Source organism: Lutra lutra, chromosome 18 (genome assembly GCF_902655055.1).
Source record: "Lutra lutra chromosome 18, mLutLut1.2, whole genome shotgun sequence".
Classification (NCBI taxonomy): Eukaryota; Metazoa; Chordata; class Mammalia; order Carnivora; family Mustelidae; genus Lutra; species Lutra lutra.
In genome coordinates, this window is record NC_062295.1 from 35809642 (window position 1) to 36088427 (window position 278786).

A 278786-nucleotide genomic window follows, 5' to 3' on the forward strand; every position below is an offset into this window, starting at 1 on the left:
GGAAAGGCGAGCACATGGAAGTTAGCATTAGGGAAACCCCCACCCCCCACCAGTGTCCACAGTACTCAGTTCTGAGAGGCTATGCAGCGGTCATGGACAAGCCAATCCCACAGGTTGCCTTGGCCAGAACTGCTCCTTCTTCTCCTCCCTCACTTGGGGTTCAAAAAACTCCTCTCAGCCAAGGTCGTCTTGTTACATCCAATTTTGTATTTTTCTTTTTCATTTATTATGTCATAAGCCTTCTCCCGTGACTTCACACCTTCTCTATATTTTATTTTATTTTATTTTATTTTTAAAGATTTTATTTATTTATTTGACAGAGAGAAATCACAAGTAGGCAGAGAGGCAGGCAGAGAGAGAGGAAGGAAAGCAGGCTCCCCGCTGAGCAGAAAGCCCGATGTGGGGCTCGAACCCAGGACCTGGGATCATGACCCGAGCCGAAGGCAGCGGCTTAACCCACTGAGCCACCCAGGCGCCCCAACACCTTCTCTATATTTTAATCACTATGTTCCAGTCCAACATGCAACTGTCATGTATCCTTTCACAAATCCTTTGCTTTTGCCCGTTCTTGTTGTTTCAGATCAACTCCACAAACAAACGGACAGCTGTGTGCCTCAATGACTATTTGCATTCCTGTTTCTGTGGGGTGAATTTCCTAGTGATGGCTATCATCCATTTCACCAGACTGGGGGATATGACACCATGGGGGTTTTAACTGCTCAAATCACAATGCTTCTAAGATTGCTCTGGCTCAGACTTGTGGGAGTTCTGGTCTTTCTCCTGGGTTTTCCCTCCTCAAAGAGCTTCTGGGGAATTCTTGAGGGATGGGGCCATGTGCCACACATCTGTTGTGGTGGCCTCCTGAATCTTGATCTGGGTCCTATGCTCTGAGCCGCCATTTCTGCCCACCCTGCTTGCATCCCCGAACCAATTCCCTCCTAACTCATTTAAGTTCTGCCAATGCAACTAAGCACCCCCCCCCCCGCCCCAGGAGGTTTCTTCCCAGCACCCAGTGAGGGAGGCAGGGCCTCTGTCCCTGTAGCTCTCACGAGGCAGGGCCCAGATCACCTCTCGCTACTAAGGAGTCCCCAGCTCCACGCCAGCGGGCTCTCCCCTTCTGCACCCTATAGTCCTTCCTGCCTGTGGATGTGAGACAAACTGGACATCCATTTCCTTCTGTGGAAACCCCCCACATGGTCCATGAACACACAATCACTGTGTTTATTCAATGCTGGTGACATCAAGAATCCAAACTCTCTTTAGAGAAAATAATTTCCCTTCCCTTTCAAGACACTGTCAAGGTAAAGATGGAGCTCATTTGTACAACTAAACAGACCCTTTACCTCTTGGTCTGTGGAACCAGCAGCTGGTTTCGTGGTAGCTCACGGTCCCCCCTTACCCAGAACACTGTGCGGGTCCCGCCTTCCTGCCAATGACGGGCCCACTGGGTGAATTTCCTCAAACAAAGGACATCTTCAAAACAAGGTAATCAGCATCTTTTCATCTAGAAACTGAAACTGCCAACTAGCCTCAAACACAGTTCCCTTGTTAAAATTGAAAAGCAAATCACGTCCTTTGTTATGGGGTACCCCACTATTCCCTAGGGCGGTGTGAATGTGCCAACGGGTGCGGACCCTCTATTTCAGGGGTTACGCACTCACAGCTGGGCCCCATCGGGCTCACAGGCATGTTTTCTTTGGCTCATCACAGATACTCTCCCTTACAGTTTTGCACTGACTGCCAACATTTCACCAAGACATCGTAAATAAAAAAATCTAGATTTCTAGCTTCCTTCGAGAAAGCCTGTAGATCAGGTATCACAAGGTGTGCCTCCCCACAGCAAAGTCCACGGGCTGGTTCCCCCTTCAGTTGGGGGATCTGCTCCCCGGCACCCCCATGCTCTCTCCTGTCCCTCTGTGTCAACCACTCTCCATCCCTGGTCTTGTGTTGCTTTCTTGCACCTGCTCACTTCTTGTGTTTGCTTTGCTTGCTAAGGCTTCTGTGGGCTTTTACTTTGCAAACCTTGTCCTAGTGCTTCGAATGCACGCAGCCAAGCCATCTGACAGGAGGGAGGTAGTCATTTTCCTGAGCAGCTTGGGAGCCCTGTATCTGGATGTGATTTCGGTTTGATCTAATGGGCAATGATTGAGTGATTGCTGTGTGTAAAGGCTAGAAGCAGCGGAGCCAGTGGGAAATCAAGCTGTTGAGAGAGTTATCGGTACACCTTGACCCCTGGTAGCCTGAGCCTGGGTGTGTGAGAATTTGCCAAGGGAGGGCAAACAGTGCCCAGTGTTGCTTCAATAAAGGTCAGTTAAGATAAGAATAAGCGTGCCCTGTGGCTTCCTGTCAGGGAGATAGGAGGTTGAGGGGGATGATGGGAGAGAAAGCCAGGTGGCTGAACACTGAGAGGTGAGCGGATGGTGGGGATGCAGAGACAGGGAGAGTGGGTCACAATTCGGAAAGGCTGGATAAGGCCCTGGGACACACCTAGATTTGTAAAATTGTGTTGAGCAGCACAAAGGTGACATTTCCACACAGAGGATGGGCTTTCATGTAGACAGGGCTGTTTTTGATCCAAAAAGTCACAAACCTTGCTGAGTTTCACTTTTTATTTGTAAAAACGAGAGGACAAAAACCCATCTCAGAGGGTCACCGTGAACATGAAACGAGCTGAAATATGTAAAATGTTGGGCACACTACCTAGTAAACATGGGTGATCAGGAAAGGTGGCATGTAATTAGGCTATGTTATTTGGGTAGTATTATTGAGAAATTGGTAAATTCCTGGGGCATAAATGCTTGCCTTCACAGCTTGTCACTTGGTGAGGTGTTGCTGGGGGGACAGGGTACACGTATGGCTCACATATAGGGCCTTGTGCTGACTCAGGTATAGAACCTCCGTGACGCAGGACTCTAGAAAACCAAACTCAGGGAGGCTGCCGCATAAGGTGTTTGCACTCGCTGTGGTGCCTGGCACATAGTGGGCAGTCAGAAAGTATTGGCCAATGCATTTATGAATGAAGAGCGCTCACTGAGAATGTGAAAAGTGAACATCCACAACCATCTGTGGACGGGTGCTCTTAGCCAACCCTCTTAGTGCTGCAAGCAACAGAAACCCATTCAAACCAGCCTAACCCAGAAAACTAAAATAAATTTGGAAAGTTTACAAATGGAGGCGAAATGTGTTGGCTCAGAGACTGACAAGTCCAGATATCTGCTTCAAGCATGGTTGGATCCTGGAACAAAGAGGTGTATGGAGCGGGCTTCTCTCCTCTTCCTCCCTGTGTTGGCTTTGCACCCAGGCAGGTGTTCTCCACATGGTGGTCCTGGGAGCCCCATCCGGGGTTCCACCCTCTAGACATCCAACAATTCATCTAGAAGACAGGGAGCCTCCCTTTCTAAACAGTGCTAACTTGAGTCTAACTGAATGCTGAACCACCCAGCCAGAGTCATGAGACCATCCTTGTCCAATCAGCCCTGCTCAGGGCCTATGAGTAGGGGAGGCACAATTTCCCAAATGAAAACTGGGGTGCTTTCCCCCACAGAAAGGAGACTAATTGGTCTAGGCAGGTGCAGGGCACTACTGTCCACCGGAAGGTGTAGAGTCAGGGAACTAGGCAATGGGTAACTAGGTAAGAGAGAGGGAGAAGCATGCTACCAGGACGACACGCAGAAATGGCTAACCAGAGCTGAGTTGTCAGGACCGAAGCCACTGAAGAGTTCCGGAGGCTGTGATCTGTACTGGCATGTCTGGCCAAGTGGGCAGGCAGTAGACTAATTGTAAAAATGGCCCTGATTCTCCACCCATCCCTGAATCCACGTCCCCTGCCATGTGACTTGGCATCACCTCTCATCAAGAGTGGAACCTATTAGCCCTCCCCTGGAACCTCGGCTGGCCCTGTCACTTGCCAGGAGACTGTGGTGGAATGGTGGTACGCCAGATCTGCGGTCTGAGCTTAGACATCAAGGGGGCTTCTGTGATTTTCCTTCTGTGACTTTGGTTCTCTTGGACCCCTGCCTCCACCATGGGAACCATCCTGGCTATTTGGCTGGAGGATGAGAGGCCACATGAAGCCGTCCCATCTGTCCCAGCCAAGGCCCCAGATGGGAGAGAGAGACCTGGGAAAGAGGGTGGGGAAGGGCGAAGAGGGAGAGGAAGACAGAATCTTAAGCAGGCTCCACACCCAGCATGGAGCCTGACAGGGGATTCGATCTCATGACCCTGAGATCATGACCTGAGCTGAAATCAAGAGTCAGATGCTTAAGCAGACTGAGCCACCCAGGCGCCCCAGGTTTATAGGGTGGCTGTGAGTGGGGAACAAGGAAAGAACATACATGGCCTCAAAGAGCAGTTGTGGGAGACTAGCAAGAACTGAACATGTCCCAAATACTGTCCAAAAGCAACATCATCCATTTGACTGTAGGGAGAGAAGAAGAATCCAGGAGACAAGTTCAAAGCCCAGTGCAGACTTTTCTGGAAGAAAGTTAAGGAAAGAGGCAATGGGAATCTACTGATGCCGGAAACGGCCAGCGGGAGCATGGGAAGGATGGAGGAAATTAACACATCGTCCCTGTCCACAGCTGCCCTGCTCCCTGTCTCCTCCAGCCCCTGACCTCACCAGGGCCTCCAGACACACATGGGAAAGAGCCTCTGGGATCCCAGCTACGTCCCACTGTGTCATCCAGCCCAACAACTGCTCTGCGCAGGGGACCCATTCCAGGGAACATCACCCCGACCCAGCCAATCAGCCCCCAAGTCCTGCTGACCCAGCACCGGAACATCTTTCTGTTCTCTCTGCCCTCTGCCTTGACCACACCATCCCACTTTCAGGCTCCCCAAACTGAACTAAAACTTGTCTGCTGGATAAAGCCCACAATTCTCCAGTCTGACATGGCGTGTCTTCCTAATCCTCACCTCCTCTGGATCCCTGCCCAGCATCTGTTCTGCCTGTCCTGCTTCTGGGCTGCAGTTTCTTCCAGCTTCCAAGACCCAGACTAGGTGCCCGGGCCCCCAGATCCCTGTACCCAGGGATGTCCTTTCTCCTGCTTTCTTCTGAGCTGCCCCAGGAGGCTGGGGCTGGGAAAGGGACCTCAAGGCCAATTGTGCCCACTGGCTGGGCATGTTCAAGGGCAGCTGTCACCTTCTCCAGGCTCTAGAGTGAATGTTCTGCAAGGGCGTCCCTCCAGCCCACTGGGAGCAGACCCCAAGAGGAGATTCTGATGTCCTCGTTTGGGGCAGAATACGCTCTGGCCAAGCTTGGAGGGGCAGAAAGCAGACGCTGCCCCAGGGTGGGGGCCGCCCCACAATCCATTTGCGGGTCGCAGCCCTGTCACCCCTCCCTGGGACCAGCCAGAGTCCTGAGGGTGTGCACAGCCAGCACCTGCCCCAAGGCCCAGAGCAAGGCGGGGCAAAGCCAGGCCTTCCAGGGTGAGCACACCTGTGGGCAGCCAAGGTTCACACTTCTTGGGGAGTTGGCACCTCCTCTCTGCCTCAAGCCCCCAGTGCTCCATTGGAGCCAGAGTCAGGCCAAGGCCCACAGAGGGGCAGCCGGCGGACCCTGCACCTTCCCGGTGCCCAGAGCCTGACGGCTGAGGTAGCTGGAGCCACGGGGAGGCTGGGCCCCGTCTCCCACCAGGCCGCTCTGGGCTGCTCCAGGCCACTGGGACGGGCCTCAGGTAGGACAGGCTCCGCAGGTCACCAGGCCAGGGGTGAAACCATCCCCGAGCTGCGCAGGCCATCCCCAGCCTCCAGGTCACTGAGTGCTCGCTGGGGAGGAAGGGACATGTGGGGAGGGTCTGGTCAGTGGTCCCAGGAGTCCCTGACCCCATATTGCCTCATCTCCTCCCTCCTCCCGCCCGCCCCCCCACCCCCGCCCCAGAGAGCCAGGGAAGAGATCTGTCGGCCCCATGTGGGTCATGTCACACTTGCTGGAGGTCGCTTCCCGATCTGGGCTTCTTGGAGGCCCCGTATTTGACCTCTGGAGGGACTTCTCAGGGGCCCCTTGGGCCTCGCAACATGGCTCACCTCGAACTTGCTCATGAACTCTGCGAAGATGCCAAAGAAGGCCTCAGAGGTGGTGGCTTTGGAGTCCTCACCGAAGAAGGCCAGCGCCCTGCCCAGCTCCTCCATGGCCTCGCGCTGCAGCCCATCTAGGGCCCGCAACACCGGCTGGGCCGTCTCTAGGAAGGACTGAGTGGCCTCCATTAAGGAAACCGCTAGGCGCCCTCAGATTCTCTAGCTGCCCAGCTCCCACCTGCCCCGTGCCCACTGCTTGGCCGGGAACCAGGCCGTGTCCAGGGGCTCCAGTGCCTTGCATGCGGCCCTCTCAGCTGCTCCCGAAGCCCGCCACATCCAGCGCAGCCCCAAGGCCATCCACTTGCCTTCTCTGTGGGGCAGTCCCCTCCCCACCCTGGACTCTTTTCAGATGCCATGACCCCCTCCTCCTCTAACAGCCACTTATAGTAGCCCCTTGGCACTCTCTCGGCTTTGAGCTCCCCCCTTTTTTTTTCCTGCAGCATTTGTCCCTAACTGTGCTCAGTGGCAACATGTCCCTCTCCTGACTGCCTCTGGGTGGCCAAGACCTGTATCTTGTGACCCAAACCTGGGCTCTACTGCCCACGAGGACAGATGGGGCAAGGCAGCAGGTTTTGGACAGTCAAGAAAGCTCCTCTTGAGTAACAGAGACTTGGTGCAAGTGCTTGGGTTCTAAATCACTAGGACAGACGCGCTCCCAGGACACATAGCAGCCTTGCTGGGACCCAGGGTCTGCAGTGGCTGCTGGAGCGACAGCCAGCTCTCCCTGGCTTCCCCAGGGTTCACCCTGGTGTGGGGACAGGCTGCTCACTGGATACCGTCATGACCACAGCAAACTTGTCCTCACTGGAGGGGCACATGCTCTGGCAAGCAGCCTGTATCTCACTGATGGTGCCATGGAGGTCAGCCAGATCACTGGTTAGGGCCCGTTGGTTCACTGCAGGGAAGGGAACAGAACCTCATGAGCGCTGACCTCCTAGCCCTTCCTCGCCCACTGCCCGACCGCTTGGCCTACCTTTGGCAGCCAGGGGCACAGTGGGCAGGTCCTGAGCAAAGCCCAGGAGTTCTGGAAAGTGCTGGCTCAGTGATTTGGCAAGGATGTGCAGGAAGGTGGACTTCCCATCCACAGTCTTGGTGGAGTTCAGCTGCAAGTGATGCCCAACACACATCCTCAAGGACCCCATCGGATTCTTGGTCGTGTGGGTCTGGGTACTCTTGGCCCCACATCTCCTGGACTGTGGCACTAATTCCTGGCCCTTGACACTCATCAACTCCAAAGTTTATATTACTCCTCACTGTGAAGCTCTGCCGGGATGCCCACAGGCCTCCCCAAGGTGTTCGGAGGTTCCCTGGCCCAGATCTTTGAAATGCTGCCCCCCACCCCCACCCAGGAACCAGGTCCATTGCCAACAGCTAGAGGAGGCCACCAGGTGTCCTGTCCCTGGGAGCATGCCCTTGTTGGCAGATATAGTCCAAGATTTTTTAACTTCTGAGTGGCGGGGGCACCACTCACATATCTTCCCTCTTGTGGCATCTGGAACCATATGTGGCCCTTCTGTGCCTCAGACATCCTAAAACATTCATATCTACAAATGGAGTGTTTCTTCCTCCTTTTTAAAACAACTAATGGTACCCTGGGGAAAAGTCCCAGAAGCGGTGGGAAGGCTGGATATTCGAGCTGTCCTTGTTCAGATCCTAGGTGTTTTTTTTTTGTGGGGGGGGGGGCGGCGGGTAGGACACCTTGGCAGTGGTGGTGGTATTAAGGGGTAGAACCTACCAGGCAGGATTCCCTCCTTCTTCCTGGAGTCTCCCCTCCTTGCCCCCCATACTCCCTTTTTCCAGATCCTGAGGCTTGGCTTGGAAAAGCCTCCCACCCCCAACCTTTACTGCAGTTACATCCTGGCCTGCCAGCAGCCAAATTTTCCTCCTGGGGAGGGGCCCTCTAGGGTCCTGATGTTCTCTCCTTTCCTCTGCCACAACTTGGGGTGGGCCTGCCTTCCCCAGCGGTGACAGTAGGACAATCTCATGGATTACTGCCAACTGGTCCCCTCACCTCTGTCAGGAAGTTGATCTTGAAGCCGGTGGTCTTGTTGGTTTTGGGCTGTCCGTCATTGAGATAGTTGCCCATGGCCAACACAAACTGTGGAAGAGAAGATGGGCAGGCTCTGCCCAGGTCCTCACCCCACCGCCCTGGAACCACTATCAGGATGGGTCTCCAGACTGGGAGCCCCAGGGGGCAGACAGTTAGGTGGGGTGGCCGGAGAGGGGGTGCGGCCTGACCTCCAGGATCTTGGCGAGCTTCCGGCTGTTCCTGAGCTCAAGGGAGGCCTGGCGCAAGCACTCCAGGCTGCCCCGGATCTCCTCCGTCTTCTCTTGCAGGGTGGCTTGGAAGTGCAGGCTTCGCAAGCGGGTTTTGTATTCGGGAACCGAGAGCATCTGTCACGAGGCAAGGCCAGGACTCACCCGCCCCACCAGGACACTCACCGCCCCACCGCAGCCTGGGGTGGGGGTCAGCTGGCTGCCCGGCATTCCCTCAAGAAAAATAAGCACAACCCCAATATAAGCACAAAAAAAGAAGCACAATCCCATCTACCTTGGGCCCCAGGTGGGAAGGAACTGGCCGTTAAAGGTGTAACACGGGGACTCAGAGGCGCCAGCGCGGTGGCGGTAGGGGAGCGGGACTCACGCAGCCCCGGTGACGAGAAAGCCCTGACTGGAGGCGGCCGAGGACGCCGGGCAGCACCCCCTGCCCCCCCGGCGGCCGTCGCGGCCGCAGCACCTGCAGGACGAATTGGTCGGGCTCGCTGAGGCGGCCGGGCGCCTCGCGGAAGGCCTGGTAGCGCTGCTCCTCGTCGGCGTCGGGCGCGAAGAGCAGCAGCTGCGCCAGGTGCGCGGGCTCCAGGCGCCGGGGCTCCATGCTCATGAGCACCTGCCGCAGCTCCGCGGGGCTCAGCTTCAGGTGAGCCAGCAGGATGGCTGCGGGCGGGGCCGCGAGGGTGAGCCGGGGCGGGGCCAGGCGGACCGGGGGCGGGGCCCAGAAGTTCCCCCGGGATGACTGGGAGGAGCCTGGGAGGGGCAAGGAACCTGGGCGGGGCAGGAGCCTGCCCAGAGATGGAGAGAGTCCTTCCTCCGGCCGAATGAAGGTGAGGACAAGGTTCTCGAAGGGACAGACCTAGATACGGGTGGGGATTGTGGGGGTGGAGCTGGAAACGAGGGAGGAGACCGCGAGAGGGAGAGCTAGGGACGGCTGGAGGCGTGGCCAGGACCCGGGAGCCGCTCACACGTGGGGGCGGGGGCAACGAGGGGGCGGGGCCAGTGAGGGCGGAGCCCAGACCGACACCGGCACCCAGGTGGGATCTAGGACCCGAGAAAGGGCCTTCACCCAGTCGGCATCGTCGGGGGCCCCCGGGGCCCAATCCACACACGTGGATTCAAAGCTCTGCGGCCCAGAGAGAGGGCCACCTCCTGTCCCCCACAACCCCTGGGACTCCTCAACCCCTCACAGGTGTTGTAGGCCTTCTTGTGAGACAGGATCTCCACCACCTCTTTTTTCCTGAAGGGCTCAGGCCCAGGCATTGGCTCTAGAACGGAATACGGTTTAATGAGAGGAGAACAGGCTGGTGGGAGGGCCCAGGAGGGGTGTGGCCACACCCAGTAACCCAGACACCCGCTGACGTGGCCTTTAACGAATCAGCTCCAGGTGTCCCCAGTCCCCTCCTTCCTCAGTCTCCCATTCGGGACTCTCTGGCCCACATACTCAGCATGGTGTGTGCCTCTCCCCCATCCTCTTTCCCCTTGGCCCTTGGGGTTGAGCTGCCCAAGGAAGCTGAACCAACCACCTCTCCACCTTGCAGGTACTTCCTGGATGGACAAAGGCCTTTATCTTCCATCCTGCAACCACCTTCCACAAACAATATCCCGGCTGCCAGGAGCCCCACCCAACAGCTATAGGAAGATACCCAGAGAAGGGCAGGGGGACTTAGAGACTGGAAGGGACATCTAGTTGGCTCGATATGGATGCCTCCTGACCCCTTATTCTGACTGTGTGACTTTGAGTAAATTACCTAGCCTCTCTGTACCTCTTCATCAGGAAGTTAGGGTGATCACAGTCCCTACCTCGTAGAATGGTCACAGCATTAATTTAGAAACGGGGATGTCTGGCATTCTGTGAGCATGCGATAAATGCCAGCGACTATGACTATCTCCAGTTTCAGATGGGAGAAATGTTCTGAGAGGTTAAATAACTCGGGGACGCAAGAAGGAAATGGCAGGTAGGGCAGACCTCTGGGACTCTAAGTCCTGGGACGTAACAGAAGGCCGCAGGTGGGCTTACGCAGATGGCCTGGTGTGAGGGTTCCCCTAGGGCCCTCAGGCCACTCACTAGTAGGTTTCTGGGTGCCAAAATGGAGCTCCAAATCAAGATATTTCACCATGTCGCTCAGCTTGTCATAGTCAGAATCTTCCCCGAGCTGCAAGGTGGTAGAGCAGGGGGGAGGTTCAGGGGGAGGAGGAACACGAGCAGCTGGACTGCCATTCCCCACTGCCCCATCCTCTAAGAGCTGACCCAGGAGCGACAGAGGGAGATTCCCTCATCAGGCCCTGGGAGAACCCTGAGGCCCAGGAGACACTGCAGGAAAGGCTAAGTCACCCAAGTGATGAAGCAGCACGCCGCCTGCTCGTGAGGTCAGTAACACACACCCCCGGAACACTCTCCATGTGGGAGGCAGCAAGCTGCACTGCGCGGGGGGGTGTTAAGGGACAACAAAGGGGCTGCAGCCAACCAAAGGGGGCTTAAGGAGGTGGCTGAGAGGTCTGGCTCTGTCTTGAGGGGTCCTTTGCCAGGGGTGAGTTCACCAGAGCTGCCCTGGGCTTCCGATGCTGGGGGAATGGCAGTAGGGAAGTGCCAGGGGCTAGACACTGGACAGGGTTTTGTCTTCAGTGCTGTGACCCAGGCCAGCCTCCCCTGGTGGAGGGCACTCCCAAGCCCCAGGTCACCTACCTGACCCCAGATGGTGCCTTCCGAGTTCTCCACCTGCTCCCACCGCAGGCGCTTGACGCTCATGTGACTGGTCTCACTTCGCCGGTGGCCCAGGCCCCGGGACAGCATGGGGGGTGCACAGGGCACCGGTGGGGGCAGGGGTGGTGGGGGCGGTGGAGGGACAGGGTGGCTGAGTTGGGTGAGGGGCTTGGCCAGTGTCTGAGAAGGGCCCCGGGGACCATCAGGGGTGCGGGAGCTGGGCTTTGGGTCATGGAAGGGCAGAGGTGGTGGAGGCGGGGGGCTGAGTGGGGGTGGGGGGATGTGGTCGGAGATGGAGGAGTAGGTCAGGGAGCTGCCCTCCTCACTGCTGCTGATGCACTCACTAGCGCTGCTCCGCTCATTCGTCACGAAGCTTCCCTGGTCATCGTGGAAGCTCATCTGCCCGGGGCAGAGCAAGGTGAGGGAGGGTGGGCTAGCCTGGGGCAGAGGGTGGGCTAGTCTGGGGATAAGACAGGCTAGTCTAGTGGGTTAGCCTGAGGCTGTGGGTAGGATGGCCTGGGAGAAGGAATGGGGTAACCTGAGGCAAGGAATATGGGGGAGACTTGAGTGAGGGGTTTATAGCTGAGTCAAAGGGTGGGATAGCTCAGCCAGTGAGTGGGGTAGCCTGGGACAGATTCTAGGCTGGATTGGGGCAGGGAGAGGAGTAGCCTGGGGGCGATCCCAATGGCAAGAGGTCTCTTGCAGGAGCCCTGTCCCCTTTACAGGCCCCCCATGTCACACCTGGGTCCCCGTCTCTCCACATGGGCTGGCAAGTGCTTACCTCCTCATAATCATTCTCAGGGCTCAGGAAGTCATCCACGACAGTGACCCGGGGGCCCAGCTGCTCACTCAGCACATCCAGGAAGCGGTCAGTATCCCGGCTTTGCACAGGGCGGGAGAAGGTGAAGAGCTTCCTGCGGCTGGGCGGGCGGGGAGGGTCCGGGCTTGGGGGGCTGTCGGAGCGGATGGGCCCAGGGTCTGGCTGTGGGGAGGGTGCCCTGCTGCTGTCCAGGCTGGCGTAGGGGTGGGACTCAGAGCTGCTGGGGGAGGCCAGGCCCCCTGAACACAGTGGGTAGTAGCAGGGGGAGGGCAGGAGTCGCTCGCTGGGCCACGAGATGCTGGACAGGGTCCTGGGTCCTGGGGTGGGGAATCGAGTGTGAGGACCCCTCTCCAGTTAGTACCTGCATTCCAGGTGCAGGCTGGAGGGGAGGGTCCTGGGGCAGGTTGGCTCTGTGTCCCGGGGCACCTTCACTTCCCCCTCTGGACACAGCACAAGAAGACCCTAGATGACCCTGCCCACCCCCAAGCCCTTCCCTGAGGGAAATCAAAAGTAAGAGTATGTGAAGGGGAACACTACTTAGCCCCAGGACAGGCCAGACCCCCCGCTCATCTTGGAAGGGACCTCAAGGATTCCCCCTGGGACCAACTAAACACAACTGAAAAGCCAGAAGGGCTTTCTCCAGGCCCCAGACCAAGGATCACGAGGCCCCTCCAACACCCAACAGGCCCGTGGCTGCCAGGAACATCACCCAGGGGTCCTGCCTTCTGAACGGCAGAGAAACCATCTTCCCAGTTGTGCCATTCACGGAGCAATGCATGCACTTAACAGTTTATCTAACAGCCACAAGCTCTTTTGTGGCTCCTTTGGGGGAGGATCTCCGCTTTTCTAAATCCACAGTAGGGGTAAGGATCAGAGAAGGTGTGGGAAAGCCTGTGATGACCTTGACTTCAAGAAAGCTTTGCCATGGAGGGCTGCTGAGGTGCCCCACACCTCAGTCATGTGTTCATGGACCAAAGGGGAGGCTCCAAGGATGTGCCCCAGATGGGGGCAACACCCAGACAGACAGCCCAGAGGCCAGAGGTCAGTGCTGCTTCCAGGAGCCAGAACTGGCTGAGCCCCTACCTGCTGGGCCTGCCGGGCTGGGCACTGGTGGGGAGGCACGGGATCTGGACGTGGTCCCCACCTTCCCTTTGAAGCTGCTGTTCAGCCGGGACTCGAGCTCTGCATAGACAGCTGACATCTTCAGGGAGAGGAGGCCAAGGTGAGTCCAGCCCACCATCGCCTCCCCCATGAGGCCCTCCCGTGGCCTCGGAGGCCAGGCCTGGGTGATCTGGGAGGCAGGGATCTGCCCCAGCCTCAGAAGCCACGTGAACCCCCAGGAGGACAGGCAGTGGGGTCTCACCATCTTAGGATTGGGGGTCTCAGGGAGGGACGTGCCGTCACCCGCCTGGCGCTCGCCTGGAATTAGAGGAAGAGGCATCTCGGGGCAGTCGCCGGGACCTGCCAGGGGAATCAGGGAGGGTGGAGTCCACCATGGAGAGGTCTAGTGATCCCTCTGAGCTCTTAAGGTTTGGGTTCCAGCCCAGGCCCTGTGGGCAGCCATCAAGAAAGGACCAGCCAGCCCTGGAGCCCCGGGAGGGCCATCCCTCAGCCCTCCTCAACCTGTTCTCGGGGATCTCTCATCTCACCCACCCCATTCTGCAGATGGGGAAACCGAGCACTGTTGGCTCCCTCACACCCAGTCCCGCCTTTCGGTCCAGAGCCTCACCGCAACTGAGGCTGGCCTCCAGGCCCTGGGACCGGAGGCTGCGGCGGCACATGGACGAAGCCCTCAGTGAGCTGCGCCGTTGCAGCTCAGGCACCGGCTCGGGCTCCGGCTCTAGCTCTGGCTCCAGGTCCAGCTCGGGCTCTGGCTCTGCTGGGCGACATGAACAGGAGATGGGCCCTTTGTCCTCTCAGCCAGGAGACGGGCCCTTTGTCCTCTCAGCCAGCCAAAGTGCCTCCAAACACAGGAGGTGGAGGCAGTCACTGTCTGTACCAATCGGTGGCCCCAGGCCCTGCTTGGCACATGGACTGAGATGGAAGATTCCAGGTCTAGGCAAATATATGGAATAGCTTTGCCCAGTCCATACTCTGAGCCTCTTGCTAAAATCCTCGAGCCTCCCCCAGCAAATCGTGGGTGTCCAGGACCAGGGACAGCGGGCAGCTGAGGGCCAGAATGTGGGACATCTGTAGGCTGTGACGTCACTGTGTGACATAGAGCGCCTAGAACAAGTGCTGGGTTCGGCACGCTTCCAATTCCTGTGGCCTCAGTGGTGAAATGCATGGTTTTATGGGCACATGGGGCCTGTGCTAAGAGGTGCGTGGCAGCGGGAAGCGGAGGCCTCACGTGGCCCCGCAGACCTTAGTGTGCATCTGTGTGCACCAAAGCCCATCAGCCAGGTGCGACCTGGCTGTGCATTTGCTCTCCAGTTCAATAAATGGCAACCATGTGAATTTCTTGATCCGCGACATGTTTTGTGGCATGCAGTGCACACCCACTGAGGTCACTCCCATTTTGTGGGTGTGAAGCCTGGGATTTCGGGCAGATAGGTGGGGTGTCTAAAGTCTGAGGTAATGTGGGAGATAGATGCTGCTTGAGCATCAGGCAGGGAAGGTACGGCTGTGGGGCCAAGCGTGTGACTGGCCTGTGTGCACCCGGCATGTGTCTGCAGGCCTCGGGGCGCGTCTGTCCATGGGAGAGGCCCGGGTCGTCTGTCATCTGAGAATGGGTGCCTGACCCTTCAGAGGGTGGGCTGGGCAGGGCGGGAGGCTGCTTACCTGTCATGGCCGTGTAGCCCAGGAAGCACGCAATTTTCTCCTGGCAGAGTTCCTGCTCCTCGTACGTCAGCAGCTGGTAGATGAACCGCCAGAGAACTTGCTTGGCCGGCGTGTCCAGCACTGGGTAGATGTCCACGATGAGGGTGTCAATGTTCCTGGGGGAGGGTGCAGGAGCAAGGGGTTCATGACTCAGGTGCTCGCCATGGGGGCAGGGGGAGATGGACAAGGGGGCACTTCAAGGTGCCAGAACCCACCGTGCAGAGACAGAGAAGTGGGGAAGGTAGGAAGGCAGGCCCTGGAGACGGGCTCCCCTCGCACCAGATTCAAATCCTGGCTCTGCCACTTACAGACCAAGTGACCTTTCTCAAGTTACGTAATTCCCCCATGCCTCAGTTTCCTCTTCAGTAAAATGTGGGTAAAAATAGAATCTACCTCACAGAGATGCTGTATGATGAAAACACACAGAGTGTATTGGGTAACCAACTCACTCTGGCAGGGACTGGCAAATGATGGCCTGCAGCCCAAAATCTGGCCCACCTTCTGTTTTTGTAAAAAAAAAAAAAAGAAAGAAAGAAAGAAAAAAAAGTTTTATTGGAACAGCTACAACTGTGTGTTTACATATGTCTATGGCTGTTTTCGATCTACAACAGCAGGGTTGAATCGTTTCTATGGAGACTATCTGAGCCACAAAGCCATTTACTATGTGGTCCTTCATAGAAATAGTTTGCTGATCCTTGCATTATATGGGAAAATAAAACTGAGTCCGCACATAACACCACACATAAGGATGAACTCTAGGTGGATATAAAATCAAAGTATGAGAGGGGCGCCTCGGTGGCTCAGTGGGTTAAAGCCTCTGCCTTCGGCCCAGGTCATGATCCCAGGGTCCTGGGATCAAGCCCCACATCGGGCTGTCTGCTCCGCAGGGAGCCTGCTTCATCTTCTCTCTCTCTCTCTGCCTGCCTCTCTGCCTACTTGTGATCTCTGTCTGTCAAATAAATAAATAAAATCTTAAAAAAAAAAACAAAGTATGAGAAATACAATTGTAAAATTAAGAGAAGACAGTATAAGGAGAATGTCTTTTGGCCTAGGGGTAGGGAAGGGGTTCTTAAAATTTTAAGAGCCAAAGTCACAAGGCCTGAAATGTATTGAATTTGATTTTACAAAAGCGAGAATATCTGTTCAAAAACCCCAACTTGGATACATGGATATTAGATGTAACAGAAGTAATAACAAGTAACAAATGGGAGATGTTTACAGTGTTTGAAATCAACAAGGACTTGGTCTCTAAAATATACAAGGAACTCCTGCAAATCAACAACAATAAAAAGGCCAGTAAAATAAAAATGGGCAAAGGGTCTAAACAGGTAATCTATAGATAAAGAAACAAAAAAGGCTGAAAGGGATATTCAAAGATGTTTAAAACAGTCATTTCAAAACTGCAAATAAAATAAATGTCACTTTATGCCTAAAAGACTAGCATGCGTAGAAACCTGGATGGTGCCAAATGCTGGTGAGGACATGGGGATGAGGTGCCCAGGAGCACTGCAGGTGAGAGACAGCAGTGCTCTGGGAAGCAGTCTGGGACGACCTGGTCACATTAGGTAAACAAATACCTTACTAACCAGCAATGTTGCTCTTAGATATAAATTCCAAATGAATCGTATATAGCATCATGTGGAAATGTGTGCAATGATGTTCACCACTGCTATCAAGACGGAAGAGAGTGGTGACAAACTGGTGTCTGTCACTGGCAGGTAAGTAGATCAGACCCGGACCCATGAGCCACAGGAATTTGGCTGCAGTTATAATCAATGTATTACATGTACACAGAGCAACACGGCTAGATCTGAACACAGAGGGCTTGGTGAAAACAAAACAAAACAAAACAAAACACCACACCCAAGAATGCACACAGGATAGCCACAAAGGCAATGTAGACCAAAAATACAGCCCATGGCGGGGCGCCTGGCTGGCTCTGTTGGAAGAGCATCCGACTCTCAATCTTGGGGTTGTGAGTTTGAGCCCCATGTTGGGGATAGAGATAACTTAAATAAGTAAAACTTAAAAGAATACAGCCTACAAAACAGCAGTGCCCACACTTCAAGAACACGTCAGACAAAAGGATGCCCGTTAAACTCATCAGACTGGGTGGCCGTGGGAAGGGACGGATGCAGAAGAGGGAGTGGAGCTAAAAGGGAATGAAAGGTGGAAACAAGGCAAGTGTCCATCACGGATAAATGGACAGGCAACATGTGGTCTAGCCACACAATGGAATGTTATTTGGCCATGAAAAAGGGAATAAGTAGATGCTAGAACTTGGACGAACATCGAAAACATGATGTTGGGGGAAAGAAGCCAGACATAAAAGCCCACATACTGTAGGGTCTTATTTATATGAAAGCCCAGAATAGGGAAAGCCACCTAGACACTAAAGTAGATTCGTGGTTGTTCGGGGGGTGGGGTGGCGTGCGGAGGGGGGGGGAGGGGCGGAAGAGGGGGGGGGGGGACATTGAAGAGGTGCAGGGGGTTTCTTTTTGAGTGAAAATGTTCTAAAACCGAATGTGGTGATGGGTACACAGATTTGTCCATTAAAATCCGGTGCATTGTACAGTTGAATGAGTAAATTGTAGGCTGTGTGACTTATACCTTAATAAAGCTGTTGAAACAAAAAAAGAAAAGGGCGCGGATGGGTGAGGTGTTTGCACGGACCATGACAATGACCCTATGGACGAAAGAGTGCGACAGACACAGGCTGATGGTACAAAAGGAAGACACCGAACCAATCCCAACAGGCCTGGCTGGCTGGTGGCAAACACCCACAGGTGAGTCCTGTGACCTTTCCACAAATGTTTCGAAGGTCACTGCTTCACTTGACTGAGGCTGGGTCATGTGGCTGGGAGGTTTCAGAGTCAGGGTTTATGGAAGGGTCCTTTGATTGCCCACCACCCAGGGGCCCCTGGTACCAACGGCTGCTTTCTTTGGGTCTCTCCCAGGAGAAGGGGGCTCGGGAGACATAGGCAGGGAGACCCGGATGGTGAGTCTGGGCAGGATTTGGGGTCCACCCAGGGCAGCTCCCCCACCACCACCCTGGCCCACCCACCTGTGCTGAAAGAAGCTCTCCAGAGCCCGGCAGATCCCATAGCGCTCGGGAGGCGTGAGGAGGTGTTCCAGCTGCTGGCTGAAAGTCCTCCCCTGCACCCGGATGCTGGAGGGCAGGATCTCTGCTACCCACTGCAAGGAGGTGAGCGCCGAGGATGGGTTGGGGGAATCCAAGGAATCGGAGTCTGTCGGGGCCACAGGCAGGAGAGGTGCGGGTGACCCAGCGTCCCCGGACCAGAGGCGGTTTCTCTCCCAGTGGGAGCTGGGGACGGGGACAGAGGGACAGCCCCAGGCAGGGCCCTGAGGCTGCCCCATTGGAATCTACAGCACCACCTGGGGAGAGAAGCTGCAGGTTTGGGGGAAAAGCAGAGTCCTCTGCAGACTTGTAAGTCCCACACATAGAGGCCCTGGCAGGGGCTCTGTGGGCCACGAAGCCAAGTGGCCATGGGTGTCTCACCGCTGGCAAATGGGACGAGCCCCTCCTCCACCACCAGTGTGGGCATTGCGCCGCTGCCTTGAAGCATGGACACCACCTTGTCATGGGAGCAGTTCCTGCCAAGAAGAGATGAGCCTGGGAGGGCTTGACCAGGATGAGCAAGGGCCACGGTCACCCACCAGATCTCCCTGTCCTGCCTGTAGAGGCCACTCAGCAGTGCACAGCTGGGCCAGGACTGGAAGCCATTCTCCTGCTCATTTATCTCCTCTGCAGGAGACCCTCCAGACCCAGGACAACCTGGACACTTCTGGATGCACAAGGGTGGTGATCATGTCACCCCAGGCAGGGTTCCCCTTCAAGGGCAAGACACTCATGGTCCATTTAATTCTGTGTCCCCTGGGCACCGGGCTGGCTCAGCCAGAAGAGCCTGTGACTCTGGATCTTGGGGTTGTAAGTCCAAGCCCCACATTGGGTGTAGAGATTACTTAAAAATAAAATCTCTAAAAACAGAAACGAAACAGCAACAAGGAACAACCCCTCTGTGTCCCTTGCATGGAGCTGGGTTATTTTCCGGTTGGAAAGATAAACTGACATCCTATCTAGTCTGAAGGGACAGAATCAAGAGTTCCCAAAGGAAGAGGGGCAGACCCTGGGGACAAACTGGTCACAGGCGATCAGGATCATGGCCTCAGTGTCCTAAGAGCCAGGGGTTCTCAGAGGATGATTTGTCACCAAGCTTTGACGTCCCCAACAGCCTCTGACCTCATGTCCAGTCCATTGAGGAAGAGGATCTGGTCTCCTGACTTGAGGGATGCATTGTCAGCCGGGCTCCCTGGGAGCAAGAAGAGAGACTGTGCTGGTCAGCTGGATGGGGCTGTGCTCTGTGAACCCATTTTACAGGTGCCAAATGGAACGAGTGGCAAAGGAGAGCCAAATGCAGCCCAGCAGACCCCACATTAAAACCAGCACCCCTCTGCTCAAGGTCAGCCTTGAGCTATTGGAAAAGGGGGAAAAATAAAGAAGGTCCTGGGAGTCATATTTCTGTAGCATCCATACACCTGCTGAGAAGCCCCCTCTGTACTGTTCTCTGCCCCGCACGGAATGGTTACCATCATAGATTCTCTGTGCCTTTGTCATTGGCAGAAAATGCACCTGCCTACAGGAAGGGAGCTTCCTCCCCCAGGCTGGGAAACATGGTGTATTAATCGTGCTTGTTTGGTTCTGTGTTTCCCGAGGCTTTGGCATCTCGGGTTGTTGCTGACCCTGGAAACACTGCCCTTCCGTGGCTGGCTAGTCCCTACCTGATAAATTACTGGCTCAGAAGAGAGCCTCTTGTATGCAAACTGACCAGTACAGAGCCCACAACCAGTGCCCTTCCCTAATGGGCTCTCACACCTCAGGCCACGACAGTGCCCTGCCCTAATCTTCCAGGGCCAGGCACCTGCTGACTCCCTGGGGACAGTTATGCCTCAGAGCCTGCTCCGGCTAGGCCTGTACCTGGTTTCACCTGCCTGGCCTCATCCTTCCCTTCCCCCGTGTGGTCCTGCATAATGTGGCCGTGCTTGGTGTGGCCACGTCCCCTCCTCTTGGGAGCTGTGGGGACAAACTGTTTTTCCATTGGCCATCACTTCCTGATCTGTTGACCTCACCATACTTGAATAATAGTAAGACCTGTGTTTTTATACGTTTTTTTTCCTTTTTGCCTCTTTTATCAGCTGTTCCAAGTGGGGGAAGTGACAAATGCCTAAAGAAAAGGTAGTCTCAGATTGTGAGGGGCTCTCTCATGAGGTTCTGGGGATTGTCAGGGTGGGGGGGGTGGGGGGGGAGGGATGCTCAGGGAAGACCTGCTGGGGAAGTGGCGTCCTTCCCCTGGGACTGAAGAGGCAGGGAGGGGAGAGGTGATGATGGTGATGGATCCAACCAGACCTGTCTGGAAGCTTGGGTCAAGCTGGGGTGGGAGGACCAGAGGGGTTGTAGCTGGGGATTCAAGATTACTGGGTCAGGAGTCAGAAGACCCAAGGTTCTGGTCCTTGCTTTGCCAGAGCCTCTAAAGGCCTCAGTTTCCCCATCTGTAAAAGTTCTCACTGAAGCGTCCTATGGCTTCCTATGACAAGGAAGCCATGAGGTTACCAGCCTGGAGGTTGGGTTGGGGAGAATAGCACCCCTGGGTCTTAAACATGGCCCCAGGCAAAGTATGCCTGGCTGCAACCCACATTGAGGTGGGGGGAGGTAGGTGGTGCTGGTGGTGGCACAGTTGGAAGAGACAAAGGGGAGAGATGACATATTTCTAGAGGACCAGCCATGTGCCTCTTCCTTGCAACACTGTGTCAACGATTTAGTAACACCAAATCTGAGGAGAACTCTGACATGTCAGTCATTAGGATTTGGTGTCAAAATGATCTGATGGCTGGACAATGATGCAAACTCACTAAGGCACTTTCCTGGGGATCAGAAGTTGTCCAACCCACAAATCCCTGCACTACAGGTGTGAGATGAGGAAAGGTAGAAAGGACTCAGTGTCAGACAGACACAGATGGGGATGTGTCACTAGGAGCATCATTTCCAGGTGCTGGGAGGGTATGGATACAGGACAGAGAGAGCAGGTGACCCAGCCCTGTGGGGTGATAACTGGGAGGGAGAGTTCAGTTTAGCACCAGGAGACATTTCTGCACCACAGAGACCTTCCACAATGGGATGTGCTGTCTCGGGAAGAAAGGAGTTTCTCCCCAGTCTCCCCCCACCTGCGCTGGAGAGGCAGGAAGGAAGAATTCCTGCATCAAGAAGGCTCTGCTTTCTTTAAGATGTCACCATTCCAGGAGGAAAGAGACGCAGGCTTGGTGGGAGCAGGAGCAAGGTCCAGACCGGGGGTAGGGGACCAGATAGTAGGCAGAGGCCCTGAGGGCCTAATGGGTCTCTGAGTCTGGCCTGCCCAGAAAGTGTCAAGTTCACAGTGGGCACTCCAAACCGGGCAGGCTGACTGGGTGCAGACTGGGCAGGCGTCAGATGTGTGCTGGTTACCCCAGTGTCTGGGCCAGTGGCCCCCAGCCCTCCCCGCTGGACATAGAAAAAGTCTGGATGGAGAACTTGGCTTTCTTGGCTCAAAGGTGACCCTGAACTTGGAGGGAGTTTGCCCCAACTCGGATGGTCCCTCTGGGATACTTAAAGGACATGAGCTACATGAGGTTAGAACTTGGAGGCAGAAGCGGGGGGGGGGGGGGGGGGGGGGTACTTAGTATGGGCCTAAGAGGGTCCTTCATCCCATCCTGGACAACTCGCCCACCCCTCACCAGGCAGGACAGACTCGATCCAGACAGGCCCGTGACCGCGCAGCGTGAAGCCGAAGCTCTTGTTGCCCTTGTAGACTCGTACTGTCCTGGGGAGAAAGAAGGGGAGGGGTGGGGGGCTGGCAGGGTGCCCTGTCCTGGGGAGAGGGAGGCTGGGGGTGGGGCGTAGGGGATAGAGAAGTCCCGTGCCCTGCTCCCCTTAATCTCTCCTGACCCCCATCCTCACGCCCAAGTGTCCCACGCCCCAATCTCGCGCCCTCTGCCCAGATCTGCATCCCAGCCCACCGACTAGGAGGCATCCGCGGCCCGTGCCCGCGCGTCCCAGGTACCTGCGCGTGCCCCCTGGGCCCGCACGGCCGCCCAGCAGAGAGGCAGCCTTGCGCGGTGGCGGCTCGTCCGGGCGGCGCGGGGCCGCGCTGGCGCGAGTGGACACCAGGAGGCGCTCCGGCCGCTCCTCGCTGCGGCTCCGGCGCAGCCCCTGCGCGCCTTGCGCCCGCCGAGCGCGGCACAACTTGCCCAGCAGACCCTGCGACACCACTTCGTCGAAGCGCGCCCGGTGCTTCTTGGGGATGAAGATCCTGCCGGCGAGGACCGCAGAGTCGGGGCGCGCCCCCAGACCGCGCCCCGATCGTGCCAAACCGCTGCCTAAAGCCTCCTTCTCGTGGGCGCCGCCCTAGACTCTCCCGCCCCTACACGGGGGTTACAGGGGAATCAGCAGCCGGCACCCCAGTCTCCCTCTCGGTGCTGGGACTTGCGCCCCAACCAGCCTGGGCCACACCAGGACCTCGCGCCCAGCTCTCCACCTCGGGAAAGTCACAATGGGACCGTCTCCATTACTGTGGCTTGGGGGACCTCGGTGTCCCCTAAAGCCCTTTTGTGGACCTGTTCCTCCTCCTGCCTCCGTCTTCCCATTTCTGGCCTCTCCCCTACGCCCTCATTTCATGCCCTTGCACCTGCCAGGCCAGAACCCAGCCAGGTATCCGCCACCACCTGTCTTCTTACCTGATTCCATGCAGCTCTGCTGGAAACCGAAGCCACACTCTGGCCGGGGTCAGACTTCCCCCAGACCCTCATCACACTCCTGGCCTTCCTGCTTGCCTCTCTGGCCAGCCCTTTCTACACCTGCCGCCTCAGAATTTGCCAGGACGGCCACAACCAGTCCTACCTCTTACACTCTTGCCGGGCATACTCTCTCTGCTTCCTAGCTACACGGGGATGGACCTTCAACACCCAACACTGGCCTTCCTTCTGTTCAATCCCGCATGCTTCAGTAAGGCCCTGCTGTCCGTGCCAGCCAGGCAGTTGGGTTCAAAGCTTAAGGCACTGTGGTTCCTACTCTCAGGAACCTGGAAGTGGTGAGAGGCAGTGGGGAGGCTTGGGTGGACGCTGTATGGGGTCTACACCCTGGCATGAGTCCCTGGAACCTGTAAGTGTCTCCTGCGAGGAGGGAAGCTCTCTGAGGGCTAGGGCTGTAGCTTGGCTGGGAGCCACAGTGACAGCTCAGGATTTGGCACAGGGAAGGGATTCAGTGACTCAGTAAACAGGGGGCCCACCAGCAGCACAGCCATAGCTCCCAGTAATGGCAGCTGTTAACAACCTGGTGGAACCCCCTGTCCATGGCAAAGGATCCGGGGGCTCAGAGAAGGCCTGTAACTTTCCAGACTGACACAGCTGGCCCTTGGCACAGCTTGAACAGAAGGCCAGTCTCTGACCCTTGGCATCGTGGCAGGACTCTGCCAAGGGCCTCGGAAGCTCTGGTGGCTAGTGAGGCCTCCCTGGCCACATCCCAAGATTCCCTTCCCTGTCCTTTGTATGAGGAGGCACTGCCAAGGCCATGGTGGGGAAGAGGGAGGAAGACGGGAACAGTGGCTCTGCAGCCAGCTGAAATACAACCCCTCTGCGGTCATCCAGTGGCCCCCAGTCGGTTTCTGACCTCTACGGTAAGATTAATAAGACCAGGCAGGCAGAATAAGCTGCCTGGTGGGAAGGAAGGGAAGTGGGTCCTCCAGAAGGAGGGGGCATCAGGGTTGACCCCGCTGAGCTCTGCTCCAGGTTTGAATGTTCCAGGCGACCAGGAGACCAAAATAAGAGGCCTGCTCAACTTTTCCAGGACATTCTGGCCCGATGCTCATCCTTGCCCACCCACAGAGATTGCCGAAAATCTAGAGCCTCGGTCTCATTGCCCAGATGGTCACTCAAGGTCTCTGGAGCCTGACACCTCCTTCTGCCTGACCTGCACATTCCCCACACTGTCCCAGACCCACCACCCATGCCTCTTGCCCAGACAAAGGAGGGATGACAAGCCGGAAATTGGCCACCTCACAATCTGGGCTGCAGCCCCAGGCTCCAGTAGGCCCTATGTCCAGCCTGGGCAGGGGCCTGGTGACCATCCCAGCTCCACCCTCCAGCAGCAATTAGAAAAGGTCTGCCCCTCCCCACTCCTTCTGCCCGGGATGGTAACCATGGTGAGTCACCAGCTGCCCAGGTGGGAGAAGATTGGTGGCCTTTTCTCTGCTTGGTGTCCTTGGGACTGCGCCAGATCCCCTTTCTGGCTTGCACTGGCCCTCCATGCAGCTCAGTCTGGCCGGGCACCCCAGGCCTGGGTCTGCCCTCAATCCACTGACCCCGTAGAGCCAGGCACAATGGGGCCTCACGGACCACTGTGGCAGATCACCAGTTCTCTGACCATGACAGCATAACTGCCCAGGACTCCCAGGTCCCTGCTATGCCAACAGGCTTCTCTGAGACCACAGGACTCTTCCCTGGCCACCCAGCCACGGTTCAGTCAGTCATTTCAGTTCCCTCTGCCTGGGGGGGGTCAGGAGTAAATCCGTGTCCAGATTGCCCTAGGGGTGGCCCTAGGGTCCTCTCTCTCTACCACATTCCCTGCCTAGGCTCTCTGGCCAGGTCCCTGGACCTGCCCAGTTGTAGGAAGGGAAGAGGAGGGCTTTTCAGTCCCAGCCCCTGGTCCCCCCTCTGTCTCCCATCCCGACCCCCAGGGGCGCGTGCAGTTTCCAGGCATCCAAGGGGGGAACTCGCCCCCTTGTGCCGGGTGGTTGTCCATCTCAGTGCCCCAGCCCCACCCCTTCTCAGGCCGCCCGAGATGGGTCCGCCGCGCCTAGGGGTGCACAGTTCCCGGGGGCGCGGTGGGGAAACTACCGAAAGTGCCGAGAGAAGCCCTGGTCCTTCCCCATCTGGAGCCGGCGACGGCGGCGTGGCAGGTGCCGACAGGTAGGGGTGGCTGAGCCCGCGAGGAGAGCGAGGGCGCCGCGACTCCACGAGCCTCTGCTGGGCAAGCGCACTCGGCCCCTCCCAAGCGGGCCAGGCCCGCGGCCCCGCGCCCGCCCCCTCGGGTGGCCCCGCCCCGCCCCGCCCCCAAGGGGGATCCTGCTGCTTGCTGGGGTAGGGGGGGGACGGGGGTTTGAGAGGGGCGGTTCAGGGCTGTCAACGCTGCTTCCTCTTGGCTCCCTCCATCAGTCCCTCCCCAGGTGTCTCACTTGCAACCTCCCGAGGCCGGGGCTCCCAGGTCACCTGCACCGTGGCGGGTCCCCGGCCCCTGGCTGCTGCGAGGCTGAACCCCTAGGGTTCGGAAGAAGCACAGAATTTCTTTTGTAGAGCGTGGGAAGGCTTTCCGGAGGGCGTGGCCTTTGTGCTAGGTTTCAGGGAGTGGGTCAGGGAGGGGAAGCCCCCCTCCCCTACCCAGGGGGAAGCGCTAATCAAGAAGCCGGTGGAGGGAGGCCTTGAATGACATTGCCAGATGCTGAGACTAAACTTAGTGTGGTGTGGGGGGGGGGGCGGTCCTAAGGATTTAAGGCGAGGAGGAGGGACCCCAGAGATTTTAAGGAGAGGAGGAGGGACCCCAGAGCTTTTAGTGCACCAGGGGAGTGGGAGAGGCTGGGAGGTGAACAGGGAGGGTATGGGGTGGGATAGAAACACAGAGGAAGATGTATGAGATTTGGTGAGTGAGTGAGTGAGTGAGTGGAAATGAGGAGGGACAGCCAGGTTGGGGCAATTCCCAAATGTGTGTATGGTGAGTGGACAGAGGGTCTCCTACTGGGAGAGAGCTAGGAGGAGAAGAGGGGGATGACAAGGAAAGGAGTCTGGACCCTTCCTCTGGCTCTGGGTCTGCTACTACTCCTAGAAGTCAGAGCGGGAGCAGACCGCAGGGAACCCACCGCCTTGTCATTTTCTCGCTGCTCCAGTCCCGCTTGTCTGCGGGAAAGGGCATATAGATACGGGGGAGCCAGCCCAGGACATCCTGAGCAGGGGGTCCTTTGGGAACATCAGCACCAGGCTCTCTCCTCTCCAGATGTTGGCCGGGACCCAGACAGACAGGACCTGCAGAGGCAGAAAATCCTGGGACTCTCCCTCTGTCTCAGTCACTGGCAGAAAGGGACATCTGACATGGTTCTGCCTCCAGGTTCCTGAAGTCAGTCAGACCACGCTGCCCAGCACACCTCAGCCCTGGTTCCTGGCCCCAGCGAGGCCACCAACCTCCCCTGATCAGCCTGGGCTACTTTTGTCTCCAGCAGCAGCAGCAAGCCCAAGCCAGAACTCACCACCGCATGCTCCCATGCTGAGTCCTCAGCCCCGCCAGGAAGAGAAATGCCTGAAAACCGCTACAGTGACTACAGCTCCCTGACATCCTCAGGGCCACAGACATCCCATCATGACCGAGCCATCTCCGGAAGTTGGGTTCTGGGTGCAATGGCCCGGCATCCAGAACCAGGCCAGCCCAAAGGTTATGAAGGCTGTCCACCTCGCTGGGGGCAGAGGAGGTGTGAGCAGGGAGGAAACGCTCATGGCTGAATCCGGACAGAGGCAGAAGAGCACACACTGCCTTGGGGCTCGGTGTCCTTGTCATCCCCTATCCCTGTCCCTGTCTGTCCACACCGTACCTGGACCCCTCAGTCCCAGCACCCCAAAACGCAGGGAAGGCATCAGAAGGGGAGAGCGGCTTGTGCATCAGATAGCCCAAGCAACATGGGGAGGGGGTAGGGTAGGGGTCAAGTGACAGCTGGAGTTTGCTCAAGTGCCCGCCCCTGCTAGAGGGGGCTACTAAAGGCCGGTCACTCTGGACCAGAAACTCTCAGTTAGGGATTTTGCCCCCTCCTCAGGGGACATTTGCATTATCTGGAGACAGTTTCGGTGGTCACAAAATGACAATTAAGATGGGGAATGTGCTACCAGGATCTAGTGCTGCTGAATATCCTAAAAGACACAGGGCAGCCCCCAACCACAGAGGGTTATTGGGCCCCAAATGTCAAAAGTGCCACAGCTGAGAGATGTGCTCTAGGGAGAAAGAGACCTTCCCTAGGGGAAGCCCCCATTAACTGAGAACATACCACGTCCCGTCATTTCATAGATTTCTCCCTATCTCTTTGTATTACAGTGTCTCCGACACTGGTCCCCAAAGCAAAGGAGGATGGAGGGGGTATAGGTGTTCCCTCGCACGCTCCCCCCAGATTATCAGCTAATATCTTTTCTGCTTCTAGTTGGCAAGGTCCATTTCGGAGATTTCCTCCCAAGAACCCTGCTGGGAACACATAAGCATGACCAACCCCATCTTACAGATGGACTGTAGAGGTCAATGAACCTGCTCAAGGTTGCACAGTCCGTGAGTGGACCTGGGGGGTCCAAGGGAGGTCTGTGGGGATTCCACACCCCAGCTCCCTCCAGCACTGTCCCAGCGCTTCCTTCTCCCATCTGCCGGCCCCTCCCTCCCCTTCCAGGTTTCCTGAACCATCCCTTATTCCCCCTGCAGACCACACAGCTGCCTTTGCTTTCCTGTTCCCTCCTAACCACGTCACACTTCCCAAGCTGCCTGGACTGGCCTGTCCTAATTAGAAAGTCATTTTATCACTTCATCAAACTGGGATCCCTTCGGGGACAGACCCAAATTAAGCTCTGAGCTGCAGGGTAAACTGCCGTCATGGGGAAAGATGAGACCCTTTGCTTCCATTATCACCACTGACCCAAATCTTATGCTCACGGCAGCACCATCCAGGAGAACCTTTTTGATGATGGGCATATTCTAAACGTGCACTGTCCTGCATGGTGGCCACGAGTCACACGTGGCTAGTGAGACTGAGAAACTGAATTTCCAATTTTATTTAGGATTCATCAAATTTAATTTAAAAAAAAGCCACACGTGGCTACTATGCTTCATGGTCTCACTGCTCCTTCTCCTTTCTCCGCAAGCTTTCTGATTTGGCCACTGGGACCACCTCTCAGAGATCACACAGTGACTTGGGTGGGTTCCAGCCTCTGCCAATCTCTCTCTCTCTCTCTCTCTCTCTCTCTCTCTCTCACACACACACACACACACACACACACACTGCTTCACCTACTGTTTGCGCTCACGGTGTAATGTAAACCCTGTCTCTCCTCAATGGGCCATTCTAAGACCACAACTGTCACTCTTTGTGGCCACCCATCCTAGGCAAGGTGGTTTACAGCCCAGTACTGTTGAGTACTCAGTGTTGGGTACTGAGTGGCCCCACTCTTATTGTGGCATCGTCCACTTCTGTGGCTAGATGTCTGGCCCTGATGAACTCTTCTTAGCGTCTGTCTTTCCACCCCTATAGGACACACTGCCAGACTCTAAGATTCATTGAGCCACAGCGGTGGCACCTGCTGCCTCCTCCAGGGAGCCCACCCTGATTGCCCCCCCCCCCTGCTGAGTTGGCCCTGAGCAGCTGGCACTCAGGTCTCAGAATCACAGATGACTGTATCTGTGACTCCTCCCTGCCCCCTGAGAGCTCTCCAATAAAAGGTTCTGCATGGGGATCGCTATTGCAACCCTGGAACCCAGCATGTGGGCTGCCAGACCCTGGGGGTGGGGGTGGGGAGATGGAGTGGAAGGAAGTGGGGGTTGGGGTGGCTGAAGCCCCACTGCCAAGGTACCCCTCTCCCTGCAGAGCCCAGCTGGGCACCGCCCCCTCCTCCAGCCTCCGCCCCACTTGTCCAGTCGTACTTGACATGCACTGACAATAGAGGTTGCTGTTTCATCCTCCCCAGCAGTGCCCCGGGGATGCTGCAGGGACCAAGCAGCCCAGGCAGCCCGAGGTGGCCAGGATTCCCGCTTCCCAGGCTCCAAATCCAGCACGCCAAAGGGGACGCCTCCCCCACCCTGGTTCTTCCTGACCCGCTGCCGGTGGTCGCTTGGGGACGAACTGCAGACAGGAAAGCAGGCGTGGGGAGGCAGACAGGCTATCCGGAGAAGAGAGGCGACACAGACGGAAGCCAGGGCAGCTCCGAAGGGAGATGAGGAGGACGGAGAGGACCTCCAGCTGAGACTGGCTGCTAGCAGCCTTGCGACACGCACGTGCCAACTTCCCAGGGGACAGCCAGCTGCTGCCGGTATCCCTGGCCCAGCCCTGGTAGAGATTGGTGGAGTGGGGGGCTGCCCATCCATCACCTCCCCAAGGAGCCCTCATCGCCAGTGCATCATCTCCACTGCAAATTAGGCTGGAGAAATAACTTTTTTTTTCTCTCTCTGGATTTTCCTAGCAAGGGGCAGGCCCCTAACTCACCCCAGGCAGCTCATGGTAGCCTCTTTCTCGGTGGCCTTCTGTGCTCGGCTGCAGAGCCGAGCTGCTGCGCCCGGGCTTTGGGGGGGTGGTGGCCAGCCCCATCCCTGACATTGGCCAGGCCCAGAGGGAGGGGCAGGCTGCAGGGTGAATGGCAGCAAGGGGAGGGGGCGGGCTGAGACCAGGAAGTAGGGGGGTAGGAGTCGCAGGCCCTGGAGACAGGGTGAGAAGAGAAGGGTGCCCCCCCTGCACCCCCCACAGGATCCCGACAGGGAAGGTATCACTCAGGCCCAGTGGGGGGCTCATCAAAGCTGCTGCTGTGCCAGGCAGTGATGCCTGGGCAGGAAAGTGGGTGGGTGCGGAGGCTCCAGGTGTCAACCTACCAGGAATTTTTCTTCCTAAAGGATAAACTTACAGGGTCCAAGCCTGAGCAGAACAGAAAGTGCAAAGCTGATGGGTTCGCAGTCCTGTGCCAGCCACTCATTTGCTGTGTGACTTTTGGGCCAGCCTCTTAACCTCTCTGAGCCTGTTTGCCTCTGAGAAATGGGGATAATAATAGCACTGGGATGATTCAGCTGGAGAGGGTTCCCCGAGGCCCCTGGTGAGGTCCTGGGCACACAGCTGACATCATCAAAAGGCAGAGAGCACACACTGTTTCTAGCATGAGGATGTCCTTTCTGCAGGAGGTGGGTCCTGTCTGCAGCCCGTCCCAGCCCAGCATCCAGCAGCACTTCTGTTCTCACTCACAGCAATGCCCTGGGACTGGGTCGTCGTTGGACACCTCTGAGCAAGCCACACCCTGCCTGCCCCTTCCTCCCCCCAACTGAGGTACCTGAGGTTGTCCAGGAGGGGTGTGCGGGCGTCGTGGGGCAGCTCCAGGGTCAGCGCCCACACCAGGTCATCCACCCGCTGCTCGGCTGCAAACTGCTTCAGGGCGGCAAACACTTGTTCCTTGGCAGTTGGCTGGTCCCCCAGGATCTCATCCACCTGCGAGGACAGGCCTGGTGAATGACCACCAGGACCAGAGCAGAACACTGCTCACCTCCTTCCCCTGCTTCCTCGGTTTACCTCCATGGGACACCTGACATGGGAGCCCTGCCGGGGCTCTGTGGTGACCTGTCTACCCAAATCACACTTCCAGCCTCATAGCAGACAGACAAGGTGACATGGGTAGTATCTTCATGTACATCTAAGCACACAGGGGCTGGTGTAGGTGGAGTGACCTGCCCAAGGCCACGGGGTTGACGACTCAAACTTAGAGACTGCCCTTCTACCGAGTCTTATAAGGATCAAAGGAATCAATACAAGGGCTTTACCATGTGCCAGGCACTCAGTAATTGCTAGTCACTATTATTATAACGCTATAGTTCTTTCCACCACACTGTTCGCTGAGAGATCCCACGGAGAACATTCTGGCTCCACATAGAAGCCCTGGAGTGTGTGCCTAGCCCTGAACTTGGACTCCCTCTGTGCTCCCTCGGGATTTCTGCTTTCTTTGGCTCTGTGCACAAACCAGCTGACACCAAAATGGGTACATCTAATCAGAGGAGCCCACGCAGCCGTTGGAAAGGGGCGTGCAAATGGGCACCATGCTTCTGGAGGCAAGCTTTGGTAAGCATGTCCAGGGTCTAAAAATGTACCCGTCCTCTTACCCAATGATCTAGGAACATATCCTAGAGATGTCCTGAAAGACAGGGTGGTGCACATCATTTGAGTAAAGAGGCTCACCTCTGTGTTGTTGTAATACGGAGACGTTGGAAGCAATACTGATATCTAATAATATGCAATAAATAATGTCAGCACATCTATCTGGGGGATATTTGCAGTCCTGGCAATTCAGCTTAGAAAGGAAGAAACCCCAGACTCTGAGGGAGGTGGGACCCTGGCAGTTAGTGTTGTAGCCTTGGGCATTTGGAGGCTCTGGTCCAGGGTTTTGGCTCTTGAAAAAATGATGCAGAGATGCGGGGACAGCAGAGCTTGCTGAGGGTGGTGGCCGAGCCCCGCAGTGCACCCAGAGCGGACTCTTCCTGACCGGGTAATGCAGGACAGATGGACTCCTCGTTGCTGAACCTGTCCTAGTTCTAAGGCTGGATCTTCAGCGTGGATTCCGCAAACTGTTCCTCCCACAGATCCCTTTCCTGCCTAAGTGAGCAGAGTCAATGTTTGTTGTTTGAGAGCCAAGTTCATTTGACACACTGTAGTACCGGATATTGTTGATTCTGGGGTGAGCATTTTTTCATATTCTAACATCTCCAAAATCAGTATGTGTCCTCTGCTAGTTGTCGTTCCTGTGGGTGTATATGAATGTGATCGTAGTTGTTCATGTTGTTACTTACACTGACTTATGCGCGTTGCTGGTGCTGAAATGTTCATATAAGTCCAAAGTCCTCTTCTAATAACTGCTAAATTAAGTGACAAGTAGGTGATAAGGTAGCATGTGTTATGGGTTTATTGCCAGGGGCATTCCTCTTTTTGTGATTAAAAAAATGGGAAGTCTCGCAACTGACAGTTTTCAATTTGATGCAGTGCGGTACTTTACGGCCAGGAACAACAATGTTATAGATATTTATTGAAAACCAGGAGGTGCTGAGGCGCCTGGGTGGTTCAGTCTGTTAAGTGTCTGCCTTCAGCTCAGGTCCTAGGATCAAGTCCCACATCAGGCTCCCTGCTCATAGGGGAATCTGCTTCTCCCTCTGCCTGCCCCCAACCCTCCCTCTGCTTGTTCTCTCTCTTTCTCTATCTCTCTTGCTCACTCAAATAAATAAATAAATAAATAAACAAACAAACCCATGAGGGGCACCTGAGTGGCTCAGTCGGTTGAGTATCCGACTCTTGGATTTCAGCTCAGGTCATGATCTCAAGGTCCTGGGATGGAGCCCTGCGCTGGGCTCCATGCTCAGTGAGGAGTCTGCTCGAGAATTCTCTTCCTTTGCCCTGCCCCCTGCCCTGCTCACACTCTCTATCTAAAATAAATCTTAAATAAAAAGTGAAACCATGAAACGGAGAGTGATGGCTAAGGGTGTGGGGATACTTTTTGGTGTGAGTAGCGTGTTCTGAAATTGATCATGGTGATGGTTCCACAAATCTGTGGATTCACCCAAAACCACTGGATTGTACACTTTAAGTGAGTAGATGGTATGATACGTGAATCTATCTCAATAAAGCTGTTATAAAGTATTTATTTGTCAGAGAGATAGAGAGAGTACAGGCAGGCAGAGTGGCAGGCAGAGGCAGAGGGAGAAGCAGGCTCCCTGCGGAGCAAGGAGCCCGATGTGGGACTTGATCCCAGGACACTGGGATCATGACCTGAGCTGAGCCACCCAGGCATCCCTAAAGCTGTTATAAAGTATGGAAAAATTGTGATAAACAGGTGTGAAAAATGGTTTACAACTGAAATACACGGTGTTATATTTTTAGATACATATGATTACACATGTGTCTATGAATTGGAAATATGTACTAAGTTTTACAGTAATTTGGTTTTTTAAAAATAAGTCAGTGGCTTCCATCTTTTCGATAGTGAGCTTATAGGACTTATATAGGCAGGAAAAGGAAGGCATGTTATCACTGTTCCTTTTTTTCCCTTTATTTTTTACTGTTGTAAAAATGCACATAACAGATAACTACCGTTGTAACATTTTAACGTGTACAATGGCATTAAGTTACATTCCACGGCATGCTGTAATCATCACCACCATCCAGCTCCAGAATATTTTCATACTCTCCCAAATGAAAGCTCTATACCCATGAAGTAATCACTCCCTACCCACCTCCCCCATTCCTGCTTCCCCAGCCCCTGGCAACCACTAATCTGTTTTCTGTCTCCATGGATTTGCTAATACTGGATACTTCTGTGAATGGAATCATACAATATGCGGCTCTGGGGTCTGAAATGGTTACATTTTGTTTAAGCAGTAGTTAAGCATCGTCTGTCTGGTCTGTCCGTACTCCACGAGAGCCTTCCCTTGATAGTCAGTGGTCTGCGGTGTGTCTGGACGCCGATGCCCTGAGCTGACCTGGAAGCAGAGGTGGGGGGCTGGGCGGTGGAGTGTGTGGGTTTGCTGTGCCTCTCTGGGGGGAGGGTGGGCGCAACCTCAGCCAGAGCTAGGGCTGTTCAGCATCAGCTTCATCCCCTTCCACCCACCCCCAACGCCTGCACACAGCATCCTCCCCCACCACCCTCCACTGGCAGAGGATGAAGACCTCCCCCCTTCCTGGCCAAGGTCAACCCTCCGGTCCACAGACACCCCACTGCCCCACCCGTCCCTGCTTTCTCTTCCTCCACCTACTTATCACTTGGCTCTCAGCTCAAAGTCACCTCCTCAGGAGGCTTCCTGACCACCCTGGCCAAGCGGCCCCCATCTCTCTCTCTCATCTCCCAGTTTACTTCTCCACATCCTTGATCATGAGCCCGAGATAGCTTGTTTATACATTTGTCCACTTCCTCGCTGGCTTCTCCCCCACAGGGACACCCGCTGCGGGGGAGCAGGTCCCCGGCTTGTCGTCATCACAGCCGTCTCCCGGGGCCCTGAGACATCGCAGGTCCGCCGTCAGTAATGGCGAAATACATCTATTTCAACGTCTCTACTGCCTCCTTCCCTTCAGCTTACATAAATGTCCAAGTGTCTCCCTACCTATAAATACGTGAATACATAAAGTCCTTCTTTTTTTTTCTTTTTTTCTAATTTGACAGAGAGATCACAAGCAGGCAGAGAGGCAGGCAGAGAGAGAGGAGGAAGCAGGCTCCCCGAGAGAGCAGAGAGCCCCATAAAGTCCTTCTTATCCTGCAACCCGAGCGTCCTGTTCATTTTCCTGGCCCAGAGGGGTCTCCACTTGCTGTTTCTATAGGACTGCCCGGATCCATTGCAGGGCGCCCCCTACTGGCGGCACCAGAGAATGGGCAAGGACCCCAGATGGTGACTTCTGGACCTTGATCCTCTGCCACAGCATGCTCCAGAGCTTCCGATCTACATGGCCAACTCGTCCCTACACACTTGCACAAGGGGACTGAGGCCGGATTCCCAGAGGTTGTGAAAGACGCAAGGGGTTTTGGGGGCCTCATGCCTGAGTCCTAGCACGCGCACCCCACAAAGCCTGTGTTGCTGTTTCCACCTGACATGACCTGACGGGACGACCGGAGACCCAGACCCGAGGTCTTGCTCCCGCCCCGCCCCAAGCACAGGGCTTGGCCCATAGTAGGTCCTCAGTAAATGTTCATGGAGCTCAACCCAAGAGCCCCAGAGGGCCGGCTGTCCTCTCGCTGCATTTCCTTCAGCTCCCTGCCGGCCTCGGTTTCCCTGGCGGTGAGGAGGGCAGGCCACAGCACCAGCACCCCCTCCTCGTGCACCCACTGTGCTGAGGAAGGTTAGTGGTGTTGCAGTCAAAGTCAGAGGCAGCCTCGATTCAAAGGAGAACATGGCTGGCTGGAAAGACGTTTTATGTAAGAAAGAGGAAAAAATAGTTCCTCCCCCATGGGGCCTGTGCCACAGCGCGGATTTGGTGTCAACTCTTACCCAAATGCTCTCAACCTACATCTAGGCGCGAGGCGCCATCACGGGACGCTAATGGATTTTCTATTAACTATCAGAATCCTCAAGGAGGAAAAACTGGGGCAGGGAGAGTGCCGGTGAGAACCCGGGAGCTCACTGTCAGAAAGCCCTTGCTTGTCCAGAGGCAGTGTCTGCTGGGGATTTGCTCCCAGTTTTTGGAGGTGAGCTTAGTGAGCTCGAACCAGAACCCACCACTCCCACTCCCCCTAGCCAGCACACACACCTTGGCTGGCCTGGACAGCCAGTCACCCCCCGGCCCTGCCTTGTGGCCAGTTCTGCGATCCACCTTGCCCTTCTGGTGGCTCTGACCGTGCCCCCGTCCAACTCTCTGGGGGTCGGATGGAGTCTGGGACAGGGCTCGGGTTCTGCAGCAGGTTATCTGGAATTATAGACTTTAACTAGTTGCTGCGGTCTGAATGGTGGTACCCCACCCCCTCCATTCCTATGTTGCAAACCTGCTGTCCAAGTTGATGGTGTTAGGAGGTGGGGCCTTTGGGAGGGGATGAGGCCATGAGGGTGGGGTCCTTGTGAACGGGGTCAGTGCCCTGATGGAAGAAAGCCCAGAGAGCTCCCAGCTCCTTCCGTCCCGTGAGGACACAGGAGGTCTGCTACCCAGAAGAGAGCCCTCTCTCCACCATGTTGGCACCCTGATCTTGGGTGTCCAGCTTCCAGAGCTGTGGGAAATACATTCCTGGGGTTTCTAAGCCACCCAGTTTGGTATCCTGTTACAGCAGCTGGGAAGGACTGAGCCACTCATGCTCTACAGTATTGCTAGCTCCCCTCTGCTCCCTGGGTGTACAGAAGACGGCATTTCCCGACATCCTTTGGGAGCAGAAGGGTGCCTAGTTCTGGCCAAGGAGCACCTTCTATAGGTGCAGCGCTTCGCTCCCTCTCTGAAGTCCTTAAGAGCCGATGTGCACGTTTCTGCACGCTCTTCCTCCCCTACAGAAACTCCTGAAGCTGCACATTGAGATGGGGGTGCCTGGCACGTTGAGGCCTCGTGCAGAGGTCAGCCAGCCTGGAGAGTGCCTGCACTTGTAGAGGACTTCGTGCAGATGGGGAATAAACCTGTGGGGTGTGCAAAGGCACCAAGATGTTTGATGTTTGTTATAACAGCAGAGCCTGCTCTGGGGATAGAAAGAAAGCCGCATCTTCGGGGAGCTGGACAGTTGTGACCTAGGGAGTCCAGAGCTGGGTTGTGTGTGCATGTGTGAGCGACTGCATACACTTGGCTACAGAGGCTGGCCTGTTCTGGGGCCATGGGCTGAAAGGTTCAAGCTGGGGTCCTACCCAAACAAGGGGTCATGCCAGGGTATGTAGGGGAGGTGCAGTTCCTGAGGGGGTTCAGTTTAGAAGAGGGGAGGAGTGGACCAAGCTTGGGCACTGGAGAAGGCCAGGTGAATGGAGATCTGATACCTGGGCAGTGGACTGGGGGCCAGTTCTCTAAGAGCAGGGCTCCCCATCTGCACCCCAAAACTTCATGGTCATGCTCTGTCAAGAGGACGAATGAGCAGTGCCCTTTCCAAGGAGGATGAGGGAGGGTGTCTGTGAACTCAAGTGTCCCAGTCATCGAACTGAGTTTTTCTAAGATGTTGGGCTGGACTCCCCACATCTAAAGGCCCTGGAGAACAGTACATGAGAGCGGAGGGCCTGAGGAAGCTGCTGTGGTGACACCTTTCAGGGGTCCCCAGTAGGTAGGACCATACTGGTCAACCTCCTCCCTGACTGTGTTACATCCAGGTTTCTTGGATTTCCCTGGATTTGTCCAGAAAAGGGCCAGGTTTCTGCAAATCAGGCAATGCTCAGGATTCTGGCCTGAGGACAACTTCATCCTCAGATGTTATTTTCCAGCTCTGGGTCTCTACCTCTCCTGATGGCCACCCCTTGCTTCCTGAAGGTGACTCAAATCTTGGACTCCTCTTGTGGCTAAGGATGTTGGCCATTCCAGGATCTGACTCTTAGTCCTCAGGGAAGCCCTTACTTTCCACCTTCCAGGAAATGCCTCTGGAAGGTTGGGAGACTTGAACCAGGGCCTCCCGTTGCCAACCAGCCAGCCAGCAAGACTACTGTGCAAGGCAGGGCCAGATCCCAGTTTTGTGGGGGCTTAAAACAAGTGTGACTCTTTTGGAAAACAAACAAACAAACAAACAAACAAAAAACCACACACTATGGTGCTATTGTCTGAATGTTTGTGTTCCTCCCAAATTCATATCTTAAAATCCTAAGTCCCAACAATGATGGTATTAGGAGGTGGGGCCTCTGGGAGGTACTTAGGTCATGAGGGTAGAGCCCTTATGAATGGGATTAGTGCCCTTAGAAAAGAGACCCCAGGGGCACCCGGGTGGCTCAGTGGGTTAAGCCTCTGCCTTTGGCTCAGGTCATGATCCCAGGGTCCTGGGATCAAGCCCCACATCGGGCTCTCTGCTCAGCAGGGAGCCTGCTTCCTCCTCTCTCTCTGCCTGCCTCTCTGCCTATTTGTGATCTCTCTCTCTCTCTGTCAAGTAGATAAATTAAAAAAAAGAGAGAGAGACCCCAGGGAGCTTCCTTGCTCCTTCCACCATGTGAGGACACAGTGAGAAGCCACCAGCTATGGAACAGAAAGTGGCTCTCCCCAGACACTGAATCTGCCGGTACTGAGATCCTGGACTTCTGGCCTCCGGAAATGTGAGAAATACACTGAAATAAATTCCTGTTGCTTCTAAGCCTCCCGGTCTCTGGTATGTTGTTACAGCAGCTGCAACAGACTAAGACACTCTGTTCGTAATACAGGCAATAAGAGGAATGGCCCATGGCCACACTGTGGATGAAAGTCACAGCAAAATGTTGAGTACAAGAAGTTCAACACCAGAGAGAACGCGCGGTGTATCCAGTAATAGAAAGTTCACGAATGGGCAAAAGTCAACTATAAGGACGCAAGTCAAAATAGCAACTACTTCTTGTTGGGGTGGACAGAGAAAGGAGCATGCGGGAACTTTCTGGGGTGAAGGAATCATTCTGTTTTCTACGCTCTATCATTATCTATATTCTGTCGATCTGCATTTTGATCTGGGGGTGATCACGAGGGTGAGTTCATCTGTAAAACCCAGTGAGCTGTCCACTTAATGTACTTTCCTGTACACCTGTGTACTTCAGTAAAAGAGAAGAGCCACCCCCACAAAACCACCACACAGAACCACAAAATTAGGTACAGGGCCTTGAAGCTCGCACGTGGTTATATTTCTGGTAAATATGTCCCTAGAAGTATCCTCAGCTCCAAGCCTGCTTCAGGCCCCGGAAGGGCCTACCTGCCACTGCAGGGGGACCCAGCCAACCGCGTTCCCCAGGGTCCCCCCTCGCCCGGAGTCCTACCTTGCGGCTGAACTCCTGGGCCTTGCGCCTGCGCTCCCGGTGCACCGCCTCCGGGCGCCTCCGGCGGGCTAGGCGCAGCAGCTCGCGGCCCAGGGAGAGGCCTCGGGCGGGGCGCGGGGGCCGCAGGGCTGGAGTCGGGGACGCGTGGCCAGATCCGGCGCCTGGGTCCCCCTCGGGACCGGGGAGCACGCCAAGGCTGGGCGGCACTCGCGGGCAGCGCCGGGCCAGGCGCACAAGGCGCTCACGGCTCAGGCCACCCACGGCCAGCCCCTCCACCTCCAGGATCTGGTCCCCGGGCCGCAGACCCCCGGCGTGTGCGCTGCTCCCTTCTGTCACCTCCAGGACGAAGCAGGGGCCCGAGCCGCCCAGCCGGAAGCCGAAGTCTTCGGGCCAGCCCTGGTTGGTGGCCGGCATGGCGGCGCTGGAGGTACGGCTGGAGAGGGAGAGAGACCCAAGGGCAGATTCACGACCTGCCGCAGGCTGCTTAGAGACCCAGGAGATGGGCCAGGCTGGGTCAATGCTTCTCTCTGCCTCTGAGTGGAGGATTAGTTCTTAAGATATGTCTCAGCTCCCGCATCCAGCTGTGCCTGAAATTCACCAACTTCCACCTGACAAAAAGACCTCCCAGTGACAGGAGCTCACAAATTCCCGCTAACTTTGGCAAATATTTGCCTTTTGAATTGTATGACTCTCCTTTTTGACTTCCTTGGGGGAAGCATGGTAGGGCTGACTTGGAGGTCTCTGGGCTCCTGGGTCTAGGGGAGGGGGTGCCTCTGGCCTCCAAAAGAGGCCAGAGTGTGTGGGTTGGTGAGGTGGGCCCAAGACCAACGTGAACAGTAATAACGGGGAGACCTCACTAAAACAGAGTCAGGAGGCCAGAAGGGGGAGCCATACCACTCCTCAATTATAGGAAGGATTCTCTATTACAAAGCCCAACAGAAGAATGATGAGACAGAAACGAATCTTCGATTTCAAGGCCAACAGGAAAAGACATGCATTGTCTCTCCTACAGAAAAGGAGCATCCCTGCAACTCAGCCAATGAGCAACAGTGATCACTGCCATCTCTTGCTTCTCTCCAGTGGACTTCTGTTCAAGATCACCCCTCCCAGCTTCCTTGTTCTTCTCTGTGAAGTTCCTCTCCTTTGTTCAACTCGCCTATGGTTTTTGCCATAGCTTGCTTGTCCTGGATTGCTACTCCCTGCCATTCCTGAGTTAACCCATTTTTGCGGGGAAAATAACTTTTATTTTTGAGGTTAACAAACACAGCCCAGGGAGTCTAGGGTAACTGTCCTAGATGGAACAATCTATGTGTGTTTCTGTAGGTCTGTTTAGAGCAGGGGATGCCCACAGCCCACCGACAGCCTCTGAAATTGTAGGCAGTATGGGTGTGAAGGCTCTGTTTTCTGAGCTCCCCCTCCCAAGACACCTGGACCCCTCCTAGCGGCTGGGAAGCTGGGAAGTTGGGGTGAGGAGGAGACCTGGGGTTCCAGCAGCATCGTCAACTAGGAACAAGTGGTCTTAAGGGACAACCAGGGAGAATCGGTATCACCTGACCACGAGAGGACAGTGTGGGCACTGTCACCTGGGTGTGGTGGAGGGAGGTTGGCTGGCTGACTCCCGAGCCCATCCCAGGGGACCTGGTCCTCCTCCGCCAGGTGGCCATGCTGCCAAGGGGCCTCAGGGACACTTACTCTTTCGCTTGGTGGCTTCGCTGGAGTCCTGGGTGCACTGGGCCCAGATGGGGTGGGGCATGACCACGTGTTAGAGGCCCTAAGGTCAATTTTTGCACCATGTAGTTAGCTCCCCCACAATCAAAGAGGGGCTGGTTGGCAATTCTGAATTTGGGGCTGGGGCCCATGTTTCTCCTCCATGGGCACAGCTGTGGCAAGGCTGGCTCTCAGAGGCCAGAGCAGCCAATGCCCAGCACCTCTACCAACCTGCGGTGCCCACACGGCCAAAGGGGCTGCCAGCACTTGGACCCCACTGGACTTCCGCACCATGGCAGGCCCTCCTGTGTGTCCCCAGCCCTGCAAAGTGACCCAAATCCTCTCCCACCCACCCCGAACTCCTGGTGTGGGCCACTCTCTGCTCTCTCACCTTCACCTGGAAACAGGAATCCAGGCTCCTGGCGGGGCTGATGGACTCCTTCAGGGACCGCGAGGGAGGCATCCCAGGGCCGCCCATCCCAGAATACTGCGGCCGACCCCCGCGCTCCCAGGTTTGCTCACCTTCCTCCCTGGCGATTTCGGTGGTTGCAGGGACAGAGCACAGGGCTTGTGGAATGCCTGGGGACACTAGCTTGTTGTCAGCCCTCTGCTGCTCAGGGCCTTAGCATCAGTTACTGACGCGCCCGAGGTGACAGCTGGAGTTTCTAAGGCAAAGTGATCCTGCGAGTAACCTGAGAAGGCCCCAGTTACCAGGCAGACCAGCAGGATGGCTGGACAGCTTGGCCAGGGCCCAGAGTGGCCGGCGCCTGCTGCGTGGTCCTGGGGGGCGAGCAACGATGCTCAGACAGGAGTGAAGGCTGGCTGGGGCTGGGCCACGGGCTGGGCCCACCCGTGAGGTCATGGAGCTTGGCAGGTGGGCCGAGAGGGTTCATCCAGGCTGTTTTGAGGTGAGGGGGTATCCCTCAGTCCAGCGATGGCAGAGGGGACTGTGGAGATTCAGTGGGGCATGGGGACCCAGTCTCCACGGAGAATATTACTGCAGGAGCCCCACGGTCAGATTTATCATCAGAAGAAGGGGAGATCCAGCCCAGGAACAAAGATTTGGATAGGCAAAAAGATGCTCACCTAAGTACCTTTGGAAGTGAGTGCTGTCTGGAACTAAAGGCGCGTGAAACCACACACGACACCGTCCTCTAGCAGGGGAAGCTGCTTCCCACGGGGGTACAGGTTAACGATTCTGAAATCACACACATGCATACTGGGATTGAACAATTAAGTAAATGGCCTGTGGGGGTCAGCTTTCTCTCCGGCCGAGTAGGAAGTTACAGACAAGCAAAAGGGGAAGCTAGAATCATCTGTGCGGTACTGGATTAGACTTGGGGATGTCAGAATGAGCTCCTGGTTAGCTCACTATAGCTGCAGATGGACACACAGAATTATTTCTAGATCTGTCTATATACATAGGTTAGTCTACGAACATACGTCTGCTTAGCCTGTCAGCAAGAAGGCGTGGAAGCCAGGTACCCTGGCGGCAATGAACACATCTAGTGCCAGATCTTGGCTTCTAATATCATTCTCCAATAACGGGAGCCCGGGATCCTTAGAGAAATGACTGATTCTAGGGCTGAAGCCAGAAGCACACAAGCTGAGCCTAGAGCATCTTCTAGGGCCGGAGAGTACACAAGTGCTAAACACACACACACACACACACTCTCGCATGCATGCACCCACGCACAACGGTGCTTGTCAAAGGGACACAGGAGCAAATTAAGAGAGATTTCATTGGCCAAAGATGGGACAATTTGAGCAAAAAATAAGTAACGTTATACTGGATTGTAACCCAAGGTATAAAATAAATATCCGTGAGTCTATTCTGAGTAAACTAATGGTTGAATAAATAGGGAAGAAGAGACATATGTCCCATGCAGAAGAATTCCACATAATTTATAACTTTCCCCCCTTTAAGCGTGGGCTGCACATAGTGACATCCTTCCAACGAGGACAGCACAAAGGGGCGGAGGTCACAGTGCTTTACGCTGGAGAAACTGACAAACAGGACCTCACACAGGTGATCAAGGTTAATGGCAACGGGGAGAAATCAGGTTGATGGCACGTGCCCTTTATCTGCTGTGATGAGAACTGCACTTGCTTTTGTGAATTTCCTCTCCTAAACCCATAATCAGCCTGACTATGAGGAGGGAAAACCTCAGACAGATTTAAATGGAGTGACATTCTGGGGCGCCTGGGTGGCTCAGTGGATTAAAGCCTCTGCCTTCGGCTCAGGTCATGATCCCAGGGTCCTGGGATCGAGCCCCGCATCGGGCTCTCTGCTCATCGGGGAGCCTGCTTCCTCCTCTCTCTCTGCCTGCCTCTCTGCCTCCTTGTGATTTCTGTCAAATAAATAAATAAATCTTAAAAAAAATTAAATGGAGTGACATTCTAAGAATACGGGGTTTGTCAGAGGGACACAGGACCCAGCTGAAAGGGCTCCCCGGGGCCACTACTGGAACAATTTGAGCAACAAAGTCAATAAGAGAGTGTTGGATTATAACCCAAACAAAATGAATATCTACTGATCCATACTGATAGAGACAAAACAGCCTTGACTCTTCAAAATGGCCAAGGTCATCAAAAACAAGGAAACTCTGAGAGACTGTCACAAACTGGAGGGGCCTAAGGAGACCTGATGACTAGCTGTCATATGGGATCTTGGGGCAGAGAAGGGACATTAGGTAAAAACTGAGGAATCAGAACTAATGACAATGGATAAACATTAGTTCATTAGTTGTGACAAATGCACCATAGTAACGTCAGACGCCAGCAACAGGGGACATCGGGTGTGGGGCAACAGAGAGCTACTATCCCAGCTTTTCTGCACATGCAACACTATTCTAAAATTAAATTTTTATTATTAAATCCCAGGATGTGGAGCTGGGGATCAGATGGATGGGACAATACTTTTTTTTTTTTTTTGAGAGAGAGAGAAAGAGAGGGGGGGTGGGGAAGAGGGAGAGGGAGAGAGAGAATCTTAAGTAGGCTCCATGCCCAGCACAGAGCCCAACTGGGGCTTGAACTCGAGACCCTGAGATCAGGACCTGAGCCAAGATCAAGAGTCAAATGCTTAACTGGCGGAGCCACCCGGGCGCCCCTGGGCGATACTCTTAGTAGGTCATGACGATTGAGCTGGATGTTTTCCAGAGTTTGCTTACCCAAAGGTGCTCCAGGTTACTGTGTGTGTATGTGTGAGAGAGAGAGATGTCTGTTTATATACTCTAGTCTGATTTACATGATAAACTCCAGTAGGGAGACTACAGTATATCCTCTTTGGGGAAAAAAACAAACAAACAAACCAAAACTGTGAGTGAACCAGTGTCCCTAGAGCATGGTCCAAAACTGATAGAACAGCTTAACTGACTGAGCCATCCGGGCACTCCTCTTTTGTTTTCTTCATTTACAAACTGATGTTTCTCTAGATGGTAAAAAATGGCGTCACCTGGGACCCTGCTGATGGGAGTGTAAAATGGTAAGATCGTTATGGAGTACTGCTTGATGGTCTGGCTGGCTTAGTTGGTAGAGCACTTGGCTCTTAGTCTCAGGGTCGTGAGTTCAAGCCTCACGTTGGGCATGGAGCCTACTTTAAAAAAAAAAAAAGCTGAATGTACACTTATCATGTAACCCACCCATCCTAGGGATTTATGTCCCCCAGAGAAATGACAGTGTAAGTCCACGTACAGACTTGAACACGAATGTGTATAGCAGCACTATTCACAATATCCCCACACTGGAAACAGCTTATATACTGATCTTGGGCAAATGGACTGGGGTATATCTCTGCAGTGGAATGCTACCCTATAATAACGAGAGATGAATTACTAATACACATAACATAAGTAAGCCTGAAAAATGTTATGTTAACTGAAAGAAGCTGGTAACAAGAGCCTCTATGATTCCATTTATATTAAATTCTATAATATGCAAACTGATCTGTAACATCAGAAAGCAGATCAGTGACTTCTGGGGCCAAGGTAGAGGCAAGGGTGAGCTGCAAAGGACCTTGAGAAAACTTGTAGACTTCATATGTATATAGTTTGTTGTATATACCTTAAAAAGGTTGATTTTTATTTTATTTTTTTTGAAGATTTTATTTATTTAAGAGAGAGAGAGAGAGCACGGGGGTAGGGGAGGGGCAGAGGGAGAAGAGAATCTTAAGCAGACTCCATTCAGCACAGACCCCAACACAGGGCTCGATCCCAGGACCCTGGATCATGACCTGAGCCGAAACCAAGCGTCAGGTACTTAACCAACTGTTCCACCCAGGTGCCCCTAAAGTTGATTTTTTTTTAAAGATTTTATTTATTTATTTGACAGAGAGAGATCACAAGTAGGCAGAGAGGCAGGCGGGCGGGGTGCGGGGGGCGGGAAGCAGACCCCCCGCTGAGCAGAGAGCCCGATGCGGGGCTCGATCCCAGGACGTTAGGATCATGTCCTGAGCCGAAAGCAGAGGCTTTAACCCACTGAGCCACCCAGGTGCCCTAAAATTGATTTTTAAAACTTGAATTACTTGAGGGGTATACTCCTAAATCCTGTAACTTAAAGGGGCTGGGGAAAATGACACACTGAGCCAGACCCTGGTAATTTCCATATATATATGTATGTATATGTATATATTTGTCTATCTCGTTTGCTTGTCATGCTCTCCTAACAAAGTCAGAATTGTTACCTCTAGTTTTGAGAGGAGAAGATAGAACTTCAAAGAAATGAAGGGACCTGACCCGAGTCACACCAGCTTCTGACCGGCTGAGGTAGGCTTTGACCCTCCCCAGCCTCCACCCTCCGCCAGACCTTGGGAAGACACAGAGGTCCAAGACCCTGGCACTGACCACAGAAGGACGATGCAGTCCAGCCTGGACCCTTGCTTCGTGCTCCACATTCTGCTTCCTCTAAGGCTTTGTCCAGGATGACCCAAAGGGCTCAAAATGTGCCCTGGTATTTCCAGAAGGTTGAGCCAAGCTGTGGGTTTCCTGGGGGGCGAGAAGGGGCATCCACAGGTTTGGAGATGTTTGGGTGGGAGCTGCTGAGAAGAGCTGGTAACCCTGACTCCCCACTTTATTGTACAAGCCAAACTCAAACACCAGCCAATTCTAAGGACGCTACCTTCTACCTTCAAATTATAACCAGAACTCACCTGCTTCTCTCTGCTGCCACTGCCACCACCTTGGTCCAAGCTGCCATCATCCCTCTTCTGGACTGGTCTCCCAGTCTCCAAACTGGTCTTCCCTTGGCCCCTTGCAGTCAACATGGTATCCAGAATGATCTGGTCAATCCAAAGTCAGATCCTGTCACTCCTCCGCTCAAAATCCAACCCATCGCTTAAGTCCTCACCATGCCCCGTGGGACTCTACCCATTCAGGCCTTTTGCACCTCTCTTGCACAGACCTCAGGGCCTTTGCACTAGCTCTTCCCTCCCCCTAGAATCTGTCCCTACCTCCTGAATTTGTTCAGATGTCTCCTGTTCCATCCTATTTCTCTTTCCATCTCTGCTATCTGCTTCTTCCTAGCACTTCTTATCATCCACATGCCATGTTCCTTCCTGATTGATCTTGTTTCATGTCTGCCCCTGTGCATTAGAATACAAGCTTCAGGAGGGCAGAGATTTCTGTTTTGATCATTGCTGTACCTATTGTACATAGAATAGTAGTTGGCGCATAGTGGGTGTTCAATATTAGGAAAAGGAGTGAGTGCATGAATAAACCTTACCCTCAGGTCCCAGCCCTCTAACAGAAGAAAGTGCCTTCTCCTCCCAAGGCTGCCCTAAGTGGTCTTTTTTTTTTTTTTAAGATTTATTTATTTTTCTGGGGGGTAGAGGGAGAAGGAGAGGGGAAGCACACTCCCCACTCAGTGGGGAGCCCAATGCTGGGCACGAACTCACAACCCTGAGATCATGACCTGAGCCAAAACCAAACCCTTAATCGGTCGACCCACCCAGGTGCCCCTGCCCTAAGTGATCTTATGGGAATCTCAAGGAAGGTCCCCAGTGTGACACATGGTATGTATTATGTGATGATGATTATTATTAGAGTCGCTATTATTTCCTTCTGACAATTCAATTGTGTTTCCCAAAGCTACAGACCATCTTTTAAAACATAAGCTTTTATTTTAGAGTAGTTTTAGATTCACAGAAAGAACCCCACATCCAGTGTCCCTTACTGCTGATATCTTATGTTAAGATGGTTCTTCTGTCATGATTAATGAACTAACATTGATCCATTATCATGAACTGATTTAGAGTTTCTCAGTTTTTACCTAATGTCCTTTCTCCCAATTTTTTTCTTCTAGAAAATTCTAGAAAACATCCAGCCCAACCGTGGTGCCCTGTTAAGACTGTGTTGTAGTTGATCTGACTCTTCCAGAACAGATTTTCCCCCCTCTTAAATAATCCACAGAAATATAACTGAACACCACAGAACGGATCCCGTTAGGAGCTAAATTTGTCCCTTCGAGTCCATTGGTTGAATTCCTAACCCTGGGAACCGCAAAATGGGACTGTGTCTCCTTTCAAGAGGTGATGGAGTCAAAATGAGACTGTTGGCGGGGGGCGCTAATCCAACATGGCTGCTTTCCCTATGAGAAGAGGAAATTTGGATACAAAGAGACACCAAGGGATATGCATTCACTCAGGAAAGACTATATGAGGACACAATGAGAAGGTCGCCAACTACAAGCCTCAGGAGAACCCAACACAACCCTGCCAACATCTTGATCCCAGACTTCCCACCTCCAGAATGGAAAGAGAATACATTTCTGTTGTTTAAGCTATCCAGTCTGTGATATTTTATTTTGGTACTCCTAGCAAACGAATGCACTGCTATAGTGAAATTTTATCAGAGCATGGCTGAAAGATTCTTTCATTCAGGATGTGTTAAGAGCTGGGTGAGTGGCCTTGGCAAGGACAGCCAGAGAGGGCAGAAAGGGATTGATTGAGAAACCATAGACGTAAGGTTAAAACTGATTGGTGTCCTTTCTCTGTGCCAAGTCCTCCTGACACATCCAGCCACTCTGGACTGAGTAGACAGAGTCCAAACTGGGCATCAATATCTTGCAGTCATGTCATGTCATGTCAAACTACCCAAAGCCTCTGAGAATATCTACACGGTGTCCTCATATGACGAAGGCGGGGGTCGGGTGACCGCCTGCTGGAGGGATGGAGATGATTGCCCATACCCATGACAGGAGAACTGAAGTTGACCAATGACATAATGGTATTTTAGGGCATTTTGATGACTGCCATGGGGCCAGGCTCTAGCTTTCATCAACAACTTGGATAGCCTATTAATGAAGGTGATTAATGCTAGCTGCTATAACAAGTACCCTCCAATCTCAGTGGCTTAACACAATAAAATTTCATTTATCACCTACATGACAGTACAGCATGGGTTGGATGGCTCTCCTGGATTGGGCTGAGGGCTTCCTCCAGGAAAAGAGGCAGGGTTCTCGATCCTTCTGTCCGGCACTGACATTTTATTTTATTTATTTTTTAAAGCATTGAATGGTGGAAGAGTCTTTTTTTTTTAAGATTTTATTTATTTATTTGACAGACAGAGATCATAAGTAGGCAGAGAGGCAGGCAGAGAGAGAGGAGGAAGCAGGCCCCCTGCGGAGCGAAGAGCCCGATGTGGGGCTTGATCCCAGGATCCTGGGATCATGACTTGAGCCAAAGGCAGAGGCTTTAACCCACTGAGCCACCCAGGTGCCCCACCGGCACTGACATTTTAGACACGTGGTCGCTTCTCCAGAGGTCAATGAAGAAGGGAAGGAGATTGCCAGAGGGTTGTGCAAGGATATTTTAAAGGCCCAGTCTAGTAGTGACCTGCATTTCTTCTGCTCACTTTCTTAATACCTGGAATGACCTTCGAAGGAGCCTGAGATGTAGAGTTTTCCCCCGTAGCCCAGGAAAAGGAGGTGCTGTGGCAAACACCTGATGTTGTCTCTACCACAGACAAGGACAGGAACCCTCCTATCTGGCATGCAAATGTGGGGGTGCTGGGGAAGACGGTGGGCAGAGACTCAGTCCCCACAGTCAGGGATGTTGGTTGTGACAGTCATTTCAATCTAAAAGGACAGGAGGACATTTGGCTTAGCAATAAATGGGGCAAGAGTTGGGGGCTTTCTGGACCATGGGTCTGGTATGAATTAAGGAAGGGGCTTGCTGGGAGTAGTCTTTGAAGAGGAGGGTGGCAATGATGAGCAGCATTTGGGACAGTAAATCCCACGGCCATGCCACGGAAGTGTTAGCAATACAATGGTGACAAGTGAAACAGCTACCATGTCCAGATCCAGACAGGCCTGACTCTCTGCTTGGCCCTCGTCACAGGTCTTGGGCCTGAAGTTGCAAAGTCAGGCTGGTCTATGAGCCCCATGCGCCCCTCCCAGCACCCTGCTTCCACAACAGAAGGAGATCAGCCCTGGAGTATCTCATCTTTCTTACGCTCATTTCCCTTTTGTCCTGTTTTCCCTGTTTGGTCCTGTTTTCTACTCACATCAAAGTTACTTTATCTTGTCTTGTGTGTAAACCATCTCTAGTCCTGCCTGGAGAAGTCGGCTCTTCTCATTCCTTTTATCCACTGCTCTTCCCCCAGTCGTCAAGGTTCTTGGTGGGGAAGAGAATGATGGAAGGGAAGGTTGGGGGAGGGGGGATTGAGCCCTGAAAGAGCCACCTTTCTATTTTTCAACCTCCTATGTAGACTTCAGTCTGTCTTTTGGAAAGACAAATGTCCAAAAGTCAAACTAGTTTTCTGGTGCCAAGTTGGGGATTTGGGAAAGAAAAAGATATTGCGAAAGCTTATGGTCTGTCCTATATACCAGAGAGTGGGAGCACTTGCGCTGGGACTAAGAGCCTCTTGCACACCTGAAGAAGAGTCTGAGTGGTGGGCAAGGAGGGGAGACTCATGAGGGAAGCTTGGAAGAGCAGACTCATTGCTCTCCTGGAACCTGGTTCGCCGGGGCCAAGCTAAATGCAGTTATGGGAAAACAGAAAAGGTTGCATTCAGCACAGTGTGAACTCCTCTCAGCTGCACAAGCTCCCCCTGGGGGCTCCACCCCACTCTCGGGAGCACCATCAGAGTCAGGGGGGTTAATGCTAGCTGCTGTAACAAACCACCTCCCTGTTCGATGTGCAACAAACTGGGTATCCCAGACGCCTCTCCCTCGGGTCCCACTGCTTCGGACTAATGTTCAGAACCGCTTCTGGGGTCGCCCTGCCCCAGCCCGCAGACTTTGTAAGCTGCTAATCCTGGTAATTCTGGAGCTCCTTGACGGTGATGCACCATCTGTATCAAGAGGAGTTGCCCTGCTGGCTTGTTGACCAGAGGAACCCCCAGAACCTGATGGACTGGTTCACTGTTATTACTGACAGTAGGATGAGGGGTTCTCTGGAGACATGCTCATTCCAGGCCCCTCCTTGAGCCTCCTCTCTTCTAGCCTCCCCAAAGAGATTAATAAATACTTCTTCTATTTGGCTTCCATGGCAGCCCTCTTCCTTCATTCCTCAAGTTGGGTTGACCACCCGGACTTGGCCGTCTTTGCCAGCTCCTCCTTTGCTTCTGGCCCATGATATTGGAGAGCCTCTGCCTCTTCTCTCTTTACACCTTTTTGCTCACCCTAAGGAACTGCATCTGTTCTGGGTGACCTTGCAGCACTAGTGACTGCAGCTTCGTGGCTAAAATTTCCTCCTCCTTCCTTTGAATATACATTTCCTTGAATCTACACCAGGAGAAGGCTGCCAGGAAGGAATTTTATTAATAGATTTGCCTTTGCGTCTGGAAACAAAGGACACCCACCACACACTCCGGCTGTGTACTAAGCACCTCACGTTTTCCTGGTGGCACTTCTCGTTCATTCTGGGCTTTATCTAGTTTGGGGGGTGCTTTTGACAGATTCCTATCATTCCAGATACAATGACTTATTAGATGCCCACTTACTGAGTGCCTACCCAATATCCATGCCCCTTTCTAGTATTACCAGGTCTGCATCTGGAATTTTCCTCTCCCCTGAGCAGTAGCTCCTGATTTGGGAGAAATTGATCTCCCTAGAAGCTCTGGCAGGAGGGCCTCATTTAACTCCTTAAATGGCGCATTCCATTCTCCTGGTTCGGGAGGAAGCCCATGACTCAAGTCAGAGAGAGTGAATTTCAGCACTCCACTGGGAATGCCAGGGTAAACTTCCCCCTTCTCCTCTCACTGGAAGTGAATGTGGAAGCATGAAGTCCCATGGGTGGCTGGAAGCCATCCCACCACCAGGAGGAAAGCTGTTCTGGGGAATGAGGCTGATACTTGGGTGACAGAGCGAGGAACACAAAGAACCTCTGTCTTTGATGATGCCATTGAGCTGCTGATTCAAACCATTTCTGAAGCCTGCCCCATCTCTGAACATGACAGTGGCAGAGGCCAGGAAGTCTCCTTTGTCGTTTGATCCAGTCTGAGGTGGGCTCACTATCACTCGCAACATAAAGAACTTCGATACCTCAAACCTCTGGTGTCAGAAATACTTCCCCTTTTGTTCTTCTGTATGGATCTTACTTGCTAACCATACTACTAGTGGCCAGAATTAATAGAATGCATTTTACATGCCTACATTATCTCATTTAATCTTCGTGACAACCCTTTGAGGTAGATTCTGTTTGTGATGAGGAAATTGAGACTCGGAGAGGTTAAGTAACTGGCCTAAAACCACACAGCCAGAAGAGATGGATCCTGGACTGGAATTCCGGAAGCCTGATTCCTGAGCTCATACTTTTAACCCTTACATGACTTCCCAACCAATGTTCTCATTCTGGAATTTCCTCCTGGATTGACATTCATGTCTGTGCTGCCCAGAGTCCTGTCGGTCCCAATTCTCTTGGTGTCCAGAGTGAGCCTGGGAACTAACTGATGCGGGCAGGCTGGATCCGAGGACCCAGAGCAGGGCCTGCAGGACGAACGAAGAGGGTCCTTGATTTCGTATAGGATAGAAATCAAATGCAAGTCAGGAGGAGGTGAGAGCAGAGTTTATTGAAGATATAGAGAGCAGATAGAAACAGAGCATCTGGGACACTTGGAATGGAAAAGGAGCGAGTCTCATCTTTACTTGTGGCCTAGGACAACCTCGCCTGGTCACTCCATAGGGGTTATCTATGGGGCTGGGAGACTCCAGAGAAATAATGGACTCCTTGACCTTCATAAGAAGGACATACATTATCGGTATGATAAGCTGTGTGTGGGGCAGGAGTGCAGGTCCTAGCAAGAGTAGAAGCAGGAGGGGCGCCTGGGTGGTTCAGTGGGTTAAAGCTTCTGCCTTCCACTCAGGTCATGATCTCAGGGTCCTGGGATTGAGGCCCACATCGGGCTCCCTGCTCAGCGGGGAGCCTGCTTCCCTTCCTCTCTCTGCCTGCCTCTCTGCCTACTTGTGATCTCTGTCAGTCAAATAAATAAATTTAAAAAATCACACACACACACACACACACAAAATAGAAGCAGGAAAAGGACCAAAAAAGAGGTTTTCTTGTTTTCCTGTCTTATTACCACGAAGTGCCATTCATGTCTTCCTGCCACTCTGAGATGGCATTCACAACATTGTCCCTTGTCCTTCTCCACCCTCTTTCTGTGTCACTTACAAATAAACCAAGTGGAGTACAAATTGAATACTTTTTTTTTTTAAGATTTTATTTATTTATTTGACAGAGAGAAATCACAAGTAGGCAGAGAGGCAGGCAGAGAGAGAGGAGGAAGCAGGCTCCCCGCTGAGCAGAAAGCCCGATGTGGGGCTCCAACCCAGGACCTGGGATCATGACCTGAGCCGAAGGCAGTGGCTTAACCCACTGAGCCACCCAGGCGCCCCCAAATTGAATACTTTATACGGAAGGCCCACCCTCCATCAGCCCACCTGTAATTTCCGGCTTGTCTGCCTTTTCTCCAGGTTGACAGGTGGCTTTGCTTTTCCGAAAATGTCTCAGTGGTTGTCCTGAGACCGTTCAGCCCCGACTCAATGTCCAGGGCTGCATGCTCCTTTTGCCCAGCACTGCTAGCCGAGGGATGGCCAGATTCCAATTGTGAGACTCATTCTTCGTCTCAACCAAGACAGAAAACTAGAACCTCTATTGAAAGGCATTCACAGGGTGGCTGAAGATGGGTTTCCAGATTTAGCAAATGAAAATACAAGACACTCTGTTAAATTAGAATTTTAGAGAAACAAGAGATACTTTTTGAGGATAAGTATGCTTACACCCTTGTTTGAGAGAGACCATAGGTGATGGTGGACTGAACTACTGATGACCAGAGTAACAGAGCATTTGGGGGAGGAGAGCTGAGCAGTGCACCAGGTCAAGACGAGCTCAGGAGTGATCAGGAAATGGAGGTTCTGACCTGACAATCCCGTTTGACCTGGTAGCTTTAAGTGGCAGCAATCAAGGCAGCAGAGGCCAAGTAGAAATTCCAAAGTATTAGCTACACTGTGCTCCCACCTGGCCAATGGTGCAACACACGGCCCCAGGGGCTGACCAGAGGACTTTGTGTCTTGGTGATGTCCAGGATATCGACGTCTCCTGGGTAGCTTTCATCTTTTCTCTTGCATTCATGCAACACACTTTTATTGAGCATCTATTATGAGCCAGCCACTCAGGAAAGAGTTGCTACTAATAGAGCAGTATGCAAATACAGACCCAATCCTTGGCTTCCAACAAAAATCCCTGTGTTATGTCCCTTTAAAATTTGTTCTTCTTTTTTCCTCCATTGTAAAACTCCTCCTGACCAATACTATGAAGTCCTGTATCCCATTTCCAAAGTATAGCCTCAGTCATTCCCTTGGGGAAGGGAGATCATGGTACAAAAGGTGGTTGATCCTGTCAACCGATCTTGCAGCGGGTAAAAAACTGATAGCACAGGTCCAGTTTCAGGGGCTGACAGGAGGGTTTAGGGACGCTCCAAGGAGAAATTCTTCGCCATGAGTTTCACAGGCGATACCATCCTTCCTATCACGTTTGAATTCAATGTTTGATCTTAGGCTTAAGCAGTGTTTTCTTCTATGCTATTTATAAAATGTAAGTGTCAAGGTTCGGGCTTGGAGGTTTTGAAGAACAGAGGGAAAGAGTAAAATGCCAGAAACACATGAGTTTCACGAACTGACAAACCACCGAGCGATTTATCCTGAGAAAGTAATTCAACTGAAAAAAAAAAAAAGGGCTCTGAATATGTTAGTTGCAAAACTATTTATAGTATTAAAAAGTAGGAAATCATACAAATTTCAAACAATAATATTGAGTTCATTATATTGTATCCCTGGATAATGATTAAAACTGTCTGAATGGGGCGCCTGGGTGGCTCAGTGGGTTAAGCCTCTGCCTTCAGCTCAGGTCATGGACCCGGGGTCCCGTAGCCTTGGCTACATACTTTGTGTTCCCCTTCCCTTCTGAAATGATCTCAGCCATCACAGGGAGAAATTCCAGGTGAATGAAAGATAGCAGTATAAAGCAACTAGAAGAAAATACTGGAGAATATACTTGTGAATTGTGTGTGTGTGTGTGTAATTTTGGAGTAAAAAAATACCTTTTTAAATAAGATTTTTTTTTAAAGCCACAAAAGAAAAGGCCGATAAATATATTTCAGAATTTAAAATCTCTGTGTGACCAAGTCACCCTGAGCCAAGCTAACAGATAGGGGACACATAGAAGAAAATATCCGGAATTCTGGTCAGAGACAAAGGATTAATATTCAGAATATTAATCTTATTAATATTTCTTCCTTGTTGTAACAACAACCTACCAAGTGTTAGCTCAACACAGCCAGAGGCTATATTTCCCGGCTCCCCTTTGGCCACGTGACCAAGTTCCTGCAGGTGGAACTTGAGCAGGAAAAGCTAAGGACAGCCTACAAGTTCCATTTTCAAGGGTCAACAGCTGTTTTTTCCTTCCCGTCTTTCCCCTTTCTCAGGGACGTGAAGATGGCGACCTTAGGGCAAGGATACCACCCTAGTGCTGTGGCTCCAAACTGCACGGAGGCCCCTGGGGAGCCACAGCGAACTGAGGGGTGACGTGGGCTATCTTAGCAGTTTGAGAAATGAAGCTGCATCTGTGTTGTACGTGGCATGACAGCTTGAACTAGTTCACGTTTTCAACGTGAGAACACTAAATTCATGATAGCACATCTTTTTTTTTTTTAAGATTTATTTGTTTGACAGAGATCACAAGTAGGCAGAGAGGCAGGCAGAGAGAGGGGGAAACAGGCTCCCCACTGAACAGAGAGCCCGATGCGGGGCTCCATCCCAGGACCCTGAGATCAGGACCTGAGCCGAAGGCAGAGGCCCAACCCACTGAGCCACCCAGGCGCCCCCTGATAGCACATCTTTGAGAAGAGGGATTTTGGAAGCAATTGCCCCAGGAATATCTAGGTTGAGCAAGAAATGGAATGGTGGTTTCCCATCTGATTTTAAAGTTTGGTAAATTGTGCCAGGGGTGCTACGTTGTTAGGGCATAAATATTTATGAAGTTGTTTAGAGCTCATTATGTAATAGAAGGGATTGTTATTCTTTTGGCCGAGGAGCTCTGCGAAAAAATTTCTAAGACACGTAAGGGTGCTGGTACAGAGAAGGTTTGGGAATTTGTGTCTCGTGGTGGAGAACAAGACTGGAAGAATCTGGGTCCTCATGTGATCTCGTGATCTTGTGGATGTCCTCGAACAGAAATGCCTACTGTTGCTGAACTGCCACCTACCTCTGGACTCTAGACTTCTTTCCTATCAAAGCCACTGTGTTTGGGAGTCTCTCTGTTTTGACAGCAAACATACAATGTTGCTGGCCTGCCTATATCCCCACAGCCCACCGTAGATGTCACCTTCAGACAGTTCCTGTACATGCTGATGATTTCCTGAGTTTCTGCCTGAGAGGGTTCTCTGCTTGGGGCTGGGCTGGCCTCTGTGTGGGCAGACCAGAAAGATTAGGGAGTTACCGCCCCAGGAGTGGTTGGGTGAAGACCCCTGGTGCTTTGTCCCTCAGTGGAACCATTCTGAGGCATAGTCTATGGAGCCTCTTAGAAGACCGAGGAGGGACTGTGCCCTAGATGCCCATCTCTACTCATCAACCTCTGCTTTCTTGGCTTTCTGCTCTTCTCTCACTTTCCCAATCCCTCGCCATGTTTCCTGGGACTATCTCCAAAAACAAGCTACTTATGCCAAATCCTTGTCTTGGAGTTTGCTTGTTTTGGGGTAGGGGTTGGTTACCTAACTGAGAGAAGCACTAGCCCATACCCTAGAAAATACATAAAATATGTAAATAAGTACTGCAAAGCAACAAGAGAATGGTAAACAACTCAAATAAAAACGGCAAAGGATTGGGGTGCCTGGTGGCTCAGTGGGTTAAAGCCTCTGTCTTCGGCTCAGGTCATGATCCTAGGGTCCCGGGATCGCGCCCCGCGTCGGGCTCTCTGCTTAGCAGGGAGCCTGCTTCCCTCTCTCTCTCTCTCTCTGCCTGCCTCTCTGCCTACTTGTTATCTCTGTCTGTCAAATAAATAAATAAATAAATAAATAAATAAATAAATAAATATCTTAAAAAAAAAAACCTTTTAAAAATGGCAAAGGATAATTGTAAGCAACTCACAATAGAGGAACGATAATTGGCCAGTAAACACATAAGATGTCCACCAGGAACTGGCCAGTGGTAATTGAGATAGTCCAGCCCAGTAATTGAGAACACCAAATGATTCTTGGTCCAATGGTCTGAGTTTGAATCGTGGCTCTAATACTTCCTGGCTCTATGTCCCTAGGAAAAATATTTAACTCCTTTGTGCCTCTATTTCCTCATCTATAAAAGTGGTATAATAGGTCGTCTGGGTGGCTCAGTTGGTTAAGCGTCTGCCTTCAGCTCAGGTCATGATCTCGGGGTCCTGGGATTGACTCCCACAGTGGTCTCCCTGATCAGCCGGGAGCCTGCTTTTCCCTCTCCTGCCTGCTTGTGCTCTCTGTCATTATCTCTATCTCTCTCAAACAAATAAATACTTTTAAAAAGTGGTAATAATAATAATTCTCTTACTGAGTTCCTATAAAGATTAAATGATAAATAATTAAAAATATTTTAAGTGCTTAGAACAGTACCTGCAACACAGGTATCACTATGTAAATGTCCGTTAAGCAAATAAATAAAATGCCATTTCACCCATCAGAATGGTAAATATTAAAGGAACCAATCTATTAAATGTTGGAAAGGATTTGGAGCAACAGACTCTCTCAGACATTTGTGGCTGAAGAGCAATTTAATGGCATTTATTAAAATTAAAATGCCTATATGTTCTTGGGGCACTTGGGTGGCTCAGTGGGTTAAGCTTCTGCCTTCAGCTCAGGTCATGATATCGGGGTCCTGGGATCAAGCCCCGCATCGGGCTCTCTGCTCAGCAGGGACCCTGCTTCCTCCTCTCTCTCTGCCTACCTCTCTGCCTACTTGTGATCTCTGTCTGTCAAATAAATAAATCTTTAAAAAAAAATGCCCATACGTTCTTTGGCCCGGGAATTTTACTTCACTTGACTGCCCTAGAAAATACACCTACTTGTGTGTAATAAACCTCATTCAGGTATTTCCACCACAGCATTGTTTGCAATACAAACCGAAATGAACCTAAATGTTGAGTAATAGGACAGTTAAACTGCAAACCGGTGGCCCTCGGGTTAAATTTGCCCTGCAGGGATGTTCTGCTTAGCCTGAACAGTGTTTTTAAAGTCCTGAATTGGTTGCCAACATTACAAAAATTAGATTTACATTACAAAACCCCCCCCAGATTTTCACATACTCTTAAAACACTGGAATTCAAAGGGTGCCTGGGTCACTCAGTTGGTTGAGTGCTCCCACTCCTGGTTTCAGCTCAGGTCATGATCTCGGGGTCCTGGGATTGGCCCCGTGTCAGGCTTTGTCCCCAGCTCGAAGTGTGCTTGAGATTTTCTCTCTCTGCCTCTCCTTTCACTCACTCGCTCGCTCATTCTGTCTCTAAAATAAATAAATAAAATCTTAAAAAAAAATACTGGAATTCAAGTTCACAATCTTGAGGTCTGTGTAAATAGCTATTTCTGCTCACAGGATACACCTGCTTCATGTCGTCACTTTACTACCTCCTGCAGGCAGTGGAAAGTGACCCTGGCAGATGAGTTAAGACTCAGCTATGTAATGAGATGTCTATAATGAGGTAAATACAATACAGTAGGATAAATACGTGGAAAGATCACCAAGACTGAAAAAAAAAAGGAAGATGGAGGGCCATTATGATGCCATTTTTGCAAACAACAACGAATTATGTATTTGTATATACACTAGAATGTAAACTATAAAGTTCAGGTATTTTTGTTTTTTTGCTGTACTCTCTGTGCCGAGAATAGTACTTGGCATATACTGGGTACTCAACATATATTTGTTGAATAAATATTTCTGAATAAATGTATAAAAGAATTTGGGGAGGACACATACTAAATAAGTGATTAATTCTGTCAAGGGACTGGGATTTGGGGGTGGCGTTTGAGGAACTGCTTTGTATAGTCTGTTTTTTTTTAAAAATATTTTTTATTTATTTATTTGACAGACAGAGATCACAAGTAGGCAGGGAGGCAGGCAGAGAGAAAGAAGGAAGCAGGCTCCCTGCTGAGCAGAGAGCCCAATGTGGGGCTCAATCCCAGGACCCTGAGATCATGACCTGAGCTGAAGGCAGAGGCTTTAACCCACTGAGCCACCCAGGTGCCCCCTGATTTTTTTTTTTTTAACAAGCACATAGGGGTTGTATTACTTGTGTACGTTTTAAAAAATTAAAGACGACCCGGCACAAAAAGCCATAAGTGATCAAACCCAGATTCAAAGTTAAGTCCCCACTGAAACCATCCCGAGAAAAATGAATGGGGATAAAAATAAAGTTCTGCAGTTATGAGCCAAAAAAAAGTAACCCAAAATACTTAACCACTGGCTCAGAATTAATCAGCAGGGTGATGAGTCAGCTGGAGACACTGATGCAATCTAGCCCACTCTGGATGTGGGATGAGGTTCCATCCATAACCACAGTTTTCCCTGGTGGCCTCACAGCTTCTGATTTGATTTTGTTTTTTTCAATTCTGTGTCCACGAGTTTATGAAGGCTTTGCACACCAGGTACCAAGGCACCCAGCTTGTAAGTTTCTTAAAAAGGAAAAAGAAAAGGAATCAAGAAGCTGGGGTAGGTCGCAAAGAAAGAAAAAGAGAAGAGCTTGAAAGCCAGTGTTTGGAGATCAGACGGTTCCCCTCAAAGGGAGGGCAGGCCTGACAGATTTTCAGAGGCATCAAGAATAGATTGGTCTTCGCGGATGCAGAGGCGTTCGGAGCAAAGGGACACCCCACAGGGGGCTTCTCAGTGCTATGTTTGGAAGCAGCTCTTCTCACCCCAGGTTCAACTATCATTAAACAGCCTTCCTTCTTATCCTTCAGGTTTGGAGTCAAGCAATTGTTCACTGTTCCTGGGGACAGGATGTTCAGAGCTATTCTGAGACATCAGGAGCAAAGACACTGGGACGGGTCTGACGGATCCCTACGGTGCGGTTAGCAGAAAGCAAAGCAAGTCCTGCCCATCGCCAAGACTCGGTACAGGAGCCCCTAAGTGTGCACGCCATGGGCCAGCCGGGGTCCATGCTTGACTGGGCTCAACCCAAGCCTCCAGGCGGCTCGGCCCGCTTCATAACACCTGCACTGGCTTAGGACCGCTTTTTTAAGATTTCCTGGCAATAATGCTCCAAAGTTCGATTTTCCAGCCCTCGGACCGGACCACCCCTCCTGAAAGGTCCAGGGTGCGAAGCTACCAACACCATTCCAACCGCGAACACCAGCCGCGAATCCCAGCCCCAGCTGCTGCCCGTCCGCCCGCCCACATTTCCGCCGGAAGTCGGCCTAGAGGCCAGCGTCGCGTGCTAACGTCACAGGCCCGCCGGAAGTTTAAAGAAGCGCCCTGAAGGCGCGGGTTCGGTGCGCCTGGCGGTTGGCTGATCCCGGCGGTAAGGCCGCCTCCGAGGGCTTTTTTTTGACACCCAGCTGGTCCAGGGGCGTTTGTCTCCTTGTCTGATCCGCCCTTCCACCTGTGTGTGAGTGTGTGTGTGTATATGTATGTGCGTGTGGGTGTAGGTGTGTGGTCGCAGCCCCACACCTCCACCCCGCCGGGTGTTCAGGGCACCCACCGTATCCCCTCTGCACCTTCTGCACCCCGTCCCCCAACCAGGCTCCCGGCCCCCTGGAAAACTCCGGCCAGGCCCACACGCCGGGACCCTCGGATAGTGTAGCCTCGGATAAGCCTTTCTGTCCGGTGGCCAGCGTAGGCACCTCAGAGATTAGGAATAGGAACCAGGACCCAAGGCTCCTGGCTTAATCTTCCCAGTTAGCTTTTCCTCCCGAAGTCCTATAACCCCGTTCACCCCCGCGGGATCTCAGCATCCCCTGACTTTAAAAATTATTTTCCACACTTTATACCGCCCCTGACTCCCACCCTGTTTTATTGTGTGGGTGTTTTATCGATATCTCTGCAGCCAGATCCAGCCTTCTAGAAGAATCATGCCTCCTGCAGCTTTGAGTGCCACCTGTTGCGCCAGGCACACGCCGCTGCACACGAGGAGATGCCGTTTGAATTCTCCGTGAATGTTGGGAGGAGGAATGCCCGAGCTGCCGGTAGAAAATTATCCAAACGGGAAATATGTAGGCTGGGGACCCTGAATCACATCGTGAGAATTGCTGCTCATTGTTTCCTCCGTCTTATCTCGTGAATAAGTTTTGGTTTGGTTATCTCAGTTGGAAGTCCTGCCTGGAATCATATCTGCTAAGGCCAAAAGTAACCGTTTCCAGTTAATACAGGCCTGTGTGTTGACTCTGGTCCCCATGGGTGACCCACGATTGTTGTGGGAGTGAGTTCCCGACTGCCTCTGGGGGGATGCTTGTTCCAGTAGCATTGTCAGCAGATTCTTTTGGGTACATTCCATATCAATATCTACGTGGGTTTATATTTACTGATGATTTGTTGCTGGTGGGAGGGAAAGTGTATGCATTTTGCACATTTTCCCCCATTTAATTTTGGAATTTGTAGGCAGAAGATGCCGTAAATAAATCACAGTGGTTTGATTAGGAAACTCTGGGAGGCCTCAGTGCAAAGCAGTGTGTGCATGAGGGCTGCTGAATTCTGTTTGGGGAGCCGTTTACAGAGTTGATATCTAAGAATATGCACCTTGGAATATATCCCCCGGTAGTAGTCACACTCTTTCTGTTTCTTTGTAGCCCCAGGATGGACTTCTTGGTTCTCTTCTTGTTCTACGTAGCTTTGGTGCTGATTGGTGTTGTTATGATTTGCATCTGCTCCAAAACCCGTTACCTGAAAGGCCTGGTCAGAGGGGGAGCACAGGTAATGATGATGCTTGGAGACCGCTGGATTTTGACTACCACCAGTCTAAAAGGCTCATCAGTTCCCTGATGGAACAAAAAGAGAGTTGCCATTTTTATTATTTGCTCAATTCTTTCATTTATGGTATTTGTGGTCTATTTAAAAGTCTCTCTCTTTTTTTGTTATTGTTGAAAGTAATCTTGTGATTTCGCTTTGAAAGAAGATAACATTCTCAAGGTTGGCTATTTTTCTTTGAATTTGATGCCTGGACGTGAGCAGTGTCTGCCTAGAGGGTCCTGATGGGTGGACCTGGGGGCTGTATGATCAGGGAGTGAGCATCAGGCTGCCAACCGTCCTTCATGGGTCAAAGTGAGCACAGTTGGGGTCAGCAGCCTTTGGGAATGGGTTGACTTGGGACTGACCTGTGTTAATGCTTAGTGATTGCAAATGGACTCTGGAATGTAGGATTGAACCCAAGGTAGGGAAGGGAGTGGAGTTCACATTAACATTACTTACCAGCCCCTCTGCTCTCCTCCCTTTGCCTGAAGACCCTGACATGGTGCTTTCTTTGGAGTTAGAGTGAAAAGGGAGGAGAGGAACTGGCATCAAAGGAAGACCAGCTGAGGGAAACCCTTTATTTTATTCTCTCTCAAATCTCTTCTCTGCCCTTATGCAGAAACACAAATCCCCAGTATCACTAGCTTAAAGTGGAGCATCTGGTATGTTTGGGAGCGGGGAGAATGCGAAATGACATTGAATCCTTCTTTTTTGTTTAGATAATTTCCTATATAATTCCAGAATGCCTTCAGAGAGCTATGCTAAAATTGCTTCATTACCTCTTCCATACACGGTATGAGTTTAAATACTCTCTTCTTGTCTGGGTGGGTCAGTTGGTTAAGCGTCTGACTCTTGGTTTCAGCTCAGGTCCTGATCTCAGAGTCCTGAGAGTGAGCCCCGAGTCGGGCTTTTTGCTGGGCATGGGGTCCACTTAAGATTCTCTCTCTTCCCTCTCCTTCTGCTCCTCCCCCTGCTCGCTCTCTCTCTCTCTCTCTCAATAAAATCTTGAAAATTAAAAAAAAAATACTATTTTCTTTTCTGTTTTGATTATTAATTGTTGCTGTCCCCTGGAGCTTCAGGACACTCCTTGTTGGTTTTCAGCCGTAGTTCGGGGAAGGAGGCTGAGAAGGATCAAGAGTCCTGGGTTTAGGACCTCTGCTCATAAATAATCTGCCTTTTATTTCTGCACTATTCACAGAAATATTTAAGGAGTGGCAATATTACATGCATTTCTATAAAAAGAGATATATCCTGATACCTCAATCCCCAATAATAATAATAATAATAATCCTCAGTCAGTTGAGCTATCCAGCTCCTAATTTCAGTTCAGTTCATGACCTTGGGGTCGTGGGATCAAGCCCCACTTTGAGCTCCCGGCTCAGAATGGAGTCTGCTTGAGATTCTCTCTCTCCCTTTGCCCCTCCCCCTGCTGTCACACGCTCATGCTTTCTCTGTCTCTCTCTCTCTGAATAATTAAAATCCTAAAAAAAAAGTTAATAGATGACATCTATTGAGTACTGAGTACTGTGAGGCAATGTGGGAACTATCTCACATCGTCTCTTGCATAATTTGTGCTATTATCTCAAGCCCAAAGGAAGTGGTTGGGCCCAGGTTAACTTTAGTGTGACATGATTTCTTCATGGAGAAGGCCACATGCTGCCTTTTTCCTTTCAGAAACCACATCTTCATTCTCCTGCACCTTGTCTTGCAAGGGATGGTTTACAGTGAATACACCTGGGAAGTATTTGGCTACTGTCGGGAGCTGGAGTTTCCCTTGCATTACCTTCTTCTGCCCTACCTGCTGCTGATTGTAAACCTGGTGTTTTTCACGCTCAGCTGTGTGAGCAACCCTGGTAAGTTGAGGCCCTCAGTGTGGAGACTGGCGGCAACTCAGCTGTCTACCTCCACGGTTACAGACTAGTGATCCCTCTGGGGACTTGGTAAAAGATGCGATATGCAGTGCCTTCATCCTCTTCTCGTTGTGATTGTCTTTGATTTTATTTGTTTCTTCTTTGACCCTTGGGTTATTTAGGACGGCCTAAAATTTTCTACATGCTTTTTTAGTTTATTTTTTGATACTTTGTGTTATGTAGAGATTTTGTGGTCTCTGTGGCCCTGTTTCAAAAATTTCATTGGTATTTGCATCATGCCCGGTTGTGTGTCATTTTTGTAAGTGATCTGTGTGGTTTTGAAATAATGTATATTTTCTAGTTCTTGGGTGTAGACAGCATGTGAGTTCATTAAGTCAAGTTGGTTAATTATGTTCAAATCTTTTATGTTCATCCTAATTTTTTTGTTTGCAATAACTAAGAGAGGTATGTTATCTCATTCTGATGACAGATTTGAGGTTTCTCCTTGTCAATTTTGGCTTTACTTATTTTGAAGCTATTATATATGTCTGTATGTGTAGGTATTTATAATAGTTATGTATATATTTGTATTATATGCATTCAAGTTTAGAATTGGTATTCCCTTTTCCTTGAATGTTTTATCAAAATATAATGAACCTCCTTGTCATTAGTAATGCTCTTTGCTCTCAATTCTCTTTTGTATGATATTATTACACTTTTTTAAGAGGGAGAGAGGGGTGGGGGAGAAGTTGCAGAGGGAAAGGGAGAGAGAGAATCTTTTTTTTTTTTTAAGATTTTATTTTATTTATTTGACAGAGATCACAAGTAGGCACAGAGGCAGGCAGAGAGAGGGGGGCGAAGCAGGCTCCCTGCTTGAGCAGGGAGCCTGATGCGGGGCTCGATCCCAGGACCCTGGGATCATGACCTGAGCTGAAGGCAGAGGCTTTAACCCACTGAGCCACCCACGTGTCCCGAGAGAGAGACTCTTAAGCAGGCTCCTTACCCAGTGCAGAACCCAACACAAGGCTTGATTTCACAACCCTGAGATCATGACCTAAGTCGATATCAGGGGACAGATGCTTAACCGACTAAGCCACCCAGGTACCCATTACCCTTTTTTTTTAAATTGATATTTGCTTGGTATCTTTTTTCCATGCCTTTACTTTAAGCTTTTCTATCCTTGAAGCCCCACCTGTCCATCAACTGATGAATAGGTAAATGTGATGTGCCTATTCAATGGAACAGTGTTTGGCAATAGGAGTGGTATGTGCTAGAACATAGAGGAACCATGAAAAACTATGCTAAGTGAAAGAAGGCAGATATAAAAGACTACAAGTTGTATGATTCCATTTATAAGAAGTATCCAAACAAGACAAATGCATGGAAACAGCAAATAGATTATGTGATTGCCAAGGTCTGAGATTCAAGAGGAGTGGGGTTTACTGCTAAGGGGTTTCTTTCTGAAGTGATAAAAATGTTCTAAAATTGATTGCAGTGATGGTTGCATAAGTCTGTGAATGTACTAAAAACTATTAAATTGTACACTTTAAATGGGTGAATTGGGCTTATGAACTGTATCTCAGTGAAGGTATTTATTTTAAAATGAGTTATTTAGAATATTAAATATACAAGTTTTTTTCTTTTTTAAAGATTATTTATTTATTTATTTGACAGACAGAGCTAACAAGTAGGCAGAGAGGCAGTCAGAGAGAGAGGAGGAAGCAGGCTCCCTGCTGAGCAGAGAGGCTGATTTGGGGCTCGATCCCAGGACCCTGGGATCATGACCTGAGCCAAAGGCAGAGGCTTAACCCACTGAGCCACCCAGGTGCCCCTAAATATACAAGTTTTAGTCACTCTTTGTCAGGACAGATTTTGTGAACGTTCAGTCCATCGGATCGTTCGAAACCGACACTTGTCCTTACGTTTTTCAGGTACCATAACAAAAGCAAATGAGTTATCATTTCTTCAAGTTTATGAATTCGACGAAGTGATGTTCTCAAAGAATATGAAGTGCTCTACTTGCAATTTAAGGAAACCAGCGCGATCCAAGCACTGCAGTAAGTTTGGCTTTGGTTCATTCCAGCTTTGTCCTTGCACAGCAGACACCTGGGCCTCGTAGCAAGAAAATGTTACAGAAATCTAGAAGCAGGACCATTTGTCTCCCAGACATGGAGCAGCCACTGCTGGTAGAGGCCAGATAGTGGTTTCTTACAGATGACTGGAGGTTGAGCTCTTATTTTATTTTACTTTTAAATTTTATTTATTTATTTGAGAGAAAGAGAAAACATGAGTGGTGAGGGGCCAGAGGAAGAGAACCAAGCAAACTCTGCGCTGAGCGGGGAGCCTGACACCGGGCAATCCCAGGACCCCACGATCATGACCTGAGCCAAAGGCAGACATTTAGCCCAGCTGAGCCACCTAGGCTCCCCTGAAGATGAAGCTTGTGATGTTCTTTTGTAGTGGGCAGCTCTGCCCTGGGCATAACAGCCTTTCCTTTGCCATGTGGGAGGCCTTGTTACCCAACAGGAATTTCTGTGGGATGTCATGTTTGCAGATGTCATTCATGGCAGAGCCTACTCTTCTGGGGAATAACCAAGATTCTAGACTAGTGCTGTCCAACAAAAATACAATGTGAGCCACATGTGATTTAAATTTTCTAGTAGCCACATTACAAAAGTAAAATAAGGGACCATTAAATTTAATGATACCTTTTTTTTAACCTAACATATCTAAAATATCATTTTTAATGTATAGTCAATATAAAAAAATCATTCATGGATAGTTTATATTCTCTTTTTCATACATAGTCTTTGAAATCTGGTATATATTTTCCATTTACAGAACATGTCCACTGAGACACTAAACTTTCCTTGGAACTACTTGATCTATATTTAGATTTTAAAAATTTGCAGTAGGAAGAGCAGATTCACATACCCAAGTTATTCCAGAAATTCTTAAACGTTTTAAAATAACTGAATCAGTACCGAAAAATCATTTTCCTTTAATGTCTACATAATGGTTCATCTTTATCAGAAGAACTGATTTGACTTTAATTGATTTGACTATAGTTTTAAAACTATATCTGTTCAGGGGCGCCTGGGTGGCTCAGTGGGTTAAAACCTCTGCCTTCAGCTCAGGTCATGGTCCCAGGGTCCCGGGATCGAGTCGAGCATCAGGCTCTCTGCTCAGCAGGGAGCCTGCTTCCTCTCTCTCTCTCTGCCTGCCTCTGCCTACTTGTGATCTCTGTCTGTCAAATAAAGAAATAAAATCTAAAAAATAAATTTAAAAAAAATTACATCTGTTCAAGTAATGCTCATATTGAACTTAAAGGAGCATTGTATAAATTGAAAAACTATCTAGAATTTATCAATATCAACAGAGTATGCTTTCAGATTTTTCTTGTAGCCACATTTCAAGTGCTTACTAACCCACCCGTGGCTCGTGGCCACTGTACTGACGCAGCTGTGGTTCTGATAGCTCGGTGATAGCAGCCATCATTTCTTCCAGCTCATACTGCCAAGAGTTCGTAAAAATCTCCATAGATGTGCTTGGTCTCATTGTTCCATCAAGGACTAACTTGGGCTGTGGCTTTCCCCGTTCTCTGCAGGTGTGTGTAATAGGTGTGTGCACCGTTTTGACCATCACTGTGTTTGGGTAAACAACTGTATCGGGGCCTGGAATGCCAGGTACTTCCTCCTCTACCTCTTGACATTGACGGCCTCAGCTGGCACCATGGCCGTGGTGAGCACTGTGTTTCTGGTCCAGTTGGTGGTGCTGTCGGACTTGTATCTGGAGACTTACGTTGATGATCTGGGACACTTCCAGGTTGTTGACATTGTCTTTCTCATTCAGGTAATTAATGTGCAGGTAATTATGTTGTAGGGTGTATGTTTCTGACTTTAGGTTTCAAAATTGGAAAAAGGGCATTTTCCTGATCAAAAGATGAAGCCGTTCCTTTTTAAAAAATTAATATGTAACTTTTATTTTTTTATTTTTTTTTTTTAAAGATTTTATTTATTTATTTGACAGACAGAGATCACAAGTAGGCAGAGAGGCAGGCAGAGAGAGGGGGGAACAGGCTCCCTGCTGAGCAGAGAGCCCGATGCGGGGCTCGATCCCAGCACCCTGGGATCATGACCCGAGCCGAAGGCAGAGGCTTAACCCACTGAGCCACCCAGGCACCCCAATATGTAACTTTTAAGTATTTAATTACTTATTTAAGATTTTATTTATTTGAGAGAAAGAGTGTGTGCACGGTCACATGTGTGACCAAGGGGAGGGGCAGAGAGAGAGAGAGAGAGAATCTCAAGCAGACTCCCCACTGCGCGTGGAGCCTGACACAGGGCTCAGTCTCACAACCTTGAGATCATGACCTGAGCTGAAATCAAGAGTCAGATGCTTAACTGACTGAACCAACCAGGTGCCCCAGTATACAATTTGTTTAGTTGATATATAATACATTTACCATAGAATTCATCCTTTTAAAGTTTACTTATTTTTTTAGTAATCTCTGCACTCCATGTGGGGCTTAAACTTACGACCCCAAGATCAAGAGTCACCTGCTCATCCTACTAAGCTAACCAGGGCCCCCTAAAATTCATCCTTTTAAAGTGTACACTCTAGTGGTTCAGAGTTGTGTAACCTCTACCACCATCTAATTTCAGAACATTTCTTCACCCCAAAAATAAACTCTTACCTATCAGCAGTCATTCCCCATGCCCCTCTTTCCTGGCAACTACTAATCTACCTTCTTCTTCTTTTTTTTTTTTTTTTTTAAAGATTTTATTTATTTATTTGACAGAGAGAAATCACAAGTAGGCAGAGAGGCAGGCAGAGAGAGAGGAGGAAGCAGGCTCCCCGCTAAGCAGAAAGCCCAATGTGGGGCTCGAACCCAGGACCTGGGATCATGACCTGAGCCGAAGGCAGCGGCTTAACCCACTGAGCCACCCAGGCGCCCCATCTACCTTCTTTTTTTAATGGATTTGCTTTTTCTGAGTATTTCAGATAAATGGAATTGTACGGTGTGTGGCCTTTTGAACTGGCTCCTTTTTATGGCTTAATATGTTCAAGGTTCATCCATGTTGTACCATGAATCAGTATTTCACTCCTTTTTGTGGCTGAATAGTATTCTATTGTGTGGATGGACCACATTTTATTTGTTCATCACTTATGGACACTTGAGTGTTTACTTTTTATTTGTTTTTGAATAAGGCTACCATGAACATCTGTGTATGAGTTTTTTTTGTGGATACAGGTTTCCACTGCTCTTGAGTCAGACCCAGGAGAATTGCTAGGTCATATGGTCACTGTATTTGTAATCATTTGAGGAGCTGCCAGATTGTTTTCCAAAGCATCTTCACCATTTTACATTCCCACCATCCATGTATGAAGGTTCCAACTTCATACATCCTTGCCGGATACTTGTTACTATCTGTCTTTTTGATTAAAGTCATCCTAATAGATGTGAAGTGGTGCCTTATTGTGGTCTGATTTGCATTTCCCTGAAGACTTAACGATGCTGACCATCATTTTGTGTGTTGCTTCGTCATTTACATGTCTTCTTTGGAGAAGAAGATTTAGAGGAGAAGCTCATTTTTTTGGATTGTCATTTCTTCTTGTGTTGTAAGAATTTTTCAGATAACCTGGACACTTGACCCTTCACAGGTATAGAATTTGCAAGTATTTTCTCCCATTCTGTGGGTTGTCTTTTCATTTTTGGGATAACTTTCTTTTGTGTTTCAAAGTTTCATATTTTTTAAAGATTTTATTTATTTATTTGACAGAGAGATCACAAGCAGGCAGAGAGGCAGGCAGAGAGAGAGGAGGAAGCAGACTCCCTGCTGAGCAGAGAGCCCGATGCGGGGCTCGATCCCAGGACTCCGAGATCATGACCTGAGCCGAGGGCAGCGGCTTAACCCACTGAGCCACCCAGGCGCCCCCAAAGTTTCATATTTTGATTTTATTTTTTCTTTTGTTGCTTATGCTTTGGTGTCATATGTAAGAATCCGTTGCCTAATCCAAGGTCATGAAGATTTATACTTACATGTTCTTCTACGTATATATTTAGGTCTTTGATCCTTTTTGAGTCAATTTGAGTATGTGCTATTGGGTTGGGCTCTAACTTGATACTTTTAGTATTTGAGTGCCCAGATGTCCTGCATCTTTTGTTGAAAAGACCCTTCTTTGCTTATTGAATTGTTTTGGCACCCTTGTCAGAAATTAATTTACAATAATGTAGAGTTTTTTAAAAAACTCATTTGATGACTAAAAGATTTCTACTGAATTTATGGGAAGTAGCTTATGAGCAGTCACTAGGGAACTGCTTACTTCTTCTTGAGTGTTTTTCCTTTGGTTTCAAAGAAAATAAAAATGCCATGAACAAGTGGGATATACTCCATGAATGCAAGGTTGGTTCAATGTTAGGAAACTGACTAATATTTTATACAGCAAGGTTGGTTCAATATTAGAAAATTGATTTAATATTTTATACAGCATTATTACATATAAAGAACAATGACATGATTATTTCTCTAGATGCTGAAAAGTGTTTCACAGAATTCAATACCCATTCTAATTTAAAAGCACTCAGAAAATAGGACTGGAAGGATACTGTGTTAATATGGTAAAAAACACAGTCTCTCTCTCTCTTTTTTTTTTTTTAGGATTTTATTTATTGATTTGATAGAGAGACAGTGAGAGTGGGAACACAAGCAGGGGGAGTGGGACAGGGAGAAGCAGGCTTTCCCCTGAGCAGGGAGTCCGATTCAGGGCTTGATCCCAGGACACTGGGATTATGAGCTGAGCTGAAGGCAGACGCTTAATGACTGAGCCACTCAGGCGCCTCGACAAAATACACAGTCTTAAAGCCAGTATTTTTTTAAAGTTTATTTTGAAATAATTACAGTTTTATAGGAGATTACAAAGAAACACACAGGAAGCCTACGTGCTTGTAAGCCCTTCCCCCCCATGCCAGCATCCCTCTACAACCATGGCTCAAGGCCAAGACCAAGCAATTGATGTTGGCACAATCCCCATTGCCAATTCAGATTTTACCAGTTACATATGTGTTTATTTGTGGTTTTGTGTATGTGTGTGTGTGTGTGTAGCTTTGTGCAGTTTGTCCCATGTACAGCCGTATACAACCACCACTACAGTCAACACGCTGTATTATCCATCACTACACACTCTCTCATGTTACCGCTCACAGCCACAGTTTCCTCCTCACATCCCTAATGCCTGGTACCACTACTCCCTTCTCTACCTCTGTTATTATGTTATTTTATGATTGTTACATAAATGGATCATACAATATCTTTTAAGGTTAGTTTCTTCACTTAATGCAATTTCTTTGAGATCCACACGAGTGGTTGCATGGATCTAGGGTTCCTTCCTTTTTACTGCTGTATAGTATTCCACACTTTGGTTAACCATTCACCCTCTGAAGGACCCTGTGAAATGCTGCACTGAACATTCCCATTCACAAGTCCTACGTGATGATCTGTCTTCAGTGTGATCGTTGGGTTGATGATAAGTCCATTTTCGGTCTTGGAAAGGACCGCCATCCTCTTTTCTAGAGTGGTTGTACCATTGTACATCCTCACCAGTGATGGGGGAGGGACTGGTTTGTCTGGTTCCTTGCTAGCACTTAATGTTATCACTATTTTTCATTTTAGCTATTCTGATAGGTTGTGTAGTGATAACCTTGTCATTTCAACCTTGAATAGTTTTTACTCTTTAATTTTTTTTTTTTCAATTATGGGGTGCCTGGGTGGTTCAGTTGGTTAAGTATCCAATTTTTTATTTCTTCTCAGGTTGTGATCTTGGTGTTGTGGGACTGAGCCCCATGTTGGGCTCATAAATTGAAGACATCATATTGCTTTGCCCCTAAATACTTGAACACGCATTTTTAAAGAATGTCAACCTTCTCCTATATAACTATAATTATGTTACTTCACATAAGAAGAGTAATAGTAAATCTATGTAATAAACATAGGATATATAATAAATAGGTACTAAATCATCTAGTCCATATTGAAATATCCCCACTGTTTCTTTTTTTTTTTTTCATTTTTTTCAAATGAATCTTTTATAGCTTTTTTACCTCCTTGAACCAGATTTCACCTCATCGTAAGGCATCTGAATGTTGTCTTGTTAGTCTGTTTAAAATAATGCCCCTGCTTTTTTTTCATGAAATTGACATTTAGTAGTTTAGTTGGTTGTCTTTTAGAATGTCCCTTGTTCTAAATTTGCCTTTTTCCTACTTCTGTCAACAGATTTTCCTCTATTCCTTCATATTAATGTGAACTGGAAGTTAGTTCTAGAGCCCTGATTAGATTCAGGTTAAATATTTTTGGCAAGAATGCTTCCTAGGTAGGGATGTGTATTTCATGTTACTTCCCATCAGATGGGACATGGGACCCGTGATACACAGCTCTCTCCATGGGTGAAGTGTGTTTTCCCCTTTGCAGTGTATATAGTTTTGTCTTTGTACTTAGGACTTTCTGTAGGATAAATTCCAAAAAAATATGTACTGGATCAGAGATTATTGACATTTATAAATCTTTTGACTTGAATATATATTTTTATCAGTGTTCATTTTGTTGAGTCAGCTGGCATTGAGGATGCCCGGGGGCAGCAGGTGCTTGTAATTTGGTAGGAAACTACCATGTACCCTTTTAAAAAATTCTATTTCTTTCATTACTTTCGATTACTTTTCTATTTGTCAGTTATTTGTAGATCTTTTATGAATTTTGTCCTTTTAACTGTTTACCTATTTGATACTAGAATTACTTTTGATTTGAGATCGTGCAGTAATGACAGTTCATTCTTCTATTTGTTTTCAATTTATGTATCCTTTTCTGTATTAAAAAACTTAGACCTCCTTTCTCATCAAATATATCTCTTTTCTTTATAACTTCAGTTAGAAAGTCTCCCCTGTCAAGAGATGCATCTACTTCTCTCTTACTCCTGACTTTCAAATATACTGAACTCTTGGGGTGCCTGGGTGGCTCAGTTAAGCGTCTGCCTACAGCTCAGGCCATGATCTCAGGGTCCTGGGATCGAGTCCCTCATCTGGCTCCCTGCTCAGTAGGAATTTGGCTTCTCCCTCACCCTCTGCCCACCCCCCAACTTGTTCTCTCTCTCTTTCTCTCTCAAGTAAATAAAATATTTTTAAAAATACTGACCTCTTTCAAAATTCATTTTCTTTATTTTAAAAAATAACATAAAAATTCAAGCAGTCCAGAAGCGTTTAAAAAAAAAAAAAAGATGGAGAAGGTGGGGAATTGGGCATAGGTAGTTAAAGGTACAGAGTCATATTTGAAAGATGAGGAAGTCCTGGGGATACAATGTACAGCCTGGGAACTGTAGTTAACAATACTGTCTTGTATATTTGATGGTTGCTAAGAGAGTGGGTTTTAAAAGTTCTCATCACAAAAAAACATTGTAACCATGTGTGGTGACGGATGTATTAACTAAGCCTGTTGTGATCATTTGCTGTATGTCATGTTATGCACCTTAAACTTTCAGTGTCCTGTCAATTATATATGAGTTAAGCTGAGGAGAGAAGCATGAAATTTTAAACATCTTTAGGAAGCAATGAAAAGAAAACTGGGAGATCCGCCCCTCCCCTCCTAACAACTTCACACCCGAGGGGCAACTACTTCTGTAGTGGTTTTTTTTTTTTTTAAGATTTTATTGATTCATTTATTTGCCAGAAAGAGGGAGAGAGAAAGCACAAGCAGGCAGAGTGGCAGGCAGAGGCAGAGAGAGAAGCAGGTTCCCCACTGAGCAAGGATCCCGACATGGGACTCAATCCCAGGCCCCTGGGATCATGACCTGAGCCGAAGGCAGCAGCTTAACCAACTGAGCCACCCAGGCATCCCTACTTCTGTAGTTTTGTGTGAACATTTCAGTCTTTTTTCCTTTGTGTGTTTGTATAGTCATAGGGAGTTTCATGGAATCTTTTTGTTTTTACACAAACATGATCCCATTGTGAGCCTCGCCTCTTGTCTTTCACATCCAGCAATCTTTTATCAATGTCTTTTCCAAATTGGAATGTAGAAATTGATCTCATTTTTATCGGCTCCTTTTTATTCCAGAGCGTAACTATCCCGAGGTTTGACTTCCTTGTGGATGGACTTTTTTTTTTTTTTTTTTTTAGATTTTATCCATTTATTTGACAGACAGAGATCACAAGTAGGCAGAGAGGCAAGGCAGAGAGAGGAGGAAGCAGGCTCCCCACGGAGCAGAGAGCCCGATGTGGGGCTCGATCCCAGGACTCTGAGATCATGACCTGAGCCAAAGGCAGAGGCTTTAACCCACTGAGCCACCCAGGCACCCCTGTGGATGGACTTTTAACGTGTTTCTTTTAGGAAGAGGGGCCATTAAAATCAGTGTAGTGAATACTCTTGTATGCGCATTTCCATGGTCATGCTGTGTTGAGAGAGAAAGTGATCTCTGTCCATCTGGACTTGATTTTGATGCATGAACTCAGGTCTGTAGTTAGGGCTTTGTTTTACAAACCGCTAACAGGGAAGGCACTCCCTCCTGGGAGTATCCTTTCCCTTTTCCTTCAGTGTACACATTTCATTTAGCTCACTTGGAACTCTTGTATGTACTCGGGTTTCCTCCCAGGCTGTTTTTCAGTGCTGCTTATGGTTCAGTTTTGTGTTTAGACGGTCAGATGTGTATGCAGGTGGGTGAGCTGGGTGGGCAGCTCTCGAGTGTTTGCGGACTGGGCCGCAGCTGGAGGGTGCAACCCTTTCTTCTCTCCCAGCCTGGCTGCCTAATGTGCTGTTTTTTCTTTGCCCCCAGTACCTGTTCGTGACCTTCCCGAGGATTGTCTTCATGCTGGGCTTTGTCGTCATGCTGAGCCTCCTCCTGGGGGGCTACCTGTGCTTTGCTTTGTACCTGGCTGCCACCAACCAGACCACTAACGAGTGGTACCGAGGTGACCGGGCCTGGTGTCAGCATTGCCCCCACGCGGCCCGGCCCCCTTCAGCAGAGCCCCAGGTCTACCGGAACATTCACTCCCATGGGATTTGGAGCAACCTCAGAGAGATCTTCCTACCTGCCACTGCACATTATGAGAGAAAAAAAAACTAAGAATGGGAAGTGTTACTGCCACTTAAATATAGTATAAATTCATTTATACATATAGATACTTTCTAAGAGTTGGTGTGGTGTTTCTTGGTTTTGGCGGGGGGTCTTTTTTTCTGGTTTCTGCATGTTTATCGATGGGCTCTCAGGGGTTCAGGAAGGGAAGAGAAAACTAGTGTTTCCTGGGTGCTTAATCCTTACAACTGCCATGCTGAGTCCCGTGGTAGAAATCTTCCCTGTTCATCCTCTGTTCCCTCAGCCTGTTGGAATGGTGCTTATCTCAAGTCCTGGTGCCAAGGGCATCAAAGATGACTTCTCAAGGTTCCAGCTAACCTTGGTCTCCCACTGTAGATTGGAGGCTTCTAAAGGAGGGGCCTTGACTGTGTCCCCTGATGTGCAGGAGAGTCTCAGTGAGGTAGGGTTGTACCAGCTGCACCCTCTTTGATGCCCTTTCCAGCTCTCCCAGGGAAAGGACTTGGCTTTTCATCTCCTTAGTCATGCCCAACACCCTCACCCAAGCCCTCCTTGTGGCCAGCATGGGCCTTTTACACAGGACCCAATCTTGCACTTGTGGTCCCCTGGCTGCCCTGCCCTGGCTTCTTGTGGCCATGTTCAAGTTTTTTCTGCTCTATTTTTAAAATTCCAAACTAACACCCCAGCCCCCACGCTGCCACTGCCCCGTTAATTCAGTGTAGGGATGGATGCAGAAGAAAGTGTTGAGGATTTTTGGGAGGGGAGAGTTTTCAGGAGTAGGACACCTATGATTCCCATGGCCAGCCGCAGTGGAGGGGATTGGGGAGTAGGGGGGACTCGGAGGCAGGGGGTTGGATGGCATCATTTGTCACTGCAGCCCCAAGAGTTCCAGACTAGACACACCCTTTGACACGGCCCTGCACCACCACGCCTTTGTTACAGGTGGAAAAGCGCGGTGAAATCAAGCAATGGACTTAGAGCGCCGCGCAAAGGAAGCCCGCGGAGCTTCACGTCCGGCGCGCGGGTGGGTGGAGCGCCAAGCCCAGTGAGCGTTCAGTGGTGGGTCCACGCCGCGGAGCGCCGGGCCCCAGGTCCGGGGCGGTCGCGGAGCCCGGGGGCGGGGCCTGTGGGGCGGGGCGTGCCTCCCTCCGCGCGGGCGGGCCGCGCCGCCAGGTGGCGCCCTCTTGAGAGCCAGCCCTCGCCGCCGCCTGCGCTTGGCCCCTGCGGGCCGCCGTCGCCGTGCTCAGCATTCCGCCGCCGTTCGGCTCCGCGGCGACCGGCTCCCGCTGCCCTCGGTGGCACCGCACTCGCACAGCCGGGAGCCCGCTGGCCGGCGGCGGCGGCAGCGATGGCCCCCTGAGCGGGCCGGAGCGGGAGCGGCGAGCGGACGGGCGCCGGGGTCGGCGGGCGGAGGCCGGGTCGCGGCCTCTTTGTCTCGGCGGCGGCGGCGGGCGCGCCCGCGGGGCCCGGGGCGGAAGTCCCGACGCGCTCCGGGCGCCCCGGGCCGCAGCGGCCGCACCATGAGCGACATCCGCCACTCGCTTCTGCGCCGCGACGCGCTGAGCGCCGCCAAGGAGGTGCTGTACCACCTGGACATCTACTTCAGCAGCCAGCTGCAGAGCGCGCCGCTGCCCATCGTGGACAAGGGCCCCGTGGAGCTGCTCGAGGAGTTCGTGTTCCAGGTGCCCAAGGAGCGCGGCGCGCAGCCCAAGGTGCGGCGGGCGGCCGCGAGAAGGAAACTCCCGCTTCTTTCCTGCCCCTCGCGGTGACAAGCCTTGGCCAACCACAGACCCTCTTCCCACCGGCGGCGCCCTTCTCGCCCCGGGCCGCGCTCCTTCGCAGCAGCCCCAGTCCACCTGCTCTGGCTTCCGGAGCATTGCTCGGCTGTGGGCCTGCTTGCCGGGCGTGCGACAGCCCGGTCTCGGCGGTGCTGCAGGAAGAGACGTTAAAGGCCTGTAATCGAGTCTCAGACCACTGTAGGTCATCATCCCGAGGGCCCCAGGATGATGTCGAATTCTGTATACTGACATTTCCCGGGATTAACAGAGTTCTTCCCCCTGGGACCCAGGCTTTAGAGGGGTGAACAGTTCCCAGGGGGAAAATAGGATATTTCCTGTTTTCTTACCGTATGGATTAGTGCGCACGTTAAAGCTAAGTTTCTTACCGCTTCTCTTGGATTTGTTTTTGCAGAGGTTGAATTCACTTCAGGAGCTCCAACTTCTTGAAATCATGTGCAATTATTTCCAGGAGCAAACCAAGGACTCTGTCCGGCAGATTATTTTCTCGTCCCTTTTCAGCCCCCAAGGGAACAAGGCTGATGACAGCCGGATGAGCTTGTTGGGAAAACTGGTCTCCATGGCTGTGGCTGTGTGTCGGATCCCAGTGTTGGAGTGTGCGGCTTCCTGGCTCCAGGTACTACCCGAGAAATAGCCTTCTCCGGAGAGGCTCTGAAGAGGAGTTTAGTGCCCCTTAATTGGATTTTGGGAGAGGCATTTTCTGTGTGTTATCTCCTTGATGTCACTGTCCTGTCTGCTAATACTCCACATCTACGGTTAGATACAGGTAGTACCCATTCCTAACAAAACTTGTTTGTAATGGTAAATGAATTTAAGAGAAAATAAGAAAATTCTTCATTTCCAGAATAAGCAAAATATCATTTTCCTTGGTTGAAAATGATATGGTAGGATTTTGAAAACAGCTATGCATAATGTGGCCTCAAAGATAGATTTTTTTTTTTTTTAAAGTAAGTAAATTACACAGGTCAGTAAGCACGTGAATTGTTTCGCCTTGTTGCAGGGTGACATTACAAAGATCCCAGCTCTTCTAATGGGTATGGCGCATGAGCCTTTTAGAATGTTTTTAAATATCAAAATATATCAAATAGATTTTGTGTTAGATGGTATTTTGAAAGATTCATTTTGTTTTGCTTTTTTTGTTGCTCAGTCTTTCAAAAATTGATAATCCACGTAATTATTAACTCAGAATTGAGATTAACATGATTCTCAGCTAAGCTAACAGAATTTACCATGTTCAGTTTCACAAACCTGCTTCATTCTCAAGTACTTGAAGCCTTTGGTGTTGGGTTTGTCTCTCCAGTTTATGTAGATGTTTTCCTTGAAATCTGTTTATCCTCAAAATTTGGCTAGGAGAAAATATACTGTTCTCTGTGGTACCCAGGTAAGTCTCAGTGGAATCTGTACCTTAATTGTCACCAGGCTGATTTCTGGGCCATCTGAATCGATCACGTGTGTTGTATTTAATGTCACAGTTACCTCTGTCCCTTCATCAATCACCTAGTGAAGTCAGGCTTCACATCTTCTAATTCATCACGTAATTTCTCATTTTTCTCTCCTGATGCTGTCGCGCTTGGCTTTTTGGCAAAGCAAAAGCAGATGTCAGTGACAGGAAAGGGTCCTAGTGGTTTGAGTCCAGATTTGCCACACTGAAGCGAGGGACTGCAGCTTCCCATTGGGGAGGGCGGGATGGCCGGTTTGAGGTGGTAGGGGCAGAGTTCAGCCCGAGGGAACAATCTGGCTTGCTGTCTCCTTGTGGTTCTCCCCACCCTCCACCTCCCTGTCGGCCACATCGGTGCCCTGGACCTGGAGCGTCCTGAGCAGCCGTGGGATGTGGCAGGAGCTACAGATTGGCCTCTGATGAGCGGGGGAGGAAGAAAGGAGGGGAGGGTGCTGATAGAGGATTGAAAGTATCACAGAAACCTGTAAGCGTAGGACCCGCTGCTCCAGAATCACAGGGGCAAAGCGTAGGACCCGCTGCTCCAGAATCACAGGGGCAATCACAGACTCTCCATGAGCTCTTTAAAGTGGTAACAACTGCTCATTTTTGTCTTTGGAATCCCACCTGGAGGCTCGCAAAAGTTGTCATTTCCTCACCTGAAGTCACAATTACCTTTCCTAAGTGAACTTCAGAGCAAGTCAGCAGGCCTTTCTCGTAAAGGGCAGGATGGTAAATGCTTTAAGTTCTGCGGATCATATAGTCCGTCACAAGCAGTCCTCTCTGCCGGTGCCGTGTAGGGAGTAGCCTCACACAGTCAGCAAACAGCCGAGCGGATGCACATATCAGTAGAAGTTGCTTTGCAAAAAAACAGGTGGCAGAGGATGGATTGGGCCTGTGGCCTTGGGTTTGCCCGGGCCCGGCTTCCGAGTGAGCTCTGGACATCTTTTTCCCCTGTTGGGAGCGGTGCCGCCAGCCCTGGTGGTCTCCTCCACGCGTACGTCTTTGTCGTCCGTGAGCTCATGATGCCTGTAGTCACGTGCACTGTGGCTTCTTTCCAGAGGACGCCTGTGGTCTACTGTGTGAGATTAGCCAGGGCCCTCGTGGATGACTACTGCTGTCTGGTACCGGGATCCGTGCAGACGCTGAAGCAGATACTCAGTGCCAGCCCTCGCTTCTGCTGCCAGCTCATTACCTCCGTCGCCGCGCTCTATGACCTGTCGTCAGGTAAACTCCAAACGGGCCGCTGAGGTTGCTTGGGTGGCTGCCACTCTTCTTCCCACCAAACACCCAAGCGGAAAGCCCAGTGGACGCTCTGGCTTTTTGTTTTTTCTCTGAAATGTGTGTTTTCTTTTAGGCTGAAAGGGAAAGGAAGGGACCGCCTGGACTTCTGGAATTTGCCAGCAGGGAGCTTTCCTTAGTGCCTCCCACTCGGCTGACTCAGGGACAGTCCGAGTGGTAGGCAGCCTGCAAATGCTGGCATCTGATGTCTGGGGAAGACGTGGCTTTCTCCCCAGACGTGATTTGCTTTTTTTCTTTCTTTCTTTCTTTCTTTTTCTTATCCCTCACTTTTTATTTTGGAAAATAGCAACACTTCAGGAAGGTGGTGAGACTATTATAAGTTGCGAGACTCTCACCTAGTTTTCAGCCCCTGTTAACACTTGCCGTGGGCTTTCTTGCCCTTCCTCTCTTCATCTCCCCGCTCACACACACACTCCAGAATATTTGGTTTTCCTGAACTTTCGAGAGTTTGTTAGCAACGTCACATACCAAGTACTTCAGCGTGCATCTCTCCCCCGAGAACAAGAGCATTCCCTTACGTAACCCTGGTACCATTATCATGGTACCTGAGAAATGTAATAGCCTGAGAAATTAAATATCGAGGTAATTCTATTATTTCTTACATAGCCTGTCTTCAGCTTCCTTAATTGTCTCAATAATTTCTTTTAGAGCCCTTTCCCTCCCTTGCTTCGAAAGGTCAGGAGAGCTCAGAATCCTTTCAGGGATCATATATTATATAGTTGTCATGTCCCTCTGATATTTTTAAGTCTTGAACAGATGAAGCATTTAAAAAAAAAATCTCTTAGGACATCGATGGTTTTTGAAGAGCCCGGGCCTATTTAGATTGATCAGACTGTTTCCTTATGCAGGATTCAAGTTCAACATTTTTGGCAACAACCCTGCCCAGGCGGTGATGTGTCCCGGGCATATAGCGCCAGGAGGCACGCATGTCACTTCCATCATGGTGATGTTTTTGAGGCTTTCTTGGGAAGATGCCAGGTGAAGTCCTCAGGGCAGCCAACAGATGGCATTTGACTTCAGCTGGGAGGGGCCCGTGTCCTCTGCCCCCTGTCCCTGTCCTGAGCATCAGAGCCCTCTGGTCTGATCACTTTATACAGGCTCTGAATAAAGAAAACCAGTACAGGTTGACCAGCTCTGTCTGAATTAGAGCAGAAGTCGCAGGCCCACGTTCACTAGGCTCTGCTGCCTACTTGCCTCCCACAGGGGTGGGTTCCAGGGAACATGGATTGACAAGGCTTTGCGGAACAGTGCACCCTTTCACATCCGTGTGCCCGTGTGAGCCCCACGGCCCATGCGGCCCCTGGGGAAGTTTCGGGCCTCACCGCGGTGAGCACTTTTTCTGCAGAGTCGGACTCAAAGCCCGCTCTTCTGTTTCAGGTTCCTCCTCCTCTGCCCATGGCTCCTGCCGCTCTGGGGGTTGACAGCGTCTTATCCCGGTCTGATAGCGAAACCAGCCGCTGGGGGGCCCTCAGCAGCGCTTCCGTTTGTGTTCAGTCCAGCAGCTCCGGGATCATATTTGATTCTCCTTTTATTTGTACCTTTCCCCGCTGTGCTGTTCAGTTTTTTTAGTTCTCTTAGGAAAGTTTGTGTGGACAGAGTGTGAACATGGAAGTGTATGTCACAGTCACAAGTACTTTCAAACTGTTTCTGTCCCGGCAACATGCCCCTGGGCTGGGAGGCAGGTATTGTGAGCGGTGGGTGCCCTGCTGTTAGAGTGAGCCGTTCCCTGGCGCTCTCCTGCAAAGGCTTTCTCAGAGCTGTTCCTAGCTGGGAACAGTAGCAGCCCCTCTGGTTTCCTGTAGGAAGGGTTTCCTTAAACCCACTGTACTGCACCACGGTTTCTTTTCCAAGCCGTCAGTCATCCCAGACCAACAAGGACCGGAATTGCCCTTAACACTGGGGACACATGAGACAGCACGCAAAAGGCGGTCATGTTCAGAGCATACCGCCAGCGTTCTGGAATGGAGATGAGACGCGGTATTTTTCTCTTAAGCCCCTTTGCCCGTCTGACGTGTCGGGGACTTTCACGACCACGTCATGGAGGTGTGACCGACGTACCAAAATCTGTGCATCTTGAACATGTCCAGCTTGGTGAGGTAGGAGATGGGGAGGTCACCAGGCACCTGGTGGGGGCTCTAGAGGCGGAGCTGGATTCTGCAGTCAGGATGGTGACTGACGCCGCTCTTTGAGAGCCTCTGGTGACGGGAGAGCACTCCTGGGGACTCTGTGCCTTCAAAACCACAAGACAGAAGCAGCTCACCTCAGGAGACAGGACCTCCTCTTGCCTGAGTGGTGCAGAGACTTGGGTCACATGCTCCCTGGGCACCACACACACGCAGCTTCAGGCTCTTGGAGATGCTTCCGCTTAAATGGGGGTGGCTGGACGGGGTGGTCTGCTGGACATGCGTATGAGACTGGCATTCCTCACGCACAAACCTCTCCGGGGGGCTCGAGGGGCCAGACATGGGCTCCCCCAACGTTTATTTTGCCAAGTGAGAACCACAGGTGACAGCGGCTACCTACCGTTGTCCTCATTTATAGCAGAAGGGCAGGGCACAGTCGAACTCCCAGTCAGGAGGTCGGCATGGTCTCAAGTGGGGAAGGGCTGTGTCTCTGGAGAAAGAGGAGCCTCTGCCCACACGTGTCTCACTCTCCCTGCTCTCCTCTCTCGTGCTTGTCTCTGGCCTCAGCATCCCGGAAGGAGCCCCGTCTTCCTCAGCTCTCCGTGAGCTGGGGGCCGCACAGCCCCAGAGACAGATGGGCAGGGACCCAGTCCCACGCTCACAGACACCTTCCGGGCATTGTGTGCCAGGCCCGGAGTGGGCAGTGCAGCTGAGCAGTCGAGAGCCAGACCCTCTGGGGCCATGTCTGGGCCCACCACACACTTTTCGCGAGTCCTGGGAGAGTGACCTAATATCACTGTGCCTCCTGCCTCTGATAACAGGCAGTTGTTGGTGGGTTGAGTTGATCCGTGGAAAGGATTTAGACCAGTGCTGGGCTCATAGTGAGCCCCAAACGAAGGGAAACTCTTGCTTTGTAAAAAGTGCCACGTAGAGGAGGTCAGGCTCTGCTTAGACAAAGATTCCAGATCCGCGGCTGGGATGGCTCTTGGCCACCATCTGAACATCGACCACACCCTGAGCTGCTCTATGAAGGCCACCGCAGCTGTCATTGGGCCACAGAGGCGACACCAGCAGAGGGACAGACACTATTCTGGGAAGGGCTGAGCTGTGGTGGCAGTTTGGGACATAAAGAGTGGGAATTTATTTAAATTGACCCAGGGGATGAACTTCAAAGCTTGGTGGAGTCCTAGAGAATTGTTTATTTAACAAATATGTTTTTGAGCCCTACTGTGGCCAGATAGTCATGGCCCTGGGGAGAATCACCGACTAAGACGGGGAGTCCCAGCGCTCGCAGAGGTGATGTTCTCGGAAAGGGGACACAAAATAGTTAAGCAGAGAACATAGTCCGAATGTCGGGGGCTGGGTACCATGCCGTTAGGGGGGCCCATCTCCCCAGCTGCCACTTGGCGTCACCAAGGCTGCAAACCCATCTGACTTAAAGCGTCTTTGTTGGCAGATGACCTCATCCCACCGTTGGACTTGCTTGAAATGATTGTCGGCTGGATTTTCGAGGACCCGAGGTTGATTCTCATCACTTTTTTAAATACTCCGATTGCGGCCAATCTCCCGATAGGATTTTTAGAGCTCACCCCACTCACGGGGTTGATCCGCTGGTGCGTGAAGGCCCCCCTGGCTTACAAAAGGAAGAAGAAGCCCTCCCTGTCGAACGGCCACGTCCCGACCAAGGTTCCGAAGGACTCAGGAGGGATGGACAGAGACTCCCACCTGTTGTACTCGAAACTCCACCTCAGTGTCCTGCAGGTCCTCATGATGCTCCCAGTGCACTTAACCGAGAAGAATCTCTACGGCCGCTTGGGGCTCATCCTGTTTGACCACATGGTCCCGCTGGTAGAGGAGATCAACAGGTTGGCAGATGAACTGAACCCCCTCAATGCCTCCCAGGAGATCGAGCTCTCGCTGGACCGACTGGCGCAGGCCCTGCAGGTGGCCATGGCCTCCGGGGCGCTGCTGTGCACGAGAGGTGGGTAATTCCCTGGCCCCGGAAAGCAGGGGGTCTGGGACGAATAACTCGTCTGTTTTTGTTTTTGTTTTTGTTTTTTTACCACTTCTTTCCTCTTAGCACAGGGGACTGGGGTGAAGTCGCAGAGCGGACCCAGGTCGAACGCTGGCCGTGACGTCTGTGCGTCTCCCGGCTGCTTTGCCCAGGACTGGGGACTCCTCCAGAGTGAGGATGACCCGTCACCTTCTTTCCTCGTAGAGAACCTTACTTTTTTTAAAGATCTTATTTATTCATTTGACAGACAGAGATCACAAGTAGGCAGAGAGGCAGGCAGAGAGAGGAAGGGAAGCAGGCTCCCTGCTGAGCAGAGAGCCCAACTTGGGGCTCAATCCCAGGACCCTGAGATCATGACCTGAGCCAAAGGCAGAGGCTTTAACCCACTGAGCCACCCAGGCACCACTAGAAAACCTTATCTTTAACTGTAGCCCGTTTTTATTGAGGCATAAGTTTCATACAGCACAGTGCCCAGGTTCAAGGATAGGAAGCATCCCCAGCACCTGTTTCTGGGTCCGTGATTCTCCTGTACTTCAGTGCTGGAAGGCTCCCGGTGTCTCATAAACACCTGTGCTGGTTTAGTGACCGTGCACTGGCAGACGTTGCCTCTGGCCCCAGGCAGCGGTCCCTGTGGTGCGGTTCCCACTGCACCTGGGGCATCTGATCCACTCTGAGAGCCCTGCCTCCAGGCCCTTTCCCAGCCACCTAACAAATGACCAATAGACCTGCCCCTCTTCTTGAGTCACATATTCTGTGGGGCCTAGTTGTTAAAGCAAGAATCAAAAGAAGAAAGAGGGCAGTTTCTAAGTGATGCTAGGAAGTTGTAGTTAAGACACAACTGTTCTCCAGCCAGCATCCTTGAAAAGAATTCAGTGACCATTTCCCCTTGCTGTCTCCAGTCTGTTCCTTATTTTGTGTCTCCTTGATTTCAGATGACCTGAGAACTTTGTGCTCCAGGCTGCCTCATAATAAGTAAGTGCTCTCGAAGGCGTTGGCCTGGGGTGGGGTGGGGCCCTTGTCCTGGCCTCCTTGGGGAGAGTTGGGCTGCAGGGTCTGAAGCTTCTGTCTGTCAGGAGCCCCCTCGGGACCTGATGGGGGGTAGGATAGGATGATCCACAGGAGAGAAAGCCCAAGTGGAGAGTACATCGAAGAGGTGTGGCCATCCTGTCCGGGGGTCCAGGGAGGAAACCAGACCCAGCTCAGAGTCATTGACTGCTCGCTAAATTAGCATACATGGTTTGTGGTGACTTTGGACATTTGTGCACGCACACGGCTGCGTGGGTGGCGCAGCCCTGTGGAAAACACTCAGAACCATGGCCCTGGGGCACTGCATGTCATTTTAGGCTTTGTCGCTTGGTGGCAGCACTGAGTGGCTTCTGAGTGTGATTCTCACTGGTTTTCTGTGGCACTTATTGTCATCATTTGGGAGAAGCTGTGCGAATAGTGGTGAAGAGCAGGGCTGTGGGGTCACACGGTTCCTGGGGAAAGGTCAAGGCTGGCGGCTTGCTCTCTGTCTGACCCTGGGCGGTTTCCTGGTCTTCCACTGCCTTGCTTTGTCTGTAAAATTGAGAAAATAATCGTTCCTGTCTTCTGCCCCCCTGCCATTCCTGCCTGCCGCCCCGTAGGATTTTTGTGAGGATTAGAGTGAAAACACAGAAAGCCCTCTGAACAGCGTTCTTGTGTTCTTGCTGTGTGCTTGGTGTGTGGCACGTATCCACGAAGCAGCAGCTGCTGGTCCACTTACTGTTGTCATGACGTAGGAATGTCCCTTCCTCTAATTAATTTTGCCGACTCTAAGAAGCAAAAGCTGTGTGTGTGAAAACATTTCAGCAAATGCAGTATCATCAGTAGCAAAATACCAGTGGCAACCTCCCCGGTGGGAAGCATGGGGATACTTAGTAACTTAGGAGTGATACATCTGAGGGACAGAAATTATGTATCCACTCCAGAGAGTAACTGTGGCAACTAAGTGAGGGAGAGCTTGTAGCTGAGCACACAGCTCCCTCCTGGTGTGCACAGGGACAGAAGACGGCGGAGTGAAGTTCGTAGGATGACCAACATTCTCCTCTCTGCAGAGGCTCGCGTTGGCCTTTATCGGCTGGGGCTCCGGGACCGGTGGTCTTGGACAGAGGGCAAGCCAGCCCGCCAGGCCCCTCTGCGGGGTGGGTGATCACTGCTGCCCAGGGCCAGGAGTCTGGGCACGGATGGCAGGCTGACCACAGGCATCACCCAGGGCCAGAGGAGTGGCTAGGAGACGGCTCACGGGCTGACGGCGACAGTAGCCGCGGCCTGAGGACTGTGCGCTCCTATGCGGTTGGAGATCTTGGTGCCAAGGCCTTGCGGCTTTGGCAGGTGTCTGGGCCGAGGCGGAAACCAAGTGGGTAGAGTGTGTGGGTCCTGGAGGAACAGAACGGGCCACTTGGCATATTCTGTCAGCAGAATGGACAGCTTGCCCAGAGAGCCACCTGTCCCTCAGGAGCCCTCAATATTCCTTTCTTTTCCCCCTGGCATCTGAGGACATCATTACTGAGTTGGCAATTTTCTGCTCCTCCTGCAGTAATCTCTCCGTACTGTTTCCCTTCTCTGTGCACAGCTGTTGTCTAGTGTGTAGCATTTCAGGCCATTAGAGCAGTGAGAGGGTCTAAATCCTTTCTCGTCTTAGCATTGTGACCAGAGGTCCCCCATTGGAATCCCAGGGAAACGTCTTCACAGCCTGTGCTGGGCCCCATCCTGAGTCATATGGCCCAAAACCCACCCTCCCAGGAGCAGCCTGGCAGCGACGTGGGGAAAGAAAGGACACAGAGCCACTTGGAAAACATCTTTGACTTCTGATAGTAGTCTCTTTTTGTGAATTGTCTTTCTGAATAGACTGGAAACTTCTTTTTTGTTGTTGGTTTTTTGGTTTTTTAATTGTTATTTTGTTATTTTATTTTGTTTTGTTTTAGATTTTGTTTATTTGAGAGAAAGAGAGAGTGAGAGAGGGAACACAGCAGGGGGAGAGGAAGAGGGAGAAGCAGGCTCCCTGCTGAGCAGGGAGCCTAACACGGGACTCTACCCCAGGACCGGAGATCATGATCTAAGCCAAAGACAGATGCTTAATGACTGAGCCACGCAGGCACCCCTAGACTCCCTAGACTGGAAACTTCTTGAAACCCCTTTTATCTCTGGCAGGGTGTGCAGATTCAACCGAGCATATGACTTAAATTTTGCTTTTGTAATGCTCCTCTTAGATTTGTTTCTGTGTTTGCTTATTTGGAGTGACTTTCTCACTGTGAGTTATAAAAAAAAAAAAAATGTGGTAACATAAATGAAAAGGTGCTCCGGGGGCGCCTGGGTGGTTCGTTGGTTAAGCCTCTGCCTTCGGCTCAGGTCATGATCCCAGGGTCCAGGGATGGAGCCCCGCATCAGGCTCCCTGCTTAGTCGGAAGCCTGCTTCTCCCTTTCTCTCTGCTGCTGTCCCTGCTTCTGCTCTCTCTCTCTCTGTTAAATAAATAAATAAAATCTTTTAAAAAAATGTGAAAGAAAACGGGCTCCAAAGAGCCTTAGGCCACTAGAAGGCACCAACTTTCTTCGTGCCTTGGGTTTACTTCCTGAGCTCCTCCTGTGGGCTCTGAGCACCAGACTTTATCTTCAGGGGTGGGAGGGGTGAGGGTCAGTCTGCAGAAGACTTAGCCCCCACTGCCAGAGCTCCAGGTAGGTGGCGGCAGGTAGCCAGGGCAAAGTGGCCTGCGGTTGTTCCTGGACCAAGCAGGGTCGTGTGCAGGGAAGGTGTGGCCTGGTGGGATGAGGAAGTCCTTAGGATGAATGATGGGTGTGAACAGGACCAGGCAGGCAGATTTGGTGATGTGGCGAGAGTGACTTAGACGCTGCAGAGACACAGAAGCCAGCCGGAGCCACAGCCCCGGGTTGTGGCTGGAGAGCAAGCGTAGAGTCTGTCCATCTGCAGGGGAGAAAGAGGAGAGGCGGGGCTGGGAAAGGAGGCCTCTGTCCTGAAGAGGAGAAGGCCCGAGAAGTTTCTCCGATTAGGGCGTGATTGGGTGTTCGGGGTTGGCCAAGTGGGCCAGCTAAGGCCTGCGAAGCTCATGGCGCTGGGAGACTTAGGAATCTTTGCTGATCTCTCTGGGAGGAAATGTGGGATTGGCGAGGAGGGGGCCAGGCAGAGGGAACTCTTCAGGGAGTTTTAGAAGGGACCAATATTGGAAACCGAAAGGGATTCCAGGAGGAGGGCAGAGGCCATGGGTGTCCTGAGCCACGGAGAGCAGAGAACAGGCCCGTGGAGGCACGTGGCACCTAGGGCTTGGGGTGGTCATGGGTGGGAGTTGGCAAAGGAGTGACTGGGTCCTCCCGCGGAGACCCTGGGTGTAATGCGTAGGGTTGGAGAGTGACTGCAGAAGGCTCTCCCAGAAGTGAAGGAGCCAGTAAGCAGGAGCTCTGCAGAGAGGGAGAGGAAGGGTGGCCCCTAAAGGTGGGAAAGGGCTGGGTCCAGGCCTGGGCCTGGGTTAGGGTTAGGGTAAGGGCAGGGCCTACACCATGCTCACGTCTGAGCCTCGGAAAGGCCTGCGTTCCTATGTTGTGCCTGGAATTCATTTGGGACTCAGTCATTACAAGTGACATTGGGAGCCCTGTGGCCTGCCGTCCTGCTTGCTGTCCTGCCTTGGTCATAACCCTCTTAAGTGTAGGTGATTGGGGCTGAACCAACCGAATGTGGGGGTCTCCAGGCCACAGACACCGAGCCTGTGCCCAGAGCTTCCATGGACTGCAGCCCTGTCCCTGCCCCGCCTTGGGCACCTGCCCTGTGGTTTCCTCAGTTCCCTCCTCCCGAATTGTCGCCTGCAGGATCCTGCTTTTCCTACTGCCAGCCCTTCCCCTCTCCTCTGTCTCGGGCCGGTCTCAATCCTGCCACCTCCAGGTCACCTCCTTCTGCTCCAACCCCCACTCCCTACCCCAGCCATAAGCCACCCCCATCTGTGCCGAGTTGACAGGTTCCCCCTCTGGAAACTTCCATGTTCTGTGCCTGCGTCTGGTGCATCTCCCAGTGCGTGTGTGAGGGCACCACCGTGCTCAGGCCCTCTCTCCCTTCCGGGGGCCGCCGAATCCGTAAGGGGACAGGCCAGCTCAACTGCCGTGCGCCTAACCCTTATTCTTGTGTTCACAGCCTGCTCCAGCTGGTGATCTCGGGCCCGGTGCAGCAGGCACCCCACGCAGCGCTGCCCCCCGGCTTCTACCCTCACATCCACACGCCCCCGCTGGGCTACGGGGCCGTGCCGGCCCACCCCGCCGCCCACCCTGCTCTGCCCGCACACCCAGGGCACACATTCATGTCGGGCATGACCTTCCCATTCAGGCCCATCCGCTAGGCCGGCCCCAGTGCCACCGAGGGGCAGTGTGCCTTCCGCCTGGGCTGGAGGAAGCCTTCCAGAGAAAGGGGGAGCCACCCCCTCGAAGAGGACCTTTTCGGGTTGCCGGTGGCCCCTCATCCCCAGCAGGACTGTCTTGGTGCGGGCGTTACGCGGCATTGCAGTCCAGGGGGCCTTCTGCCGGGTCACGTTCAAGTCTGGATGGGATGTGTGGAAGGAAGGACAGACCGCGTGCGCCCAGCCATGTGGGCGTCCTGCTGAGATGCCGATTCTTGGAGCCGGTGCCCGTGGGTCGTTTCAGACACGCGGGGAGCCCGTGCTGCCCCGAGCAGGGCTGTGATGAGCAGCATTTGCAGGTCCCGCTGGTGTCTCTGCGTGTGAGTGGGACGGGTCCCTGCGAGCTCTGTGAGCTCGAAGCTGGGCCCCGGCGTGGGCCGGGCCGGGAACCAGGCAGGGGCCCCCAGCCCAGGAGCTCCTCTGTTTTATTGAGGTCTAAATTTTCCTTTCATATGTTCAAATAAATTTTTTCTAAACAGTTTTATAGACTTTATGGACTATTTTTACACCATAGTTGGTGTGAGCGGCAGTGGTTTCCTTGTGGGTCTGCAGTGATGGGGTAAGAGGTTTGAATATAATTTGAGGCACCTGTTACCAGAAGCACTGCCAACCTTGTCCTCGCCGACCTCATCCCCACCGCCCTGCCGGTCCCCCAGGGGCCTGTCTGCTTCCCTCTGTGCGATGGAAGTTCTCTGCTTTGAGTTCTCATTTACTAGTTCTGGGAAGGCACAATGCCTATAGCGATGACATGGGACCCCCTTGGGCTGGAAGTGAGGCAGGAGAGACACTTACAGCCAACAATGAGCAATGAAGGGCTGAGATGAACTTAGGGGGGATGAAATTGAGCCTTGTGGTTTGTCTACCCTTCTGTTCCTGGCCAAACACCATGACCCAGGAGATCAGACCAAACCAGCCTACCCAATAAATTCCTATGTGTGTTTCCCTTTTTTTTTTTTTTTTTTTTTTTAGGTCTGGGGTTCAGGGCATCCCTCGAGACAGGGAGCACGAGCTGATACAGCTACCATGTAGGGGCCATCCTTGCTTGGAAAGGGTCCCAACCACACCTGCTATGTCAGCCACATAAGACTGGCTTCTTTGCACACCTACAGTGCTCAGCCGGGGTCCCAGAGCTGCAGCGGGTGGGAAGGAACCCGCCGGCAAGCCAGCCTCTCAGGAATCTGATTTTAAGCTGCTTCTGAGAGCCACGAACTAGAAAGGAAATTGCCCTTACTTTGACTTTGATTTCATTATTCTTGGTTGACTGTGTTCCGTGTTGGTGTGTTTATCTGCTGAGGTCGGTTCAGGAACTGAAGTAAAAAAGTAAAAGTAAATATTGGCTTCCATGTCTTGGTGGGACACACCCATGAGACCGAGGAGATGAGTGCTTGGCTGGTGCGTGCTGTTCAGCTCCGGTGCCCGGTGTTTCTGGAAACCATGGAAAAGAAGCCCTCCTGTTGCTGTGCCCTTAGGGGAGGTCTGTGAGCATGGCTCTGTCCCAGAAGGAGGCATCCGCCAAATTTCCAGGGCCTAGTTAGGGCTTAGTTCATCTTAGAACCAAGGTGGTTTTTGCCTTGAATGACTGGGGGAACAGACAAGGGGAGGGGTGGGCTAGGGAGGGGAGAGAAGGAGAAGGAGGAAGGAAAAATGGAGGAAATAGAGCTCCTGGAGCCCTCCACTTTCTCTGGTGGTGTTTCTAGTAGTGCGTAAGTAATTAAGTCAACTTTTTAAAAAGATGGGTGTATGTGGACTGTTACACCTTTACCAATTCTTGCCTTTCCACCTATTAACAATAAGAAGTATTTCCTCTTTACTAATTAAGTGCCAGGCTCTTCTTAATGAGTATTTTACGCACATAAAAAATTTGTGTAGGGGCGCCTGGGTGGCTCAGCGGGCTAAAGCCTCTGCCTTCGGCTCAGGTCATGATCCCAGGGTCCTGGGATCGAGCTCCGAACCGGGCTCTCTGCTTAGCAGGGAGCCTGCTTCTCCCTCTCTCTCTCTCTCTCTCTCTGCCTACTTGTGATCTCTGTCAAATAAATAAGACCTTTAAAAAAAAAAAAAAAACCTTAAAAAAATTTGTATATGAGGAAAATATGTGCAGAGTATAAAATGAAGTATACCCATATAGAATGTATCAAAAATGCAAATTAATCAAAAGACATCCCAATCGGAGCGCCTGGGTGGCTCAGTCATTAAGCGTCTGCCTTTGGCTTGGGTCATGATCCCAGGGTCCTGGATTCAACGCCCCCGCATTGGGTTCCCAGCTCAGCAGGAGGCCTGCTTCTCCCTCTCCCACTCCCCCTGCTTGTGTTCCCGCTCTCGCTGTGTCTCTCTCTGTCAAATAAAATCTTAAAAAAAAAAAAAAAGACATCCCAATAAAAAAATGAGTGAAGGACGTGAACAGATACTTCACTGAAAACCCAAATTATCAATTTAAAAAAAAAAAAAGATTCTAAAACTGGTAACCAGGGAAATACAAATTAAAAAGAGATACAAATTTTAAAAAGATGCCATGTTTTCCATTTATCCATTAGACTGGCAAAACAGAAAGTAACTAATGGCCTGAAGAAACAATGATCAGGGGCGCCTGGGTGGCTCAGTGGGTTAAGCCGCTGCCTTCGGCTCAGGTCATGATCCCAGGTCCTGGGTTCGAGCCCCGCATCGGGCTTTCTGCTCAGCTGGGAGCCTGCTTCCTCCTCTCTCTCTGCCTGCCTCTCTGCCTACTTGTGATTTCTCTCTGTCAAATAAATAAATAAAATCTTTAAAAAAAGAAAAAGAAAAAAGAAACAATGATCACACTGTTTATGTAGATAACTGGTTTAGCCACTCTGGAGAAATGAAGAAATAAAATGGCCCTATGGCCCAGCAAGGCCAGATCCCAAAAAGAGTGTTCACGGACGTTGATGGCAGTATTGTTTTTTAAGTAACAGTTCTATGAAGAGAGAACTCACTTACCCAATTCACTCATTTCAAGAGCACGCTTTGGTGGTTGCAGAATATTTACAAAGTGGTACAAACCAACATCACCACTCTCTGTTCTAGAACATTTCATCATCCCCCAAAAGAAATCCTGTGCCCGCTAGCACCCTCCCCCTCGACGCCGCCCCCGCCAACCCGTCTACTTTCCGTCTCTCTGGACTTGCCTGTTCTGAATGTCTCGTGTAAATGGAATCCTACAGACATGGTCTTCTGTGACTCACTTCTTTAGCTTAGCACCATGTGTCTGGGGGTCATCCTTGTAGCGCGAATCACCACTTCATTACCTTTTATGGCCACTAATACCCCATTGTGTGGATGTATCCCATTTTGTTTGTCCGTTCGATGGTTGATGGACACTTGGATGCTTTGGCTCATATGACTGTTTCTGCTATGAACATTTGTGTACAAGGTTTTGTGTGGGCGTAGGTTGTCAGTGTGCTCAGACAGACACACACACACCTCTATGGAAATGCTGGGTGCGGGATGTGTGTATGTGTGTGTGTGTGTGTGTGTATTTTTTTTTTTTTAATAAGGAAAATCCAGAAACTGCTTGAATAGCCTCAGGAGAGAACCAACCAGCTGGGAGTTGTAAATTCAGACTTCTGTAGCGACCAGGCAGGTGTTAACCATGGGCGAAGCTTCCAGAATTAGACACCAGGGGGTACCAAGTACTGTGCCAAATTGGGGAAATCCTAGGGGTGCCATATCTGGACACCCAGGCCAAGGTGAATGTTGTCGGAACTTCTGAGTATTCAGGAGAAGATGGAAATCAATTTTTTACAGTATATTTTCCTAATTTGAAAACCTCTCTTGGAAAATAATCTATGACGTTAGAAGTCAGGATACCCGTTGTATGTCCTGGAAATGGGGTAGTGATCAAAGGAGACCTTATCCTGTCCATATTGTTTTAAAGTTTCAATTTTGTTTTAAGTTTTTTAATTAAAAGAACCATTCTGAGTCATAATGAAAGATGACAAGACTTGAATTAGCCCCTGATGGCTAGAAGAGAAATTTATCTTTGGCAGATCTACTGGCCGGTATTGCACACATTTTACTTTTTTTACAAGGACAATGTATTCTTGTTACTTGTCTAATTAAAAGCTAATTTTTAAAAACGCGCATGGTAGAACATCTATCTCTGGTCGTGATGGGCCAGATCTGTCAGACCTGCCTTTCTGCTTTAACTAAAAATGCTGGAAAAAATACAGAAATATCTTTTTAAAAAATATTTCATTTATTTATTTGACAGAGATCACAAGTAGGCAGAGAGGCAGGCGGGGGTGGGGGAGCAGGCTCCCCGCTGAGCAGAGAGCCCAACGCGGGGCTCTATCCCAGGACCCTGAGATCATGACCTGAGCCAAAGGCAGAGGCTTTAACCCACTGAGCCAAACAGGCGCCCCCCATTTTGGATCTATTGAGTTAAAATATACTACCAGAATTAATTTTACCTGTAACTGTATACTGTTTACTGTTCTAAACGTAGCTACCGAGATTTTGTTAAATTCTGCTTAAGGCTTGGATCGTATTTCCATTAGCCCTGGTAGACACTGCACCCGAAAACCAACCTATAAATATATATATATTTTTTATTTGACAGATAGAGATCACAGGTAGGCAGCGAGGCAGGCAGAGAGAGAGAGGAGGAAGCGGGCTCCCTGCCGAGCAGAGAGCCCGATGTGGGGCTCGATCCCAGGACCCTGGGATCATGACCTGAGCTGAAGGCAGAGGCTTTAACCCACTGAGCCACCCAGGTGCCCCGCCAACCTATAAATATTTGTTGAATGAGTAGGATGTTTAAAATGTTTGCAACAGGCAGTATTAACTTTGTAATCAGATGAACCAAAGCTTGGAAATGTTTGACACAGTTGCGAATAGTTGCCTAGTGATCTCAATCATGCCTCAGTGCCTGGGATTTTGCATTAACGGCAGAGGGCTGGGAAGTATTTCCATGGACGGGTCAAGAGCATGGGCTTTGAAATTCCACAGACCCGGATCTGACCCCAGCTCTGTTCCTTTGTGACCTTGGGCAAGTTCATTCAACCCTCAGAGCCCCGCTTTCTTCAGGCACAAAATGGGGTTAGACACGTTTTTGTCCATAGGTGTAGCTTGACTAAGGTGTCTGAAAGGAGAACGTTCTCTCTGCTCCTCAGTCTTGTACTACCACGAAGGTTCAAACACTTCCCGTCTACCTGCGTGGAGTGGAGGTTCCTAACCATCTACCAGGTCCTTTCTCTCATTCTACCATAATGAGAGGGTAGCTGAACCCATCGCTAGATGCCTTTCCCTAACCGCCCTTGTACCTCATCTCCCAATCTTGGGCAGTATGAATTGGACAGCGGCACCACTCAGAATTTCCTTAGGAATTTAGTTACGTTGGCCAAGAAAAGGCACCTCTCCTAACTTCCTCCTGGGGAGCATAGCTGACTCACAGCCCCAGCGGCTTCCTCTGCCAAGGATACCAGCGTGGGTCCATGCTTGCAGGACAGAGAATGCCTCTAATTTGAGTCTTGGGCTCCCTGTGGCACCCCATGGTCTGGGAATCTGTTCTTTTAACAAGTGCCCCAGGTAATGCCCATAACCAAGTCATTTTAAGAAAGACTTGGTTCAGGGGCGCCTGGGTGTCTCAGTGGGTTAAAGCCTCTGCCTTTGGCTCAGGTCATGATCCCAGGGTCCTGGGATCGAGCCCTGCGTTGGGCTCTCTGCTCAGTGGGGAGCCTGCTTCCCTTCCTCTCTCTCTGCCTGCCTCTCTGCCTACTTGTGATCTCTGTCAAATAAATCAATAAAATCTTAAAACAAAACAAAAAAACACTGAATCTTCACTTGGGAATACTTTTAAAAAAAGAAAAAAGAAAGACTTGGTTCAGTAATCATCATAACTGCCCAATACACCATAAATAATGGAGAAAAAAATGGTCTGTGACTTGCAAACAAAGAAACTAGCCTCAAGCCTTCCTTTTAGGCAGAGGCCCTAGGAGAAAGCCCCAGGCCGCCACGCAACAGGCACTTGGTGTTACCAGAGACTTGGTTTTGCAGGTAGGGATAGTCTGGTAGTGACAGAACCAGCAGACCTAATCGGACATCATTTTATTGATGCACGTGCTTGGCGGTGGACAGGGTCCCCTTGGTTGGCTGGTTCTGCTCACTGGGGGCACCTGTCCGGTACCTTCAAGACTCACCGAGGCACCTTCGTCTCCTAATTGTTGCATTAATTTTTTTTTTTATTGAGGTCAGATCCATAGAACATGAAATTCATTGTTTTAAAGTGTATGCAGGGGACGCCTGGGTGGCTCAGTTGGTTAGGCAGCTGCCTTCGGCTCGGGTCATGATCCCAGAGTCCTGGCTTCGAGTCCCACATCGGGCTCCTTGCTCGTCAGGGAGCCTGCTTCTCCCTCTACCTCTGCCTGCCATTCTGTCTGCCTGTGCTCGCTCTCTCTCCCTCTCTCTCTCTCTGACAAATAAATAAATAAATAAAATCTTTAAAAAAAAATAAAGTGTATGCAGTTCAGTGGTTTTTAGAATACTCACCACGTTATGCAGCCATCACAGTTATCCAATTCGAGAACATTCTATTGCCCCAGAAAGAAACCCTGTACCTCACCTCCCTTTCCCGTCCCTTGACAACCACCAGTCTACTGCCTGTAGATGTGCCTGCCGTACGTATTTCATATACATGAAATCGCTTAATATGCAGTCTTTTGTGACTGCTTTCTTTCACTTAGTATTGTATTTTTCAAGGGTAATCCATATCCATCAGAACTTCATTTATGTTTATGGCTGAGTAATATTCCATTGTGTGGATAGACCGTATTTTGTCATCATTTATCTGTTCATCATTTAGGTGGTTTCTACTTTTTTGGCTTTTATGACTAGTGCCACTATGAACACTTGTGTATGGGTGTTTGTTGGAACACCTCTTTTCAATTTTTTTTTAAAGATTTTATTTATTTATTTGACAGAGAGGGAGTGAGCAAGCACAAGCAGGGAGAGTGGCAGGAAGAGGGAGAGGGAGAAGCAGGCTCTGCAGGGAGCCTGATGCAGGGCTCAGTCCCAGGACCCCAGCATCGTGACCTGAGCCAAAGGCAGATACCTAGCTGACTGAGCCACCCAGGCTCCCCTTGTTTTCAATTCTTATAGGTAGACACCCAGGAGTGAAATTGCTAGGTCACATGGTGACTCTATGTTTTTCTAAGGAACTGCCATCTAGGAATAAATTAGCTAAGAAAGTGAAAGACTGGTACGCCAAACACTACAAAAGTTGTTGAAAGAAATGAGAGAAGACCTAAATAAGTAGGAAAACGTGCTATGACTTAATATTGTTAAGACAGCAATCCTCTCCAAATTGATTTACAGATTCAATGCAGTACCATCAAAATTCTGCCTTTTTTTTTAAAGATTTTTATTTATTTATTTGACAGAGAGATCACAAGCAGGCAGAGAGGCAGGCAGAGAGAGGAGGAAGCAGGCTCCCTGCTGAGCAGAGAGCCAGATGCGGGGCTCGATCCCAGGACCCTGAGATCATGACCTGAGCGGAAGGCAGCAGCTTAACCCACTGAGCCACTCAGGCGCCCCAAAATTCTGCCTTTTTAAAATAGAAGTGAACCAGCTGATCCTAAAATTTACATGGAATTAAAAGGGAGCCGAGATACTCAAAACAGTCTTGAAAATCAACAACAACAACACTAGAATATTCACAGTTCCTAACTTTAAAACTTGCTACAAAGCTACAGAAATTTTAAAAAAGCACAGTAGTGGTAAAGAAACAGACATATAGGGGCACCTGGGTGGGCTCAGTGGGTTAAAGCCTCTGCCTTCGGCTCAGGTCATGATCCCAGGGTCCTGGGATTGAGCCCCGCATCAGGCTCTCTGCTCAGCAGGGAGCGTGCTTCCCCCCCCCCTCTCTGCCTGTCTCTCTGCCTGCTTGTGATCTCTGTCTGTCAAATAACTAAATAAAATCTTAAAAAAAAAAGAAACAGACATATAGACCAATAGAACAGAATAGGAATTCAGAAATAAAACCACAGATCTGTGGTCAATTATTTTTCAGCAAGGGTGTCAAGACCACTCCACTGGAAAAGAGTAGACTTTTCAACCAATGGTGCTAAGACAACTGGATCTCAACATGCAGAAGAATGAACTTGGACCCTATCTCACACCATATATAAATATTAAATTATCTCAAAATGTAGTGAAGACCTAAATGTGGGTATTGGAGCACACCTTCAACACTCAGGCAGGCAGCTAACTACTCTGCCTTAGCTTTGACTTCCTGTTGCCTACAGACAGGGGGCGTGAAAGCTTAGAGCCTTTTCAGTTCTTTCCTGAGCATTTGCATGGCACCAGGCATGCCCATGGTCTTCTAGATTTCTAGAAATATGTCAGAGCTTCTCAAAGGCCTTATTCTTCCAAAGAATCTCATTCTCCAGCTTCTCTTATTTCCCAATCTCTTTCCTCCTCAGCTTTTTAGTCTGTTGTTCGTCCCACCTACTATCCACTGCCTCCAGCAACCACTAAACACTTTCCTATAAATATTTTTGATAAATGTCCCTGAGTAACAGTTTCAGTAGTAGGAAAGTTCCAAGGGAAGAGAAAACAAGCCTTCTGAGCGGGTCTTCCAAGAAGCCATCAGACAGATCAGTAAGAACATTTCTTTGCAAATTAAGTCTGTTCTGCTCTCCCTTTGATACTAGTACCAGGAATTCAGCTCTTCTTTTCTTTCTTTCTTTTTTTTTTTTTTAAAGATTTTATTTATTTATTTGACAGAGAGAGATCACAAGTAGGCAGAGAGGCAGGCAGAGAGAGAGAGAGAGGGAAGCAGGCTCCCCGCTGAGCAGAGAGCCCGACGCGGGCCTCGATCCCAGGACCCTGAGATCATGACCTGAGCCGAAGGCAGCAGCTTAACCCACTGAGCCACCCAGGCGCCCTCTTTCTTTCTTTTTTAAGTTTTATTTTTATTAAAGTAATTAAGTGAGTAATTCTCTTAATTTTCTTTCATCTTAGAATGGCTTTCTATCACCTTCTCCCTGAAAGATATTTTTGCTGGACATAGAATCCTGGTTTGATATTTCTTCTATTTGAGCACTTTAAAAAATGTTGTTCTATTGTTGGGGTGCCTGGCTGGCTCAGTCAGTGGAGCATGCAATTCTTGGCCTAAGGGTTGTAAATTCAAGCCCCATGTTGGGTGTAGGGATTAGTTAGAAATAAAATCTTTAAACAAAATCTTGTACCACTGTCTTCTGGCCTCCATAATTTCTGGTGAGAAATTCAGTATTTGAATTGTTATCCTTCTGTTTATAAGATGAAGTTTTTCTCTGGATGCTCTCAGGACTTCCTTCCCTTATCTTTGGTTTTCCTCAGTTTGACTGTGATGTGTTTGGGTGTTTAGTTGTTTTGTTTTGTTTTAATCTTATCCTTTTGGGGGTTTTCTGACATTCTTGAATCTGTAAGCTTAAGTCTTTATCCAAATTTAGGATGTCTTTATTTCTTCCAGTCATTCTTTCTTTCTTTCTTTAATGATTTTTATTTATTTATTTGACAGAGAGAGAGAGAGAGATCACAAGTAGGCAGAGAGGCAGGCAGAGAGAGAGGGGGGGAAGCAGGCTCCCCGCTGAGCAGAGAGGCTGATGTGGGCTCGATCCCAGGACCCAGGGATCATGACCTGAACCAGAGGTAGGGGCTTTAACCCACTGAGCCACCCAGGCGTCCCGCAGTCATTATTTCTTTCAGTATTTTCTCTGCACCAGTCTCTTTCTCCTCTCCATTAGGGTCTCATGACACTAATATTAGACCTTTTGATGCTCAGTAGGTCACTGGTGCTCTCTATTTTTTCAATCCTTTTCACCCTGTGATTTCTGTTTATCTGTCCTCAACTTTACCGACTCTTTCATTTGTTATCTCTCTTCTATTATTGAGCCCATTCAAAGATTTGGTTTTGTTTTCTTTGTTTTGGTTTGCTTTGTGGTTTTTGTTGTTGTTGTTGTTGTTGTTGGGTTTTTATTTTATTTTATTTTTTCTTTGAAGTTCTAAAGACTTTATTTTTATTGATTTTTTAAAGTTTTTATTTATTTATTTATCAGAGAGAGACACAGCAAGAGAGGGAACACAAGCAGGGGGAGTGGGAGAGGGAGAAGCAGGCTTCCTGCCAAGCAGGGAGCCCACATGGGGCTCCATCACAGGACCCTGGGATTATGACCTGAGCTGAAGGCAGACTGAGCCACCCAGGTGCCCCTAAAGTCTTTTTTATTCAGTTTATATTTATCTGCTGAAAACAAGTTCCATTCATTTCAAGCATGTTTACCTTTACCTCGTGGAGAATAGTTATGATCATTGCCTTAGAGTCTTTGATAATTTCAACATCTAGGTCATCTCTGGCTTGGTATATGTTGATTGTCTCTTCCCTCCTGAATTCGCCATGTTTTCCTGGTTCTCGGTATGTTGAGTAATTTTGGATCATATGCTATACATATGCAATACTGCTTTGGTTTTTTTTTTGTTTTTGAGACTCTGGGTTCTGTTACATTCTCTGGAGAACATTGGAATGTTGGTTTTTTTGTTGGTCCAAAGCAGGTGATCAGCCTAGTTAAGACCACAGATTCTTTCCTTTGTTCCTGTGTTCAGCGGTTCCCGTGTTAGGCCAGTTTTCAAAGACTTTGCTACATAGCTGATGAGTGTCACCCATGGATGCCCTGTGGCAACGTGTATTAGTCAATACGCAGAAGTAGGGGAACCCACTCTCAAGCTTCCTCCTCTTTAGAATTTCCTCCATACCCCCTGACTCCCAGGTCCCCTTTTCCAGATTCCTCTGACCAGGAAGATGAGATTCTCCAGGAATGTCCGCCCGCCCCCCCATCCCCCAACCCCCACCGTAGGCATGGTTCTGTGTGACTGGGCTTCCTCTGGGGTGAAGTAATGAGCGAAAAGACGGAAACAAATGACAAGGATCCTGTCATTCTTCACACAATAGGGACCCTTTATCCTCATTCTTCTGTCCAGAAATACGGGTCATCTCTCAAGAAGTTAGGTGCCTATGCCCACTTCCACACCGACCATGACAATGAGGTTTCACAAATGGCCCTGGGCTCAGGGTAGGACTGGGGAGAAGAAGAAAAAAAATGTGGAAATTCTCCACCCACTCTCCTGCCCTTGGGGTGGGGGGCCCCGGGCCACTGTCCTGGTCTTCTGGCCCTAAATAGTAGTTTCTCTTGAAGGTTTTACAATCTCCCAATGCTATTCAAGTCCCTTGATTAGCCCTCAGCCCAAGGCCAGTAGATAAAGGAGATAAACAAACAGGAAACCACCTCTGCCATACTGGTTTCTCTTTGTCTTTTGACTTTCCCAGTCTGCCCGCTAGTATTTACTTTTCATAGCCCTTAGGTCACTGCTTTTTGTTTTTTTCCAGTTTTCAGTTGTAATCAGCAGAGGAAGGAGATGCGTCCCCTTTTATCTTCTCAGAAACCTTTCCCACAGAGGCCATTTGCTCCTTCCTCAGGCCTGGGGGATTACCTGAATCTAATTCCAGATCCTTACGCACCAGGCTTAGGGGTTTTCTGGCATGCGATCTTACAGAGCCGAGGTTGATTGTTGATCAATTTCATTTCGGGGGACATAACTGTGCATTGGCATAGCCAGTGGGTTCCACAGGCCAAACTGTTCTTGAGCTCCCAGTAGCCTTGATGACCCAGCTTGGTGACCATTGATTAACCACTGAGTCCTGAGTTCTGTCTCTAGTGGCCTTGACCTAGGGCCTGGGTGGGGAACCCCAGGCTGGGGATGGGCTGGCAAGAGCCCGTAGTGGATGCCAGGATGCACTCTTGAGATCCTCCTTCCTGCTTCAGGGTTGAAGGATGGGCCTCCCTGAGCGGCCAAGTGTGTTGTTGCCCGACAGGCCGTATCTGTGCCATCTTCAGACTTGAATTTGCTAAAGAGCAACACCTTGCCCCAGGTCACATCCCCGCCCCAGAGGATCCTGTATCTAATGACTGATGCAGGTTTACAAAGTCCTGGCTCTCATGTCCCGAGCTTGTGACAACTCTGAAAACCATCTTGGCTTCAGAGGTCCCCAGTGGGTTGCCTGGGGCCTTTGCAGAGACCACACCACAGTCCAGAGTCTCCTTGGCTTGGTCCTGCTACCTCCTCTCCTCCCATCCAGTTCCCAGCCCTCTGTAATGAGGCTCTGGCAGGCTAATCTCCATCCCAGAGGTAGCCTCTGAGCCCAACCAAACCGGCAACACAGCCTTTCTCTGCCACCAGGCCTACCTAGGCTGTGTGCTCTGTCCTTGGTGCCGAATGCAAGGCTCAGGTCCAGGCACGGGGCGACAGGCCACTCACGGCAGCCCGCACAGAGGCTTGGCTCAAGCTGCGGTTTTCCAGACCCAGAAAGGTCGGCTTCTGCACATTAGGTATTTTCTTTTTGGGCTGCCCACTGATTTGAGCATCAGACCAGTGCTTGAGACCTGATTTCCACGCCACCGACAAAACGCCTAACGTGCGAAGCATGCCAACTTTGCTTCCGGAAATTGAGTGCTGCCTTTTGGTCTCGGCCTGTAGAAGGTCCTCCCATCCCTGCTCAGACTAGGAAGTTCATTTCCAGGGCCTGGAGGCATGCCCAGCTGATAAAGAGCTTTGCTAATGATCCTGGTGTTTCCATCCCTGGCCCATTTCTCAAATTGGGGGAAGTCCTCTGAGCCCCTTTGGAAGAGGTAGTAGAGGGGACAACTGGGGTAGGAGCAGAATGTGTTCTGGCCCCAAAGTCTCTATTCCATCCTCAATCCAGGCCAAGGGCAGTGCCCCTAGGCACAGAGCTTGCTTTGGTTCAGGTTGGCATTGGCTCCCCTGGAAACTGCTGCACATTGGCCTTGGGGCAAGCGGGCCCAAAAATACAGACTCCCACCCGTATTCAGTCCTCCAACTCAGCTTGACTCAAGAAGCCACATGGTGCTCCTTGTGGCTGAGTTTCCTCATGGTTCCTTCCACTCCTACAATCTCTGCCTGCCCCCCCACCAAGTTACTAAAGTTGTAGCCCCTCAGGACACTGTTTGGAAATAGGGTCATTGCAGATGTCACTGGTTAAAATGAGGTCATTAGGGTGGGCCAGAAGCCAAAGGGACAGGTGTCCTTATAAAGAGGGGGAATTGGGACACACACACACACACACACACACACATACACACACATACACACAGGGAGAACACCTGCAACGATGAAGGCAGAGAACAGGGTGAAACTTCTAGAAGCCCAGGAATGCCACAGATGGATGGCAACACCGGAAGCTGGGAGAGAGACCAGGAACAGACCCTCCCTCACAGCCTCAGAAGGACTCAACCCTGATCGCAGACTGCTGGGCTCCAGAACTTTCTGACATTCATTTCCGCGGTGTTGGCCCAGTGTGTAGTGGATTGTCATGGCAACCCCAGGAAACTCAAATAGAGTCCAAGTGGGGCTCCCTTCTGGGGACCGAGGAATCCACCTGAAAGCGAGGTCTCGGCCTGTGGCTCCCAGTGCTTTGAGATGCTCTCAGAGCAGCCCCACCACGGTCCCCGGTTCAGTCTGGTCCTCAGCAAAGGGATGCCAAGATCTTACTGAAGGGAATGTCCGCCGTCAGACGGACCCATCCAGTGCTGTGGTCCTGGCATCCCTGTTCCTTCAGAGCCTCGCTGTCAGAGGACCCGTGGTCTCAGGGGGCCCTCACTTGCACCCAGATTCATTGTTTTAACAGAACACACTGGTCCACCCTGAACACAGGTGGGAATCGCCTTGCCTTGTCCTCATCTTGGCCCAGGAGCTGGTTTCAACTACCACATTTTTCTGGGGGCCTCTGGGCCTAAATGCCATTTCTAGTACCAGTTTCTGCATTTGTGAGGGTTCTGTGCTTGCGGAGACCAACGGGGAGTGATTTAGGCAGGAGAAAGAGTTTTTGTGAAAGGATGCTCGGGCGCATCCCAGGAAGGGTGGGGACCGGAGCTTTGGGATTCTCAGCAATGGGAACTCAAAAGAGTTTCTCTCTCTACGGCACCTCCATGGTACAATCCCTCCAGGCACCCTTGGTTCCAGGGAGCCTCTGCTCCAGATCCCCCAGGAGAGGGAGAGAATTCCCGTAGGCGAGACGTGAAGATTGAATTATTCTGAGTTGTCTTTGCAGTGTTAGTGGGTATAAAAAGCAGCCCAGTCTGATTATTTTAGTAATTCATTCAACAAATACTCACAGGAGTGTCTGCTGTAGTGCTCGGGAAACAAGGGTGACCAACCTAGACCCACTCCTCGTCCTTGCAGCTGGCAGTCAGGCAAGTGCCGTGGGGTCCTGGGGCTCTGAGAGGGAACACTGGGGGTTTGACCAGAGGAAGCAAGGCCCAAGATGCATTCCAGGCCATCAGTGCTGCTCCCCCGTCTGTCATTCTTCCCTGGATCATACCCCACACCTTGTCCACCATCCCCAGTGGAAGATGAAACCTGCCGCAGCCCCAGGTGGCCATCGGAGCACTAGTCTGGCACACTCCTCTCCCCAGTGGGGCCCCCACTCCTGGCCCACTGTCTGTTCCTCTCTGTCTTTCCTTCCATCTGTCTCTTTTGCTCACTGTCTCTGGTCTGTCTCTCTCAGTAAGGAAAAATCAAAAACACACGATTTTAGAAACTGGGACACAGGTGAACTAGTGGCTCTGACTTAGCAGAGGACAGAAAGTAGAAAGCTAAGCTGTCAGAGGGGGAAGCTAACAAGGAACGACCCAGAACCCCCACCCCCACCCTCCAGAACACCAGCAGAATGCAAGGCTCCCAGCAGAGCAGAAAGCAGAAAGGCTGTTACAATGTGTTGCAAGGGGCCAGTGGGTCCCCACACCTTCCCTCCCACTTCGCATCTACTCTGGCAAAAGCTTGGTACCAAACAGGCTCTGACTTTGGGGAGCACTGGGCATCAGAGGCAGGAAGAGTTCTTCTTGAAACCGTGGAGATTTAGGGAAATCTGATTTCCAGTCTCCACCCCACCACCACCCCGCCCCACTTTGGCTCCTAGAATGCTCAGGGCCAAGTCACTTCCAGGCAGGAGATCAAACAAGTCCTTTCTAGAGAAACTGAGTGGCCTTGGCCTGAGAGAAAATACTACCAGATGTTCGGGGCGCCTGGGTGGCTCAGTGGGTTAAGCCACTGCCTTCGGCTCAGGTCATGATCTCAAGGTCCTGGGATCGAGTCCCGCATCGGGCTCTCTGCTCGGCGGGGAGCCTGCTTCCTCCTCTCTCTCTGCCTGCCTCTCTGCCTGCTTGTGATCTCTCTCTGTCAAATAAATAAATAAAATCTTTAAAAAAATGGGACGCCTGGGTGGCTCAGTTGGTTAAGCAGCTGCCTTCAGCTCAGGTCATGATCCCAGCGTCCTGGGATCGAGTCCCACATCGGGCTCCTTGCTCATCAGGGAGCCTGCTTCTCCCTCCGCCTCTGCCTGCCATTCTGTCTGCCTGTGCTTGCTCTCTCTCCCTCTCTCTCTCTGGCAAATAAATTAAAAAAAAAAAAAAATCTTTAAAAAAAAAATACTACCAGATGTTAGAGAACACCCCTCCCCGTGGCGGAATCCCTCTCTTGCTTGCAGAGCAACTCACTCCACACATATCACCGAACAGGCCAGCATCACCGGGCATCTTAGGAAATCCTCCAACAAGAGAAATGAAGCAAAAGCTTTTAAAAAAAAAAAATGGGGGGGGGGGCGGCTGGCTGGCTCAGTTGTTAAGCGTCTGCCTTTGGCTCAGGTCATGATCTCAGGGTCCTGGGATCAAGCCCTACATCGGGCTCTCTGCTCAGCAGGGAGCCTGCTTCTCCCTCTGCCTCAGCCACTCCCTGTTTGTGTTCCCTCTCTCACTGTCTCTCCCTCTTGTCAAATAAATAAAATCTTAAAAAAAAAAAAGTTAGAGCAAGCGATGATAGAGGAAGTAGAAACAAAGTTAACTGTCAAAAGGGAGATGGGAGCAAATATTAACAATAGTGCAGCAAAAGCACGTATAAGAAAAAACGAGTCTGAGAAAAAGAAAGCTTTGGAAATTAAAGACAGGGTTGCAGAAATAAAAGCAAAAAGATTAGAGGACAGTGAGGAGTAACTCTTCTAGAAAGTGTAACCAAGAGGGGCCCCTGGATGGCTCCTTCAGTTGGGTGTCAGACTCTTTTTTTTTTCTTAAGATTTTATTTATTTTATTTGATAGAGAGAGAAAAACAGCAAAAGAGAGAACACAAGCAGGGGGAGTGGGAGAGGGAGAAGGCTTCCTGCTCATCAAGGAACCCCATGTGGGACTCAATCCCAGGACGCTGGGATCATGACCTGAGCCGAAGGCAGACGCTTAACAATTGAGCCCCCCGGGCACCCTGGATATCAGACTCTTGATTTCTGTTCAGGACATGATCTCAGGGTCCTGGGATTTAGCCCTTGTCAGGCTTCTCACTCAGTGTGGAGTCAGCTGGTCCCTCTCCATCTGCTCGTCTCCTGGCTCTTTCTCTCTCCAATAAATAAATAACATCTTTTTTAAAAAAGGAAAGTGTAACCAAGAGATTAAGTGATGAAGATGAAGGAGAAAGTACAATGACATTAGAGGATCGGAACAGAAGATCCAACACCTGAATAATCACAATTCCAGAAAAACAGAAAAGAGAAAATGGAAGGGGACACTGTCAGATCAAGAACTCAAATTCATTTCTCAGATCAGAAAAGCATGAGTCAGGGGCACCTGGGTGACTCAGTGGGTTAAAGCCTCTGCCTTCGCCTCAGGTTGTCATGATCCCAGGGTCCTGGGATCGAGCCCCACATCGGGCTCTCTTCTTGGCGGGGAGCCTGCTTCCCCCTCTCTCTCTCTGCCTGCCTCTCTGCCTACTTGTGATCTCTGTCTGTCAAATAAATAAATAAAATCTTTCAAAAAAAAAAAAAGGAAAAAAGAAAAGTGTGAGTCTCCTGATTGAAGTGGCTGCCTGAGTTCCTGTCATCATGGACCTTCAGAATCCAGGTTTAAAAAAAAAAAAAAAAGGATTTACAACCTTCCAGAGAGAAAATACCCGCCACACATGAAAGGATCTGGTATCAAAATGGCACGGGACATCCTTAATAGCCACACTGTAGGCTAAAAGACAATGAGAGGGCGTCTTTAAAATCTGAGAAGAAGCCATTGTCATTCTAGAATCCATGCCCAGTCACATGTAAGAATAAAAACTTTTTATTTTTTTAAGATTTTAATTATTTATTTGAGAGAGAGAGAAAGAGAGTGAGCACAAGCAGGGAGGTTGCTGAGGGAGAGGGAGAAGCAGATTCCCCTGCTGAGCAGAGAGCCCAATGCGGGGCTCAATCCCAGGACCTTGGGATCATGACCTGAGCCGAAGGTGGACGGATGCTCAATCAACTGAGCCACCCAAGCATCTTGAAAGAAACCTTTTAGACATGAAGGCTCCCCAGATTTTCCTTGCCATGTACTCTCTCTCAGGAAGAATGTGCTCCCCGGAATGAGGGTCAGGATGTTCAACACTAGTGACACAGCCTTCCCATCCCTGTCTTAGCTCAGAAATGTCTGCATTTCCAACGCAGGCTGGCAGGAGGCTTGCTTTCATCACCAAATGTGCCAGCTCTTTGCCTGTTGCCTCTTGACTCAATCCCCATCCTTCCTTATGCTCCATTGCTGGAGGCTGGAAGATGGGAAATGACATTTCCCCAGGCTCCCTTGCCAGCTGGCCTCTGGGTAGATTCTGCTAATGGGAAGCACCACAGAGGGATCAAAAGTCAGGACGACAGCAAAGATCTTTCTTGTTCCTGGGGGACCCGTCACTGGCTGGAGAGTCTGGGCTGGTCATTTCTTGCTTACATAGCCCAGTTCCCACAGTGCCTACCCCAACCTTGTTGATACGGCAGTTGTGTCTGTCTGTCTATAATATCATTTCTCCTTCTCACCTCTCTCACCCTTCTCACCCTAGAGGTCCTAACCTCTAGGTAGTTCCTCCATCCCCTGTGTCATGCTCCAGCCCTTTTAACGTGTTTGTGACCACTGTCCTGTATTAAATGTTCTGCTTAATTACTTACGAGTTCTGGTGTTTTCCTGACCAGATGGATAGCTCAGGCTGAGTGATGTTCCAGTGTCCTGTGGTTACACAATCTGGGACACATGGCCTCCAAGGCCACAGGGCAGGGGAGGCGTGAGGCAGAGATGGCCCACCAGCTCCTAAGTGCTTTGGCTTAGACATAGCCCAGGTCACTTCCTTTCATAGTCCCCTGGCCAAATTATTCATTTAACCACAGCTGAACTCTATGTAAGACTTGGAAATATAGGAGAAGACTTGGAAAATTTGTGAGTGCTAAGTGTCTGTAGGAGGACTTCCGAAGGAGGGAGATGCAGTGTGAGGAAACAGAGGAAAGCAGGAGAGAGAAAGAGCAGGAGACACCGAGTCCCAGACTGACAGAGAGCATTCCAGGGGGCAAACTGCCCAATTTGGGTCCATAGGAAGGAGGCTCCAGGAGGGATGTCTGGAAACAAAATGAAACAAAGAGATTTTCTGACGCGTTTGCCCAGGTGGAAATTTGGGTTTATGGGCATTTAGAGAGACAAAGGAGAATGCAGGAAGATGTTTCAGGAGATTCTAAGACTGAGTCAAAGCAAATTTTAAAAAGGAGAGAGAGAGAGAGCGCGCGAGCAACGAGGAGAGATTAATTTAGGAAGGATTAAGAGTTGTATAAGAAAGGAACTAATACAAATCCTTTTACTGGGCTCAGCAGGGAAAATATTTACAGAGATGTATTCACGGGAATGGTACAGGTGGATTTCCCCCGACTGTGCTAGAACCGGAGAGGTGTGGTCCCGTCCGAGACTTCTGCAGCTGACTACCAAAGTTGGTTCAGATGCCCCAAAATAAGGGCATCACGCCCAGCAAGACTGCCCCCAATGGCAAGTCTGGGAGTCCCCAGGCTGACTGGCTACAAAATCAGGGATTCCTTCGACCTACTCAGGTTGGGTCATTAACTACATCAACTCACAGAATTCAAGAAATTATTCTACTTACGAGTACTGTCTTACTTCAAAGGATACACGGCAGGACCAGCCATGGTCTCTGAAGAGAACCAAGGTCTAGGAAGAGTCCTGAATGTAGAATTTCCGTGTCTTCTCTCTGGAAAAGGAGTGTCTGTTGCCAACCAGGACGCTCAGCTAAATCTTGGTGCCCATAGTTTTTCACTGGTGTTTCATTGCATAGGCATGATGGCTTGACTCATTGGCCATGTGACTGACCTCAATCTCTAGCCCCAGCAGTTGGGTTGATATCCCCTGGCTCAGAGCCCCAACCCTGTAATCATGTGGCTGGTCTTTCTAGTACCACCAGCCCCCCGTCCTGAAGCTAATCCAGCCACCTCGCCCCCTGAGTAACAAAGATGTTCCTATCCCTGGAGAAATTCCAAGGGTGTAGAAACTCCATCCCAGAAAACTGGATAAAGACCATAGAGATTATTGTAGGCAGGAAGAAGACATGTGTATGTGTGGCTTAAAGGATTGAATCTCCATCTCCCGGACTGGGATGTCCATAGATTCTACGTAAGACGGAAAGAACAAATAATAGCATTATAAGCATATTATTTAAAAATGGCAAAAAAAAAAAAAAAAAGAAGAAGAAGAAGAAGAAGAAGAAGAAGAAACGGGAGGGGACTTGGAAGCAAGGAGAGGTTTTTATTATTGCTAAAGCCTCCCAGAACAATTTGACTTATTCAATTCAGTATGTCTATTGTCTGGACAAAAAAATTAAAGGGAGAGGGTTGCCTGGCTGGCTCAGTCAGTTGAGTGTCCAACTCTTGATTTCAGCTCAGGTTACCATCTCAAGGTTGTGAGATTGAGTCCCGGGTCGGGCTCAACACTGGGTGTGGAGCCTGCTTGGGATTCTCTCTCTCCCTCTCCCTCTGCCCCTCCCCACCCCCTTTGCTCACTCTCGTTCTCTATCTCTCTTTTAAAAGATTTTATTTATTTCTTTGACAGAGAGAGACAGAGAGAGATCACAAGCAGGCAGAGAAGAGAGGGGGAAGCAGGCTCTCTGCTGAGCAGAGAACCTGATTCGGGGCTCGATCCCAGGACCCTGGGATCCTGACCTGAGCTGAAGGCAGAGGCTTAACCCACTGAACCACCCAGGTGCCTCAGCTCCTGTTCTCTTTCTTAAAAAAAAGAAAAAATTAAAGGAAGAAAGAGTTAGAAAAGGGGTGGCTGTTGTTTGTGGGGTGCTCAGTCTGGGTCATGGACAGGAGAAATGTTCTTTAGGATAGAACTGTTGATTTGGGAAGACACCTTATATAGGTTTTGATGATGTAGAGATGAGCAGCAAGCCCGGAGTCAGAGAGGAGGCAGACGATGAGGAAGGGGGAACCAAGGGTGGTCCCTGTCATCGACCACCAGACAGCTGTCCAAAGCTGCCTAGAGGTAGAATAGCATGAGCGAGTCAATGATGCGGAGGTCCCTGGTGACGTTACGGGGAGCGGTCTGGGTGGAGTGAAGGGTCCGAAAGTTGGGGAAGAGGAAGGAGGGACAGGTAGATGGAGATACGGACAGAACAGCTATGGGGCATCTTTCCAGGCAGTCTGGCCAGCAAGGGCAGGAGAGAGAAGGGGTTGCTTGCTTTTAAGATGGGAAAGCTGGGAGAATGAGCTAAAGCTCTTGGAAAGAAGCCAGCAGAGAGAGAGGTTAAAGATCCAAGGAATGAGTGGATTCTCTGGATTGTCTCGGCAGGAGGTCTCCGTGGAGGAAGGAAGGTGGAGACAGCTCTGCTCCCAGCCCTCCCGGGGGAGGGAAGGTGCACAGCCCTCGGGCCAGAGAGGAGATGCTTGCTTATCCGTAAACCGTAAACCCCGGCTAGCAGAGTGCTGTCCCCATTCCACAGATGCAAGGGAATAATCTGCCCCATTACCCAACCAGAAGAAGCCATTGTGAATCCAGAATTTTCTGCTTCCAAAGCTAGGCTCTTGCTGCACTGGTTCTCCTGAGGAGGCAGAACTGGTTCTCGGGCATCGAAAGCATCCAGTCTGGGGGTGAGGAAGGGCTGGAGAAGTCCTCAACTCCACAGCCACAGTATCCAAAAACGGAACAAGGGGGCGGCCCTGCAAGCATGGAGACCCTAAAGAGGGAGGAGGACATGACCACACCGCCTCCCATGAGGCATTCCCATACTCTAGCCCAGGACCACCTCTCCAAGGCCAGATCTTGGGCTTTTTCAAGAGAATTGGAGTATCCCGATTTTAATGTGAACTCTCCAGGTTTCGGGTAGTGCAGCAAAGTGATGGGATATCAAGATGGTCAGGTAAGGCTTCCCTGAGGAGGAAACCCCTGATTCAGGCAGGGGTCAGCTTGGCCTGTCACTGGAGGCCTCAGCACAGAGCTACTGGGCTGGGGACCTGGGGAGGGCTGAGGTTGGGGTGGTGGAGGAAGGCCTGACCCGTGGGGCTTGTGCACAGCGACAGTGAGCCCGGCTTACCCTTCACTTAAAGAGGGTGGCTCCCACCTCCCCATCTGGTCCTTTGGGGTCCCAGCCCCACTGTTCAAGCATGCACAAACTCTGCCCCGCCCCCGCCTCCGCCCACCTGCCCTGTCTTCACCATCCCAGGCTCCAGGAGGAGGGGTTCAAGGGGCCAAGGGGGCGGCCTCTTTTGGGTCCAATGGTGGGGGGACGGATTGGGGCCTCCCCATTAGGTGAGTGTCCTCTAATGGAGTGCTAATGAACCCCAACCTGGCCCCGGGCCAGGGGCGCCCCGAGGCTGCACCGGCCCCCCCCGGGGGGGTGGGGGTGGCAGGGCCGGGCCGGGAGCCCTGTGGGTGAGCGGCCGGGCCGGGAAGGGTTAAGCCCACCGAGCTCGTGGCGGCCTAGAGCGGCGGCGGCGGCGGCGGCGGCGCGGGGGCCGGGGCGCGGGGCGCGCGGGTGGCGGGCGGGGGACAGGATGCGGATGCCGGGGGGACTTCCTGTGCCGGCCCCGCCGCCCCCGCCCCGGCCCGGCCCGCTGCCCGCTGCCCGCCGCCCGCCGGACGCAAGCTCGGGCGGGCGGGCGAGCCAACGGGACCCCGGCGCGGGTCGCCCCCCGCCCGCCGGCTCCGGGCACCTGTGGCCGCTGGCGGACCACGGCCGGACCCGAGCTGATCCCCGGCTGGGCCGAGACCGGTGTCGCCCGGCACCCCCCGCGGCCCTCGCTCGGGACCCGCGCCCGGCCGGCCCCCGGCCCCCTCCCTGCACCCCTTCCCCGGGAGCCGACACCAACTTCAGCTCGCCAACTCCGCTTGGCCCCTTTTTGGGCCCAGGGCGACCTCCACCGCCCTGACCGCGACAGGCCCGCCGCAGTGCCCAGAAAGGCCCCCGGTGGCCCAGCGCCTCCCCGGCTCTTTCTGGATGGAGGCGCCTCAGGAGGGAGCTGGCTGACGCTCCGGCCCGCGCTCTCCAGCCGCTGCTGACCACACCTCCCCTGGAGAGGAGGCCGCTGCGAGGAGCCGGAGATGCTGCCCCAGGTGGGCCCGGCGGAGGGGGGTGGGGAAGCCGGGGGGGGGGGGGCTGGGGGGCCTGCTCTCTGGAGGGCTTCTGGACTGGATTCTGGAAAGGGGAGCTGGAGTTAGGAGGGGAAGCAGGACTGGATGTGGCGACATCTCCGCAGGGGCCAGGGTGGAGGCAGGAGAGGGCTGAGGAACCTTCCAGACTTCAGGAGCCGGTGGGCCAAAGCTGCTTCCATGGGTTGTCCTCCTCTGAAACCTGCCTTCCCGGGGAGCTGCGGTGGCACCTGGAACCTGTGGCCCACTGGTGGCCTTGGAAGGCTGGGGTGAACCCCAACAGTGGTTTGGGAGGCAAGAAACCAGGGAAGGGAACACACTTGTCAGTGCTTTGAAGGGGGCGGTGGAACGGGAGATGTTTCTCTTTTTTCTGCAAACTTCCTCAGATGTCCCTGGTGGGACTCCTGCTCCCCAGCGAAGGCTGGTTCCCACAGTCGGATCTCAGTGAGGAGCAGGTGCACCAGCAGCCCCCCTCAGCCTGGGGCTGAGCGTGGGCCCTGCAAAGTCGGGAGATGAAGGAACTGCCTCTGCCCCGGGAAATGAATGGGCCCTGGGAGCTGAGCCTCCAGGCCGCCCTGCTCCTCCCTTCCCCAGCTGTGGATTGCACTGTCCTCCTTTCCAGGCTGGGTGGAGATGCCGGCTCTGGGGTTCAAGGAGGAGATGGAGGGCTCTCTGGCAGTCAGTGTCCCTGGGGTGGGGACTCACCTGAACAGCTTCCTTCCTTCCTCTCAGCACAGCTGGCTCCCCGGGATCTTGGTCTGAACGCTAGGATGGAGCTGGGGGCCGCCACTGAGACCTTTGTGCTGGAGCTTCGGTGTCTTGAAGATGGGGGCCCGGGGCCTGGCACCCTCTCAGGTAAGGGTCTGGAGAGGGGTATGGCTCTGACCTAAGCCGGGAGATAGCCCTCAGACCCCCTTGAGGATCTTTTGCCAGAGCTCCAGGGGCTACAGGGTGGGGGGCAGCCTGCTGTCTGCAAGGGTGTTCAGCTGGTGGTTTCCAGGTGGGGAGGGCTGGCTGCAGCCGCTCACGCCCCGCCCACTGCCTGGAACAACACTGGCAGGTTGGCCTTAGGATTTTCAGAGGTGGCTCTGTCAGGCTGTGGTTTTGCTGGTGACAGGCTCTTGACAGTGCAGACATTTCACAGCCCATGCCCTGGACCCCGGATGTGTGCTGGCTGGGAGCTGCTGCTGTGTCCCCAGTGGTCAGGTAGTCTCCACTGTCCTCCCACCTGTCCTGGGCTCCAGACTCATGTTCTCAGATTGAATTCAGGGGCTCTCTCCCACTGCCGCCTGTACCCCAGGCATTGGCCCCCCTGGCTTCTCTTTTTCCTGGGGCCTTCTCTGACCTTGTCCGCTTTTCCTGACCTTTGCTTCCATCCATCTTTCTCCCTTTTTGCCCAGAGGCAAATGTGGCCCTGTAGAACCTTCCAAGATGCCTTCTCCCCCTGGGACCCACTCTGGTCCAATTTCCCTCTCTGTCTTTTGAGGGCACTGAGTGAGGTCCAGGCCAGGGTTGAACAGCATGGAAAGAACCAAAGCAATTGGAGGGGTTGGGTGGGGATGTGTGGATGAAATGAGGGATCTTCCAGCTCAAATATTTAACCGACAATAGTCTTGCAAGGGTATGGTATGCGCCTCAGATGACAATAATATGTTTACTAAAACATCATCGTTAAAAATGCTGATGTGACTGTAAGAAGCCAGGACCGGCCACACGGCCAAGTGCTGTGCTAGAAATATGAGGACTGACACAGAGGCACAACGTGTCCCTGCTGCTCCCAGAGGTGGCGGGAGTGGCTCAGACCTGCTGGGGAGTGGAGGGGGGAGTGGATGGACAGGTTTGCGTGGCTGTCTTTGTCACCACGCGCCTACTCCTGGCTGGTGTGCGTATGTGAAAACTACTTGTCTGTTAGCCTAAGCAAACTTATGAGGAATAGTTTCCTAAAAGGAAATTACTTACATGGAGATATCCCTTGGTTTTATTCTGTCAGTATACTCCTGGAAGAGTGGCCAGAAAGCAAAATGTTATAAATCGCACCCCTGCTTTCTGTTACAAAACTGAAAATATGAGGTGGTAGGAAGAACGACCGTTGAAGGCAGACTTGGGAATGGAGCAGGCCTCTTTGATTTTCTGGTAACACAGTATGAATGCTCAAAACGGGAAACGACGTGTGGCTATTGGGCAGTGACATGGGACAACAGAGTGACGTGTAGGTGGCAGGAGTTACTGTACACCTGTACAGTGCTGGGCCACACCTGTCCCCCCTTGAGTCCTCACTGTGTCCCTGAGAAGGGTCGCTGTCCTTTTGCAGACAGGGACACTTGGGTTCCCAGAGGTTACGTGACTGGCCAGTCACTGTGCTGACATAGGACTATGGGGTTAGCCCTTTCCATTCCAGACTAATAGTCTCAAACGTGTCCCATCTCTAGGCTCCTTCAAACAGGGCTAGCTCTGTCCTTGGCATTTCCCAACTGTTCGTCAGTTTGTGAGCGAATTTCCTAACCCACAGGCAGAGGGATTTGTCAGGCACATGCTGGGTTCTAGAGGCTAGGCCCTTCCTGCCTCATGCACGGAGCTGGAAGCATGGGTATCCTGAGGCTGTTACTGATGGGGCGGGGCGGGGGTGGGGGGGATCTGGGGCTATAGGAGACTGACAGCCACTAACTGGTAGAGTTAGGGCCTGACCTGAGAACTTCCCACTGGAAACCTAGTGCTCTCTCTGACACTTCAGGGACTTTTAGAAAACATCTGTGGTAATACTTCCAAGTAACTTTAGAGAGATTCTTTAATACTGGGGCGCCTGGGTAGCTCAGTTGTTAAGCATCTGCCTTCGGCTCAGGTCATGATCCCAGGGTCCTGGGATCGAATCCTGCATCATGCTCTCTGCTTAGTGGGGAGCCTGCTTCTCCCTCTGCCTGCTGCTCCCCTGGTCATGCTTGCCCTCTCTCTCTCTCTGTCAAATAAATAAATAAAGCCTTTTTAAAAAAATATTTTATTTATTTATTTGACAGACAGAGATCACAAGCAGGCAGAGAGGCAGGCAGAGAGAGAGGAGGAAGCAGGCTCTCCACCGAGCAGAGAGCCCGACGTGGGGCCCAATCCCAGGACCCTGGGATCACGACCCGAGCCGAAGGCAGAGGCCCAACCCACTGAGCCACCCAGGTGCCCCAAATAAAGCCTTTTTAAAAAAGAGAGAGATTCTATATTATTTATGGAGAAGGCAAGTTTGCTTATTTAAGGCATGACCCTAAGTGAGGTCAGAGTTCAGCATGGGCTTGTGGCTTAGCTGTCAGGGTGACTTGTTTGCTGATTCCCACTGGATGGTAATTAAGCCCAAGAGACTTCTCAGGGAATGGTATTGGAAGCCCCAGATGCCCAAGCTCTTGTCACTGCCAAGATCTAAGCATGGAGGCTGTGTGGAGGGAGGCCCAGAGGAGAGGTCGCCAAGCCAGAGTCCAGAGTGACGCGACCCGCAGATCTTCGGACACATTTCTAAGCCAACCCCACGCCTCTGGGCATTTCAGTTTCTGCCCCGGTACCATGGCCAATTGACCTGGTCCCTTTGGGCCCCTGCTGAGAGCTCAACAGTGTGTCCTAGAGTGGCAGTACGTGGGGCAGGGTTAGCGGGGAGGCCATGGGGGTCTAACCCTGAGAGCTGCCTGTGGATCCTTCTCTCCTGGCTTCCTGCCATTTCCACTGCAGGTGGCAGCGGTGGGGTTGAGAGTCAAGAGGAGGAAGAGGCTCGGGAGAAGAACGGCAGCCCTCCACGGCCAACAGGCTCAGCCCGGATGGGGGCCAGGGGACTCGCCGATGAAGCACAGCCCGGACAGCAGGACCCGCAGCGACAACAGCCAGAGCGGCTGCAAGAGCAGCTACCGCAAAGCCCGTCGTCAGGACTGCAGCTGGAATTGCAGCAGCAGCAGCAAGCTGGGCAAGGCCGGCTGCCCCAACAAAACAAGGACCTGCCCGGAACACCCCAACCTGTGCCCCCTGGGCAGCTGAGATCACAGCTGGGGCTGATGCAACAGCAGGAAGGAGCACAGGAGCAGCAAGAGCAGGAGCAACAACAGAAACGGTTACAGCAGCAAGAACAGTTACAGCAGCAGCAGCACCTGGAGCAGGAACAGTTACTACAGCAGCAGCAGCAGCAGCAGCACCTGCGGCAGGAACAGTTACAGCAGCAGCAGCAGCAGCAGCACTGGCGGCAGGAAGAGTTACAGCAGCAGCAACCCCAGCACCTGCAGCAGGAACAGTTACAGCAGCAGCAGCAGCACCTGCAACAGGAACAGTTACAGCAGCAGCAACCCCAGCACCTGCAGCAGGAACAGTTACAGCAGCAGCAACCCCAGCACCTGCGGCAGGAACAGTTACAGCAGCAGCAGCACCACCTGCAGCAGGAACAATTACAGCAGCAGCAGCAGCAGCACCTGCAGCAGGAACAATTACAGCAGCAGCAGCACCTGCAGCAGGAACAGTTACAGCAGCAGCAGCAATACCAGTTGCAGCAGCTGCAGCAACAGCAGGAACAGCAGAAGCAGGAGGAACAGTTACAGCAGCAGCAGGAGCAGTTACAGATGCAGCACCTGCAGCAACAGCAACAGTTACAGCAGCAGCACTTCCAGCAGCAACAGTTACAGCACCTGCAGCAGCAGCCGCAGCAGGAACTATTAAAGCGACAGCAGCAGGAGCAGTTACAGATGCAGCACCTGCAGCAGCAGCAACAGTTAGAGCAGCAGCAGCTGCTGCAACAGCAAGAACAGTTGCAAGAGCAGCCGCCGCCCCGTCCCCTGGAGCCAGAGGAGGAGGAAGAGGTGGAGCTGGAGCTCATGCCGGTGGACCTGGGGACAGAGCAGGAACTGGAGCGGCAGCGGCAGGAGCTAGAGCGGCAGCAGGAGCTGGAGAGACAACAGGAACAGCGGCAGCTGCAGCTCAAACTGCAGGAGCAGCTGCAGCAGCTGGAGCAGCAGCTGGAGCAGCAGCAGCAGCAGCTGGAGCAGCAGCAGCTGGAGGGGCAGCAGGAGGTGCAGCTGGAGCTGACCCCGGTGGAGCTGGGAGCCCCGCCGCAGGAGGTGCAGCTGGAGCTGACCCCCGTGCAGCCAGAGCTGCAGCTGGAGCTGGTGCCCGCCGCAGGGGGAGGCGGGCCCGCGGCCCCGGGGGCTCCAGCCGCCGTGGTGGTGGCCCCGCCGGGCTACGTGGTGCTGCAGGAGCTCATGGTGCTGCCGGCCGTGGCGGCGCCCGCCGTGGTGGCCATCCCGGGCCCCGCGGGCAGCGCGGCGCTGACTCCCGCCCGGCAGCGGCGGCGGCGGCGCGCGCGGGACCGGCCGACCATCTGCGGGGAGTGCGGCAAGGGCTTCAGCCGCAGCACGGACCTGGTGCGCCACCAGGCCACACACACGGGCGAGCGGCCGCACCGCTGCAGCGAGTGCGGCAAGGGCTTCTCGCAGCACTCCAACCTGGTGACGCACCAGCGCATCCACACGGGCGAGAAGCCCTACGCGTGCTCCTACTGCGCCAAGCGCTTCAGCGAGAGCTCGGCGCTCGTGCAGCACCAGCGCACGCACACCGGCGAGCGGCCCTACGCCTGCGGCGACTGCGGCAAGCGCTTCAGCGTCTCGTCCAACCTCCTGCGCCATCGGCGCACACACTCGGGCGAGCGGCCCTACGTGTGCGAGGACTGCGGCGAGCGCTTCCGCCACAAAGTGCAGATCCGGCGCCACGAGCGCCAGCTGCACGGCGCCGGCCGCTCGAGAGGCCTGGGTCTGCTCCGCAGCACGCGAGCCTCCACGGGCGGACCCCCGCGCTCCGAGCAGGCGGCGGGGGCCGCTGACAAGGCGCCATGACCGTGACCGGTGGAGACGGGCGGCAGGGGGCGCGGGCTTGGGCCTGAAAGGGCGTTGGCTCCTCCCGCCTGCCCTGATGGGTGGCCATGGCTGGGCTCCCGGCTCTCTCCCTGCTCAGCAGAGGGGAGGCCACGTGCACACACACACACACACACACACACACACACACACACACACACGGCCCCTCGGAAACGCTCCAGGCGGGGGAGAGCTGCTGGGGCCGAGTGGCACAGGTGTCACACATCGGGATGAACGGCACGCTGCACAAATCTGTGACTGGGTACCGATCCTCAATCCTCAAAGAGTCGGCCGGATCCCTTCCCCCAGAAAACCGGACTTCGTGGAGGGGAGAGCCACGGGAGAAAACTGCCAGTGACACGTGTGACCGCTGGCGACCTTAGACATGCCTCGGACACTAACCAGGGAATCAAATGTATGTGGTAAAACGCACACGGATAGGATTTGATCCTGGTGAAAATTTCTTCAAGGAAAAAAAAAATGGGGAGAAAAGGAAATTTATCTGCACTTTGTAGAAAACCGATCAAGGCATTAAATTGTCCTCAAAGGCATTTGCCTTGAAAGTACTTTCTAGAATGAGAATGCATCAGGGTGGATATCATCCTGATTGAAATGTTGGTGTTCATAAGCACAGGGTCAGTGCCCACTGGGTCAATGCCAGGAAGCCCTTCCTCGGTGGAAGCTAACCCTTCCCTCCTGGGAAACCCAGGGTTTTAGCAAGTGTGGGAGGCAGGCTCTTGCCCTCTTTGCTGCCAAGGTCCCACGCCCACGGTGGCGTGTCCAGTGTCTTCTTGAGCAGGAGCCTGTGGTTGAAACAGAGGGCATTTGGAGAATGCTCTCTAAGGTCCAGCTTGGAGAAAGAGCTCTAAGATCCCTCCCCACCACCACCACCTCCCTGCAACCCTCCAGCTCTCGGCTTCTCTGTTGCTTATCCGGGGACTAAGCCCATGGGGTTGGGGCCTTGAGACCCAGGAGTGGGGTTCTCCTGGGCTAGGCTATGCAGGGCGCTGGCCTGAGCAGATCCTGCCTGGTCACTGGTGGGGTCAGAGGGGAAAATTGGGGGGACAAAGGTTGGAGGCAACATAAATGCTCTTTACAACGTTTACAAAATTGTCCGGGGGTCTTTATGAGCATAGGCAAGGTTAATGCCTGTGGGAAGGCAGGACGGTGGAGGAGGCTGCCTGCCCCTTCTGCCCCCAAGTGCTTCCTGCTCTTGACTTCCCATGTGTGGCTGCTTCCATCCTGCCCCTCTCTTTGCTCCCTGCTTCTCCTTTACTAACACAGCCTGCTACATTTTACAAATGTGTTGGTTAAGTGAGAAACAAAAATTGAAAAATAAATTTAAATGAGGAAATGCGTTGTCTTGTCTCTGTGTTTTCACGGCCGGGTTTTGTGTCCTGCTCCCGGTTTCATTTCTACAGAAGAGTTTCTGGGTTGCCCTAGAGCAAAGGGACTTCATATTCAGTCCCACGCTCAGTGCTCCTCACCCCAGACTCCGCTGGCCTAGGATGTTGATTCTCTACCCACATCTTGTATGGATCCTTCTGCATCCCTGCTCCTACCAGCCTCCCCTGGCCCTTTCCTTGAGTAACATTCTGTAATCTGCGTCTGGGGAACCCAGGACAGGGGCCCACGTCCAGGTGGGTAGGCCAAGCATGTTGGAGGGTGAAGGCCCTGTGTTGGGTGGGGTTTGTCCCAGGTGCAAAGGAGGCAGCCCCCTGGTGTTGACAGGCATTGCTGAAGAGCTCACAGCCCAGTAGGAGAGACACATGTAAATGGTCATACAGTGGGATGGGGGCGGGGTGGGGGACAACAGAGCACCTGACTCCGACATGGGGGAGCCAAGGAGCCTCAAAGGAGAAGTCTTAGCTGGACCATAAAGTGCTTGCAAGGTGAGGACAGGTGGGACTAGAGGGGAAGGCGATTCAGACAGAAGTCCCAGGGTACACTGGAGGAGAGCCAGAGAGGGCCTGATGTGATTCGAAATGGTGAGAGTTTCCTGATGGCTGGGTCATAGGTGTTATAGGAGACAGGTGGTGAAAGGAAAGGGAGAGATGGGGCTAGATTTCATGGAACCCGTTGGCCCCAGACTCCCAGATTCATCATGTTTACTGCCCCGACTTCACCCCAGACCTTCTCAGCATCCCTGTCACCTTTGTTAGGCTTCTCCATTCCAACAGGCATCTAAGACTAGGCAGGCCTGCCCTCTGTGCCCGCCCCCCCATCCCCAGTAACTCCTGACTCTGGAAGCCCAGCCAAGTGTGGTCCCATGAGTCAGGCTCTGTCTCCCATCCACCTGCCCCTGATCCCTGCCCCCATCACCCCATCACCCAACTCCCCCAACCTTGCTTTTGCCGCCTAACCACAAACCAGCTCGGTGTGCAGTCCTGGCTACTCTCCACCTCCATTCCTATCAGCAGTCTGGGCAGCAGAGACAGGAATAGGCACCTTCCTCCATGCCTAAGAGGGGTGGGAGCCACAGCACCTGAGCTGTCCCTCACTCCTGTACTTTTGCCTTGAACAAATGTCACAGCAGAACCTTGGTGCAATCCATGGGGTGGCTTGGTCCAGAAGCTGCGCTGCCCACCCACCTGCCCCCAGCCAGAGTGCCTAGGGCCCATGTCCATGCTCCCCACCGCAGCGTCCCTGCATCATGAGCCCCCATCTGTGTGGCTCGTCCCCATTTATAGCTCCCAGGGCCAGTGCATCCCAGACTTGGATTCCTGTGTCAGGAGTAGGGGATCCTGGTTGCAGAGATATCTGACAGGCCGGGCCCCAGGGCCGTGTAGCAGGGAGCTGGGGTCCTCACCTCCCTTGGCCCTGGGAAGGGCTCCCTGTCCACCTGCCAGTTGTAGTTCCACCCATGTCCAAGGGTTCTTTCTTGGACTTGAGTCAATGGCCATCACGTTCACATCACCTGTGCCCTGCTTGTTGTGGGGGACCCTGCTTTTCAGTGTTTAGATCACTCCTCTAATTTATGTTAGTTAGGCCTGGCTAAATCATGTGTGTTGGGAGACATGAACACTAAGAAATGACATTTTGTTTTTTTAAAGATTTTATTTATTTATTTGACAGAGAGAGAGAGAGAGAGAGCACACAAGACGGGAGAGCAGCAGGCAGAGGGAGAGAGAGAAGCAGGCTCCCCATGGAGCTGGGAGCCCGATGCAGGGCTCCATCCGAGGACCCTGGGATCATGACCCGAGCTGAAGGCAGCCACTTAACCAATGGAGCTACCCAGGTACCCCCAGAAAAGAAGTTTCTTAATGGTTGGAAATTTCGTAAAGGGGTCCAGACTCAAGGCTGGTTCATCAAGTGAAAAATTACGATGTGATTTTTTTTTTAAAAAGCTCACAAAATTACCAAGAGTGCTATCAGTCTTAATTTTTCATATAATGATTGTATCTACAAGGGTTTGCAAAAGATAAGGATTAAGGTTTTGTGAGGGGTCAGGAAAGGGCTCCAGGGTTTATGTACTTTAGGGACTAGTGCTAGACAGAGGGACCTGGTGTGAAATCCTTCTTGCCCCTCGGTGATGTGTTCGTCACCATAATGACAGTAGAGCAGGGTGTCATGTTGCTTTCTTAGCAATTAGGTAAATATCTCTTTGGGCTGGCCCTTGGGCTGTATTTGTGTCATATCAGGAGCTGGCTGGCTAAGCCCTGGATTCTCTAAAATGGAAAATCCCCAGGGAAGGAGATAAAATCAAATCTCTAAAACAGAAAAGAGCTGGACTCTTATTATTGGTCTTTGCTTCCTTTCAGTCAGCTTGGTATCTTTTAGGAAATACCCGTGTCTCTCCAGGGAGGACTTGGGGATTGGAATTCCAGTCACCAGTTACTATGTGATAATTTTCCTTGCCTGCAAAATGGGAGCAAGAGTGTCCATAGTTCTGGGTTATTGTGTATCAAACACAATAGGCGAAATAGTACAGGCAAAAGGGCAAAAGGGTCCAGCACACATTAGGCCCTTTGAATATGTTCGTTGCTTCTAAAGCAAGAGTCAAACACAAATTCCTTCCTCTGGTTGGATTTCCCGAGATAAGTCTTCCTACTATTCCAATGTTAAAAAATGTAGACATTGTAGAAATGAATCGTGAGCACCCCAGATGGTAGAAGGGCATAGTTATGCCCTTAGGAGCCTCCCCTGCAGGTAGGATCTGGTAGGGTCCCCAGCCTCCACCCAGGCATCTCTCTAGGACCTGAGGACTCGTTGGTCTCCCAGATTTGGGTGTTACAAAAATCTAAAGCTCAGGAAGACCACACAGAGCTCTTAATTCCCAGCCAAGCCTGCATCTCTTGATTCCTCCTTTCAGTGGCTGGCAGCACCATCTACCTGGGGACATGGAGACCCAAGCCCAGGAGTCCTTCTAGATGTCTCCTGCTTTATCTAATGCCCTCTGCTTCTGCTAATGATTGTTGTGCAATGGTGACTAAAAACAGCATATTATTTCTCATGTCTCTGCAGTCGCCTGGGCTCAGCCGGGAGGTTCTTCTGCTCTGTGTGATGTCATCTGATGGTTCGGTGGGGTGAGACGTGGGTTCATCATGAGGCTGGTAGTTGATACTGGTGGTGAGCTGGGAGCTCAGTGGGGCTGTCCCCCGGAGCAGCTCCACATAATCTCTCTCTGTGATGTGTGTATCTCTCAGTAGAGTCTGGGTCCCAAGAGACCTGGGCTTGGGATCTGTAAGGCTTCTTATGATCTAGCCTTTGAAGTAGTGGAGTGTCACTTATGTCAAAAGCTAATTATAAAATGAAATCACTGTCCCAGCCCAGATGGAGGGGTCATAGTATCGAGCCCCACATCGGGCTCTGAGCTGGGCATGGAGCCTGCTTGGGATTTTTTCTCACCCTCTGCCCCTTCCCCGCAAAAAAAGATAGAAGGCATCTGTAAAAATAAATGCAGTGGAAACAAAATGCTGTGGTTAAAATACGGCGAGCCCCATTTGTCTGGTGGAAGCTCCGAATTCAAGGCTTGCCCTGTCTTTGTCTAAAGGGTGTTGAGCGAATATGGGAGAGGTGTTGGAGACCAGCAGCCCTGCCGAGAGACCTTCTCCTGGACAGTATCAGAGGATGCGGAGGAGAAGCAACAGGAAGACAGGAAAGGCAACAAGGTAACAACTGGGTGTTACTGAGAATCCTTCCCAGTAACCCCTTAAACCATCTCTGTCCCACATGACCTGTAGGAGAAAATCTGAATTCCTTACCTAAGAATAAAATGCTTTTCAGGTTCTCTCTGACTCCCCCCCCCCAACTTTTAGGCTCCTTCCTACCACATTCTGCCAGTCCCTACAATCTCTGGTCATAAGATTGACTTACCCTCCCAATTTACTCTCAACTTATTCATCTGTTTTAGGAATAAGTAAAGAAACAATGGCGCAATAAATAAATATATAAACACACATCAAATTTGAACAAGTCCATTTAATCTTTTTTATTTTATTTATTTATTTATTTATTTATTTATTTATTTATTTATTTATTTGACAGACAGAGATCACAAGTAGGCAGAGAGGGAGGAAGAAGCAGGTTCCTTGCTGAGCAGAGAGCCCGATGCGGGGCTCAATACCAGGACCCTGGGATCATGACCTGAGCCGAAAGCAGAGGCTTTAACCCACTGAGCCACCCAGGCGCCCTAAGTCCATTTCATCTGAGCCCTGGTGATTTCTGTCTCTTGCCCCAGCAGTTATGGGCTTATGGGGTTGCTTGAGAGGTTCAGTCAGGACAGGGGAGGGAAGGAACCAGATGAGGTGGGAGAGGGGGTGAGGGGAGGTTGTCCACGACCTTGGGCAGCTGCTGGAGCAGCCCGGGACCACCCCCATCAGGATGCCTCTCACCTGAGGACAGTAACACCTTAGTTTTTATCAACCATTGCTTCACTGGGCTTTCCTGGTGCTCATTGCTGAACTCAATCTCGACAGATTTCCCAAATCCACCTGGAGAACTAATTTTAAAATACCTTAAAAAAAAAAAAAAGGATGTAAGAAATCAAATGGTATCCCCAAAGCATAGACTTCTGCATTAATACACATTCCATGTCCTTGTTATAGATCTGTAACAGTTTGGGGGCCTGTAAAGATGTAGTCGTGAGATGGAGTTTCCCAGAGGAGTCTTCTGCCTAGTTCCTGCTTGGCCCTCCAGGGGAATGATGCCACCACCTTCAGGGACTGGCCCCTGGTCTGGGCAGAGCTCACTCCCACTCAGCTCTTAGGAGTTGCTCAACTCTCTCCTCCTGCAGGAAGCCCTCCTGGGCTCTTCCTGGGCTCTCATGCCATGGATCGGCAAGGAGCCCAGCACAGAGGGGTGCTGACCAAAGTTCCCACCCAGCCCCACATTCCCATTATGGGGGGATGACAGAAGTGCAACCACTCAAAAGAATCAGAGCCAGAAGGTAGTTAAAGCAGCAAAAACAGATTTTATTCAGGACCTAATGCAATGGGGAAAGCGACCTCAGAAGAGAATTTGGATTCAGCAAGGACAAGAGAAGATTCACAGGAATCTTTTCACAAGGAGCAAGGTAGGGGGAAGTTGGTGGATGTACATTTACTAAGACGTGAGAAACATCAGGGATAGGGGGAGATTCTAGTTAAACAGGATTCTTGCTGACGGCAAGCCAGGGCAATCAGACCTCACAGTGGCTGAAGGGTGAGGTGGGGGTGGCGAGGTGGAGGGTATCGGGCCCAGAACCACGACCAGATATGGAGGGTGATCAGATACCAAGGGTGGGAATTCTGGCTAAACCAACTTGACAGGATTTTTGTTAAAAGTGGGTGATGCAGACAGACATGGAAGCTGGAAGTCAGGGCCTAATTGAGGTGAGGCCCAGGCTAAAAGTCTGGTTAGGGAAATGGTCTTTGTCACAACACGTGCCTCCCCTAACCCCCCATCTGTCTACAGTCTAGACCCCACCCCTGCCATTGCAGGGGCCTGGATTCAACCCTCTGCCCCTGTTGAGGGGACACATATATCATCTCTGCCTGCTCCCCCCTTTCTGCCCTCCACCTGCCCTGCATGGTCTTGGTGGGAGGCTGGGATGGACTCGAATGGCAGACTGGGTAGGCATGGCTTCTGGGGTTGGGGGGCCAAGGTGGGGAGGGGCTCCCTCTGGAAGGACGATGGGCAGAGTCCTTCACGGTGTCAAAGATTGGAGAACTAGAGAATGTTCCCAGAGTGATGAGGTTCCCCCCAGAAAGTAGAAATTCCCATTTCTACTTGAGTCAGCTTGGTATCTCTTAGGAAATAGCAATGTCCCTCCAGGGAGGACTTGAGGATTGGAATTCCGGCCACCAGTTACTATGTGACCCTGTCACCTTGTGGCGTGGACTAGATATTTTTGTCCCCCCTCCAACTCACCCCTTTCCTATGTTAAAACCTAATGCCCAGTGTGATGGCATTAGGAGGGGGGCCCTTTGGGAGGCCACCAGGTCATGGGTTGGAGCCCTCTCTGACAGCATTGATGCCCTTATAAAAGGGACCCCAGAGAGCTCCCTTGAGCCTTCCACTGAATAAGGACCCAGCTTTTGGCTCTCTTTCAGGCTTGGCTGAAATGCCACCTGGCCCATGGCTCACAGGTCCCACCTCCTTGTTGGGACCCGTGCCCCTCTGCCCCTGGGGGCCCTGTGTCCCTTACTGCTGTCCCCCCCAGACCTGTCCAGGTAGCACGGTGCGGGAGGAGCTCAAGCCAAGGCTAGCCCCTGCGTCTGGGAGAAGTCGCCTCTGCCCAGCCCTCCTCCACCGGGCCCTTCCCAGTGCGCTCCAGGGTGAAAGCTGCCGACTGACAGGTCAGTCCCTGGCTGGGCTGAGTGGAAATGTCCAGTCTGGGTCTCTCTTATTCCTGTTGCTTCCTGCTCTCTCAGGGTGCACAGGCCTGGGCAGGCATTACCCTGGGACATACTGCCAGCTACCACTCTGCTCTCTCCTTCCGGCTCAGAAGCAAAAATGACACCAAACCCCTCCCGATTCCAATCACCCCTAATATGGAATCCCAACGCCTTGACTGCATCTATAATTGTTATCTGAGGGCTCACTGTCACTGTCACTGCAGTTCTGAGATCCCCGAGCTAAATTCAGATGGCCCAAAGCAGCATCTCTGGGTGGGTGGGGCCAGCGCCCTAGCAGAATCGGGGCTCCAGCTTGCTTGTGCTGGTCCCCACTCCTGCTAATCTCTCTCCCCACTCCCCCCTGGCACCTCCCATTGGCTTTCATGGCTCAGTAGGCAGCCCTGAGCCAGGGACCCATGTGAAGGCTCTGTCTCCTCGCCCTCCCCGCCACCTAGACAGCAGGGTCTGAGCTCTTCAGAGAACTCCAGGCATGAGCACAGGCCCTGCACTCAGCCGGGGTGCAGCTGTGCCAGGGAACGCGGGCCATCAAAAGGAAAAGCAGGGAGAGGCTGCTGGCCCCAGAGGAGTGGTGATACCACTGAGGACCCGAGAATCTGCAGGAAGGCCAATGGCTGGGGCTTGGCCGGAACTGTGAGACTCAGGAAACCCAAGCAGCAGGGCTACCCAGAGCTTGTGGGAACATCGCTGCATGATGGAGTGAAGGAGAGGGAGGTGGAGAGTCAAGGATGGAACCTGGGTCTCTGGCTCTCCAGGGCCCCTGGGAAGCGAGGTCCACCTGGCAGGAGCCCGGCCCTATGGCAGTGTTCAGGTTCCGTGCCCATAGGTGTTGGGCAGCCAGCGCTAATCCTGGCAGCTCTGGGCTTCGATGGCTGGGAGCATCAAGGCCCGGTGACTTGGGGACATGACAGTCCCAGGCATGACCCAGCCACCTGGGACAGCCTAGCACTGCTTAGAGCAGGCACAAAGATGACCTGGGGTCCAGGGGGGGGGTCATCTGTAGGGGCTTGGTTAGTACGAGGTGGATGGCAAGTCCCACACCCAAAGCACCCAATCCGGACCCAGTGGAGAGCTGACCCAGAAGGAACCGGGCCAGGTGAAGTCATAAGAGTGGGAATTATATTGATTTAACTATAAAATAAGCAAAGTGGGACGCCTGGGTGGCTCAGTTGGTTAAGCAGCTGCCTTCGGCTCAGGTCATGATCCCAGCGTCCTGGGATCGAGTCCCACATCGGGCTCCTTGCTTGGCAGCGAGCCTGCTTCTCCCTCTGCCTCTGCCTGCCACTCTGTCTGCCTGTGCTCACTCTCGCTTCTCTCTCTATGACAAATAAATAAATAAAATCTTTAAAAAAAAAAAAAGCAAAGATACGAAGGCTCCTATCAAGCGGCTTGATTCCCACAGAATAGCGGGCGGTCTACCCCAGCACGCCTTGCTTCTGAAGTCACAGGTATGGGGCAGGGGAGCAGGTTATCTTACGGGAGTGTCCCAAGCCTAACTCTGACCTTGGACATGCCGACTGGGCGGCAGACTCTGGGGCCTTTGTGCAGCGCACCACGTGGGTGTCCTGGACAAGCTTTGGGGGACTTTGCCTGTCACAGGGCCGGAGGGAGTAGAGGCTCACAGAGGGGACAACATAGAGAGGGCTGGGGGTGGCAGTCTCCCTGCTCAGCCTCTGGGGGACAGAGCGGGATGGAGGCAGAGCCTGCTGAGTGGCGAGAGTCTGGGGGGCTTCGTGACTCGAAACTCTCCTCAGAGAAGGGAGGGGAAGAAATCAAGTCTGGTTTAGGTATCCTGCGGGGACAGGCCAGGAAGAGTTCTGAGGAGATGCGGGATCCCAGCTTGATGAGGGGCTGGTTCTGTCGAGCCCCTGCCCCGTCTGTTCTCTACCCGGCTTTGGGTACTGGACTGTGACCGCAGCCCCAGGGCCCCTTGCCCTCCACAGTATAAGCGGATTCGGCCAATGGGCTGCCAGGAAAGGTGGGGAGGACAGGGCTGGGGTATTCTCACCCCTCGCCAGGGTCGCAGCTCCTACTGGGGGGACCCCGTGTGCACTTCTGCTCTCCCCAGGCTGGACGACGTCCTTCCTTGCCAACCCCCCCCCCCCGCCATTTCAGTGCCCGGTGCCAGTCTCTGGCGCCTCTGTCCCTGTTGTTCCCCTTTACCTGGCCTCCACTGCTCCCGTTAGCTCTCCTTCACTCACACCCTCTTGTGGGGACTACCTGGGGATGGAGGGTGCGGAAGGGTCCATGGGGGTCTAGAGTTCAAAGGCCCAGAGAGGAGGTGCCATGTGGAAGTGCTCACAGAGAGCGGCAAACCCCAGCCTCAACTGCAGGGGGTGCTAGTCGCCTCTCAGGGCCTCCTAACAGGTGCCCTGGAAACCGCAGCCTTCCCTGTGGGCAGAACTTCCATTTTTTCCATCTTTTTACAGGAGGCCCTCAATTTTTTTTTTTTAAGATTTTATTTATTTGACAGACAGAGATCACAAGCAGGCAGAAAGGCAGGCGGGGAGTGGGGCAGAAGCAGGCTCCCCACTGAGCAGAGAGCACTGTACGGGGCTCAATCCCACAACCCTGGGATCATGACTGGAGATCCTCAATTTTTAAGCGTTATCCATTTTAAAACATTTTTAAAATACCAGAAGGCAAAGACAATCACCGTGAAGAGTTAGCCTCAGCCAGAGGGTGGGCTGCTGGTGCTCACGAGCTGGAGAAGGTGAGGCTTGGCGGGGGGAACAGGGGGGCAGTGACTGCTGCATCCCTCTACAGGACACACGTTTGAGTCCTGTGTGGAGACCTGAGAAGATCAGGGACTGAGGTTTGGGGAGGGGAGAAGCTGTTATTTCAGGCAGGTCTGAACCTGGCGTGAGCCCGGCCAGGTCGCTGCTCTGTCCTGAAGGTCCAAGGCCGGGTGGTGCCACGGAAAACTTAAGAATAATGGTGCCTGTGGGGTGGGAGCTTGGGAAGGAGCAGGGCTCCACCGCTGCTGACTGGGGCTTGCAAGCAGGCTGAAAAAGGCCCCGACCTCTGTAAGGGCAAGAGCTCACTGTCACACCCAGCGGGCTGCCTGGAGGTAGATGCTGGCAGGTTCGGGGGAGGACTGCAGGTGGACTCTCAGTCTAGCGACCTCACCTCCTCACAGCTCCTGCAGTCACAGATCACTCGTGCCTCCCTCTGCTTGGAGGACCCTTCCCTTCTCAGAGGCTGGTCCTCCGCCTCCTCCTGATACAGGTCCCTCCAGGGGAAGCTCCAGTCGGAGACCCTATTGCATTCATTCGGCTGCCCCGGCCCACTGCCTCTCAGTCCTCATCGCCATCGCTTCTGGGTAAAACGCTCTCATTTAGCAGCGTTGGTCCAGCATGCACTGGTGGTCCCGCAGGCAGGGCGGGTGAGAAGTGGACACCGGCCCCTCCTGCTGCAGTCGCACTTGCTCATCGCCTGCAAGGGCTCGCCCTCGTCCCTGTCCGGTGTCATGGCCCGCGGACTGGATAGAGCCTCCACGAGGCCTCTCCATAGGTCATAGCCTACCTCCACGGTCTCAGGACCTGGAGAGCGACCCAACGCTGGGGCGGGGGGGGGGGGGGGGGGGGGGTCCGTCTCCGGTCTGGCACTCGGTCTGCACTCCCTGCACATTGGTTGAATTAGGAATTTCGACTGGGCTTGGGAAGGGGTTAGGCTCAGAGCCAAGGGATCTCATGGGGAGAATCAAGGGGGAGGACAGAGTTGGGGTGTTCAGGGGTTGGGGCCACGGTCTCGGGGTGGGGGGCACGGGGTCTTCAAAGGAGGACCCAGGTCTCAGAGCGGGGGGGGGGGGCGCTGGGGTGTCCAGGGGTGGAGTCAGGGTTTCGGGTCAGAGCAGGGAGCTCTGGGGTTCTCAGGAGAGGAGTCGGAGTTTTGGGGTGTAGGGTCCGGGCAGGCGGGGCTGGGTGTCCAGGCTGAAGTCGGGATCTCAGGTCAGAGAAGGGGGCGCTGGGGTTCCCAGGGGAGGAGTGGAGGTCTTGGGTCGGGGCAGAGGACCCTGGAGTTCCCAGGAGTTGGGCACCAGGGTCCCCAGGGGTGGGGCGGGATCCAGGACCCGGAGCGCCCTCCCTCGCACCAGGGGCGTTTCCTTGCCCTCCACGCACGCCCCCTCCGGGAGCCGCGCTCGACCCCGCGTGACCGGAAGTGGCCCCCCGTGGGCGCGGGCGGGGCGGGGCCCGGCGGCGGCACTTCCGGTGCCCACGCGCCGCCGCCGCGCAGCTCCGGGGCCGTCACTTTGTGTAGCGCGGGGCGCGCAGGCCCGGCCCGCCCCGGCGTCCGGCGGCGGCTCGGCCGGCCCGGCGCGCGCGCGCGGTGAGTGGGCGGCAGGTGCGGGCGGCCAGGCGCGGGGCGCGGGGCCGGGTCGGACCGCCTCTCCACGCCGGCGCGGGAGGCCGCGGGGCTGGCGGGGCCCGGCCTGGGCCTGGCGGGGCCGGAGCGGCGCGCTGGCCGGGCATTCGGGGGCCGCGCCCACGGCCGAGGCGGGCCGCGGACCCCCCGCCACAGACCGCGCGAAGGGGCGGACTCCGACCCCCCGGGGCGGGCGGAGGCCGGCGGCGCGGAGCAGGCGGGCTGGGGAGGACACGCGCGAGTCCTCGGGAGGTGCCCGCCGCCGGCTAGGCCCGAGGGGCGGGGGTTGGGCCGTGGCCGCCCCCGGGGGACACACCCATCCAGAAGGGGCTGTCACCGCCACCGCCACCGGGGAAGACCCAAGCCAGATAGCTTGGCCCCTGGAGAGATGGAAATGCTTGGCTGGGGGCCCCCATGAGCTTGCTCAGTGACCTTGGGGGCCTCGTCTGGGTCCTCGGTCTCTGCCAGTGGAAGCTCTGGTGGGCTCCTGTGCTGTCTTCTATTGCTGGTAGTCCCGTAGAGGAACCCATCCCTGGGGTTGGGCAGGGTCTGCGCTGCCCCATGTGGCCACATAAGTGGGAAGGGGGCGGGCCTTCGGTAGAGGACTAGGTGGGTAGGAAGAAGGGGAGGTGTGCAGGAGGTTCAGGCCCCTGGCTGCACCTGTGTGGGGAGACCTTGGTACTTAGTTTGGCTCAACAAGTGTTGGCAGGTGTGGGAAGCTAGTCAGCATGGTGAGGGGCTGGCCTGGGGGAGCTGGGATGGCCCCACGCATCCAGCTGCACCAGGAGTAAATCCTGGAAGGTAGGGCAGCCTGATCCATGGACGCACAATGAGGATTGTAGTAGTCAAGGAGGGAAGGCTTCTTGGAGGAGACAAAACCCTGGAAGGCCTTGAATAACGGGTGTGGGAGGGACCGGGCCTAGATATACGTGCACCCGCACATTTCTCCTTCTCCTCTACGTAGGTTCCTTGAATTTGGGACTTTTGTGGAGAGTTTCTAACAGTTTCCAAACTTTTTCTTCTGTTCTTGTGGTCCTCCCTTCCCTTCGTGGAGGGTGTCTCGTCATCCTCAGCTGTAAGCACCTGTAGTACTGTATCCTAGGATGGAGGGCCCCGGGAAAATAAAGGTCCAGGATGATGTGGGGGTTTATGTTGATGAGGCTGCTTACCTGACCCTCTGTGACTTCTGACCCAGAATCAGATGCCTGGAAGTAGGCAGAGTGAGTGTCAGTGGGCTAACAGGCTGGGAAGAGAAGAAAGGAAAGCGTGTGGGTCTGGGGGAGTGTGCCCAGCACCCAGCCATGTGGGGAGGCAGAAAGCATCTGGTGCCTTAGTGACTGAAGTCTGTTTTCCAGGATGATTCTGTTCTGGATTCCGGGTTGGGGTATGTGAGGTGTCTGACTGTGCTAGGTCACAGTTCTGTCTGCAGGGTGACTGCTGACCTCCCATAGCTGCTGAGCCTTTCCCTTCTCTGGTCACTAGCACTTGCATTTTTTGGGAGCAGGGACTTCAGGCCCCAGCCTCTTTGAAGGCAGAGACTCTCAGTGCTTTTGGCGTGGGTTCTGTTTGGAAGGACCCTAAGAGTGATCAGTTTATTCTGGAATGTGGCAGTGGGGCCAGAATACTGAGGTGTTTTGTTTTGTTCTAGTGAGTTCTATGCCCAGTGTGGGGCTTGAACTCACGACCCAGAGATCAAGAGTCGCATGCTCTACTCACTGAGCCAGCCAGGCACCCCTGAATTTTTAAGATCTCATGTTCTTCACGTTGATTTAGACGTGAAGACTCAATTCCTTAATAAATATTTTTATTTTTAGACTCACTTCCTTAATAAATATTTGAGCGTTAACTCTGTGTCTGACATGGGGGGATTCAGGGATGAGCAAAGGGAACTTCCGTTTTCCTGCAGTTGACTGTGTGTTTGGGGAGACAGGTGGTAAGGAGGTAGTTCCTTGAATATATAAAAATGAGGTGCTGTGAGGATAGAGTTCAGGGAACTGGGTGAAACGGGGGCCCAGGAGGCTCCCCACAGAGGATCAGAGAAGAAGAGGGGAAGCAAGTTCCAGGGAAAGGGAATAGGATGGGCAAAGGTCCAGAGGTGGGACCAAGCACCGGGCCACTTTATTCCAAAGCCCTGGGGTTTTCTTCTGTTGCGACTGGGTCCTTGGATACGGCAGACCTGCTGTGGCAGTCTGCTCTGGATGGTGGCCAGGCAGGAGACAGCTCGGCTGGGCTTGGTGTGACGTCTGGGTTCAGCCTGGATTTGTAGCCTGAGGCCTGGGTGAGGAAAGCCCTCCGCTGGATTCTGAGGTGGGTGGCGGTTAGGAAACCTTTGCTGAGCATTCTCAGTGCCCTGAGTGCTGGGTAGGGCTGCTGCTGTCTTCCTGGAGGTGGCTAGAGTAGCGCTTGGCATGTGTGTTTCTACACTCGGCGCCTTCACATGGCCAAAGAGCTATGGAGGCCAAGAACTGTAGGTTCTGGGGAGAGGCTGGGGCAGCCCACCTAGGCATAGCTCTTCACCTGTGACACCGAGTCCCGTGACTGTGAATTCGCAATTCGGTCAGCTAGAGGGGAGCATGAGGGGTGGGACAGAGGTGGCGTCTGGGTGCCCATGCAGTTCAGCCCTTGGACCTGGACGTTGTCTCTGGGAGGCCTTCATGAACGCTCCAAGTTCCTAGCTTTTAAAGTATGGATTTAAAGCAGCAGCTTGGAACTGTTCACCCTATAAGGAGCCTTGGACTTGTTAAAACTGTCACTCTGTTCTGGCCTTGGTCCTCCTAGTAAAGGGCGTTCACCTGGGAGGGAGGAGTGGCCCCTGGGCCTGTAGCCTCCTGTCCATCAGGTCCACAGCCCTTGGCTCTGGGCCATGCGGCCACATGGCTATGTCTCTGCCCAGCACCTGGGCTGACCCAGTTGTGACATTGGCATGAGTAGGACCTTGTAAATCACTGGGGCATTGGTGGTTCTATCCTGGGATTTTCTGATCCTTAAACTTGAAGAGATGTCACAGGGTGTTTTAGATCATCATTGCTGGTCCAGCGATGAACCAGATCTCCGTGATCTGTTGAACTTTCTCCAGATGCTTTGGACGGAGTGAGGGGCAAGGGAGACACAGAAGGTGACCCATACTCAGCACCTCCGGTGTGCTGCTTCTGACAGGAGGAGCCTGACCTGCTGGTCTTCCCAGCAGTGGTGAATAAGACCACCGGTCTCATTACACACCTGCCCATGCCCAGGCCTCTCCTCCCTCACCCCTGCTGGCACAGCATGGGTGCTGAGAGCTGGGCGAGCATTTTCCCCTGTATGTCAGGTGGGCCGTTCCTCCCAGGCTGCACTCAGCTCTTTCAGCCAAATGTGGGCCACTCTCGGCCGTGTTGCCTGGACTCCCTGTTTTCATGGCCCCTGAGGATAAAGACCCGGGCTAAATCCCTGATTTACTCCAAGAAAGCGTGGCGGTTCATATCCAGCACATAATTGCTGACAAGGAAGACCTGAGACTGCGTAATGGGGTCACGGAGAGGGACTCTGTGGTTACTTGTTCTGGGTACAGAATGTCCCAGTTGTGCCATGTGAGATTGTGGAAAGAGCCCCGGTCGTCCCTCAACCTTGGCGGCATTACTGTCTAGTGGGGGAGACGAAGCCTGCCTCCCGCAAGACGCTGCAAGGCTCAAGCATCGCACATGAGTGTGCGGTGGGCAGCTGGTCACCGCCGCCCGTCTGTGTTTCAGGCCGAGCTGAGGCTCTCCTCCGGGGAAGATGGCAGCCCTGCGCTCAACTCCAGACGCGCCAGCCACGCAGCTGGCGAAGGCAGAGGATGGGCTGGAATGTGGTCCTGCTCAGGAGGAAGAAGAGGAAGAAGAAAAGGGGGAAGAGGTGGAGATAGAGGAGGAGGAGGAGGAAGAGATCGTCGTGGAAGAAGGGGAGGACAAGGAGGTGGCAGAGGAAGAAGAGGGGGGGCAGGCCGCGCACGTGGACCAGGTGGAGGTGGAGCTGGAGGACGAGGACGTGGAGGAGGTGGTGGCTGAGAAGCAGAGTCTTACCTTGGGGACCCAGGAGCGCCTTGGCCGTGGCAGTGATGCCAAGTCCCCAGTTCTTCAGGAAAAGGGTAAGAAAAAGGAAGCGGCTCCTGGGGGAGGAGGCGGCAGGGGAGGGCAGGCGGGGACAGGGCGAAGCTGGGGCACCATCAGCCAAGTTTTGAAACGGAGGAGCCAGGAGCTCCTGACCCTGCTTGCTGTCCGGGCAAAGGGGACGGTGGCAGCGAGGCCTGATGGCGGAGGCAGGCCCCTAAGAGGTCCTCCTCTCAGCGTGGCAGGCCACCCGGCTTCCAGCCACACCTAGGGATGAGGACTTGGAGGAGGAGGAGGAGGAGGAGGAAGAAGAGGAGGAGGAAGAGGAGGAAGAGGATGACGATTCCTTGACAGCTGGATCTCAGGTGAGCTGCTATCTCTGGAGCTCAGTTAACCAGGTGGGGTTTGCTTGGGGTGGGGGTGGGGTGGGGGTGCAGGGGGGAATCTCGGCGCCTGGCGTTCCGGAGATCCCTGTGGGCAAAGCAGAGGCTCTGTGGTCCTCAGGGCTAATTCAGGCTGCGAGCAGGGACGGGGTAGCAAGAAGCCACTGGGGGTCTCTAGTCCCAAGCCCATGGGACATGGTTCCACTTTCCTGGGGTCCGACCCTTCCCAGGCCATCACGTCCTGAGAATGTTGACTGCCCCTCCCTTGGCTACTCCACGACCCCATACCTGGAGGGCCTGTCACCCATCCAGGCTCGGGTTTCCTGCCGAGCCCAATCAGACTGGACGCCAGGGCCCACGGTCGGTTGAGTCGATGCTGCTCGTGCACCCAGGCATGGGCCCTCACATTGCTGATGTGACCACTGGCTTCAGCTGGACAGTAAGGGGGGAGGACACAGCCTCCCTGCATGGGCATGGACTTGAGCTTTCTTGTTTTCTGACCTTAGTGTGAGTCGTGGCTCTGCCCCCCACATGCTGAGCATTTGCCCACTCGGAGCCTGGGTTCCTAATCTCTGAGTGGAAATGGGGTCCTTGCCTTTCAGGCCCGCTGCCAGGCTTGGTTGCCCGTCAGTGACGGGATGTCAGGCTGTGTCCCCATGAGCTCCGTGTTGCAGGACCACGGTCACTTCTTCTTGAAGAGACTCCCTGTTGCTCGCCTTTTCTGGGCTCCCCCCCTCCCCACCACCGCGGGCGGCTTAGGGCAGCAGCCAGGGCTTTGTTTTCCAGGGGCTGGTGACCTTTGAAGATGTGGCTGTGTACTTCTCCCTGGAGGAATGGGAAAGGCTGGACGCAGACCAGCGGGACCTTTACAAGGACGTCATGCAGGAAAACTATGGGATCTTGGTGTCCTTGGGTAAGCAGGGAGGCTTTCGGTATGATGGGTGCCAACAGCCTAACCGTTTGAGAGAGTGGCTTCTGAAGCCCCAGGGTCTAGGAGAAGGGGGTCCTGGAGCCAGCCTACCTTTTGGGGAAGTCCTAGGGCGCGAGGTCTCCACTGTGGTCCAGCAGTGCCATGAGCCAGTGGATGTGTTGTGGGAGCCGCCCATCCAGCTCTGGTCTCTGCCGTCTGCTCCCCAGAGGCCTCCAGGGGTGAGGAGTCAGGTGCTGGAGGAGATGAAAGTGTGTGGAGGGGCTCAGCAGGGCAGCTACGGGTACCCGGGCAAAAGTCTAGACTTGTGAATGTGGGATTTCCCAGGGTGGAGGCCGGGAGCCGGGAGGGCTGGTCCAGGAAGGATGGAGAGGAGGGAAGGGAGAGTGAGGAGCTGGTTGGCATGGCGGGGATGGCACTATGTGGGGTGAGGCGGGTCCTGCCCAGCGCAGCCCTGCAGCCGCCGGCTGTTTTTCTCCTGGCCAGGATACCCAATCCCCAAGCCGGATCTGATCTTCCGGCTGGAGCAAGGGGAGGAACCCTGGGTCCCAGATAGCCCCCGTCCTGAGGAAGGAGACATTGTCACTGGCGTCTACACAGGTGAGTGGGAGATGGAATCTCGTGGGGTTTCTGCTGACACAGCTCCTCGGAGCTTTGCCAGACTTTGGCCTTGATCTTAGTCCTGTGCCATGGCCTTGGTGCTGGTGGTCCGGGATGTGGAGTGGGCCTCGTGGAGACAGGGAGGCCGTCATGGGCTAACCTCTGCCTTTGTGGCCCATGGAATGGGCCCATGGGCCCATTCTAACCCATGGAAGTCCAAGGTTGGTGAACCTTAGAGGACCTACAGGTTTCTCTTAGGAGCCTTGGAAAATGTTCCTGGCCCTGCCTTGGAGCCTCTGATTGTTTTTTGTGTTTTGTAAGTGAGGCCCATTTGTTGAGTGTTTGGCTCAGAGAAAGTAAGTGCAGGAGCTGGGCACACTCTGGCTGAGAGAAACCTGCCTTTCTGGTTCCCACACTTGAACTGGTCCTGTGGCTTCTCCACCCACCGGGCTGTCTCTGAGCAGAGAGTCTGGGGGGCAGGCCTCGGCCTGGGTGCGCAGCTTTGCCCCTTCCAGAAAGGAGATTTTGGAGGGAAGCGTTTAGGGTGTGTTCGAGGGTGGCAAATTTCCCTGGGGACCGCCGGTGTGGCTCTGGGTGTTTCTCTAAGCCTCTGAGCTTCTCTTTGCTCACATGGAGAATGAAGTGTTTGACCGAAATCCATAATTTCCAAGCAGAGGATGTGGGACCGTTGCTTCTGTGGCAGTGCCTCACGAGGTCTATGAGTCGGGCTCAGTGTGTGAGAGAGATCGTGGAGGGTGTGTCTGCCTGGGGGCTCGAGTGACGTCCCCCACTGGATGGCTCTTGCCAATCACGGACCTGGATAGACTCAGAGTAGCTCATGGACGTGTTTTAAAATAAAAACACAGAGAAACACAGACCATGTTACTGTGCCTACAAGTGGACTCTTCGCAGTGTTTTCCCGTTTACTCTGTATCCTGGCGACAAGCCTGTGCGGTAGCAGGGCACAGGCAGCCAGCTGACCTCGAAGCTGAGGACGCTGACTTTGAAAGCTGGGCTCAGCCCCAGGGCTCGCTTGCCGTGGTGTTGCTGGACAGCCTTCCCGTCCTGGCTCTCCATGTGCCTCTCTGGGAATCGTTCCTGGGCTTCGGACTTGGGTGGGCTCTGGCTGGTGAGACCATGGCAGCTGCTTCCAGGACGAGTCTGGGACAGAGGTGATGTTTCTCAGGGGGTCTCAGTGGGAGGTGGGCACTGTCTATGGGCAGAGCTCAGAAAAGCCACCTGCAGATAAAGGGGCCACAGGCCTGTCTTTGCCAGTCTCTCATCATGTTAATAGGTGTGCCCCCATTCTTCATGCTTCTTGGAGGGTCGTGGAGTACGGGCATTTGCAGGTTCCGGCGTGGGCGGTCCCCACAATGTGACCTGTGCACCTGGGTGGGGTTCGGCAGCACCCCGAGGAGGCTGGCTCGCCGGGCCAGTGCCTCCCTGTCTCCCCTAAGGCTTGTTGCTGTAGTAGGACCGCATGGCCTTGAGTGCTCCCCCTATCCCCACCCCTTGCCACCCAGTGAGCCCGAGGTCGGTGCAGGACCTGGGCATAGTTTTAGATACATCCCTGTCTGCTGGGGTCAGCTCAGGTAGGGCAAACCCATCTGAGGCCTTTTTTTTCTTTTAATATCTATTCATTTGTTCATTTGTTTATTTGAGAGAGACAGAGTGTGCATGCAAGAACAGGGTGGGGGCACAGGGAGAGGGGAAGAGAGAGAGAGAAAGAATCCTCAAGCCAACTCCCCTGCCCAATGCAGGGCTTGATCCTAGGACTCCGAGACCGTGACCTCAGCTGAAATCAAGGGCAAGCCACTTAACCGCCGGAGCCCGCAGGCACGCCGTCTAAGGCCTTTCTTAACTATGACTGTAGTCTGTTTGCTAAAGGTCTTCTCCCCGTACTCATTTCCGTGTGGCCGAGTCTGTTGAGAGTTGAGAATTGCTGGGTCTGGACGGGACAGATGCTAGCTGTCCTGGGCCCGACAGTGTTTCTGGATCTCTAGACTATAGTCTGGCAAAACGCCAGTGTACTCCTCTTGTGCTTTTTGAAGAATTGGGCCAAAAGGTTTGGACTCTGGCCAGATTCTCCCCCTCAGACGCCCCATCCCGTCTGCCATACTGACCTGAAGTCCCCTGCTCTGCCCTTCCAGCTCTGTGCTCGGCCCCTCCACCACAGGGCCATGAGCCCCACACACTGTGCTCCCTCTCTTCGCCCTACCCCCTTTCCTGTGACTTTCTCCCCACCTGGCTTGGATAGCAGCACCTCGCCCCTGTTTGCGATAGCCCCGTGTAGTCGCCCGCCAGGTCCCTGTTGGCGGCAGGACCCCATTTCCTGGCCACAGCTGCACTGCAGCAGGGTCGTGGCTGGAGAAAAGCGTGGCTGCCGGCTGACCTCACACCTCCTGAGGACGCTGCCACCACCACCTGGGGCCGGTGGTCCGGCTTCGTGTCCTTGTTGGGTTGGCTTTCTGCTCTCTGAGGTGGACCTTCTTGGCGTCTGATTTCTCAGCTGCCTTCCTGGCTGCTTCTGCGTCTGCCCTCGCTTGTTCCCAAGACCGGGATGGTCCTGCGTCATCTTCTGTTCTCTCCAGGGGACCGTGGCCAGAGCTTACATCAATGCTGCCCATCCGCAGCTTCCTTCTCCAGCTCTCACCTTGTCTGATTGTCCATCTGTATCCTTGATCTCTCCACTTCTGTGATGATCATTTCAGAGTGAACCTGAACCTGACGGGATTTCTCCTACCTCAGTCCCCTCTTGCAGCGTCCTTGGCACCTGAGTGCCAATGGCTCCGTGCCTTATTAGTCCTTGTCACTCTGCCTTCCTCTCCCTACCCTGTCCCAGGCTTTCATGAGGCCGGCAGGCCTGTGGCCACAGGTGTTCCGGAGCTGCCTCTGCCTTTTCCTCTCGGGGATTCCCCATGAACTTGGCACAGCATCTGGGCCTTGCTCTGGCCTTGAGGCCACTGCCCCTCTAGGCTCATCTCCACCCTTAGCTCTTCAGGCTTGGCCCCACAGACAACCTTTCTCTTCAAGCCTGCCTCAGGGCCTTTGTGCCTGCTGTTTCCCCTGCCAGGAGTGCCTTTCGTGTGGCTGGCTCCGCTGTTAGGACCCCACTCGAGTCATGTGTTCCTAAACACACAGACTTTAGGAGCACGCCCTCCAGCATTACTCCAGGATGTTCCCTGCATGTACAGCAAACAGCACTGTCTGAAATGGTCCTGCCTAGATGTTTGCTTCCTCATTTCCTGTCTGCTGCTGCCGGCTGTCTCTATAAGAGCTGGCACTGGGTATTGTCTACCCTGTGCTGTCTCCACGGTGCCTGGCGCGGGCCTGGCACCCAGCGGGGCTGGCGGCTGATCCCCTCCCTTCTTGGCTGCTGTTCCTCCCACTTGTGTGAGAGCGAAGGATGGAAGAGAAATACGGCATGCAGGGTTACACCTGCTTAAAGATGACCCGGGAAAGGAGAGACAGAAAATTTAAGAGCAGTAAGAGGTAAAACACCAAGGTGGGGGAATCTCAGGGTTGGTGAGCACCGTCAGCGGTTCTGGAGAGGTGGTCAGGAGCGGCCGTGCGGTGCAGGCCCGGCCCCAGCCTGCAGGTGGTCTTTACCTCACACAGCCCGTGAGCACCTGGGCTGGGCACCTGTGCTGGGCACCTGTGCTGAGCACCTGAGCTGCGCACCTGGGCTGAGCACCTGAGCTGGGCTGTCTGCCAAGGGAAAACTGGGGTCAGGGGACTATTAGTCCCTAGCGTGGACCTTCCCTGCCTTTGCCACACCTCTGAGGGGGCCCTGGGTGTCCCTGGATCCTCCTTTATTGTCTGAGCCAGGAGAAGGCATTTGGGTCCCTTCTTGCCTCCGACCCCTGGGCGTGGTGTAGGCAGAAGGGGAAGGAACCAGGAAACATTCCAAGTGAGGAAGAGCCGGACCTCAGGCTCCTGTTAGTAGCTCTTCCTTGATACTATACTCATGGTACCCATGAGGAGACTGAGGCAAGAGGTCACTAGCCAGTGATGGGGGACGAGCCCTGTGCTCAGAGGACAGAGCCCAGCACAGAAACCTGGCCCTGTCGGGAGCTGCCGCCTCCCTCACGCTTGAATACAGGCCTGGTTACCAGACTCCTGCTCAGTGGGAAGGCAGGGCAGCTGGCCAGCAGCCCTGGAGGCAGGAGCCCACCTGCAGCTTGGGGCACGCCAACTCTGTCCACATCGTCACCTTGTAACTGTCCCTCAGGGGGTGGGGGGTTCTCCGCAAACACACCTCAAGTCTCCGGGTCTGGATGGCAGAGTTGGCGCTGGTGTTGACAGCACAGATGGGTTTAGTTGGAGCTGACTCACCAGGGGCCCCGGGTCAGGGTGGGCCCGGGGGCAGGCCTCCAGGTTCCCCGAAAGGGGCAGAGGTGGCTTGGGTTGCGAGTCATAGAAAACGGTGGCACGGTTCTCAGGGCGTCGTGTGTCTTCATGCTGAGTGGCCCGCGGTGGGCCTCCCAGCAGCTCGGGGATGGAGGTGCACTGGGCGCGTGGCTCGGGGGCTTTCATCTTCTCCGAGGTCCTGTGATTAGAGCCTTGGTAGGGCACTTACTGGAGGTGCCTTGGGGGCTCTCCTGAAAGGCTACTGGTCAGGCCCTGGGATTGTCATCGGGCCTCAGAGCACTGGTTGCAGCCTAGCTAATCATCACCCAGGGTCATAGTCCTTGGGAGCAAATGTCTCAGGGAGATGAGACAGCAGCTTCCCACTTCCCAGGGTCCTCTTCTCTACCCTGTCCCTGTGCGTTCTGAAAGGAGCAACTGTGTTTGACCCTATGGGCCACTGTTAAAATATGTCCCCTCACCCACCTTGTAGAAGCATTCTCTGCCCTGGCTCTCGGCTCACAAGCAGACCTGGTAAGTGCTCATTTGGATTCCAGCAAACTCCCTGGGAACCTGGAGTGACCCTTCCATTGGACACCCCCACTCCAGGGTCCTACCTCCAGACCCTGACCCACTTTGGTGACAGAAAGAAGGGAATGGAACCCAGTCTTGGGGCAGGCTGGTCTTTGTCTGCCTCCCCCTCCAGTGGCCCTGCTCCTCCCGGCGATCTTGGGGTGCAGCCGGCCCTGACTGCCCCGGGACACAGCTGCCCTTACTGCCCCACATTTGGTGTCATTGGTGCTCCCCACCACTTTGCCGTGTGCTGTTTTCTCACTCCTGGACAAGTGGCTGTGTTGCTCCCCTGTGCAGGGGCTTGAGGTGGGGGCTAGGTAAGGGCTCACCTTTCCCAGTGTGTGTGGGGGGCTTTTGGCTGCTCTTAGACTCCAAGGAAGAGGTGTTGTGGGTGAGTCACTGGGACCTCGCCCACCCTTCCCAGTTCTGAGTGGCTGAGATGGCCTGTTGGCGGGCCCTCATTTGGCCTGCGTGTCTACTTTGTCTCCAGCAGGGATGACCCTGGGCTGCGCCTTGGGGTACACACTAACCCCACTAAGACAGTGAACTTGTTCCTCAGCTTGAATTCCCTCTGCCTTGGCGAGTCTCTAATTCAAACTAACAAATTCTTGTGCTAAAATTCTTTTTGAGACTCATGGGAAGAATTCCCAGCTGACCTGAGTATTTGCTGACCTGCCTGTCCCTGCACCAGTCTCTCTCGTCTCACGGGGGTGCTCCAGCCTTCCCAGGGAGGAGCTGGGCCATTTCTGTGCTTGTACCAGGGACCAGCCACTTCATGTCACCCACTCGTGGCCCTGGGTGACAGCTGGAGATAAACTGAGTGTAGTTCAGCAAACTTTGTCTCTTATTTTAAAGCTTATTTTTACTATAACAGTATAATATTACTAACTGTAGAAGACTTGAATATGCAATTACAAAAAAATAAAATAACCCATTTCTCTATGCCTTTAAATGATGCGTGTTTTTTTTTTCATAGCCGCAATCATGCCCGAACAGTTGTGTGTCTGCCTTTATTTCCCCCCGTGCTGTGCTGTTTTCCCATGTGACCATATCACCATACATGTACAGTGCCATACAGAATACAGGATGAGGGCTGAGCCAGGCTGGTCAGCCCTCCTGGGCCCCGACCTGCCGCCGGGGGCGGGACTCAGTGCTTCAGGCTCATCTAGCCAGGTGATGCCTGACACCGGCCACAGTTTCTGTGGTGGACCCAGGTGGGGCAGGAGAGGGGATTTGCACCCTTGGAGCTTAAACCTTCCAGATGCTAGTATTCTGGAGCCGTTGGCAGCACGGTGTGGGACCACTGTGGACACACACAGGGCAGAGTGCGTGAGAAAGTAGGCACACAGGTGCTTTGGAACACCTGGGGCCACCATGGGTCAGCGTTCTCCCTTCTCTTCCTTATGAGACTTCGTGCCTATCCCATAAACAGTAGTTCCCTCCTGAGTATGATGGCAGGCACATCAGCACCCCATTTTCCAAACTAGAAAACCCTACAGGCCGACTCCATATCCACACTCTGCCCTGAAGGGAGAGGTTGGTTTCGTGGAGGAGGTGGAGAACTGTAAGACCTTGGTGGCGGGGTGGGGGGCAGTGTCCTTGGCCTTCTGGGATAGGAAAGCGCTTGCAGTTCACCCAGTCTTAACCAGCTTGGGACTGTTTCCCAAATGCACAGGCACTCGGACAAAGCCAGTCTTTGGGGTGGCATACAGGGAAGCTTGGGCTGTGGATGAGTGCAGGGAGCTAGGGCCCAACGGCCCCTCCAGGTCTCCTGGGCTCAAGGCAGCCTTGTCAGGTTCTGCTCCAAGAGTGGGAAGGAGACCCACATCTGCTGGCCAGCCTGAGGCTGGTGGAGAAGGACTCCGAGGGGAAGGGATGCCGAGCAGAGCCCAGGTGCTTACAAAGGCAGGTCCTCAGCTGCAGGGCCCTGGGGCTGTGCTGGCCCTGGAGACTTGCTGGGCTTGGACTGAGCAAGGCGGGGCTGGAATGCTCTGGAAGACATAGGGGTTTTGGGGAGAATAGCTCAGGGGTCTCTCTTTTCCTGGGTACAGGACCGCTGTTGTGGGCTTAGGTGACCAATTTTGTAGTGTTCCTGCTCCTCAGCAGGGCAGCAAGCCCTGGAGATCTGCCAGAGGGATTAGTGAATTGGTGCCATTTGAGGATAGTCCAAGCAGTAATCTCGGCCTCCCCTAAGAGGGACACCCACATGCACATTTCTCCTGTCTGCAGCCTTCCTCCTAACTGAGGGAGGCAGTGGCTCTACTGCCCCAGGGACGCTGGAACGGGTCCTTGTGGACCAGAGAGGCATCCTGTCCAGAAACTGGGGATGGAGGCTAGGGGAGCTTGGGGTCCCGCCCAAGTGTGATTTCTCTAGGGAGGAGCCTGCCAGGGGCTGCCTCGGCCTCCTCTCACTTCTCTCTTTGGGCATTGCTTTGTCGCCTTCAGGAGCCTGGTTCTGGACCGATGACCTGGACGACCACGAGGAGGAGGAGGATGAAGACTTCTTGGCGGAGGTGGCCGAGGAAGAGAACGAGCCTCCGGGGCTCTGGTCAGCGGCCTACGGCGTGGGGGACGTTCCTGGGACGTGGGGCCCCGATGACTCAGATTCAGCGCAGACTCCGGAGGGATGGGGTCCTGACCCCGGGGACCTCGGGGTCCTGACGGAGGGGTCGGAGGCGAAGCCCTTCCTACCGGGCCGGGAGCCTGGTGCGAACCTGCTGGCGCCCTGGGCGTTCCCTGCCACTGTGGCTGCCCCAGCCGGACGGCCCGAGACCACGTGCGACGTATGCGGCAAAGTGTTCCCGCACCGGTCCCGGCTGGCCAAGCACCAGCGCTACCACGCGGCCGTCAAGCCCTTCGGCTGCGACGAGTGCGGTAAGGGCTTCGTGTACCGCTCGCACCTGGCCATCCACCAGCGCACGCACACGGGAGAGAAGCCCTTCCCGTGTCCGGACTGTGGCAAGCGCTTCGTCTACAAGTCACACCTGGTCACTCACCGGCGCATCCACACGGGCGAGCGGCCCTACCGCTGCGCCTTCTGCGGTGCGGGCTTCGGGCGCCGCTCCTACCTGGTCACGCACCAGCGCACGCACACAGGCGAGCGGCCCTACCCTTGCCCGCACTGCGGCCGCAGCTTCAGCCAGAGCTCGGCGCTCGCGCGGCACCAGGCCGTGCACACGGCCGACCGGCCGCACTGCTGCCCCGACTGCGGCCAGGCCTTCCGCCTGCGCGCCGACTTCCAGCGCCACCGGCGCGGCGGCGGTTGCGCGGAGCCCGGCGGAGACGGCCCTCGGCGGGAGCCCTGCGACACGGTGCCCGCGCCGGGGCCCGAAGAGGCCGAGGCCGGGCCGGAGGAGGCCGAGGCCGGCGAGGCGGACGGAGAGGCCGAGGTCGAGGCTAGAGAGGAGGAGGCGGCGGCGGCGGCAGTGGGGCCCACCCCCAGGAGCAAGGAGGACCCCGAGCCGGACAGGCGGTTCCTCGAGCTGGGCAACGGCCTGGGGGAGGGCGAAGGCCCTTCCTCGCATCCACTCGGCTTCCACTTTCCCGTGCACCCCAAGTCCTGGCTGCACCCGGACGGCTTCCCGATCCTGGGCCTCCCGGACTTCGGGGAGCGGCTGCCGGCCGACAGGCGTCCCCTGCCGGTCCCCCTGGGGGGCCGGCTCGCCCTGGTGGAGGGCGCGGGGCTAGCCTGCGACCCTTTCGGCGGCGGCGGGCCGGGCGCCGGGGGCGGCGGCGGGCTGCGCGCCTTCGCGCCGGCCGTCGGGGGACTGCTGGGCGAGCCGGCGCCCGCCGCGCTGGCAGAGGAGGAGAGCCCGTGGATCTGCTCCGACTGCGGAAAGACGTTCGGGCGCCGCGCCGCGCTGGCCAAGCACCAGCGCTACCACGCGGGCGAGCGGCCGCACCGCTGCGCGGACTGCGGCAAGAGCTTCGTGTACGGCTCGCACCTGGCGCGCCACCGCCGCACGCACACGGGCGAGCGGCCCTTCCCGTGCCCCGAGTGCGGCGCGCGCTTCGCCCGCGGCTCGCACCTGGCGGCGCACGTGCGGGGCCACACGGGCGAGAAGCCCTTCGTGTGCGGCGTGTGCGGCGCGGGCTTCAGCCGGCGCGCGCACCTGACGGCACACGGGCGCGCGCACACCGGCGAGCGGCCCTACGCGTGCGGGGAGTGCGGCCGGCGCTTCGGCCAGAGCGCGGCGCTGACGCGGCACCAGTGGGCGCACGCCGAGGAGAAGCCGCACCGCTGCCCCGACTGCGGCAAGGGCTTCGGCCACAGCTCGGACTTCAAGCGGCACCGGCGCACGCACACGGGCGAGAAGCCCTTCCGCTGCTCGGACTGCGGCCGCGGCTTCGCGCAGCGCTCCAACCTGGCCAAGCACCGGCGCGGCCACACCGGAGAGCGGCCCTTCCCGTGCCCCGAGTGTGGCAAGCGCTTCTCGCAGCGCTCGGTGCTCGTCACGCACCAGCGCACGCACACGGGCGAGCGGCCCTACGCCTGCGCCAACTGCGGCCGCCGCTTCTCGCAGAGCTCGCACCTGCTCACCCACATGAAGACGCACCGCGGCGCGGCCGGCGCGCCCGGCTCCGCGCCGGCGGCCCCCGCGTCCAAGACCGAGGCCCCCGCCAAGGGGACGTCCGGCGCGGGCAGCGGGCCGGGGGAGCGCGGCAGCACCCTGCTGGAGTTCGCGGGCGGAACGAGCTTCGGCTCTGAGCCCACGGCCCCCTTCGCGGGGCCCTCGGGCGCCTACGAGGAGAGCATCCTGTGATGGCCTGAGGCTGACGGAGGCGCAGCCCGCCGGGCCGTCGGCCCCCTTGCTCCTCTGGCCTCGGGGTGCTGAGGATCCCAGTCCTGGTGCGGTGCCTTCCCCTCAGCCCCCCGTGCACCGCATCCCCCGCCCCAACCTCGGGCGCCCCTCCTGCCCGGCTCCGGGAAACCGGGCCGCTGAGCTCGTCCGGCCGTGCAGGGGGCGCGTGGGGAGAGGAGAGCCACGTGCGGAGGAGGCGAGGGCAGGGGGCGGCCACCCCCACCGAGACTGCTGCATCCCACGCTGTAGGGATGGCAGGCGAGGTTATTTATTTCACTCGGATTCCGATTTGGGTGGCCTGGGGGACCGGCGGCCGATGAGTCTGTAAGTGGGTTGTACAGCGAGGGAGGGGGAGCCCTTGCGTCGAGGGGAGGGTGGGGTGGTCGAGGGCAGAGCATCCGGCTCCTCCAGTGGGTTTGGTTGACGACTTCTTCCCATTCCTCAGTGAGGGACTTCAGGGACCTTGTGGTCATTTGAATGTGTCCGGGAAGTTTTAAGGACTACGCGGGGCTAGGGGAAGCCTTATGGGTTTCCGGAGGACGATGTTCCTCCCCTACCGAGGGGGGACAGAGATGCGACTGGGAAAGCTTTTATCCTGTCTACGGTGGATATTTACTTCCATCTCTCGTATGGCCTGAGGAATCTGGGAGGAGGAGAAAAAGCCAGAAGCCAAATTCGCGGCCCCAGGCGGACGGGTTGCAGGCGTTCCAGGGTCCTGAGGGAGTTTGAAGCCTTATTCTGGGGGGAGGGTCACTCACTCTCACCCCACTCACTGGAGCACCGAGATCAGCCAGGCACTAATTCTGCCCCGGTGGGTTTTGGTCTCCACCTCCCCCTTTGAGCCCTTCGGTACTCTCACCTCTGGCGGCTGGAGGGGGCGCACTCAGCCTTGGGGGCCCCTTGCTGGCTGCTACCGCCATGGCCCCAGCCTTCAACTTCCGGGGCGCCACCTCCCCTGGAGCAGTCGGACACATGGGCCCCTGCCCTCTAAGCCCAGCGCTTATTTAGGTGTAATGACCAATTGTAAAGTGACAGGTCGGCAGCAGGATCAATTCTCACATCCCTACGGGGCTAGGGCCCTATGACGCCTGTGGGTCCCTCTAACGCCGCTTCTGTCGTTATTCTGTACTAGAAGCAAGTAGTGTTTCTCTTTAGAATCCCATGTCACAGGGTGGGCAGTCTGTACAGCGGAAGTCCACCTGCGGGGGTGTGGACTTGAGCCTGTGGCTCAATGACAGGCCAGGCACCCAGCTATGCAAATCCTGCACCTGGCGGGCACCCCGCCCTCTGGGTTGGGCCATTGGGAGCCACTGGGTAGGCAGCTGAAATATGGCTCACATGAGATCCTTCCCTCCCTGAATGCCTTGTGGGCCGGTGAGTGGGGCTAGAAAACAGATTTTGAAGCAACCGCATTCCCTTTTAGACCTAGTTCCTTCTGTTTTAGTGTAGACATGGCCTTGGGAGAGCCAGCAGCCAGGCTGCTGGGGCTGGGGGCGGGGTAGGAGGCTCAGTAGTCAGTGGGTGGGAAGGGGGCGTGGATGGTGGCGGTAAGAATTTGCCTGGCTGGGTGCGGTGGTGGGGTGGGGTGGGTGCTGAGGAGGGCAGGGGTCCCGGAGGCATCAGCAGTGCTGGGTGATGCCTTCCCTGTCCTCACTTTCTTTCCTCTCCCTGTGGGACAGGAACCTCAGGGGCCAAGTTCAAGGCAGCATAGCCCCACATGGCTGGGGTGTGGCTCTGTGCTCATCCCCGCCTTGCACACCCCTCAGAGTTCGTACCTTTGGTGCTGCCCTGGGCCCCAGCTGCTTCTGCCCTGGCCAGGAGCCATCAGCAGGAGGACCTAGCTTTAATAAAGACTGGAGAAATGAGCTTTCTGACTGGATTCCATGCTGTGCTGCTCCTTAGTGCCCTCAGGGAGGCTCTGCAAGGTCTTGGGCCTTTTTTTCTGCAAACAAAACGAAACACAAAAAACTTTTTTAAGGAGTTTCTCCTTTCAGAGACTAGAAATGGCCCATGAGGCGTCAGCCCAAGATGAGCTTTGGCTCCTGCTGCCTGTGTCTACCAAGTCTTTCCGGGAGTCCCCAGCGGGCCCCCCCACACTGCCACAAACTCTTTGTAACACACCTATCTTGGGACCTTCCTGTGCTTAGGGTTGTTCTCTCCAGCCTTTCTGAGGTCAGAGGAGAGGGGCCAGGTCCCCCTCCCTGGGGTCCAGACATGTGCTGAGTCACAGACATTTCGTAGGCTTGTCTGGGCTCTTCTGCTCTATGCCAGGGCCCAGGGTGCCTCCTGTGACCCCCCAAGTTCCTTCCTTTGTACTGATTTCTCAACTCCATTCTTCTCACCACCTGAGGTCCCCACAACCAGATCTGACCTCCCATTCTCGGCCCACAGATTTGGAAACTATGAACTATGAAGTAAATTCTCTTTCAGATGTGGTTTGAAGGCATGAGAGCAGAACCCAATGTTTCAGTTAAAAAAAAAAAAAAAGGCTTTGAGTGGCAGATGGATGTTAAGACCTAGTTAAAAACTGATGGCCTTGAGGATCTTAAAGTCTACTCAGAAAAGGTAAATTATTCCCTGATAGAGCTTCTAGTTGTGCGGCCAAATTCCTTTTTATTTGGGGGGTGGGGGGGGAGGGGGCGACCCAATCCTGATGGTCATAGAAAAAAAAAAAAAAAAAGACAGCCTTCCTGGCTTTAAGAGGACTTCCAAATTTCTGGAGTCCCTGATTGATTTCCCCTGAGTGTCAATTTGGGGGAATCTGGGGCCATTTGGGGGGCATCTTCTAACATTGCCAAGGAGTGGAAGCCCCCAGGAGATGTGACATGTGCAAGGTGGTACTTCGAGAGCCTTGAGGCTCCGAGCACCCCTCTGGCCTTCCCCTACATTTGTTATTTTCCCGTTTCTCTATTGCTTGCATTTCCCCAGCCTCCTTCCTCGCTCCTGACCCTTTCACTTGATCTCTTCACACACCTCCTTCTAACTCTTTTATTTTTTTCTTTCTCTAATTGGCTACGAATGGAATAAAGTATTTTGAAATTTTGGGGTTATATTTATTAAATAAAGCTTTATGATCCTTGTTCATTATTTAATTTTTTTCCTGATTATAAAATACGTGCTAGTTGTAAAAATCCCAGCAGTACAACAAAATGTGTTACGTGCACACTTACGTCCTGTAGAGTCACCACATCCCGCCACAGGGCACCAGAGCGGGGCACGAGCTGTGGGAGCACATTTCTTCCATGCAATGGAAACGTCTCACCACTGGGGACAGACTTTACATGTCCCCTTGCAACTTGCTATTGCTACCCACCCCCCACCATTTAACAATATATTAGGACATTCTTTCCTACCGGACAGAACTACCTCACTCATTTTAACCGCTCCGTGATAGCATTTCATGTGAGGATGTACCAGTAATCGGTGTAACTACTCCCCCAACAATGGGCATTTGGTTGTTTCCTGCTTGTGACAATTACAAACAATGCTGCAATGTAGGTTCTTGTACATATTTCCATGCAGTTATGTAGATTTTTAGCTATCTTTTTAGGAAAAGTCCTAGAGGAGATGTTGCTGGGCCAAAAGGCATGTGTTTGTAAAATTCGGGGTACAGCTGAATTGCCCCTGGGAAAGGCTAACTCCAGTCCAGCAACGTGTTCCCCCAGCGCAGTGAGAAAAGTACGAGTGGTCCTCTGCCTCGCCAACAGGTGGCACCAACAATCGATTTAATCTTTGCTTTGTTCTTAATTTTACAGAGGTGAATGGCTTGCATTGTTCTATTTCTTTCAAACATGAAACAGGTTATTTAAAAAAAAAAAAACCAACAACTCATAGCCTTGGCTAAGGTATTTCTGGGGTTCTGGCTATAATATACGCTTACCCAGTTCAAGTTCATATTTTCTGGAAGACAAGACATCTCAGGTTTACCTTGAAAATTTCCGACCCCAAACCTGTAATCGGCCAACTCTCCAAGGGGCCGGGATTCCTTTAGTGGGAAATTATATTCAGGGACTATAATTTGGTGCTGGGGTGCTCAATGCTATCAGGTTGGTTTTTATCCCCCTAAGGAAAAAATACATTTTCCAGCTAGAATTCTATCTCCAGCCAAGCTATTCTCGTTGCGAAGACAAGTGATATTTTTAGATCTGCGAGAATTTCAGAAAATTTACCATCCTTTAACCGTTCATAGGAGGCATGTCACACAAGGAAAGAATCAACCAAGAAAGAGGAAGACTTGGGATGTAGGGAAGAGTGGAGCCAGTCCCGGAGGAAGAGCTGTCTGGGACAACAGCTACACAGCAGTCCTGTTGCAGCGTGAGAATGGAGAGCTTCAGGAATTAGGTCTCTGTGGAATGGGGGAAACCAGTAGAGTCAAAAATATCCCTGAGAGGTCGCGCATGGAAGAGCAGAGCTATGATGAAAGGCGGGCCTGAAGGTCAAAAGGGACCGCAGCTGGGAAAGCCAGCGTGGCACCTCTCAGGGCCATGAAGTAAACGCTCTTCAGACAAGAACCCGGTCAGGGAGGAACCAGGATCCTGTTTCCACCTTGAGACAAAGACTGAATGCGGATGCCCAACCGGCAGCCACGGCAGCCACGGCAGCCACTGTGAGGCTCTATGCAGTTTTTTACTTTGTGTTTTTTTTTTTTTTTAATTTTGAAGTTATGTCTTTAATTATATCTGACCAGCCTGAACACACTTAATTTAGCTTCTTGCCGTGTTGCTCCGTAAGCTGAATTTGTATCACGCTTTGGTAAATTTTGTTGACTGCTCTTCTAGGCATTCGATCTCTTCGTCTTTTGGAAACTTACTTTGGAGACAGGCTCATTTTGAGTAGGAGGGTTTTTATTTGGTTCCTTGGGTCGTGGTTGGGTTTCATTCTCTCTCTCCCCTGTCCAGAAGTCAACAGTTGCGACTTACCTCCATGGTAACTGAGACATGTGCTATCAGTGCTCTGAGATCGCTCTTCCATGAGGATACCAGGCGCGCTGAGACCCAGGGAAGGAGGCGGCACGCGGCTGGGCTGGACTCCTGGTCAAGAAGCCGGCTCTCAGTCCCCTTCGCCCACCTCCCTAGGTCCTCAGCAACCTGTAACCCACAGTCCCCAGCAGCAGGCGGGCAGCCCTTGTTCCCAGCTCTGTTTCACCCGGTGAACTTGCCTTGGGTCCTTTTCTCACCAGAAGCTTTTAGAGTGTCCTTCTCCCCAAAAGCTGAGCCCCACGCATTTCCTGCTTACTTCCAAATTTAGAGCCCACGAGACCTTTTCTCTTGCCACTCACATTGCTTCTGCTCATTTTCGATCCAGAGAGATGTTTACTTTGCTTTTCGATCCTGGCTCTGTCTTTTTAATTATATATGGACAAATTTTATCTTTCATTGCTATGTGATCAGAACAAGGAGCAGGTTGGATACAAACTTGATGCTCTGTCTTGCCCAGATTGATACCACTTTTATCACTTCCCCTTAACTTTGTTCCCTTTACCCTCCCTAGTTGTCTACTATGTATCCATTCTCCCCTTCTTTTGCTCTAAGAAAATCTCTGTACTGCTGGGGGTGCCAATGTGCCCCAGTGATATGTACATACCTATCTATACATAGATATCTATGTACATAGATATCTCTGTAGATAGAAATGGCCAATTAAATGCAAGGAAAAGATAATTACGTGGGACTTCCAGGGAAGCCCTTTAAAAGGGCCTGATCTGGTTGGGGGGATGGTGGAGGGTTGTACATTTTTGCCCTTTGATCTTTCTTTTCTTGTACCTGGAATGCAGATGTAATGGGTAGAGGTCACCTGCCATCTTGAGACAAAGAAGTCACTTCAAGGATGCTGAGAATGGCTGAGCAGAAAAGCAACAAGAACCTGCGTTCCCCAAGAGCATGATCAAGGTGGGCTGGGCACGGGAGACACAACCAAGGTCCTGCCCCAGGAACTTTCGAGTTAGGATGACCAACTTCTGCCGTTGCTATCAGAAGCAATTTCCCAATAGACGCTCCATATTCGAATCATTCCCTGGAAATTCAAAGTCCCAGGTAGAAGCATGTGATTGGCTGGGCTTGGGTCAGGGGCACATTTCCCAGCGGCCACGGGGTTAAGAATACCTTACCCCTTTGGCACCTGTTGTGGGACATAGGCACTGCCTTCCACTAAGACCCACGTAGAGGATTCCTCCCTGGAGAGTCAAAAACCATGGGTAACATCCACTGTACCCTGTAGTAACTGATAAATAGAGAAATCTCTGGCTGGAAATCCCTCCCCTTGATGAGGTAAGCTGCGGCTCATTTCTACTCACTATCAGTGTGGATGCGGAAGAAAACACAGGGATAGGCTCAGGTCTTGGCAGGCATCCCACCTTTCCAGGGTTATCCAGGCGCAGGCTCTGTCGTGCAAATCCTGGGGAAGCTCCTTTCTTTGATCTTGGTTCACAACTTTTTGGGCTTTTGGCACGTCTCCCAGCTCCCATCCCAAGCCTAGCCCTTTACAACATCCGATGTACACAGGCCCAGCTGTAGTATTCCTTCAGGGACCTCCGTTCCAAATGATCAGCCCACTCTTAGAGGGTCTGGGCCAAGTGCAAGTCAGCTGAGAACAACTCTAGGACCCGCTGTGCCTTCCTGAATCACTATGCCAAGATGCTGATTCTCATGTCCTCTCCCCTTTAGGATTTCTTTCCAGGCAGTGATAGCAACATGTAGGATAGGTGACAACAATGTGATCTTGCTTTATTTCCACTTGTCATTCTTGGAGCTGGTGGCTGGCTGGCTGGATGGCCTGCAAAACAAACAAACAAACAATGTTTTTGCTAGCACAACACTCAGAGCATTAGAAGAGGCTCCCTCCTTTCCTCTGACTGCCAAACCTTATACAAGTGCATCTCACTGGAAGGGCCTGATTTGAGTCCAGAACCTAGCAGCAGGGAAGGTTGGGAAAGGCAGTAGTTAGCACCACAGCAGGCACTCTTAGAAAGAAATGAAAATGGGTACTCATGCCCACTCACCAGCTCCTTCCCCCTTGCCCTCAAGAGGGAACCCCTGTTGGGGCACCTGGGTGGCTCAGTCATTGGGCGTCTGCCTTCGGCTCGGGTCATGGTCCCGGGGTCCTCGGATCGGGCCCCGCATCGGGCTCCCTGCTTGGTGGGGAGTCTGCTTCTCCCTCTCCCACTCCCCCTGCTTGTGTTCCCTCTCTCGCTGTGTCTCTCTCTGCCAAATAAATAAATAAAACCAAACAAAATTTATTTTAAAAAATAAAGAAATAAAAAAGAGGGGACCCCCGTTGACACCAGGATTTGGGGGGTGTCACTGCCGGGTCCTGATGTTGTCATGTCAGCCAGGCACAGCTCCCAGACACAACTACCTGCCAAAGGCCAGCAGACACCGTGATTTCCACGCACAGAAGGTGGCAACCAGGTGGCTCTGGTCTGTTTTTGTGAATCATCTCAGGAGACTGTGGGTGCGCCATTCCAGAATCTGACTTAGGGTATCTTCTGGAAGTGTCATCAGAGCATTAAGGAACCTTAAGTGAGAGGGGTCAGAACACGTGTCCTCCTACTGGACGTTATTAACTGCTTCACCTAGAGGCCATTCCTAATGCTCTGGATCCCCCCTCTGCAGAATCCCAGGCAGATTCTTTTTCTTATTTTTCTTAAGGCAAAATGCACATGGCATAAAACTAACCATTTTGAAGAGCACAGTGGAGTGGCATGAGGTACAGTTACAGTGTTCCCAAACATCTCCATCCCTCCATTAAGTAGTCTCTGCTGATTCTCCCTCCCCCCAAGCCCCATTCTAGTTGAGTTAAAACAATAATTTTCCATTTTTGGCTCCGGCTCATTTGAGCTGGATTTCTGTACTTGAACCAGAAAGAGTCCTAACCGGCAAAGCATCCCTCAGGTTCCAGCATAAACATGTTTGTCAGGTCTTCTGCTCCCCTAATTTAATTTAGATCGCCCTGTTCCCCCGTCTTCTGGCAATGCGTGATTGTTGCCTTCATAGTTCTTAGCACAAATTGCAGTGTTATGTGTGTTACTGGTTTAATGGCTGTCTCCTCTGTGGGCCAGTACAAGGTAGGAACACTCTGTTTCATTCTCTTTCTCTGACCAGCACAGTGCTATATAAAGAATCCATGCAATAAACATGCTTGGGGTGGGGGGACATGGAGGGGGACAGGTGACGTGAGACCTAAGGAGATCAGGTCTGGAGCAGTCCCCAGCTAGTTACAACTCGCTATTGAGCTAGGGAGCCTCTCTGCCTACCTCAATCTTCCACAGCGCCATATATGTCCTCAGCCCCAAAGAAACAAACCCACACTACCTTTTTAGAGACTTCTGAGAAGAGGCAAGACGAAAAGGTGACAGGGACATTAAAATACCATTGATACAAATGTTTTTATCTGTTTGAAAAATTAATAGACATTATACAAATTCAAATATATTGGAAGGCTTTTTAGTTTAGGGTGAAAATAAAAGGCTGAGTCTCTTTCTCATACCTACTCCCTGGTTCCACCCACCTACCATTCCCTTCCAGAAAGGCACCTGCTGTTATTAACCTCTTGGGTCCCAGAGAAACTCTGTGCATATTCAAATGCACATAGATTCCTACCTTTCTTTTTAAACAAATACTGGAATACCAAACACAATGCTTTTATCCTCTTAACCTTATAGCCCGAAGTTAGTTTCATATTAGCACAATGGGATCTACCTCTTCATTTTAAAGCTACATAGTTGCATTGTATGAATGTTGCTACTTCTTCATCAGCTTCCCTCGAATGCACACTTTAGTTGCTCCCTGTCTTTTGCTACGACAACCAATGCTAGGAGGCATATATGCCCTTTGCACACACCTGTTAATACTATCAGTCTGATAAATTCCCGGAATGGAACTGTCGTGTCAAAGGGCGCATTGATTTGGAGTTTTGCTAAAGTAATTATATCATACATTCTCATCAACACCACCAGCCCCTGTGTTTCCCAACGGGCTTGCCAGCAATATGTGTTATCAAAGCTCTAGATCTCTGGCAACCTGATGGGTAAAACAGAAAACCATTGTCTTATCTAAACAATTTCTTAAAACCTTCACAGAGAACACACTACAACGAACAACCGTGAATTTTTTAATCCATACCCAGACTTGATGCTTTTCTATATTGCCTCAGAATTTTAATATTGTTAGAAATAAATATTACAGGTGCAGTAAAACTCATATACGAATCCTTGTCTAATTTCATTCTCTTCCTTTCCCCTATGGAAGTGATTATTATTAATTTGCTATTCATTGCTCACATGGATTACAGTTATACTGCATATTTATGTCTAGAGAACAATATTTGTGAGTGTTTTCAAACTGTATATATTAGCCATCAAATTCTGTGTATACAGAACTGTGTTTAAATTGTATCTATCACTATACATAATATACATTTGTAACACTATGAGTAATATATGCTAATTATGTACTGAAGTCATATACAGTTATTTCAACTATGTGTAATATTCATCAAATTCACATATTTCAATGGATACAGAAAGAACATTAGATAAAATTCAGCTAGAACCAGAAGGGAACTGTCTTAACCTCGTAAGGGTTATATAGCAAAAATGTATGAAAACATGATACTTAATGGAAAAACATCAGATAGATTTCTTTTCAAATTAGAAATGGATATGTCCACCATGTCCTACCATTTAATGCAATTCTGGGGTTTCCACGCAAGTAAAAAGGGGGTATAAGAATTACAACGGAATAAATTAAAATGTCATTGTTCTCAGATAACATGACCATCTCCCCAGAAAAACATAAGAATCCATTGCTAACAGATTAGAACTTATAGAAGTGTTCACACAAGATCAACCTACAAATATCAATGGTGTTTCCCTACCAGCAATTTGAATAAATGGTTGTATCATGCTTTTGGAGGGGGTGACTTAATATTATAAAGATGTCGGGTGCCTGGGTGGCTCAGTGGGTTAAGCCTCTGCCTTCGGCTCAGGTCATGATCTCAGGGTCCTGGGATTGAGTCTCGCATCGGGCTATCTGCTCAGCAGGGAGCCTGCTTCCTCCTTTCTCTCTCTGCCTGCCTCTCTGCCTACTTGTGATCTCTCTCTCTCTGTCAAATAAATAAATAAAAGTATTTAAAAAAAAAAAGCCCTCTAGGTTGCCTGGGTGACTCAGTGGGTTAAACCTCTGCCTTCGGCTCGGGTCATGATCTCAGGGTCCTGGGATCGAGCACCGCATTGGGCTCTCTGCTCAGCAGGGAGCCTGCTTCCTCCTCTCTCTCTGCCTGCCTCTCTGCCTGCTTGTGATCTCTGTCTGTCAAATAAATAAATAAAATCTTAAAAAAAAAAAAACCTCTAAAAGTCCAGTAAAAGAAAACTAATATTCTTTTTTTTTAAATGAGCAAAAGATTTGGACACAATCTTTGGATGGAAAATAAGCATATGAAAAGCAGCTCAGCACCATCAATCTTAGGGAAAAACAAATTTAACCCATAATAGGATACTACTATACACCTATTTAAAATCATTTTATAGGGGCGCCTGGGTGGCTCAGTGGGTTAAAGCCTCTGCCTTTGGCTCAGGTCATGATCCTGGGGTCCTGGGATCGAGCCCCATATCAGGTCTCTGCTCCGTGGGGAGCCTGCTTTCTCCTCTCTCCCTGTCTGCCTCTCTGCCTACTTATGATCTCTGTCTGTCGAATAAATAAAATCTTAAAGAAAAATAAAAACATTTTATATAACTAGACAAACTAACCATACCAAGTGCTGGCAAACACGGGGAGCTACTCTCATTTATTGATGGTGGGAATGGAAAATGATCAGCCAGTTTGGCAGTTTCTTAAAATGTTAAACATATCTGTACTATACAACTCAAATCTTCAACGCCTAGGTATTTAACCTAAGAGAAAGGGGCCGGAATCTACCCTACCATCCAGTAACAGGTGAATGGGTAAACACAATGGTTTGTTCGTACAGTGGACTACTTGGTAATGACAAAGAATACAGTATTGATACACTCAACAACATTGATGATCCTCAAAATATTTATGTTGGCTTGCAGAAGCCATTTGAAAAGGAATATATAATCCCGCTTTATGTAAAACTCTAAGATTCTAGAAAAAGCAAATTCATCTATAGTGACAGAAAGCATATGAGTGATTGCCTGGGAATTACTTAGTGTGGAAGGGCAGGGAGAAGTGGGAGGCAGAGATTACTTTTGGGGGTATAATATATTCATTATCTTGACTGTGGTGATGGAGTTATGAGTAAATACATGCACCAAAACTTATCAAATTATAAACTCCATACATGTTCCTTTCACTTGGTGTCACTTATGACTCAATAAAACTGTACCTCTGTTACCTCAACACAAGGGCTACCTCCCAGCTTTGTCCTGAGAATCAGATGAGTGGAAACCATTAAAACAGATCCTGGCTGGTTAGTGGTAAGTTCTCAGAAAGCATTGTTTCTTGCAGTTGTTACAAACACAATGGCTCAGAAGAGAGTTTTAAGAAAGCCATTCATTTCCCATTAAGCAGGAAATGTTACCTTCTACGTGGGTAGGAAAATAGTACAGGGATCAAATGCCTTAAAATTAAAGGCAAAATTTGTTGCTTTCTTTTCTTTCTAAAAAAAAATTTTTATCTTAAAAAAATGCAAACAGTAAAAAAAAAAAAATCCAACTGAGAGCCAAACCAATTCTAATTTCAGTTGTTGAATAGTGATGTTTGCATGATAACTTCTAGATTCCCTAAAATTCTTACTTTGCGACAGTTTAAATCCTTTGGAGAATCCTGGGACATTTCCCCAGGAAAACAGGTGTGTGGGAGAGGAAGGACCAAGAGTCTCTCTGGTGCAGAAGATATTACTGCTTCCCATTAATCATTGAGAACTTACATTTCCTACGACGAATTCCTTAAATCAAATTTTGCAACTCCACAGAAAACTTCTGCAGGTTAAGATGGTTTCTGCAAAGGGACCTTGACAGATGGATTGGGATTGGCTGAGTCTGTGAAGTTCTTCCCGCCTTCTCCCAGCCGCCATATTTTTTTTTTTAAGATTTTACTTATTTATTTGACACACACAGAAAGAGATCACAAGCAGGCAGAGAGGAAGGCAGAGAGAGAGGGGGAAGCAGGCTCCCTGCTGAGCAGAGAACCCGATGCGGGGCTCGATTCTAGGATGCTGAGATCATGACCTGAGCCGAAGGCAAAGGCTTAACCCACTGAGCCACCCAGGTGCCCCTCCCAGCCGCCATCTTGTTTTCCTTCCTCTTTGCCCTCACTACTCAGCCCCTGTGAGGGGGGATGCTTTCCTTCTGGGTTTGCATTTCTGCCCTTTCCAGGCTCCTCAAGACGCCCCCAGGAAGCAGGGTTGGCATCCCTCATGGATACAGAAACTTTGGGCCAGAGATCTGGCTAATTCAGTGCGTGTGGACAAGGAGCTTAATCAGGACGCCGTGGTCACCAAGGAGGAGGGAGAGGGGGACTTTAAGAGCAATCCACATTTTTCTCTCCTCCTGAAAGATGAGAGGGGGCAAGGTCCAAACACAACTGTCCTGAACAGTTTCTGTTCCCATGTTTTAGGTGGAAGAGGAAGGGAAAAAGAAGACACCCGGACAGATGGGCTGTCTCCTGATCTCAGTTGGCCTCTCCATTCTCGATGGCTTTCTTTCCCCATGGCCTCTGGGATGGCTCTCCTGGAAGGTTTGCTGGCAGCACAAATGAACAAATAGTTTTGTGATTAGTGCTAATCTGGCCTTAGGCTTAGGATCGAAGTCTGGGGAAATGGCCATGGTTCAGATCTTAACTCCAGCATGGCTGGCTTTATGACCTCTGTGGGTGACTTAACCTCCAAAAGCCTCAGTTTTTCTGCATATGGAGGACTGCACAGCTTATAACCCTGCCTGGTAGGGTTGCTGTGAGTTAGACGTGGGAAGATCTTGGGACAGTGTCGTAGGCTTTGCTGTGGTGACAAGTGACTGGGCCCAGATGGTGCATAGCTCCACACAACAGGTCTTCATTTCTGTTCTTGATAATACCTATGGTGTGTGTGGGTGGGTGGGGGAGCTGGTGCTCTACTCAGTCACTCAGACCAGGCAGACTGATCAAGAGGTTTTGAAGTTGTAGCATCTGGAGCACATGGCCTGAAAGGTTGCTGCGGAAAGGATGGAGAGAGTGTGGAGTCCCATGTGGTCTGCGTCAGCTCAGGCTGTTGTAACAAATTACTGGAGACTGGATGGCTTAAACATCAAATATTTATTTCTCCCAGTTCTGGAGGCTGTGCTAGCATGGCTGGATTCTGGAGAGAGCCCTCTTTTTGGGTTGCATACTGACTTCTTCTCACGTCACGACTAGCTCTCTGACCTCTTCATAGAGGGGTAGGAATCCCATTCAGGAGGACTCTGCCCTCACAGCCTGATCACCTCCCAAAGCCCTACCTCCAAATACTATCATTGGGGTTGAGCATTCAACCTGTGAATTTTGGGAGGATGCACACATAACATAAAAAAGTTATCACTTTCTTTTTTTTTTTAATTTTATTTATTTGACAGGGAGAGAGATCACAAGCAGGCAGAGAGGCAGGCGGAGAAAAAGGGGGAAGCAGACTCTCCGCTGAGCAGAGAGCCCGATGCAGGACTCGATCCCAGGACCCTGAGATCATGACCTGAGCCAAAGGCAGAGGCTTTAATCCACTGAGCCACCCAGGTGCCCCAGGTTATCACTTTCTTACTCTTTGGTTTATCTATAACCTTCCTTATTTCAAAGGAACTGAGGTCTCCCACCCACCATAGTGCATGTAATTGCACACACACGAGATGCAGTACCCATTCAGATGGATTCCTTAAAAACACCTAAATGCCACCAGTGTCTTGAACAGCACCTTGTGAGCCACAGAGAGCCACCTTAAGGTCCAAACGGCTGGTAAGCTGGAGACTTGGGGTTTGAGCCCAGGCACACTCAGACTCCTGACCTCCAGCTCCGCCCCTCTGCAGAGCTGCCTCTCAGACACATTCTAAGAACACACTTGTGCAAATACACACAAACATGTTTTTATCTACAGTCATATTTCCACAAACATGATGTCATATAGCCAGCTCTATGCCTATACAGCAAGGTGGTGTCTTCCTTTCTTTCTTTGTTTTAAGATTTATTTGTTTATTTGAGAGAGAGAGAGAGAGAGAGAGAGAGCACAAGCAGGGGAGGGGCAGGCAGAGAGAGAGGGAGAAGCAGAGGGACCCTCCCCCTCTCTCTCCTCTCTCTCTCTTCCCTCTCTCTCTCTCAAATAAATAAATCTTAAAAAAAGAAAGAAAGGAAGACAAAAATATCTTAAACACTACACATCTGTTATTTGTCACGAGGGACTTTTTACATGTATTTATCATCCACTTACATCTTGCCAGTTCCCTTTTCATGTGTTAGAGTGACAATAGTAATGCTGATCTTTTCAAAGATTCATAAGAGCTCTTAGTATATTAAGATTATAAAGCCTTGGGGCGCCTGGGTGGCTCAGTGGGTTAAAGCATCTGCCATCAGCTCGAGTCATGATCCCTGGGTCCTGGGGTCGAGCCCCACCCACATCAGGCTCTCGGCTCTTCGGGGAGCCTGCTTCCTCCTCCTCCTCTCTCTCTCTTTCTGTGCCTGCTTCTCTGCCTACTTGTGATCTCTGTCAAGTGAATAAATAAAATCTTTTTAAAAAAAGATTATAAAGATTTTGTTTCTCATGAAAGTTATAAAGATCTTTCCCTAGTTTGTCTTTTAGCTTTGTTCCAATTTTTGGTCTGAAACTGAAATGTGTGACTTTCTAACATAAAACCAGTCCGTTTTCAGCTTAATGGTTTCTTAGCCTGCTGTCCTGTGTTTCCCATCCATGGATTGTATGTTCTAAAATTCACTTATGCTTTAAGAATTTGGTTTTAGAGGGGCACCTGTGTAGCTCAGTGGGTTAAGCCTCTGCCTCCGTCTCCGGTCATGGTCTCAGTGTCCTGGGATAGAGGCTCGCATGGGGCTCTCTGTTCAACAGAGAGACTACTTCCTCCTCTCTCTACCTGCCTCTCTGCCTCCTTGTGATCTCTGTCAAATAAATAAATAAAATCTTAAAAAAAAAAAAAGAATTTGGTTTTAGGGATGCCGGGGGTGCTCAGTAGGTTAAATGTCTGCCTTCTGGCTGCTTTTGGCTCAGCTTGTGATCCCAGAATCTCTGGATCAAGTCTTGCATGGGGCTCCTTGCTTCTCCCTCTGCCTGCCGCTCCCCCTTGCTTGTGCTCTCTCTCTGACAAATAAATAAATACAATCTTTAAAAAAAGAAAGAATTTGCTTTTAGACTTTAAAATCGTGAATCCAGGTAAAACTACTCTGATGCGTAAGCTCACGTTTAACCTTGTGTTTGAGTGTGGTCCCGGGTTGACCTGGCAGTGTATGGCAAACTTCAGTCTTCCACCAATCCAAAGGCCCCTCATCATTTGGAACAGAGGTACAGTGTCCTCGGTCTGTGCTCTGGCCTCTCATGATCCTTTTTAATTTCTTCTTTATGGTAAAACTGTCGGAAGGATGTGCACCTAACGGCTCCATACGATCACCTCTGAGAGAAGGTGCGAAACCCTTTTTTCTTCTCGTTTCTGTGCATTTTGACTTAACTTCGATTTTTCTGTATTTTATCTTAAATGTTTGTCATCCCCCCCCCCCCTTTATTTCGTTTTCATTCACAACTTTTAAAAATTGCCTGGCTGTGCTTCTCCCTCTGCCTCTGCCTGCCTGTCTGCCTGTGCTCGCTCTCTCTCCCTCTCTCTCTGACAAATAAATAAAATCTTAAAAAAAAATGAAATCATTAAAAATTGCCTGGCTGGGCAATCGATTGCAAGAGCTAATTTGGCTCAAACTTTTCATCTGTGCTCCGGAATCTGCCTCGTGGCGCGGCTTTGAAGAGGCCCCCCTCACCGCCTGGCAGGAGAGGCCTCGGAGCTGGGTTTGGGAACACGAGCGGGACGCGGGGTGAAGTGGGAGCCTGAAGGGGTGGCGGTGGGGTGATCTGGGGGCGGGGTGGAGTATATGGGGGTGAGGTGGGTGGGAGTCCGGGTGAAATTGGAGAGGGGCGTGTCCGCGCAGGTCCCGCCCCGCACATGGGCGGAGCCTCCCGCGGGGCTCGCGGCGCGCGAGGTCAGGCTGGTGTCGGGCTCAGTGCGCAGGCGCGCGTCTTTCCGCCGCGGGGCTTTCTAGGGGTCTTGGGCCTATCAGTCACCTGCGTGGTGGCGGACGCGGGAGGCGGGCAGCGGGTCGTGGAGGTTCTGGCCCTGGTCTGCGCGGGCCGCCCGAGGCTGCAGCGCGGGGCGTGGGGAGGGGGGGTGGCAGACCCCGGCCCGCTCAGGTCGCCTCCTCCCCTCCCCCCGGCGGGGGCCGCGTCCTTCCAGAATGGGGGCGCCTCTGGGGCCTCCGAGCGAACGCGCAGGAAGGGCCGCGTTTTGGGGGCTGGCAGCGCTCGCCGCGGGGTCTCCGTCCTCGTAGGTGCCGAAGGGGCCCGTGCGCGGCCGGGAGGACTGAGCGCCGGCTGCCACCGGCTGGGGGTCGCCGAGGTAGGACTGGGACCGGGTGCCGCGCCCTGTATGCCGTACATCCGTGACCGAAATGTGTTGCCCGGCTCGCATCGGCGGTGTGACTCCCTGGGCTCCTTAGCGTTTCCCTGGGTCGGTGCAGATTGGGGGGGGGGGGCGGGAGCAGCGGGGCCTCCCCGCCATGTGCCCCACCCCCGGGCGTCCCCGCGTCCCCGCATCTGCGCTGTCCAGGGCCTAAGAACGCTTCTCCGCGGCCAGCCCGCCTTTGTCCTCGGTCCCCTGCTTTGCGTTCCCTGAGAGGGCTCGTGTGTTCTCGGGGAGACGGGTCTGGGGCCTCTGATGAAGCTTCAGTTCGAAGGAGTTTCTTCCCTAGGCTCTCCTGGAGCAGGGCAGGTCTACTGAGGCAGGAAGGGGCGGGCTCCGGGAGCAGGAATCTCACCGGGAGGAGGCCTGTGCAGAGCTTAGACAAGAGGCAGAAGAAACGCAGAAAAAGAGCATAGGGGGCCCGGAATGATTTCACCACCTTCAGGAGAAGGGAGCTGGGGCCAAGTGGTGGCAGGGGACGGACTGTGTGAGAAATGTCACCTAGTTGGCTCCACAGCTGGGAAGCTTTTGTTTTCAGCCCTACTGCAAGGAGCACTCTTTCCTCCATTCTGACACTGGTTCTTTCCAGAAGGTGGGCCGCTTTCTAATCGTGACCTGTCACCAGGTCAGGCATCTGGAGATGTGTACTTCGGTCTTCCAGGGTCTTTCCACAGCGGATCTTGATCTTACAGGGTCAAGAGGAGTAGTTCAGGGAGGGTTTGCGGGGGTTTTCTGTTTTTGTCTCATTTGGTGCAAGAGGGGGAAAGAACCTGAAAGGGGGAGTGAGTGACTTGTCTAGGATTGGTAAGACGTGAATAGAAGCCAGAGTCCCTGAGTCCTGGCTCAGTCCTGTCCACACAATCACATCAAGATAAGTTTCCTCTTAAAAGATGCTTTTGAGGTGTCCCTGGGTGGCTCAGTGGGCTGAGGCCTCTGCCTTCAGCTGGGGTCATGATCCCCAGGTCCTGGGGTGGAGCCCCGTATCAGGCTCTCTGCTCAGCGGGGAGACTGCTTTCCCCTCTCTCTCTGCCTGCCTCTCTGCCTGCTTGTGATCTCTGCCAAGTAAGTAAATAAAATCTTTAAAGAAAAAAAAAAGATGCTTTTGAGAAACACCAGTCGAATTAGAAGAAACAGTTTCTTCAGAGATTTACGTTTAAGGTATGTATCCCTTTTCCCAAAGCTTTGAGGATTCTTGGACTCCGGGTGAATGTTATTGTTAGTAAATCAGATACCCAAAATAGCCTTTAGGGTTTGCTTTCCCCTGCAACATCAGTTTTGTTTTGTTTTTAAAATTTACTTATTTATTTTCTTTATTTGGTTATTTGCCAGAGATAGAGTGAGAGAGCGAGAGCAAGAGAGAGAGAGAGAGAGAGGGAGGGGCAGGCAGAGGAAGAAGTTGGCTCCCTGGGATCATGACCTGAGCGGAAGGCAGACACTTAACCAAATGAGCCACCCAGGTTTCCCTGATTTTACATTTATTTAGAAAGAGCATTGGTGCTCAAGTGGTGGGGGAGGGGCAGAGGGAGAGAAAGAGAATCCCAAGCAGTCTCCACACTCAGCATGGAGCCCGTGATCACGACTCCAGCCAAACCGGAGTCGGTAGTTCAACCAGCTGAGCCACTCAGGCGCCCTACAAGATCAGTTTAAATGAAGACATTGTATTTCATGCCATTGACATGCCAGCATTTGCTTAAATAGTTCTGTTTTAAGGGGCACCTGGGTGGCTCAGTTTGTTGGGGATCTCACTCTTGATTTCTGCTCAGGTCATGATCTTGGGGTCATGGGTTAGAGCCCCTTGTCAGGCTCTGCACACAGCATGGAGTCTGCTTGGCCTTCTCCCTCTGCTCTCCCCCACACGTGCACACGCACACACATTCTCGCAAAATCCTCCAATAATAAGTTTTATTTTAAACGTTTCTGTGTTAGAGGGAGGGGGACATAGTTAAAGCAGTAGGAAACAGTGCAGGTTTAAGGAGTCAAAGGAGGACGGATGTTACCTTCCTTCTCTTTTCTAGGATCAGAGGTTAGCCAGCTGGCGTGTAGAAGTTTGTATGGGAACCGGGAGCTTCGGGGTCAGCCGGCTCATTACCCTGGTGGGCTTTCCTCCTCTTACAGCTGTGCCTTCCCAGCGTTTGACATTCTACCCAGAACAGCAGAAAATGAACAAATCCCAGGTGAGTGGTTTCTTTTCTTTATTCCATATTTCATTTTTCAGCAAATTTTGTGGTTTTTATAAGTGTCTTCATAAAGTAGAAAAGTCAAAATAGATAAAAAGCTGCTTCTGGGTAAATAAAGAGTGAGTGGTACCTTTGTAACCTGCGGTGGTGGCTGTGAGTCATGTGACTGCTTGGTCATCACAGATGAGCCTCACCTTTGTCTTTGAGCTTCCTGATCTATGTAGCATTTTCAGTAACCACAGAGAGGAACCGGCCAGTTACTCCTGGGACGAAAGACTTAGTGACCCTGGAGTCTGGGGAAAAAACGTCTTTGAAGTTCTTCAGGTGGTGAAGAGCTTTCTGGTCATCCCTGTTTGCCTGTAATCATTCTTCACTGGAGGTAGAGGTCAGAACTCAGGTTTTATTAGGGACCAAAGTGCTGCTGGACTCTGGAGAGCTTTCTGAACGTCCGCTCTGATCTAGGGACAAAACCCTCAGGCTCTCTGGAGGCATGAAAGAAAGGGATGGCTTCTTCTTAACTCCTCAAACAGTTGGACGGCAGATGGTTCAAACTCCGTTTTTGGCAAATGCTTATGCACTATTTGCTCACGTTTCTTTTATTTTGATAAAGTATATATAACAGAATTCATCATTTTAACCATTTAACCAGAAGTGTACAGCTCAGTGGCATGAATTACTTTCACAGTGTTGTGCAACCGTTATCCCTCTTTTCGTAACTTTCTTGGCTCCCCAGACAAATCTCTGTAATCCTTGGCCAGTAAGTAACTTGCAGTCCTCCCAGCCCCGGTAACCAAATCTTCCTGTCTCTCTGAATTTCCCTATTCTAGGTATTTTATATAAATGGAATCACACAGTCTCTGTCCTTTTGTGTCTGGCTTCTTTCACTTGAATTAACATTTTCAGGGTTCATCCCTGTCGTAGCATGTATCAGAACTTCCTTCCTTGCAGTGTCTGAATTATCTTTCGTTTTACAGATGCATCACCTTCCGCTCATCCATTCGTGTGTTAATGGACACTTGGAGTTGTTTCCATCTTTTGGCCCTTAAGAATAGTGCTGCTGTGAGCGTTCAGGTACAAGGATCTGCTTACCCATTTCGCATTTCAGTCCACGGGGGGTATCCTCACTTCTTCTGCATTACTTGCCTAAATATGTCCTGATAAAACTTAGCGGTAATGTCTCTGCCGTGGACGCCAGCGGATGTTTTCCAGACCTTACTTTACTAGAACATTCGGTTGTATGTGGCAGTTAACCCACTTTGACCTTCTAGAAAGGCCTCTTTCTATGGCATTTTGTGGCATCGTTCTTCTGGCTTTTTCCCTACTCTGATTTCTTTGTCTCTCTCATGGCATCCTCCTCCTCTTAGGCCCATTCTCACAGCTTTTCCCCAAACTCCCATCCTTCACTCCGTCCTCCTGTTACTCTGCCAGTCCTTTCTGTTTCCTACCCTCTGTGGTGGTAGTACCAAGTGTTAGCCTGGGCTCTCCCCTCACGTCTTGTCTTTCTCCGTTCCGGTGGCTAGAGTCTCCTCTGTTTTCCACGTTCCAAAGTTAAAATGATCTTTTGCAGCCTCCCCCATCTCCCGTCTAATCTTGTCTGCCCATCCCCTGTTGGATGGTGGACCATCTTCGGGGCACAGTTAAAGGAAGCCCTGGAATGGGATTCATCCTGAAGCCTTCCCTCCCTTACCTCATCACGTGTGCATCTCAGTTTTACTACTTTTAAGATGGCAACAGGTTTTTGTTTGTTTGTTTTGTTTTTAATGGCAACAGTTCTTAAACCTGTTCTTCCTATTGAATTCTTTCTCCCCTTTCAGAGCTTGATTTTCTCTTCCCTGGACTGTTGGAAGAGCTGCTCGCTTCTTCGTCCCCCAGATTACATCTGTCCCCCTGCGTAATTAATCTGAAATGCTATTCTGGGGTGCTTGGGTGGCTCAGTTGGCTGAGTATCTGACTCTTGGTTTCGGCTCGGGTCATGATCTTGTGGGTTGTGGGATCGAGCCCCATCTCGGGTTCAGTGCTCGGCGGGGAGTTTGCTTGAAGATTGTTTTCCTCTGCCCTTTGCCCCCCTCACATGAGCATGCTTTCTCTCTGTTTAAAATAAATTCATAGGGTGCCTGGGTAGTGGTAAAGTAACAGATATATAGGGGGTACCTGGGTGGCTTGGTGTGATGTATAATTCTTTTTATGCGTTATTGGTTTCATTTTGCTAAGATTTTGTTGAGGATTTTTGCTTCTGTGTTGATGGAAGATACTGGTCTGTAGTTTTCTTTTCTTGGGATGTCTATCTTATTTTGGTATTAGGGTAATGATGGTCACATAGAATGAAACAGGAACTGTTCCCTTTGTGTCTGTCTTCTAGAGGAGATTGTAGAGAGGTAGTACAATTTCTTCCTTAAGTATTTGGTAGGATTTTTACCAATGAGCCAGTCTAAGCCTGGTGCTTTCTGTTTTGGAAGATTATTAATTATTTTGTTTGTTTGTTTATTTTTAAAGATTTTATTTATTTATTGGACAGACAGAGATCACACATAGGCAGAGAGGCAGGCAGAGAGAGAGAGGGGGAAGCAGGCTCCCTGCTGAGCAGAGATCCCGATGTGGGCTCGATCCCAGGACCCTGAGATCATGACCTGAGCTGAAGGCAGAGGCTTAACTCACTGAGCCACCCAGGCGCCCCCCTATTTATTTATTTTTAAAGATACTATTTATTTATTTTTAAAGATACTATTTATTTATTTATTTGACAGCACACGCAGGCAGAACGGCAGGGAGAGGGAGAAGCACTCTCTCCACTGATCAGGGAGCCCGACATGGGTCTTGATCCCAGGACCTTGGAATCATGGCCCAAGCCAAAGGCTTAACTAACTGAGCTACGCAGATGCCCCAAGATTAATAACTATTGACTCATGTTCCTTGATAGATGTAGACATAGATTGTGTATTTCTTCTTCTTCTTTTTTTTTTAAGGATTTTATTTATTTATTTGAGAGAGAGACAGTGAGAGAGAGCATGAGAGGTGAGAAGGTCAGAGGGAGAAGCAGACTCCCTGCAGAGCTGGGAGCCTGATGCGGGACTCGATCCTGGGACTCCAGGATCATGACCTGAGCCGAAGGTAGTTGCTTAACCAACTGAGCCCCCAGACGCCCTGTGTATTTCTTTTTTTTTTTTTTTTTTTTAAAGATTTTATTATTTATTTGACAGACCGAGATCATAAGTAGGCAGAGAAAGAAGGGGAAGCAGGCTCCCCGCTGAGCAGAGAGCCTGATACGGGGCTCGATCCCAGGACCCTGGGATCATGACCTAAACCGAAGGCAGAGGCTTTAACCCACTGAGCCACCCAGGCGCCCCTGTGTATTTCTTCTTGCACATTTAACAGGTTGTGTCTTTGTTCGGATGGGTCCACTTCATCTAGGCTATCAAATTTGTGGACATAGAGTCATTCATTATATTCCTCCGTTACTGTTTTGCCACCCCGAGAATCTGTAGTGATGTGTCACTTCTTCCATTTTACATATTAATAATTTGTGTCCTCTCTCTTTTCGTAGAAAACCTAGCTAGAGGTTTATTGAATTTTTTTAAAAAATCTTTTCAAAGAATCACCTTTTGGTTTCATTGGATTTTTTTTCTATTGATTTCAATTTTACAATTTCTTTTGACGTTTCCATTTGATTTCCACTCTAATTTTTACCATTTCTTTTCATCTTTTCACTTTTAGTTGTTCTTGTTCTGGTGATTGACCTTAGGTCTTCCCTCTTTTCTAATATGGGCACTAAGTGCCATGCCTCTGGCTCTACTGCTTTGGTTGTGTTGCACACGTTTTTTATACATTGTGTTATAATTTTTATTTAGTACAAACTATTTTAAATTTTCTTTTGAGATTTCTTCTTTCATCCATGAGTTATTTAGAAAGTGTGTTGTTGGGGCGCCTGTGTGGCCCAGTGGGTTAAAGCCTCTGCCTTCGGCTCAGGTCATGATCTCAGGGTCCTGGGATCGAGCCCCACATCGGCTCTCTGCTCAGCGGGGAGCCTGCTTCCTCCTCTCTCTGCCTGCCTCTCTGCCTACTTGTAATCTCTCTCTGTCAAATAAATAAAATCTTAAAAAAAAAGTGTGTTTAATCTTCATATATCTTGGAGTTCGTCAGTTATCTTTCTGTTACTGATTTATAGTTTAATTCCACTGTGGTCTAAGAGCAGAAATTGTATGATTTCTAGTTTCCTTTAGTTTATTAAGATGTGTTTTATGGCCCACAGTGTGGTCCCTTATGGTGAACGTTCCATGTGAATGTAAGAAGAACGTATTCTACTTCCGTTGGACAAAGTAGTCAATCGATGTCACTCCAATCCAGTTGATGGATGGTGTTGTTGAGGTCGGCTCTGTCCTTGATTGTCCCCCTGCTGGATCTGTCTGTTTCTGATAGAGTGATGTTGAAGTCTCCTAACTGTAACCGTGGATTCATCTCTTTCTCCCTGTAGTTCTGTCAGTTTTTGTCTGACAGATTTGACTCATGTTCTTTGATAGATGTAGACATAGATTGTGTATTTCTTCTTCTTCTTCTTTTTTTTTTTTTTTAAGATTTTATTTATTTGAGAGAGAGACTGTGAGAGAGAGCATGAGAGGGGAGAAGGTCAGAGGGAGAAGCACATATCTGTTAAGGATTATTATATCTTCTTGGAGAGTTGACACTTTCTTCATTATGAAAGCCTTTCTTTATCCTTGATAGCTTTTCTTTGAAGTCTGCTCTGTCTGAAAATAAGATAGGCCCCTGCTTTCTTTTGATCGGTATTATCATGGTATATCTCTCCAGGCATGTAGTTTGATGGGTTCATTCTTTAAGGAACAATTTTTTCCCAGTTTTTTTTTTTCTTGTGGCATAGAAAATTTACCATTTTAATTATTTTAAGGGTACAGTTCGGTGGTGGTAATACGTTCATAATGTCGTGCAACCATCACCATCTGTTCCTGTAGGTCTTTTAGAATCTTATAAAACTGAAGCTCTGTGCCCATTGAGTAATAACTCTCTATTCCTCCCTTCTTGTCCCGAGCATCCACCATTCTTCTCTGTCTCTCTGATATTCTCTTATGCGTAACGTCTTAAAGGTTCATCTATATTGTAGCAAGTGTCAGAACGTCATTACTTTTCTCTGACTGAATAACACTCGATCTTATGTACATACCACGTTTGCTTCTCCATTTGTCTGTTGATGAGCACTAGGGTTGCTTCAACATTTTAGCTATTGGGAATAATGCTGCTATAAATACGGGAGTACAGATATGCCTTTAAGACCCTGCTTTCAGTTCTTTGGGGTATAGAACCCGAAGTAGAATTACTGGGTCATATGATAAATCTGTTTTTCACTTTTTAAGAACTGCCATGCCCTTCCGTACTGGTTGTACCATTCCACATCCCCACTAGCATTTCTCCACGTCCTCTCAAACGTGTGTTTTATGGTAGCTGTCCTAATGGGTATGAGGCGGTATCTCGTTGTAGTTTTAATTTGCATTTCCCTAATGATCAGTGATGTTGAGTGTGTTCTTACGTGTTTATTGGCCATTTGCGTGTCTTCTGTGGAAGAATATCTGATGAAGAATTTTGCCCATTTTTGAATTGGATGTTTGTGGTATTTGTGTGTGTGTGTGTGTGTGTTTAGGAGCCCTCTATATATTCTGGGAATTAATACCTTATCAGATATATGACTTGCAAATATTTTATCCCATTCTGTGCATTGCATTTTACTCTGTTGATAGCGTCTTTTGATGCACAAAATTCTTAATTTTCAGTAAGTCCACTTTGGTTTTTTCCCTTTTGTTGCCTATGCATCATATCCAAGAAATTATAGCCAGATCTAGTGTCATGAAGATTTTGCCTTATGTTTTTTCTAAGAGTTTTATAGTTTAAAATAGTACGTTTAGGTCTTTGATCCACCTTAAGTTAATTTTTGTATGTGGTGTTAAATAGGAGCCCAGTTTCATTCTTTGCCTGTGGATACCCAATATTCCCAGTGCCATTTGTTGAAAAGACTGTCTTTTACCCATGGAATGGTCTTGGCACTCTTATAAAAAATTATCTGGTCACAAATGCGAGGGTTTAATTCTGGGCTCTCTATTCCATGAGTCTGTGTGTCTGTCTATATACCTGTGCCACACTGTTTTGATTTTTGTTGCTTTGTAGTGAGTTTTGTAACTAGGGAGTATGAGTCCTCCAACTCTTCTTTTTTAAGGTTGTTTTGGGTATTTACTTGGGCAAAGGATCTCCCTTTGAGATTCCATGTGAATTTTAAGATGAGTTTTTCTATTTCTGTAAAAAACATCACTGGGATTTTGAGAGGGATTGCATTGATTCTGTAGATCACTGTGGGTAGTGTTGACATTTTCACAATATTAAGTCCTCCAATCCATGAATGTGGGCTGTGTTCCCACCTAGTTATGTCTTTCATTTCTTTTTTTTTTTTTTTAAAGATTTTATTTATTTATTTGTCAGACAGAGATCACAAGTAGGCAAAGAGGCAGGCAGAGAGAGAAAGGAAGGGAAGCAGGCTCCGTGCTGAGCAGAGAGCCCGATGCGGGGCTTGATCCCAGGACCCTGAGACCATGACCTGAGCTGAAGGCAGAGGCCCAACCCACTGAGCCACCCAGGTGCCCCGATGTCTTTAATTTCTTTAAGCAGTGTTCTATGGTGTTCCTTGTGCAATTTTTCACCTCCTTTGTTAATTCCTAAGTATTTTATTCGTTTGGTGTGATTGTAAATGGGATTGTTTTTATAACTTCCTTTTCAAATTGTTGTCCATGTACAGAAATGCAGCCACTTCCTGTGTATTGATTTGTATCCTTCCTCCTACTTTTCCGAATTCATTTATCAACTTTAACTTTTTTGTGTGTACTCTTCAGGGTTTTCTACATACAAGATCATACCGTTTGCAAATAGATATAATTTTACTACTTCTTTCCGATTTGAATGTTTTGTTTCATTTCCTTCCTTCCCTTTCCTTCCCCTCCCTCCCTCCTTCCCTCCCTTCCTTCCTTCCTTCTCTCCTCCCTCTCTATCTCTCTCTCATAAGTCTTCTGGCTAAAATTTCCAGTACTAGATTGAACAGAAGTGGCATAAGTGGGCATCCTTGTCTTTTTCCTGATTTTAGAGGAATAACTTTCTGCTTCCACCAGTAAGTGTGATGTTTGCTGTGGGTTTTTCATGTATGACTTTTATTATGTTGAGGTGGGTTCCTGCTACGCCTAGTTTCTTGAGTCTTTTTATCGTGAAGAACGAGTGTTGGATTTTCTCAGACGCTTCTTCCACGCCAGTTGTGATGATTGTGTGTTTTTCCCCCTCATTCCCTTAAAGTATGGTGTATTGTGTTGATCGATTTTCATATTTGGAGCCATCCTCACACTCCAGGAATAAACCACACTTGGCCATAGCGGGTAGTCCTTTTATTATTATGCTGCTGAATTTGGTTTGCTAGTATTTTGTTGAGGATTTTTATAGCAGTGTTCATAAGGGATAATGGTCTGTAGGTTTCTCTCAGTGTCTTTTTCTGGCATTGGTATGAGGGTGATGCTGCCCTCACACGATGAGTTAGGAAGTATTCACTCCCCTTCAATTTTCTGGAAAAGTCTCAGAAGGATTGGTATTAGCTCCTCTTTAAAATGTTGGTAGAGGGGCGCCTGGGTGGCTCAGTGGGTTGATGCCTCTGCCTTCGGCTCACGTCATGATCCCGGGGTCCTGGGATCAAGCCCCGTGTCGGGCTCTCTGCTCAGCCGGTTCCTCCTCTCTCTCTCTGCCTGCCTCTCTGCCTATTTGTGATCTCTGTCTGTCAAATAATAAATAAAATCTTAAAAAAATAAATAAAATGAAATGTTGGTAGAAAAAAATAAAAATAAAAATAAAATGTTGGTAGAACGATACCATGGTAGAGCGAAGCCATGAGGTCCAGGACTGTATTTGTTGGGACAGTCCTCATTACTGACCCAGTCTCCTTACTAGTTGCAGTTCTGTTCAGACCCTCTTGGTTACCCAAATTGTTGGCATGCATTTGTTCATACTACTCTTATAAACCTTTTTATTTCAGAAGAACTGGTAGAAATGTTCTTATTTTCATTTCTGACTTTAGCAATTTGAGTCTTCTCTCTTCTTTTTCCTTAGTCCATTTAGGTGAAAAATTGTTCATCTCTTCAAAAAACTGGCTTTTGTTTTCATTTTATCTGTTGTTTTTCTCTCTTGTTTTTTTCTGGTCTAATCTTATTATTTCCTTCCGGCAGGTGGGTTTGGGTTTAATTTTCTTGTTTTTCTGGTTCTTTAAGTTGTAAAGTCAGGTTATTGATTGGAGAGCTGTCAGGGTGATTGCTCTCAAGTCCTTTATGGTTCCTCCTTATTCTCAGGGTCACACCTGCTGCCTGCCGAGGGCCCAGGATGCTCCGGCAGAAAGGAAACAGTAGGTTGTCTACATTTAACTTTTAGCCAGGAAAAAAAAAATTTAAGCTTATCATCATTGTGTGGATTGGCAATCTGTATATATTATCCGTTAAGGAGTAAATAAAAATTGGAAGGTGCTCAAACTTTATTCCTAGGGTGAGGGTGAATTATTCTGAAGACACTACAGTATAGGAATGAACCCAGACTTGCTGTGTAGTGTATCCCTGGACACCATGGCAAATCTCTAACATCTGGGGCGCCTGGGTGGCTCAGTGGGTTAAAGCCTCTGCCTTCAGCTCAGGTCATGATCCCAGGGTCGTGGGATCAAGCCCCACATCGGGCGCTCTGCTCAGCAGGAGCCTGCTTCCACCTCTCTCTCTCTCTCTGCCTGCCTCTCTGCCTACTTGTGATCTCTCTCTGTCATATAAATAAATAAAAATCTTCAAAAAAAAAAATCTCTAACATCTTACAGCCCTACACACTGTTCTGTCACATTTCTGGGTGCGTCTCCTGACTCCTTGGCCCTGCTCACGTCACGGTGCCACATTAATGATGATCTCTGGTTTAGTGAAGCCCAACTTGACAATACAAAACAGAACCCTATTTTCTGACATTACTTAATACTCTTTGTAAATGACTCTAGGACAGCTCGCACGATACCTTATTACAGCATAAGTGTTCATAAATCTGATTTGTCTCCTTATTAAGACTCAAGCTCAAAAAAAAAAAAAAAAAAGACTCAAGCTCCTGGGACTAAGCCATGGTGGCTCAGTTAGTTGAGTGTCTGACGTTTGATTTCAGCTCAGGTCATGATCTCAGGGGCCTGGGCTTGAGTCCTCTGTTGGACTCTCTGCTCAGCGGGGAGTCAGCTTCTCTCCCTTGCCCTCTACCCCTCCCCGCAACTCACATGCTCTTTCAAATAAATCTTAAAAAAAAAAAAAAGGCTTAGGCTCCTTAAGGGCAGGAAAAAAGAACAGGATTTATTTAGCTTAATATTCCTTGCAGAGTAAGACAGTTTCAGAAACACAGTAAGAACTTTAGTTTTTTTTGTTTGAGTTAATAAGCTAATACTGGGTTTTCTGGGTTTTTCCATCATATTCAGTTTATCCACAAAGTAAAAACAAAAGATGTTATAGAATAGGCCACATATATACTTTTATGGTAAACTTGCAAAGTAAACATGTTAAGACTTGTCTGCCACTTGTCTGTTTCATGTCACCCAATGCTGCTCTCTTTGGCTTGAACAGAAATGTGCTGGTCAGGGATCCGTGTCATTCAGGGATGTGACTGTGGACTTTACCCGGGATGAGTGGTTACAACTGACAGGCACACAGAGGACACTGTACCGGGATGTGATGCTGGAGAACTACAGTCACCTGGTCTCAGTGGGTGAGGGTGTTCCCTGTGTCACGTCTCACAGCATGCATTTCCTTTTTTCCTTCGTAGCTGCCAGAGTTTTTGGGCCCCTGAAGGAGTGTTTAATGATACTGTGTGTAGGGGTGCCTGGGTGGCTCAGTGGGTCAAAGCCTCTGCCTTTGACTCATGTCATGATCCCAGCATCCTGGGATCTGGGATCGAGCCCCACATCGGGCTCTGTTTGGCAGGGAGCCTGCTTCCCTTCCTCTCTCTTTCTGCCTGCCTCTCTGCCTACTTGTGATCTCTGTCAAATAAATAAAATCTTTAAAAAAATAAAAGTGATACTCTGTGTATATCTCATGATCTCGTGGGTGAGAGATGTTCCCATTGGGCACATGCTGTGTTCTTGCCTCCCTAATGCAAGGTGCAGACGGGCACCTTTATCATGTGGCTCCTGAAGCTGCACCTTCCTTGTCCTCCAGGGCCCTTGTATCGAAGCAGCTGTGACAAGTTTTACCCTGTATTCCACTTACAGGGTGTCACCTTACCAAACCAGAGGTGATCTCCAGGCTGGAGCAAGGAGAAGAGCTGTGGCCCTCAGAGGCAGAATTCCCAGACCAGGGTGATCAAGGTGAGTTAGTCATTGTGGAGGAAAGAAGAACCCTACAGAAATCAGGCCCCAGGTGGGTCGGTTCTGAGGTTGGTGTGTGTCTCTGTAATTCAATTTTGGGCCCTCAGACCTTTGGAAGTAGCTGAGCAGCGAGCTGGCAGACCTCCAGTCACCCAGGTCACCCTTGTCTGTCACTTGTAAATACCGTATTGCCCTCTTCTGCCTGATAGCCAGTATGGAACCCCTGCCTTCTTCGCCTTAGACCTTTGTCTTTGGTTTCTTTCTCTAGTATTCATCTTCCTCCATTTCGTGGACTATTTCCTCTTTATTTTTCCTCTGGCTATCCATCCATCTGTCCATCCGTCCATCCTTCTGTCCTTCTGCACATGTTCCTCCTGCGTGCCACTTGTGTTCTTGATGCTGGAGATATGCTGGTGAACTAACAATGTTCCTGAGCTCTTAGAGCTTACAAGCGAGCAGGAGAAGATAGATATAAACGAAAAAAAAATTACTTAAGTGGTGGGAGAAGACCCATGAAGAGAATTAAAGCAGGCTAAAAGGAGACCGTGGGGTGTGCTTTTTTAAAAGGTGGTCAGAGAATGCCTTTTTGATGAGGTCCGCATTAGAGCGGGATACTGGGTTTTCCAGGGAGAAGGAAGAGCCAGGCCATGCTCTTGTGGCAGCTGTTGGTTGGAAGAGCTCTGGGAATGGCAGGGGGCCATCGTGGCTGTAGGGGTGCATCCGAGAGGGACATTGGTAGGGGCTGACTTCAGAGAGGTAGCCAGAGCCCAGATGATGCCTTACAGGACAAGCTAAGGGCTTCGATTCTGCTTTAGGTGAGAGGGACAACTGTTCATGGATTTCCACAAAACAGTGTTTTAAAAGAATATCTCTGGCTACTGCCCAGAGAAAATCAGAGATGAGCGTGAGGGTGGTTGACCCAAGTAGAAGCAGAGACAGAATGCGGGGCTGCTTCCCCCAGAGCGCCGCCAGAGTTACCTGCTGATCTGGCAGATTTCAATTTACTGCTCATGCTGACAGTCTCATGCCATGGAGGAAGTTGAACAAAATCAGGTTATTTATAGCATTGGAGGGCATGGTTTCAGGTGTATTTTTAACATAGGAACTTGATAGCCATTGAATAAGGACCATAATATAGTTTAGGGTGTGGACACAGCAAGGATTGAAGGGTCCCGGAGAATAAGTTTATTATTTATTGGAATGTTGAACAGTTTGTTTAAAAGGTTTGGGGGCAAGATTCTGAACTGAGCAGTAAAATTGCTTGCAACTCTTAGCTTCCCGGGCAAGTGTCCCAGAGTAGTACAGTCCTGTTCTGAAGACAGAATACTGGTCAGGTTAATGTAGGGACTGGGCTGTGTGGGTGTGGATGGTTTCGGTTCTCAGCAGAGCAGACCTGCTTGCAGTGGTTCAGGTGAGCAGTGATGGGGGCTTTGAGTTCTGAGCTGGTGTGGTGAGGAGGCGGGGCTACAACGTGTGGAGAAGCGGGTCTGCCACTGAGTCGGAGGTGGCCTTTGAGACAGGGACAAGGGTAAAGGTTGGGGTGGGAGGTGTTTACCCATGTGGCAGATTGGGGAGGAGATGTTTGGGGGAAGTTTAAAATTTAACATCTACTAACTCTAACCTGAAGTCCTTTAGATTTTAGTTCTATTCTGATAGCCAGTCCCTGCTTTAGTTCTAGAATTGGTAAGCAAATCAGTTCTCAAAAGCAGTCTTCTGCTGTATTACATTTCACCATTTCTTGACCCAAGTTCATTTGCTAGAAGGTTCTTTAAGAATTCATGAGAACAATACTTCCCTGCATTCTTACAAATACAGACTTGCTGGTGTTACTTCAACTGAGTATCATTTTGTCTACATATAAAATTATTGGGATTTACTCTTAGTCTTTAAGGATTTTGTAATTCTTTCTCCACTGCTTTTAGCACTGAATTCTATTATGGTTTCCTGAAATAGCTTGATTTTTTTTTTTTTTTTCTCTTCTTAAAAATGACTGACTTTGGGTTCTGGGGATGTGATGTGCAGCAGGGTGACTGTGGTTACTAGTACAGTAAGTACAGTGGAAAGTTGATTGTTCTAACCACACACAGTTTACCTGGGTTAACCGAATATGGTGATAGATGTTTTGATTATCTTGATTTTGGTAATCATAGGAAATGTGTTAACATTTTTGAAGTACACTTAATTTTTCTTCTTTATGACCTTACAGACAGAAACCGGGAAGACCAAGACAAACATTTGTGGCGAGTTTCACTCATCAGCAAAAAATCACTAACTAAGAAGAGAGAGAATGTTTTCAGAGAAACACCCTGTCAGGATGACTCTCATGGAAAGCGTTTGAAAAATGTTTCAGAATCAATTATTAGTAATAATTATTCAGGTAAGAACTCTGATGAAATTAATGCATGTGGGAAGTTACTCTCTGGTAATAACCAAGGAAATACTCATACTGGAAAGAAGTCTGGTGAACAGAACCTAGGTGGGAAATCCCCAAGTCCTATTGAGGGCTGTACTGAGCAACAGAAAATTCAAACTTTGGGGCCACTTTTTGTAAATAATGAATGTGGAGAGATCTTTCTTAATAAGGCAGCTGTCATTACACCTACGAGGGCTCAAACAGAAGGGCAGTCCTGTGATTCTAAGGAACAGGAGCGAAATACCAGAGATGAGTCAGCCCTCGAAGTCCTCCAGGAAACTCACACAAGGAAGAACCGCTGTGAGGTCAATGAGTGCTGGAAGTCAACCCTCTTAAAACATCAGAAAGTTAATGTGGAATGTAATGACAACGAGACTAATTTCAGCAAGAAGTCCCATGACACTCAACCTCCCGAAACTCACACAGGAGAGAAAACCTTTGAATGTAGTCACTGCCAGAAATCTTTCGACCAGGAGGCCCACCTGACTCAGCGTCAGAAGACACACATAAGAGAGAAACCCTGTGGAAGTAATACATCTGGGAAAACCCTTCAGAAATCACAGCTCATAGACCCTCCACAGTCTCAGGCAGGAGAGAAACTCCGTGACTGCAGCGAAGCCCCCGTGCCGTCAGGCCTTACCGATCAGCAGAGAACACAGTCAGAAGGGAAGCTTTATGCGTGTAACGAGTGCAAGAAGTCTTTCCGTCATAGCTCAGCCCTCAAAGTCCATCAGAGAATTCACACGGGAGAGAAGCCCTATCAATGCACCGAGTGCGGGAAATCCTTCTATGCCAAATCAAACTTGAACCATCATCAGAGGACTCATACGGGGGAGAAGCCCTATGAATGTAAGGAGTGTGGGAAGTCCTTCTGTGTGAAATCAAACTTAACTAAGCATCAGAAAACACATACAGGAGAGAAACCTTTCAAATGTAATGAATGTGGGAAAACTTTCTTACAGAAGTCACAGTTTGCTGACCATCAGAGAACACACACGGGGGAGAGACCCTATGTATGTAATGAGTGCGGTAAGTCCTTCTACTATAAGTCAGCCCTGCACGTACATCAGGGGAAGCATACAGAAGAGAAACCCTTTAAATGCACCGACTGTGGGAAATCCTTCTGCTATAAATCTGCCTTAATTATCCATCAGGTGTCTCACACGGGGAAGAAACCCTATGACTGTAATGAATGTGGGAAAACCTTCTGTGTGAAGTCAAACCTCACTAAACATCAGAAAATTCACACTGGTTTGAAACCTTATGAATGTAATGAGTGTGGCAAAGCCTTCTCTATGAATTCGATCCTAATAGTACACCAGAGAACCCACACGGGGGAGAAACCCTATGGATGCAATGAATGTGAGAAGTCCTTCTATAAAAAATCAGCCCTCACTAAACACCAGAAAACACACACAGGGGAGAAACCACATGAGTGTAACGAATGTGGGAAGGCCTTCCATATGAAATCCACCCTGATCATACACCAGAGAACTCACACTGGAGAGAAACCCTTTAAATGTAATGAATGTGAAAAGTCATTCTACGTGAAGTCACTTCTTAACATTCATCAGAGAAATCACACGGGAAAGAAACCCCACGTATGTAGTGAGTGTGGGAAAGCCTTTTCTATGAAGTCCAATCTCACCGATCATCAGAGGACACATTCAGAAGAGAAACCCTATGAATGTAACGAATGTCAGAAGACCTTTCGCCATAAGTCAACTTTAACGGTACACCAGCGAACTCACACAGGGGAGAAACCCTATAAATGTAATGAATGTGGGAAATCTTTCTATATGAAGTCAGCCCTTAGTCAACACCAGAGAATACACACAGGGGAAAAGCCTTATGAATGTAAAGAATGTGGGAAAACCTTCTTCCAGAAGTCACACCTCATGAAACATCAGCGCACACACACAGGGGAGAAACCCTATGAATGTAAGGAATGTAAAAAAACCTTCTTCCAGAAGTCACACCTCATTGAACACCAGAGAACCCACACTGGGGAGAAGCCCCATGAATGTAACAAGTGTGGGAAATCTTTCTGTTATAAGTCAGCCTTAACCATACATCAGAGAACTCACACGGAAGAGAAACCATATAAATGCAATGAATGTGAGAAATCTTTCTGTATGAAATCACACCTCACCGTACATCAGAGAACTCACACAGGGAAGAACCCCTTTGAATGTAAGGAATGTGGGAAAACTTTTTATGTGAAGTCAAACCTCATTAATCATCAGAGGACTCATACAGGGGAGAAGCCCTATGAATGTAAGCGATGTGGGAAGTCCTTCTGTATGAAGTCGACCCTCACGGTTCATCAGCGCACACACACAGGGGAGAAGCCCTATGAATGTAACGAATGTGGGAAGTCATTCTGCAAGAAGTCGACTCTCACGAAACATCAGGTAATTCACACAAGGGAGATACCCTAAGGTGCAGCAAATGTGGAAAGCCCTCCTGTGTGAAGTCGAATTTTGTCAACACCAAGAGCTCCCGTGGGAGAGACCTTAGGACTGTAATAATGTGGAGAACTCTTGGGGAGATTCAGTCTTTAGTTGGCCTAAGGGGGTTGGTGGGCTCTCTCTGGAACGGATATTGGGAAAGTTTTTGTGTCAGATCTTATGAAATACCAGAGAGCCCACATGGAGAGAGCCGAGAATGTTCTGTATGTTAGTGTCCACCTATGAATCTGAGAAGGTGTCTCAGAGGAATCGGTCACAGGGCTCAAATCACAAAGAATGCCACAGAAGTATAAAGGCATTTACAGAGTCACAACTTACTGATCATCAGGTAATTGATATTTGAGTGGAACTGTTATCAGTGTTTTACATGCATGAAAGCTTTTGAGGGGGAAAAAAATCAGACTCTGTATAAGAAAGGAATTAATCTTGAGGGGAAATCTATCAATTTGGGAAATGTGGATACATTTTCTTTGGAAATATCCTAACACTAGAAGTCAGGATTCGGATGTGGTACAAGATTTTGAAGATGTGGCATGAGATACCTCTGACGCTAGCGGTGCTCATTGTGGGATCGTGAGGCCTCTGGTGGCGGCCGCTCACAGCACCAGACGCCAGAGGTGCACCTGAGGAATCGAGGCTTTGGTATATTGTACGCAGCATACACACGTCATGCACGTTTGGTTTACGTAGTGGGTGTTGAAATAGGTGTCGGTAGGAAGAATCTCCCCATAGCTTAATAATTACCATGACAGACTTCTCACACTACAGGGCCCCTGTGTGTTTTTGTATGTTTGTAGTACAGAATGCATTACAGGGGACATGCTTGACAAATTCTGAAATTCTATATGCCAACATAACAGTTCAGTGAGGAACACAGAGTACAGTCCACCATACGGCATGCTCCCTTCCGTGTAAGCTGAGAGGAAGTAAGATACACACACAATTGCTTGTTTTTGCAAAGAGAAAGGCTAGAGGGATAAACTACAAGCTAAGAAAAATGAATTCCTACGGAGGCAGGAGTGAACATGGTGGAGTCAGGGATGGAAGCAAGGTTTCTTTGGTTACGCCTTTGTATGACATTTTGACTTTTGAACAATATAAATTATTTATATATTCAAAAATAGAAAATAAAGGCATTCTGAAATTGAAAACAGAAATGAACTTTATATCAAATTGGTAACAACACAGAGAAAATAATTCTTACAGGAAACTTCTGAATACAGAGTTATGACTATATATCCTTAATGGTATGTTTAAGGGCAAAGATTTGTAAAAAATTACAAATACCACTCATATTTTGTTAGTAATAATTGGTGTTATTTTAGATCTAGTTTGTGTATGTTGTAAGATAAAGCAAAAAGAAACTGTTAATGTTACCAGGAACCACACTTCCCAGTTTACAAGAAGAGATGACCATAAAAATGAAAGAATTTATTTAAAACTCGCCATAAGAAGTATGAACTGATCAGACATTATTTTAAAAAAAGTGTATGTATGTCTGAGCTCTGTCCGCTGAGAGCCTGGAAGCGGGGGCAGCCCCACAGATGTGCAGGCTCGGTGCCAGCATTTCCCTCTTGAGGAGCCAGGACTCCCTGGAGAAACAGCTGGTTCTAGGTCTGGGGCCTTATGTGTCCAGGGTGAGGCTGGGAGCTCTTGGGTCAAGAAACCAAGGAAGTACTCAAGATTAACGGGGATGTGTAAGTGGTCCCAGATGCTACCTTACAGGGTTTCTCCCTGGCCAAATTTGAGGTAGTTTGACAGTCCAACAGAACAACTGTAATGGATTCCACAACATTTGATTCAACAAAAATCTATGTCCACATCAATATGGAAAAAGAGAAAGGGGCATGAGCTTATTTCCACCGTTGTAGGTGAATCTTACACAAGCTCCTTTCTCTTTAATGAGAAGGAAAGCATTTTCACCCCGGCCTTTTAGTAAGAGCAGTTGTGGGAAGGCTGCATGTTCTAGACAAGTGTTAGCTAATAAATGTAGAAGGAATGATAGAATTTGAAAGATCATTAATTTGCAACCCCTGGGGTGTCTAGGCAAAGAGTGCCGGTGATGCCAGCATCAGTAGGTGTAAAGAACCAGGGATCTGTGCAGGGCCAGAGAACCTCCCACGGGCATCTTTTTCACTGGCCCTGGAAAAGGTACGCCTTTACAGTGGAATGATTAACTGCCCCCCTTTCACCATCAGCAGTGGTGACATCACACCGTGTGCCTCCTGTTAGGGTGCAGCATCCACACGTCACCCGGAGGTGTGCTCTTGCCCAAGTACTTCATAGGAGTTTAATCGGGTGATTGGTTTACAGCAGATATGAGAGAGCAGCTTCAGTGCAGAAAACCAAAATCTAGAATGTGGGGGCATCCACCAAGACAGTTGGCCTGGTGTCTCCAAAAGTCAATGTCATTTTAGAAAGAAAAGGTCGGGGCGGGGGGCTCTTTCAATCCAGAAAGACTAACGAGACCTCACCAGATGCAGTGTGTGGTCCTTGGTTGGATCCAAACCCCACTCAGCTAGAAAAGACATCCATGTGGGTACTTCTGAGGCCTTTGGAGGAACTGAAACGTGGAATGGCATTGGATAATGTTAGGGAATTTGAGCAGTTTTCTTCAGTGTGGTAACGGTGGTGAGTGCGAGTCTCTAGGACACCATGCAGAACAGAGGGGAGCTGTCGGTTCTGCCGCTGGGAAAAGGTTTGGGACAGGAATGTGCATTATTAGAGGAAGCAGGAAATAGGGCAAAAATCTCAGCAAGCACTGAGCGTGGTGCTCGGGACACGGGTGTTCACTCTTTCTTTACAGAGCTCTGATCAATGCTAACCGCTTTTGGAAAAGCACTTTTTTGGCATATACAGTGATGCCCGTTGTTACTGATCTGCACATCAATAAAGAAGCCAAACAATTGCCTTAAAAAAAACGTATGTGTCTTGGGCTTGGCTGATTTAATGAACACCTGTTCATCGAGTGTGCAGGGGCAGGGGTGTGGCTGTTTGCAGGCGGTGGTGCTCGTCCCGCTGCAGACAGCGCCGTGTGTAGAAAATCCCCTTCTCTTCCCACTCCTGGGGGGATTTGCAAGGCACCTGGCAAGGCTCGGCGGCTGGAGTCCCCGTGGGAGGAAGAGCAGGCTCCAGAGACTGTGCCTGGTCCCTGTCCCCTCGAAGCAGGCTGGCAGCTGCTGTCGCATCTTCCTTGGTAGAGGGCCTCGATGGGGCCTGTGCTCCTCCTTGCCAGAGGCTGTTTGGTGTTGGCAGGATGACCAGACAGTGAAGTATTCCGGGTGATCTGGGGGAAGGTTTTGTCATTGATAAAGAATCGGGACCAGAATGGCATTGTCCGTATGGATGCCCGTTGATGGCATCTTGTGACTCAGGGCTGGTTGTCAGGATGGTGATCTGAGGGAAGGCCGGTCCCAAGGGCAGGGAGCACGGGGAGTGGTGAATTAACCAGCTCCGAAGCTGCTCCGTACCGGGAAGACTGAGGTCTTCAATCTCCCTTAGAGTTTACGCCTGTTGGAGTTGGGATTTTTCTGTTGCTGGGAGCTATAAGGCATCTTAATGTTGCAAATTATATATATATATATATATATATATATATATATATATATATATATATATATATATATAAAATACAGAGTGTGTGTCTATATATACATGTATATATATGTAGTATATATCTTATTCTATAAGCCAGAAGTGGTAGACACAGGAACTTGGGAGCAAGAATGATTTCCTTCAAGAAAATGATTCAGTGACTGCTTTCTCCCCTGTACAGTTCCATGCCTTGATGAAATAATGCTATTTCTTGTTCTAAAAAAATAGAGCACAGGAAATGTCATTTTGCAACCCAGTTAAATATTCTTTATGTGAAATTTATTTATTCTTAATTATTTATTCCTTTCATTTATCTTTCCCACTTTTTTCTCGACAAGATGTGGTTTGATGCATTTGATTTTTATTTTCTTCCTGAATTGTTGTCTTTACACCACTGAATTAATCTTTCTGTCCCTGACTTAAAATACTGTCTTTATCGTGGATTAAATTATCATTTGCAGTGGCTTCGCTTTTTGTCCGCTCAGCCTCTTCCCCACATCCTTCCAGAAAGGGAAGCTGATCCCTCCAGGGCTGGCACATTCCCTGGCAGGCCAGTCACAGTTCAGTTGTTCCTGGGAGGGACACTTAATCCAGAGGCCAGTGAGAGTCGGGGGAGTTCCAGCCAGGGCTTCTGGTGGACGTCACGGAGCAGTGGTTGGCTGGTTTGGATCGCAGAGGTTGGTTATCCAAGTTTTCTCCTGTTTGCAGTCAGTCCTGACTCACGGCTTGTAAGTACTCTGATTCTGGGTTTGTTTTCTGTTTTACTGACCTGTAATTGTACTGAACAAGATCATGTTTTCATTGGTCTTTTTATTTTTTAAGATTTTATGTATTTGAGAGCTCACAAGCAGGGGGAGCAGCAGAGAGAGAGGGAGAAGCAGGCTCCCGCTGAGCAGTGAGTCCAATGAGGGACTCGTTCCACGGACCGACTGAGCCCCCCAGGTGCTCCTTCATTGTTCTTCGTAATGTTTTTGCACATGTTGCAAAGCACATCTGTCTTCATTCTTTTCCAAATCTTTCTTGCTGTTCCCGCATTAGTTCTTAGGGACAGTCTCAGGTGTGGTTCCTCTCCAAAGCCTTTGGGATTCTGATTGTGTGCTTAGTCTCAACTGCCCACCAAGTGTGGGGCACTCTTGATCCAGCTGGGCGGGACCAATCCCCGGTGACGGGAGATGAGGGACTCAGAGACAGACGTTCTCTTTCCTGGGAGTGGGCCATCCTTTGCATGTTTTATCATTATTCATTGAAAACTGGACATTTTTTTTAAAAGATTTTTTATTGACAGAGCGCACACACAAGGAGGGGGAGCAGCAGAGGGAGAGGGAGAAGCAGGCTCCCTGCTAAGCAGGGACCCTGATGCAGGACTCGATCCCAGGACCCTGGGATCGTGAACTGAGCCGAAGGCAGAGGCTCAACCATCTGAGCCACCCAGGTGCCCAGAAAACTGGACATTTTAAATATAATGTGGCAACTCTGGAAATTAGATTCTCCCCACCCCCCAACCCCAGGGTTTTTGGAGGGTTTGGTGGGCTTTTTTTTTTTTTTAAGATTTTATTTATTTATTTGACAGAGATCACAAGCAGGCAGAGAGGCAGGCAGAGAGAGGAGGAAGCAGGCTCCCTGCTGAGCAGAAAGCCTGATGCGGGTCTCGATCCCAGCACCCTGAGATCATCACCCCGAAGCTTCTAGAAGCTTATGCTCACACAGTTCTCCTTTTCAGCCTCCTCCTTCCCAGGTGTGTCAGTCTGCCGCTCACCATGACAGCCATTCCTGGCCCCTGCTGGCTTATAGCCGGGACCTGGGTCTTTGCATGCTTGTGGCACAAGCTGTCTGGGAAGCTGCACAGACCTGTGACTGACGGGAGTCCAGGAGACCAGGGGAAGCCGCACAGCCCTCCTCCAGACAGTGGTCCAGCTGGGACACCCACTCTGCAGCTGAGAACGAGGTCACTCGGCCCTGACCCAGGGACTTGCCTACACCACAGGCCGTCACCACGTGGCAGCTGATCCGAGGTGTGTGGGGTGGGGGGTGGCAGGTGTAAGTCGGGAGCTCTGCGGCTGCACAGTGTGCCTCCCTCACCATGCCTCCCCTGTTTTGGACGACAGTCCCGAGTCCTGCAGAGGTCACCCACTCATTAGTTGTTTCTACCAGGGGCGGGGGTGGGGGGGTGGAACCCAGAACCCTTCATTTCCCGCCTCTGCCACACCTCCTGTCAGTTCTTGAGCACGTCCCACTGACCAGGGTTCCGTGCTGTGAGCACTCCTGAGCAGCCCTGGTGCCATCTGGTGGAGAAGAATATTTAGAAATCAAGATCTGAGCACATACTTTCCTAAAGATAAAAATACTACATACTTTTTTAGGAACTTAAAATTTGTAAACTGTGCTAGTATTTTTTTGTTAGGATTGCTGTGGATTCTGCTAGATCTCTGGTTACGTTACAGAAGTTTCCAGTGGGCCGCCCTCTCTCTTCCCACGACGTACTGTTGGCTTGTAGCATGAGCATGAGGTTTGAGAGGGACACAGTCATTGCAGTTTAGAAGAAATGACGGCGGTTCCCTTTTTGTGGGCTAATTGTGTATCAGCGTCTGACCGGCTGCCAGGATAGAAGATTACTATCTCATGTACAATTCCAGTCTAACAGGTGGTCTCCGGGAGGTAGGGTAGCCCCTTCCAGGTGGTTCTCCAGAGGGAAAGGGTCCCCTTTATCCAGTTGCTTCTCTGTCCCCTAGAAAGGAGTCAGCAAGAGACAGTCGTGGGCCACCTTTGGCACCGGCCTCTTTCATACGGCATGTAAGCCACAAATGCGCTTACATTTGCAAGTAGTTTTACAGCATATGAAATTCAATGAGACTGAAATTTTTGTCCCATGTCAGGTTTATTGGGACAGGTGCTTTCACGCTAGAGGCAGGGCTCAGCGGTGGCAGAGGCTGTGCCCACAAAGCCCGAAGTGCTCCCAGCTGGCCCCTCCCAGGGCCCATTGGCCAAGCCCAGCCCTCAAGTGTTGTCCTTGTTCTCAGGGTAGAAGCTGGCTCGGCACCATGGTTCTTTCACAGCCGAAGGAGGGAGAAAGGCAGTGAAGGAGACAGTCCTCTTTTAGAATGTGACTCAGACGATGACACATCACCCCACTCATGCCCCATGAACCTAACCTCAGCTAGCCGAAGCTGGGATGTCAGAGCTGCTGTGGGGTGCCCGGAGCAGCGCAGGCTGGCCCACTCGGTGAGTTCTGCGGGGCCGTGCAAGTCCTCCCCGGGATGGGGGTGGAATCCCTGTCCTAGGACAGACGGTTTTAAGTACAGTGACTGGGGCGCCTGGCTGGCTCAGTCAGTAAAGCATGTGACTCTTGATCTCAGGGTTGTGAGCTCAAGTCCCATGCTGGGGTCGGAGCATTCTTTAAAAGAAATTTTTTTTTAAAGTACAGAATGACCAACTAATGGAGCAGCTACAACCATTTACAGGAAGTTGGCTTGGGGTGAAGTTGCCAAAAAGGACAGAGACATCATTTAGGTACCTGGGCTCCGAAACTCCAGCTAACAGTGAACAGCATAAAACACTGAGGATTTTTATTTCTCTGTCCTTTAATTTTTGTGTAATTTTTCTGGAGTCCTGGGGAACCGCGTGGATCATACCACTCAGTTCAAAACATTTTCAGTACTGGTTTCTGCCTGGAAACCGCTCTTGACCTGGTTCTTCCCTTCATTCCAAACCCCGATTCCATGCACTTCCCATCGACAGCCATTCACATGTGTACAACCACGAGCCCATTCCCCTGGAGCCTGTCAGGGGGTGTGGGGGGGGGGTTCATGGTAACGGATACAAGGATTTAGTCTCATGAAATTCCATTTTTTGAAATTCTTCCTTATGCTTTATCAGACGAGCTACGTGCAGATACAGGCTCCGCACCTCCCTGCTGGACAGCAAGCACCCCACTGCTTCATCTGCGTTTCGCTCACCTCTTCCTGGACCTAGACAGTCTTGCACGTCGTGCTGACAGCATTGCTCTGTGCACACATCCATGTGTGTACAGAATGTCTCTGGGACACAAAAGCACATCAGCAGTACCACTCCACAAGGCACACACATGAATTTTAAAAGGTATCTCCAGGTCAGTTTACCCATTTCCGTACTGATGGTACACGCCGCTGTCGTCAGTGTAAGGGGTACTTCACTGGTTTACAAACGTGCGTTATTTCTGGTGACAGAGGATTCTAAGCACTGCCCTTTCTTGCTACTTTGCTGGATATCCTCATGTATTCTAATTACTGGTCTTTAGGTTAAACAATTTTGCTTTATAGCCGGCAGATTTTTCTGTACCTTTCTGTTTGGAATCACAAGAGCCCCTTTTAATTTCATTTTTTTAATCTGAAAAAGTTTTTAATTCATAATTTTCTTCCCATCCTGTCTTAAGAACCCCACGATATGGGTAGGATGGCTGTGGTGTTCTGGTCTCAGTGTTTCATTTTTCACACGCATCTCTTCTTTTCTTGGTCTGACATCCCTGGCCAACCACTCCTCTCCTCACACTGCCCACCGACTGGTTTTATGGCTGGGTTCCCGCCCTGTGCCCTACCTCTTTTGGAGTAACTCTTCCCGCTTCATATAACCAATAAACCCTTCTGTAAGGATATCTTGTAAGACAATTCTGAAATCTGGATTTCTATATCCCATTAAGGTTGCCAGTTATGGAGACGTCTGGTGTGCTCTTAGTGACTCCTTCTGTGTTTGTTTTTCCCAGCATTAATTTTCACGTGGATTCTGCAAATCAAGGACAGGATGGGTGGCAGGGAAAGGTCTAATCCCTAGTTCCTGCACCTCAGGATGGCTTCAGCAGACCCATGGAGAAAGCCTGCCCCCGACTAGGAGGAACCCCCTTCCTGATGGATCCTCTCCTCTCAGCATGTTAATTCACCACTGAAGGGTCCTCCTCCATCCAGAAACCCGTGTCTACTTACTGTAAGGATTTGGCCATGGCGTGAGAAGAGGCTGCTCCGGGCAGGTGTGTGTTGGGTGCCCCCCACCCCCCTCAGATGGATGGAGCCTGTGCCTGCTGTTGCATGAAGATACTGTGCTGGGCCAGAAGGTGCTGGGGACACAACCGTGCAGGGCAGGAGAGTGGAGGAGATTTCCAAGCCCCAGGTTCCCCAGCGCCTGCCTCGCCAGTGTCTCTGGCTGCTCACACCTTCCCCAGGAGCCCTCCACTGCAGCCCCCTGGCCCCACGAACTGCTCTTCTATGGCAGCCCCAGGGCTGGGCTCTGTCCGTTGGGCTGGAGTCAGCAGCCCATGCTACGTCATCTGTTTGTCAAGAATCCTAGGCTTTTAAGTTCAGGGAAGGGAAAAGCGATTTATCTGTGATGTAGTTATCTCTGTGATGAGAAGGAAAAGGACTTTGCTTGTCCTATTTGCAGGCATTCTATAAAGTGGGTCGTTCTCGGGGCTGTAGTCGTGGGGGGGGGGGGGGGCTGGCGGCACAGCACGGCCAGGCACACGGCCACAGAAGATTGGTGGGGTCTCTGAAAGGATGGGGTCCTGGTGCTGACAGCAGTCTTTGATTTGACCTATCGGAAGCTGCTTCACTGACTCGACAGAAAAAACTGTGGGAATCTCACGTGTCCACTGGCCAGGAAGGGTCTTCCTTCCCTGGAAAACGCTTCTCAGAGTTCATGAGGTCACTGTGTGTGATGCACACGCACTACTGCTCTGCCCCATTCCACGTTTGGTCCTCGCTGCGGGACTGACGCAGATGTCCCTCTAGTGCTCTGCCTCAGACTCAGGCCTGAGTATCTTACATGCTTGCCAGGAACAGTTAGAAATTTTTTAAACATTGTATTCCATCAAATTTAAGACAAACTATTATTTTAAGTGCCTCTAGGGAAGAAGAAAAACAGGGTCATTAAAGCAGCAGCAGCCACTGAGCCCACACAGAGACGTGACATGAAAACACCGACATCTTTGCCGTGATGAATAAACCCCGTTACTACGTCGTCAGGGATGCAGCTCGGGACCAGCTCTGTGCACCAGGCCCTTGCGTGCACAGCTCCTTGAGGAAGAATGTGTTACACCACGTCCACTTTTTAAATATTTTACTTAAAATGCATACTGTGTATTTAAGCTATGAGGACAAACTGGGAAATCTTTGTAGATATTATTTCAACAAATAAACCATGAATATATTTTCCTACACCAAGGTACACGATCTACCAGCCTTTTCATCCCAGTTATGTAGCAAACGCACAGTCTGCTAAAGAATATGGAGGGAGAGTGCTGAGCAACAAAACCAGTGTCACGAATGAGCCCAATACATGAAAAATACGGCATTTCACCTCCATGTGCAGGGCTGGCATTCACATACAGGCTATCGGGCTGACCACTGGAAAGCAAAGGTCCTTACCTCCACACCATATACTGTGAACCAGCAGCGGAGCGATGATCTGTGAATAACATAAATCAACCTAAACAAGATTTAATGTCATGCACTGTAAAAAGGAAGGCGTATCTGACATCATTATTGGGCTCTAAGGGTTCTTCTGTCAATGATGTAACCATTTAAGGAAACATACACATTTAATTGTTTGAAGTTGGTTTGTGGTGCTCAAACTATTTACATCAAAATTTACAGAAAATAAGACCAATCTCTATCAGTACTTCTAAACTGGCGATTTACCTCAAGTCCTTCTCAACTGCATAATTCCTACAAAGGTATAGCTCTGCGTCTTCAGCTGTCCCTGACACAGCAACCTAAACCATCTGGCTCCAAAGTAAATTCCGTCTACAACAGAAACAGCAGTCCAGAGGCCGAGGAGCCGCGCGGCTGGGTGGGTCAGGGCTCTGCCATCGTCCAGGTCCCAGGATCTCCCCGTCCTTCCGCTCTGCCATGCTCACACTCTAATTCTGTGCTGAAGGGCACAGCCAGGCATCACACGCAGCAAAGGCAACGGTCCACAACAGATGCTTCACCCTGCACGGTTCTTTCCTGGGATCTTTGAGGGAACCTTTTCCAGAAATAACCTGCCAGATACCTCCTTTATTTATCTGCACAGAGCTGGGTCCTGCGACCATTCTAAACCAACGGTTGGCGATGAGAAAGGGATTAGCATGATTAGTTGAAACTAGTCAGGGTGTTCTCCCCATTCCACGAGGAGAAATGGAGCCCCAAATTCTGCTAGCGAACAGTAAGGAGTGACCAGGGTCACTCAGCATCGTCTGCCACAAACCCATAGGAAGAGTTCGTTCAGAAGGAATAGAGCACGATATTTAAAAATACCATCAAATAAAAATACAGAAAATTCCTAAGTTACAGAGTATGTATGTTCTCCACACTTATGTCAGCATCCAAATAAAACAGATGGAGAAAACGGATACAAATGGAAATATCTTAAGTACTTAAATATTTTAAGCAAATATAACTACAGAGTACAATGAATACTACAGGTGCTTTGTACTACTGGAAATGTCTGGCATTAACAACTTAAAAGTTATCTATGCACTTCGCTATTGTATGTGTGAATTTCTAACTCTTGCTGACTCAGATACAGCTGAACATGTTATAAAAAACACTGGCTTCTTTACAGAAGACTTTGTTCGTTAACAGCGATCAAAAACATTTAAAAATGCCAGGCAAGAGTATGAGAAGCAGTGTACTTGAGACTATCAGATGTCAGCACGGTGACCGTTTCAGGATACTGGGATACGAACACGGTGGGGCTTAAAATGGATAATCTTACTGCGTCTTCCGAATTATTCTAATAAGGATACAGTGGCTTTCCAAATATGATTCAAACTGAACATACACTTCCTGTAATGCAGCACCCTAAAAAGCAAGCACAGAGACTGAAAACCCCTCAGAAACCTAAGCCCGACATGCCCAGGAGCTGCTCCCGTTGAGTGTGAGGTTGCTACGCTGTGGTCCGGATCGCTGTCGCTGCTTTCACAGCTTCTATTTACATAAGTATCTTTATCGTCTGTATTTTTGTTTTCAAGAAGCTGGATACTACATCAGAAATGTAACATTTAATACGGATAATTTCCAAAGGAGTAGGTTTCCCGCCTTCTTTAAAACGGAGAGATTTTTCCCTTGGTATGAATTCCCTGGTGTGTGAACAGTTTGAGTCCACAGTGAAATGCATACACGTCCTGAATGCTTACGAACATTGACCCCTGTAGAGTCTGGAATCCGACAAGTGCTGTGGTCTTGTTACAGGTGTGGTTCCTACCCTGTGAACTTTCAGGCCTCGAGTCTGACTAACACAAAGCCTTGTGCACAACACCCGTGTGAGCAGGCATCTCCCACTCACCACACTGAAAGGTTCTCCGACTTCAGAGAAGCCTCCCCACGTCCAGTACGTTCACATTCCCTCGTCTGTGAATCCTCTGATGGCTATTGAAGGCTGATTTGTGGTAGAATTTCTTCCCACACTCGTTACATTCGTAGGGCTTCTCTCCGGAATGAGTCCTGTAGTGTACAGTGAGGTAGGACATCCGAGAGAAGGCTTTTCCACATTCATTACATTCAAAGGGCTTCTCTCCCGAATGGATCCTGTGGTGGATGGTGAGATAGGACATCTGAGAGAAGAACTTCCCACACTCATAACACTCATAGGCTTTCTCTCCTGTGTGTGTCCTCTGATGTCTATTAAGGGCTGAATTCTGGCAGAAGGTTTTCCCACACTCATTACATTCATAGGGCTTCTCTCCTGAATGAATTCGATGGTGTATGGTGAGGTATGACATCTGAGAGAAGAACTTTCCACATATGTAACATTCGTAGGGCTTCTCTCCTTTATGTATCCTCCGATGTCGGCAAAGGGCTGAGTTTTGGTAAAAGGTCTTCCCGCACTCATTACATTCGTAGGGTTTCACTCCTGAATGGGTTCTGTGGTGTATAGTGAGGTACGACAGCTGAGAGAAGAGTTTTCCACACTCGGTACATTCGTATGGTTTCTCTCCGGTGTGCACTCGCTGATGTCTCATGAGGGCCGAGTTCAGGTAGAAGGTTTTCCCACACTCGTTACATTCATAGGGCTTCTCTCCTGAATGAGTCCTGTAGTGTACAGTGAGATAGGACAACCGCGAAAAGAATTTCCCGCACTCGTTACATTCGTAGGGCTTCTCTCCAGTGTGGGTCCTCTGATGCGTGGTGAGTGTAGACTTGCGGCAGAAGCACTTTCCACACTCATTACACTTGTAGAGTTTCACGCCCGTGTGGATTTTCTGATGGTCGTTAAGTGCGGACTTCTGGGAGAAGGTTTTTCCACAGTCATGACAAACATAGGGTCTCTCTCCTGAATGTGTTCTCTGGTGTTGTGTGAGGTGTGTCTTCTGGCAGAAAGATTTTCCACAGTAACTACATTCATAGGGCTTCTCTCCTGAGTGAGTTCTCTGATGTTGAATGAGGTGTAACTTCTGGTAGAAGGTTTTCCCGCATTCGTTACATTCGTAGGGCTTCTCCCCGGTGTGTGTGCGCTGATGGACAGTGAGGGTCCCCTTCTGGCAGAAGGATTTCCCACACTGATTACATTCATAAGGTTTCTCTCCTGTGTGAGTCCTCTGATGGATGATGAACTTTGACTTCTTACAGAAGGATTTCCCGCACGCGCTGCATTCATAGGGCTTCAGCTCCATGTGAGACCTCTCGTGTACGCGGAGGTTGGACATTTGCAGAAAGGCTATTTCAGATTCATTCCACTTATAGGGCTTCTCCTCCATGTGATTAACAAAAACTGTATCCTTCTGAAAGGCTTTCTGGCATTCAATATATTCAAAGGGTTTCTCCAAAATATTAATGTTATGATAAATACTTTCTTCATTTAGACTATAAGCGTCCCCATTTTGATTAAATCTGTAAGACTCATCTCCCGGATGAGTTTTCTCAAGTTTAATCCGGGGAAGTGGTTTCCCACACGCACTACATTCATCAGGCTTCATTCTTGCATAGCTGCCATCACTACTAATATATTCTGAAATAGATTTCAAACTCTTTTCACACGAGTCACATTTATAGGACATTTTTCTTGAAGAAATGGGATTCGTTTCCACATTAGAAGTCTTACCAAGAACATTACCTCTCTCTTCAATCAGGGTTTTGTTGTTGATGGATACGGCTTGCCTTGAATATTTGCTTTCATTTTCCTGGACTCTCTCTCCCAGAACATCGGCTTTCCAGACTTCTTCTAAAAAAAGGCAAAATAAACAAAATTTTTTATCTCTTCCCATGTAAGATACAGAAGATGGCTTACATGCAAGCGTTTCATTTTAGCGTAGATGCTAGCTGCATGGATGGATGAAAATAATTCCCAGTGTACTTCTTTCCCGTACAGTTATGGTTTGAAATAAACACACGCAAGCATGCACACACACACACACACACACACACACACACACACACACACCTCTGAGGTGAGGAAAGGGGAAAAACACAAGCACCTTTGATCTTTGCTACTTTATAAGATTTTGTTCCAACTGGGCACAGATGGTAAGATATAAAAACACAGAGCAATGATGGGAAGACAAGGGACAGGGGATGAACAGATGGGCAGCTGATAGGCGGACATGGAAGGACTCACACCAGACGGGGTGAATGAAGGGCCCCAAGGAGCAAAGCCGGGCGAGCAGGGGTGGACAGGCACCCCGGAGGCATCAGGCGCGGGGAGGGGACCGGCACTTTGCACCGCGCCGCTGCGCAGCAAGCAGGAGAGATGGATGGTCTCAGGCACTATCACCTTTCACTGAGATTCTCGTGGCAGCATTCTCACCGGCCCAGATCCTTCCAAACCATTTTGCCCAGATTCTGCACAGCAGGGCCAAATCCGCTTGCACCCAAACCTCCTTCTGTTTAGAGGAGCACCCGTGAGGCCAGGGCTCTCACTCCCTGCGGTTCTGTGTCATGTGGAAGGAGAGCCCCAGGAGCTCATGTCCAACATGAAGGATAAAACAGACCAGAGCGTGCCAGCTCTTCTGAAGTGTAAGACTTCATAAACCCTCTGTGATGTTAGGATTTAACCTGAACTCAGTCAGACCACGGAACTCTCTGTCTCTATTTGGACAACACAGCATGCGCTCTGGCTGGGTGACCTGGGGGAGTCCTTACATCACCCTTAGCTCAGGATGACCCACAGGCGATGCGGAGACAATGGTACCTACATTCTAGGGTCTTTGTAGGTGACATAAATTCATAAAGTGCTCAGACCAGCATCTGGCACAAAACACATGTAACGCAGCAACTAGTTTTCCCATTTTCAGTCTCCTGGCAATTTCCTTAAAGGAGTCTTGCCTCTGACACAGCACGGTCACTGCATTCTGAGAAGAGACTTCACCACTCCTGAGTTTTATCTGGTTTTACTTTCATTTACAAACCTTAAAAATCAGATTTCCCAAGCTGCTCATTATTTTTACTTATCTCACAAGTTTTTAGATGAACCAGACAACTGCAGTTGCTGTCATCCGCATCAAATGAAACTATACTGACCTTGTCCTCCTCCCCAAACTACAGCTTCCCTGAGTCCACTGCCAAGACAGGATAAAATGGGGGAAACATCTGACAAAGAATACTTTTCACCTAGATTCACGGTATGATTCCAAACTGGGATTATAATGGTCTACAAATACTTTCTGCTCCAGAAAAACCAAGTGATTTGTTGGGCAAAGTGTGTCATCTGATACAAGGGGGGCTGGGTGTGGAGGAGGGAACCAGCACTCAGCGCCACTCTGCTTTGCAGCAAGCTGGGAGACATGGATTCCCATGTCGGGCACCAGGCTGCTTCTTAGATCGCTGGGGTGCCAACAACGCCCAGCTCACGTTCAAATCCAAGTCTCCGCTCTTACTGTTTCATATAGTTCACCTGACCTCCAACCCCGACCTAGTCAAAACCTCTCAGGGAGTCTCTGTGTTCTCAAAACAAAACCAAAACCAAAAACTGCTTAAATCCTTTCCCACTTCAATCAGCTCCATCTCCCCTGAAAGCTGAAAATAATTACCGCCCCCTCCCCCCACCGCCAAACAATGACTTTAGCACACTGGTTCAGCCATGCACTGGACCATCAACGGTCCATGTGAACGTGGAGTTTTAAATTACACCATGCAATACTCTTTTCTTAACCAAATCCTGTCTCTTAGAAAGTACGACTCTATTCCCTATTTCCTTTGAGCCCCTGAACAGGAATCAGAGATTTGCTCTTAATCTGAATCCTGTGGGTATGTTTCAGGCACCTGCGATATAAATGGGGATGTGATCCAGGCCATGCGTATTCAGAACTGCTTATAAATTATTTCTCAATAGATGGACAAGAAAGTTCTGTCACCTACCTGGCTCCTCAGATACTCGAGTGCACACTACATGGTACATACCAAGGCAAGAGAGAATACGTTACACACTGATATGGGGAAGAGAGAGGCTCAAGGGCGCCTGGGTGGCTCAGTGGGTTAAGCCTCTGCCTTTGGCTCAGGTCACGATCTCAGGGTCCTGGGACTGAGCCCCACATTGGGCTCTCTGCTCAGCGGGGAGTCTGCTTCTCCCTCTCCCACTGCCCCTCCCCACTGCTCATGCGCGCTCTCTCTCAAATAAATAAATAAAATCTTAAAAGAAAGAAAAAAGCACAAACAAAATATATATCCTACCAAATAACAGATTACTTGATCAAACCTAACTTTTTTCAAGGTGTGGCCATGAGGTAAGGTCCACTCTGAGAGAAGGAGCAGACTGAGATAACGGTAAAAGCCAGAAGGAAAAACTTCAAGGAGGGGTGGGAAAACTGAGCCCGGACTGGAAGAACATGTCATCGGACAAACAGAGCAGGGCCCTCTGAAGTGAAGCGACAGGGACAATAACCACACTAACAGAAGACACTTAGGTGCTAGGACCCTGTGGAGTGTACCAAGGGCTGTGGGGAAGCACAGAACATTCACTTTCCAGGCCGCACAGGGAAGAGGAGGAATTCGCACCTCCTTGGGAAGCAGCAGGGGCTCACCAAAGGCTCCTCCTGGGCGACCAGTGATAAGATCAACTGGAAACATTGAGGAACCCGTCTTGCAGGTGCAAGGGGGTGCAGGACGGCTACCACAGGAGAGGCTGGACAGGAGGACAGGGACGGTAAAGCATAAACAAAAAGGCAAACAACAGCCCTAAGGACAGAGACAGGAGGAGACCTGGGAGGAACTCAGGAACCAGAAAACACCACAGGTGGAAGCAGACCCGTCAGGGACATCTTCTGGAAGGTGGAGGGAACGGAACTCACTCCCGTGCACCACACACACTGAGTGCCTGACGGGACAGGATGCTGGTCAAGCACTGGGACAGAACAGGGAGTGAGAGACAAGATGGACACGAGTGTCTGAGGCAAGCAGGAGCCCCGGACACCGCTGTCACCAGAGGTAAGAAGCGCCGGACCGTGGGAAGGATGAGCAGCACACAGCCACAGCGAACCGAACGCACCGGCTCGGGCACAGGTGAGGGTTTGGAATCTGACCTCAGAGAAGGGGGACGTGAAACCGGGGTCAGAAACCAGTCAGAGCCACTTCACAGAAAGGAGGAAGAAGAAAGGAAGGTGGCAAGAACCGAAGAGTCACATCAGTCACTTTTCGACAACAGGCTTATGAAGGCCTAAGAATGAAAGAACCCACGATAATAAGGCGGCTGGAAACGCCCTGGGAGGGAGCAAGACGCCAAGGCTGGGGAAGAAGGAAGTGACTGGACAGGGGCTCTGGGAAGAGGCAAGCGTGGCAACGTTCTGCAAACACAGGTTCTCGTGGGAGAAGGAAGAAGGCGCTGGGAGAGGGACTCGGGTAGCTGGAGCACACAGGTGACTGTAGTCACATCTACAGGTTCGGGACCGTTAACAATTCCTGGGAAAAACACTTCCAAGTTACCAGTCTCCGCACTGCCTGCACTAACACACCTGGGTAACTCTGTGGTAGGAATTCTCCTTCTACTATCCATGGCTCTTCTCCTTGCTCCAACTTGATGATAACTTCCGGTTTGATAATGTGACAGCCTGTTAACAGAAACGAAAGAGAACTTGAGCCTGACTGCTAGGCTGCTGGGTCTCTGTCGTCCGAGGACAGCGTTGCCTCACGACCAGCACCACAATTAGAACCTTTCACTGGGGAGGTGAAGACCAAAATGCCGTGCCTGCTGCCCAAAACAGACCACTCACGTTTGTCCCATCAACCTCCAAGTTAGAGTCGGTAACATTTGAGGGAAATCCCATGTATCTTAGCAATCGAGAAAGCGGGCTCTCCTCACCCACGGAGATGAGATGGCTGTAGTTCTCCAGCATCACATCCCGGTACGTGGTCTTCTGCTCGGGCTCCAGCTGCTGCCACTCCTCCTGGGTGAAGTCCACGGCCACGTCCCTGAATGACACTGGCCCCTGTAACGGCACCGGATTGGAACTGGATGAGGTGAAGGCGGACAAGGACAAGAGCTTACCAAGCTCACTGGTCAAGTTATCTATGAACACTGTATACCTTCCTTATTGTGGAAAGAAAATAAACAAATCTAAAATATGCCAGGATGAGTTCATTTAGCATACACAAAAAAAGAAAATACCGTCTTGCACTATGAGCTAGGAACAATCCTGGCTGCTGGGGACACAGACCAGCACATGCAGCTGCTGCCCTGAGGAAAAAGCACTGAGGAGCACTCCCACCAACACAGGACGCACTTTGCTCCTTTTTGCTTCCAGAACATTACCAATGTCAGTTCTCCTCTCACCTCTCCCACTGCTCTTTCTATCTCCTTTGCTGGCTCCCCTGATCTCCAAGTCATCCTCAAGTTAGAGGGCCCAGGGCTCTGTTTTTGGTCCCTTACTCTGCTGTCTGTACCCTGCTGTGATCCCACAGGACCACCTGGCTTTAACTCCCATCTACACGTCAGCATGTCCAAACCAGCCACCCCGACCTTCTCTCCTGAACTCCAGACATGTCCCAGATCCAAACTCAACAGCCTGAAATTCCACTATCTCTGTTCACACCTGTTCCTACTACAGCTTATAGAAGCGATACTGGCCACAACTGCCAACGCCACAAGCAAGTCCGGCAACGGACAGCCCAATCGTGTGCTTTACTGCAGGGTAAGCCTACCCAGGTCTGACACGGCTGCCACATGAATTATCAGTAACGATGGGGTTTGGCCGTCCATAATCCCCGCTGGAGAACTCAGAACCCCCTTCCTCCCACCCACATTCTAGGAGAGCGGGACCAAGGTCCTGCAGAGGGGCACACAGCTCACAACAGACCCAGAGACTGCCCAAACCAGACTTTTAAACATAGATCTTCTAAATTAACTGTCCCACTCAAATACACCAGTGATTACAACTGTCCCACTGTATCACGACCTCTAAAATAAAGGTAAGAGTGGTGCCTATCCCATCACGTAATACCAGCATCAAATGGGCTAATCCATGGAAAGCACTTAGCCAAGTCCTCGGAACATAATACACACTTCTCAATGACACCTACATATTACTGATACCTGTCCCTTATCAACTCTTTCCAAATAAGGACAGAAAGTAGTAAGACAGAAGTTTAAGCAACTAAAGGTAATGCAGCTGTCCAGTTTATGCAATTACCAAGGAAGGATTATAAAAGTGTCCCTGTGTTAAGAAAAAGGCCCTGGAGGGAGAGGAAGCAAGATGGTGGAGGAGCAGGAGACTGAAATATCATCAGGTCCCAGTTCAGCTCGATAGTTATCAAACAATTCTGAACACCGACAAACTCAACAGTAGATAGACGAGGAGCCGCAATTCTAGGAACAGAAAATCGACCACTTTCTGGGAGGCAGGACGTGCAGAAAAGTGAATCCAAAGCGATGGGGAAATAGACCGCGGGGGGAGGGGTCAGCTCCCAGCAAGTGAGAGAGCAGCGGAGCACAAAATCGGAACTTTCAGAAGTCTGCTCCACCGAGGGACATCACTCCAGAGGCTAAGCGGGTGTGGAGCCCTTGCGGGGACAGTGTGGTCTCAAGACCTGCAGGGTTGCAGAAAGACCAGGGGTGTCTGAGGATGGCAGAGCTACCAGGGATCAGAGCGGGGAAGCCGGCTGCAGAGACGGAGCTGAGCAGTGAGCTCTCAGTCAGGCTTCCTTTGAACTGTGATCCCACACACAGTCGGACCACTACTCTTCGAGCAGGGACCCCACAAGTGGTAGATCTGGGAGGACACCCTCCTTCTTCCTCTGGGAGGAGTGGTGCAGGAGTGCGTAGCAGGAATCTGCTGGGTTTGGAGACTCCAAAGACCCCGTGTGGAGATAGAAATGCTCGAGATAGAAATGCTCAGTCATGGGCCAGGTGAACTCAGAGTGTGGCCAGAGACCAGGGAGATGGGAGGGACTGACTGCTTTTCTCTGAGGGCAGTCTTTCTCGGAGGAGTGGGGCTCCGAGCTCTCGGCAACTACGGGCTGGAGATTTGGAGGCCGCCACCTTCACTCCCGTCCTCCAAAGTGGTATGGAAAGTGTTCAGAGAACAAAGGCTACCGAGAGTGAACCCGAGCAGATTACTTAGCCCGGCCCCTGGCAAGGGAGGTGCCATTCTGTCTCGGGCAAAGACATTTGAGAATCATGGCAACAGGCCCTGCCCCCAGAAGATCAGCAAGGATATCCAGCCAAGATCAAGTTCACCAATCAAGAATTGAGGAACTGGGGGCACCTGGGAGGATCAGAGGGTTAAAGCTTCTGCCTTCGGCTCAGGTCATGATCCCAGGGTCCTGGGATCGAGCCCCACATCAGGCTCTCTGCTCAGCGGGGAGCCTGCTTCCCCCCCTCTCTCTACCTGCCTCTGCCTGCTTGTGATCTGTCAAATAAATAAATAAAATCTTAAAAAAAAAAAAAAAAAGAATTGCAGAAGTGGGTGCCTGGGTGTCTCAGTGGATTAAAGCCTCTGGCTTCAGCTCAGGTCATGATCTCAGGGTCCTGGGATCAAGACCTGCATCAGGCTCTCTGCTCAGCAGGGAGACTGCTTCCCTACACCCTGCCTGCCTCTCTGCCTACATGTGATCTCTGTCAAATAAATAAATAAAGATCTTAAAGAGAAAAAAAAAAGAAAGAACTGTGGAACTCCAAATCTAGGGGAAAGCAACACATAGAATTCATGGCTTTTTTCCCATGATCCATTAGTCTTTCAAAGTTAAATTTTCTTAATTTTATTTTTTTCTTACTCTATTTTTAAAATTTTTCCTCTTTCCTATTTAATGGTTTTTAACTATTTTAATGGTTTTTAACTATTTTATCTTACCAATATCTTTTGAAGAAATCTTTTCACATTTTCATTGTGATGGTCATATTTTATCCCTTCATTGTATTTAACCTTATTTTTTGTATACATATAGGTTTTTTTTTCTTTAAAATTTTTGGATACAATTTCTTCTAACAGATCAAAATATACCCTAAATCTAGCCTATGGCTTTGCTTTAGTCTCCAGCCTGATCACATTCTTTCCTTTTTTTCTTTTTTCAACTAAATTTTTATCAATTCCTTTTTTTTTTAAAAGATTTTATTTATTTATTTGACAGACAGAGATCACAAGTAGGCAGAGAGGCAGGCAGAGAGAGAGGAGGAAGCAGGCTCCCCGCTGAGCAGAGAGCCCGATGCGGGGCTCGATCCCAGTACCCTGGGATCATGACCTGGGCCGAAGGCAGAGGCTTTAACCCACTGAGCTACCCAGGCGCCCCTATCAATTCCTTTTTAAGAATGTTTTTAGGGGCACCTGGGTGGCTCAGTGGGTTAAGCTGCTGCCTTCGGCTCAGGTCATGATCCCAGGTCCTGGGTTCAAGCCCCGCATCGGGCTTTCTGCTCAGCAGGGAGCCTGCTTCCTCCTCTCTCTCTGCCTGCCTCTCTGCTTACTTGTGATTTCTGTCAAATAAATATAATCTTTAAAAAAAAAAAAAAAGAATGTTTTTAAATTTTCATCCTTACAGGCATATTCCATCCCTTCATCGTGACTTTCCTTAAAATTTTGGGAGGTACTTTCTTCTAAAAGACGAGAATACACCCAAAATCAAGTGTGTGGCTCTGTTCAATTCACAAGTCATATATATATATATACACATATATGTGTGTGTGTGTGTGTGTGTGTGTGTGTGTGTATATATATATATATTCTTCATTTTTAATTTCTTTATTTTGTACCCCTTTCTTCTCCCTCCAGTTTTAGGTCTTTTCTGATTTGGTTAGCATATATTTTTCTGGGGTTGTTGCCACCCTTTTAGTATTTTGTTGTCTCATTCATCTATTCTTATCTGGATAAAATGACAAGGTGGGAAAAACTCACCACAATAAAAAGAACAAGAGGCACTACCGACTGCTAGGGACCTAATCAATACGGACATTATTAATATGTCAGAACTAGAGTTCAGAATGACGATTATCAAGGTGCTAGCTGGGTTCAAAAAAAGCATGGAAGATATTAGAGAATCCCTTTCTGGAGAAATAAAAGAACTAAAATCTAACTAAGTTGAAATAAAAAAAGCGATTTGAGGTGCAATAAAAAATAGAGGCTCTTAGGGTGCCTGGGTGGCTCAGTTGATAGGCATCTGCCTTCAGCTTGGGTCATAATCCTGGGGTCCTGGGCTTGAGCCCCGGGTCAGACTCCCTGCTCGGAGGGAGGCCTGCTTCTTCCTTTGCCTTATCCCCTACTTGCGTTCCCTCTCTCACTGTCTCTGTCAAATAAATAAACAAAAATGTCTTTAAAAAAAAATAGAGGCTCTTACTTCTAGGATAAATGAGGCAGAAGGCAGAATTATTGATATAGAAGACCAAATGACGGAGAATGAAGAAGCTGAGAAAAAGAGAGACAAACAACTACTGGACCACAAGGGGAGAATTCAAGAAATAACTGATACTGTAAGATGAAACAGTATTAGAGTAATTGGGATCCCACAAGAAAAAGAAAGAGAGGAGAAGAAGGTATATTGGAGCAAATTACAGTAGAGAATTTCCCTAACACGGTGAAGGGAACAAGCATCCAAATCCAGGAGGCACAGAGAATACTCCTTAAAATCAATAAAATCAGGTCCACACCCCGTCATCTAAGAGTAAAACTTACAAGTCTCACTGACAAAGAGAAAATCCTGAAAGCAGCTCAGGATAAGAGGTTTGTAACATATAATGGTAGAAGTATTAGATTGGCAGCAGATCTATCCACAGAGACCTGGAAGGCCAGAAAGGGCTGGCATGATATATTCAGAGCACTAAACGAGAAAAACATGCAGCCAAGAATACTATATCCAGCTAGGCTGTCACTGAAAATAGAAGAAGAGATAAAAAGCTCCCAAGAGAAACAAAAACTAAATGAATTTGCAAACACCAAACCAGCCCTACAGGAAATATTGAAAGGGATCCTCTAAGCAAAGAGAGAGCCTAAAAGTAACATAGAACAGAAGGGAACAGAGACAATATACAGTAACAGTCACCTTACAGGCCATACAATGGCACTAAATTCGTATCTTTCAATAATAAAGAATGTAAATTAATGTAAAAGGGCTAAAGGTCCCAATCAAAAGACACAGGGTCTCAGAATGGTTAAAAAAAATTAAGACCCATTGATATGCTGTCTACAAGAAACCCATTTTAAACCCAAAGACACTTCCAGATTTAAAGTGAGGGGGTGGAGAACAATTTACCATGCTAATAAGAAAGCTAGAGTGGCAATCCTTATATCAGATAAATTAGATTTTAAGCCAAAGACTATATTAAGAAATGAGAAAGGACACTATATCATACTTAGAGGGTCTGTCCAACAAGAAGATCTAAAAATTTTAAATATCTATACCCTGAACATGGGAGCAGCCAATCATATAAACCAATAAATAACAAAATCAAAGAAACACATCAACAATAATAAAATAATAGTAAGGGACTTTAACACCCCTCTCACTGAAACAGATCATCTAAGCAAACGATCAACAAGGAAATAAAGGCTTTAAATGACTCACTGGACCAGAGGGACATCACACATATATTCAGAACATTCCATCCCAGAGCAACAGAATATACATTCTTCTCTACTGCACATGGAACATTTTCCAGAACAGATCACATCTGGGTCACAAATCAGGTCTCAACTGGTACCAACAGCTTGGGATCATTCCCTGCGTATTTTTAGACCATAATGCTCTGAAACTAGAACTCGATCACGAGCGGCAAGTTGGAAAGAACTCAAATAAATGGAGGCTAAGGAGCATCCTACTAAAGAGTGAATGGGTCGACCAGGAAGTCAAAAAATAATTTTAAAAATTCAAGGAAACAAATGAAAATGAAAACGCAACTGTTAAAAATCTTTGGGACATAGCAAAGGTGGTACTAGAGCAAAGTATATACCAATACAAGCCTTTCTCAAGAAACAAGAAAGGTCTCAAGCACACAACCTAACCCTACACCTAACGGAGCTAGAGAAAGAAGAGTAAAGAAAGCCTAAACCCAGCAGGAGAAGAGAAATTAGAACAAAGATCAGAGCAGAAATCAATGAAATAGAAACCAAAAGAACAGTGTAACAAATCAACAAAAGTAGGAGCTGGTTCTTTGAAAGAATTAATAAGACTTGTAAACCCCCCTGGCCAGACTTATCAAAAAGAAGAGAAAGGACTCAAATTAATAAAATCATGCATAAAAGAGCAGAGATCACAACCAACACCACAGAAATGCAAACAAGTATAAGAACATATTATGAACAACTATATGCCAGCAAATTTGACAATCTGGAAGAAATGGATGCATTCCTAGAGGCATGTAAACTACCAAAACTGAACCAGGAAGAAATAGAGAACCTGAAAAGACCCATAACCAGCAAGGAAATTGAAGCAAGGATTGAAGGAAACCAAAGTTGGTGACATCACCAATTCCAGACTTCAAGCTCTATTACAAAGCTGTAATCATCAAGACAGTATGGTACTGGCACAAAAACAGACACATAGATCAATGGAACAGAATAGAGAGCCCAGAAATGGACCCTCAACTCTATGGTCAACTGATCTTCAACAAAGCAGGAAAGAATGTCCAGTGGAAAAAAGACAGGCTCTTCAAGAAATGGTATTGGGAAAATTCGACAGCCACATGCGGAAGAATGAAACTGGACTATTTCCTTACACCACACACAAAAATAGATTGAAAATGGATGAAAGACCTCAATGTGAGAAAGGAATCCATCAAAATCCTTAAGGAAAACACAGGCAGCAACCTCTTCAACCTTAGCTGCAGCAACTTCTTCCTAGAAACATCGCCAAAGGCAAGGGAAGCACGGGCAAAAATGAACTACTGGGACTTCATCAAGATAAAAAGCTTCTGCACAGCAAAGGAAACAGTCAACAAAACCAAAGACAATCCGCAGAATGGGAGAAGATATTTGCAAATGACATACCAGATAAAGGGCTAGTATCCAAAATCTGTAAAGAACTTATCCAACTCAACACCCAAAGAACAAAAACCTCAAGACATGAACAGACATTTCAGCAAAGAAGACATCCAAATGGCCAACACACATGAAAAAGTGCTCAACATCACTTGGCATCAGGGAAATACAAATCAAAACCACAGTGAGATACCACCTCACATTGGTCAGAATGGCCAAAATGAAAACGTCAGGAAATGACAGGTGTTGGCGAGGATGCAGAGAAAGGGGAACCCTCTTACACTGTTGGTGGGAATGCAAGCTGGTGCAGCCACTCTGGAGAACACTATGGATGTTCCTCAAAAAGTTGAAAATAGAGCTACCCTACGACCCAGCAATCGCACTACTGGGTATTTACCCTAAGGATACAAATGTAGTGATCTGAAGGGGCACGTGCACCCGAATGTTTATAGCAGCAACGTCCACAATAGCCAAACTATGGAAAGAGCCTAGATGTCCATCAACAGATGAATGGATAATGAAGATGTGGAGTGTGTACACACACACGCACACACACACACACACACACACACAGAGGAATACTATGCAGCCATCAAAGAAACCAAATCTTGCATTTTGCAACAATGTGGATGGAACTAGAGGGTATTACGCTGAGCAAAGTAAGTCAATCAGAGAAAGACAATTATCATCCGATCTCTCTGATATAAGGAATGTGAGAGGCAGGGTGGGGAGCTTAGTGAGGGTGGGGAAGGAAAAAGTGAAACAAGATGGGATTGGGCCAGAGACAAACTATAAAAGAGATTCTTAATCTCACGAAACAAATTGAGGGTTGCTGGGGGGTGTGGGGGCAGGGATAGTGTGGCTGGGTTACGCACACTGGGGAGGGTATATGCTACGGGGAGTGCTATGAAATGTGTAAGCCTGATGATCCACAGACCTGTACCCCTGGGGCAAATACTACATCATATGTTAATTAAAAGAAAAAAGAAAGAAAGAAAAAGAAAAAGGCCCCAGGGATTCTGACAAAACGGAGTAAAGAGTGGTGTGGACAGCAGTGAAGGGAAAGGCTGTGTCATACTCAGGGGCCATGTGAGAAGAACACTAACTCCAGACGTTGACCGAAAAGCTGTTTTTTCACGTGGAACAATCAAAGAGTGCAGGATGCATCCCACTGGCAAGATTCTCCGAGATGCCTAGTCACCTGACCCTGTTATTCTCCCAAGCTCCAGGTGTGGGGACGTCTGGGGACAAGGCTTTGCTGGCCTGGGAAGGGTAAAAGGTGCTGGGCTCAGAGCACTGAGCACTGTGCTCCAGGGCACAAAGTGGTGTTAAAAGTGATTCCTGCCCGATCCAGACCAGTGTGTGCAGAACTGCCCTGGCCCGGCCTGTGAGCAGACGGGCTAGGGGAGCAACAGCAAACAGGTCTTCCAGAAGCTGTACCCATCCTTCACTCAGACATCTCCAGCCAAGATTGCAGCCACCTTGATGAAGAACGGCACCCACAAGTTCACGTGTTAAAAGTCATTACCAAAACTAAGAGAGTAAGGGATGGAAATAGGAAGTAGTTAAGTTCTAAAGCATAAGTAGAACAATGTACATCTTATTTTAACTTCTGATTTTCCCATCTGTAATTTCACAAAATGTACAATTTGCAAGGATTTTTTTACGCTTGCATTTTTGCCTTATTAAGAAAAAATACTCATTAAGGAAAAAAATGATAGTTTTTGTTGTTTGTAATGCACATAAAGTACATGCTTACAACCAGCATTACTGTGAATGTTCCAAGCTGATTCTCTTTCCTGATGGGTCTGAGTAGCTTGCCCAAGTTCATGATTACATGCAAAGAGAAGAGAAAACCATATTGTTCTTTCTCTGACTTTGAAAAAGCAGCTTCAGAAGCTTTTGAAACTCGAAGAAAATGGGTTTCACAAAACCTGGTTAACAAATTAAGAAACTAGCCAGAACTGCAGGTATTTAAGGATTTTAGGTGATTTTCAAAAGGGAACAACCCTTGATGTGTTAAAAGAACACTGAGTACGGGGCGCCTGGGTGGCTCAGTGGGTTAAAGCCTCTGCCTTCAGCTCAGGTCATGATCCCAGAGTCCTGGGATCGAGCCCCATATCGGGTTCTTTGCTCAGCAGGGAGCCTGCTTCCTCCTCTCTCTCTCTGCCTGCCTCTCCGCCTACTTGTGATCTCTGTCAAATAAATAAATAAAATCTTTAAAAAAAGAACACTCAGTACAATGTTTCAGAGACCGCTTCATAGTCAAGAACTCCGGAGCCGGCTACGCATTTTCACACAAGCCAGACCACTAGACGTGTGAGCGAGAATACTCTGTGAGCACCTCCGTCTGCGCCACTGCCTGAGGGCTTAGAATGCAGGCCATGCCATGCTCTCCCAGGCTGTTGCATCCAGGCAGTAAATGCTGAGAGGCGGCAAGGCCCTCGGAGGGGTGTAGACAAAAAGCCATGTGCAAAGGGACTCTAACAAAGGGCTGTGTGTGCCACAGCCACCTCCGGGGTCCCAAACACATCCCACTGGGGTCCGAAGCCCGCAGCCCACGGGCCCCACCGAGCCAGAGTGCTCCGGAACATGCAGGAGAAAGCACATTCTCAGACATCCGAGGCCTCCAGAGCTGTGAAGTCAGAAGGCCACAATGGGGTTCCCCCAAGGAGAGCAACCATGGCCATCCTCCAGAGCCAGGAGAGGAAAACAGAACCGCAGAAACAGAGAGGGAAGCCTGAGACCGTGAACTCCACCCACTGGCCCCCCACCCACGGCCCACGAGCGAGAATGTGGCTCCAGCGCTGGCTGAGGACTCCGACCCACACAATCGTGCTCATTTTGAGAAATCTTAAAAATGTATAGTATTCAACTCGTCAAAATGAAAACATTAAAGAATGAAGTGGTAGGGGTGCCTGGGTGGCTCAGTCGGTTAAGCGTCTGCCTTTAGCTCAGGTCATGATCCCAGTCTGCTTCTCCCTCTCTAGCTTCCCCCCTGCTTGTGTTCCCTCTCTTACTGTCTCTGTCAAATAAATAAATGAAATCTTCAAAAAAAAAAAAAAAGAATGAAATGGTAATGCAGGAAAATAAAGTAAAAATATTAAGAACCTTAGAAGAAAATGTTTGCTGACGTGATCCAAAAGGAAACATGTATAAAGGTTTAAGACTATTTTGTAAGTTGAGGTGCCTGGGTGGCTCAGTGGGTTAAAGCCTCTGCCTTCAGCTCAGGTCATGATCCCAGGGTTCTGGGATCGAGCCCCGCATCGGGCTCTCTGCTCAGCAGGGAGCCTGCTTCCCTTCCTCTCTCTCTGCCTGCCTACTTGTGATCTCTGTCAAATAAATAAATAAAATCTTTTAAAAAAGCTATTTTGTAAGTCAATTAAGAAAAGCAAAACAGTATTATGACAGAAAGCCTGGCATGAGTGGGCACTTCACATAAAAACTGAAACTGAAAAAGCTACAGGTTGTGTGACTCCCTTGAACAACGCGGGGGTTAGGGACACTGACCCTCACAGCTGAAAGTCTGCATACAACTTATGAACCGCCCCCAAACTTACAGTATCCTTCCGACCAGAAGCCTTACCCACTAGATGCCATTGATTAACACATGTTCTGTATGTTATGTGTATGATAATTTGTATTGTTACAATACAGTAAGCTGCGGGGGGAATGTTAGGAAAATACCTTTTTGGTGCCAGTCTGTATTTATTGAAAAAAAATCCACATATAAATAAACCCAGAGATCAGGCCCATGTTGTTCATGGGCATTCTGGGAAGGCCAAAACTATACACACAGCGCAAAGACGAGTGATTGTCGGGGACTGGGGGAGGGAGGGATGAACAGTTGGTGCCCAGGGAACTTTCAGGGCAGTAAACGTGGTCCATAGGATACTGTCATGGCGGACATGTGCACTATCCAGACTTCAAGGCCTGAACCACACAATGCAAGGCGTGACCTCTAACATCAACTACAGGCTTCAGATAATCACCTATCACTACTACAGTGAACCACACAGACCTAAGACGTTCACAACAGGAGGAACAGAGACAAGGAGGGGTTGACGGCACCTCTGTACTCACCACTTAATTTTCCTATAAACTTACACTGCTCTCAAAAATAGTCTACCCAGGGCACATGGTGGTTTGGTTGGTTAAGTGACTGCCTTCAGCTCAGGTCATGAACCTGGAGTTCCAGGATCAAGTCCCACATGGGGGGGGGGGGGGGGGGGCGGGGTCCCTGCACAGCAGGGACTCTGCTTTCCTCTCTGACCTCCCCCCTTCTCATGCTCTCTCTCTCAAATAAATAAAATCTTAAAAAAAAAAAAAAAAGGTAAGTCTACTTACTTTTGGTAAGGGAAATCTGTGTTCTGAGGTGGCCAACCAATCCAGCAGCAGATCCCAGTCCCAGCCCCAGGGCCATTGCGGGTCCCCCCACCCACTGGCCGCGGCCATAACAGTGCCACAGATCTGGAAGTAAAAGTGTATAAACTAACCCTTCGTTTGTGTTTGGGGCTCAGACCTTGGCAGGTTACTCTCCTCTGAGCCCGCCAGGGTTACATAAACCTCTGATCAACCGAGGTCTCCGAGTGCTACCTGGTTCTTTGGCCGATATCCAGTCCAGGTTCCACAACATTTGGTGTCCTGACTGGGAAACCCAACCACGCTGGCCCATTGCTACCACTGGTGTGAGGGCAACAGTGGGGCAGTGACAAAAACGAGGGGTTATAATGGAGAAGGTGTGCCCTTCAAAAACTCTGGCAGTCTCCCACCCAGTTGCCTCAGACAGGCTCTGCTCCGCTTTTCCCACCAGACTCAAGGAGACTTGGCAGGTGATGACCTGGTCCTAACGTCAGATTCCAGTAAGGCCTGGGGTACCAGCACCCAGTCAGGCCCATTCGTCAGGGTGGAAGGGGAGAGTGATCACTTCCCAGAGACCTCTTAGATGTCTTACAGGTGGGGCCTCCTGGAGGGAGGTCCCTCAGGTCAGAAACCTCCCAGAAGGGGGATCAGAAAGGAATTTCCGAAAGGAATTCCACAGGTCAGGGCCTCCCAAGAGGGGAGGAACCGTAATAACTTTGGTGTGAATGGGTGAGTAAATGTGTGGTTTGACCTGGCTTGTCAGGCGGACTGATTCTGTGGCTCCACGGTCTTGAGATCACAGAGTCTGAGTAGGCCCCAACCTGTTCCATGGTGACCTCATAGGATCTATGATGAGCCCTTCGGGGCACTAGTCCGGGGTTTATAAGGACTTGGTACAGCTAAGAGGCAACGAAGTCTCCTCCGGGAGGGCACACAGGTGGGCATCTGACTGGTCTCTCCTCTGGAGGGACACCCACCCTTTGTCTGTCTCTGTGCCACCACACATGGGGACATCACTATGGGATCAGGGCAGAGTAAACCTATGGTCCTAGACTGAATGATCAACATTTCAAGAAGGGGTTTTCAGAGGACTATCGAGTAAGATGCACCCCCGCAAAGTAAAAATGCAGTGTGAGTTAGAATGGCACAGCTTTGGGACGCCTGGGTGGCTCAGTTGGTTGGACGACTGCCTTCGGCTCGGGTCATGATCCCGGAGTCCCGGGATCGAGTCCCGCATCGGGCTCCCGGCTCCATGGGGAGTCTGCTTCTCCCTCTGACCTTCTCCTCACTCATGCTCTGTCTCTCTCTCAAATAAATAAATAAAATCTTTAAAAAAAAAAAAAAGAATGGCACAGCTTTAATGTCGGATGGCCTTCAGAAGGGACACTGGATGTCCTAATGGTTCGTTGGGTGTGGTGAGTTGTAACAGGAGAGCCAGGACAGCCCGACCAGTTTCCATACATTGACTCCCAGCTAGGAATTGCCCAGACCCTACCCCTGGGGTGCGATCTGCTTGCAACAGGCAGGGATAAGCCAGGGTCTTAAATCACGTCACCCAAAACGCCCAAAAAGACCAACGGAAGCCCCAGCCTCCATAGATCCTAGCTGGAGATCTTGAGGATAAACCGATCCTGCCCCCTCTGTCTGCACCCCCAAGGCCATCTACACCTGATTCCACACAGTTCCAGACACTCCACCACCATCACTCTCCCCAGTATCCTAGGCCCAGAGGATCCACTTTTTCCAGGACCAGCAGTCAGGTGCGCCCGTGCCCTCCAAATGCTGGTATGAGAGACATGGGGACCCGAGAGGCACAGGAAAGACAGAACAGTCCAACCCGGCTTCCCATGATGTATTATCAACCTTTCTCCACCACCGACCTCTTCTCTGGAGAGCAAACCCAAGCAGATGACTTAATCTGGCCCCTGGCGTCCTGGGATCGAGCCCCACAACAGGCTCTCTGCTCAGCAGAGAGCCTGCTTCGCCCCTCCCCCGCCCCACCTACTTGTGATCCCTCTCTCTGTCAAATAAATAAAATAAAATAAAATAAAATAAAATAAAATAAAATAAATCTGACCCCTGGCAATGGCAGTGCAGTTCCATCTCAGGCAAAGACATTTGAGAATCACTGCAATAGGCCCCTTCCGCAGATCAGCAAGAACATCCAGCCAGGACCAAGTTCCCAATCAATGAGAACTGCAAAACTCTAGCTCTAGCGGAACACACCACATAGAATCCATGCCTTCTTTCCCCATGGATCCTTAGTCTTTTTTTTTTTTTTTTTAAAGATTTTATTTATTTATTTGACAGACAGAGATCACAAGTAGGCAGAGAGGCAGGCAGAGAGAGAAGAGGAAGCAGGCTTCCTGCTGAGCAGAGAGCCCGATTCCGGGCTCAATCCCAAGACCCCGGGATCACGACCTGAGCCGAAGGCAGAGGCTTTAACCCACTGAGCCACCCAGGTGCCCTTCCTTAGTCTTTCAAAGTTAATTTTAAAAATTTTCTTTATTTTTCTGTTTCTATTTTTTTTTATTTTTCTTGTTTCTTATTTTAACCAATATCTTATCAATTCCTTTTTAAAAATCTTTTTCAACTTTCTTTTTTACAGTGATATTCTATCCCTTATTTGTACTTAAACTTTCTATTTTTGTATATATACATAAGTTTTTCTTTTTTTCAGAGGCTCCCTGCTGAGCAGAGAGCCTGACATGGGGCTCAGTCCCAGGACCCTGAGACCATGACCTAAGCCGAAGGCAGAGGCTTAACCCACTGAGCCACCCAGGTGCCCCAATACAGTTGCTGCTGCTGCTGCTTCTTTTTTTTTTTTTTAAAGATTTTACTTATTTATTTGACAGACAGAGATCACAAGTAGCCAGAGAGGCAGGCAGAGAGAGACAGGGGGAAGCAGGCTTCCCGCTGAGCAGAGAGCCCGATGTGGGGCTTGATCCCAGGACCCTGGGATCATGACCTGAGCTGAAGGCAGAGGCTTAACCCACTGAGCCACCCAGGCACCCTGATACAGTTTCTTCTAACAGACCAAAACATATGCTAAATCTAATGAATGGCTTTATTCTAGTCTCCCGCCAGATCACAATCGTCTCTTCTTTTAAATTTTTTATTCTTTTTAACCAACTTATCAATTCCTTTTCAAAAATCTTTTTAAATTTTCATTTTTACAGTCATATTTCATCCCTTCATCATATTTACTCTTATTTTTGTATATATGTTTTCTTTCAAATTTTGGGAGGCAGTTTCTTCTAACAGACCAAAATACACCCAAACTCTAGTGTGTGGCTGTGTTCTATTCACCAGCCTGATCATATTGTTGGCTTTTTTTTCTCCCCCGCCCCACCCTGACCCCATTTTTGGGTCATTTCCAATTTGTTTAGTGTATATTTTTCTGGGGTCATTGTTAACCTTGAAGCATTTTGTTCTCTTGTTCATCTATACTTCTCTGGACAAAGTGACAAAACGGCAAAACTCACCTCAAAAAAAAAAAAAAAAAAAAAAAAAAAAGCCAATACTGAATGCCAGGAAGCCAATCACCATGGACATTAGTAAGTTGTTGGAACCAGAGTTCAAAATGATGATTACGAAGATACTAGTTGGGCTTGAAAAAAGCACAGAAGACACTAGAGAATCCCTTTCTGGAAAAGTAAAATGTAACCAAGTCAAAAATCAAAAAGCTATTAATGAAATGCAATAAAAAATGGAGGCTTCAGCTGCTAGGATAAAAAAGGCAGAAGAGAGAATTAGTGATATAGAAGACTGAATGATGGAGAATAAGGAAGCTGAGAAAAAGAGAGATAAATTACTACTGGATCAGGAAGGGAGAGCTCCAGAGATAAGTGATACCATAAAACAAAACAGTATTAGAACAATTAGGATCCCAGAAGAAGAACAAAGAGTGGGACAGAAGGTATATTGGAGCCAATTATAGCAAAGAACTTCCCTAATTGGCAGAAGGAAACAGGCATCAAAATCCAAGAGGCACAGAGAATCCATCTCAAAATCAATAAAAATGGTCAACACCCCTGTCATCTAATACTAAAACTTAAAAGTCTCAGAGACAAAGAGAAAATCCTTAAAGCAGCTCGGGACAAGAGGTCTGTAACATACATTACAGTAGAAATATTACATTGGCAGCAAACCTATCCACAGAAACCTGACAGGCCAGAAAGGACTGGCATGATATATTCAGAGCACTAAATGAAAAAAATATGCAGCCAAGAATATTATATCCAGATAGGCTGTCACTGAAAATAGAAGAAATAAAAAGCTTCAAGGACAACCAAAACTAAAAGAATTTGCAAACACCAAACCAGCCCTACAGCAAATATTGAAAGGAGTCCTCTAAACAAAGAGAGAGCCTAAAAGTAACATAGAACAGAAAGGAACAGAGACAATATACAGTAACAGTCACCTTACAGGCAATACAATTGCACTAAATTCGTATCTTTCGATAGTTACCTTGAATGTAAATGGGCTAAATGTCCCAATCAAAAGACACAGGTTATCAGAAAAGATTTTTAAAAATGAGACCTATTGATATGCTGTCTGCAAGAGACTCATTTTAGACCCAAAGACACCTCCAGATTTAGAGTGAGGGGGTAGAAAACAATTTACCATGCTAATGGAGAACAAAAAAAAGCTGGGGTGGCAATCCTTATATCAGACAAATTTGATTTTAAACCAAAGACTATAATAAGAGATATAATGGATGAGGAAAGACATATCATACTTAAATTAAGGGCCTGTCCAAAAAGAAGATCTAACAATTTTAAATATCTATACCCCTAACATATATAAGCCAGTTAATAACAAAATCAAAGAAACACATCGACAATACTACAGTAAGAGTAGGGGACTTTAACAGCCCCCTCACTGAAACGGACTGATCATCTAAGGAAAGATAAACAAGGAAATAAAGGCTTTCAATGACACACTGGACCAGAGGGACATCACACATATATTCAGAACATTCCATCCCAAAGCAACAGAATACACATTCTTCTTTATTGCACATGGAACATTCTCCAGAATAGATCACATCCTGGGTCACAAATCAGGTCTCAACTGGTACTGAAAGCTTGGGATCATTCCCTCATGTATTCAGACCACAATGCTTTGAAACTAGAATTCAACCACAAGAGGAAAGCCGGAAAGAGCTCAAATACATGGAGGCTAAAAAGAGCATCCTAGTAAAGAATGAATGGGTCAACCAGGAAATCAAATAATTTAAAAAATTCATGGAAACAAATGAAAATGAAAACACAACTGGTCAAAATCTTTGGAATGCAGAAAAGGTGATCCTGAGAGGAAAGTATATAGTAATACTAGCCTTTCTCAAGAAACAAGAAAGGTCTCAAGTACACAACCTAACCCTACACTTAAAGGAGCTGAAGAAAAAACAGCAAAGAAAGCCTAAACCCAGCAGAAGGGAAATTATAATATAGATAAGAGCAGAAATCAATGAAATAGAAACCAAAAGAACAGTAGAACAGATCAACGAAACTAGGAGCTGGTTCTTTGAAAGAATCAGTAAGATTGATAAACCCCTGGCCAGACTTATCAAAAAGAAAAGAGAAAGGACCCAAATTATTAAAATCATGAATGAAAGATAAGAGATCACAACCAACACCGAAGAAATACAAATAATTATAAGAAAATATTATGAGCAACTATATACCATCAAATGAAACAATCTGGAAGAAATGGATGCATTCCTAGAGACGTAGAAACTACCAAAACTGAACTAGGAAAAAGTAGAAAATCTGAACAGACCCATAACTGTAAGGAAATTGAAGCAGTCATCAAAAATCTCCCAACAAATGAGAGCCCAGGGCCAGATGGCTTCCCAGGGGAAGTCAACCAAGCATTTAAAGAAGAAATTCTATTCTATTCTATTCTATCCTATTCTCCTGAAACTGTTCCAAAAAGCAAAAATGGAAGGAAAACTTCCAAACTCATTTTATGAGGCCAGCATTACCTTGATCCCAAAACCAAACAAAGACCCCATCAAAAAAGAGAATTACAGACCAACATCCCTGATAAACATGGATGCAAAAATTCTCACCAAAATACTAGCAAACAGGATCCAACAGTACATTAAAAGGATTATTCACCACAACCAAGTGGAATTTATTCCTGGGCTGCAAGGTTGGTTCAACATCTGCAAATCAATCAGTGTGATACAATACTTTTTAATAAAAGAAAGAACAAGAACCATATGAAACTCTCAACAGATCCAGAAAAAGCATTTGTCAAAGTACAGCATCCTTTCTCGACCAAAACTCTTCAAAGTGTAGGGATGGAGGGTACATACCTCAATATCATCAAAGCCATCTATGAAAAACCCGCAGCAAATATCATTCTCAATGGGGAAAAACTGAGAGCCTTTCCCCTAAGGTCAGGAACATGGCAGGACTGTCCACTATCACCACTGCTATTCAGCATAGTACTAGAAGTCCTAGCCTCGGCAATCAGACAACAAAAAGAAATAAAAAGCATCCGAAGTGGCAAAGAAGAAGTCAAACTCTCACTCTCTGCAGATGATGTGATACTACTTTATGTGGAGAACCCAAAAGACTCCACCCCAAACTCCTAGAACTTATACAGGAATTCAGTAAAGTGTCAGGATATAAAATCAATGCACAGAAATCAGTTACATTTCTATACACCAACACCAAGACAGAAGAAAGAGAAATTAAGGAGTCGATCCCATTTACAATTGGACCCAAAACCATAAGATCTCTAGGAATAAACCTAACCAAAGAAGCAAAGAAAACTATAGAATACACATGAAAGAAACTGAGGAAGACACAAAGAAATGGAAAAACGTTCCATGCTCATGGATTGGAATAAGAAAAATTGTGAAAATGCTTATGCTACTTAAAGCAATCCACACCAAAATACCATCCATTTTCTTCAAAGAAATGGAACAAATAATCCTAAAATTTGTATGGAAGCAGGAAAGGCCCCAAATAGCCAGAGGAATGTTGAAAAAGAAAACCAAAGCTGGTGGTATCACAATTCTAGGCTTCAAGCTCTATTACAAAGTTGTAATCATCAAGACAGTATGGTCCTTGCATAAAAATAGGAACATAGATCAATGGAACAGAATAAAGAGCCCAGAAACAGACCCTCAACTCAATGGTCAATTAATCTTTGACAAAGCAGGAAAGAATGTCCAATGGAAAAAAGACAGTCTCTTCAACAAATGGTGTTGGGAAAATTGGGACAGCCATATGTGGAAGAATGAAACTGGACCATTTCCTTACACCACACACAAAAATAGACTGAAAATGGATGAAAGACCTCAATGTAAGGCAGGAATCCATCAAAATCCTTGAGGAAAACACAGGCAGCAACCTCTTCAACCTCAGCTGCAGCAACTTCTTCCTAGAAACATTGCCAAAGGCAAGGAAAGCATGGGCAAAAATGAACTATTGGGACTTCATCAAAATCAAAAGCTTTTGCACAGCAAAGGAAACAATCAACAAAACCAAAAGACAACTGACAAAAAGGTAGAAGATATTCACAAATGACCTATCAGATAAAGGGCTAGTATCCAAAATCCCTAAAGAACTTATCAAACTCAACACCTAAAGAACAAATAATCCAATCAAGAAATGGGCAGAAGAAATGAACAGACATTTCAGCAAAGAAGACAGCCAAATGGCCAACAGACACATGAAAAAGTGCTCAACATCACTCGCCATCAGGGAAACACAAATCAAAACCACAATGAGATACCATTTCACACCAGTCAGAATGGCTAAAATGAACAAGTTAGGAAACGACAGGTGTTGGCGAGGACACAGAGAAAGGGGAACCCTCTTAAACTGTTGGTCGGAATGCAAGCTGGTACAGCCACTTTAGAAAACAGTATGGAGGTTTCTCAAAAAGTTGAAAACAGAGCTACTCTGCAACCCAGCAATCGCACTACTGGGTATTTACCCCAAAGATACAAATGTAGTGATCCGAAGGGGCATGTGCACCCGAATGTTTATAGCAGCAATGTCCACAATAGCCAGTCTATGGAAAGAACCTAGAAGCCCATCGACAGATGAATGGATAAAGCAAATGTGGTATATATCTACAATGGAGTATTATGCAGCCATCAAAAAAAAAAAGACATCTTGCCATTTGCAATGATGGGGATGGAACTAGAGGGTATTATGCTAGGCGAAATATGTCAATTAGAGAAAGACAATTATCACATGATCTCATTGATACGCGGAATTTGAGAAACAAGACAGAAGATCATAGGGAAAAGGAGGTAAAGATGAAACAAGACGAAACCAGAGAGGGAGATAAGCCATAGAGACTCTTAATCTCAGGAAACAAACTGAGGGTTGCTGGCGTGGACGGAGGTGGGAGGGATGGAGTGGCTGGGGGATGGACACTGTGGAGGGTATGTGCTATGGTGAGTGCTGTGAATTGTGTAAGACTGATGAATCACAGACCTGTACCCCTGAAACAATACATTGTATATTAATTTTTTTAAAGATTTTATTTATTTGACAGAGATCACAAATAGGCGGAGAGGCAGGCAGAAAGAGAGAGGAGGAAGCAGGCTCCCTGCGGAGTAGAGAGCCCGATGCGGAGCTCAATCCCAGGACCCTGGGATCATGACCTGAGCTGAAGGCAGAGGCTTTAACCCACTGAGCCACCCAGGCACCCCACTGTATATTAAATTTAAAAATTTTTTTTAAAAAGGAACCATCAGTCACTGGGCTACTGGGTAAGAATACAACTTTCACAGAGACTCTGGATGTGTGGGTGCATATACACACATATCATGTGTGTTCTATATACACATCCACTCATATCTCCCATCAGAGATTATATAATCCCTTTTGCACTGGCCAAAAAAATCTACTGTCAGGAAAGTCAATGTGAATAAAAAATGTGATTAAGATAAAAGCCACAAACAAAACATAAGAAAAGCTTCCAAACATATGAAAATATACTTAAACTCACTTGTGGGTCAGAACAAACCCAAGTCCTTCCGCCCGTGGCTGCCGCCAAGTAAGCATCATTGAAGTCTCCCGTCCCACTGCCGTCATGTCTAAGTCACAGTCTCTCAAAGAGCCTGAACGGCTGTGGAAGCTCTTCATCGGAGGTCTGAGCCTTGAAACAACCAATGAGAATCTGAGGAGCCATTCTGAGCACTGGGGACTGTGTGGTGATGACAGACCCCAACACTAAGCACTCTAGACGCTCTGGGTTTGTCGCATACTCCCCTGTAGAGAAAGTGGAGGCAGCCATGAACGCAAGGCCACCCAAGCTGGACGGAAGAGTTGTGGAACCAAAGAGGGCTGGCTCAAGAGAAGATTCTCAAAGACCTGGTGCCCACTTAACTGGGAAAACGATTTTTGTTGGTGACATTAAAGATGACACTGAAGATCATCATCTAAGACATTATTTTGAACAGTATGGGAAAAGCAAAGTGATGGAGATCATGACTGACTGAGGAGTGGCAAAAAGAGGGGTTTTGCTTTTGTAACAGTTGATGACCAGGACTCTGTAGACAAGACTGTCATTCAAAAATACCACACTGTGAACAGCCACAACTGGGGAGTAAGGAAAGGCCTATGTAAGAAAGAGATGGCTACTGCTTCATCCAGCCAAACTGGTCCAAGTGGTTCTGGAAACTTTGCTGGTGGATATGGAGGTGGTTTTGCTAGGAATGACAGCTTTGGTTGTCGAGGGAACTTCAGTGATGGAGGTGGCTTTGGTGGCAGTTGAGGTAGTGGTAAACAGGGTGGCAGTGAGGATGGCTAGAACGGATTTGATAATGATGGAAGCAACCTCGGAGGTGGTGGAAGCTATAATGATTGCGGCAATTACAACAATCAATCCTCAAATTCTGGACCCATGAAAGGAGGAAATTTGGGAGGCAGAAGCTCTGGCACCAAAGGTGGAGGCCAACACTTTGCCAAACCACGAAACCAAGGTGGCTACGGTGGTTCCAGTAGCATCAGTAGCTACGGCAGTGGCAGGTTTTTGTTTGTTTGTTTTAAGATTTTATTTACTTATTTGAGAGAGATCACAAGTAGGCAGGCAGACAGAGAGGGGGAAGCAGGCTCCTTGCTGACCAAAGAGCTTGATGTGGGGCTCGATCCCAGGACCCTGAGATCGTGACCTGAGCCGAAGGCAGAGGCTTAACCCACTGAGCCACCCAGGTGCCCCAGCAGAAGGTTTTAATTACTGCCAGTAAATGAAGCTTAGCAGGAGAGGAGAGCCAGAGAAACAAGGAAGCTACAGGTTACAAATGATTCCTGAACTCAGGCAAGCACAGTGGTGGCAGGGCCGAGCTGCTACAAAGAAGACATGTTAGATGATACTCACGTGTACGGGGCAAACAACTCCAGAATTGTATTTGTGACTAACTGTATAACGGGTTAGTTTCTGTTCTTTGGAAAGTGTAAAGCATTCCAATAAAGGATTTTAATGTAATACATATATTTTTTGCATCCATGCTGCTAAATATAATAGTCTGATCATGACCCTGAATAAATGTATTTTTTCTTAAATGTGCTGTGTAAAGTCAGTCTACTCTGAAGCCGTCTTGGTACACTATCCCAACACTGTGAAGTTCAAATTCCTTCAGGGTGATGCCAGGTTCCATTCGAAATTTATTTGCAACCTGCTTGGGCATAGAAGCCACGGTCTCCCCAAACCTTGGTGCAGTTGAACTGACAATGTGTTGTGACCTGGAGTTCACATTAAAAGGGTCACCCAAGCAAAGTCCTGGAGTTTGTTTGGTTATTAATATGATTGTTGGCACATCCTAGGCAATATATCTAAATTGAATAATGGTATCAGATAAAATTATAGATGGATTAAAGCTTGTATAACACCTATTATCATGTGTAATCAATAAAGGACTTAATATTCTCTTGGGGGGGAGGTAAGAAAAGAACAAACCCAACCCCACCAACGCAGTATGGGCCTACGATCAGCTAGAACACCCCAGGCCACATTCCTTCTCTGCCTGTTGTCTCACTAACAAGCCAGGGCCCCTTAACTGCCCCCACCCACCCCAGCCTTGCATTTCCTGACACTCAGGGAGCCTCTAAAGTGCTTTTTCCATATGGGGACAAAATTATGTGATTCACAGTTTTGGAGAAATGCTCAACGCAGAAAATACACTTGAGCCCATGGAGGAAAGGAGCACAGAAAGGAAGTTTCTATAATGGTCCACAGATGAAAAGAATGAGCTATTTTAATGGCAGCATGGAAGAGACAAAGGGGAAGGGACAGAAGCCACTTAGAACACAACAACAGGAACATGCACATATAACACAGGATGCAGACAGAGAGGAGAATGAATCCCATTGTTCGGGACAGAGTGATGGGCTAGACAATGGAACAGAGAGAGGATGGGGAAGGAGAGCAGAAGGCATAGGTGGGGGGGGGGCTGCAAATAATTACTTTTGAATCTACTAGGTCTATTAAGGTGACTTGAGACACCCTCCCCGGAAGCCCCGGCATCTGGTCCACGTGGGAGAACAGACAGAGCCAGTGGTTCAGAGGATGTGAGGGGGAGGTCTGCCAGGTGTAAAAGTCAGTGGGTCGGGGGACATGACAACACATGAAGAGGGCAGAGGAAGCAGTCACAAAGAGACAGGAGAAACTCGTCAGAGATGTCAACAGACTGCCTCTGCAGATAGGAAAGGTGGCAAGTGGTCCAACCCAAGGACTGGCTCCCAGCTTAACCTTTACCGGGTTAGGTTCCAGAGGGACAGGGGCAGACCCGGAAGTGCTGTTTGGGATACAACGTGAGTGGGAAATCAGCAATCTGTCCCAGAGGTGTCACCGCCCAGTCTGAGATGCAAACCAGAGAGATTATCAGAGAACTAGTTAGCAAGACTCACTGGAGAGTGGAAAGGCCATTCCTCCAGAGCTCCCTCACCCTCCCCTTGACTAGAGCAGTAAAAACGATGCATTTATGGGGCGATGTTTTAGTTACCAGAGAAATTATATGCACTGGGTGCTCCCTGGACAGTATGCCTTGCCTCCAGGAGGCACAAGTGAGATACCAATGGCCACGGTTTGGGGATGGCCACTCAGGAAGCCTGTTCACCATTACAACAACCCGGCCAAAGAAATCACAAGATACGCGAGAAAACAAAACTATTTTTTGGCAGATCAGTGTAAGTCAAGTACTGAATGTATTTGTCACATTTTGCAACGAATGTCAACTGAACTCTGGCTTCAAGGGCCCTGAAGGATCGTGCTGTCCACACAGATGAACGTGACAGACGTGCTTGGGGCCCCGATACTACTCCACACTTTGTCCACCCACACCTTTTTTGTTTTTATCTCCCCATTCCCACTTTAAAGTCTGAACTACTCACCTCCTAACATCTACTGTAAGTGCCAGTGGGGAACAAACACATACACAGAAATACTCACCAAAGATTTACTCATTTTCTGCTGATCTTGGAAAAACAGGAAGAACAGTGAAAGCGGAGGCAGACCTGGGGGAAAGAAAAGACAAGAAATGAAACTAAGTGAGATCCGGACTGCCGAGGAAGTGGGGGGAGTACTCTCCTGGAAAGTTCCATGAAAGAAACTGCGACACTGTCCCTTTAAATCTTCAGAAATGACCAAAAGAATGAGGGCACACCCACCTGTCTGTAACTCCCACCTGATTGGTATGTTGTTCCTTAACTAACAAACCTGAATCCTATTGAAATAATCCTCCATCATTAAAAGTAACATAAAACAAAATCTGTTACACTCTTCTATCTTCTCACTACCCCTTTTAACTACTTAAGAACAGAACGGGATGCTCTGAGGAAAGATGCGCTCAGGCATGGCTGTCTTCAAATCATTTGTACAAACTGCAAAGTGCCGCTCAAAAGGGTCTTCTATTAAGAAACTCATTTTGACTTAAATGTAACAAGACAGAATCCAGGTCCAGGAGGTGAGTCCTGCGAGCAAGCCCACCCCCAGACCCCGTCAACGTGGACAAGCCCCTTCCCTTCTCAGGCCCAGTCTTCTCCTGTCAACTCCTCCTCGCACACTGGTCCTGCCCTACACTGGGGGATGCCCCAGGGCACAACCCAGCGGGGTTAGCACACGCTCCTGCGCGCTTACAGACCCGTCTAGAACTGGACAGAGAACCCGGAGAGCAAGGGATGCCGGGGTGGAGGGGAGAGGGGAACTCCCTGCGCCCCCAGGAAACGTGAGTCCCACGAGTCCCGAGTCCCGGGGGAGCGCCCATCCCTCCAGGTCCAGCCTCCCGCAAGACCCACAAGCGCACGACCTACCCCGTCGGGACACGCCGAGCTGCCCCGAGGCTCCCGAGGACTCCGGGGCGGGGGTGGCTCCTCCTCCGCCTCCCAGGGCCGCCGTTCCCGGTGAGCCGGCTCTGGGCCTACGGGACAAACTCACTTCGGGCCGACGACCCTCCCGGGGCCCGATTTGCTCTCCAGGGGCCTCGCCGTCCCGCGGGAGCAGACGGGCCGGGACGGGGCCTCGCCGCCCTGCGCCGTCGCCGCCGCCACCGCTCGGCCCCTCCGGCCCAGCCCCCGGGGCTCGCGCTCGAGGGTCCCCGCTCGAGCCTCCGCGCGGACCCGCGCCCGCACAGCCCCACGCTCGCTGGGTGCCGGCCCGGCTGGACGGCCTGCAGCCCCTCGGGCTCTGGGACGCTCGCCCGCCGGAGGCCGAAGCCTGGGAACCACGGTGAGCGGTGACCCGAGCTCGGACAGGAAGCAAGAGCTGCGCAGCGGCACTACGCGTGCGCAAACACGCACACAGGCCGAGCTGCACATGCGCAGGACGGCGGCGGCGGTGCGCCGACTGGAGCCCACTCGGGAGCCCGACAAATACCCGACCTCTGTTTCCCGTGAGTCCAAGCGCCCACAAGTTAGGGGACGTCTCGAAAAGGCCACACTTAAAAAGAAAAAAGGCAAGGGGAGGGGAGGGAAAGGTAGGGAAAGGGAAGCAAGAGGGAAGGGAAGGGAAGGAAAGGAAAGGAAAGGAGAAAAAAAGAAAGGAAAAAACTGAAAAGAAAAAGACAATCCCTCCTTATCTAGGATGAGAGTAGCGGTAGAGGGTATGTGGCTGCCTGTTGAGGGAGAAGCTGAGAGAATGGGAGTAGCTACTGAGACAGGTGCCCCTGAGTTGCCCGCAGGACTCTTCCTGAGTCACTGCTCCTATTTCTTTCTAGTTTCCTCCGTGTTTCCCCTTCACAAAGTAGCTCCTCCTTGTTTGTCACTCAGTCTTATTTATTTGACAGAGAGAGAGAGAGATCACAAGTAGGCAGAGAGGCAGGTGGAGAGAGAGAGAGAGGTAAGAAGGCTCCCTGCTGAGCAGAGAGCCCTATGCGGGGCTCGATCCCAGGACCCTGTAATCATGACCTGAGCCGAAGGTAGCTGCTTCACTGACTGAGCCACACCACACCCTTGATCCCCATCACTCTCCTTCTTTTCCATCTCCAGGCATTGGAGTTCTTCCATCACTCCTGCTTCTCAGGAAAAGCCTGCTGCTCCTCTGCTGTGTGGCTAAACTTCGCTGTTGCTGCCTCCTGACCTCCACTCAGCGGCCACCTATAGCCCTGGATGCTTTCTGGTTCCAGAAGCTTGGCTGCTCTGACTCTTCTGTGCTCTGGGAGCCACACATCCTTCTGCCATCAGCTCACATTTCCGAACCACCTCCCTGGATTCGTATTCCTTCTCAGCCTTCAGTGGCCTCTAGCCTCTCCCACTTTCTCAGCTGGTCCCTCTCTTTATCCTCCAAGTCTCTTAAGCTTCACCCCCTTCTCAGCAGCCTTGGCTCCCCCTTCTCTTCAACTGGATCAGTCCTGATCTCAGTTTCTCTAGGTGTCCAGGCTGAAACCACAATGTTCGGCTCCATTGTTCCCAAGTACTCCCAGTTCTCACCTGTCATCATTTTCAGTCACCTGACCATTTGCTTTCTCGCCTGTTTGTTACTGTTTTATTGTTTGCATCCATCGTCCAGTTTCTTGTGTCTTTTCATTCAGGTCTTTCCTCATTTGAGTTGTTTCCTAATCTGCCTTTACCTGCCACCCTGCAGAGACCTAAAGCTTCTTAAATATACATTTTAAGTCCTAGGTGTCTCATAAGTTATATCTGTTTCCAAGCTGTCATACTGTTTCTCCTCTTTGTTTCCGTGTCTGCAGAATCTAGTCTCTGCTGTTCTCAGTCCATCAACTGTGTCCCAATTCTGAATGCCATCCCTCTCCTAGAGCTGCTGTAATTAGATGCTGATGTCCCTGTGGCTCTTCTGACCTTGGTGGTTTCACTTTCTGAAATTGCTCCAGGCTTAGGAGTTCATCTCATTTATCAGAACTGCACCCCAACCCCAACACACACACACACACACACACACACACACACACACACACATTTTTCCTTTGGCTTCTCTTTACTCCGTTGCTCGTTGTTCCTATATAGAGAGCTATGTTTATCTCCTAAATTTCTCACATCTCCCAAGCTATTCCAAATCCCCATGAGCACCCCATTATTTCAATCCTTATTTGTTCAACTTCTCCAACATCTCCTGTGATAGATCTGTCCCCAAACTGTTACCTTCCCTGACTACCTGAGTTTTGCCAGTCTCCTACCATAGCCAATGTGTTTTTTTTTATTTTTTTTTTAAAAGATTTTATTTATTTATTCGACAGAGAGAGATCACAAGTAGACGGAGAGGCAGGCAGAGAGAGAGAGAGAGAGAGGGAAGCAGGCTTCTCGCTGAGCAGAGAGCCCGATGCGGGACTCGATCCCAGGACCCTGAGATCATGACCTGAGCCGAAGGCAGCGGCTTAACCCACTGAGCCACCCAGGCGCCCCGCCAATGTGTTTTATAAGTAATTTTTCAGATACCTCTCCCTCCCTGGTCCCTGGGAGAGAACCTCTAAATCTTTGGAATTTCCTGAGTGATAGGAGTGTTTGTTACTCACACTGGGCCCCTTGGACCAAACCTGAGTTTGTGCTAATGAGATGAGTCAGGATAGGGCCAGCCATACCAGGAACCCCAACAAGGGTGGGGCTTTGAACCACTTGATATCAGCCCAATCTCTAGGGGAAGGAAGAGAGTTGGAGACTGAGTTCGATATGTGGCCAATGATTGAATTAATTACACTTGCATAATGAAACCCCAATAAAAACTCTGGTCACCAAGCTCAGGTGAGCTTCCTGATGGGTGATATGCATCTATGTGCCAAGACATCCATGGGATGCTTCCCGAGGACACTGAAGCTTGGTATTTGAGACAGCCCCAGTATTCTCTGGTGCTACCATCTCCCAAGATGGTTTCCTTCAATATTCAGGATTCCTGCCATTAACTCTTTATTCTCCATGCCTCTCTTATTTGACAGCTTTAGCTCCTCCTATCTTACTGTGTTTCTCAGAAAGTTCTCCCAAACCCTCATTTCTTTCCAGTTGTTCTATTTCATCCCACACTGTAGATTTTCCTTCTACCAAAGAAGGGTGCTCCCTTGCACCTGTGGGTCTGCTTGCCATGGATCATCGCCTAAAATGCATAATCTCGGGGCGCCTGGGTGGCTCAGTGGGTTAAGCCGCTGCCTTCGGCTCAGGTCATGATCTCGGGGTCCTGGGATCAGGTCCCGCATTGGGTTCTCTGCTCGGCAGAGATCCTGCTTCCCTCTCTCTCTCTCTCTGCCTGCCTCTCCATCTACTTGTGATCTCTCTCTGTCAAATAAATAAATAAAATATTTAAAAAAAATAAAATAAAATAAAATGCATAATCTCACTGAGTCACCTTGCCCTCATTGTGAATTTCAGATTATCTAGGTCCCCATAGCACTATCTTCCTTCTTCCCCTTTTCCTCCCTCAATATCTTTGCCTTGTTTCTTGCTTTAAGACACAAGCTCAGGGTTCACTTTGTCTTCTTTTTTTTTCCTACATGAAAAGTAACTTACACTTGGGGCGCTTGGGTGGCTCAGTGGGTTAAGTGTCTGCCTTCGGCTCAGGTCATGATCTCAGGGTCCTGGGATCGAGCCCTGCCCGCATACAGTTCTCTGCACAGAGGGGAGCCTGCTTCCCCCTCTCTCTTTCGGCCTGCCTCTCTGTCTGCCTGTGCTCGCTCGCTCTCTCTCTCTCTCTCTCTCTCTGACAAATAAAATCTTTAAAAAAAAAAAAAAAAAAAAAAAAAGGGTATCATTGGACAGTGAACAGTAAGACCAATTGGGATGACCACAAACACCACGAAGATAAAGACTTATCTTTATTATGTTTCCTCAAGAGACACATTGCAGTGTCCTCTTTAATAACCTAAAATAACATAAAACAACTTACAAACGTGTCATCAAGGCAAGTAAAAAAATTACAACAGATTCCCACAATTTAATAATGAAGACTAAATGTCAAAGAAACATTTACAGTAATAACTTGAGGGAACCACCTTCCTGATTATAAGTGTGATAGATATATTACTATAGTAAAAACACAAAAACCTATCCTGAATATGTCAACAAAATTTTATCTACAAGTGTAATCTCATCACAAAACTTTGTGGGAACAACATGTTTTGAAAACTATGACTATTTCAGAACTTTTAAAAATAAATACATAAATATAAAATATAAAAATAAATAAAATAATTCTAAGGGCAACATTTTCAAAATATACCAATGAAATTCGTGGCATAATATTAGGCTATTATAATCCTTTGTCTCTCGTTTTATATTTTTGAAGTAATCTCCTCCTCGTCTGTGTCCCAATGCGTAAAAAACAGGATCTCCAACTCCTACCTCAAGGGAGATTTGAATTTAAAAAATCTGAAATATTTGGTGCTTCCCCAGGAAGGGGTGGAAACTGAAAAAAAGCCTGGTTTCTTATTGTCCTTCTCTGGACTCCTACAGGTACTCCCACCTCCTCGGAGTACAATATGAGAACCCCCTTCAGCTAATTCTAGAAGGTCCTGGGTTCTTCTAGATTATCTGCACAAGAGACTCCTCTATTCCTTCCTCATGCCTGTCGTTAGTGTCTGGATTGACTTCCTGCTGAAAACCTGCGTCTCCCCTGGGCTCAGGGATCTGAAATTGAGAGAAAGAGAGGAAGTCAGATCGCAAGCAGGCAACTCTCCAGACATCTTGGTCAGTTCTAACCGGAGTTTAGACTAATTCATAAATCCAACTTTATCTCTAATCCTTCATTCTAAACCCCAATTCATTTTCAGTTATGACTCTTGGACTTTGGAGACCCTGACCCCCAAAATTTCTTCATGTGCCTAAGATCAGACCCAGTTATCTGCTTGATAGCCAGGACTCTAGGTCATTCTGCTCAGGGAGTAAAGCAAACTTGAGGGTCGCCTGGGTGACTCAGTCGGTTGAGCGTCTGCCTTCGGCTCAGGTACCTGGGATTGAGTCCCGCATCAGGCTCCTTGCTCAAATGAGGAGCCTGCTTCTCCCTCTGCCTGCTACTCCCCTGCCTGTGTTCTCTCTCTGTCTTTGACAAACAATTAAAATCTTTAAAAATAAAACAACAACAACAACAAAAGAAACAAACAAACAAACTTGAGAGAATGTTGCTTTAGACCTGAAACTCACCTTGGTCCTTTTGTGCTACTTAAAGTCTGAACAAATAACCATACCGCAGACATCAACATCATGAACCATGAGACCACATAATCCTCCATTCTAACCCTAGATCCTAATGTTTAACCATAACACCTAGTCCTAAATTTGGTCAGTGCTACATGGTCTGAATGTTTGTCTCTCCACCTCCCTCAAATTTGTACATTGAGATCCTAACCCACAAGGTAATGGTGCAATGAGATGGGGTCTTTGGGATGATTGGGCCATGGGTGGGGCCCTCAAGAATGGCAGAAGTGCTCTGATAAAAGAGACCCCAGTGACCTAACTCAGAACCCACTTAGTCTGCAACCCAGAAAAGGGTCTGGCACCCTGCTCTCAGACTTCCAGCCTCCAAACCATGAGAAATAAATGTCTGTTGCTCAAAGCCATGTAGTACTTCATTGTGGGAGCCCGAATGGACTGAGAACTAGTTCACACGATTTAAACCAAATCTTTACTTAATCCTCTGCCCAAATCTATAACTCTATGTGCTGATCACAATAAGCTATGCTGAAACTAGTATTTTTTTTTAAGATTTTATTTATTTATTTGACAGATCACAAGTAGGCAGAGAGGCAGGCAGAGAGAGATGGAGAAGCGGGCTCCCTGCTGAGCCGAGAGCCCAATGCGGGGCTCGATCCCAGGGCCCTGGGATCATGACTTGAGCTGAAGGCAGAGGCCTTAACCCACTGAGCTCGTGGCTGGGACCTGAGTACGTGTACAGCTTCCACCTTATAGCGTGTGGAAGGCTGACGTGTGGGGCTAGGGAGATGAGCATGGGCCCAGCAACTGGATTCCTCAGATCTCCTCATTACACAAGAAATCATTGTGCCTGGACTCATGAGGACAGAGACCTACCTTCCTTCAGGCCGATGACCTCAGGCCTCCATGGCCCTGGGAGACCTAGGGCATCAGAGTGCAGCGATCTCGCCCCCACACCCACAGATCTGGATCAAAAGCCTGGATCTGGAAGATAAGCGGCCCCATGAGAACACAACTTCCAGATGGGCCCTGCCCCCACGCCCCCCGACCTGCTCCCTCCTGTTGTCCAGACTCTTAATTCTTTCTGGTCCTTAATCCCCATGTCCCTCCCTGTACCCCTCTCTCCCATTGGGCCCCACACCCCAAATCCCTCCAGCCCACCCACCTCTTCACACTCTTCTCGAGACACCCTGGTCTTCCAGTCCATGGATCGTATGAATTGGAATCTCAGTTTGTGGAACAAGGGACGCTGGGACCGGTTCTTCCCATAGAGGAATGAAAAGATGGCCTGTTTGGGGGCCTGGTTATCCTCTTCCATATCATTGGCCAGGTAGCTGGAGAGAGACATCAGGTTGCTGGTCAGGAGCAGGACGGGAAGGATGCCCCTCCCCAATCTGAGCTCAGCTTCCCAGAAAGGACACAGGTTGCTCATTACCCAGTGTTACAGAGTGCCACTCAGTCATCAAGAAGGCATGGCTGGGCGGAGACTTCTCCCAGCTTGAGGATGGAGAGGGACCTCAACGGGAAGCCTGAGGGCATGTCCTGCCGGAGGGGAGGGGTTCCCCAAACCCACACCCACCCCTTCCCTTCAGCTAGTTTGTGCACAAACCTGTCTCCCCGTAGAGCAAGGCCATATACATATCCCACAGGCAGGGGCTGACCCTGTTCTATTCTGTAACCATGACTTTCCTACCAAATGACTAATACAGGACTGGGTTCGTGTGGGTGCATTAATTCAACACGCACTTCTTGAATCTCTCTTCCCATTGCCTCATGTCCTTGGTCCATAAGGTGCACTTTTATGTATTTGTTGAATCAATAAATGATGCTTTTTCTCATGTTCAAGTGCAATACTGCTCACCTCCTAGTCCCAACACAACTTAAACCTATGCAAAACAGAAGGAATTGTGTGCAGTGTCTTTGAGAGTGTGGTAATATCTTGACAAGTCCAGCAGGCATGTGGGGAAGGGGACCGAGGGGTGGGGTGGTGGGTAGATAGGAAATAACCATAGTCCAAAATATCCATGACACTCAGATTTTAACAGAAGTGCTACTGCGGTGCGGAAGTCAGGGAGGTCGGTGGGGCGGGGAAGGGGGGAGCATCTGAAGATTTGGGAGTTGAAGTTGACCTTGAGGACAAGTCATTTTCTTCAGGTATATGTGCAAAATTACCTAGACAGAAAACGCAGTATAGGAACAGAGGGAAGGGTCCTTAGATGGATGAAATACCAAGGGGATGAACAAGTTGGACGAAGACGAAAGGGTTGGATACAAGCTCGGAAGCCTGGCCTTGAAGGACTTCATGCACATAGTGCCCACAGGCTTGGGGACAGTCTTGTAAGAAACACCCACGGAAGCATTCACAACAGATCTGTGCTATGTCTTGGGGGCCTGAATTGAGGCATTTGTGCTGGGAATGCGGAGGAGGAAAACAATTACGCTTGGTGTCGCCATGGGAAGGAGACAGATGGAGGATCAGGACCGGCTGCTTTGCTAGTCTGTTTGCTCAGGGCAGGGCCGTGTCCGTTCCTTCCTTCCGTCCTCTTAGAGGAATCTTCTGTTTGCTTCTCCTAGCTGATGTTAGGGTTGTTTGTATTTACAAAGAACAGTCTAAAAAAACACTATACTATAATCCTCTCGTTTTTATACACAGGGTCAACAGTTTTTAAAAAAATAGTTTAGGGGCGCCTGGGTGGCTCAGTGGGTTAAGCCTCTGCCTTCGGCTCAGGTCATGGTCCCAGGGTCCTGGGATCGAGCTCCACGTCGGGCTCTCTGCTCCGCAGGGAGCCTGCTTCCTCCCCTCTCTCTCTGCCTGCCTCTCTGCCTACTTGTGATCTCTCTTTCTGTCAAATAAATAAATAAAATCTTTTAAAAAAATTAAAAATAGTTTAATAAACAGTTACAAACAGGTTAAAAAAAAGTAGATGAAAGGTTAGGGTCCCACTTCTCCCCTCCATCCTCCCAGGTAGCGAATGCTACTGAGGGATGAGACAAAAATACTCACAGGGCTATGAAGAAGTGGATTCGCTGGTACTGCCAGGAGAAGAGGCCAGCACGGCCGAAGTAAGCTATGACCATAGACAGGAGATACTGGCGGAAAGAGGAGACACAGTGTAAGAGAGAGGTCACATCCTGGGCGAGGAAGACCAGTGGGGGAAGGGGACAGGAGGCTGGAGCAGGTGCTCCTGCTTTGATAGGCTGGGTGAATTTGCTTATTTGGTGTCACAAGGTTGGTTGCAAACCAAAGAAGTCAAGAGAGGAGTTTATGGTGCTCTCAGGATAGCAAGCTGTGCTGGTTTGAGGACTTGCTTCAGGACAGCCGGCCTCTGGAGAGTCTCTGAGAAGCTGGAGCCAAGGGGAGCCCCACCCAAGAGCTGAGAGGAGAAGGGACTTAAGGTGGCAACAGCCAGAGGGGCACGCCTGGGACTCAGGTCCCAGAGGATCTGCAGGAAACCACGAGGTCCCCAACGGGAAGTGTTGGCAGGATGAGGTTGGGGACTGGGTTTCAGAGGTGTCGCCCTGCCCCAGGACAGATGTTGGAACAAGAACACATCTGAGTGGAGAACAATGATACCTTGTCGGATACTCTCAGGTTTTTGTCCCAGGCCAGAAATCTTTGAATGACAGGATCCTCTGTGAAAAGAGGGCATAGGTCAGGTTGGCAAGCAGAATGGGGTTACTTTGGGAGCATTCCAGGGCAAAGAGGAGAATGATGCCTCTCCTGGGGAAGTTTCAGGATGTGGCCAACGGTGAGGCTGATGGGCAGAAGGGAGCAAAGACCAATAACCGGCCAGGAAAAGTTGGTGGCTTCTGGCATGGGGAGGCTGAGAGAGAGCACACCTGTAAGATTGGATGGGAAGTCAACGGGGATGCTTTCTCATCATGCATGGACATGCTACTGCAGAGACCACAGTCGTTCCCTGTCATTTTCTCATCCCACAGTGACATCAGGGTATAAAGATGGCATGTCATTCCCACACCCCCTGCCCAACTCCACACACACAGCCAAAAACATTTAGAGTCAAAAGGCCAATAAGGGGCACCTGGGTGGCTCGATGGGTTAAAGCCTCTGCCTTCAGCTCAGGTCATGATCCCAGGGTCCTGGGATCGAGCCCCACATCGGGCTCTCTCCTCAGTGGGGAGCCTGCTTCCCCCCACTTTCTCTGTCTGCCTCTGCCTGCTTGTGATCTCTCTCTGTCAAATAAATAAATAAAATATTTAAAAAACAAAACCAAAAGGCCAATAAGAACTAAGACATCTCAGGAGTGTAACTGAAACCAAGCTTTCTCATCCCAAGTACAGACCTTTCTCCAAGTCTCACCTAATCCTCTGTCATTTTTATGTGTCCCCAGTGAGGGATCATTATGGAGTCCTCCAAGGATGGAGAGCTCACCAACCTTCAGAGAATTCTTTTCCACTGGAAAAACGTAAGCATTGGAAGCTTCTTGAGTTTAAAGAGAAAAGGGAAGAGGGTTGAAGGGGCTCTTCTTACCAAGCAACCTTTTGAAGACCTCGTGGTGTTCAGGGAGCACTGAAGACACCCGTTGTCTCTTCAACTTCATCTTGAGGCCACACAGTGTCTCCACGACCCAGATGTCCTTAGCGCCAGGGGCTGTCTCCTCATCTGACTCATCCCTTCCTCTCTTCCTTGTGGGGGACTCAGGCAGGGGGCAGGGGTCTACCCAGGGGGCTGAGTGAAAAAAACCAGGCTACAGTATAAGGCTTTTGTCTTTGGAATTCAGCCACCCCTTCTCCCCCTCCAAAAACCCAAACTTCCCCTTCATTCTCTCCAGCCTTACTGACAACTGACATCTCCCCAACCATGTTTCCATCTTTCTCCTTTGTTGAGACACATCTGTCCCCATTCATCTTTGGCACTGTTTCACCATCCCTATCCTCAAAATTTCATTGTAGATAACTTCTCCCATGGGAATAATGGCATAATTTCCTCTCTTCCTTTACCTCATCTTTGGATCTCATCTCTAACCCTCTTTCCCTGCTTCCTGGGTTTTCCTTCCATGGTTATAGTTTTGTCCCAAACTCCTGTACTTTCCTTCTCCAATCCCCGGCTTTCTGGATCTCTCCTGTCACACACACCCTACTCAGACACTCCTTCCTGACTTTTGTACCCATTCCTCCTTACTAGCCAAGCCTCTCAAGTCCCTCCCTCCTCCTCCTTTCTCACCTGATGGTCCCGGGCTTTCTTCATCCACCACATCAAAGGGGTACCCTGAGGAGCTAGGCTGGGGGCTCTGGTCCTCAGACTGGGAACACGGTTGATGATCGGCCATGATTTCTCCCAAGATCTTTCAGTCCTTCCAGAAAACTTGGACCCTGTTCTGCGCAAACTCCTCTTCTAAATTCTGACTGAACGCAAGCCTGTGATCCCTTCTCCAAGCTGGGGCAAAGCCAGGAGTGGAGAAAAGGTCTGTGAAGATGCTGTTGTCCACCTCCACTGCCAAGCACCACGGAATCTGGTCCTTCCAATCAGGAAGGTCAGAAGCCTCTGATGTCACGGGTCATTCCAGCCTGGCAACCAGTTTGAAGGGAAACATGTAACTGCCAGACTGATGTCCAGTTTTGGATCTCGAGGTAAAGGCTGTTTCCAGCCACCGACCCAGCCTCGGACCATCCTCCAAAACTGTCCCCGAGGGGTGTGGATCGCTCTACTCCTCTCCAGCAGATGCCCGGCTCTCTCCGCTCTTGGCACATATGGGGCTCTCTCCATCCTTCCTATTCCTAATTCAGGGCACAGTCTGGCGGGAGAAGGAGGAAAGAGACAAGGGAATTTGGGATGATCCGAAAGGTAAGAACTTACAAGACGGACATAAGTATGTCAAGAAGTTATATGGACTTGTTGGAATTAAAAGTTAGTTTAAGGGACGCCTGGGTGGCTCAGTTGGTTAAGCGGCTGCCTTTGGCTCAGGTCATGATCCAGCGTCCTGGGATCGAGTCCCACATCGGGCTCCTTGCTCAGCGGGGAGCCTGCTTCTCCCTCTGCCTCTGCCTGCCACTCTGTCTGCCTGTGCTCCCTCGCTCCCTCTCCCTCTCTCTCTGACAAATAAATAAATAAAATTTTTTTAAAAGTTAGTTTAAATCGCTTGATTTGGCAGACTTCTTCCGCTCCATGTTTTACTGACATTGTGTTGGGGGTGGGGTTTGGTGGTGGGGGAGCACTCATGCTCTCCTCTCAGGCATCTCTGGGCCCAAGAGACATTTTGGGAACGTGAACCCGTGGATAACTGTACCTGTGTTCTCACACACTTCAGACAGTGTCTACAACTTCGGAAGTCCCTGGACCACCCAAAACCTGCCCCTTGATTGCAATTAATCAGCTCTAGTCTGCATCTGAAATTTGTAAGCCCGTGTATCACTCTCTACCCAGAAACTTCATGACCACTTGTGTATCCTATGAACAAAACGTCACATGCACAAAAAGGCTAGATGGAAAAGTCTCCCATTCAAGGCAGAATCTGTTTAACCAAGAAGGCGGGAAGCATGTGCGGGAAGGCGGGAAGAAAATTTACCATTTTAACCATTTTTGAGGGTATGATTTGGTAGCAGTGTGCACATTCGGGTCTCTGTGCTACCATCAGCACCATCCTTCTCCAGAACTTTTCGTCTTCCCTGAAACTGAAACTCTGTACCCACTGAAGGATAACTCCCTGTTCTCGCCTCCCCCAGCCCCTGGCAACCACCATTCTACTTTCTGTCTCTAGAGATTTGGCTATTTCAGATACCTCCCATCAGTAGAATTATGCAGTATTTTATGCATATGTTTCTGATTTATTTCATTCAGCAAAATGTCTTCAAAGCTCATCCGTGTTATAGGGTGCAACAGAATTCCTTCCTTTTTAAAGATGAATAATATCCATTCTGTGTGTGTGTGTGTTTGCATTTTTACATATTCCTTTCACAATCATATAATAATATAATAATACATACATACCATTTTTAGTTTATCCATCCATCTGTTGATGGACGCCACTGTTGTGTCCACATTTTGGCTAAGCCTTGCTTTCAATCTATTGTTTGAACTTGGATGAGAAACACATCTTTAATTCGGGATGTGCCTCAAGTTTTATTTTGCATTTTGATCGCTTACATATAGCTAAGGAGCCCAGTCCAAGCATAAATAAAGTCAAACTAGTTCACACAGAAAACAATATAGAGGTTTCTCCAAAGATTTTAAAAAACCAAACGAACAAACCCAAAAAACAGAAGTACCATATAATCTGGCACTCCTACTGCTGGGTATACAACCAAAGGAAATGAAAACAGGATATTAAAGAGATATCTGCCCTCCTGTGTTCATTGCAACATTACTCACAATAGCCAAGATAGGAAAACAACCCAGGTGTCTGTCAACGGAGGCGTGCATAAAGAAGATGTGAGGTACATACACGGGGAGCTGTCGATTGATATTTGTATAGAGGTGAGAAAGAAGGAAATCCTGCCATTCGTGACAACATGGATGGACCTTGAGGGCATCATGTGGAATGAAATAAGCCTGACAGAGAAAGACAAATACTGCGTGGTAACATTTATATGGGAAATCTTAAAAAAACAACAACAAAAAGTCAAACTCAGAGAAACAGAAGGTTAAAAAAAAAAAAAAAAAAGGAGGTTGCCAGAGGTGGGGAAGGTGGAGGAACTAGGGAGAGGCTGGTAAAAAGAAGAAAGCTTTTCAGTGAGAAGATGAATGAAGGCTACAGATCTCATACCAGACACAGTAAGTGCACACAACACAGCATATAAACGAAATTTGCCAGGGGAGTAGAACTGACATGTTCTCACCCCCCAAAAAGGTCAGTAAGTGAGGTCATGGATGCGTCAATTAACTAGGTGGTTAGAATCCCTTCACTGTGGCTCCATATATCACTCGCAATGATGTACACTTTAAATCTTACTGTTTTATATGTCAGTTACACCTCAATAAAACCGACATTTTTAAAAAGTAGTTGATCCAAGGTGCAGGGACCGACTGTTACCTTTGTTTGCAATTGTTTAACCTTCACATTTGGATGAGGTCTCAGAGAGCCTGCAGATGGCCTTGGGGTTCCTGCACAGCGTCCCTGGGTCCTGGACCTCCTGCGGGTCCCACACTGCCCCGTGAAGGACATGTGACTCGTGGCTGCAGAAGTTTAATCTCTAGGAAGCCCATTTGCATTCAGATTTCCATTCCTGATGTTTTCAGCCATCAGACCTGATGGGACCCACCCATAACAAAACAGAAGTCTGGGATTTGGTTTATTTATTTATTTATTTTTAAGATTTAATTTATTTATTTGACAGAGATCACAAGTAGGCAGAGAGGCAGGCAGAGAGAGAGGGGTGAGGAGGCAGGCTCCCCACCAAGCAGAGAGCCTGATGAGGGGCTCGATCCCAGGATCCTGAGACCATGACCCAAGCTGAAGGCAGAGGCTTTAACCCACTGAGCCACCTAGGCAACCCTGGGATTTGTTCTTTAGAACAAGGGATGTGATGCGCTAAAGACTGAAGCAAGACCCCAGGATTCACCTCAGCTGCTCTGATTCAAGTCCTCTGACCTGTTCACTATGTCCCCTTCTCCATCTGCTCAGACTCCTGTTGGTAGACAATCTGGAAAACATAATATGCTTGTCTAAAAGATAGGGGGGTGAGAATGGGAAAGTAATGGTTTTGTTACAAACCAGCACATGCCCTTGTGCAAATCCTCCTGCCTTCAGGATCCCATCTCTTCAACCTATAAAATAAAATACTTAGGTAAGATGATCTGTAAGCGTTCTGCCCATGTTAACATAACCAAGGCAGTGAGGAAGCAAATTGGACAAGACCAGGGACACAAAGGCTAGGGGTTAAATTGTGTGCTCCCGTCCAACCCCCCCTTCTCCCCCTTCCATTCATATGTTGAAGTCCTAACCCCTGGTACCTCAGAATGTGATATATATATATATATATATATATATATATATATATATATATATATATATGTGGTGAGTCTTTATGGAGGAAAATCAAGGTAAAATGAAGCCCTTAGGGTGAATGTCATGATCTCAAGGTCATGAGCCCCAAGCTAGGCACTGCACTCAGCAGGGAGTCTGCTTCTCTCTCTCTCTCTCTCCCCCTCTGCCCATCCCTTGCTTATGCACTCTCTCTCTAAAATATATAACTCTAAAAAAAAAGAGGAAAATTTGGATACAGAGACCCCCAGGTAGAGAGAAGAGAGTGTGATGATACACAAAGGGGACTGTCGTCTACAAGCCAAGGAGAGAGGATGGGACCGAGACCCTGCACCCCCCCCCACAAGGAGCTAGGTCTGCTCACACCTGGATCTCAGACTCCCAGCCTCCAAAACTTGGAGACAATGCATCTCTGTTGTTAAGGCACCTGGGTTGTCTTACTTTGTTGCAGCTTTCTTGTAAACCCATCCAACCAGTATTTTGCATAAGAGGGAATTCAGATCTGACAGTCACTTTCCTCGCACTTCTGCTGCCCCTTCCATTAAAGCAAAACATGTCCCGAGGCTTCAAAGAAGAACCAGTTCTTTCATACAGATTAGAAACTTGAGGTTTCTTAGCCTCTGACATTTCCTCGTCACCGTCACCGTGAATGTGCTAGTTTGGGGGCAAAAATGGTTGAAAGACTTTAAGAGAAGAATAATTCACAAATCTTGAGGATGGCTGCCAGTTATCTTAATAAAATTGATGTGTTAAAGAGAAACAGGAGCCAACACAGGCAATTACTTAGAAAATTAAGGGCTGGAAAGGCTTCTTCAAGTATTGTGTCAAAACAGAAGAAAAGTGGGAAGAGAAAGTGAGTGATTTGAACACAAGAAATAATGTCAAGGGTTATCTGGGGGGCTCAGATGGTTAAGCGTCTGCCTTTGGCTCAGATCATAGTCCCAGAGTCCTGGGATCGAGTTCCACATCAGGGCTCCCTGCTTAGCAGGGAGCCTGCTTCTCCTTTTGCCTCTGCCTCTCTCTCTCTCTCTGTCTCTCATGAATAAATAAATAAAAATCTTTAAAAACATTATGTCCATATGGCAGAAAATAAAAGTAAAACATTAAGTTAAAAAGGTCAATGACAAATTGGGGGAAATATTTGTATTTAATACAAATACAAAAAGAGAAAGCTTTATATTTTAAATACTAATAAATGAAGAGATCTTAATGAAGCCACATTAAGAAGTATAGATCTGGGGCACCTGGGTAGCTCAGTCGGTTAACCGTCTGCCTTTGGCTCAGGTCTTGATCCCGGGGTTCTAGGATGGAGCCCAGCATTAGGCTCCCTGCTTAGCAGGGAGTCTGCTTCTCCCTCTCCCTCTGCTGCCCCCTGCTTGTGCTCTTTCTCTGTCAAATAAATATATAAAATATATATATTTTTTAAAGGTACAGATCCAGGGGCGCCTGGGTGGCTCAGTGGGTTAAAGCCCCTGCCTTCGGCTCAGGTCATGATCCCAGGGTCCTGGGATTGAACCCCATGTCAGGCTCTCTGCTCACCAGGGAGCCTGCTTCCCCCCCACACTCTGCCTGCCTCTCTGCCTACTTGTGATCTGTCCGTCAAATAAACAAATAAATTCTTTAAAAAATAAAAAAGGTGCAAATCTGGTACTTCTGGCCCAGACAGAATCACAGGGTTCAGATTTGCCCTCCCCACTTAAAGAAGTTTCTAGGAGGGGGAAAAATATGAATATATGAAATGACAGGTTTTAACCATTTGGAGAGAGGAGTGAGCCCCAAGAGCGTCCAGTTCACCGCTCGGAGAGTTATCCAGGCTGAGGTATGTGGCAGGGGTCCTGGGGGCACCCAGGATGTCTCTGAGTTGCAGGGACAGAGTTGGGTGGTGAGGGGGAGGGGGGCATGACAGCCAGAGTTCACAGGCAGAGAACCAGAGTGGACAGAGAGGCGGGAGGGCGTCCCAGTCTTCAGCTGAGCAGGTCAGTGCCTGTGGGGGAGGCAAGGGCTGGAGGCCAGGACCCAGTGGACGGGGCAGGGGGTGCTCTGCCTGTCTTCCCCAAGGTGCTCAACATAGCTTCCTTCCTTTACCTGCTGAAAATGGAAAAGAACACAGAAGAAATGTGCCTGGAGGTCTTCCAGTCTCAGGCCCAGGGGAAGTGTGGTCACCTCTCATGAATTCCAGCATTCTGTTGGTGAGAAGTCCATTGGTGGGAATTCGGGCACAGACCACACTTACTAGCAGCAAGAGCTGGGCAGGACTTCCGGGCTACACAGCCACAGCCATGGCGGACAGAGCAGCTTCTGGAGAAGCACGCCTTTTGTGCGGGATTAGTTTGATGCAACAGCTCAGCGAGAGAAATCAGGAATGGGTTATGTGCCCATCATTAGCATAAATCAGTACTATTATCTTTGGAAAGAGTGTTACCTGGAGAAAACTTCCTCTGTTGATTTTGTATGTATCTAAATCTCCTGGAAGCTAAATAATTTTCTTGCTCACATTATAACAGGGGATGGTTGTTCTTAAGGGCCTGGGAGCCATCTCTTTGAAATGTAAACCTCAAGGAAGGTAGTGTCTCTCTGTCACCAGGAGAGTTAAGGGTGGGCCCTAGGCACCTAGCTCTGAGCTTTAACGACCTATTTGTCAGAAACAGGTAAGTAGTTTTCTTTTTCCTTTGGACAGAGACAACTGGCACAGATGGGCACCAAGATGACAAGGTGAATTTAGGATGAACAGTGAAAAAATTTATAGCAAATGCCACTGGCAAGTCCTGTGACCCTGAAACAGGTGTATTGTTTCGCCGGAGAACTTCTATGTAATGGATTGTATCTGCCGAGCTGATTGAAAAGGCGAGGTTCATTTTTCTCCTTGCTGTCCTGTTAGTAGTTCGCCTGTGACGCGCAACACAGTCTGGTTTAATGGTTATTTAACAATAGAACAGGGGCATCTGGGTGGCTCAGTCAGTTAAAGTGGGGGGACTCTTGTTTTCAGCTCAGGTCCTGATCTCAGGGTTATAGGATCGAGTCCTGCATGGGGCTCCACACTCTGCACAGAGTCGGCTGGGGATTCACTCTCTAACTCTCCCTCTGCCCCTCCCCCTGCTCTTTGTCTCTTTCTCTCTAAAATAAATCTTAAAAAACAAAACAATAGAGTGGTTGTTCTTATTTCTGTAGTTGCAGAGAGGATTTCTTGGATGGCAGGAGATTTTACTTTTAATCCTCACCACCCGCTACTGGTTAAAAAGCAATTGGCTAAGAAAAGGATTACATCATCTCACCAAAAAATACTGATAAAGCATTGTCCTTATGGTCCCATTTTTGAAAATGACATTTTAAGCTAACATACACATAATTCTCTCTGATGCACAAGATCTCAGGTATCTGGGTTTGTTTGGTTGGTTGGTGTGTGATTTCTGATTGTTCTACAGTTTTCATGCATTCGTTGTATAATCTGGACAAGCTAAGTTTTCTATTTCCTTCCCCTTGCTTGGAGAAACCATGTGCCCATGGATGATAATATCTAATGTCATGACTGGATATTAATTGTAGACCAGTGTTTTAGTGAAACTTGTAATATTTCAGTAACGTGCATACTATACACCCTTTCCTTGTCCTCTCCTGCTCGTGGGGAATCTCAGTGCCAACCCGATAGATCTCAGGGCAAGCAAAGGACCAGAGATCCAGGACGTAAACACAGCCCACTACTCGAGGTGACACCTTTCCTTGATTCCTGACAGGAGCAAAGGCAAGTGGGAAATCCGGACCCTGGTCCCGGAGGTCAATTCTCAGCGTAGCGCCTCTTTTTTTTTTTTTTTTTTTAAGTTATGTTTTTTTTTTTAAGATTTTTTATTTATTTATTTGACAGACAGAAATCACAAGTAGGCAGAGAGGCAGACAGAGAGAGAGGAGGAAGCAGGCTCCCTGCGGAGCAGAGAGCCCGATGCGGGGCTCGATCCGACAACTCTGGGATCATGACCTGAGCCGAAGGCAGAGGCTTTAACCCACTGAGCCACCCGGGCGCCCCAGCGTAGCGCCTCTTAACCACCAGATAAGGTGGAGACTTTCGAGACATCCCCTAACATGTGGGCGCTTGGACTCACGGGAAACAGAGGTCGGGTATTTGCCCGGCTCCAGAGTGGGCTTCTGCAGGCGCACCGCCGCCGTCGTCTTGCGCATGTGCAGTTCGGTGCAGTTGTGTGTGCGTGTTCGCGCACGCGTAGTGCCGCCGCGCTTCTCTCGCTTCCTGCCCGAGCCCAGGTCACCGCTCCCCGTGGTTCCCAGGCTTTGGCCTCCGGCGGGCAAGGGTCCCGGGGCCTCCGGGGCTGCACGCTGTCCGGTCGGGCCGGCATCCAGCGGGCACGGGTCTGTGCGGGCGCGGCTCCGCGCAGGCTGGGCGGAGGCTCGAACGGGGACCCTCGAGCTCGAGCCCCGGAGCCCGCGGGCTGGGCCGAAGGGGTCGGGCGGTGGCGGCGGTGGCGGCGGCTGCGGCGCAGGGCGGCGAGGCCCGGGCTCAGCCGGTCTGCGCCCGCGGGACGGGGAGGCCCTTGGAGACCGATTCGGGCTCCGGGAAGGTTGTCGGCCTGAAGTGAGTTTGCCGGTGGGCCCAGAACCGGCTCCGCGGGAACGACGGCCCCGGGAGGCGGAGGAGGAGCAGCCCCCGCCCCGGAGTCCTCGGGAGCCTCGGGGCAGCTCGGCGTGTCCCAACGGGGTAGGTCGTGCGCTTGCGGGTCTTGCGGGCGGCGGGGCTTCGAGAGAGCGCGAGCGGCTGGACCTGGAGGGATGGGCACTCTCCCGGGACTGGGGACTCGTGGGACTCACGTTTCCCGGGGGCGCTGGGGGTTCCCGCCTTCCCCCCTACCCCTTGCTCCCCCGGTTCTCCTGTCCAGCTTCCTGACGCGTCTGTAATCGCGCAGGAGCGTGTGCTGACCCCGCTGGGTTGTGCCCTGGGGGCATCCCCCAGTGTAGGGCAGGATCAGCGTGAGTGGAGGAGTTGACAGGAGGAGACTGGGCCTGGGCCTGAGAAGGGAGGGGGCTTGCTCAGGGTGATGGTGTTTGGGGGTGGGCTTGCTCGCAGGACTCAGCTCCTGGGCCCGTGTTCTGTCCTCACTGTTACCGTTTTTTTTAGTAAAAGATTCTTAAGTGCAGCCATAACGGAGTTAAGTGATCTCATTTAAAAACAAAAGTATGCCTTGATGCAGGTTAATCACACTTCAGAGAGCTTGTGTTTTCAGTTCCTGTGGACACCGTGATTTTAAGCAGTTTGAAGAGTCACAACGAATGCGTGAACAGTGTAAGAAGAGGGTTTTCTTTTCAACATTAATTTAATGAAGGCAACCTATTTGAAAAACTAGTGGATGTTTATATTAATCAATGAGAGAAATCTGCTAATCACCTCCTGATACATGGGAGTGACAACAGCTCTACTCTGATGTTTCTCCTTTTCTCACATTTTTAGACCCTTCTGAGTGTTCACAGGGTAGGAGCTTTCTTTGGTGGTTCTCACACAGGATGTTCCCACCTCCGCAAGCTGCATTACCCGTGACTTCTATTATTTCTTCTGCTTCCCTAGGTCAGTCGTTAACAGTCTGTATGCTTTTCCAAGAGCAGCAGAGAATGAACGAATCCCAGGTGAGTTTTCCTGTCTTTGTATATGTTCCCTTGCTTGGCTTTGTAATGCATTTCAGAAGGCTCATATGGATTCAGATTTTATTTGTTTGACAGAGAGAGATCACAAGTTGGCAGAGAGGCAGGCAGAGAGAGAGGGGGACGCAGGCTTCCTGCTGAGCAGAGAGCCGGATGCGGGGCTCAATCCCAGGACCCTAAGACCATGACCCGAGTCGAAGGTAGAGGCTTAACCCACTGAGCCACCCAGGCGCCCCTGGATTCAGATTTTAAAATGGGAATGTGGAAATAAGAGACATTATCATGTAAAATACACTTATTAGGGGGTCATATCAGCATCCAGAGTCTTTTTCTGAATTCATGTGTGCAGATAGTAGGTTACCTCAGGGCTGTGGGGGCAAACACATGACTGATGTTCCTGACAGTCTCGGAAAAGGAGAGTACCGCCCGTTATGTGATTTGAATTGACTGTTTTGTTACGTATGGGTTTTCAAGATTTCCTGGGATTTGAGAAAATGTCTTTGTGGGAATTGATGTAGTTATGGGTAGCTTTTCTAATAACAACCATTAAATATTGCAACATATGCTTTATACATGTTGCTTATTTAACCGAGGGCCTGCTGGGTGAGCAAAATTCGGTGATCCAAGAAGACCTGTTTTCATTGTTCCTGTTTGATGCAGGGATAAAAGCTAAGGCTGAGGAAATGGCCTGCCCGTCCTTCAGATGCTTCTGTTACTGTTCATTTGGGTTGTGCAGTAAATAATAAAGCAAAGTATTCTTTTTTTTTTAAGATTTTATTTATTTATTTGACAGAGATCACAAGTGGGGGGGTGGAAAGCAGGCTCCCCGCTGAGCAGAGAGCCAGATTTGGGGCTTGATCCCAGGGTCCTGGGATCATGACCTGAGCCGAAGGCTCACTTAACCCACTGAGCCACCCAGGCGCCCCATTGTAGATACAGATTTTTATCTGCTGTTACTTTCCTTCTGCCTGAAGGACTTCCTTCAACACTTCTAGTTGTTTTTTTTTTTTTTTTCTTTTTCAAATTTTTATTTAAATTTTAATGAGTGAACTTACAGTGCAATATTGGTTTCAAGAGTAGAGGTCAGTGAATCATCACTTACATAGGACACCTGGTGCTCATCACAAGTGACCTTCTTAATGCCCATCCCCCATCTAGCCCATCCCCTACCCACGTCCCTCCATCACCCCTCATTGTGTTCTCTTATGGTTTGATTCCCCTCTCCTCTTTTGTTCCTTCCCATATGTTCATCTGTCTTGTTTCTTAAATCCCATATTTGTGAATCATGTGAGTGAAAGCGTATGAAATTTGTCATTTTCTGACTGATTTACTTCGCTTAGCATAATACCCTCTAGCTCTATCCAGGTCATTGCAAATGGTAAGATATCATTCTTTTTGATGGCTGAGTAATAATCCATTGTATATATACACCACATCGTCTTCGTTCCTCAGTCTGTGGACATTTGGGCTCTCGCTGTAGTTTGGCTCTTGTGGATAAAGCTGCTTTAAACATTGGGGTTCCATAAACATCGAAGGTTCTCCTTCGAGTCTGTATTTTTGTATCCTTTGGGTAAATACCTAACCTAGAGTGTCATTGCTGGATTGTAGGGTATTTGTATTTTCAACTTTCTGAGGAACTGCCATACTGTTTTCCAGAGCGGCTGCACCAGCTTGCATTCCCCCCAACAGTGCACGAGGTTCCCCTTTCTCCGCATCCTCGCCAACCCCTGTTGCTTCTTGTGTCGTTGAGTTTAGCCATTGAGATAGCTGTGTGATGGGATCTCATTGTGGTTTTGATTTGTGTTTCCCTCCTGATGAGTGACGTTGCGCATCTTTGCTTGTAAGGCACATGCATTTGGCTGTAGGTATGTCTTTGGGAAAGTGTCTGTTCATGTCCCCTGCCCATTTCTTGACTGGATTATTTGGTTTTGGGATGCTGAGTTTGATAAGTTCTTTCTGGATTTTGGGACACTTCAAGCTGCTGCTGAATCTTTCAGCTCTTATATGTCAGGAAAGTCCTTTATTTTTGCCTTGGCTTTAATTTCAGGGGAGCGGGGCGCCTGGGTGGCCCAGTGGGTTAAAGCCTCTGCCTTCGGCTCAGGTCTGATCCCAGGGTCCTGGGATCGAGCCCCACAATGGGCTCTCTGCTCAGCAGGGAGCCTGCTTCCCTTCTTCTCTCTCTGCCTGCTTCCCTACCTATTTGTGATCTCTGTCTGTCAAATAAATAGATAAAATCTTTAAAAAAAAATCTTATAATTTCAGGGGAGCTTTGCTGGGTTTTCTCCTGTACTTCAGATGTGTTCCCCTACTGTCTTCCCACTTCCATTGTTCCCAAGAGAAATGTGATGTCATCCTCTCCATTCCTATGTTTGTCCTGTGGTTTTTGGTTTTTCTTCTAGATGCTTTTCAACTTTTCTCTTTATCCCTGGTTTTGAGCAGTTAGGTTATGCTATGTCTTGGTGTTGCTTTCCTCCTTTCTCTGTGCTTGCAGGTCATTGAACTTCTTGGATCTGTGTGTTTATGATTTTCATCAACTTTGGGAAATTTTTTACTGTATTCCTTCAAATATTCCCCCCACCTCCCTCCATCTGTCCTTCAGCGACTCCTTTTCCCTGTGTGTTATGCAGCTTGAAGTCGTCCCCACAACTCACTGATCCTCTTTGTTCTCTTCCAATTCCTTTTTCTCTGTGTGTTTCATTTTATAAAAGCTCCTGTTGCTGTTCTTCATGTTCACTGATCTTTTTTTTGGTGCTGTGTTAATCTAGTCGGGTGTTAACTTTCTCAGACGTTGTAGTATTTATCTGTAGAAGTTCAGTTTGAGTCTTTTTACATGTCTTACCTGTTCCTACTCAAATGTTTTGAACATAAGGAATACAGTAATAAACTATTTTAATGTTCAGTGCCACTTGTAACATCTGGGTCAGTTCTAGGCCCATTTCAGTAGACGTGTGGTTTTCTGTGGTGGCCTGGCCTGCCGTGCATATTTCCCCCAGTTTGTCAACCCTCCTCACCTCCTCTCGGTTCTCCCTCCCAGCTCCAGGGCTGGAAACTCTCAGGGCAGTAACCAGAGGCCTCCCCTTGTTGATATCCTGTCTCTGATTCCTTCCTTCAATAAAGCTGCCCTTTATTGCTTCAAGATCCGTGTCTTAAAAGCCACTGCTTTGGGGGCACCTGGGTGGCTCAGTGGGTTAAAGCCTCTGCCTTTGGCTCAGGTCATGATCCCAGGGTCCTGGGATCGAGCCCCACATCGGGCTCCCTGCTGAGCAGGGAGCCCGCTTCCCTCTTTCTCTCTGCCTGCCTCTCTGCCTACTTATGATCTTTGTCTGTCAAATAAATAAATAAAATCTTAAAAAAAAAAAAAAGCCACTGCTTTGTATATTCTGTTTTTTGGTGTCCTTTCAGGAGGCAGGGTCAATCTGATTCTTGTCTGTCTTTGCTGAAAGCAGTCCTGATGCCTGCCTATATTTTGAATCATAGTTAGAAACCTTTCCCCACATTTGGGCTATAGGAAGATTCACCCTTTTTTTGTGTGTGTGTGTGTGGTTTAATATTTTATATTTAGATCACTGATCCAGTTGGACTTTTTTCTTTCATGGTGTGGAGTATGGATGCAGTTTCATCCATGCCCAAATGACTATAGTTCCTCTAACACTCTTCATTAAAAATCAGTGGATTGTTATATTGTATTATAATATCACAGGCCCTCATGATGTGTCATGTAATCATACAAGTCTATTTCTAGACTTTGTGCTCTATTCCACTGACCTATCTCCATCCGTATGCTGACACCGAACCCTTTTAATCATAAAGGTTGTGTTTTAAATCTGGTAGGGATTAGGCCCCCTAAACAGTTTTTTTTTTTTTTTCTTTTTGAGATTTTCCTAGTTCTTGATTTTTTTCTGCCTTCATATGAACTTTAGTGCCAGCTCACATAGTTCCAGGAAGAAAGCTTTTGGTATTTTTGTTGGGATCACATATCTGTTAAGTAATTGAGGGCAGACTGATTTATATCTTAGTGTTCCTGAGTTTACCCATCCAGGAACAAAGAGCATCATTCCTCTTTTTCAGGTGTGCTTCTGTGCCTTTCAGGAGTGTTTTAAAGTTTTCCTAATATATATTTTGTACATTTCTTGTTAACAGTTTTATTTTTTCTGTTACTCCATAAACTGTGTATATGCTTGAATTATATCTGCTTAGTCTATTAATGTAACAAGGGCTGTTGGGTTTGTTTGAGGTTTTTTTTTTAATAATTTTCTTTTTCTTTCTTCCTTTCTTTTTTGTAAGTTTATTTAAGTCTACACCCAACGTGGGGCTCAAACTCACGATCCTGGGATCAAGAGTTGCACATTCTTGGGGTGCCTGGGTGGCTCAGTGGGTTAAAGCCTCTGCCTTCAGCTCAGGTCATGATCCCAGGGTCCTGGGATCGAGCCCCGCATCGGGCTCTCTGCTCGGCAGGGAGCCTGCTTTCCTTCCTCTCTTGCTGCCTGCCTCTCTGCCTGTTCGTGATCTCTGTCAGATGGATAAATAAAATCTTAAAAAAAAAAAAGAGTTGCGCATTCTTCCAACTGAGCCAGCCAGGCTCCCCCGGGCCTGTTGCTTTGTATGTCCTGATTTTATGTAACACTGTTCTTTCATTGAGTTGGTTTTGTTGTTGATTCTCTTGAGTTTTGGGGTATAGTATATCTCTTGCAAATAGAAATAGTTTTACTCTCTCTGTTGATTAGTATGCCTCTAGTTGTTTTCTCCAGCTGGAGGCAGTGAACATTTTGCCTCCTTCCTGATCTTACTGGGATTGTCTCTTATGTTTGTCCATTAAGTAAAACCCTGACTTGAGAACCGAGAAGACTGTGTGAACATGCCCATGCCTGTGCAGCTGTGTCTGTATAACTTAAAATGCACATGTGTGCTTGCCTGTGATTCAGATTGTACATGTATCACACATGCTCTGTGTATTAGTATGAGAGTGTGTGCGTATACACACATTCATGCTAGTGAAGTATCCACTCCTATTTTCTTGAGGGTTTTTTAAATCAGGTATGTATTTTGAACATTGTCAGAGGCTTTTTCAGCATCTTAGTGGCGATAAAAGTGTTTTCTTAACCATATTAAAATAGCCTATTACATTAATGGATTTCCAAAGATTGAAGGAGTCAGTATTCTTGGCATAAGCACCACTTAGAGATCATATATTATTTTTTTCATTCTGGTGTTGGATTCTGTTAGCTAACATCTCATTTTGGATGTTGTTGTTGATATAAGTGGTATCGAGCCGTCGTACTGATCACGTGGTCAGTCTTCTGACCCCTCCCGTCCTTGCCTTGTGGACTCACTGAACCCAAAAAGTTATGACTCTCCATGGCAGTTCATCAGCTCACTTGGCCCAGATCGACTACAGTGTCCTGCTCTGGATTCTCCGTCAGCTCAACTCCCGCAGTCTCGGGCAATCTCGGCTGTGGCACCTACGTCATGGGTAGAAAACCCTGTGTTGATGCATGTTTTGTAAACAGGGTGATGGGATGCGTCTGCTGAGCACTTCTCTTCTGAAACAGGAGTTGCGTGTCAGCAGTCCCGAGCATCACTGCTTGCAGCAATGGCATCGGAGACACCCCCGCCCCCCCCCCCCCCCAGTTGCTGTTTCAGGAGGCTCCGGCATCCCCGTGGCCCTCTGGGGTGGCCGTCTTGCTTGCTTCCAGCAGAGGATATCTTGAACATTTTGAGGAAAGTATTTCCTTTGAGAATCAGTTGTCCTGCTTTCCTGCAAGAATTTAATGTCTGGAGGCTGAAATGATAGCTTGGTTTGGTGTATAGTTCTGGGTTCGAAATTCTTTTTCTTTCACAAGCCATGGACAGTTGTCCCAGGGTTTTTCTCAGGTGAGAAGTAGAATGGCAGGTTCCAGGGTCAGTGCTGTTTTTTCTCCCCACCTGTAACTTTTTAGGCATTTTTTTCCTCCATTTTTTTGGTGTGGGGCATTTTATTGGGAAATTTCTAGATCTGTATTTCCCCCCCAGTATTCTTGTTTGCAAATTGAATGGCCCCTTGTGACATGAAGGCTTATGTGATTCTTCAGCTCACGTATCATTTTTTGTTCTGCCTTTGATTCTTTGTGTTTGTCCTTCTTGTTTTCTCTTTCTGAAAATGGAATCTGTCCAATCTGGCTTTTGTATCTCAAGCTTTATTTCATCATTTCAATTTCTTGTTATCGGAGACGGTTCCTAAGTTGTATATTCTGTGTCCCATTTGTTACTTAAGCCTCTTACTTGGGGGGTTTTTAAAAAAATTCAACAATTTGATCTTTTAATTTCTAAGTAATCTCTGCTGGCTATTTTTGGGAGAATGTTCTCATTTTTGGAAACCGCATCCTGCTAAATTTATTGAAAAATACAGATCATTAGAAGTTGTTTCCTTTATGAAATTGATTCTGTCATAGTTTAGCTGCTCACCTTGATGCTTATCTTTAATTTACACCGTTTTTCTCAATTAGCTGATGATTCTTGATTTTTTTAAATTTCCGTTTTTGAGAGAGGAATTCCTGGTAGCTAGCCAGTGAACTTAACTAATGATCCCACTTCACTTTTTTCTTTATGGAGGGGATGACTGCAGAGCTCTAGAAGTTACTGGATTAGGGAAATGGAGGTAGACACCACTTCAGTTTTTTCCTCCATTTTTTTTTTATTGTAATAAATTACACGTAACATGAAATTTACCATTTTAACTTTTTTTTTTAGAGACTCTTTTTTTTTTTTTTTTAAGATTTTTTTTTATTTATTTGTCAGAGAGAGAGGGAGAGCGAGCGAGCACAGGCGGACAGAATGGCAGGCAGAGGCAGAGGGAGAAGCAGGCTCCCCGCCAAGCAAGGAGCCCAATGTGGGACTCGATCCCAGGACACTGGGATCATGACCTGAGCCGAAGGCAGCTGCTTAACCAACTGAGCCACCCAGGCGTCCCTACCATTTTAACTTTTAAAACATACAGCGCACGGGCATGAAGTACGTTCATGTGCTTGTGCAACCACCACCAACCATCCGTCTCGAGAACACTTCTCATCTTGCGAAACCGAAGCTCTGTCCCCATTACAGAGTAACGCCTCACCTCCCCCTGCCCCTGCAAGTGTTGTCCTCTCTGTCACTCTGATTGTGACTGTTCTTGGCACCTAAGTGGACTCATCCTGTGTTTGTCTTTTTGTCACTGGTTTGTTTCGCTGAGCATCGTGTCTTCAGAGTCCATCCATGTTGGAACAGATGCCAGAATCTTCTTTTTAAGGCCGAATATTGCTCCCATCGTACGTGTGGCCTGCATTCTGCTTGTCTCTTTATCTGTCAACGGACACTTGGGTCACTTTTGCATTTTCGCTATTGGGAATGATGCAGCGATGAGCGTGGGTGCATAAATTCCTCTCTAAGACCCTACTTTCAGTTCTTTTAAGTGTGTCCCCAAAAGTGGACTTGCTGGATCATATGGGAAATTAATGCCAGATTTATTTATAATTTTTGAGGAGCTCTCCCGACTGCAGCGGCTGCCGCAGTTTGCACTCCAGCGACCGTGCACGCGGGTTCTGGTTTCTCCAGCATGTGTTATTTCCAGGCATTTTGGTCGTAGTCATGCTAAGGGACAGGAGGTGGTAACTCACTGTGGCTTTGATTTGATCTCCCTAATGGCTGGTGACATTGATCATCTTCCCACGTGCTCCTTAGACACGTGTGTGTCGTCTTTGAGAAATGTCTGTTCCAGTCCTTGGCCCATTTTGAATCATGTTGGTTTCTGTTGTTCGGTGGGTTTGAAGAGTTCTCTCTGTATTCTAGTATGAGGCTTTACCAGAGACATGATTGGCATATATTTTCCCCATCCTGTAGGTTGCCTTTTTCTTCGTGGACAGTGTCTTTTTCATACCTCTGCATCTTTCCCCCTTAATCCTGTGGCCTACCGGCTGCATCTGTGAACCCTAACCTGGCAACATACGATTCAGAGTCTGTTCAACTGCTCTCTGTGTGGGCGCTCTGACCTCTTGGGCGTCCGTCAGTGCAAGTTACTGCTGCAAGAGTGAGGTGTTTGTAGATGTGGTGTTTGGCCCAAAACTCGGAGGAGGTAGAACCCCTAGTCATGCAGGTCACTGCAGCTAAAAGTCCAAGATGAAAGATGAACAGGAAGGCAGAAACCAGCGACTGAGTGACGTGGGCGCCCCCAAGCCGCGGTGGGGTGGGAGGCCGAGAGACAGAGTGCATGTTTATTTCCATGGTGTTGCCCTCCCAGGCCGGAAGCTTTCTGAGAGCAGGGGTGGTGTCTTACTCATCTCACATACCCCAGAACTCGGTTCCGTTGCAACACAAGACCTCAGTTGGTTTTCTGGTTTCAGGGTTTGGTTATTTTAGGGAGCACGTGAAAGAACCCAAAGGCCGTGTGTTTCCCCTCGGGTTTGATTTCTTTTCATAACCTGTGACACCCGGTCAGGTTTTCAGCGTTCCCGGTTCACTCTCTCTGTGAGCTCAGTAAGCTCCCCAGCCCGCACACCTCCTCCGCCTGACCAGTTCCAATCTGGTGCCATTGCAGGGGCCAGTGTCATTCAGGGACGTGGCCGTGGACTTCACCCAGGAGGAGTGGCAGCAGCTGGAGCCTGATGAGAAGACCACGTACCGGGATGTGATGCTGGAGAACTACAGCCATCTCGTCTCCGTGGGTGAGGAGAGCTTGCTTGTGGATCGCTGCCCCGCGGGTGGGGGTTGGGGTGGAGGGACTGCCCATGCTGTGATTTTTCCTCAAGTTTGAAGAAACAAATGGTAGGACCATCTAACTCCTCTCGGGCACCAGGCTGGGAATTCATATGTCGGCCTCTCCATCGAAACGTTCGGATTTTGTGAAGGTGCAAAACCAGCCACGTTTTATCCTGCAGCCTCTGAGGCAGCACCTTGGACTCAGAGATCTGAGAGCGGAGCAGCCGGTCCAAGTCTGCCTCCGTGTCTCCCTCACAGGCTACGACAGCACCAAGCCCAAAGTGATCCTCAAGTTGGAGCAGGGAGAGGAGCCGTGGGTAGCCGAAGGTGAAGTGCAGTGTCAGAGTCAGCCAGGTAAGTTAGGACATGGTTGCCCCACTTCGGGAGGGACTGAGGGCAGCCCCGAGCCACTGGTGCCCCGGCCACACCTCCAGGCCATAGACAGCACACTCCCTCCAGCACCGCGTGCACACTGCTTTTCGGATTTGACATTTGGTTTACACTTGCGGGCGTTCTCCACGATGGCCAGTGCTGAGGCTCCGGTCACTTCTTCTTCCTGCGTCCTCAGGAGCTCACCCGCCCCCATAGCACAGAATTCCTTTCTTGCCAGGCATTCGGAAGTCTCAGAGAAAAATGAACTTGAGACTTTCCCGTTCATTCTTTCTGCCTTCCGTTTTCCTTCCTTCCTTGCCACGAGGTGCTTTGGGCTGGTCTCCTTTCTGTTTCACCCCTTCCTTTGTGCACTCAGTCACCAAATTCTGCCCCGTCCCTGAGCGGGGGAGGCCAGCTGCCACCTCCAGTCAGTGCATCTGCGCTCTGCTTCGCAGCAGTGAGCACGAGCCCGAAGTTGGTCGCCACGTGATACTGTGGGAAACTGACCCCTGTGCTTCGGAGCCTAAATACAACTCAGACAGCTCGGGGTACAGAGCAACAAGAGTTTCTTTGCTTTGCCGGGCAAAGGAGGCTGCCGTGGGCTGTGGCCTTCACAAATGGCAGGGAAGGGGGTTTCTAGGGAAAGCCAGGATCTGGCCAGTTCGGCAGGAACTGTGTGGATGCTGCCAGCCTTGTTAGTTGTTTTCGGGGTGGTGCCAGGTTCCTGGGACCACAGGCTAAGAGAGGCGGTGAGAAAGGTTTGCGGAAGAGAGGGAAAAAGTTATTTTAAAATCGAGCTTCACAGGGCGTCTGGGTGGCTCAGTCGGTTAAGCATCTGCCTTCAGCTCAGGTCATGATCCTAGGGCTCCCTGCTCCGTGGGGAGTCTGCTTCTCCCTCTGACCCTTCCCTCCACTTATATGCTCATGATCTCTCTCTCACAAAAATAAGTAGTTTTGTTTTTTTTTTTAAGTTCTTAGTTTATTAATCCTCATGAAAAATCTGCACAACCACCACTGATAGTCACTGCGGAATCTCTGCTCCTGTTGTCCGGTCTCCGGCTCACTGTCGCCAGCACTAGCACTGGCTTTTGGCGTCCCCCTGACTTTCTTCATTCTGCTCTGGCGCTCCCTTCACTGTTTCCTGGAGGCCTTTTCCTTCTCATACAGGCCGCCTCTTGCAATTCTGTGTTTCGGTTCATTTTTTTTTTCCTGCATTATCCAAGGAATCCTAAATCATGCCAAACCACTTGTGTTGCTACCACCAAAATTGGTTCCGAATTCGAATACGAAGGTGACATCTGGTGTGGCCTTGTAGGTTGTGGCTAGTTGTTCCCGAACTACTGGGGCCTTCCCGGGGTGAAGAACATCCGTGATCATTTGTTTCCGCTGACGTAGTTGCTTGCTCGTGAACTTCCTGGTCAGGATAATTACCACATCGTTCATGATGACGGCCCCGCTTCTAGCAGCCGGGGAGGAAAAGAGGCTGCTTTCCATTCTTTTGTTTTCTTTGTGTCCCTTAAAAAGATTTATCTTGTCTCAACTTTCAGGCCTTTTTCTTTGTATATGCTCCTCGTCCAAATTGATGTTTAATGCCTATAATCCGTGGACTCTTACCTGACAGAGGCCGGTGCCAGAGGGGTCTCTAGTTCCTTCTTTCTCAGAATGGCTGACAGTCGGCTGCAGACTTCTCCAAACCACCTTGCACATCCTCCCCACTTCTGTTGTTTAGTACATCGGACTGGTCTTCTCTCCCCTGGTTCCTGTTTCTTATCTCCTGTGAAATGCTTTAAATTTTCCTGTATAGTCTTCATTTCTTCTGACATCAGCGTAAAAGATACTTTCTCATACCTGGATTACAGTGAAACCTATTTGGAAATTGCAAAGTCTGTTCATTGGAGACATCCAATTGATTTAACACGAGGCTGACAGATGAGCCCATAATTATTCTGTTTCTTCTGAAATAGATGTTACGTTCTTCTCTCCTCGGGTCCCGTTCAGTATGGTGTGATGGTGCCTATCAAAATTCATGTCCCGTTTCCCCAGACTCTTGTTAAATTCCGTTTGGTCTAGATCTCCAGACTATCCTAGCTCTTCTCTGTGTGTGCTTTTCTTACCCAAATTAGACATTTTCCTTCCTTCCTCTTAAAATTGTAGTTCTAAGAAGATAACAATATATGCCTGAAACTAATATAATACCGTATGTTGACTGTATTTGAATCTTAGAAATAAGTAAACATTTTTTAAAAACCTACCCCAAAAGAAATACCAAGGCTCAAGAAAACACAAATACATAACAGAATTACCATTTTAACTTTTTTTTTTTTTTAAGATTTTATTTATTTATTTGTCAGAGAGAGAGAGAGAGCGAGCACAGGCAGACAGAGTGGCAGGCAGAGGCAGAGGGAGAAGCAGGCTCCCCACAGAACAAGGAGCCCGATGTGGGACTCGATTCCAGGACGCTGAGATCATGACCTGAGCCGAAGGCAGCGGCTTAACCAACTGAGCCACCCAGGCGTCCCCCATTTTAACATTTTTAAGCATACAGTTCATTGATATTAACTATATTCACATTGTTGTGCAACAGAACCTTTAGAGCTTTATCCTTAAAAGTTCACCTCTTATTTACACTTTCCATAATTACTGGCTCACCACACTTGTTTCTCCCTTCTCGATACCTGTTCCACAGTTACTATGAAAGTTAGATATGATTATATATTTGGTACTTCAGCCTCTTTCTCTACCTGAATTGTAATTCTCCAAAGGGGAAGGATCTTTTCATTCTGTTTTGGTATGTAATGTGTAGAAGGTATTCTATAGATTTTTCATGGACTGAGGACCTAGGGAAGAAAGACCTTTATTATCTATATTCATTGAGACATAATTTATTCTCAACTATAGATTTGATAAAACAGGGTAGAACCTGAAAGCACCCCATTTGATCAGATTAGGAACTACTTTAGTTTCTAACCACAGAGAGATTCCAGGAAAACTAGGAAATGTTGCCACACTCTCCGCAGGCACACGGTTTATTTAGGAAAGGATAACATAGCTGCATGGACTAGTTTGGATTTCACTTTCACACAGAGCACTTACATGTTATTTACAACTTTGTGTTAAAGCTGTTTTAAGAATTAAAGGAAGAAGAGCTTTATTTATTTTTTAAAGATTTTATTTATTTATTTATTTGACAGAGAAATCACAAGTCGGGAGAGAGAGGGGTAAGCAGGCTCCCTGCTGAGCAGAGAGCCCCATGCAGGGCTCAATCCCAGGAGGCCCGAAATTTGTAAGAAGCGTAGAAATAAATAAGTTAATACTGCAGGGGCAGTTTTTGACATCTGACATTTAAGGTTTTCTACTAAAACTAAATGAAACCTGCACATATGGGAACTCTTGCTTGTTTTCAGGACTCTGTCAGTGTTATGTCAGGGACGTGACTGGTTTTGTGAAATTTAAGTCGGCAGATTGAAAGAAAACCGATGAACCGTTGTTTCATATCATATACTGTTCTGAGCGATTTGCATGCACTAAGTTGGTCCTTTCCCAGTGATCTGGGCACATTGTAGCCGTGCGAAGCTGCATCACAGTTCAGTAACTTGCTCAAGACCTGGCCAGCAGTGTGTTGGAAGTGGATTTAAATTGAGGTAGCCTCATCTCTACGCTTTCAGCCGCCACGCTCTGTTGTACACCCAAATGCAGCTCGGGTTCAGTAACTGTCGGAACACTTCCGAGAGCCGATGTTCATGGCTCGGTCTCTTGCCATCTGGTCCCATCTTACATTTCTTTTGGATACTGAGGTGCCTGAACTCTCTCTCCCTCCAGGTGAGTGTGAACCAGAGCTGGGGAGTTGGGGCCATGGTGGTAAAGATGTCTCTAAAGATGAGGAGATCGGAATTTTTAGAATGTTTATTTGGTTTACGTGCAGAACAGAAAGGCAAAGATTTTGGAAGCATCTGGGCTAGTGAGGATGTCATTATGGTAATCTTTGTGTGCAGCAGTGTCTTACAATTTAATATAAATTGCGATTTCTTACTCCCAGTGAAATCCGTACTTGGGTGTTTTCTTTAAATGTTCATGCAGTGATTGCTCTTGTTCTCCCACCAGACCGCTGTGCTCACGAGTCCTCCTTAATCTAATGCTTTTTCAGTCACGGTGCCCTCTGCTCATCATTTCTAGGGCTTTTTTCACCTTTTCTACCAAAGTTTTGAACATATTTGGGAGATAACAAAGGTACTTGTGTTTGGTGTGAATTTACTCTCCTTTCTTTCTCTAGTACTGGGTCCTGTCCCACATTCATCCCTTCCCTGTGCCTACCCCGCCCCACTCCTGTGTGTGTGTGTGTGTGTGTGTGTGTCTTGTCTATCTGTCTGTCTTACATGACACATCAAGGGGAAATGAAGACTATATGCTTGTGATTATTTTTATTTGTGGAGATTGGCTATAAAGCCAGAGTCAGTTCCTCAGTAGGGCTCCTGAGTACCACTCCCTTTTGATACCCGGTGTGTTCAGATTCACAAAGGTCGTTTAATTTTATTCCTTTTTAGAAGAAGTTTGGAAGGCAGATGACCCGATAGAGACAATCCCAGGAAGTGAAGAAGAACATTCAAGGCAAGCTATTTCTAGCAACAGCAAAACCCCGGTTGAAGAAAGAGAGAATGCATTTGATAAAACATGTAATGTGGAAACAAGCCTTGTTCCTTCAAACGTAACACCTCAAACGTGTGTCTCCTGTGGAAAGAAGTTAGAATCTACTTCAGAATTAATTATTAGTGATGGAAGCTATGCGAGAAAGAAACCTGATGAGTGTAGTGAATGCGGGAAGATGTACCACGGAGGGAAACCCTATGAATGTAATCAAAATGGGGAAGGCTATTCTCAAAATGAAGAGAGTATTCTTCAGAAAATTAATATTTTGGAGAAACCCTTTGAATATAATGAATGCATGGAAGCCTTAGACAATGATGCTGTTTTCCTTGCTCATAAGAGAGCTTATATGGGGGAAAAGCCCTATGAGTGGAATGACTCTGGGTCAGACTTCATCCAGATGTCAAATTTTAATGTTTACCAGAGATCACAGATGGAATTAAAGCCTTTTGAATGCAGTGAATGTGGAAAATCCTTCTGTAAAAAGTCAAAGTTAATCATCCATCAGAGGGCCCACACAGGAGAAAAACCTTACGAATGTAATGTATGTGGGAAATCCTTCAGCCAAAAGGGGACCTTAACCGTCCATCGGAGATCACATTTAGAGGAGAAGCCCTATAAATGTAACGAATGTGGGAAAACCTTTTGTCAGAAGTTACATCTCACCCAACACCTGAGAACTCATTCAGGTGAGAAACCCTATGAATGTAATGAGTGTGGGAAAACCTTCTGCCAGAAGACTCATCTCACCCTACACCAGAGGAATCATTCAGGAGAGAGACCCTATCCGTGTAACGAATGTGGAAAATCCTTTTCACGCAAGTCTGCCCTCAGTGACCACCAGAGAACACATACGGGAGAGAAACTTTACAAATGTAACGAATGTGGGAAATCCTACTACCGAAAATCTACCCTCATTACACATCAGAGGACCCACACGGGAGAGAAACCCTATCAGTGCAGTGAGTGTGGGAAGTTCTTCTCTCGGGTGTCGTACCTCACTATACATTATAGAAGTCACTTAGAAGAGAAACCCTATGAATGTAACGAGTGTGGGAAAACCTTCAATTTAAATTCAGCCTTCATTAGACATCGGAAAGTACACACAGATGAGAAACCCCATGAATGTAGTGAATGTGGAAAACTCTCTCAGTTCTCCTATGTCACTGACCATCCTACGGCTCCTTTAGGAGATAAACCCTATGAATGTAATGAATGTGGGAAAATCTTCCTTGACAGTTCGGCCTTCAGTGGGCACCAGTCACTTCCGAAAGGGGAGAAATCCTATGAATGTAACATCTGTGGAAAATTGTTCTCTGAGTTATCGTATTACACTATCCATTACAGGAGTCATTCTGAAGAGAAGCCCTATGGATGCAGTGAATGTGGGAAAACCTTCTCCCATAACTCATCCCTCTTTAGACATCAAAGAGTGCACACAGGAGAGAAGCCCTATGAGTGTTATGAGTGTGGGAAGTTCTTCTCTCAGAAATCCTATCTCACCATCCACCACCGGATCCATTCGGGAGAGAAGCCCTATGAATGTAGTAAATGTGGGAAAGTCTTCTCTCGGATGTCAAACCTCACCGTTCACTATAGAAGCCATTCAGGAGAGAAGCCCTACGAATGTAATGAATGTGGAAAAGTCTTTTCTCAGAAGTCATACCTCACTGTACACTATAGGACTCATTCAGGAGAGAAGCCCTACGAATGTAACGAGTGTGGGAAAAAATTCCACCACAGGTCAGCCTTCAATAGCCATCAGAGGATTCATAGGAGAGGGAATGTGAATGTACTGGACGTGGAGAATCTCCTGTGAAGTCAAAACCCTCTGAGTAGACCGAAATGTAATAGGGAGTCAGATGTCACTGAGAGTTCATGTTTCTGAATGGGGAAAGCCATTTAGGAATTAAATTTATCTCCACCTGATTTCTCATGGAGAAGGATCCCTAGGAATGAAAGAAGCAGCAAAGCCTTCAGCAAAACACTGCAATCTGTTGGGCATGAGATAATTTATACAGGAGTGAAACTTGGTGCATATTTAATATTTATGTTGGAATTCGAATTGTATTTACATATCAGGGAATCATACCAAGGCGAGATCTGTCAGAGGGATGAATGTGGGAAAACTATTGTCTTGGAAATTGTTATACTAAAAGCCATATTTCTGACATAAATTCCAATAGGAATTCCAATAGGAAAGCTATCAGAAGCTATCAGCTCTGAATAAACCATTGTATCAAATGAAGTTTTGGAATCACCAGGAGTTTATAATGAGGACTGTAACATTAAACATATATATGGCAGTCCTATCATGTTTTAAAAATGCAGTCCAATAGTAATTCTATGCAAATTGGGATTTGAATTATTTGGGAAAAGGCAGTATTTTGAGTATTAAGGTGGCAAAATGTACTAACACAGGATATGTGTTGTTGGTGAGACATTTGCTAGGTACCAGGTAGTTAAATACTTTTCTCTTTGTTGGGAGGCATTGACAAATGGATTTTTAGCAAATGCCCCATCAATGAAGGCTAAGTGGTGGCTTTTGTAGCATTTTCAACTACATTTGAGCAAAAAGGATTTTAAGACACTCTTCATAAACTGCGCATAGATGATTTGGAGTTAAGTCTGTGTCAGTAAAAGAGGGCATCCACGCAGTTTATCTGTAGAATACACACAGCTCTCATACCACTCTGCTTGTCTAATTGTTAGAGTGCGCAGTGTGCTGATATAATTCAGATACGTCCTCTCTTCTTTTATTTGACATGAATACTATGGCATTTTGTGCACTGCCCCTCATTCCCAGTATTTTGGAACAAATACAGGTTTCTAGCAGAGTTTTAATTGATTAACTCAGTGTCCTTTTTCCCCTAATTCCTTGCTGGAAGAGTTTGTTCACCGTTTCTTCACAAGACACAGAGAGTGGATCCTGATTCGTCTAAACCAATCATGATAATTCCATTCAGATTGTGAGTAACCTCTATAGTGGTCACACGACCCAGTTCACTGGGCCAAGGAATGCAAGGATCATTTAATAATCAAAAATTAATCACTGGACTGCATCAAAGAAACAAGTAATCTAGAATGCAGAAAAGTCATTGGTACAGTCAGCATCCATTAGTGTTCTCCATAAACTATAGATTTGAGGGGAACTTCCCTACTTGGACGAAAAGTATCTAAAACTATAACTACCAGCATACCTAATACCGAAATATTGAAAGTTTTCTCCAGAATGAAAAAAAAAAAAGGCTATCCACTGTCAGTAATTGTATTCAGTATTCTGCAGAAGGACGTAGCCAGGAGAATAAGGGAAGAAAAATAATTAAAGAGCATAAGGATTAGAAAGAAGTAAAACTTTTATCTGCAATTGACATGATTTTGTACTTTGAAAGTTCTGAGGAATGCACAGATAATTGAAATGAATGACTAGGTTTAGCAAACTCCCTACATATTAAGCTCATTATGCAAAAATAGTTTTTTAATATACCAGCAGTGAACATAAAAAATGAAAAACTTAAAAAGCAATACCACTTACAATAGCATCAAAATTCCTCAAGTGCCTCGAGGGAACATTACCTAACTCCATATTTTCAAGAACCGTTTCTAGAAAAAAAAAAATCACAAAACTTGAGAGGGCCATATCTAGTTCATGGATTCCAGGACAGTTTTTAAAAGATCTCAGTTTTCCCCCAAATTAATTCATATATTCAATGCAATCTTAAAAGTCCTACTAAGTTCTTTAATTGAAATTAAACAAACTCTAAAATTCAAATGAAAATTCAGAAGACCAATAATAGTCAAGGCTCTCTTCTGAAATAGGCAGAGTGAAAGAACTTATATTACCAGGTATCAAGGAAGAGCGGTCATAAAGCTACAGAAATTATTATAATTGGTGCAGAGATAAACAAATTGACCATTGGGACAGAAGAAAGATTCCAGAAACACCCATATATAATATAGTCACTTGGTTTTTGCTGAAGATGATAATGCAGTGGGGAGAGGATATTCTTTCTAATAAATGCTTTGCCAGTTAAATTTAATAATTTAATGGAAAATAGAAGAGTGGGTTGTGATGGATTACAGATCTCAGTATGAAATGTAAAATAATAAAACTTTAAGAAGAGAACTTAGCAGACTGTATGTAACCTTATAATGAGAAAATTTTTCATAAGACCCCCAAGTCACTAAACTATAAAAATCAGTTAATTTGGAGTTTATTAACTTTCTGAAACTTGGGTTTATTAAAAGGACCCCCATTAAGAAAGCAACTAGGCAAGAAACGGGGGAGAAAATATTTGCAACCTATGTATATGACAGCAGAATTGAGTGTAGAGGAGGGGGTGGTGATGGTTTTTGGAAGGTGCCACTTGTTAAACACTTGGGGCTCTGTGGGCTAGACAATCTCTGTGAACTTGTCTGTTTCAATAAAACTTTATTCACAAACACAGGCAACAGTCGATTTGGCCCAAAGGCCACACTTTCCAGCCCTGGATCTAAAATTGAAAATACAAATCAACAAGAAAAAAATAGAAAAATGGGCAAGAGATTGGGACATCCACTTAACGAAAGAGAATATCCAGATGGCCAGTAAACATGAAAAGGTATGTTATTTTTATTAGTAATCAGGGAAATGCAAAATTAGAACACCAGCCCCCCACTGAGATGGTTAAAATGAAAGCATGAAAAAGAATCAAGTTTTGGCAAGGAGGTAAGCAACAGGAAGCCTTCTCTGCTTGAGGTGTTGCCAACTAGTATGACCATTTTGGAAAGCTGGCACTTTGAACGTGCGTATACCCTTTTAACCCGAACCTGGCAGATAGGCGCGTTTATGTCAACCAAAGGACGTACTAAAATACTCATTGCATAAAACTGCACAAACCAGAATTCTCTGAAGGCAGGCATGCAGTAGAATGAATGAACCTAGTGGCATATTTCCTTGCAGAAGACTTGTGAGCGTTGAGAACGAGTGAACCGTAAGTATTTGCAGTAGTAGCTTGGTTTCACAGAGCTGAATGACAGAAACCAGACATAGAGGCACACACACTGTATGACCATCTGTAAAGCATAAGAACAGAAAATCTTTATGCAGTTAGAAATCAGGACAGCGGCTAGCCTTGGGCAAGGCTGAAAACGGTATTTATCTGGTGCTAGTAATACTGTTTCTAAACCTGGGTGCTGAATATCTGAGTGTTCTCTGCACTTAAGACATGTGTCTTTCTCTGCATGTATATTGTTTTAAAATCCTGCATCATTTTGTGCAGGAAATATTCTTTAGAGTAGTTTTAATGGCAACTACAGAGATTTCCTACACTGTGACCTTAAAGCTTAATATAAAGTATATTTTAAGTAAAATATTTGAAAAGGTGACTGGGCCATTACATATTTTGTCATCCTACCCTTTTGCATATATAAATGGGTCTGAACCACCTCTTCCAATAAAGAACTAACGTGCGTAAACATTTATAATTTTCTCAAATAATTTTTCACATTCTGAACTTGGGATGCGTCTTCTGCATTACCGTCCTAGATATGACCTTGCTGGGAGGTAAATCCTTGTAACGGTGACTTTAATCTGGTGGGAAATTGTACTCAGATGCTTTCCACTTCGTTGTTACCAGCACAGGTGTGTGTGAAAACTCTGTGACATGAAAAGTAAGAGCGCTTGGCGGGTTGGGGAGGGAAGAGGGTTGGCTGAGCTCAGCGGCCCAGCGAGGAGGATGTTTCAGCGTGGAATGGAGTGGATGGTGTGCACTTGACTTGATTTCCCCTGCCTCATACTAGGCAATGCTTGAAGTGTATACTGGCTAAAAGAGCAGTGATCCAGGAGCTGGGGCTTGGCGGTGTGCTCTCCCAGCCACCAGCTGCCTGTTCGCTCCCTCAATCCACTGGGCTTAACCAAGAGGCATGTGGTCAAGCATGGCCATGACCTCCCTTTCATCCCAGACAGAGCCTGCCTCTTTGAACAGGGGATTGCCCATTCCATCCCCATATCTACTACTGCTCAACTTGGGGTCAGTTAACTTTTCAGTTTTTTTTTTTTCTCAAGTCTCTTAACTATGCCAAAGACATGGATATGAGACCACTTATACTTAAGGGCAGAACCTCACCCCATGCTCTTTACTCCATCCCAAATCATGCCCAGTTCTCTGGTCCATCCAGCTAAGCCCTTTAAAGAGGGGAGATGTGTGCCCCATTTTACAAGAATGTTACAGTGTTCCCCAAATTAAATTATACAAAGGCCCAAAGATGACCACCATGGTATTCATGACAAAAAAGTTTCCCTTTCATATTAAAGAAATCAGATTGCTGTAGTACCTGTTAGACTGGGGAACTAGTTGAATTGTTGACTTGAAAGCAGAGTATGGAGTGAAAATAATGTCCCAAGATTCTCCACGGGAAGCAGGACAGTGTTCTCTCAACAGAGGAACATGTAGCCTCTGGAGACGGCAAAGAAACAGGTGCAAATATCCTGGCATCTGCCGAGCACAGCTCCAAAACCATATTGTTTTCTCCACACAGTCAGCCGACCTGATGACCATGGAAGAGGAAACCAAGTACTTAGCTCATGACCACCAGACAACCCACAAGCCTGACAGGACTAGGGAATAGACGGAACACACAGGCAGGTGTTCAGCCCTCACTCCACCCCATACCACCCAAAGCTAAGCTTTCGCAGCAACGGAAGAAAATTGGCAGATTTTAGTGGTTAAAAACAAGGAAAGGGAATCCTTTTGTAGCATGGTTGTCTGTTGGGTAGACAAAGGAAATCCACACCAGCTTTCCCAGCTTGGGGGTACACAGGTTTTTCATAAACCCTCACCGGGAAACAGGAGTGTGTGTGGCTTTTCCTGTGGACAAGATTTCAGGAACTCCTGGGAAAAAAGAAGCTCAGGAAAACCAGAACACCGCGAACAGCCTGAACCACCACCGCTAAGTAAACATCCTCAAAGAACTGAGAGTGTATTGCTAATGTGAGGTAGGAATAAGTGAAAAAGAGGTGAAATGTTGACTTTGAACAGTAAAGGTTCAGGAGTTTAGATGAGTGGATGGCTGATGAGCTGGGAGATACTGTGTGGCAAGAAAAAATGTGTGGGGGAAAAAGGTAGAAGTGGAGGTTTCTGCAAGGTAACAGGAGTCTCCGAAGTGGGGGAGACTCCAGCGGTGCAGAGGAGAAACTGCTTGGTGGGGGGAGTACTTAATTTCACATACTTGGAAAAAAACAAAATGACCTCAAAAAACCAGGGCTCCAAACAGAAAAGATAGGGAATAGCTATACCTCATCAAGTGAAATGTAAGGATATTGAAGATAAAGTTTTGCAAGTTTCTTTAAAGAGGCAATCACGCCAAAGAATAATTTCTGATCTTCCATTTTTGGTCACTGTGATGTAACAGGAACCAGATTTACCCTTCTGACTAAACTGAAAACTTGGACAAAATAAAGTCATGGCATTGGGACAGTGGGCAGATGACAGTGATTCCCCTGGGTGCCTGGCATGCTTCCTGGACAGACTTTCCAGGCCACAGTGGAGGAAAGGGTGCCCCAAGACATTTGGGTGGGCTTTGAGAGTGGAACAGAGGAGAGCCCCCAGACACCAGGGATTTCCGGGTCCTTGCTCTTCAAGTAGAGGCGTGGCTCTGGCCTGGGGCGTGGCCGGGGGGCGGAGGCTTGTCTTGACTCTAGGGGGCGTGGCTAAAGGGTGTGGGTGTGTCTTGGGGGAGTGGCCATAGTAGGACTTGGGTAGTGCATAACAGTGGTTGGGGCATGGCTGCCATGGAGGCGTGATCTTTCTGTGAAGGGTAGAGTGTAACAATAAGTGGGGCGTGGCGATTCCCTGGGGGCGTGGTCAGAGTGGGGAGTAGCTTCGGACGGGGCGTGGCTCCCGTTGCAGGAGGAGTTCAAAGCTCTAGGAGCAGCTCAGGAGAGAACCGTCTGGAACTAATAGCCCTTGGTGAGCAGAAGGCCAGTGACGGCTGTGGGCGGACCTGAGAGCAACGGGAAGATGGTCAGGCCTATGGGCCGGTGAGGAGTTATTGAGGCTTGGACTTCAGGGCCGTGCCTCGGGGGTGGTGGGCCTAGCACCTGGAAGGGGGAGGGGACAGAAGGGGTCAAATGGGGGTGTTGGTGGAATAGGAGGCAGTGCCTGGACAAAGGGCAGGGCCTCTGACCACCCAGCCCTCGCCACCTTGCCAGCAGCCCTGCCTGCCCGGCCATGTGGCGCCCTGTGGTCTTGATGCTGCTGCTACTCCCTGTCGTCCCCATTCCCAGCGCCACTGCTGCTCCCATCCCGGATGCCAAAGCCCAGTACAGCCTGCAGGGCCTTCTCCAAGGTTGCAACCCTCTCTCGCTGGGGTTTGGGGAGAGGAAGATGACAGAGGAGGGGCGGGGCAGATGGCAAGAGAAGTCAGAGGGACACAGAGCAAGGGAGAAACAGATAAAGGGAAGGGGCCTTAGGGACAGAAACATAAAACATGACAGACGAAGGTCAAGAATAAGGAGAATGTGGGACAGAATAGACAAGGGACCGAGATTTAAAAAAAAAAAGGAACAAAATGGTGGTAGTGGGGGTGGACTGGTTTGACCCTCCTGGTCAAAGGGTGGACAGGGAAGGGGGTGGAGAGAGAAGGGGCCCAGGCTGGAGGGGACTTGCTGTGGGACATGCACAGCTTCCCCTCTGCCCCAGGGACCTAAGTGCCTCCTCAGGAACTGCCACTGCACAGAAGACCGGGGAGCAGCCCCCTTTCCAGCTAGCACCAGACAGGCCCTCCTGGAGCTCAACCTGTTCTCCTTCACCAGGTTCTCAAGCTGCAAGAGACAGAGGGACGTGGGCAATTGCAGATCAAGTTACTCACTCCGGCTGTCCTCCTGGGTTATGAGCCCCAAAGTCCCAGAGGCTGGCCTGCGGCTCTGTGAGAAACCTCCACGGCTCTAGGCCAGCTGCCCCAGTCTTCTTAAAGGGGGCCTGCCCAAAAGGGAGACCTGGGGCCTCCCTCAGTTCCAACAGCCCACCCCCAAGACCCACTCAAGGCTCATCAGCAGCTGTTGGTTCTGGGGGTGGGCACCAGAGCACTGGCAGGGCACAGACACGTACCCTTACCAGACCCCAGCTCCATTTAGAAATAAAGTCCTTTCTTACAGTCAGCTGTGCTCTTTCCTTTCAGGGCCAGTCCCCAACATCTGGCCAACTAAAAATAATTTCTTCTACATAATTTACAAGCCCCTGTAGCAAGATGGTGTGCGATGCTTACCAGAGAGTGTGGCCTGTGTTAGTTCTCAAGAACATTTTGTCGACAAGAATAAATGTCGTTGAGTCCACTGAGTGCTGTCTGGAGGGACCCCCCCCCCACCTTCCTGGAGCTCCAGCTGCAACTCCCACTTCAATATTGCCTAGAAGGGTGATCACATTGGACTGTTTAAAAGTATTGGAATCCTATTGTCCTAATGCTGAAATTGACAGTTAAAACACACTTTGATGAGTTGGTGAAAGAAATGGGTCATTCATAGTGGGGGACCTCTACCTCCTTTCAGAGGTAAGGATTATTTATAATAATCTAATTATTTATAATAATTTATAATAATATAAACATATTATTCAGTTATGTTTCAAGGTTAAAGTGATGACATATTCCTCTTTGGTTCTGTGTTCTGGTGACTGTGGGTGTGTCTGCGCCATATGGCAACATGGGCATGGCCCCTGTACTCCAGCCTGTGAGGGTCCTGGCCATTGTCTGTATAGGTCCCTGTTTGATCCGAGCCAGAGGAGCTGACCCACAATGACATCTGCCTTTAGCAGATGGGGAAGCCAGGTGGATGTGGGGGCATCAAGAAAGGGGGTAGGGGGCTGAGCTGAAGCCAGAGAGGTTAGGATCATGCTGATAGAGTGGGGCTGGCATGAGGCCAGATGGATGGACCAGATTGCAATCATAAACTGGGCTCAGGGGCACCTGGGTGGCTCAGTCAGTTAAGCATATGACTCTTGATCTCAGCTCAGGTCTTGATCTCAGAGTTTTGAGTTCAAGCCCCACATTGGCCTCCACGCTGGACACAGAGCCTACTTAAAAAAGCCAAACAAAAAACTGGGCTCAGGCAGGGCTTGGGGTGCAGAGCTGGTGGAGGAGCAGCTGCACCAGGGACCCAAGAAAGCATACCTGATGGAGATATCAACCAGCAAGAAATGACACCCTACTGGTGCGTAGTGCAGGGGGAGCCTGGCAGATGGTTGCTGTGCCCTGTTTTCAAGCCACAGTGTGACTTAGTTTGCTCTTTGGCTTGTCTCTGGGACCCCCAGGCCGATGGAACCATCCAGTCAGATGGCAGCTGCATCTACTAACAAATTCCTATCCAGGACCAACAGGATGTGATATCCGGACCTTCTATATCCTTGGGGCCTGTGCCTCAAATCTCCGGACAGGTGCATCCAGCTGCTGGTTCAGTCTCTGTGCTAGGGCTTTGCTCATGCTCTTCCACTGCCTGGAATGCCATCTCTGTTCTCCTCCCCTCAGCCATTAGGATGGGAAAACGTGAGTCATCATTACAGAGCTCACAGAAGACATTATGAACATCCTATGCCAGTAAGTTTGAAAATCTGGTTAAAACATAACTTTCTAGAGAACACAACTTATTAAAACCAACACAAGATATGGAATCTATAGTTTACAATCCTCCCATCAAAAAGTCTACAGACTCAGCTCACCAGCAAATCCTTCTTAATGCTTTAGAAAAATATTGATGACAATCTTACATAAATGTCTCTAGAGAATAGAAAATGTGTGTTAGGAAACCAGAATAGCCTTGTTGCAAAACCTGAAAGGTAAATTTTGAGAAAGGAACAATGTCAATTCCGTATCTCTCAAAAACACAGATGCAAAGATTTTAAGGTATTAGGATGAATCCCCATCCTAAGACAAGTGTGGAAATGGTGACTTAATTAGGTAGAAAAAGCTCAGCCATGAGTTTCTGGCCATGAGCTGTGTGTGTGTGCCCGTGTGTGCCCGTGTGTGCATGCTTTCAAGAGGAAGGGGAAGCAGGGGGTCTCCATTTCCTTAGCTGTAAAATGAGAACAATAGTAGCGCCTCCCACAAAAGGGGACTCCCATCCTCTTAGGCTGTCACTTTTGGTCAGGAGTGGGCTTATGAAAAGGTGTTCTAAGTGAATTTGTCATCGAAGTCTTGGCATTTATTGATCACAGATCAAACTACCGGCTAAAGTTGTTTACGACTCCTCTGTTGTCTGGCTCTCGAAGGCACACAAAGATCGTGCGGCAAACCGTCTGTTCACACACCTTAAAGCCTGTGTATCCTTTCTTGTCCTGTGAAAAATGTCTCCTGGTTTCTCCCTACCACACTACGAAAGAATGTTTGGTCCCACTTCCTCTCTCTCCCTCTCTCCCTGTTCCTGCCTGTGTTGAGGCTTCATGTGGTCAGCTGCTTGGCACAATGTGCCTTTGTTTTGGGGGAACTCCCCATCCTCATCCTTTCAGCCAGTCCCCTCCTGCTCTCACCTGGGAGGATGGTGCTCCCTCTTGAACCTGACAGAATCTCTCTGACACAAGGGGCTCCACAGGAAAACACGAGATTTTTTTAAATTCCAATTTATAGGGACAAGTACCAAATTTCCTTTCCAGCAAGTTACACTCACACCAACTGTGTGAGAAAGCCTGTTTCCTCTCATCCTTGTCAGCTTTGGATTCAGAAACATTAAACACTTTTTGGCCAATATTTTTGCAAAAGGAAAATATTGCACTTCATTATTTTTTTTCCATTTATTGAATCAAGAGTAAACCTGAGGGGACAGGCACTTCCATAATGGAGGAATAAGGACCTCTGAAAATCTTCTGTTCCATAAAAACAACAAAACATTGATGAACATAATGGTCATAATCAACTTTTCCAGAACTTTGGAAATTGATTAAAGGCTTGCAACGATTTGCAGAGACTTTATTCAAGAAAAATGGCTGAATATAAGAACAATGAACTTCAGGCATTTGAATTTGCCTTATTTCCATGCCCCTCTCCCCATCTCTGGGGTCGCCTTGAAAACTGCCTGCTCTAAAACACAGGAGCAGTGAAAAGCAGCAGCCTAGCTGCCACTGGAGGGACCAGATGGGCTGAAACTCCCCAGAAGCTCCATCCCCAGGGAACTGTCAAAACTTGGCCTGTGTGGCAGCTCCCCAGAAAAGCCTCATGTACAGGAACTTCTTTATTTTCCCTGATTGCGAGGTCACTGTGGGAGTAAAGCCCTATCCCCGGGGCATTTGTCAAAACCAATTAGTGGCCTTTTAATCACATTGTAGCTCTCTGGGGCGATGATACCAGTTGAGGCAAACAAGAGGCTGGCCAAGAACTTAAAAGGAAGGAAAACTTGGGGGAAGAGAAGCTCTGACTTTGCCCCTTGCCTAGGAGGCCGTGCACACGCTCAGGAAGTACCATGGACAGCGTTAGTCTCACATCTGCTTGGCCTTGAGTCTCTGAGCAAGCAGAAAGGCTAGTGCAGAATGAGGGTAGCCCCAACACACAAGGGGCCCCTTGACAAAGCCTGGAAGACTTACCAGTTTAAGGTTTGTATGGAAAGCTCTGTACAACCATTAGCTAAAAACTAGGATAACTGAGCAAAGGCTTCACACAAAGAATACAGACTTTACAGAATTAGTCAAAGAAAATAACACAACCACAAAGAGCAAAAACTCAGAGGAGGGGGAAGGCAATCCCATCGCCACACTGTTATTTAAAATAGCCAGTTTTATGTAAAAGAGAGAGACATGCAAAGAAACAGGAAAGTGTGGCCTATACACATAAAAAAGCAGTCAATAAATACAGGCCATGAGAAATCCCAGATGTTGGAGTTACTAGACAAAGACTTCAAAGAAGCTATTTTAAATATGTTCAAGTAAATTATAAAATCCATGTCGATGGGTTTATGAGATATAATTTGTATGATGATAATAGCACATACAAACATGGGGAGAGAAAAAACAGGTATATTAGGGGAGTGTTTTTATATACTATTTAAGTTAGGTTGGTATTAATCCAAGCTAGACTGTTTTAAATTAAGATGTTAAGTCAGGGGATGCCTGAGTGGCTCAGTTGGTTAAGCGTCTGCCTTTGGCTCAGGTCATGATCCCAAGGTCCTGGGATCCCGCCGTGCTTAGTGGGGAGCCTGCTTCTCCTTCTGCCTCTGCTGCTCCCCCTGCTTGTGTTCTCTCTCTCTCTCTCTTTCTGGCAAGTAAAATAAAATCTAAAAGAAAAAATAAGATGTTAAATCAGAAGACAAGAAATAACAAGTGTTGGCAAGGATGTAGAGGAAAAGGAACCCTCATGTACTATTGGTGGGAATACAAATTGGTGCAGCCACTATGGAAAAGAGTATGAAGATTCCTCAAAAACTTAAGAACAGAAATATATGATCCAGTATTCCCACTACTGAGTATTTGTCCAAAGAATATGAAAACACTAATTTGAAAAGATATATGCACGCTTCTGTTTTTTGCAGCATTATTTACAATAGCCAAGATATGGACACTCAAAGTGTCCATCTTCAGATGAATGAATAAAGATGATGAAATCTTGCAAATGGCAAGATTGCAAATGGCAGGATTTCATGGATCTTGAATCCATGGGTGGACCTAGCGGGTATAATGCTAAGTGAAATAAGTCAGAGGAAAACAAACACCATATGATTTCACTCATATGTGGAATTTAAGAAGCAAAACAGATGAACAAGCAATGAAAAATGACAAAACCAGACTCTCAAATACAGAAAACAAACTGTATTGGTTGCCAGAGGAGACATGGGTAGGAGAGTAGGAAATAGGTAAAGGGGATTAAGAGGACATTTATCTTGAGGCACCTGGGTGGTTTAGTCAGTTAAGCATCTGCCTTTGCAGTCAGGTCCTGATCCCAGGAGTCCCACACTGGGCTCTCTGCTCAGTGGGAAGTCTGCTTTTCCCTCTCCATCTGCCCCTCCCCCCTGCTCCTCCTTGTGCTCACTCCCTCTCCCTCCCTCTCTCAAAATAAATAAATCTCAAAAAAAAAGAAGGTAAGCCCCAAAAATATGTAGTAAAGGAAACAGAATCAAAATGGTATAACTAGAAAACATCTATTAATACAAAAGAGGGCAATGGAGAAATAAAGGAATAAAAAAGACAAGGTGTACATAAAGCAAACAGGAAAACTCTAGAACTAAGTCTCCTCCTTATCAGTAATTACTCTAAATATAAATAGATTAAACCCTCTGATCACAAGGTAGAGACGGGCAGAATGGATTAAAAATGATCCAGGGGTGCCTGGGTGGCTCAGTCAGTTAAGAGTCTGACTCTTGATTTAGGCTTAGGTTATGATCTCAGGGTCATGAGATCGAGCTCCATGTTGGGCTCCATGTTGGGCAAGAAGCCTGCTTAAGATTTTCTGTCTCCCTACCCCTCTGCCCCTCCCCCTGCTCACTCACTCACTTTCAGATGAATGAATCTTTTAAAAAAATGTGATCCAACTGTATGCTATCTACAAGATTATCGCTTTATTTTTTTAAATATTTTATTTGAGAGAGCAGAGTGAAAACATGACTGGGGGAATGTGGAGGGGGTGGAGGGACCTCACTGGGAGAAGCAGGATCCTCGCTGAGCAGGGATCCCAATGTGGGACTTGATCCCAGGACTCTGGGATCACAACCTAAGCCGAAGGCAGACCCTTAACCAACTGAGTCACCCAGGTGCCCGAAGATTATCACTTTAGATTGAAAGACAAGAATTGTTTGAAAGAATGAAAAAAGATGTGCCATGCAAACAATAATAAAAGATAAATGGAGTAACTAGACCGATAGCAGACAAATAGGGTTTTGTGACAAAAAATTGTTACTAGAGGTAAAGAAGAATATTTTACAATGATAAAAGGATTAATCCATCAGGAATGCCTACAATTATAAACACACTTACACCTAACAACAGAGCCCAGAAATATCTGGAGAAAAACTGGTCAAAGAAGAAATCAAAAAGGAAATAAGTATTTTGAATCAAATGAAACAATTTTAACAATGTATAAAATTTTGTGGGACATGGTTGAAACAGTGTTTAGAGGGGAAGAGCAATAAATGTCTACCTTGGGAAAGAACAAAGGTCTAAAGCTAATGACACCCACTTCCTCCTTATCATACTAGAAAGCGACTCAGGTTCACCAAAAGGAAGAAGAAGAAATGAACTAATACATGAGGAGAAATCAATCAAATAGAATATATAACAAAGAATAATAGAACAGAGAACAAAATAAAGGAGAAAGTTGATGAAATTAAAACTTGATCTTTTGAGAAGACCGATGAAAATAGCCTAGCCAGATTAATTAGGGAAAAAAAGAGAAGCACAAATGACCACTGCCCACAGATCCTACAGATACTTAAATATGTGAACAATTTTATCCCAATAGATCCAGCAATTCAGATACACTGCACAAATTACTCAAAAGACACAAATTCACTTGAGCTTGTTTACCATTCATTAAATAGAGGAGGTTCCTTTTGCTCTCTGGTTTGCTGAAAATTTTTATCAGGGGTAGATGCAGATTTTAGTCAAATGCTTTTCCTGCATCTATTGAGATGAGCCTATGGCTCTGTTGCCTCCACATTTTACCTGATTTTGGTCATTTATTTCTTCCTTTTTTCCTGATTAGTCTCACTGGGGATTTATCAATCTTCTGGCTTTCCCCACCCCCCCCCCCAAATTGTGGTTTTATTCATCTTCTCTATTGTTTTAGTTTTCCCATTTTTGGTGATTTTTGCTCTGATCTTTATTTTACTCCCTTCTTGTGCTTACTTTGTATTTAATTCGGTATTCTTTTTCCAGTGTCTTAAGGTGGAAGCTGGGTTTGATTCAAGATCTTCTTTCTAACATAGGAACTTGGCACTGTAATTTTCTCTTTAACCCAGTGGTTGGCAAACCATGGGCCATTCAACAAACTCAGCCTACCACATGGTTTTCTTCCGCTCCTGACCTAAGAATGCCTTTATGTTTTTAAATGGTTGAAAAAATATAAAAAAAAATAATATTTCATGACACATGAAAATTCTGCAAAGTTCAAATTTCAGTGTCCATAAATAAAGTGTTACTGGAACGTAACCATGGTGACGCATTCCCATATGGCTCCATTGGGACTACAATGGCAGACTCAACCAGGTGCAGCAGAGATCAGTTGCAACAGAGACGGTGTATATCCATTCTGTAAAAGAGGAAAAGTGACTTCAAATACTGTACTTTTAAGACCTGGTGGAGTAAGATTATTTTGTCACTGATTTAGATGGCAAAGTGTTGTGTTCGCCATAGCAAACCATAACTGTGCTAGAAAGTATAAGAGACATTGACCTTACCAGGCTAACACTCATCATCTTTCCAGCTCGTAGGAGAGCAACAGTCAGAAACATTAGAAAGCTTACAAGAGATGATCTCATCACATCAGACTTTCTTCACAAAAATAAAAACGAGGTTTGGGATGCCTGGGTGTCTCAGCCAGATAAGCATCCGACTCTTAATTTCCACTCAGGTCATGAGATCAAGACCCAAGTCGGGCTCCGAGCTCAGTGGGGAGTCTGCTTCCGGATTCTCTCTCTCTCTCCCTCTCCCTCTGCCCCTCCTCCTGAACTCTCTGTTTCAAATAAATTTATCCTTTTTAAAGATGAAGCTGAAATGAAACTGAGTTTCTGAGTGACCCATTTATTAGCCAAGCAAGGAAAGCTACCTACCTAATGGTGAGTCAATTAAATCGTGAGGGAGACAGCTGGGGGGAAAAATGTGTACAGAGAAGATAAACATATTCTGAGATGTCTGGGAGACATCTCAGGTGAGAAGACGAGTCAAGGACATTGAGAACAACATCAATAGTCAATTTCAAAACAAAGCAAGTGACTTTGAGTGGTTTTCCTTGTCTCTCAGTGAGTTGACATCTGTTACTGATACCTCGAAGGTTGTTCATTTGTTTGAGAAGCCAATGCCAAGTTTGACATGATTGAAGAAAAGCCGCAACAGATATCAAGACACAACCATGGGTGAGAACATTTTCAAAGATCAAGTTCAAAAGAGCAAATGAGGCTCACAGTTGACGCTACTGATTGATAACACAGGAGAGGTTGGAATAGCTTTCACAAAGTACCTGCTGATAAAGAAGGCAGTTAATTACCACAGACTCTAAATGCCTTCTGTCTTCACAGGCTTTGTACATTCATCAAATGAGGTCTCCTCCTGCCCTATGGATATTTTCGCCAACATCAATTGCCACGCATTGTGGAAGATTCGCTGCTTGATGAATTTTTTCAGCCTTTGTACATCCAGAAATTTTTAAATGTCTCCTTTCTTGAAAGATATTTTCACTAGGTACAGATTTTTTTTTTCCTTTTTGGTTCTTTATAGCTATTCCTCCACTGTCTTCAGGTTTGCTGACAAGAAGTTGGCGATTACTCCTACATTTATTCCTCCATATAAAATGCATCTTTTTTTATTTAGATTTTTTAAAATTTTCTTTTTGCCCTTGACTTTAAGCTGTTTCATTGTTTACTTCATGTTTCTTGTGCTCAGAGTTTGTGGAGCTTCTTGGATATATGGATTTGGTGGTTTTCATTAAATTCGGGATTTCGGGGGTCACTATTTCTTCAAATATTTTTCTGCATCCTCCTCTACTTTTCTCCTTTTTAGATTCCAATCACACATTTATTACATTGCTTGACTTTGTCCCACAACTAGTTGATTCTTTTTCTTCTTGTCTTTATTTAATCTTGGATAGTTTCCATTGCAGTGTCTTCAAGGTCACCAATCTCTCCCGCATTGTCGCCACATGGTTTATGTTTCATTTGGACCCAGCTGTTTTCTCCTCTAGAAGAAGTTTGACTGTCCCCCTTTTAAATACTCCCCATCTCTCCTTGGCGTGACCAATCTTTCGTCTAGCTTCCAGAATATATGGAATACAGTTGTGATAACCCTCCCAGTGTCCTTGTCTACTAAATCTGTCATCTCTGTCATTCCTGGATTGGTTCTGATTGATTTTTCACTTCATTATGGGTCATGTTTTCTTGCTTCTATGCATTCCAGATAATTTTTTTTAAATGACAGATCACACATTACAGAGATAGTTTGTTATTCTCCACAGCTAATCTGTCAGGTTTCCTGGTGAATCTACAAACAAATGAAATTGTTTTCTCTGATACTGTTCATCAGCCTGAATTAAGACAGATTGTTCTGACCCCCTTGCTAGTTCATAGCCCCCCTCAAAATGTTCACACAAGATTCACTGTCCCCAGGCTATCTGCAGTGTTTACTTTTCCCTTTCCCTCTTTTTTAAAATTTAAATCTCCTACTTCCTCCCCTCTCTTTTGCTTATTTAGAACTCAGTCCATGGTTTTGATCTCTGCTGTACACAAACAGCATGATAATGGTTAACTATATGGCTTTGTGTTTTTCTTTGACACCAAACAAACACAAAAGAATATGTATTTTTGGGTTCAAAAACAAGCAAAATTATATAAGGTGCTAAAGCTAAAAAAAAAAAAAAAACATTATTTTCCCTTAGGGAAGAGGGAAGAGAACAGTGGGGCAGGGAGTGAGGAGGGTCTCTGGAATTCTGACAGTGTTCTGTTTTTTCACTTTGTGAAAATTCAGTTGTATCATTATTCTGGGTAGTCTATCACATTTTCTGTAATCTATCACGTCAATTGTAATGCTTATTTTTTTAAAAAGATTTTATTTATTTATTTGACAGAGAGAAATCACAAGTAGGCAGAGAGGCAGGCAGGGAGAGAGAGGAGGAAGCAGGCTCCCTGCCAAGAAGAGAGCCCCATGTGCGGCTCGATCCCAGGACCCTGAGATCATGACCTGAGCTGAAGGCAGAGGCTTTAACCCACTGAGCCACCCAGGCGCCCTGTAATGCTTATTTTTAAAATGATGACCAACATCTGGTAAAAATAACATTGGATTCCTACTCCACATCTTATGGGGTAAATTGCATGTCGATTAAGCACTTAATTGTTAAAAAAGAATCAAACCACAAACGTTTGAGGAGAAAGGGTGGAGAAATAATTTTTATTTCAAGAGTGTTTCGAGTGTGATGTGCAACCTAGAAGCTACAGAAGAAAATATTGATGAATCTGACTACATTGAAATCAAGCAATTCTCCACGTCAAAACCCGCCATAAACAACATCAGAAGACACATAGCGAGCCAAGAAAAAGATTTGTAATTCCTCCTACAGGCAAGTTGAATTCCTTTAATATGTATATTAAAATGGCTTGTAATCAATAAAAAGCTAAGAGCCACAAGCAAATAGAAAAAAATGGGGAAGGAAAGGGATACGAATGAATAGTGCAAAAAATAGAAATGACTTTTAAAATAGGAAAAGGAGGTCAACTTCACTTACAGAGAAGTGCAAATTAAAATAATGCTGAGACAGCGCATTTCTACCAAATCGAGGACAGTCCGATAGCATCGTGTTGGTGAAGGTGGAGGACGAGCTGGTGTTTTTATATATTCCAGACAGGAGCCGTTAGTGCTATAATAAAGACGGAAAGTAACATGTGAATCACTAACAAAATAACTAAGAAAATTTAAAATGGTTTTAGGGGTGCCTGGATGGCTCAGTGGGTTAAGCCTCTGCCTTCGACTCGGGTCATGGTCTCAGGGTCCTGGGATCGAACCCCACATCGGGCTCTCTGCTCAGCAAGAAGCCTGCTTCCCCCTCCCTCTCTGCCTGCCTCTCTGCCTACTTGTGATCTCTCTCTCTGTGACAAATAAATAAATAAAATCTTTAAAAACAAATAAAAATAAAATAGCTTTAAATACGATTTAAAACCCAAGGCGTCTGGGTGGCTCAGTCGTTAAGCATCTGCCTTTGGTTCACATCATGATCCCAGGGTCCTGGGATCCAGTCCCGCACCAGGCTCCCCACTCAGCGGGGAGCCTGCTTGTCCCTCTGCTCCTCCCCCTGCTCGTGTGCTCTCTCTCAAATAAATAAATAAATAATCTTAAAGAAAGAGAGAAAAGAAAAAGCACACAAACCCGTTGACCCTAATTGCACACTTGCCAAATACCATGTAGATAAGGAAGGATATTTATTTCGGTATTGGTAGTAACGGCCAAAGATCAGAAACCCTCTGAATGTCCTTCAGCCTGGACTTGTTCAATAGGTGACAGCATCTAGTGGCACCTGGGTGGCTCCGTCAGTTAAGTGTCCAACCCTTGGTTTCCACTCAGGTCACCATCTCAGGGTCCTTGGGATCGAGCCCCGCTTCAGACTCTGCACTCCGCCGAGAGTCTGCTTGAAGATTCTCTCTCTCCCTCTCCCTCCGTCCTCCCTTGACCCACCCTACTCACGAGCTCTCTCTCTAAAATAAATAAATTATTTATTATTTTATTTTATTTTATTTTATTTTAAATTTTATTTATTCATTTGACAGAGAGAGATCACAAGTAGGCAGAGAGGCAGGCAGAGAGAGGAGGAAGGAAGCAGGCTCCCTGCTGAGCAGAGAGCCCGATGTGGGGTTCGATCCCAGGACCCCGGGATCATGACCTGAGCCGAAGGCAGAGGCTTAACCCACTGAGCCACCCAGGCGCCCCGAATTTCTATTTTAAAAAGTAAACAAAATGAATGCCTAAAATGGTTAAGACGACGATGGAGCAATTGGAAAACAAGGTGTAATTCAATGGAAACGGGAACAGCGGGCGGGCTACAGAACCGTCCATTTCCACAGGGCTCTGGTCGTCTCTGCAACGGGGCGGTGAGAAGGCGAGAAGTCCATGGTGCTGAGTTTCATTGCTCTGCACCTTGGGGTATTTTCCGGTGACGGTGGCGGTGGTGGTGAAGATGCCCACCCCCACCCCGGCCACCAGCCGCCCCATTCTGAGATCCAGGCTGCTGACCACCGCTTAGTTCAAACTTTGGCACTTTCTCCATCCCAGTTTACCCCCAGCTCCCGCTGCATTTCCTCCATCACTGCAGGGAGGTGGTGGCCTCCGTCCCCCTGGCCCAGAAGTTTCCAACTCTCCCAGGACACCCCAGTTCAGATTTCCCAAGTCATCCTCCCCGCTCACCCCTCAGCCGCGAGCCCCTCGGCACCGCAGCGTGGGGCCAAGATCGCTAACGAGACCCTGGGGCTTTGGGTGAAGCCAGACCCCTAAGTGGGCCCTGGGAAACCTATTAAGTCCCTCTTTGCTTACTGTGAGCGACCCCTGGGAACAGAGGCGGAGATCACCGAAGAAGAGGGGGAACGATGTGGTGCAGCCAGGCCTCCCCCCGTTTTCTGCAGAGTCCTCCTGTAGTCCGCTGCTACTTTAAGATTTGTGTCCACAGAGGAACTGCTGATTGGGCTGTGAGGAGTGAGTAGCTTTCCAGGTGGGGAAGGACACTCCGATGTGGAGAAGGTGTGCTCGGTCAGGGAGCGGCGGGGGACGGTGGCACGTGCAGGCTGCGGCGTGACTTGTGGGGAAGGCGTGGGCAGGAGATGGGGGGACCGACAAGGCCCGTGGGTTCCATGTTGCGATGGCCGGAACGTGCCCTTTTTCCACCAGGATCCGGGTCCCCCGCTCAGCCCAGACTAGATCGCCCCTGCTGGGCAGATCCCGCTCTCCCTCCGGGGGTAGTTCAGTGAGCAAGGTGCCCGGCCAGCTGAGATGCTGAGGCTTTAATTCAGGTAGCAGTTTGGGGTCTGGTGACCCAGAGTCTGGCTTGAGTGAATGAGTTTTCAGATTTTGGTCTTTTTTCTCCAGGGATGCCACGGAAGATGGGGTGTGGGTGCCAGGGACTGAGAGCAAAGCCCCTGCTGGAATTCGCCAGCTTTAAACCCCTGTTTGCAGTGGAGCAGAAATCCCGTGGTGGTGGGCTGGGGGGGGCGGGGGGGTCCTCAGGTCCAGAAGCCTGGGGGACATAGAAGACTCTCCTCCGCGCTCTGTGTCTCGTCTCTGTCTCTGTCCCTTTCTGTCTTTCTCTTTCTCCCTGTCTCTGTCTCTCTCTGGGTCTCTTAGCCCAGAGCCTGATGAACCCCTTGTGGTGAGGATGGTCTTCCAAAGGCCATGTGGCTTCCCTCCTGCTCTGCCTGCGGCTGCCCTCAGCAGTCGCCTCTTCCTGTCCCTCGTCATGGGCCTTGCTCTGTTTCTCTCCCTCAGAATCTGCTTCTTTCTACCTCCTCCAGGCCCCTTTCTCTTTCCCCCACAACTGGCTGGGGAGGGACCCGCAGACAAGGCCGACACAGAGAAGAGCTCAGACTTCAAACTCAAGACCAACCTGGGGACCTCTAGCTAAGGGAGACGCTGGGTGACCGCCCCAAGTCTCAGCTTCCCCATCTGTGAACTAACAGTGATGGTGACTTGTCTGCCTCCCAGCAGCCTCACAAAGACCCAGTATTGCTGTGCATGGGGCGCGTTTAGAGCACACCGTCAGGGCTGGACGTGTGGCAGCGACTGTCACAGAGGGGTTGACGCCGTGGTTCTGCACCACGGCCCCCCCCCCACGCCCCTCGGTGTTGGGAGGGAATATGGGACTGTTGAGGAAGAGAAACCGAGGCCGGGCACTTGCAGGCTTCGGGGACTTGGCCTCCGGCCAGAGAGGCCGGGTGACACTGGTCTGCCACCTACCTCCGGCTCTGCTGACGTGGCCTCGCGGCACCCATGAGAAGAGGGAGCAGCGGTGAAACAGGAAGGAGCGGTGGGAGGGGGTCGGGTGGGAGGGAGGCCCAGGCCGGTGGTCCCCGGGGGCCTGAGGGCACCTGAGGGACGGCCACCGTGTGGTTTCGCAGTGAGGACCGGGAGGCAACCGTTTGGTCCGGCCAGCTGAGGCTCCTCCGGTGAGCTCGCATGAGGTTTCTGAGGGGCGCAGTGTAAGGACGGGGGTGTAGGAAGAGAAAGGTGAGAAGCAGAATATGTCTCTTAGTCGAGTGAATGAAGGGGACGGCAGGCCCACAGACAGGGACACAGACGGGAGGCAGACATTTGGGAGAAACGGGAATGAATTCCCTCACTTCCAGTCATTCAGCAATCAGCAGACACGACTTTCCAATCCAGGAGCCCGAGTTTAGCACAGTTGCCATGACAACTGTGGGACAAGAGGGTGACACCTGGGAGACAGGGGTCCTCACCCATGCGTCACGTGTGACGTCAGCCCAGCTCTTCCCTATAAGTAATGTGGGGACCGCAGGGTGTTCCAGGAAGCCCCCCCCCACACCCGGCCCCCGTGTGCAGGGACAGGTCTGCTCAGGACAGGCGTGTCACGCACTCCACGCGGAGCCCGTGATGTCCGTGAGGCAAAGTCAGAAGTCACACGGAAGGCAAAGAAGGGAGAGTTAAGCGAGGAATTGTCATCTGTCTTCGGAGGGTCCTTCAGGTGGGCGGTATAAAGGCAGGAGGGCCGGTGGGGGTCCGCTGTGATCCCTGGGGGAGAGGAAGCCTGAGCGGGGAGAGAACAGAGGTCTCCTGCCCAGCTGTCCTGCAGGGGTGGGGAGGGGTGCCCATCCGCAGCGACTTCTGTCTTCGGAACTGAGCCCGCGGCTGGCTCCTTCCACATAAGGTCAAGGAAGTTTCCCCAAGAAGTGATGCAGTAAGTAGTTCAGGACAGATTGAGCTGGAAGTGCGGGCGGGGGTGTGGGCAGTATTACTGATGGTCTTCGGCTCAGAGAAAGGAGAGGGTCTGCGGGGCCTCGGGCTGCACATCACAGCTGGGGCCGCTGGTGCGGGCGCTGCGGCTCATGAAGGCTGCTGTCCGCCGTAACACGGAGCAGGTGCGCGTCTTCCCCGGGATGGAGTCAGAATGGACGGGCCCAGGAGGACCGTGGGGGTGTCCTGAGTCCCCCTAAGGGGAGAGCGGAAGACATAAATGAGACAAAAGACAGTGGCCAGGGCAGGTGAGGGCAGGAGGGTGTGTGGTTTGTCCTTGGAGAGCCTGGGGTGTGACCTCCCCGGGATGGGTGAGTGCAGGTGGTAGGATGGGCCTCTGAGGACAGGAGACTCTGGTGCTGCTCCAGCACCTCACCCCGGGCTTTGTCCCAGGAGCGACCATGTCCATACCCCAGAACCAGCTGCTCGGGAAAGAGCCCGTCCCTTCAGAAATCAGACCCCTCAGGCCACTGTCCACTCAGGAGCCTATCCCCACCTTCCTCCCTGTAAGGTTGGCCCGTCGGGTACAGGAGCTATGGGTTCCAAATGCTGGACGGACCTGGGGACTGGGTGGACAGGTGTGCAGAGACCCCTGGGTGCACAGGGCACGGAGGCCAGAGGAAGAGCGGACGGTGGCTCCAGACATCTGAATTCCTGGGGGACGCTGGGCTGAGGGCAGCAAGGGGCAGAAAGTGCCAGTTTGGGGACGAAGCCCGGTGTCACCGGTGGAAGGGGTGTGGGGACCGTCCATGTGTTTTCTGGGAGGGATGCGCCCCCGCGACCCTCCTCTCCGGCCCGCCCACCTGTCCCCCCGCAGGTCCCCTCATGAGCTCTTGGCCAGAATCCAACTGGACCGCGGCACGGGAGTTCGTGATCCTGGGCTTCTCCGGGTGGCCCCAGGGGCTGCGGCTGCTGCTCTTTGCCTTCCTCCTGCCGCTCTATCTGGCCACGCTGGCAGGAAACCTGCTCATCCTGGGCCTGGCCATCCTGGAACCTGCCCTGCGCACCCCCATGTACTTCTTTCTGGGGGCACTGTCGGCTGTGGAGGTGGCCTACACGCTGGTGCTGACCCCGCGCATGCTCGCGGGCTTCCTGCTGCCGCGGGGGGGCCAGGCGGTGGCCCGAGCCACCTGCGCTGCCCAGATGGGCCTCTTTGTGGCGCTGGGAGGCTCCGAGTGCCTGCTGCTGGCTGCCATGGCCCTGGACCGCTACCTGGCCATCTGCCACCCCCTCTCCTACCCCCAGCTCATGACCATGGGGCTCTGCTGGTGCCTCCTCGCCTCCTGCTGTGCTGGGGGCTCTATCCTGGCCTTGGGGCTCACCACAGCCATTTTCCAGCTGCCCTTCTGCCAGGGTGGCCTCGTCAACCACGTCTTCTGTGACCTGCCAGCAGTGTTGGTGCTGGCGTGCGGGAACCGCCAGGTGCAGGAGTGGGTCCTGCTGGCGGCTTGCCTGCTGCTGCTGGTGCTGCCCCTGGCCCTGATCCTGCTGTCCTACACCAGGGTGCTGGTGGTCATCCTGGGCGTTGGGGGGTCTGCTGGCCGCCGCAAGGCCTTCAACACGGTGGCGTCACACCTCACGGTGGCCGTGCTCCACTATGGCTGTGCCACGGCCATGTACGCCAGACCCCTGAGCAGCCGTGACCTCGAGGAGGACAAGCTGGTCTCGCTCATCTACATCAGCCTCACGCCGCTCCTCTACCCCGCCATCTACACGCTGCGGAACCGGGATG

The 278786-nt window shown here is 49.5% G+C and overlaps 12 protein-coding genes, 2 long non-coding RNA genes and 1 pseudogene across 30 annotated transcripts in view; 10 read left to right on the plus strand and 5 right to left on the minus strand.

Moving 5' to 3' along the window:
* Nucleotides 1–4219: 4219 nt before the first annotated feature.
* On the minus strand, nucleotides 4220–58457 carry GRID2IP (Grid2 interacting protein). 4 transcript variants are annotated; one of them, XM_047714161.1, is made up of 24 exons: nucleotides 57521–58457; nucleotides 40696–40807; nucleotides 37903–38335; nucleotides 29838–29992; nucleotides 21803–22051; nucleotides 21477–21562; nucleotides 18952–19021; nucleotides 18211–18305; nucleotides 17755–17938; nucleotides 14652–14806; nucleotides 13600–13749; nucleotides 13234–13331; nucleotides 12954–13071; nucleotides 11832–12187; nucleotides 11033–11449; nucleotides 10415–10502; nucleotides 9537–9614; nucleotides 8813–9009; nucleotides 8314–8469; nucleotides 8087–8173; nucleotides 7049–7178; nucleotides 6852–6970; nucleotides 6025–6189; nucleotides 4220–5766 (listed from the first exon to the last, which is right to left on the minus strand). In XM_047714161.1, exons 3-24 carry the CDS (start codon nucleotides 38314–38316, stop codon nucleotides 5695–5697), a joined length of 3639 nt encoding a protein of 1212 aa, XP_047570117.1. In that variant the 5' UTR covers nucleotides 38317–38335; nucleotides 40696–40807; nucleotides 57521–58457; the 3' UTR covers nucleotides 4220–5694. The 4 variants fall into 4 exon arrangements, with proteins under 4 accessions (XP_047570117.1, XP_047570115.1, XP_047570116.1 ...); XM_047714159.1 differs by lacking the exons at nucleotides 29838–29992; nucleotides 37903–38335; nucleotides 40696–40807; nucleotides 57521–58457 and adding an exon at nucleotides 24633–24728 and having other exon boundaries at nucleotides 13600–13746; XM_047714160.1 differs by lacking the exons at nucleotides 29838–29992; nucleotides 37903–38335; nucleotides 40696–40807; nucleotides 57521–58457 and adding an exon at nucleotides 24633–24728 and having other exon boundaries at nucleotides 13234–13289.
* Nucleotides 58458–58494: 37 nt separating this feature from the next.
* Nucleotides 58495–73013, plus strand: ZDHHC4 (zinc finger DHHC-type palmitoyltransferase 4). 7 transcript variants are annotated; one of them, XM_047714162.1, is made up of 7 exons: nucleotides 59105–59243; nucleotides 59844–59967; nucleotides 60723–60796; nucleotides 61678–61856; nucleotides 63785–63910; nucleotides 65461–65705; nucleotides 72669–73013. In XM_047714162.1, exons 2-7 carry the CDS (start codon nucleotides 59851–59853, stop codon nucleotides 72957–72959), a joined length of 1032 nt encoding a protein of 343 aa, XP_047570118.1. In that variant the 5' UTR covers nucleotides 59105–59243; nucleotides 59844–59850; the 3' UTR covers nucleotides 72960–73013. The 7 variants fall into 7 exon arrangements, with proteins under 7 accessions (XP_047570125.1, XP_047570124.1, XP_047570118.1 ...); XM_047714164.1 differs by having other exon boundaries at nucleotides 59109–59270; XM_047714163.1 differs by having other exon boundaries at nucleotides 59145–59296.
* A 1125-nt stretch (nucleotides 73014–74138) lies between these two features.
* INTS15 (integrator complex subunit 15) lies at nucleotides 74139–87491 on the plus strand. Of its 3 annotated transcripts, none has more exons than XM_047713883.1 (6): nucleotides 74139–74608; nucleotides 75117–75338; nucleotides 77219–77384; nucleotides 81039–81563; nucleotides 82529–82568; nucleotides 86752–87491. In XM_047713883.1, exons 1-6 carry the CDS (start codon nucleotides 74447–74449, stop codon nucleotides 86951–86953), a joined length of 1317 nt encoding a protein of 438 aa, XP_047569839.1. In that variant the 5' UTR covers nucleotides 74139–74446; the 3' UTR covers nucleotides 86954–87491. The 3 variants fall into 3 exon arrangements, with proteins under 3 accessions (XP_047569839.1, XP_047569838.1, XP_047569840.1); XM_047713882.1 differs by having other exon boundaries at nucleotides 74140–74638; XM_047713884.1 differs by having other exon boundaries at nucleotides 74496–74902.
* A 21799-nt stretch (nucleotides 87492–109290) lies between these two features.
* ZNF853 (zinc finger protein 853) lies at nucleotides 109291–116694 on the plus strand. Of its 2 annotated transcripts, none has more exons than XM_047713186.1 (4): nucleotides 109291–109446; nucleotides 110215–110337; nucleotides 113185–113395; nucleotides 113615–116694. In XM_047713186.1, exons 2-4 carry the CDS (start codon nucleotides 110253–110255, stop codon nucleotides 115320–115322), a joined length of 2004 nt encoding a protein of 667 aa, XP_047569142.1. In that variant the 5' UTR covers nucleotides 109291–109446; nucleotides 110215–110252; the 3' UTR covers nucleotides 115323–116694. The 2 variants fall into 2 exon arrangements, with proteins under 2 accessions (XP_047569142.1, XP_047569141.1); XM_047713185.1 differs by having other exon boundaries at nucleotides 109296–109446; nucleotides 110220–110337.
* A 10427-nt stretch (nucleotides 116695–127121) lies between these two features.
* Nucleotides 127122–130830, minus strand: LOC125090456 (basic proline-rich protein-like). Its single transcript, XM_047713126.1, has 2 exons — nucleotides 130790–130830; nucleotides 127122–127920 (listed from the first exon to the last, which is right to left on the minus strand). The coding sequence occupies exons 1-2, from the start codon at nucleotides 130828–130830 to the stop codon at nucleotides 127122–127124; spliced, it is 840 nt and encodes a 279-aa protein (XP_047569082.1).
* On the plus strand, nucleotides 127373–145102 carry ZNF316 (zinc finger protein 316). Of its 2 annotated transcripts, XM_047713183.1 has the most exons (6): nucleotides 127373–127504; nucleotides 131266–131642; nucleotides 131842–131969; nucleotides 132774–132900; nucleotides 133402–133515; nucleotides 140881–145102. In XM_047713183.1, the coding sequence occupies exons 2-6, from the start codon at nucleotides 131294–131296 to the stop codon at nucleotides 143196–143198; spliced, it is 3036 nt and encodes a 1011-aa protein (XP_047569139.1). In that variant the 5' UTR covers nucleotides 127373–127504; nucleotides 131266–131293; the 3' UTR covers nucleotides 143199–145102. The 2 variants fall into 2 exon arrangements, with proteins under 2 accessions (XP_047569139.1, XP_047569140.1); XM_047713184.1 differs by lacking the exon at nucleotides 127373–127504 and having other exon boundaries at nucleotides 131545–131642; nucleotides 131783–131969.
* A 14570-nt stretch (nucleotides 145103–159672) lies between these two features.
* Nucleotides 159673–177416, plus strand: LOC125090654 (zinc finger protein 33B-like). The gene is made up of 5 exons (XM_047713514.1): nucleotides 159673–159795; nucleotides 161874–162032; nucleotides 171686–171827; nucleotides 172330–172425; nucleotides 174632–177416. The coding sequence occupies exons 2-5, from the start codon at nucleotides 161910–161912 to the stop codon at nucleotides 177277–177279; spliced, it is 3009 nt and encodes a 1002-aa protein (XP_047569470.1). The 5' UTR covers nucleotides 159673–159795; nucleotides 161874–161909; the 3' UTR covers nucleotides 177280–177416.
* A 3519-nt stretch (nucleotides 177417–180935) lies between these two features.
* Nucleotides 180936–186835, plus strand: LOC125090662 (uncharacterized). The gene is made up of 3 exons (XR_007124409.1): nucleotides 180936–181845; nucleotides 182624–184122; nucleotides 184777–186835. It is a non-coding gene; the product is annotated as an uncharacterized LOC125090662 (long non-coding RNA).
* A 615-nt stretch (nucleotides 186836–187450) lies between these two features.
* Nucleotides 187451–220383, minus strand: ZNF12 (zinc finger protein 12). 2 transcript variants are annotated; one of them, XM_047713518.1, is made up of 5 exons: nucleotides 219883–220383; nucleotides 219023–219087; nucleotides 195139–195265; nucleotides 194792–194887; nucleotides 187451–191067 (listed from the first exon to the last, which is right to left on the minus strand). In XM_047713518.1, exons 2-5 carry the CDS (start codon nucleotides 219035–219037, stop codon nucleotides 189218–189220), a joined length of 2088 nt encoding a protein of 695 aa, XP_047569474.1. In that variant the 5' UTR covers nucleotides 219038–219087; nucleotides 219883–220383; the 3' UTR covers nucleotides 187451–189217. The 2 variants fall into 2 exon arrangements, with proteins under 2 accessions (XP_047569474.1, XP_047569473.1); XM_047713517.1 differs by having other exon boundaries at nucleotides 187451–191070.
* Nucleotides 215611–216567, plus strand: LOC125090660 (heterogeneous nuclear ribonucleoprotein A1-like; annotated as a pseudogene).
* Nucleotides 220384–223823: 3440 nt separating the features above from the next.
* On the minus strand, nucleotides 223824–230491 carry LOC125090661 (speedy protein E4-like). The gene is made up of 7 exons (XM_047713537.1): nucleotides 230342–230491; nucleotides 229649–229846; nucleotides 228731–228789; nucleotides 228161–228246; nucleotides 226322–226490; nucleotides 226033–226140; nucleotides 223824–224634 (listed from the first exon to the last, which is right to left on the minus strand). The coding sequence occupies exons 1-6, from the start codon at nucleotides 230445–230447 to the stop codon at nucleotides 226078–226080; spliced, it is 681 nt and encodes a 226-aa protein (XP_047569493.1). The 5' UTR covers nucleotides 230448–230491; the 3' UTR covers nucleotides 223824–224634; nucleotides 226033–226077.
* Nucleotides 230492–235821: 5330 nt separating this feature from the next.
* LOC125090457 (serine/arginine repetitive matrix protein 1-like) lies at nucleotides 235822–239625 on the minus strand. The gene is made up of 3 exons (XM_047713127.1): nucleotides 239540–239625; nucleotides 238193–238863; nucleotides 235822–236984 (listed from the first exon to the last, which is right to left on the minus strand). The coding sequence occupies exons 1-3, from the start codon at nucleotides 239623–239625 to the stop codon at nucleotides 236950–236952; spliced, it is 792 nt and encodes a 263-aa protein (XP_047569083.1). The 3' UTR covers nucleotides 235822–236949.
* On the plus strand, nucleotides 238664–258917 carry RBAK (RB associated KRAB zinc finger). 2 transcript variants are annotated; one of them, XM_047713515.1, is made up of 5 exons: nucleotides 238664–238800; nucleotides 239662–239720; nucleotides 248281–248407; nucleotides 248700–248795; nucleotides 253355–258917. In XM_047713515.1, the coding sequence occupies exons 2-5, from the start codon at nucleotides 239682–239684 to the stop codon at nucleotides 255271–255273; spliced, it is 2181 nt and encodes a 726-aa protein (XP_047569471.1). In that variant the 5' UTR covers nucleotides 238664–238800; nucleotides 239662–239681; the 3' UTR covers nucleotides 255274–258917. The 2 variants fall into 2 exon arrangements, with proteins under 2 accessions (XP_047569471.1, XP_047569472.1); XM_047713516.1 differs by having other exon boundaries at nucleotides 253358–258917.
* Nucleotides 258918–261210: 2293 nt separating this feature from the next.
* Nucleotides 261211–262587, plus strand: LOC125090663 (uncharacterized). Of its 2 annotated transcripts, none has more exons than XR_007124410.1 (3): nucleotides 261211–261403; nucleotides 261646–261782; nucleotides 262249–262587. It is a non-coding gene; the product is annotated as an uncharacterized LOC125090663 (long non-coding RNA). The 2 variants fall into 2 exon arrangements; XR_007124411.1 differs by having other exon boundaries at nucleotides 261649–261782.
* Nucleotides 262588–277879: 15292 nt separating this feature from the next.
* LOC125090659 (olfactory receptor 10AC1-like) overlaps nucleotides 277880–278786 on the plus strand; it is a 978-nt gene continuing 71 nt past the window's right edge. The window contains exon 1 of the mRNA XM_047713536.1: nucleotides 277880–278786. This exon is cut by the window's right edge and continues 71 nt beyond it. Coding sequence (XP_047569492.1) covers nucleotides 277880–278786 — 907 coding nt within the window.

Bases quoted from the DNA above. Each gene is read 5' to 3' on its own strand.
- LOC125090456 (XM_047713126.1), bottom strand. From the start codon at position 130,830: ATGCTCGCCCAGCTCTCAGCACCCATGCTGTGCCAGCAGGG. The intron at 127,921-130,789 runs GTGAGGGAGGAG...CCATCTCTCCAG, and splicing joins CCCATGCTGTGCCAGCAGGG to GGGCCAAGCTATCTGGCTTG.
- LOC125090457 (XM_047713127.1), bottom strand. From the start codon at position 239,625: ATGCAGCTTGCGGAGGTGGGAACATCCTGTGTGAGAACCACCAAAGAA. The intron at 238,864-239,539 runs GTGAGAAAAGGA...CCATCCCTCCAG, and splicing joins ACTCAGAAGGGTCTAAAAAT to GTCCAGCCGCTCGCGCTCTC. The intron at 236,985-238,192 runs GTGAGTCCAAGC...TGCGCGTCACAG, and splicing joins ATACCCGACCTCTGTTTCCC to GCGAACTACTAACAGGACAG.
- LOC125090654 (XM_047713514.1), top strand. From the start codon at position 161,910: ATGGGAACCGGGAGCTTCGGGGTCAGCCGGCTCATTACCCTGGTGGGC. The intron at 171,828-172,329 runs GTGAGGGTGTTC...TTCCACTTACAG, and splicing joins CAGTCACCTGGTCTCAGTGG to GGTGTCACCTTACCAAACCA. The intron at 172,426-174,631 runs GTGAGTTAGTCA...ATGACCTTACAG, and splicing joins CCCAGACCAGGGTGATCAAG to ACAGAAACCGGGAAGACCAA.
- LOC125090661 (XM_047713537.1), bottom strand. From the start codon at position 230,447: ATGGCCGATCATCAACCGTGTTCCCAGTCTGAGGACCAGAGCCCCCAG. The intron at 229,847-230,341 runs GTGAGAAAGGAG...TTTTTCACTCAG, and splicing joins AGAAAGCCCGGGACCATCAG to CCCCCTGGGTAGACCCCTGC. The intron at 226,491-228,160 runs GTGAGTATTTTT...GTCTCTCTCCAG, and splicing joins ATCCACTTCTTCATAGCCCT to CTACCTGGCCAATGATATGG.
- GRID2IP (XM_047714161.1), bottom strand. From the start codon at position 38,316: ATGCCGGCCACCAACCAGGGCTGGCCCGAAGACTTCGGCTTCCGGCTG. The intron at 6,190-6,851 runs GTATCCAGTGAG...GAGGCCACTCAG, and splicing joins AGTTTGCTGTGGTCATGACG to TCCTTCCTAGAGACGGCCCA. The intron at 5,767-6,024 runs GTGAGCCATGTT...CTTCCTCCCCAG, and splicing joins AGTTCATGAGCAAGTTCGAG to CGAGCACTCAGTGACCTGGA.
- RBAK (XM_047713515.1), top strand. From the start codon at position 239,682: ATGCTTTTCCAAGAGCAGCAGAGAATGAACGAATCCCAG. The intron at 239,721-248,280 runs GTGAGTTTTCCT...GTGCCATTGCAG, and splicing joins AGAGAATGAACGAATCCCAG to GGGCCAGTGTCATTCAGGGA. The intron at 248,796-253,354 runs GTAAGTTAGGAC...ATTCCTTTTTAG, and splicing joins GCAGTGTCAGAGTCAGCCAG to AAGAAGTTTGGAAGGCAGAT.
- INTS15 (XM_047713882.1), top strand. From the start codon at position 74,447: ATGAGCGACATCCGCCACTCGCTTCTGCGCCGCGACGCGCTGAGCGCC. The intron at 74,639-75,116 runs GTGCGGCGGGCG...TTGTTTTTGCAG, and splicing joins AGCGCGGCGCGCAGCCCAAG to AGGTTGAATTCACTTCAGGA. The intron at 75,339-77,218 runs GTACTACCCGAG...GCTTCTTTCCAG, and splicing joins GTGCGGCTTCCTGGCTCCAG to AGGACGCCTGTGGTCTACTG.
- ZNF12 (XM_047713517.1), bottom strand. The intron at 194,888-195,138 runs GTGAGGAGAGCC...TTCTGTTAACAG, and splicing joins CAGCCATCTCATCTCCGTGG to GCTGTCACATTATCAAACCG. The intron at 191,071-194,791 runs GTGTGTTAGTGC...GCCTTTTTTTAG, and splicing joins CCTACCACAGAGTTACCCAG to AAGAAGTCTGGAAAGCCGAT.
- ZDHHC4 (XM_047714162.1), top strand. From the start codon at position 59,851: ATGGACTTCTTGGTTCTCTTCTTGTTCTACGTAGCTTTGGTGCTGATT. The intron at 61,857-63,784 runs GTAAGTTGAGGC...TACGTTTTTCAG, and splicing joins CAGCTGTGTGAGCAACCCTG to GTACCATAACAAAAGCAAAT. The intron at 63,911-65,460 runs GTAAGTTTGGCT...CGTTCTCTGCAG, and splicing joins AGCGCGATCCAAGCACTGCA to GTGTGTGTAATAGGTGTGTG.
- ZNF316 (XM_047713183.1), top strand. From the start codon at position 131,294: ATGGCAGCCCTGCGCTCAACTCCAGACGCGCCAGCCACGCAGCTGGCG. The intron at 131,643-131,841 runs GTAAGAAAAAGG...TCCTCCTCTCAG, and splicing joins CCCAGTTCTTCAGGAAAAGG to CGTGGCAGGCCACCCGGCTT. The intron at 133,516-140,880 runs GTGAGTGGGAGA...TGTCGCCTTCAG, and splicing joins TGTCACTGGCGTCTACACAG to GAGCCTGGTTCTGGACCGAT.
- ZNF853 (XM_047713185.1), top strand. The intron at 110,338-113,184 runs GTAAGGGTCTGG...TTTCCACTGCAG, and splicing joins GGGGCCTGGCACCCTCTCAG to GTGGCAGCGGTGGGGTTGAG. The intron at 113,396-113,614 runs GCAGCAGCAGCA...GGAACAGTTACT, and splicing joins GGACTGCAGCTGGAATTGCA to ACAGCAGCAGCAGCAGCAGC.